General features: G+C 42.1%; 7 protein-coding genes and 1 long non-coding RNA gene across 20 annotated transcripts; 5 read left to right on the forward strand and 3 right to left on the reverse strand.

Moving 5' to 3' along the window:
• Positions 1–1,473: 1,473 nt before the first annotated feature.
• Positions 1,474–69,754, forward strand: LOC137165289 (collagen alpha-1(XXIII) chain-like). The gene is made up of 27 exons (XM_067566495.1): positions 1,474–1,494; positions 23,930–23,956; positions 28,469–28,495; positions 29,265–29,291; positions 38,757–38,873; positions 39,847–39,882; positions 42,801–42,827; positions 43,276–43,302; positions 44,511–44,546; positions 45,734–45,796; positions 46,749–46,793; positions 47,363–47,440; positions 49,228–49,251; positions 50,650–50,703; positions 51,726–51,770; positions 52,247–52,327; positions 54,012–54,074; positions 55,784–55,825; positions 57,212–57,238; positions 57,933–58,004; positions 58,116–58,169; positions 59,751–59,777; positions 60,964–61,017; positions 62,515–62,601; positions 63,906–63,983; positions 66,452–66,490; positions 67,872–69,754. The coding sequence occupies exons 6-27, from the start codon at positions 39,880–39,882 to the stop codon at positions 67,923–67,925; spliced, it is 1,080 nt and encodes a 359-aa protein (XP_067422596.1). The 5' UTR covers positions 1,474–1,494; positions 23,930–23,956; positions 28,469–28,495; positions 29,265–29,291; positions 38,757–38,873; positions 39,847–39,879; the 3' UTR covers positions 67,926–69,754.
• Positions 69,755–79,052: 9,298 nt separating this feature from the next.
• Positions 79,053–102,260, forward strand: PHYKPL (5-phosphohydroxy-L-lysine phospho-lyase). Of its 6 annotated transcripts, none has more exons than XM_067566491.1 (13): positions 79,053–79,111; positions 82,142–82,260; positions 83,181–83,340; positions 88,505–88,579; positions 89,138–89,225; positions 89,327–89,443; positions 89,764–89,846; positions 90,207–90,432; positions 90,701–90,855; positions 91,597–91,686; positions 92,615–92,745; positions 93,290–93,363; positions 102,124–102,260. In XM_067566491.1, the coding sequence occupies exons 1-12, from the start codon at positions 79,053–79,055 to the stop codon at positions 93,334–93,336; spliced, it is 1,350 nt and encodes a 449-aa protein (XP_067422592.1). In that variant the 3' UTR covers positions 93,337–93,363; positions 102,124–102,260. The 6 variants fall into 6 exon arrangements, with proteins under 6 accessions (XP_067422592.1, XP_067422590.1, XP_067422591.1 ...); XM_067566487.1 differs by lacking the exons at positions 79,053–79,111; positions 102,124–102,260 and adding exons at positions 79,713–79,730; positions 101,396–102,093; XM_067566488.1 differs by lacking the exons at positions 79,053–79,111; positions 102,124–102,260 and adding exons at positions 79,713–79,730; positions 96,760–98,452.
• On the reverse strand, positions 99,965–106,191 carry HNRNPAB (heterogeneous nuclear ribonucleoprotein A/B). 3 transcript variants are annotated; one of them, XM_067566492.1, is made up of 9 exons: positions 106,023–106,191; positions 105,667–105,900; positions 102,806–102,974; positions 102,556–102,714; positions 102,087–102,218; positions 100,952–101,057; positions 100,705–100,857; positions 100,542–100,626; positions 99,965–100,288 (listed from the first exon to the last, which is right to left on the reverse strand). In XM_067566492.1, exons 2-8 carry the CDS (start codon positions 105,864–105,866, stop codon positions 100,556–100,558), a joined length of 990 nt encoding a protein of 329 aa, XP_067422593.1. In that variant the 5' UTR covers positions 105,867–105,900; positions 106,023–106,191; the 3' UTR covers positions 99,965–100,288; positions 100,542–100,555. The 3 variants fall into 3 exon arrangements, with proteins under 3 accessions (XP_067422593.1, XP_067422595.1, XP_067422594.1); XM_067566494.1 differs by lacking the exon at positions 100,705–100,857 and having other exon boundaries at positions 106,023–106,187; XM_067566493.1 differs by lacking the exon at positions 100,705–100,857 and having other exon boundaries at positions 99,965–100,626; positions 106,023–106,186.
• An 8,650-nt stretch (positions 106,192–114,841) lies between these two features.
• On the forward strand, positions 114,842–128,685 carry NME5 (NME/NM23 family member 5). 3 transcript variants are annotated; one of them, XM_067566498.1, is made up of 8 exons: positions 114,842–115,095; positions 116,322–116,462; positions 117,347–117,405; positions 118,800–118,961; positions 124,705–124,910; positions 125,093–125,193; positions 126,362–126,480; positions 128,413–128,685. In XM_067566498.1, the coding sequence occupies exons 4-8, from the start codon at positions 118,833–118,835 to the stop codon at positions 128,491–128,493; spliced, it is 636 nt and encodes a 211-aa protein (XP_067422599.1). In that variant the 5' UTR covers positions 114,842–115,095; positions 116,322–116,462; positions 117,347–117,405; positions 118,800–118,832; the 3' UTR covers positions 128,494–128,685. The 3 variants fall into 3 exon arrangements, with proteins under 3 accessions (XP_067422599.1, XP_067422597.1, XP_067422600.1); XM_067566499.1 differs by lacking the exon at positions 114,842–115,095 and adding an exon at positions 115,187–115,205; XM_067566496.1 differs by lacking the exon at positions 116,322–116,462 and having other exon boundaries at positions 114,843–115,095.
• A 29,951-nt stretch (positions 128,686–158,636) lies between these two features.
• WNT8A (Wnt family member 8A) lies at positions 158,637–162,523 on the reverse strand. The gene is made up of 6 exons (XM_067566514.1): positions 162,453–162,523; positions 162,327–162,360; positions 161,978–162,116; positions 160,818–160,943; positions 160,317–160,459; positions 158,637–159,197 (listed from the first exon to the last, which is right to left on the reverse strand). Exons 1-6 carry the CDS (start codon positions 162,521–162,523, stop codon positions 158,637–158,639), a joined length of 1,074 nt encoding a protein of 357 aa, XP_067422615.1.
• A 28,604-nt stretch (positions 162,524–191,127) lies between these two features.
• Positions 191,128–262,159, forward strand: FAM13B (family with sequence similarity 13 member B). Of its 4 annotated transcripts, none has more exons than XM_067567260.1 (24): positions 191,128–191,363; positions 206,067–206,233; positions 207,500–207,690; positions 208,442–208,654; positions 212,681–212,858; positions 213,530–213,674; positions 216,622–216,779; positions 227,164–227,205; positions 228,224–228,379; positions 231,542–231,677; positions 238,628–238,695; positions 239,399–239,453; positions 239,893–240,040; positions 246,166–246,231; positions 247,316–247,523; positions 252,301–252,430; positions 253,114–253,195; positions 253,491–253,720; positions 254,239–254,322; positions 256,248–256,343; positions 257,416–257,499; positions 257,591–257,763; positions 258,217–258,318; positions 259,365–262,159. In XM_067567260.1, the coding sequence occupies exons 3-24, from the start codon at positions 207,534–207,536 to the stop codon at positions 259,486–259,488; spliced, it is 2,835 nt and encodes a 944-aa protein (XP_067423361.1). In that variant the 5' UTR covers positions 191,128–191,363; positions 206,067–206,233; positions 207,500–207,533; the 3' UTR covers positions 259,489–262,159. The 4 variants fall into 4 exon arrangements, with proteins under 4 accessions (XP_067423361.1, XP_067423364.1, XP_067423362.1 ...); XM_067567261.1 differs by lacking the exon at positions 191,128–191,363 and adding an exon at positions 191,808–192,075; XM_067567262.1 differs by lacking the exon at positions 191,128–191,363 and adding an exon at positions 201,072–201,270.
• Positions 262,160–264,161: 2,002 nt separating this feature from the next.
• On the forward strand, positions 264,162–274,968 carry LOC137165542 (uncharacterized). The gene is made up of 2 exons (XR_010923417.1): positions 264,162–264,764; positions 274,844–274,968. It is a non-coding gene; the product is annotated as an uncharacterized lncRNA (long non-coding RNA).
• On the reverse strand, positions 267,703–286,937 carry PKD2L2 (polycystin 2 like 2, transient receptor potential cation channel). The gene is made up of 15 exons (XM_067566825.1): positions 286,862–286,937; positions 285,562–285,663; positions 284,751–284,884; positions 282,724–282,980; positions 281,943–282,164; positions 281,057–281,285; positions 279,540–279,710; positions 278,059–278,240; positions 277,155–277,275; positions 275,859–275,960; positions 273,774–273,865; positions 271,874–271,943; positions 270,815–270,939; positions 269,353–269,474; positions 267,703–267,896 (listed from the first exon to the last, which is right to left on the reverse strand). The coding sequence occupies exons 1-14, from the start codon at positions 286,935–286,937 to the stop codon at positions 269,357–269,359; spliced, it is 2,001 nt and encodes a 666-aa protein (XP_067422926.1). The 3' UTR covers positions 267,703–267,896; positions 269,353–269,356.
• Between the last annotated feature and the right edge of the window lie 1,161 nt (positions 286,938–288,098).

Here is a 288,098-nt window from a genome sequence, read left to right on the forward strand (position 1 = left end):
TATGTATTAAGGTATAGATCATGGAAACTTACCAGTGTATAAGGGTTATGAATTACAGTGTTTACATATTTTATGCTTCAGTTGTCCAGGACCATGAACCTTCATAAAAATTTCACTGTATATTTTCTCTGAAGTCTATGAGCTGCTAAATGAGTTGTTATTGTAATTAATGTCTTGTTCCTGGAAGAACCTACGTTTCGGTAGAGTGTGTGTGAAATGCTGCAGTGTCTCTTAGGTAGATGTGAATGCTACTGTATTTAGACTGGAGGAAACTTGAGGAGAAAATACAGAAAGTTGATGCAATAAGAAATGTATGGATGCACCTACCATTGTATAATAACATCATGCCAATAAAGTCCATGCATATAGTGGCGCATGACATTGCTGTGCTAGATATAACCCTGCTATTTAACAGCTCCATACTTGGAATCTGTTTAACTTCCTGTTTACAACATTCATCAGGGCAGCTATATGTCCACTTGTTTGTCTATCCAGGTGGGTAGCTAACTGCATGTTTAACCATATATCTAGCTGCAAACACCCCTTTGGAAAAACAAGAAGAATAGAAAATGAGAAATGTCCCGGGCCAGCTGTGTTTTGTTTCCTTTTGCTGATGTTGCAGATATCAATGATTAAATAAGATCTTTTCTGTGTAGAGCCCAGCTTCTATTTTAGCGTCACCTGAAACAGATGCAAAATACTGAGCAGGGTTGGGAAATCAACCCCTCCCATGGAAAAAACAATGGAAGGGGGGATTTGGAGAAGGGAAATCCTCACAGCAGTGTTTTCCTCAAGTCCCTCCATCAAGTCAGGGTGGGGCTCGGGGTTTGTCCCCACACACTGCTGAACTGCCCCAGCTCACAGATTTGACCCCTAATCCTGTAGATTCTCCTGAGGTCTTCACAGACCAGGAGACACAAGACCATTCACACAAACAGAGACACAGTGCCAAGGCTTCTCCTGCTTCTTCCCATTACTCTTCTTAAGAAAGGGTCCCCAACACGGAGGGGGCAGCGTGGCAAGGCACGTCCATATCTTGCCATCAGTTTGCTTAATGCAGAGTAATGCTGCTTATCACTTCTGTGGGGAACTCTGCCTCTGGCCTGTAGCAGGGCATGGCAATGTGTATCTGACTCCGCTGTAGGACTGCATGAGAGGAGGGGAGGGGTGTGTGGGAGCAAAGCCCTTGGTAAGTAGGAAATGTATACAAAAAGTCAAACACAACTGACCGGTGAATAGACTTGTATTTGATTTACACCCATGTCAGTTTCCCCTCCAGTAGGAAAAGTTCCTCTTGTAAGAGGCTGCACCTTAATGTTGCTGAGTCCTTGTGCCTCCTGCTGCATAGGGTGCTGCAGGGGCGGGGTCCGGCTCTGACTTTTACATATTGCAATGTGTTGTCATGCTGCTGAGAGTACAACTGTGACTGACCTTTTTCTTGTTATCTCGCTTATTCACTCCTCACAGGGACAGTCAGGACGAGATGGCTACCCGGTAACTCTGCCACTCCGTTTGTATTTTACTCTGTTCTAAGCCACACCTCCTCTTTCACTCTCTGTCTCTCACCATCAGCCTTCACTCTCTTGGCCTGTCTCGATTTCTTTTTTCTTTTCTATTCTCTTCCTTCAGCAATTACAATATTTAAGGGATTTCATCCTAAAGCTCCAGAGCAGAGTGTGTATTTTATATTAATGATTATTGGCTTAATCCTGACTCCCTTCATGTTTTTAGGGAGCCCTTACTCAAGCAAACTCCCATTGGCTTCACTGAGAGCTGGCTGGAGTAGAAACTGAGTGAGGCCCTTGGGATTTATCCCCATGTCATAGCTCCGCTGTAGAGGGACCTAGTTTGAATGTTGACTGGCTGAAGACAATGCACAGATTGCAGAAAACGAGCCTTGACGTATCTACATCTAAACATTTCCCCAACTGTTCTCTTCTGCGGTGTTACCGCATGTGTATCCCTAGCACCTCCAACTGTGATCTCATAGCCAAGCAATGGTGAGCTGGGTTAGTACCTGGAAATTGGACCACTTAGGGGAAACCCAGGAGTTGTAGGCAGCAGTGTTGGTAGTTCAGTATGTGGTGCTGTTCCCGCTTACACTGATGCTAATGGATGCTGCTCAGCAGAGGGTGCCATCTTTTTGAGGAGAGATTCAACCAAGGCCCTGGCTCCTTGTGGCTGTGAATGACTTCGTGACACTAACTGCAAGATTAGGAACATTAACCTGTCCTGGCCAAATCCCAGACTGTGGATTTACATTGGCCCCTTTATCCTGTTGTGTAGCTACTGTGCATTTTTAAACACCTATTGTGCTCCACACGTATGCCGCGTGTACAATGAGTGAAGATCACAATGCACGTCCGTTAGTCTTACAGGGCACCACAGTTTTTCAACTGCTTTTGTGAATAACATAAAGTTCAGGCTGTACACTCTGCTTGAATCTGTCCGGGTTTCTTGATATTTATGCTGCTATTCCTCTTCTAAGGGACAGAAAATTATTCAGGCTACCCCTTCCCACTGACATCTTTTTAAAAGGTCTCGGGAAATGCGCCTTCTCTTTTTCTTCCTTCTCCTGCTCTGGTTTGATTCCACTTTGGACTCATGCAAACTGCAGAAATTTTCAGTGTGCAGTAAAGGGCCGGCCGAAGTGAAAATGACTCAAGAGAAAATGAAAAGCTATTCCACTTCTCGTTTTCCCCTGGACTTGTTTTTGAGCCTCCCCTGGGAAAAGATCAGAGATTTCTTCAGGGACGCCGGCCTCCCAGATTGGGAAATGTAATAGTAAATTAATTTCTAGGACAAGCCTTTTATTCCATTACCTCAATAACAGGAAAGTATGTAGTTGCCTTTCCAGTTGGTTTTAATAAATTAAACTCAGTATAAAAACCCATTCTGAAAGGAACAGTAGGAGACCTGCAAGCTTCTTTATAATAATTTATAGTTGATCAGACTGCTTATTTCCAGAGGAAATTGCAACTGCTGCTCATGTAATCTACACCCATTCAGTGTGGTGCCTGTCCCCCTCAAGTGGTGGCTGGTTGCATATAGCGGTTAATGAGCTTGCTACAACCTTGTCTAATAGACGTAGGTCTGTTAACTCAGGCAAGCAGAGGCGCATGCTTTAAGATTCCCAGGTTCAGTGCCTGCTGCTGATGGGCCGTGCAGGGGTGTGTGTGTGTGTGTCTATTTAAATGGTCAGTGTTTTCTAATGTTGACAGAGTGTAGCAATTCTTGTGCTTAGCACAGAAAATAACTGCTGGCCAGTTTTTTGGCCTTTTCATGGTAACCATTGTGTATCCACTACACCAGGGTAGTCAATAATTTTTTGTCAAGATCCAAATTTCTTGGCCAAATTATAGACAAGGTCCAGACTCCAGAGAAAATAATATTTTTTTTAAAAAACCCAATAAGTAAATAAAAAGATTTCAGGGTCCATTCAAAAGCATCTGTCTGATGGTCCAGATTTGGTCTGTGGTCCGCCTATTGACTACTCCTGCACTACACCAACATCTAGCGTGAGGAGTCTTACAAATGTCCAAAGTCACTTGGTGTTTTGTCAAAATTGTACATAAAATTAAGCGACTCTCCCTCTTAAAACCTGTTCTACCTCTGCAGCTCCTGCTCTGACCATATCAGCCCCGGCTCCTGCCCACACATAGAACCATGGACTTTTCCTGAGGAGCTGAGGGCTTGGCTGCCACAAAACACCCCTGCTCTGTATAGAGTGGTTTCCGAGGGCCGTGTGAACTCAGGAATAAGGACTTGAGAGGATGTTTGCTGGCAGGATTACCAGTGGCTCCAAGGTTGTGGTAATGCTTTGCAGATGACAGGAGCTTGGGAGTTAACCTCTTCATAGCCATGGAAAAGGTTTCTAAGAACAACCCAGAGACAGTGTAGCAAATTCCCTCAAGCTCATTCCACTTTCTGCCCAGAGGAGCATTGATGGCAAGGCCTCAGGTACCTCCTACACATCATCCCTCCCCCATCAAAGGGACCCAGTCGTCATGACCAGGGAGAAATGCCAGCCCCAGAATGAGCGTTCATGTCTACAAGGACAAATCTTTGCAAACGGGGCGGTGCCAGGGAGCAGCCAGCAGAAATCTTTCTGAAGAACAGTGAACATGACCAAACAGCAGTTCACAGAAATGCTTAAATGGCTTATCAGAAGTTAAGAATTTAATTTATTAAAGATTAAGCATGAAGGTTTTGCTCTAATTGGACTGTTCAATAGCAATTTTGAGAACGACTTTCCTCTTCAGCAGGATGCTGACTCACCATTTATGAATTAGTGCAGCTCCTGGGGAAGATTGTTTTGGTTTTTTTTATCCCAATGATATTTTTGGCACTGCCGAGTGCTATTTTAGTCACAGGCTCCTGAAAACCGGAAATGGTGGAAGGAAATAAATACTATAATTACATAGTGCTGGGATATAACCTTACAATCTGCCCTAAGGGAGCACGCTGGTCACACTCCCCCTTCCTGGTTCACCCCTCACCACAGCTCTGCTGGTCAGAGCGTTGTGGGGAGAGAGGGTGGGAAACAGAGTCAAGGTTCCACCTCTTCCCCACCTCCTGCCTTCCTTTCTACATGAGGAGAGGGGCCTGTAGCAGCCCCACTGTGGATGCTGTTTCCCCCCATGCAGTTTCACTTTAAATTCCTATTCAAAATAGTTGCAAAACTGGGTGAGCCAAACCTGCCAGTAATGCTTGCCAAAACTCAGGCGAACCCTAAACGGCTGCTTTCGCAGAGCCATAAGCTAAGCACAATAAGTAGCTTTAACTAATAAGGAGGCAAACGTATATTTCTTTTCTGAAGAGTACAGTGCCCTTTGGAGAGGAAAGGGATTAGATTAAATAAAAGCAGGCATTCGTGTCTCATTCAGTAGCAGCTCACGGTGGCCTCCATCACGTCCAATTGCTTAGTCAAACTGGTCTAATGATTTAGTCACTTCTGAACAGGTAGATGTTTGGGGGGTGGTCTGTGGTTAACTCTGTTACTCATTTGTGGTTTATAAAAAAGAGATTAGTTGGCTGGCTCGCTTGCTTTCTGTCCTCTAAGTGTCTCCCACTGCGTACGGAAACCTGAATTCATGTGCAGTCTCTGTAGTGATCATCATTGTGTCAGGAAGCCCTTTTGTGAATTTATGATATACAGATGGGAAAACCGTGGTGGTGAGATCAGTTCAGTGGTTTGCCTTCAGGTACAGTGCAGCTCTCTACAATGCAGGCCATTGGGGGAAGGGGGTTATATACATGGCCTAAGTTTTGACAGTAAAATAAGCAACAAAAGCTGCCCTGATATTTTCAATAACGGGGCCTTGTTGTGGTAGAAGGACATTTTGGCTTTGTGTCTGTCGCATGAGTTTAAAAGAGGATAAAACGTCCTCTGTCCATCTGTTGGGATGGATGAATGGGATGTGTGCTGCCAACTGTTATCCTCTCTTGACATTCTCATAATGCCTGGGATTGTTATTGTCCCATGTCACTGAATCCTCTAGAGATGCATTGTTACTGTTGTGAAGCACTTTGACTCAATCCAGGACTCTGACTGGATTTTAATGATAGTGAGTAGGATAGAAGATTAGCGACCACCTTGGGGTACTGTTGCTTCTCCCTACTGCCTGGAGAACTAAAAAAATTGAGTTTTAATGTACTGTTTTCTCCCGTAGATCACTCTCACCCCCTGGTTTTTAGGCTACGTCCCAATGTCTAAAAGTCTGTCAGATTAGACCTGGAGCAGGTCTACATCGAAGTTTTTCCTAGAAAAACTCCTCATTCAAATACTATAAAACTTTGACTTTTTCTATTTATTCTACTCTGAAGCCCTGTCCATACAATGAATGGAAGCATGTTAACAGCAAATATGTCTAACTAGTGCAGTTGTAGGCCCGGATCCTACAAAGACTTTGCATGCAGTGAGTGGTCCCATTGAAGTGTGCAAAGTTAAGCACATGAGAAGTTTTTTGTAGGATCAGGGCCATAATACGTTTTCTTTGATCAGCATAGCTGTAGTTCTTTTTATTTTCTGAAATGTTATGAAACCCCACTATAGACTACCAGGGCCATCAATAGCAGTGTCTGACTATCATAGTTCTTACAATAAATACCCAGTAGTGTGTCTGGGACTAAAGGGAGAATGCCAGAATCAGTGAAAACGAGACAAATCAGAAATATTGCTTCTCTTCACAAATGATTTGTATTTTGTTCTATCTCCGTGATTTGTATATTCAGAGGTTCCAAGGCCAGAAGGGACTATTGTGATCATGTCTGTCCTAGAGCAGATCTTTTAGATAAACATCCAGTCTTGACTTTAAAATTGTTGATGATGGAGAATTCACCATGACCCTTTAGTAAATTGTTCCAATGGTTAATTATTCTCATTGTTAAATTTCCACTCTGAATTTGTCTAGCTTCAACTTCCAGCCATTGGATCATGTTACACCTTTTTCTGCTAGACTGAAGAGTCCATTATTAAGTAGTTGTTCCTCATGTTGGTACTTATAGACTGTAATCAAGTCGCCGCTTAATCTTGTCTTTGTTAAGCTAAATATATTGAGCCCCTGGAATCTGGCACTCTAAGGCATGTTTTCTAATCCTTTAATCATTCTCGTGGTTCTTCTCTGACCCTTCTGCAATTTATCAACATCCTTATTGAATTGTGGGCATGAGAAATGAACACAGAATTCCAACAGTGATCACACTAGTGCCACATATAGAGGGAATATAACCTCTCTTCTCCTATTCGAGAGTCCCCTGTTTGTGCATCCCAGGATCACATTAGCTCTTTTGGCCACAGTGTCACATTGGGAGCTCATGGTCAGCTGATTATCTACCATGACCCCCAAATCTTTTTCAGAGTCACTGCTTCCCAGGATAGAGTCCCCCATCCTGTAAGCCTGGCCTACATTCTTTGTTTCTGGATTACATGCATTTACATTTAGCCATGTTAAAATGCATATTGATCGCTTTTACCAAGTCTACCAAATGATCGAGATTGCTCTGAAGCAGTGTTCTGTTCTCTTCATTATTTACCAGTCCCCCAATTTTTATGTCATCTGCAGATTTTTGTCAGTGGTGATTTTCTGTTTTCTTCCAGGTAATTAATAAAAATGTTAAATAGCATAGGGCCAAGAACTGATCCCTAGGGGACCCCATAGGAAACACATCTGCTTGATGACTATTCTCCATTCATAGTTACATTTTGAGACCTATAAGGTAGTCAGTTTTTAATCCATTTAATGTGTACCATGTTAATTTTATATCGTTCTAGTTTTTAATCAAAATGTTTTGTGCTACCAACTCAAGCACCTTAGAGAAGTCTGTGTATTACATCAACACTGTTACCTTTATCAACCTAACTTGTAATCTCCTTAAAAAAATCAAGTTAGTTTGAAAGGATCTATTTTCCATAAAGCCATGTTGATTTGCATTAATTGCATGACCCTTCTTTAATTCTTTATTAATCGAATCCCCAGTCAGCTGCTCCATTAGCCTGCCCAGGACCAAAGCCAGGCTGACATACCTATAGTTACTCAGGACATTCCATTTACCCTTTTATAAAAATGGATACAATATTAGCTTTCTTTCCATCTTCTGGAACTTCTTCAGTGTTTAAAATCAACGATAATGGTCCAGCCAGCTCCACAGCCAGTTCTTTTAAAGCCCCTGGATGCAAATTATCTGGACCTGCTGATTTAAAGATGTCAAGCTTTGGTAGCATTGCTTAACATCCTCCAGAGACACTAGTGAGCCATGCAACGTTCCAGTCCCTTCAGTAAAACTAACTCAGATCGTTTTGGCAAGCCATCTCCTTTTTCTAAAGCATGGTATGACAAACTTGCCTAGAGGTTCCAACCAAGATCAGGGCCCCATTGTGCTAGGCAGTCCCTGCCCCACAAGCTTTCAGTCTAACCAAATAAGACAGACGACAATGGGAAAGGAAAGAGACACAGAGAAGTGATTGGCCCACGGTCACACGGCAGGTTAGGGACACAGCTGGGAATAAAATTCGGGTTTCTTGATTTTTCAATCCAATGTCCAATCCAGCGAGTACACTGCTTCCTGCACCTGGTCAGTCTGCTGCTTGTTTGTATGCAAATGGTGTGTGTATGTACAGTATTCCCTTATAAAAAGGGGAATAAACAATATTGGTGGGAGACCCCTTTAAACTGGTATAATGGTGTCCACACTACAGGTTGTACCAGTGTAACTATTTTGGTGAAAGGGAAAAAAATCATACCTCCAGCGGACATAGTTATACTGGTGTACGGTGTAGCCTAGGTCTGTGTAATGATGATGATGTACTGTCTATACATTTAATATGTTGTTTCACATAGTAACAGCCACTTTAGTTGCATAGCAAGATTGAGATTAAACCCTGGGTAGGAAGCAAACTCATAACTATCTAAATCCTAAGTAATTTCCATTGAGCCCTTCAGCTAGAATTAGCAAGTTGTAAAATGAATGTCTTTCCTGGAAAATGTAATAGCAAAGCCATGAAAACTTGTCACATGCATCTCTACCCAATTAAACTACAGCACAGAGGAGTCTCCATAATAAGAGGCTTCGTCTGAATGGAGAAAATACTCTTTTTCCACTCATAAATGACTGCATGTTCACATCAGAGAGTCCCTCTTTAAGGCCTGGTCCTGCAGACACAACTGAACATTTCTAAAAGATGCGTTCTACTTCAAACACAGTGTAGTAGCTGAATGCAGGAGCCTCTGGGTGTCATTCTTTGGCTGGAATAATGACCATCATAATGGTCCCTTCTGGTTTTAAAGTCTATGGGCTTGTCTACACTTACCTCGGAGATTCGGCAGCAGTCAACCGGAGTTACGCGAACTACGCAAAAAACTTGTGTAACTCCCGTCGACTTCTGTGCTTCTGTTCTGCGCGCGGTCTTCACTGCACTGTGCCAATGGGAACCATGTTCCCATTGACGCAGCGCTATGCCACTTGAGAAGGTGGTCTTAATACGTCGATTTCTGGATCGACTGAGCGGGTCTTCACTGACCACTCAGTCGATCCAGATAAGTCGATCTGACGGCAGTGAAGACATAGCCTATGAATAATGCTTACAGCCATGAATAGTCCTATTGGAATCAATGGGACTGTTTCCAGGGAAGTACTATGTTCTGTAATGAGTGTGTGCAGGACGTTTGAGTCAGACCCATCACTACTGCCAAGAAACGATTCTCTTATATTTCTGGACTGGGTTTTTCGTTTCTCATTTCAGGGGACCTTTGAAGCTGGGGTCTTTGTTCTGCAGGAGTCTTTGTTCTGCTGCTTATTCCTCGCCTGATGTCATCATCCTTCTGTAACTTCATAATAATCTCACAGTAACTAATGGTGATGTTGCAGATTGGAGGATTATGGCTTTGAGTGGGAAAGAAGCACCAGGATCAGACGAATTCAAGAACAGAGTCTGTTTTCTTACAAATGGCCTTCTTAATAGAAAGCACGGAGGGAGCAGATTACTGAAAATATGCAGTGTAATAATCTCCTATTTTTCTAAATTTTCCTTGCAACGTCAGTGATTCTTTGTAGTTGAATGGTGTTAATTGGTTCTTTCAGTTTGTAATTTTGATTCTGAGAGAGTTTTATTAAACCGTAGTTGTCATAAATGCATCATGTGAACCTAACTCATTTCTTACTATGATGGGAGCTTCTGAGAAATGACCAGAGCAGGAAAAGGAAAACGGACAGGAATTACGTTCTGACTCATGGCCAGTTGGAACTTTTGCAGCTTTTTATTGATTTTTAAGAAACTCAAGGAATCACAATAAAGGCATGGGTGAAATTCAGAGACCTCTCCCAAACTAATACAATATCCTAAATCTCTGTAGTAACAACCTCCTTTGCTTATGTTGGACACTTGTGCTAATAGAATCTGTTGATGGTTGATCCCACCCAAAATTGTTCAATAAAATAAAATATATAGAGAAAAAGTCAATTGCATTTGCTATTTTACTGCAATAGTCCCTATGACCCCTAGTCATGGACTATTGTGCTAGATTCTATACAAACAGAACAAAAAGAGACTACATTTAGTTCTTTTTTCACATAGGGCCATTTTTTCCATTCACTGAATAACTGTCCAATGAAAAATTAATTGTTCCAGATGAATTACTGAAATATTTCTTCATTGGTAAGAGCCATGCTTGTGAGATTACAATCAACCTCAGTAATGATGTGCTGTAACTAAGCAGATGAGAATTCCTTAAAAATAAATAAATGTAATAGTTTTTAAAGATACAGTGGGCTACAATCATTTACAGTGGGATAAAATCTTCTTTTGGGTACACTGCTATAACCCTAAAGTCATTCATTCCACTGAAGTCAGTTATATGTATGTAGAAATATAACTGGAACGCAACATGCAAGGGAGGTAAACTTGGTTTTTAATTTAATTTTAAAGACAAAAAGCGAAGCCTAATGTTGTGCAGCTTACATCTGGAAGGGAAAGGAGTAAATGCAAAAAAGGAACTTGATCTCCGTTAGTAAGTTGCCTAATGCAGAAGCTCTGTAGAACTGCGGAATAATGGAATTGAGGGCAGCTTTAGACCTTGGCCGGAACCAATTGAGTTTTTTTCCTGAGCTCTTAGGAATTTCCATTTGTATAGATAGCTAAGCACAGGAAAGCCTATGTAAGACCCAGTAAATGTGTTAAGATTGTAGACAGGCTGATCTACGAGAAATGAATAACATGCCAAGGAATAAATCCTCAGGAAACCCCCATTCCTAATTACGGGCACTCTATTAATGTACCAGAAAAGCACACACTCCAAGACACCCGATTAGCTAGACTTTTTGAAGAGGAAGATGCATGAATGCCAGCAGTGACGCAATAATGAGCTGCTTTTAGGGAGGAATTTAGAAGTTACTCACAACTTCACAGTCTGATAATTTGTTGAATTGTCAACATATGTGTGTTAATCGCTTAGTTCTAATAAACCAAGATATCCCCTTTAGTGTATTAAGCAGGATGCAACTGTTTGTCTGAAGCAGAGCTGCAGGTAGTGTGGAGCCACAAACTCTTCTGTGTATGAAATAGCATACCACTCAGATGTTTAATTCGTCGTATTTTAAGACATCATTTGTGTTTTATGTGCTGGAACCAGTGTCTCCTTTAAATGAGGACTTTGGCTATTGTGTTAAACACTTAGTTTTCCTAGGTAGCTTCACCCTGGTTCCTAACACTGTAATTTAAGGCCCGATCTTGTAAACACCCGTTTGAATAGCTTTACTCACACAAGTTCCATTTACTTCAATGGGGTTACCTATACGAGTGGCATAAACGAGCATTTTTATAAGGCAATGGACTCCCATCAGTTGTATTCTCTTTCACTGTATTTTTAGTATAAAGTTTATTTCTCTGTGCCCAGGTCCAGTGACATGTCATTTTAGAAAAACTCTTTAAGCAGAAAGTTACCCTCAAATGTACTTGTGAATTTCTCCCCTGTGTTCGTTTAACAATAATGTAAGTGGGGACAACTTTAATTTTGTAAAACCAGTTTTCTGGAGAAGCAGGTTGTTTCTACTGGATTTAGGGATGGTTCTCCCATCGGGAAATCAAAACTGCCCTCCATCTCACGCTAGTAGGAAATTACAGTTATATTCGTGTAGCCTTTCTGATCCCTGGTTTCTTTCAGTGTGCATAACAAGGCAGTGGGGGTCTTGGCACTGATGATTGTAGTAGACGGAGGTTTGTGGTGACGAGCGTTCGGTACAGGTAACAGAGGTAGGTTTTTGACACCAAGCATAAATGCTTTCTCTGGTTCTGAAGGTATATATGATTCATATATCATCAGACCAAAGGTGCAACTCCACTGAAGTCCATTTAATTACACCAGGGATGAATTTGGCCCAATCCGTTGCCATTTTCTTTCTGAATGTGGTGCTCATGCGTCCAAAGTACCGATAATGCTGGCGGAACGTGGGCTGGTAGGGCACTCTCCAGACTTGCCAAATCTTGGTCCTCTCTCCCTCCTTGTGGCATTACACCTAGGTCTTCAAGTGGTCCTTACTGGGGGACTCCTCAACCCTACCATGCCACATCTTGGTGGTGCCCCTCGGAGGAAACCGTATCAAGCCAGATGGAGGCTTGGGTTTTTTGACTAACCTTTCCAGGAAGAGTTCAGAGAGTCAGTTCAAGGAGATGCTCCTAGTGTGGGAGCTGATTAGGTGCATCTGGACCTGGTTAGGCTCAGCCCTTTAAAGAGGGGTGGGCTAGCTTCTGCCCATGGGAAGAGGAAAAAGTGGTTTCACGGACCAGACATCAAGGGAGGGAGTTCTGAAGAAACATTAGAGCTGCTCTTTTTGTTGGCTTGTGTGTTTGTTTTGGAGTTCACTTGCTGTAGTGCAGCCTGGAAGGAATACAGAGTCCTCAGCCAAATGTGTTTTCTTGGTTCAACCAGAACTTCTGAAATAAACCCCAAATCCTAGTGAGGTTTTTTGTCTTCAAACCTGAGCTTGCTATGAAATCTCTCCTTTTACCTCGTTAGACCACGGTACTGCCATAGTCCCCAGCCAGGGATCACTGATACTTACAACCTGTCTCCAGCCTGCTCCTCCCCACCAGTACAAAGTGCACTGACTACCCCAGAAACTCAACAGACTTGAGAGACAAATGTTTACTCAAGCTAAATGTTGGGTGCCTATCCCCAGCCTAGTATTCTACAACCTAATACCCTACTTTTCTCTCTGCTACTCATGCTACCAGTTTTGGGTTCCCTATTTGTGTTTGTGAGGAGCAGCAGATATGCTGGAATACTGCTACCCAGCCATTTCTACTCCACTGTTGTCTGCTTTCCTACTTCCAGTGATTTGTGCGTGGAAATTGTGTTGGAGGTTCTGCTTTTTGCCAAAGGAAAGCTGAAGATTTACTGATAAGCAGCAATGTGGAGGAAACCCAGCTGGAATCTAGCAGTATTGGAAAAACGAGGAAGGACTGGGGAGAAAATATACAGCGTATAAAAGGAGTCAAGAGATTAAGTGCCTGGATGAAACGCCTCTTTGAAACACTGCTCCAAAACAGTGGATTACCTGAGTTTAAAACAGCACAGAATCTGTCCCCTCCTCTGTGTATGGGCATTAGGTAAAATAGCAGCCAAGGTTTAAACACTTGAAAAAAATTGCATAGCACACATGGAAGTCATTTCAAATCTCAGAAATTTGAGGGGAGCCTTGGGACTGGTTCCCCCATAAAAGCACTTTGTTGTTCTAGAGGAAAATTGGTGCAATGTGATGCACAGATGAGTGAGCTATGGCTTCTGAAATGAAGCTCAGCAGCTGAGGAGAAGATGTGGCATGGCTGAGAGATTGGGGGGGTGAGGGTGGCAGGGGGCAGCTCTCCTTTCAGAGCTTAAAGTGACTTGATTCATGAGCTAATTATAAGCTGCCACAACTCAAATAAATTGTTCTGTTGTGGGAACTATTCACTCTTCTTGCCGAGATAGATCAACATTTAGTGCCAGGCCTACTCAAGATCACTGCCCCATTCACCAACCCAGAAGCCCCCTATAGCTTCTGGATTCAAGAATTTTTTGCATTTTCGGCTCACTGCCTTTTTGATATTTAGCAATATACTTCCAGATGTTTTCCGTAACGCTTTGGAAGAACACACCCACCCAAGCAATAATAATAATAAAACCATTGTCCTGTGCCCATGTCCTAATCATGTCCTCCACAATCTCATGAAGACAGAGAGCCGAGAGTAGATTTGGGGTATCCAGGTAGGAGATGTCACAGGCTACTTCAGTAAAATGAACGTTTGAATGTTGTCCTTGTGTTAGTGAAGTCTTTTGGCCTTGATTGCCCTGTTTCATACTAGCTGGTCCTCTGTGACAGGTGTGTCTGCTCCTTAGATAGAACCGAGTGACGCGTCCTCCGAAGTAGCATGAAAAGCTGCGACACTGGATTCTAGCAACAGTTTGACTAGACACCCTGTATTAAATATCACAACCTCAGCAATGGCTGAGCTTAGATGCAGAGTTCTCCAGTCTGTTTTATATCATGGGTATTGATGCTAGCAACTTGCTGTTACTTTCTGCTCTGTTTCCATCAGGGAACTGATACGCGGAGCCCAGCAGTCTGGGTATGTATCTTCCTGGAAACAGAGTAAGGAATTCTAACCTGCTGCGTTTAATGCAGAACTCTCCCGTATCAAAGGTCGTTTGGTAATGTGCCATCTGATACCTCTGTGGGGAGAGAGCTTATTGCTCCTTCCTTCTGGCATGGAACGCAGCGCCATCAGGAAAATGTGGTAAGCCTGGGAGGAAAGCTCAGGAGATATGGAGAGTCTCATGGACCCAAGAGGATTTACTCTTTCCCAAGAAAAATGCAAGATGATGGCTGCAACCCAGTCCGCAGGGAATACTTTAGAAGCCGTCTTGTTAGTGTGGAGGGCTTTGTTCTCAATATTGCTCAAAGAATCCCTTTCAAACCAGAAAACAAAGCTCTTAAAGTGTTTGTTTGGATTCCTTCCAACTGTGCGGTCGTATATGATCCTGAATGCAGGGCTTCAGGAGTCCAGGATGATGGATTTCATGGAACCCATAATTCCCTCACACTTTAAAATGATATATAATATGTTAGCTGAGCAGCGAGAGACTGGCCGTGACTCTACCCAGAACAGCACCAGAAATGCCCAAAAGGGATAATAATAGGACCATGTGCTTGAGGTGATAGATTGTCAAGAAAGCAACTCCTCAGTAAATATTTGTGCACCTAGTCCGAGGGAACAATCATCTGGTAACTATTTCCTTTATTCTGGGTGGCTCAAAATAGAAGTATAACTACAAAACAAAAGCGACACTGATTTGTCCCCAGAATTTATCATAACAAGTTGACTTGCTGATCACATAGATAATGAAAGCAAACATCTTATTTTCAGTGCCTTTCCTTATTTTAGGCCGTGTGCAGAGAGGTTGCTGTCTTAGGAATAAAGTTAAGTGAAATACTGTGCAAATACCTTAAGAAGCCCCAGGCTCTGTGAAATGCATTTACTTCCCTTGGCGGCCTTAAATCAAGCATCACTTCCAAATGTGAGAGAGCAGTCTCTATTCGTTGTAATTACTGTCTCCTTCTGTTTTCATGGTGATGGGGCTGGCGACCTTTGAACAAAGACGTGAAGTAGCTTTCATTCCAATAATATGACTGTTTAAATAAATAACCACTTCTTATTTATTCCCTATTCCCATGATATCTTGCCTTCCTGTCAAACGGAGAAATGCATAAACTACCAAGCTGATACTGTGTGCACAGCACCGTGGCTTAATCCCTCCCTGTAATCGTTGGTTAGAGAGTAGTAAATGTCTTTTCAAAGCTGTACAGCAGATGCAAAGTGGTGTTCTCTCTAAGCACTGGTGCAGTAATGGTAGAGACATAAATCTTTCTGCTTAATTTACTGTCAGGACAGAGAGAGTCCATGCAATGAGGAATGAATTATCCTCACAGTACATTGGCTGGAGCGTGGCCATTTGTCCACACAAGTCTTGTTTTATGTTATGCTGGGACTGTAGCCAGCTTCAAAACCTCTGTCACTCTGTGATAAAATTCCTCTTCCTTCACACCTGCCGTTATTTTTCAAAGTAAATATCTCCCTCGCCTCCTTAAAGAGCCAGAGGTCTGCACATAACTCTGACGGCATCACTGCTGCATTTTTATATGACGTAAGTTTTGTGCTGCTACTTTGTGTGCAAGTCCTGCCGAGCAGTTCTTTGACCCATGGCATGGCCATTTTGCATTGCTGGAATGGCACAAAGAGACCTTAAACGAGGAATCCTCCGTTGGTACAAAGTCCTTCCTCACTCCTTGGGATAGCAGGTATTTTGGAAATCGGGTGGGGTGGAAGCAGGGCCAGAATGCACTGTGCTCCAGCCATCCTTAACACCGTAATGTTGGTTAGGCTGCTATTACAAAGTGGCACATCTTAGAGTAGCGCGTAGGCCGCTCTGTTCTTCAGTTGGCACATCTCTGCATTAAGGCTGATCTTGGGGAAAAGACCCATGTGCCAAGTCCTATTGGCTTGAGTGGGACGCTACTGTAGGAGCTGGTATCTGTGGTAGTGGTGGGGGCGGTCTGGGCCTTCAGGAGTAGAGCCCATATCTTCTATCTGTCTGTGAAGTGCCTAGCACACTCTGGGCATTACAGTAATCATCATAATAAAGCAAATTATGTGGCTTAGTTTTATTCAGTGGGCAGTTGTGTTTCCTGTGGGGCATCTCTGTTGTGTAAATATTCATATTTGCAAGTTATCTTTGCTTAACTATGAACATCTGCAATGTATTTAAATGTAAGTCACATGCACATCAGGAACCTCACTGAATTCAAATGGCTTTGCCTATTAAATCTGGCAATAAGGAATTTACCCAGATTGGCTTTGGAACGAAGCTCTTCATTGTAGTGGTTTTAATGATTAAAAACATTTGATTGATTTATACCGAAAAATGTTAAGAAGGGGAACAAACCAGAGCTGCTTTTGGGGATGCCACACTGGTTCGTTTTTCGTTTACATTTAAAATACAGTTTGCTTTGTCAAAGTGTTTTTATGTAAATACTCTGACATGAAACATGACAAGTGCAGGTTTTTTTGTAAATTAAAGAATTTTTTTTAGTAACGCAATCATTAAAAAATATAATATCTAGTTTTGGGGGTTTACATAATAAGTTCTGCAAAAGTGGGGGAAGGGAGAAAACGTGATCAATTCATTTCCAGGTGGAGAGCTTACTTACGAATTTTCAGACCAGAATAGGATTTTAGGGACTTAATTCATAATGTTGGGAGACGCTAATGTAGCCTTTTACATACACAGAAGTTGCATCAAGATCAAATGAAACTGAAGTACTCACCCTGCTACCTTACTTTAGTTCTTCATTGCAGACCTCTGGGTGAGAGAGGCATCTCAGATTTATGTTTGCAACATCCTTACTCCACCCCACCCCCCTGCAGCAACAGCCTCCTCTGCCTCAGCTGCAGCTGCCATGACTTTTCTCCTTAGTATAGAGGGGATGTCTGATGGGTCAGGTGAGCCCTGGGTGGGTACAGGACCAGTACCCCCAAGGTCTTGCAATCTTGCTGACTAATGAACACCCAGCCTGGTCAGAACAAAACCAATCACGTTCTCACAGTGAAGCCTGGGAAGTGACAGTCCCGGCTAACATTTCTGTTAATGAGGGGTAAGTACAATGAAGTCAGAGTTATGTTAGTGTAACTGGGACCAGAATCAAGTCCGAAAAATTCAATATGCTGCTTTTAGCGGGGTCTCTACATGTAAAACAAACAGGATGGCTTTGTATTGCCGCGGTTGGAGGCTCTCCAAAGGGCTTTTTCCTGCTTCTCCCAAGGAGTTTCTGGCTCCTTGTGGCAGCTGGATTGTAGCACTCACTGGCACCTTACTCTGACAGGCTGCCTAATCCATTGCAGCAAGCCCAGCAAGACTCGCCGGACAGTCCTTGCACCTACAGCGAGCATTGACTATGTTCAGGGAGAAAGTGCTGCTCCTCTGTCTGCCAACCCCAACCACAACAGCATGTGAGCACAGAGCAGTATAGGATGAGGACTGGCGCTGTGGGGACTGGGCAGGCATTCGAGCTGCCAGCTGGCACTACTTCTTTGTACCAACCTCAGAATTCTAATTTTTGAGAATGTTTTCCTTTTTTAACTGTGTTTTCCCATTAGTGTGTGTCTCTCTCTGAATAATGGATGATGGGTTGCCAAGTATTTAAGGGAGCTATTTTCCTAAGTGCCCATTGTCTGTCTGTCTGTCTGTCTGTCTGGGACAGGAGCTCCCAAACCAGGGGGATCCCAAACCAAAACAGGCGACCCCCAGTCCAAATCCGGATCACCAGAGGCTTTTCACTGGACCAGGGGGCATGCCGGCACTTGGGGCCTGAGCCCCGGTGCACCTCCCAGCTTGCCTGGCGGGGCTCCATTTAGGGAAGGCGCAGGGTGGATACCTGCCCTCCCGAATTACGAGTCAGCCCAAGTGCCAGCCCCTCAAACCCACCAGCACATGGCCAGTTGCTCCTCTATTAGCACCACAACCCCACCGCCCCCCCTCCCCCCGGCACTAACTGCCCACAGCCCCCCCAGAGTTTCGTGGTCCAGTCAAAAGCCTCTGGTAGTCTGGATTTGTCATGCAGTCCGCCTATTGACTTACCCCGGCAATAGGTCCTGGGTATATTTCACAGCATTGGATGCTTTGTTTGATCAGGGGCACTTGGGATGTGAAAAAATGTTTCTCTGGAGTCCGGATGTTGCCCGTACCTTGAAATACCAAGAAATCTGGATCTTGACAAAAAATAATTGACTAACCCCCTCTCCTAAACTGCCTCAGGTGCTTCTGAAAATCTACCATTACCAATTCTAGACATTCAGAAGCATGAGTAACACCCCTCCTCCCCCCAGCAAAATAAGATTGGTTTAAAAATGAGATTTTTGTTTTAATTAAAAAACCTGTAAGTGTGCCCCACCCCCTTTTTGCTTTTAGGATGCCCTAGGGTCACATTTTCAAGTCCGTCTGTCCTCCCAACCATGAGATCTAGAAACTTACTTTCTAAAAATAAAAGTTGTGTTTCTCCAATAATTGCTTGTCTCCAGGAGCTGGGACTTTACGTCAAACACCAAATATCACAAGACTTGTGATAAAGTCACACAAGTTAATGATATTGAAACTCTCCTCCCATGTTGTCAGCGTACCTGCCTCTTCTAAAACTGGTGAGCTTCTCCACAGCAAAAAGAGCTTATCTCTGCTCATCCAGTAAATAAACCTGTTCCATGTTTATACCAGAAGTCAGAAAAAAATAAAAATATCAATTCAGAAAGGCTGCCACTATGCATCATGGGAGTTGCAGTTCAGGAGCCTCATGTATAGGCTTGTCAGAATTAGATTTTAATAATGTTGATGGATATTATCGATGTTTGTTTGTTTATTTTAAAACATTTTTCAATTTCTATCTATTTAGATTTTCACAGCTATGGGAAATTATGGGTGTATCGGACAATAATTATTTAATGACATGTTGAGAGTAAAAAAGCTAAAGCTTTATAACCGTTGAAACAGAAATTGTCTACGTCACATGTCGAAATACATGGAGTAAATATCCTTACATAAAATTTTTATAAGTTTTCAAGCAGCATTTTTCTTTCTTTGCCTACCTGTAAATTTCAATGATCATTGATGGAAATATGGTTTTCTTGGTTTGTGTGTGTACAGCAAAATTAGTATTTATTTACATTTATTGATAAAAAAATCTAATCCTGCCAAGCCGACTCATGCGCCACTTTCCCTGCATTGGGAAATCAACTCTGGTGGGAGATTGGATTCTAAAAGGTGCTTGCTGCTGAGTTTGGCTGTGCCTGTGCAGATGGGCACAAGCCATGATGTATGTAATGACCAGGGCTAGTAAAATGGTTTGATAACAATCAGGAAGCACAGCAGATTTGCTTCTTTCGCTCTCTTCTCCCCTCCTCCCCCCCCAAAAAAAAAAAAAAAAATAGGCAGAAGTTTTAGGGTTGTTCCTACACTGTCCATTCTCATTAAAGGTCTGCACTAAAGTTAAAATCAGATCTAGCTGCAGCCATATTTAAAGCTTAAATATGGTGGCTGTTGGCATGTTCCTAACAAGTTTCCCTGAATATTGTTTTTGCCCAGTATCATGTTACGGATTAGCCCCCTAGTAATCAGCAGCATGATTTTATAACATGGATTCTCGGGGTGGGGAATACCTCCCCACAATGGACTGGGAGACCATGCTAGAAATAATCCCATTTAAATACAGTCTCAATCATAGTGTGGGCAGGGCCTTATCCAATTTCAGTCCAGATCTTACTCATTTTGCAAGTAAAACCCACTTCTTAAAAAGTCTGAAAATAGCTTCTGCTTCCATTTAAAATGACTGACAATTACTATGGGATGGTGATGTTAAACCTAATAGGAAACATGCTTTTAAAATGGCTGTCAATCTAAACTACACTATCAACTTTTAGAGGAGGAAGTACCAAGTAAATTGGTATTGGTGTAGGGCTAGGTACTGTTGCAATGGACATTATGGGTCAGGACGCTGGTTGTCCTATGTTTTCTGCCACTACAATTCAGCCGCAGTGTCCTCTAATCTGTTCTGCCCACCTCCTCCCAAACCGGTCCTTGACATGTTACAGAGGAGCCCACTGATCCCTCTCCTTGCTCAAGGGTGGATTGTGAATTTTAGTGCTAATGAAGCCTCTCTATAACAGATGCAAGGGTCCCTTGCTTACCATGTCTGTAATGCCAGACTTTCCCAGATTAGGAAGCAGAGGAAAAAAAACGCGAGATGACATGTTCAGCGAACGAATGAACGCCTCTGCGACTGCTGATGCAGAGCTCAGAGCCTGGAGGATGTCCTGGTCTGGAAAAACTAGACATGGACATGGAACACAGAAGATTTGCACAGGAGCAGGAGCATGATATGCAACAAGATGTTGCGTATTATGAGGGATCAGACCGACATGCTGAGGTGTCTGGTAGAGCTCCAGGAAGAGCAGCGGCAGGACAGACACCCTCTGCAGCCCCTCCAAAATGCTCTGCTGCCTACCGCTTTGTGATCAAGTGGTCTAGGAGGAGAGTAAGCAGGGTGCAGTATGTGCTGCACTCCACCCCAGTGGAGGTGAGCAGAAAGACGCGACAGCCCCTTTAAAAACTGCATGCAACCACAGTTGCTTGCACAGTGACACTTTACAATGTAAAGTTATCCTTCTTTCCCCCCATTAAAACAGGTCACAAATAAAACTTTGTAGCTTTAAAAAACATCTGTCTTTATTCATTCATAGCTTGGGTGGGGAGAAAAGGGGAGGGGGCTGCTAGAGCAAGCGTGGGGGATGGGAACTAAAGGCACAGCACAGACACATTAATGCAGTTCATTGCAAAACTGGTTTTTCAATGCTTCCTGAAGACGAAGTGCTCCACGGTTGGTTCTGAGTGTAGCGCTGGAATCTGGCTGCTCAAAATTTGCAGCCAGCCTATCAGTCTCCACAGCCTAACCCTGGGGGAACTTTTCCCCCTTCGTTTCACACAAATTATGAAGCACACAGCACGCAGATATAAGTGATGGGATGTTCTTTTCACTGATGTCAAGCCTAGTAAACAGACATCTCCATCTGGCTTATAAGCAGCCAAATGCACGTTCAACCACCATTCTGCACTTGCTGAGCCTGTTATTGAAACGCTCCATCTCGCTGTCCAGGTGCCTGGTGTAGGGCTTCATTAGCCAAGGGAGCAAAAGGTAGGCAGGATCTCCCAGGATCACTATTGGCATTTCCACATACCCAATGTTTATTTTTTGGTCAGGGAAGAAAGTGCCCGCCAGCATCTTATTGAACAGACCCAAGTTCCTAAAGATGCGCACGTCATGCACCTTTCCAGACCACCCCACGTTGATGTCGATGAAACGTCCCGTTATCCACAAGGGCCTGCAACGCCATTGAGAAGTATCGCTTCCGGTTTATGTACTCTCTGGCAAGGTGGTCAGGTGCTAGGATAAGGATATTGTCCCCTCGCAGTTTGGGAACCCCATTGTGGCAAACCTGTCCACTATGTCCTGCATGTTTCCCAAAGTCACTACTCTTCTTAGCAGAAATCTATTGATGGCCCTTGCACACTTGCATCACGGCCGCTCCAATGGTGGATTTACCAACTCCGAATTGACCGGTAGCCGTCTGGGGTTGCCAGCTTCCACAGAGCGATGACCACTTGCTTCTCCACTGTCAGAGCTGGTCTCAAGTGAGTATTCATGTACTTCAGGGCTGGGGAAAGCTCTGCACAAAGTTCAAAGAAAGTGGCCTTTCGCATACGAAAGTTCTGCAGCCACTGCTCATCATCTTCATAATGATGCGATCCCACCAATCTGTGCTTGTTTCCCGGGACCAGAACTGGTGCTCCATGGACTGAAGATGGTGCATGACCACCTGCAGCAAACAGGAATTTGTTCCGCTCTATGGCTTGTACCAGGGCGGCCTTAGTAACATAGTTATTTTCCATGCTGTGGCTCCCCTCTTGCCCTTGAAAATACTGCAGGATAAGTCATGAGGTATTTGTGCAATGATATTGCAGAGCTGAGCGGGCTCCATGTCTCTCCAGCAACGGCGTGCGTGCGGCATAGAAAAATGGTGCAAAAAAAGTGCAGTTTGTTTGGGACAAGAAGGGGGAGAGCATGTTGCATCATGGGAGGATGACAAGCTTCCCAAAAGCCTCTGCGGCTAGTTGCACTGTGGGATAGCTACCCACAGTGCACTGCTTTGAACGTCAACCCAAGCGTGGTGAGTGAGGACGCAAGAGTCTGGTGCAAAAAGCGTGATGTGATCACGCTCCTGCAACTTCTAAAATTTGGCGAGTAAAAGTAGATTGACTTCAGTCTGCAGTGTAGACATAACCCTACTCTGTATCACTATGCAGATCACATGGTTCTTGTGTCGGAGTCTTGTAGTTGGGTTTCTCACCTAACATAGTGACATCTCCTCACCAGCATAGGGAAAAGGCTGAACCATGAAGTTGATTGCAGTGTTGTTGTAGCCATGTTGGTCTCGGGATATGAGGGAGATCAGGTGGGTGATATTAATTTTTTCTTGGACCAACAAGTGGACCCACGAAGGGCAGCTGAAGTTACTGTAGAATTGCAAGCCGTGCTGCTGAGCTGGATCAGTCTTTGCCACGAGAATAGCTCTGCTCCAAAGCACAGTTGGTTAAAACTAATCTATTAAGGCCTTGATTCAGCAAGGTATTTCACACTTGTTTAAGTCCATTCCTATTTAACAAAGCACTTAAAGCATGTGCTTAAAGGTAGTTGTATGTTTAAGCCCCTTTGAAGTCTGTGAGACTTGAGCAGGTGCCAAAGTGAACTGGGATCTCAGTCCCTTCTCCATTTAGGAGATTGTTGTAGGGTTGGTTCTTGCAAATCAAATTACAGAAGATTTGACATTATCTGGGTGGCAAGCAGAGCAGCCGTTAACAGCACTGTCCTTTCAGGGGTTTACTACAACCCTTGAACTGTTCTGATTGAGGACAACCAGATTAAAGTCAGTGCCTTTGCTCAGGTTCTTCTGGACCTACCATTAGCCTGATGCTCAGGACCTACACACTCCCCTTCTCATGTACATTCATTCAAGGGTCAGGCACAATTTGGCCTAACAAGTTGAATGACATTTAACAGCTATGTAAGGGACAAGGTTTGCTTGCATCTATTACACAGCAAGTGATTTTAAATAATAAATCAGCCTTTACTCGGAGTTCTCACTGTGCATTTCCTTTGGGAGTCCTAAAAGGGGGAGATTTAAAGGATAGTTAAGATTGCTCAGGCCCCAATCCTGCAAACACTTATTCATGCACCTCACTTTATGCGACTATTCTGGTGAGTGAAGCTAAGCATCTGTGTATGTGTCTGCAGGATCGGGGCCTAAAAAACCATATTATATGCTGCCTCTGTCCACAGCGGGATCCCGTTGCTGTCAGTGGGAAAGATGTGGGGCTATAGGTGGCTCAGAGAACTTGGGTCTAATAACATGTTTTTACCTTTTGTTTTAAAAATTAAAATCCCACATCTGAAGCTCAGTCACGTGTGGGATCCATCCTGGGTTCTGTGCTGCTGCTGCTCTGCTCAGTGTTTTAAAAATCCCAGACAGTTCTAAGCGCTGTGCCGGAAGCGGATCATCTTATTCTTCCCACCAATCCTTTGTTTCCTTTCACACTCTGTTCTCTATTACTTGATGTCACTTATTTTTATTGTTCTCTTCAGAAATATTATTATTGAACCTTGAAAAACTATACAATCTAGAAATATAATCAACAATGCACTAGCGCTAAGCTAGAGCCTTTTTTAGAGCATGACTGAAATAGCTGCATTCGCAAGTTAATCTCCTTTTGTAATCCAGTATCTTTGCTTTCCTTTTTAGGGGCCCCTTGGTTTGGATGGCAAGCCAGTAAGTAGTGCGCTAAGTGTCAAATGTGCCATTTATTTATTTCTAGTTACTCCATGAGACAGATGCATGCAGAGCCAAATTCTATTATTATGGAGTTGTGCATTATAATGATTACAGGGTGCAGTACAACCAGGTCACTCAGTGATTTGTAACGCAGACAGACTTTGGGATTTACCAGCTTAGGCCCTGGTCCTGCAAATCGGTGTTTCTCAACCTTTTAAGTAGCAAGTACCCCCTAACTTCTGAAAATGTTAATAAGTACCCTCAACACTTAATATTCCATGGGATTTTAGAGTTATAGACTAATGTGAGCCATACGTTGGAAGAAGGGCTGAGTATATAAGGCTGTGATATGACAGATGTAAGATCTAGTGCAGGCAGGGTCACCACCTTTACACCAGGGGTGCACACCTCAAGTATGTACCTGGGCTAAAGATGATGTTGGCCAAAGCTAGGAGGCTTTGAGCAGCATGCCAATGCTGGGGAATATAAAGCACCAGGCCAAATGTTTTGCCATAGATTTGAGAGGAGGAAGGGGTGAGAGAGAGACAGGAAAAGAGGGTAACTGGTAAAATCTGGGGCTGTCATAGTTTTCTGGGCACTGGGCTTTGAGCCAGGGAGGGGGGCTGCCACCTGGGCAAGTTGTAGGCGGCTGCCAGCCGGGGAGGTAGGCAACTGCCACCCAATCCGAGCTGGGGCAGAGGAGGCTTCCGCGCCGGCTGGGACCCAGGGATGTGGGCAGGCAGCTGCTGCCCGTCTTCAAGCCAGGATGCTGGAAGCTGTCCATTGGCTCGGAGCTGGGGCACGGGTGGCTGCCGCCCAGCTGGTGAGACTCAAGAGGCTGCCATCAGGCTCTGACCTCCCCCGGAAGCTAGCAGCTGCCTCCTGCCTCCCACCCCGGAGCTGGGACCTGGCAGGAAGCAGGGGGCTGCCGCCCGCCTCCCCCAAGAGTCAGCAGCTGCCACTCACTTCCCAGCTGGGGCCAGCGGGCTGCCGCCGCCCAGCTTCCCCAGAAGCTGCCACCCGCCCCTTCACTCAGTTTTTCCCTGGGTGCCCCCTGCCTGTGTCTCGTGTACCCCCAGGGGTTTGCGTACCACAGGTTGAGAAACTATGCTGCAAAGGATAGCTTCTGGGCAGACTGCAGAACCCAGATGAAACCCTGCTGACTTCAGTGGAACTAATCACAGTGTGTAAAGTTCAGCATGTTCGTAAGTCTGTAGAGGATCAGGGCCTCTGTGAGAATGTACTCTGAAAGGCGACTGTAACATAACACTGGCATTCTGGAGTTTGGTGGTTTTTGACTCAAGTAATTTTTATATACAGTGTGCTCGGTTTACAGATAAAAAGATGTACTATTCTAAGTGTCAGCCCTATAAATTCAACTTGAGATTGGAAAGCAAAGTTGGGTTCTTTCCTTCTTTTGTATCATCTCTAATAAAACACATTCTGCAGGCCAAATTATGCTCTCAGTAACATCTGATGAATGAACCTCATTGCTTTCCATGAGTTTGCACAGATTGTCCTGTAGTTGGAACTTAACAAACAACTCCATTGATGCAGTGGTAGGAAGAAAATCAAGCACACACTCTTAGCTGGGTGCTAACAGGAATAAAAAGTAATAATAAATTATTAAAATTGCAAAAGTCCCTGAATACACACAGGGAGCTAATCTGCTGAGTAGGGGTGTACGTTTCTCCAGAGCAGTTTGGAATAGTCTCTGTGCATGAAATACTCATTACTGAAATAGTGTTTTGTGACGTATTGGGATGGGGCATAGTTTGGAATCCATTTTTACAGATGTTCTCTTGACTTCTTTCTTTTACTTGGAAGCCTATTGGAAACCCAGGTACATGTCTCCTTATTGTCTTTATAAAATCAGAGCCTTTTGATAACATGCTAACAGAACTTGGCCAGTTATGATTTTTTTCCATAGAGGATATTTAAGAACGGTCACGTGTGTTTTCAAACTGCATTTCCTTCCACGATCACTAGAGGGCCCCATTTGAAACCTTTTCAAGCTACATTAAAGTGACTCTGTTGAGAAAGCTAATAGGGGCTAATACATTCATTTCAATTGCAAAGTCGTTCTCGATATTTGTTCTTAGCCACTTCGGGAATGTTTCATTTCAGCTGCAAATATGCTGTATTTCTGGGGCTACATTGAAAAAAAGACTACTAGTAGAAAACAGTAAGGGTGGACCAACAACATTAATTGTCCATGCTGTTTTCAGTATTTTTTGGCCGACCGGGAAAGAAGAAATAGTAGCAGTTTCAAGAAAAAGCCAGTTTTCATGTGTTTTCCATCCCCGTTTTAAGGACACAATGGTTGGGATTTTCAAAGGGGCTGAAGAGAATTAAGGGCCAGATTTTTAAAGGTAGTTAGGTGCCAAAAGCTGTAGGTAGTGCCTTATGGGATTGTCAGAAGCATCTGGGCACCTACCATTGATTTCAGTGGTAAATCTCAGCAAGCACCTATTTTGAAAATCTTGGCAAGCACCTATTTAGGCACTACATTACCTTTCAAAATCTGGCCTGAAGTGCCTAACTTCCTTTGGTTCCTTGGAAATTTCAGCCAAGAGCTTTGGATAGATTTTTGTTAAGGTGCCCAAATTCCTGGGCTCCTATATTGTCAGCATACACATAGAACTGAATGTTTGCAGGATAGGACTCTGAGTGAAGAGAGGGACATGAAATCCATGTGTATAATAGTGTGATCTACTTTTCTTCAGGCCAGTAATTCCCTTGGTCCACATAGCAAACATCCACCAACACAGAGAGAGGTGGGATGTCAGGCTAGATGATTGTAATGGCCACTTCTGGCCTTAAAATCTATGAATGTATGTAAGTAGGATATCCATGTGTAGAGCAAATATAGGTTATAGTCCCAACCTTGCAACAGGTTCCACAGGCAGACCCCTGCATCCCTGATTTCAATCAGGCGCTTTACAGGTGCAGATGTCATTGGCCTGGGCTCTCCTGCAGGATTGGAACTCATCTCACTTGTTCTCAATTTTTTGTCTCTTCCCTCCTTCCCTCACCCCCGAAATATAAATAAAATAAAATAATATAAAATGACAGGGTTTGCTTGATCTAAAAGTCAATCAAGTAAGTCTGATTTTTCTCTTTCCAAATCAAGTTAATTACTTTAACAATAATAATTGTAATTTCAACAAATGTTTAACATTTTTTAAACAGTTCAATTAAAAAAAGAAACCTTACTTTGTCCTTAAGAAAGAGGTGGGGGGGAAGGGAGAAAAAAAAGGAAGAAAATTTAGATTGGAACCATTTTACATACACCAAACAAACCCACATCACGTTTTGGTGGCAGTGAAAAGGGTGGGAATGGTTACTGGATGTAAATAGTTTGGTTTGGTTTTTCAAAGCCAATCCCCTATAGAGTGAACACATGGGAACAGAGAAACTGGAGGTCTGGGTCCTGCAACATGCTGAGCGTTCTGCTGTCCAATGTGGTTCAGCGTCTCACAGGGTCTGGCCTTAAATTAGCAAAACCCAAAAGCAAAAGAAGACCCATAAATTAAAAGAAGAAATAGAAACCACAAATACATACAACACACACTACAGGGCCCATTCTCCTCTCGCTGTGTGTGTTGATCCTGATGGTTGGAAGTTAAATTGCAAGCACCAAGGCTCGAAGAGACACCTCCGGGAAGGCAAAAACCAGACTGAATGAAAAAGCAAACCCAGCCCATCAAATGACCATGCTCAGACCATGCCACTCGTGAGCTTGTCAATGGAATGCTCTTGACGGAAAGAGGCCAATGGTGTTGCCTGAGGCCAAACTTACAGCAAATGAGCTGCTGTGCTAGAAAGCTAATGTTTCTGCCATTGCGCCTCCATCTTGACCTCCTGCCTCCTCCCTGCCCTGTGGCACATCAGGTCTTGCTTAGCTAATGCTCCTGCCGTTCATGGTGCCGAATGGAAACAAAAGACTTCTTTTGCCTTAAACTTTAAGTGACACACACATCAGAGCATATTCCGTGGCTGCTCCTTGGGGCTCTGACCCATCTCTCTCTGCCCATCTCAGACAGAGAGCTATTTTGGAGGAACAGCAGATGGGCCAAAGAAAACATCCTGTCCTCCTTGTATATTTCAAACAGCTATATAACTGGGAGTAACATACTTGTAATGAAACACTGAGCACGTGTTTCTAGAAATGATTTGCTAGCTCGAGTAATGTCTTGCATGTAGTAAATATCAATATTATGCATGCTTGAGATACAGATTAAAAAGGCTTTTTTCTGTTCTTTTAGTCTGGGGGTTTCCTGTTGATGAGAGAGGGAAACAGATATGGTCTCATTGGTGCTTCCTAGACGTAAGCCTTTTATGTAAAACAGCTTGCCGCTTAAATAAAAAGAGAGAGAGAAATAGAGTTGAATGTGAATCAAATCATAAAATAAAGAATCTTATTCTTTCTAGTCAAGACATTGGAGGAGAGATGTGTGTGCTGATGTATTTGCTGCTTTTTTATTCTGCTCTCGCTTACATTTACAGGGACCTCCAGGACCAAAAGGGGAAAAGGTAAAGGACTAAACTCACCAAAATGTATCTTTAAAACCCTCTACAATGCATTAGCAAATACTTCAATTGTTTCCCTGGCACTGGGATTTTGTTAGTTAAGATTACCCTAATATGGTAGAGTCATGTCTTGTAATTGTTTCATGGTGGAGCCTAGGGAGCTAAATTCTCCCTTTATCTTGGCAAAACCCCTGGAAGGGAAAAAGTTACAGTAGAAAATGCTTTAAAATGACAGGGTAATAGTAATATTCCATTCTCTCCTGCAGGGAAAAGGATTAGCAGAGGCTAACTCTTCCAAGATATAGGATTCATGGTGATCCTCATAGAACTTGAGACATCCACATGCCACCCTCTTCTCCCATTTTCTCCAGCAGCACAGATGGCTTAGTGGTTGTGCTCTCCTATTTCCATGTTAATGCTCTGCCTCCTCACCGAGAGTTAGAAAAGCCGTGGAAAAGTGGTTATTGCGATAATAAAAGTTCTTAGCCAAGGCACCATTTTTCCATGTAGGTTACAGGCAGCTGCTATGGGAACCTTCAAAATAGAAAATACCTTGTAGTATCTGTTGGTCTCCTGCCAATGAAAAATAGTTCCCCATCATCACATTGTCTCAAGTCTTTGTCCTACCTGGTTTTGAATGAGTTAAGCTAGGGGACTCCTGCCATTTCCCTTGGGGTACCGTTCCACAGTCTAGTAGGCCTCCCACTCTGTCTTGCACGTCTGAGATTTGAACTCTAATTGCTGTACCTTTGCTGTTTTGTGTGACATGTAGGGTGAAGAAGGGGACATCGGACCAAGGGTAAGTACCAATAGTTTCGTTTTCCTTTATTTTAGAAAAATAAGCATGTTCTATGTGTAATATTTGTCACTGCAAACTAATGCAGTGAAGGTTAGAAAATATCATATTTTGCCATTGGTATTGATTCTTGGGCATCATTTTTCCTTCCCAGATAATTACGGTCTAGAGACATGAAAGCTTTATTTAAGAACCTTCCGTCCTATGAGCCAGGCCACTTTTTGGATTTGTTTCCCATCTCTAGATCTTTTTTCCCTTGAGAAAAGAGAACAAAGAAATACTGGCAGGCTCCGTGTTCCACCTGAGACAACTATTGTTGTTTATTTGTATTGTGGTCGTACCTAAAGTTGTCAGTCACGGGTCAGGGCCCCCATCTGTGTTAGACACTGTGCACATACATATAGTGACAGAGATGCTCCCTGCCCCACAGAGTTTACAATCTAACTATGTGAGGAGAGACAGTGAGTAGGTACAACAGGCAGCCGTGGCAGTGTGAGGTGCCAGTGAGTTGACCAGTGTTATAAGTTTGTTTCATCGTGTCTCTTCTGTCCTGGACTATTCTATTCATGATATATTCTCACTCAGTTGTAATTGCTCTGGGCTGCCTCTGACTGAGGATAAAGATGTTACCAACCCAAGTGAAGCGAGAACAGTTTCTGCCATAACATATGGAAATTAATGACCTGTGGTGGGAATTACACTAATGGATATTGTTTCTAACCTGTGAAGTTAGTACAACAGAGTGGTTTCCTTCAGCAAATATATGGGATCAGGCTTCTAGCCAGAATGGAGCGGCTGGGACAGGAATGGTAAATGAAGGCTCAACATGTCAAGAAATAAGAAGTGGTGTGGTATGGGTGCCATCAGATATGTGCTTTCTACAGTAGTATGTTTTATTCAAGTGAGTAAAGCCTGCAGTGTATAGACACCGGCTGAGGTGGAGTTCCTATGTCTGATGGAGGTGCCTGGGAACGCTCAGCGTTGTTAAATTAGTGTTCTAGTGTGCACCTGTCTAAGCCTAGCATCTGACACATAGACGAACCTAGGAGTTGGCTGTTGGAAGAAGGCTCAGCTGCTGCTTTGATGTGTGACTGTTGGCATCTTCTTTTTGTGTTTAAATGCAGTGTGAGCATTTTGTGAAGGAAACCCATATGGATCCTTCCTGATTATTAAACATACAGCACTCTCCTTTGCATAGCTGTGTTCAGACTGAGTCTCTTACATTCGGGAGGCTTTCCTTTGAAGCTGGACGAGGTTGTCGTTAGTGGTGCCATCACTTTTAGAAGGTCAAGTGCCTCACTCCAGGCTTCTTCCAGACTCTCCATCTGCAGGGTCTCCGAATAACCCCCTCCCCTCTGATTGTTCCACATAGTTACTGAAGTGTCTTCTAACAAAGAGCATGAATTACTGCTGAGCAAGCAGTATGTGAGCTGGTCACAGTCTGCACACGGGGAGTGGAGAAACAAATTCCTGGTGATCTTCATCAGATCACAATCGAAGCGGAGTAGACCTTGGAAAAAACCCAACAAAACAAGGGCCGCCCAGCTACGCAGCAGGGAATGTGGTGTTAGGTGGGCCTTTGAGATTCAGGTGTGAACTTTGTCCTTTGCTCACAGGTTAGCAGTTGCTGGGATCAGTGCGCTCAGCAGGAAGGGTAGAATCTGTCCTGACGCCTCATCTCTGCTTTATTGGGAGTAGGCGTCCAGAGGGAGTGGTATCCATCTCCCAGAGGTCATGAAGGACAGAAGAGTGGATAAAACGAAGGGGCCCATGGGACTCAAAAGAGCCCCTTCAGCCTGAAAAGGGAAGGGAACTTTTTATGCCATTCAAGTGACTTTTCCATATTATCCACTGAAATGACTACTTGTATGGTAATTACTCTTACTGCACAGCACTGTGGGAAGTGTATTGTGAGGCAACACTATCACTGTCTGTCTAGCACAACACTTTCCAGGGGAATTGATGGTTGATGGTGTTCCCTGTTGCTTTCTCACTATCTTATTCATTGGAGCTTGTTGCAAATGATGAACTGTGTTCTGCAGGAGGAGTGTTTTGGGTGTGTGTCTAGAGGGGAGAACAGAGCCCCTCTTCAACTGAGCCTGAGCATTACATTTGGGTGCCCCTTGAAAAGGAGGGTTTAAAGCACTGGTGGGTCTGGTCACCATGCAGTAGTGTGTTGTGTTACTTTGTGATCAGGGTCTTTCAGCATCTTTGTGGTGAAGAATGATTATTTTGTATTTAAAAACAAAATTATATAAAATCTTCCTGTATAACTCAGAGCTGGAACCAGGATACCAGCAATGCACTTATTGGACATGTATGAGGGGAAACAGACAAAGGAACGATCTTTCTTGTGCCTTTCTCATCCTCATGAGGAATATTTGCCATATGCAACATCATGCGGAGATAATTGCTTTTTAAACGTTTACTTAACGTTCTGAATAAGCGCTAAAAAGTTCAGGCTTTCATCTGATGAAGTGCTGGTTGCCTTCAGTCCAGAAGGATTAGAGGGCATGTGGCACTCAGCAGAATCAGGCGCCTAAGGTTGGATGTTCTTTCATAAGCATACCTGGTGTCACCATGATTGAGGTAAACTGACCATTCCGGGGGAAATTTTCAGACTCCGAAATCTATTTGCAGGTTGTCCCATTTTTCAAAACTGACTCCTAAGTGCCCAAGTCAAAGTTTCATTGGCTTTTAAATGGATACTTGGGCTCCTAAGTCACTTAGGTCCTTTTGAAATGCTTAAGCCTCCATGTTTAAAACACTGAGAGCAGATTTGGATTCCAAGATTTGTACCTTTTCTCTTGAGATGAAGTTCACCCCTGTGCAAAAGGTCGGCCGAGGCTTAGGCATCATTTAAATTCCCACCCAAGTCCTCAAAAGATGGTCTAAGTCGGTGGTTCCCAACCTTTTTGGCTCGAGGGCCACAAATATCATTTTTACAACCCTGAGGGGCCACCAGTCTATCAGCTCCTAAAAAACGCATTGACGGATACACCATTAAGGACGACAAACCAATCCATATTGAAACTAAACATTTTGGTGCTCCTGTGCTCATTTTTACATTCCCTCTTTTACACCTACACATTACTTACAGTACGTCCCACACGCACAGACAAAGCACTGGCTTAGATGAGTGACTGTCACTGCACACCGAGGTACATGGTCTGGCAGCTAAGTCACGGTGAGTGGCCTGCTAAGTGCAGGCCAAACCGGAAGGCCCTGATTTTTAGAGTCCTGCCCCTCTTCAAGCATGGTGGATCCTGGCTGCTCCAGCTGCAGCCTCCTCCTCTACTCCCCCCCCCCCCCAAATGCAGCCAGATGGAAGAAGTTCAGCAAGGAGGCTCCTTGCTGATCTCCCATCCCTCTGGCTGCAGCAGGGAAACTGCACGTGTCCTGTAGCCCCGTATGCTCCAACTAGGTCGCTAAGCAGTGGCTCTCTTCTGCAGCCAGGGGGATGGGAAATCAGTGCTCCCCTCCCTCTGGCCCCAGCAGGGACCCCAGCACCAATGGACCCAGGAGAAACACTTTGCGCTGATCTCCAGTCCCCTTGGCTGTAGCAAGGAGCCTGCACCGGTCTTATAGCCCCGTGGCAACACGCTCTGTCTGAGTCCTTAGGCAGCGGCTCCCTTCTGCAGCCAGCAGGAGGGGCGTGGCAGGCCACTTTGAAAGACCCCCCCAGGCCACTTTTGGCCCCCAGGCCACAGGTTGGGAACCACTGGTCTAAGTGGAGTGTGAGCCTTGTGATGGCTTTGGTACTGAATCTGGATTGCAAACTGTCTGGGGCTCTGAACAGGTGCACCAACCTGTCCAACTAGAGACCCGTAATGGCCTGCATGGATCGCAGTGCAAGATCAGGACCTTTGGGAACTACAGAAGAGATGATTATTAAGGCCAGCAGGGACTACTATGATGATGATCAAGTCTGACCTCCTCCAGAACACAGGCCAGAGAACCTTACCCAGTAACGTTGGCACCCACCCAATAGCTTTTCTTTACACTATAGCGTATGTTTTAGGAAGGTATCCAGCCTTGACTTAAAGGTTGCAGGTGTTGGGAATCCACCACAAACCTGGGTAATTTGTTCCGATGGTTAGTTACCTGCTGTGTTATTTGCCCCTTATGGCTACTCTGAATTTGCCTAGCTTCAGCTTCCAATCACTGGATGGCATTATGCCTTTTTCTGCTAGATTAAAAAGTGCCCCAAAATCTAACTAACTGACAGACAAAAAGAGATCCCGGCTGACGAGAGAAAAACACAAAGGAATCTAATGACTGCCGGGGTTTGACTCTACAATGACCTGCTCCGCTTTGTGGAATGTCATGGTGGTGTATTAAATACAAAACCTCTTGAGTGATCGGGCAGCAATTTTCTTATGTAACTAAAAAAAAAGGCTGAAAGCAATTCACAGCTGTTGTCAATTACACAGACCAAAAAAGCACATTCAGAAGTGTCCATGTTATGAAATATGTTTTTGCCCCAATTTCTCAATGTGTTGTGTCCCTAGGGGATCCCTGGCTCTGGGGCCTCACCAGCACGGTTAAGCAATCACATTCTGGTTCTAAAGGCCTGTGGTTCACAAACAATTCTGTTATGTCTGAGCTTCTGCGGTACTTACTCACCATTCAGCACCTCTGTTCCTGTCCCTAAAACATGCTCTCCTCTGATACCACCTGGCCCAGAGTAGTTCTGTTTCTGTAACTTAGTCTGTATTATCTCTGCAGCCTCAATGGTAGCTTTATTTCCTAAAGTTGTTTCCTAGCTGTTAGAGGGAGACGTGTCACAGCTCTGTATGATGATGATCAAAAAGGATAAAGAATCAGATTGAATAAAGAATTGGTAATAATTAAAAAGGATAAATAACTGGTAATGTATCCAATAAGAGCCTGATTAGTAAAATAGTATGGAGGGGGAAAAGCCTATTTAATGCAAGGCTTAGTACAAAAATAGTATGAGTAGGTTGGGTATGGAAAGTCTAGAAAATTAAAAGTAAAAATAAACACTAGTGAATGTTCTGGAGAAAATAAACAATGAAAATGAGGTGAATGCTGATAAAGATGAACTATGAAAATGTGTTGCTATGTACTCTATGTATTGCTATGTACTTCTGTTCTTGTGTGTAATAACTTTATTAGGGCTTAATTTCCTATAACCAGCACCTATGGAAAATGTGTACCCAAAACAGATAATTGCATCGGTGGATGTAACTCTTGCTCACTTAGTTAGTTTATACAGGTATTATGTGCTAATTTTTGAGAACTAGTGCCCAATTCTACAAACACTTATATGTGTGAGTAACTTTCCTTGGTAGTGCTATTTGCATGCATAAGTGTTTTCAGGATCAGTAACTTTACCTGGAAAGTTTGCTTTCATTTATTTACTGAGAGGGAGATGAACAGTAGATATTCATCTCATGTAGGACACCAGCATTAAATTGTGAGAGACGAACTGGCCTCAGCTTTCCTCTGCAGCATGGGGCACAGGTCAGTTGCTGGTGGATTCTCTGTACCTTGAAGTCTTTAATCATTATTTGAAGACTTCAGTAACTCAGTCTTAGGTTAGGGGTCTCTTTTAAGTGAGGTGCACCTTGGGGTACGCAAGACAACTCAGACTCTTGAAAGGGGTCTAGTAGTCTGGAAAGGTTAAGAGCCACTGGCTTAATTGACGGCATATTGGCTTAGCAGTTTAGGAGCCAGGCGTTATCATCTGGACACATCAGGAAGGTGTCAAGAAGCTGTAGACTGTGCAGCTCAGTCTCAGACCCACTCAGCTGCCAATCACCGAACACTTCCGTTTTCAGTGAAGCGTTCAGCACTTGTCTGCAGCATTGTCAATGGTGCTTGAAGAAAGATGTTACTAATAATGTGTGTTATATCCTTCTAGTACATTGGGAAGTTACAGAAACAGGCACAGGCAAGCAACAGCCTGCATGGCTGAGATGACAAAAATATTACCACAGTCTGTAGCTGAGACTGAATTTGGAAAAGTATCCCTTGTTTTTCTCTCAGGAAAGAACAACTAGGTGATCTGTGCTGCTGAACTCAAATTGCAAATAGAAAGAACAGAAAAAACTAGGCTACTTACCAGTAACTGATGTTCTTTGAGATGTGTTGCTCATGTCCATTCCATTATAGGGGAGTGCATGCCACCGGGCACGGTTCCTGGAACTTTTTTCCCCTTAGCAGATGCCGAGTCGATCCCAGTGCCGGCGGTGCACTCTGCATCGAGGTTATGCTCGGTGCCGAGGTGGAGCGGGACGGCTCGGACCCCAGGCGGAGCGCTGCCTCCATGAGCAAGGCTTTTAACCGGATCTCTCTGTCCTTCTGAGTCCGCGGTTTAAAAGCCCTGAAGGTCTTGCATTTATCTTTCCTGTGCTCTCCCCCCAGGCACTTAAGGAACCGATTGTGGGTGTCGCTGAGCAGGAAAGCCTTCCTGCAGGAGACATACCGCTTAAAACCGGGCGACCGGGACATGGCCCGGCCGCTCTAAGTCCCTCAGGGACTTCTTATCTAACTACACTTAACAACTACTTAAAACTAACTAAAGTACTTCGAATAACAAAGAGTTCAAACAATGGGGAATGGTACTTGCAGAGAGCAAGGCTAGTTCCAGCAACCGTCATGGGCGGAAAGAAGGAACTGAGCGGGCGTAGGGCCGGCAGTGCCTCATATACCGCGGCATGTGCGTGGGACTCCAGGGGGCACCAGAGTCGGCCCTACGGGATCTGCTAAGGGGAAGAAAGTTCCGGGAACCGTGCACGGTGGCATGCACTCACCTATCATGGAATGGACATGAGCAATCACTCGAAGAACTGTCACATTCAACTACACTCAGCTCACAGTGTTTTGACTTACAGTTTTATGCATGTGAATAAAAAAAAATGAAATGTTTGCAGTGGTAGTGTAGCCAAGTTTGGCCCAAGATATGAGAGAGAAGGGGGGTGAGATAATATTGTTTGTTGGACCAACTTCTGTGGAGCTCAAAACTTCTCTCTTTTACCAACAGAAGTTGGTCCAATCAAAGATATTACCTCACCCACCATGTCTCTTCAGAAATGAAATGTCTTTTGCACTTCTTTGTAGATAGATAAATACACAGGCTAAAAGAAAGCAGCAATGAATGATGACATTTGTTTGATTAGATGGCTTTTCATCAAGTACATTTGTGAGATTTATTAACAGCGCGGGGCAGGGGAATTAATTAATATTTATTATAGGTACTGAGGAAATATATATTTGTTCTCTAGAGATCTGGGGGTATCTTCCAGTGGGATCTATGTTCCATTGTATCTTGTTGGAGTAATGTATTATTGTATAATTAAGTTCTGCCATGTGGGAACCTTCTGTACCCTGCCAGCTCTGAATTCCCTCCTCTGCATTAAGTTAATGAAAAGACTTCACTCTCTTGTGTTTGTTTGCTACTTACAAAGCCTCCTGTTGAATCAAAGACCTTAAAGCTCTCACTATTTCTCTTTCTTGGTTATTTCCTCCAGTGTCATTTCTTTATTCCTTGGCAAAGCTACATTGTTAGATATTATTAACTGAACCTTTTAAAAATCATTCCCCTGCTGTAACCTTTTCTTGACTTCTTGATCTTTCACGCTCTACGTCCCACTCACCTGGCTAGATGGTTTTTCCTCGCCTCAATCATGGATTTCTCTCTAATGACCAGCATGTCTTTAGCCGACGAATCCTTAAGGTAGATGTGTTGAATCTGCTTCTTTTGGCTTGCTGTGCTTCCTTCTGAGTTATGTTTCCTTATTAGCTAATAGCACTTTATTGCCATTGCAAGTCATAAATACAATGAGCCAAATCCTGAGATGCCTGTCCAGTTTTTACTCAAGCAAAACTCGATTTGAACGTAGTGGGAGTTTTGCCTATGTAAGGAAGGAGTGAAAACAAAGGCCTTGAGGGGGGATAAAGAGGCGGGGGGATAAAGAGAGTTCTGTATGCTATACTTGCACCATATGAATAATAGTAGTAAATGCACAATAAAATAAAAGATCAGTCCAAATCTGCAAGTCCTAACTTGAATTTTTACTTCCGCAAAATTCAGTGGGAGATTTCCTGGCTGAGACAAAATTGGGTACAGTCTTCAGGATTTGCAGTGGAATTGTCAAATATCTGAGTGATTTAGGAGTATGAATCACATCAAATGGTAATGGGATTTGTGCTCCCAACTCACATAGGCACTTTTGAAAATCCCTCCCTGATTTGTGGGTGGACCATATTAAACACAGGTCTGTTCCTGTCTTGTTCAGATTGGTATGCTGTCCAGATGTTGTTAGGAGTTACGAATCCTGCCTTTTCATGGGGATTTCTACTGTTAACTCCGCATGTCAGAACAATCAGCTTGCACCCTAGTGGCTGAGCTACTGCAGTTCACCAGAGGATCAGGAGCTGGTAATCTGAGGAGTGAAATTCATTCTGAGATCTGGAGTTCTCCTCCTTCTGAACAAGCTTTTCTGGATGTTTAACTGCAACAAGTGCACACTAAATTCTTTAGTGTTAAAATGGCAAGTGGAGACATAAGCTCATCTTTTCCTTATTACTGGCAAAGTATGGTGCAAGTGCAGTATTTTAATTGCATTACATTTCAGTTGTACTAGAGAGAGGTTATTCAATATGTTATTATCTCCTAAACTGGGGTAGTACCATCATGTTTGAAATAGGCATAGTATCAAGTGTTTGCTTTAATATTCAGGCATTAATGTTTAACAAGTGTTTTCTATGTTCTTATTTGTTATGAGGCCCAGTCCTGCTCACTCACAAAAACTCCTGTGGGAAGGCGCTGGTCAAAATCCTGAATAAGGGATCAGTAAAACCTGAATACAGACCTTAGTGGCCCATTTGAATGATTGGGATATTCAATGTTAAAATCCATTGGGATAGTCGTCGGGAAAATATGGGTCAGGTCAAAGGGAGGTGCTGGGTAGTCAACATTTCTGAAAATGAGGTTATTCAGGAGCCTAACTATGGACTGTGGAGCCTAAAGTAGACACCCAGTTTTGAAAATCTTGGCCACGATCCCCATTATTTAATTTGAGGGCTGCTCTACGCTGGCGGCGGCAGTCGACGGTGGCGTATTTTTCGTCGATGTACTTATATTGACGTACCGCAGCATCTTCACAGCGCTGCGTCAATGGAAGATGCCCTCCCATCAACGCTGCCTGCCACCTTTTGAGGAGGTGGACTAGTTGAGTCAACCAGAGAGCGTTCTCCCATCGACTGAGCGGGTCTACACAGAGCTCTCTTCACCCACATGTGCACCATAACTGGCTGTCTTAAAATCTTAACCCTCACTACGGGACAAGCCATTCAAACAATTTTGGTGGTGCTATCAGAAGGACCCATCCCCCTAGCACACTCCCAGCTGGTTTCTCCCCTGCACTGTATAGTTTGTTTGCCGTTTAGCATTTGTGGGGGGTTTTTTCACATCACAATATTTGTATGAACTTCCTACAGGGTGATCAAGGTCAAGATGGAGCTGCTGGCCCACCCGGTCCCCCAGGACCGCCAGGTGCAAGAGGGCCCCCTGGAGATACAGGAAAAGATGGCCCAAGGGGTCCACAAGGCCTCCCTGTAAGGAATGATCAAAACAGAGTATTCACATTGCACAACAGAATGCGTGCTATTAGAATGCCAACAATATCCTAGGAGTCACCTGGCACAGGCCCATGCCTGTCTGGGCCATGTGGAGCTGCTAGTGGGGGAAGAGGAATCTAAGGAGCCTCTCCCTTCCTGTGCCCTGGGACGCCGCATCAGGGTAGGGTTCTCACCTAGCTCTTGAGACCATTAGGGAAGAGAGCTAACTATGACATCGGTCAATAAACTGTGGCTCCCAAGAGGCCAGGTCTGGCAGCTGGGGTGTCTGACCAGGCCCCAGTGTCTCTGGCATTTGCTAGGAGGGGAATGTGTATGTCTCTTTAAAGAGGGCAAAAATGTGCTCCCTGCCATGCAACATGGCTGCCTGCCCACAGGGCCCATCCTGCATGGTGCCAGCAGGCTGGTTCTGATTTCTAGTAGTGCTCACCACCTCTAGGCTTTTAGCAAAGGGCAGGATTTAGCCCACAAAGCTTGAGTTTCTCTTTCCCTATTGCAACTGGAAGAGAATAATCACCATAGGCAGCCTAAGAATTGCTTCTAAGGATTCCTCTGAATGTAACCTGACAAGTCTCTTTAATTCTCTATAACTGTCTCGTCATTAGAGAATGGTAGCTTCACAATAAGTGAAATTAATCGTAAGGGGAAAGTTGTAGGCTAGAGATGGGAGGTGAAGGGGGAGGGAGGTTGGGTGGTAGTCTGAGCAAAAAATCAGAAGTCAGAATATTTTTTAAAATGTATAAAAAAGCAAAGTTTATCTCCTCCCTGATCAGTAACTGTCACCCTTCTCACAGCGAATCTCTAACGCAGTAGTAATTCATTTTTAAAAAATCAGAATGTAAAATCAATGAACCTCTCAGTAATTAATTTTGAATGCTTTGGAAGATGAAGGGTTTTAGTGCAAATATCCATAATCAACTTCACTGACTTGGTTAACCTTCTCTTTCCCCAGGGCTTAAAAGGAGAGCCGGGGGAAACTGGAGTGATGGTTAGTAGGATTTTTCCTGCATTGTTAATGTCAACACTAATAGATTAATTTTGCTTTACTCGTGTAGAATGTTTGCCTAGCTCAGGCGTGCATGTAGTTTTGGGCTTGGTTGTCTTGCTTACTCCCCTCTGTAAATACACAGAGCAAATTATTTTGTTTGTGCCATTGCTTGCTAATTAAAAAGCACACTGCGATTATGCTGAGCTGCACACATCCTGAGATGGACAATTGTTGAGCTTAGAAAGTTGTCCAGGAAACTGAAGCAATCAGATACTGCCGTTACTTCAGCTCTCTCAGATGCTCTCATAAGACCCTGCATCACCAAAAAGAAAAGAGGTGAGTCTCTTTTATTCTAGCTTATCTATAAAGCTCCTTTGTCCAAATCTTCCCACTCTTGCCCTTCTCTGCGATGTCCCACATTTCCAAATTTGGATTCTAATTAATCAAAGAAATATTTTTGCCTTTTATGAATTTTCAGGTAGTTTTTATTTCCACTGAGATTTTTTTAAATTGGAGCAAACATTATTATGTTACTGACAAGTAGGTGACCAGATGTCCTGATTTTATACAGACAGTCCCGGTATTTGGGGCTTTGTCTTATACAGGTGCCTATTAACCCCACCCGCTGTGCCAATTTTTCACACTTGCTATCTGGTCACCCTACTTACAAGCGTCATTGCAGCTACAATGCCAGGATGTGTTTCACCAGGATTGAGCTGTGAAATTTGGGAACAGAATATAGCTGACGGATGATGATTCGTTGGTGCCACCCACTACCCCTCGAACAATGTTTATATTTTTCAGGAGAGGGTTTATTCTTAAGGGATGCTGTTGGTAAACGTGAATTCTTTTCGCTCATTTCCTACACCTTCCTTCCATGTTTAACTTTCCGTACCACTCGTCGTATGGGCACCAGCAATCCTGCAGCTTTCTTTCAGTAGAATAAGTTTTGAGCACTGAACCGTTGGAAGGCCATGAAGTACTACATCTTCACAGCATTAAAAAATATTGGGTTTTGGGTGGATTTTTTAAAAAATACCTCTGAATTACCTCCTTTGTCATATACATCAAAAAGCAAGATCACTCAGCAGGGCAAGAGAGCACCTGAAAGTTGGACATAGGACCATAGAAGAAAATTATGCCAGGTATCCCAAGTAGAAACAGGAGAAGAAGAAGAAAAATCACTGTGAAGAATTTACTGTCAACAGACTGGCCATATTGACAAAAAAAGGTATGGAAGAGAGACCGCACTTTGAGTCAGGTGACCCCAGTGGGTAGTACATGCTGCAAGGTCTTCGCCTAATCTACTTGGATATATTTGGTTTAGAAGAGGTATCACCGCAGTGAAGTGAGGAAGGTTTTGTGCACCTACAAAATGGGAATGACTGGCTAGTTGGTAGTACTGTGGAAAAGGATCTGAGGGTTCTAGTGGATCACAAATTGAAGAGAGTCAGCAATGGACTGAAGTGGTGAAAAAGGTGAATATCATTCTGGGGTGTATTTACAAGAGTGTTGTATGTAAGACGTGGGAAGTAATTGTTCTGCTCTACTTGGCATTGGTGAGGCCTCAGCTGGAGTACTGTGTCCAATTCTGGGCACCGCACTTTGGGAAAGATGTGGACAAATTGGAGACAGTCCAGAGGAGAGCAACAAAATTGATGAAAGGTTTAAAAAACCTGAAGAAATCTTTTTTTAAAAACTGGGCATGTTTAGTCATGAGAAAAGAAGACTGAGGGGGGGACCTGATAAGTCTTCAAATATGTGAAGGGCTGTTATAACAAGGACAGAGATTAATTGTTCTCCATGTCCACTGACGGTAGGACAAGAAGTAACTGCCTTAATCTGCAGTAAGGGAGATTTAGGCTAGATATTAAGAGAAGCTTAAGGGTAATTGAACTCTGGAATAAGCTTCCAAGGGAGGTTGTGGAATCCCCATCACTGGAGGTTTTTAAGAACAAGTCAGACAAACACCAGTCAAGGATGATCTAGGTTTACTTAGTCCTGCATCAGAGCAGGGGGCTGGACTAGATGACTTCTCAAGGTCACTGCCAGATCTACATTTCTAGGATTCTGTGGTGATGCTGGTACTGTAATGAACTGACCGTTTACTCTCTATCAACTTTTAAACTGAACCATAGTTCATTTTCACCTGTTAAAAAAGACTCAAACAATTCATCTCCTCAAACTGGATTAAAAGGACTTCCTTCCCAGCTAGGTTCAGTTGCTCTAACTCCCTTTGGACCATTTTCCCCTTTCCTTGTATAGGACACTTGGAAACCTGTTCATTAAAATCCTGAAACCCACTCTAAACAACTAGTGTCCCTGACTCCTAATGTGACAATAGATCATGGGAGCTGTGCCTGCTAACGTCAGGGATGAATTTGCCCCAGGGCCTGGACTCTAACCTATATTATCTCATAAGCAGCTATATTTACAAACTACTCTTTTATGCTACTTTACTAACCAATCACCTGCTTCCCCACCAGCGGATCATTGGCAAGCATTGATGTTGTGAACATCCTCAGCTGACCATATTTCTGAGCCTCATTATGGAATATAAAATACCCCACACAGAAGCAAACTGTGCAAGTCCACTGGGAATCCCTTCTATCGTTTTTTCTGTGTAAAGGGTATTGGTTAGCAGGGAGTTACGGTACTGAGTCAGGTTCCAGATCACTTTATAGGACGTTCTTCATACATGAGATATAAACATTTACAGAACATTTTCTTTATTTGTGGTATAAATTACACTGATCCTGAGACTGTTTGTCTGTAGTAATGTTCATAAGTAACAAAAACAGACATAGGCATCCGTGCCATTTTCTTCATAGCTGCAAACATTTCTAGGTATAGTTTTTAAATCCCTTTATATGCTTTTATTCCCAAATAAATAAACTGATGCATTTTATTTTTAACAGGGTCTACGGGGACCTTCAGGACTAAAGGTAAGCGGTAAATAGCTTATTATACCTCCAATTTTAACAAATCAAGAATCTTCAAAATGCCTTTGTGTGCCTGGGTAGAGTGCACGCATTTGTTCAATTTCATGTAATCTCCTTGTCATCAAATTGCATCTAAGAATTCCAGGGAATCAAACCAGCCACTACCTGGGAACTGAAAACGTACTTTCTGTCCAGACGATGGAATAAATAATTATGTTAATTGTTAAGATTAAGTAAAACAATTGCATTTAGAATGAGAAGGGGGGATTTGCTTTTTTAATTTCAGCAAACTGTAGGCACAGTGGGTTTTTTGGCATTTCAGAAGATATTGTCCATCAACAGCAGAACACTATTTCCACTTCAGCAGTTAGTTTGAAAATGAATATGACTTATTACTATTTTTCATGTTACCTGTTTCTTATTTCCCTTCCTTTATTTTTTGCTTTTGAAGGGTGAGCCTGGTTTTCCAGGGAGAAAGGTAAGGTATTGGTGGTTCTTCCTTTTTTTTGTTTAATGTTCACCACACTAAATGCTTAGTGAGCCATTTGCAGAAACAAGGTTGAAAGCCGTAGTCATGGCTGATTGCACTGATTCACTCTTTATATTCTTTGGGATTTCTAGCATATGTTCAGTTAAAGAATAGCAATTATGTGACTTCAAAACAGACATTGTTGTGCCATTGGCATGTTTTTCATGATGACGATCAGCCCAGAAATAAGTAATTACATTAGCCTTGTAGATAAAGAATAAAATAGCCAAAATGCTACACAAGACAGTAGGTTGAGCCCTTTTGCTGAATTAATTGAAAATAAAATGGGTGAATTTTTAAGAATGCTGCTCCTCATCAGGCCAGCATTGGTCAGTCTGAGTCTGGTAGGACCGACCAAATAAAGACATCACTATGCTCTGCGTGGTGTGAAGCCCACTGGACATGATCTCTATATTTGGAGAAAATATACTCTCTGGCATAGAAGGAGAGCAGCTTACATGCAAACTGCTCTTCTGCAGGCCTTTCATCTATGAGGACAAACTGCTGCTCTGGATAGCCCATTGTAGATCAGGGAGCCTTGCGTGAACAATCCTATATATCTAGCTTTTATATTGGTGCTCATGGCTGTTATATATCAGCACCTCCAAGAGAATTGACACCAAAATTCCAGAACGCTCATGCCTTATTTCCTCCTTCCTTCCCTCAAAAGGCAGTCGAGGCCTTGTGTGTTTCTGGGCAGAATTTCGCTCAGAATCTTCAATATCTAAGGGTTGAACTTTGTTGCGTTCTCTAGACATGAGCAATCTTTACTTAAATGTAACAATGAAAGCAAGTGACTCATGAACTCTGTGAATCCCCTTTTTGACAATTTAGAATTCTTAGTGAATATAATACATTCCATTTCCAAATGCAGGCAGAATCTTAAAGTATATTATGGGCCAGATTTGCAAAGGCCTATTGACTTCCATTGGGAGTTAGGCACTTAACCTGCTCAGGCTCTTTTGAAAATCCCCACTGGCAACTAAAGACCCTGTAAATCTGTACATCTGGTCCTGTCTCATGAGCACATCAGAATTGTTCTGGGTAACTGATGAATATAATTGAGCTCTTACCCAATGGTGACATGAGCTGGCATACTGACACCTGTGTATTTTCACTGCTTGATGGACATGCTATGTATATTTTTATTTCATCAGGGTGATGATGGGATCCCAGGACTTCAAGGGCCTAAGGTAAATTTCAGCTCTGTGTCTGTCTGCCAGAAGGGCTATTTTTACCATCTGGTACCCGTTGCTGGCCAGATATCACAATTGGTGCAAATTGTTCCTAAAACAAAGAGCCATAAACAGACACTTTTGATCTGAAACTATAAAAAGAACAAAGAGAGGAACAATAGAAGTGTAATCTATACCCTATCGTGTTAATGCCAATTAAAACATTTTCACTCATCGTTTGTTACCTGTTGACTTGAAAGTGTTGGCAGTCACTAACTACATGATCACACAGGATTTGTCTACACTGCAATCGAGGGGGGTAGCTGCAGCTTTTGTAGACATGCCTGCATTTGAATCTAGCCAGCTTGGGTACCAGACTAGTGAATCTAGGGCAGCACGAGCTTCAGCGCAGGTTAGCCCTGCAAGAAATAACCCGGATTATTAAATTAATTAAATCACACCTGTGATTTGTAGCATATGTCCACACTGCAGATGCCATTTAGAACTTGACCTTGCAGAATGGAATCAAGCAAAGCCAATGGGAATTTCTGTGAGCTGGGAATTCAGGATGTATGTAGTCCTTACAATAACTTCACTTCATGAGTGTAGCAGACTCGCTGGTTCCGTGGGAGTCTGCTGTTGTGGGGCCCACATGTTCTTTGTGGTTGCTTTGCTGATGAAGGTGTCCTTCACTACTGCATTTGAAAGCCATTTGAGTTTTCAAATTTCCTTTTGGGCACAGGCAGCACTTGGAGACATTTTAGAATGAAAGCAAAACTTTGATCATTCCAGCCCGGGTGTAAAAGTTTAAGATAAGGCAAGAGTGTTGTAACCTTTAAGAAAATTGCTTTCTGTCCCACTAAGCTAGACTTAAGATGTTTTGGCTTCAAAATTTGTATCTGGTAAGGGTCAGTGTGGAATATCTTAGAACATAAGACGGGCCATACTGGGTCAGACCAATGGTCCATCTAGCCCAATATCCTGTCTTCTGACAGTGGCCAATGCCAGGTGCTTCAGAGGGAATGAACAGAGCAGGTAATCATCAAGTGATCCATCCCTTGTTGCCCATTCCCAACTTCTGGCAAACAGAGGCTAAGGACACTTCAGAACATGGTTTTGCATCCCTGCCCATCTTGGCTAATAGCCACTGATGAACCCATCCTCCATGAACTTATCTAGTTCTTTGTATTGTCTTGTATTGTCAGGGAGAGCAAGGAAGCACAGGTCCCAAAGGAGAGACGGGAACAGATGGAGTGTCAGGATCAAAGGTAAATAAAAGACAGGTTCATTAAGTTGGAAGCTGATCACAACAACAATGAGGCAGTGAGTTTCAGTTTAACAAGAAAATGCATGAAAATGGCAAAAACAAAACCCAGCCTGTAAACTTTGACTAGTATTTTACCTGTCCATGATGGGTTGAGCCAGAGTCTAGAGTTCCAAAATCATTTTTTTGTCATTTTTGACTTCATTGTCTGGCCTTTTCTCAGAACCCCTTGCAAGAAATTCGAAGGCTTTGTCCTGTACTTCGCTTGTGTTGATTAACACTATATCCATTCTACATGGCTAGCATTTGTGTGTGTCACAATTTGTTACTTTTTCTTCATAACTGAAAAGAAATGCACCAACATGACCTCGCCGTATTGAGCAGTGACAACATAACATGTCTGCCCTTCGTGATCAGCTGTTCCTCTTCAGCTGCTTTTGCTTTAATGGAATCTGCATCCAAGTATGTTTCTGCTCAGAACAGTCATGCTCCCTGTCATGCTTGAAACTATTTAAAGCTGTGGGCTGGAGACCACCCTTAACCATTCTACTTTTAATTCCATAGTAATCGTTCTGATTTGTACTTGCTGGTGCTGCTGCCTTTAGCTGGTATTAGGAACCTTTACTTTCAGGTTTAAATGCTTAGCTATTGAAATGGCATAACTTTGGAATGTGTATATATATTAAGAGGGTGGTCAAATCTGTATAAATGGCTTTGCTGTCTTATGCCAGGCTGGGTTTCTTTATTGCCAGCTAAATTATTTTAAGGTTATTTTAGCAAGGCATATGCTTCTAAATATCTGAAATCCACTTTTCCTGGACCAGTTGGAGTTTCTTATTGAGACTATACGTTTTCCTAAAATAAGTATTTGACTATCATGCAGTAAGTGATTTTTTTCATAATACCTAGTACTTTCCTTATTATTTCTGAATAATAATTCTGATGTTTATTTTCAGGGTGAACCTGGTGAGAGAGGAGGAAGCGGACCCATTGGACCCAGGGTATATGAGTGTTCAGTTTTGTCTCACTAATTTAGACGCTTGTGTTCTCCTTCAAATGGGGCAGTTTCCTCCATCCAGCTCTATCATCTGTTGCTGTATAATTGAAGGTTCAGTACAGTGTAAGAACGATAAGGAAGATGGAGCATATTAAAATAAATCGCTATATAGATAATGAGCCAAATTAATCCAGATAATTCAGTTAATTTGCATCCTGTTTTACTATTGACCTCAGAGAGGTGCTGACCCCTGACTGTCACTGAAAGATCCCATGACTATTTTCATAAGAATGAGGCTATCAGTTCTGGCATACCAGTCAAATTCCAGCTTAGGTAATTACATTCTGCCTGTCACTCAAGGCACACTTCTGAGCCCTGTCAGAGTTTGCTCAGTTTAGCTGTATTCTAGATATCAATCGCATGTGCAGTATATATATGGAGACAAACACCAAAGTATCTAGGGGCCAAAAAAGAACTTAAACCTGTTCTAGCTGTTGTTTTTATGCTGCCCACTTTTCAGGGGCTAACACCACAGCTGTTCTCACAAAGTTTGCAATTTGCCTTTGTCTCCAGGGTCCACCTGGCCTGAAGGGTGAACAGGGAGATACTGTAATAATTGACTATGATGGCAGAATCCTGGATGCACTCAAGGTAACCTCTCCAATAAGATGATGATGATGATAATTTGTTGTGTGCTCATATTCTTAACTGGAATTGAATTAACCAGCTGAGATTACTGCACCAACTGAAATTCAGTGACTCTGAGAGAACTGAGTTTAAGACATATGCTAGAGTGGTTTGGGGAGATGCACCCTGCAGGGTTTGATTGATGCAGTGATCTGGACCTTGCAGATTGAAGAGCAAGGATTGCAAGATAACTTGGAAGGTTGAACCTCACATTGTTCACATGGGACCGTCTTTCCCCTAACTATTCCTTCCCCACGGATTACCGTAGATCTGGGCCTGAGAGAAGCTCCATAATCATTAGCTGGCTGTTGGGAAAGACACCCCAAAAAGGAGAGAGGCCCCACAACCCCTAGTGTGTATTGCTAGGGAATCCCTTTGCTAAGGATTATGAGGCTTCTCAGAGTCCTAGCATACTAAAGCTGGCTGGCAAGTGGGAGAAGAAGTGTTTTCCTTGTTTTCATTGATCTTCTGGGAGTGGGGGAGTCATCACATCCTCCAGAAGACAGAGGAGGGGAACCGTGTCCAGAATAGTGGCATAAACAGTGGACATAGTTGCCTAAACCATATAGCAACATCCAAGGCACTGCTTTGTAGGAATGACCACACAGTGCCCTCAGACACCTGGGGTGGTGGTGGAGAGATGGTGGAGGGCTTGTCAGCCCCCTGCTTCCTCCTGATCTGTGAGGACATTTAAGGAACAAGGGCACCCTACCAGAGGGTGACTGGCAGAAGACCTGAGCGAGAGGCCATCAGGTACGTTCCCAGGATGTTGCAGTTCTCGGACACCACACTGATGTGTGCATAAGACCAGGCTTGGTTAGATGGACGTACAGAAGCAGCACAGACAACCTCAGCCTGATTTGCTAGTGTTTACACTACGGGCTAAGGGCAAGAACACATTGAGCCTTAAAAGGTAGAGTCACTGTGAGCGGATTTGAGGTCTGATGCCACTCAGTTCCCTGTTCACCATGCCAGGTGTAGCCTGGGGCATCTAAGGTTCCAGGCTAAAGCAGCCACACCAGTAGGAGCGAGAGGTTTTCCTGCTGAGCTGCTGCAGGGTGGAGAGGAAATGTAGCAGGAAGTGGGCACCTTTATCCCTAGACGACCTATTCAGGAACTAGGGGGAAGCAGGCCAATCAGGTGTTCTTACCCCAACCCAGCAGAGACTGCAGGAGTAATAGTCAGCCAGCCCCAGAAGATACTGGAGCTGAGAGTACAGAGGGATTGCGGGCCCCAGCCAGACTGCATCAGCCTGGTGCTGACTGAGGCTGGAGGGACTGGGTGCGGAGAAAAAACATGACCCCGGCGCCCTGAAAAATGTGCACATTTAAATCAAGTTTCAGAGTCACCACAAAACCTCGAATCAGGTGTGTCTTGGGATTTGTGGCAAACATTATGCATAGCCCTAGAGATGACTGAAGTAGCTCGTTCTCTAAGTGACACGAGTGACTTGAGCTGAATCTGATTTGAGCCCGTGTCTATAGTGAGATCATACAGTGTAAAGGAGGGCACCATTTGCCCCTTTGTCTCTGTCAGTTATATAAAATGAAAGCAATAAGACACGGCAACGTGTATTCAGAAGGAAAATTTCCTGAAGTTCGTGTAAAGGAAAATTATGCCTGTACTTGCTGTGGAGAAAAGGAGAGAGACGAAGCTTAATGCTGCCATGTTAGCAAAGATTAAAGAAGCTGAGTAGAATAATTATTTAATTACAGACACGTTTGAAACCCATTTTAATTGTTTTATAACAGGCTGCAGGGATACATAAAGTGATGGTAATTACTGTATGTCAGATGTCTGCATGGATTGGTTGGACAGAATAGCACAGCATGTGGCATTGTGAATATGATTTGTGGACTGAGGTCATTGGAAAGTTTCCACCAAATGTTTGGAGTTTCAGTTTACTAACAAAGTGACCCATGGTCTCCGAGTTGGTGGAATTTCATGTGTGCTGCATGTTGAGTTGCTCAAGGCTAAATTATTAAAATGTCACTAACCTTGCTTCTATTATTCTTCTGCTTATTTGCTGATATCTCACTCACTGCTTCTCAGTGAACAGGCCTCTTGAAAATGTTTTCTTTAAATAGTTTAAATTATGATTAAATGTAACCTTGTGAAATACAACGATGGGGACTAAAGACTCAGAATAATGCAACACGTTGCTGGTTGGTTTTCAAGCTGAAGGGATAGATGTATGATGTGGTGCCATTTAGAGATCCCTTGTAAATGACAAACTACATCTCCATCAAAGGGTTTTCAGACTTCTGGTCTGCAAGGGTTTCTGGTAAGTAGAATAGTTTACATGGGTTTGCAAGCTTTTAGCAGAAGCATGAAAAGGTTTTCCTTCTGTTAGTATTCATGTGCACTTTTCTGTTGCTATTTCTTTTTAATCACACCATAGGTGGCATAATGGAACTCATGTTTCACCTCTCAATAGGGTTGAGTTGAATTGGCTGGTTGATTTTTCAGACATCATGGTCAAGCTGAGCCATAGATGAGGGAATTTTGCCTACCTAGTTTACCGTCCATCTGAATTGCTCCACTCCTCTTGGATATTCTCATTCTTAACATGTGTTCCCAGAGTAGGGTTGGCCAGTAATGAGGAGATGGAAAATGTAAGATCCCCACAGGCAATAAGGCAGATTTGGAACCGCATATACTTATATCTAGAACTGTCTGCCTTTTAATCACATGTATTTCAGTGCTAGCACAGCTCTCTACCCCAGATTGGACACAGTCTTTTTTGAGCTAACATTTCCTGTATTGAGGGAAACAGCCTTGTCTGTTTAATATTAGCTGATCTTGTCATGGACATTTGTGCTACGATAAGTTAGACAAATATTTACTGTACATCTATGGCTACATCTACACTCGGGGTGGGGGGTGATTCCCAGCTCGTGTGAGCATGCGCTCAGGGAGGCTAGTCCATGCCACTGCTTGCTGCTCCCCAGGCTACCTCAACTATGCTACCATTTTTAGCGTACCAGCATGATGAGATCTAGCATGAGTATGTCTGCTCCAGCTGGGAATCACACCCCAGCTCCAAGGGTAGACGTAGCCTATGTTAGAAGCTGCAGCCATGGCTGGTCCCATAGTGAAGTGAACATGTGCTGGATTACTAATGATATTCTAGGCAGTTATATTTATGGCATCTTTCTTTGCTGTGTTTTCAGGGTCCACCAGGTCCCCAAGGGCCACCGGGCCCTCAAGGTGCTCCAGGACCAAAGGTTGGATTGACCTCTGTTTATATCAACAGTATTTCGTGGCATGCAGCATATACAGTAGTGCCCACTCGCCACATCCTGATATGGGTCCTCATGCAAACCTCCTATCAAAATCAATGGAGTTCTGCAGGTGGAACTGTAGAGGGCTGTGTCCCCTTCTGGTGACATCTTTCAGCAAGATGAACAAATGTCTCCCAAACCACAAAGGGTGGGAGGCAGGAAAGAATTGAACCTGGGTATCTTAACTCATGAGACTGTCTGCAGCAAAGAGGCATTATAAATTCCCCTCTCTGAACAATGGAAGCCTTTTACCTAGATGCAAAAGTATATTTGTTTTTTTCTCTCCATCACTGAGCCAACACTCTTCTTCTGGCCTTGTCTGAATGAATGCGTCATGTTGTACTTGGAAGTGAGCCCATACACATTCCTGTATATACCGGGTGAAATTCAGGACCCACTGAAGTCAATGGGAGTTTTGCCACTGAATTCAATGGAGTCAGGATTACATCCACTGATTTTTTTTTTTTTTAAAAGTGCTTGTGAGCATTCACCATGCGTGGCTACTGATAGTCCTAAATTTGAGGTTTAACTTTTCTCCTATCAGAAGCCATGTTCTCACGTCTAGCATGTCTTAGTGTTTCACACATACAGATTTAGTATCAGCACCAGTACAGTACCAGCCACTCATTGTGAAATGGTCACCCTCATTCAGGGTCAAGATCAATAGGCAATAAATAATAGCCAACCAGTTATAATTTCTTAAAACAAATAAAAGTATCTTACTAGGAAATGATATTTAGATTGGTTCAGGATGTGTGTGTCTACCTGTCAGTTCAATCCAAATTCTACTTGACTAATGAAATCTGGTGCTTCATTTGAAATAAAAATGTCATTTTCTGCCTCAGGCTGTTCATAAATTGATGTCCATCAGACTCAGTACAGAATGAGAATTTACTTGTACATCCAGTTCTTTTGTGAAATTATTTTCTTGATTGTTATTCCTTTATTCATTTGTATTGCTTTAGGGGGAGCTTGGATTGCCTGGTCCACCTGGAGTTGATGGAGAAAAGGTACCTGATGTATGGTTTTATAAAATTATAACTCTTCCGGTAGGGCACTCAGCAGTTGAATAAAAAGAAACTCCGTAAGTGGTCATGTTAAGTGCAGTTTTAAAAAATAAATCTGAGCGTGCAAAGAGCAATCTTCATCTGCCCTTCTTTCACCTCATTTCCTTTTGCTCACGGCCCCCTGCAGTCAGTTATCAGTCATAGGATGCCGTTCAGATCCCACACAAGTTGAATTCAGGTTGTGTGTAGCTCATGAGACATTCTCTCAAATTCCTTAGTAAATCTTAAATTTCTGCATTCTGCTCAGCCACTAAATTAAATTCGACTGCACTACAAAACGAATATTTACCATGTTTAATATTAAAATGATGTTTGAGGTGTGCTGAAGAACTAGTAATATGGAGACAGTGGGAGATGTCTGTTGTTCTTATATAGAAATATATATTTCTCCTAATAAAGCTCTGTTCTGTGAACTACAGGGATCTAAAGGAGACCAAGGAAACCCTGGAATAATGGGACAAAAAGGAGAGATAGGAGAAATGGGCTTGTCTGGCCCACCGGTATGTCTGTCTTTCTGTCAATATATGCCTGCGTCTTACTGCCTCCAGCATATTGTTTCCATAGATGTGTGTTATATGTCTAGGTGCTTTGTTAGTTTAAATTACATCCTTATTGAAGCAATATTACTGTTAAGTGGGAGGACTCATCGGCTTTGAGTTCCCCCTGTTAACAGTAATAATATTAATATTTTGATGTGTCAGAACTCTCAAGAAGCTGAAGAAATATTTGCAGATGGTATTGCTTAGCTAAAGTCACTTTTAGAATACATAAAATGATTCACTTATAACAAACAAGGGTGATTAACTGAAAAAGAGGAGGTACATTTAAAGCGAAGGGCACGAGGGGATAAGCTGCATGTTAACCATCAGTGCTGTTTCTTCAACAGTAATACTGCGATCAGTACAATAAAATAAAATTAGAATGATTATTGTACGAACTTATGGTAGGCTTTCTCCCCACATTCTTCTTTCTCCTTCTATATGTTTTGTATCTTGAGTAGTACTGTCACAAAAGCTACCTTGTTCTTCTTCAACCTGTTTTCCTGTAATGTAAGTTGAAAAATGCACTAGCTTTTGGAAAGTGTGAAGCAAATTCACTTGAGGGGACAGAACTGTGTTGATTTATTAAGGAGCAACATGTGATGTCTACAGAGGTTTTTGGTGGAAGTTGCAGAAACACATTCCCAAGTCCCCAAACAACATAGATCTCATAAACCCCTGCAAAGCACTTAAAATTATATGCTTATCTCCCATTGAAGTCCCTTTGGTGTCCAGTTCTGGACATCACACTTCTTAAGAAAGATGTGGACAAACTGGAGAGAGTCCAGAGGAAAGCAACAAAAATGATAAAGGATTTAAAAAACGTTACCTGTGAGAAAAGGTTAAAAATACTGGGCATGTTTAGTCTTGAGAAAAGAAGAGTGAGGAAGGACCTGATAGTCTTCAAATATTTTGTGGGCTGTTATAAAGATGAGGATCAACTGTTCTCTGTGTCCACTGAGGGTAGGACAAGAAATAATGGACTAGATGACCTCCTGAAGTCCCTTCCAACTCTAATATTCTATGATTCTATTATTTAATCTGCAGCAAGGGAGATTTTGGTTAGATATTAGGAAAAACTTTCTAACTAGAAAGGCTCTGGAATAGGCTTCCAAGGGAATTTGTGAAATCCCCATCATTGGAGTTTTTTAAGAGGTTAGACAAAAACCTGTCAGGGATTTGTCAAGTTTACTTGTTTCTGCCACCGTGCAGGGGCCTGGACTTGGTGATTTCTTGAAAGCCCTTTATGGAGCTCAGAGTTAAGCTGTGCTGAACTGTTTTGCTGAATCAGAGCCATTGACATTAAGGAGCGAATGGTGCAAGTTGCCTCATGTGGGTAAAAATCAATGCAGCTCTGTGCTGCCAGAGGGGTCTGCTCATGCAGAACAACATGCAGGATCACAGTCTGACAAGTCTGTTCCATCCCTGAGCTTCAGCAAGGCCATTGAAACAGTAGCTCTCCCAGTAGGGAACCCCTCTTAAAAACCTTACTTCATACTCATGCAACACTCCCACTAAAGTGAATGAGAATTTTGCTTGAGTAAAAACTTCAGGATAAGGGAAGGGAAATCTATTTTTCTCTCTTCTTATAGCCTTTTTGGAAGACTTGGATATGTAAACTCAGCATTATGTTCTTACCATTTAGGGAGTGGATGGGCCAAAAGGAGAAAAAGGAGAAACTGGATCCCCATGTTTGCAGAACAATCATGTAAGACATCAGCACAATCGGCTCTCCTCCGTCAGCCCAGTGTTGTTGATACTATCAATACTAAGAGAAGTTAGCAGGTGCATAGGCTGCAGTTATATTTTCAGTCCAAGTACAGTAGAACCTCAGAGTTACAAACACCAGAGTTACAGACTGACCGGTCAATCACACACCTCATTTGGAACTGGAAGTATGCAATCGAGCAGCAGCAGAGACCAAAAACATAAATAAATAAAGTAAATACAGTACAGTACTGTGTTAAACGAAAACTACTAAAAAAGGTCAAATAGTTTTTAAACTTTCCAAGTAAACTGTTTCTGTGCTTGTTTCATTTAAATTAAGATGGTTAAAAGCAGCATTTTTCTTCTGCATAGTAAAGTTGTATTAAGTCAATGTTCAGTTGTAATCTTTTGAAAAAGACCACCATAACATTTTGTTCAGCATTACGAACAATCTCCAGTCCCAAGGTGTTCAGAACTCTGAGGTTCTGCTGTACATGTATCAGTACTCGTGGTGAGCAAAATGCATTTTTAACTAGAACTGCTGCACAGAGTGTAGCATTGTGATGCAGCTGTAGATAACTCTGCAAAGTTAGACGTTCTTGTCTTAGATTGTACTTTGATGGTTGAAGTGTTGAGCAGTGATGTGGTAATGATGTCTTGCTCTGAAAGAATCGATGTGACTTTATTGCAGTTTTATAGTATTTACATATATATTTGTTTGCTCATTTTTTAAATTAATTTTTTTAAAGAAATGCAACGGTTGGTTTCGATTAAAGCTTGTTATGAATAACAGCAGAACTGGGATGATTTGTTTTAATCGAATAGGAAGCCATTCTCCTCAGGTCTGCATGGAAAGGGATAGATTCCTAAGAAAACCAGAGAAGTCGCATGTCAGGCACTTGTATTCTGGGACTGGAAAATGCATTGAATTTGAATACGTTGTTCAGTTGCTTAGGCCCGGATCCACAAAGGTTCTTAGGTGCCTAGTCCTGATTTGAGGTGTCACTATCATCCAACGTGGCTGCTGCCTCGCCCTGTGAGCACCTAGACTTTCGCAGTGATAGTTCCCTTGGTGCCTGTGTTTCTGCCTCTGGGCAGGTGCATTATGGCCTCCCCCTAGGCCCCAGCATGATCCACAAAGCGGGGGGGACGATAAGGACTCCTCCGCCTTACTTGCTGCCGGCCCCTGTCAGGCAGGTATGCTCAGAGGCCACCTAGCTCTGCACAAAATACCAGGAGATGGGGTGGAAGGAGACATCCCTTACCTGCCAAAGCCCAGTGGTTAGCATACTCACCTGGGATGTAGTAGGCCACCTGTTCAAGTTTCCCCCCTCTGCCAAATGAGAAGAGATTAGACTAGGGAAATGCCACCTCTCAAGCGAGTGCCCTGACCATTAGGCGAGAGAGTCATTCTCACTTTCTCTGGCCCAATCAATATTTAATTATTTAATTAAAGTGGAGCAGCTTCAATAAGAACGCTTGAGGGACACCCGTCTCAGAATATCCCATCATTCAGCAATCACATTGGTCCGGCAGTTGTCGTCGTCATCATCCTCCTCCTCCTCCACCAGCCCCTTTGTGGATCCAGGTGGTGGTAACTAAAACTAGTTAGACAATAATCAATGACCACACTATTCATGTGTTAATATGGCACAAATACAGTACATGCCCCCAACCCACTTTAATATGTAATGAAATTCCTATGTTCAGATCATACCAGAACCAGGACCACCTGGACTGCCAGGCCCTGTGGTAAGTTTATGATGAACGGCACTTGTAGTAGAGAACATCTGAAAATTGATTAACACGTTACATTTGTTAAAAGAGGAGTTTTATTGTCTGCTGTCCTACGCAATGAGCAGTCTGAAGAACTAGAGACTAACAGGCCATAATGCGGTTTCCAAATTAACTTGAACACTATTTCTTTTGTTCTGTAAAGTTTTCTCCAGGAAGGTATGAATGTTGAGTTTCAGACCCTGAATCAGGAAGGCACTTGGACACTTGTGTCACTGTATGCAAATATACATGCTAAAGTATCTTCCTGAATCAGGGCCTAAGACTTGTATTTGCAGTTGAGAACAGAACGTGCCCAGGCATTTTAGGAATAGAAATGGCAAAACCTGCTATCAGTGTATACACTTGTACAAATTAGGCTAGATCATGATCCTGCTGAAGTCAAGAAAACTTTGCCATTGCAGGATTGCGTCAGCCTGAGCTTATTCAGCGGAGACTTCTAAGACAGGGGTTCTGAAACTGGGGGTCAGGACCCCTCAAGGGGTCGCAAGATTATTATGGGGGGGGGGTCACAAGCTGTCAGCCCCCGTGCATGGCTGACAGCCAGAGTCCTTCAGATATGGGTGGCCGGAGAGCAGTGTCCGCTGGCTGGGTGCTCTGAAGACAGTGCTGCCCACAGCAACAGTGCAGAAGTAAGGGTACTATGGCATAAGGGTGTGGGTGGCATGGCATGGGGGGTCGTCACTTGGGGGTAAGGGGTTGTCACAGTCTGAAATATTTTCAAAGGGGGTCCCAGAAAAGAAGTTTGAGAACCCCTGCTTTAAGATGTCTGGCAAACCTAGGACAAAAAAGAGCCTTTAGATGCACCAGAAGATTAGACTAGTTCAAAGTACTGAGCTCAGTTTCGTGGGTGGAAGGAGGAGCTGGCACATCTTGGGAACTATTCTGAGACGCGATATAAGGGAACGCTTCTGAAACACAGTTTAATTAAAATAGCACCTGTGGTTTCAGGACAAAGGATCCTAAAAGTCATTTCCAATTCACTTGGATTCAATAAGGATGTTAATGTTGGGGTGCAGGTTAGGCAGCAGTACACTTTATCATTCTCCCCCTTCAGAAAGCCTGCTGCAACGTTCTTTATCCAAGATCAATTTCAAAGGATGTTGTATGTTATGCAACATTATTTTTCAGTTCTAGTTCCCATTGAATTAGTCTAGGAGAGACATAAAACTACCATTCACCTTGAGAAGAAATGTTTGAGATTAAATAATTATATAAATACATCATTGCCAAGGACAGATCTGTGGGTCTAACTCGAAAAATGATTGGGAAGTTGTATCTGATTATATTTAATTGACTTAAAATTCTGGATTTTTTTCAAATGCGCCGTTGTCTTCCCTGCAGGGTCCTCAAGGAATCCCGGGTCCTAAGGTGAGTCAATAAATTGTTTGTCACACAATATTTCCAGGCTGCTGATGCATGACTGAGAGAGAACACTTAAGTAAGGGCTATGATTAAACACAGGGCCTAGGTTATAGCGGTGGTAAGCAGCCAAGGCATCCATTGACTTCAGTTGCAGTCGTAGGTGCTCAATGTTTTTGAAAATTAGGCCCATATTGTATCAGCAATATTTCCTCCAAATGGACATAAGAACTTGAATCCTCTTTTGTTGTTCTGTTTGCACAGTACATGTGATGTACACTGTTTCCTACCCCATATGTTTAAACTTTTAGTTCCAAATATTTCTCATGTGATGTATTCAAGAAAACTGACTGTCCAACTATACATATAAATGCAAAGTACTATGTTTGCAGGGAGATATCAGATATATTTGCAGATATATCACAGAGATAATGACTCTCTCCTGCTTTTGCCTGAAGGTGGAGTTGATGTATTAACTGGCCTTTTCCTTGTTCAAGTACTGTAATCCTGATCCTGTAACGCAGTTCACTTTTACATTGGTCCTGACCTGTCATCAGTCACACAGGCAGTTCCTCTTGCCTTCAATGGCAGTTTCACCAGAATATATGAGAAAATAATTGGGCCCAAGGTACATATAACCGACCCAATCCAATGCTGTTATGAACAGTCTCCCCTTGATAATTGTCATTATCTTTCCATGCAGGGCTTGGATGGTGCAAAGGGAGAAAAAGGTGACAGTGGCGAGAAAGGGGGAACTGGTGATGCTGGGCCACCTGTGAGTAGCTTGGTTTTTATGTGTGAAATCTGCTAGCTTGTATTTTTTGCCACAAAAAAACTTTTAGCAGCAGTTTTCCAAATCCTTCTGATAGGTCACTTTTCTTTTTAGGGTCCTGCTGGTCCCCCTGGACTTATTGGCTTACCAGGCACCAAAGGGGAGAAGGTAATAATTCAGTAGGGAAAGGGAAGATGAAAATATATAGTGATTATAATGAACTGGCTAGAGTGTACATGCAAACCTGTCCTCTACTGGGTATAATCAGAATTGCAGAACTGTGGGTCATAGGCCCTATACTGTTAATAGCGAACAGGTGCTCCTTTAGCTCAGGTAGTAGAAGACTATGTTTTGGGAGGAGCAAGATCTGAGTTTTATCCCTGCTATTACTTTGAAGCTCATAGTGGCCATAGCATGCACAAGGTACCCGTTGGATTGTGAGTACTTCATAATCAAATGAAATCAGCCCTTAAGGAGCGTACACCTGTTTTAAGGTATTTTTATTTTGAGGCAAAAATATAAAATTAATTTAAAATCCACCCTGCAGTCTGCTTTGGCATCCATCTCCTAAGCCCGTTAGCTAATGAAGTGAAGAGCGTTCCTAAAGATCTATCTCCCAAGTTGAGCCAAATGTACCCTGATTATAGGCTATATTGTCATTTTAATTATAAAAAAATGCATTTTTGCTGAGTAGACTGTCAGCCATAGAGTCCTCAGCAATCACTAGGGCTCCTGTTAGCCCTGTTAAATGTCAAAGTGCATATATTCAGAGAGGACTTAAATCACTAGCTAATAGATTTCTGATGCGATAGTTTCATAGGCTGAGCAGGGCTGCATCTACGAAGTTTATCCCTAAGACAAAAAGGGAAGCCAAATGCATTTCTGAGCACCAGAATGCAGCATCAGACACTTTGCCTCCCTCTAATTTTCCTTTTACACACATTTTTATTCTCCCAGTAGATGTATGTGATGCAAATGATAGCATCCGAGTCTTCTGAGATTGCCAAGTTCTCCAAGGCATAAATAAATTTAGAAAGATAGACAATCTTAGACTTATTGGACCAAATTCATCCCTGGTATAAATCTAGAGGTTGGTTTACTGGATTTCTTCTTCTACAAAGGAGCCTGTAGTCCACTGTGCGGTAATTACAATGTCTTTATGATTCTCCAGACCCCTTCCATGTGAATATATTAATGCTTTTTCCCATTACACCTTTCTTGCTAGATTTCTTAATTCCCAAAAATTTGCTTTCCAGAAATCTAATATGTATGTATTACTGCATTCTGTGATCCCGTTCCTTATTATCTGGGATCTAGCTAGCTTTAGGCCACGATCCCAATCCGTCGTATTATTCTCCATCTCTCTTTCTCAATCACTTCCTATCAATTGGAAGTCAATAAGAGTTACACCAGGGACAATTCTGACCTACTTTTGTCAAACACAGAAGGTTCTAAATGATCCAGTTTAGCTTGTCCACATTCCCCATGTTTCCAGGTCACATGCACCTACCTTAAGGAGAATTATTGTCAACAATACAAAATCATTTACCTATCAGAGCTGCAAAAATACTTTCCTTTTAACTCTGTCCAACAGTAGTTTGCTTGAACATTAGTTGTGTACATTTATATTGAGTCCCAACAAAACTAAAAGACACAGTTCACATAGTTATTTGCCAAATAGCTCTAAGTTTACATACAACGTAAGAGACATATAACATGGTATCTTTTCTTATTTTTTTATAACCCCAGGGGAAGCCAGGGGAACCTGGATTAGATGTAAGTATTTGATACATAGTTTTAATTGTGGCATCTAGGAACATTAGAAATGGTGGTGTTTTAATTTTACAAATACCTATTTTCTGTATGGGAAATATAGCAAACACTTTATCTCCCATTTTCAATTAAATCTGCTGTGCCCAAAGGAGTGATTTGGTGCATGGGAAGTGAACTTACTGTAACACACTTATTGCAGTACAGCGTGCAGATCTGGTCATCCTATCTCGAAAAAGATGTATTGAAATTGGAAAAGGTACAGCAAAGGGCAACAAAATGATTAGGAGTATAGAATGGCTTCCATATGAGTAAAGATAAATAAAACTGGGATTTTTCACCTTGGAAAAGAGATGACTCAGGTTGATATGATAGAGGTTTATAAAATCATGACTGGTGTTGAGAAAGTAAATAAGAAAGTGTTATTTGCTCCTTCTCAAAACACAAGAACTAGGGAGTCACCAAATGAAATTAATAGGCAGCAGGTTTAAAACAAACAAAAGTATTTTTTCATACAACACACAGTCAACCTGTGGAACTCTTTGCCAGAGGTCTTTTGCCATAGTCTTTATAGTCCAAAGACTATAACAGGGTTCATAAAAGAACTAGATAAATTCATGGGCTTCAATGGCTATTAGCCAGGACTGGCAGGGATACAAAACAATGCTCTGAAGTGTGCCTAGCCTCTTGCCAGAAGCTGGGAATGGGTGACAAGGGATGGATCACTTGATGATCACCTATTGTGTTCATTCCCTCTGAAGTAGCTGGCATTGGCCACTGTCAGAAGACAGGATGCTGGGTTAGATGGACCATTGGTCTGTCCCAGTATGGCCGTTCTTATGTTCTTATTAGAGGGTTCCACTTCATGCCCCACAGCTGTAACTGTGCCAGTTTGATTGATGACACCTAGTGGCTGGGTGAGGAATTTCAACTACATTAAGAAAGTATCAGACTAACAAAATCAAAATCCCCATCCTAAACCCATTAGCTTTTAAACCATTAGCTTTCCCCAAAGAAATCACTGACATACAAATCTGAAGAGGAAGAAAAATTCATGTTCTCAGCCACTGATGTCTGTGTGTAAAACATGTGGTATCTTTCTAATTGACCTTGTAAGCTAGCACACATTTGATGGATTTGTTTGGAACTAAACTTACAAATACTTTTCTCATATTTAAAATTCTGTTGATAGGGTTTCCCAGGCCTACGAGGCGAGAAAGGAGATAAAAGTGAAAGGGGAGAGAAGGTCAGTATATTTTATATCTTTTCTGGTCACAAAGGGCCAGATTCTGTCCACATCATTATGGCAACCCTTTTAAGCAAAGAAGGTTAAAACAATGTAAATGGGATCAGAAGTTTATATACTTACACACAAAAAACTCTTTTCATTATATAAAATATTTAATAGAAATGTTTTCACATCAATAATATCTCCTGTAGTGGCTACTACAAACATTGCAGCCCTGTGCCCTAGAGCATAAGAACCAAAGAATGAAGCAGACTTAGTCTAATCAACTTTTTTTTTTACTGACCAAACTGCGAGAAGTTTAAAAATAAATAAATAAATAACCACCTAATCAATGGTGAAAAAGATAAATTAGGGATCAGATCCTAACGTTCTGATTTCAGTGGTATCTTGCACAAGCGAAGACCCAGTGAAAACTGAGTCAGTGTCTCAGTTCTGGCCATAAATGTTTTCAAAGTCTTTCTAATGTACAGATAAAGGTACTTGTAACCCTGGTAAGGACAGTTGTTAAAAAGGACAGCTATTATCCTGCTGATTTTATGCACACAAGTAGTTTCACTGACTTAAGGTGAATAGGAATTGACTCAACATATCTAACCTGTCCCTAAATTAACTGCTATAAGGCTGTGCCCACAATAGAGAAATTTGCACTGCATCAATATAAGCAAGGCCTACAATGGTGTGGTTTACTCCAGCATTATAGTGGATAGGGTCTCACTGGTGTGAGCCCCTCTTCACATCAGAGCAGTGCACCTACACTGGGGTACAGCTGGGTGAAGAATGGTAATTCCATTTCACGGAGGATTTCAAGTTTTTGAAATTTTGGTTTTGTTCTGATTTGGAGCAAAACCCCCAAATTCTGAAATTTTCCAGGACACAGAAATCCAGGGGGAAAGAATTGGTTTGAAAAATGAAAATGTTGTTTCAATAATTTCAAAACTAAATTCTGCCTGGCAGGGAACGGGGAGCCCCAGCTGAGCCAGGAGCCTTGGAGCTCTGAGCCAGTGCTAGGTGGGCTGATGGGAAGACAGGAGCATGGAAGTCCTGGGGAGCCCCAGCTGAATCAGGAGCCAGTGCTCCCAAGCCAGCTGGCTTCCTAAGCTGCCTGGGACTTGGGAGCTGAAGAGCCTGGAAGTTCTGTGAGCCCAAGCTCCATGACAGCTGCTAAGCAGGCTGCCCGGAAGGCAGATGAGCTGGCAGGGAACCAGAAACTTGCCACTTTTTCAGTGGAAATTCATCAAAATCAACATATTCCAGCAGAACGTTTAGATGTCAATGAATCACCATTTTCCAACAGGAACCCAACCCACTGGAAAATTTCCAACTGGTTCTAATTATGGGTTTGCATCAGTGTAACTACCTCAATATAGCAACACCAGTGCAAATCGCTCTGTGGATAAGGCCTAAAATGATAACACTGGAAATCTTGCCCACTTTTAAATTGAACTGTCATCTTTCTATGTCAAGTCTGGCTTACTCTTTCAATTGTGCCAACAGGGAGAAAGAGGAATACCTGGTAGAAAAGGAGCCAAGGGGCAAAAAGGAGAACCAGGCCCACCTGGGTTGGATCAACCTTGTCCAGTGGTAGGTGATTGTTTTGCAGAGGGGAAAGCTTTACCTTACAGTCCCTGGCACCAAGAGTACCCATCACATCCTTTCCCTGACTCTGTTCTGTTTGACAGCTCCATTACTCTGCACTAGATCAGAGCAGATTGCTATTGTTTTATCACTTTTTTCAGTGTTCCTTTTAATCTGCACTGTGGAGACATCAGTACTTAAGAGATATCACTCACTGTAATGATCCTTTACTTGCCAGATAAGAACTGGCTGCAGTAATAAAGATAAGGGCCTTGTGTTAAGAACCTTCTCATTATATTTAAAAATCAAAGATAGATGTGCAGAAGGTGATGAGAGGTTTTTAACCCCGTTCATCCCTGTTCAGATATTGAGGATTTGCGGGACAATGCGGTAATGTGAGAAGATTAGATACTGAGTTAAATTCATTCCTGAAATCACCAAAGATTACTTAAGTGAGGTTGCACAGGGGTTAAATTTGGCCCCTGGTCTTTTGATTGCAATGCAAATTTATCAATGTATACATTAACTCATGTTAAAATTAGACACCCTTTCCTGCAAAATAAAGACAGCTCAGGCATTAGTCCAAAGGCGGCCATGTTTTAGGGTTGGTTTGGCAGTCTTCACATCGTGTGCTTCCATGCATTCCCCAAGCTCTGAGTGAGTCCATGGGAAGAGGCATGCTGTAGAGTGGGACAGGGATTAGCACCAAATGGCTGTCTCTCCTCAGACAGCAATTGGGATCGCTTGAGAGTGTGAGGGAGAATCAGAGAAACTTCCTTTCACTTCTCCAAAACTACTGCTATTTAGAGACCAACATTAATTAAACTTTTAATGTATGTTTCCAGAGCTTCACATTCATTTGATAGGGCCTAGATAGAACTAACATTAATAAATCTCAAAGCATTTTACCAAGATGGATAAGCACCAACATACCCATTTTACAGGTACAAAGGAAACAGTAGTTTAGAAAAAGATGACTACTTTGACCTAAAGAACTCTGTGTAGCTCAAAAGCTTGTCTCTTTCGTAACAGAAGTTGGTCCAATAAAAGATATTACCTCACTCACCTGTCTACCTTGATATAAAACAGAATCTGTTATTAAAGTAATATTGTTTAAATCAGTGGTTATAGTTATAACTTGGCTGTTACAATGTCTGATGTTGATGTTGGTAGTGTCTAGCTGAACTTGTGTCATCAATAGAGTTACAATAATTTGAACCCATTTTGTTTCTGTTGCTGATGAAATTGTGTGTTTAAGTAACTTTTCTGCGTCCTTCGTCAATCTCAACAAGCAGTTAATTTTTAAACAGGGAGATCGTAATATTAAAGGTGATAAAGGGGAGCCAGGCTTACCAGGCCTGAATGGGTTGAGTGCACACTGCCCTTTGGTATAGTATCTCCTCTCTTTTCCTTTCTTGCATGGCTCTTGTGTCTAATTGTTTCTGCAGCTAGCTGCAAGCCTTTCATGATGGATATATGAGTGCATTCCCCTAAAAGGAGATGGAAACACATGTTAGCTTCAGAGTCAATTTGTACGTCTATGAAATGGTGGTCATAGGAATGCACTGATAGGCCATGCATTGAAAGAGCATTTGCTGTCAGAATTCAGTTGCCTGCACATATTAGTTGTCAAGTCAACAGGTTAAAGTGCAAAGATTATTTGAAAAGGTGTGTGCTTGGCTTTGCTGTGTAAAGTGACTCTGCATGGCCAACTGAAGGCGTTTGCTGTAAAAACACAGAAAACGACACGTTTAGCTGATCTGTATTCTCCTTCCAAAAAACAAAAGGGCAATACACAGTCATTCTTTCACAAAGTTAAATGGGTTCCTACGTGTATCAAAGAAACCAAATATATACAGGGTGCCCAGTGGACTCTTGCTGTTTGCCCCTCAGACAGAGTAATTTTATTTACCAAAGTATTTCCCATTTTAATTACAATACTTCAAAACAGGTAAAATACCAGTGTGGTAAATATCAAGATTTTAATGGCATTCACAGTATATGGAATCTGGTTTCTTCTGTACATAGACAGTATGTACACTTGCTGATACAATATTTCCATTTCCTAACTACTATGCATATGGATTAACCTATACTTCATTGTTTGAATACCCTTCATTTGAGTAGTTGTCATGCTGCACTTCATGTTTCTGTGTGGTATTGAACAGGTTTCAGTACAAGAGTAGAGAGCATGCTCCATGTGTAGAGTTTGCCAACCAATTTTTAAGTCTGTAAAGTGCTTTGGGATCCTTGGGGGAAGGGGGGGGGAAGTGTTGTATAAATGCAGGTGATTATCATTGCCCAAATGAACATAGGGGTTGCATATTTTTAATGAAAAGTTACTGTGGGGGACAAGATGCTGACTTTACTGTACCAAGGGAAACAGGTCATACTTAAACCGAGTCATCTTGTCAGCAGAGTGCAGGACAAGACAGAGTGGGCTCAGGGTTGGCTTTGTCTAACGGACGTCTGAATAGAAGAGCTGGATTCCTACTCCAGTCCTCACTGCTCCTCCCATCCCAGTGTACCCCCTGCAGCAGAGGGCAGGAATTTACCTGTAGCAAATAATGTTCAAAGTTTTATGTGGAGGCAGCAGGAAGAGTGAACATGTTATAATCTCTCTCTAATGATATGGTTAAAGTGTGTGACTATAGCATGATCTGTGTATCATGACATGAATAATGTTGGGAGGGCATCATTCCCTTGGCACATCTGTCAGACTGGGCTTCATGTAGATTAAGTTATTTAAACTTATAATAGTTAATGCAAAATATAAATAATAGGCTGCAAAATGATGGACAGTAAGGGCCTGTTTTTTAAAAGGAGCGGCCTAAGATCCATGTGCATTTTTCATGTATATTTACCCCGTTATCGTGACTGCACACAAGCCTGGTATTTTCACACATAATCGCTAATGAGTTACCTTTCTACACATTTGTATGAACACCCAATTTGCACATGCACACACAGTAATTACATGTGCAGAAATGTACACAGATGGGCCTCTTGCTCTTTAAAAATCCAGCACCAGAAACTGAATATAGGTGGCTTAATCTGCTATTTCTTCCAACATAGCTTTGAACTGGAGTTGGTTCATATTCATGTCTAGCCCCATTTCCTTCTAAGGGTAGATTAATTAATTCACGTCACATGCACATGGTTCATTCCCCTCCCTCCCTGCCACTATAGCTAAATTTTAGCAGATTTCTGATCTCCATAAGACACTGATACATCTGTGTGTCAGTAACTAATCATAAAAGGCCAAATCTTTTCACCCTTGCTCCCACTGAGTAGTCTGTTATTCCATGAGTCATTATTATTTGTATTACTGTAATGCCTAGGAGTCCTAGTCATAGACCAGGACCTCATTGTGTTAGGTGGTGTACAAAATAGAACATAAGGATGGGCCCTGTCCCATAGAGTTTATAATCTAAGTGAAATCTAATTGAAATCCATGGAAGGACTCAGGATTTCTCAAAGGGATTAAGTTTTGCAGGATCAGATTAAAAGAAACTCACATTTCATTTTAAAAATACCTAAAACGAGCAAACTACCAAAAGCTGTGTTCCCACAGAATTCCCTCCATACATGCTTCTGACAGCATAAACCAAAAGCCTTTTAAATCAGGTTATGAAATGAATTCACTATGATTCCAGTTTTTTATTACTCCTGATACATATGCATGCGAAACAATGTGTATTTTTGTTTATATACAATGTATGTTTTTGCATGGTATTTAATTAGTCTGTCAGTTCTACTAAATCTTGCACCATCGTGATGAATGGTCTGGGTTTTTTCCAGCATGACACTTAGGTAACATCCAACAGAAATGATATCTGTGAATTAATTTTTTCAGGGACCCGATGGACTGCCGGTACCAGGATGTTGGCACAAGGTAAGACTGAAGCTTCCTGCTTTGTCATTGGTTTGCATTTGGTTGCATTTTGAGTTTTTGTTTATATTTCTGAATTTCCTTTCAACTGTGCAATAGAGAACATACCTTATGTAGAAATTTGCCATACCAGAGCAGAACTTCTGTATCCTATCTCTTATAATACTAGAACCAGATGCTAGTGCTACAGAGGAAGTGAAAGAAGCTGAATATCTTGCTCATACTTACTTACTTGCCCATAAAGGGGGGCAGTTTTTTTCAGGACTGGCTTTACCACGGCTACATTTTTGCACTTGCAATTTAGAGATCCGGTCATGTGCATAGTTAATCAGTTTAGTAATTCGACTAATATGGTTAGCTAACATGATCAATGTGATCATTGATATGAAGAAAACTACGAGGTGTGCAGAAGTTTGCAGGTTTGGGCCGTGGGCCACTTACAGCTTTTTGTCCCTGATTTGTAGGCACACTTAGATGTTTATACATCCAAGTGGCCTAAATTACACGGACAAATATTTGCACCTGCGAAACATGAAGGCCAGCAAATCTGGCCCAGAAAGTCTGGAGGTATGTTTATAGCATGTATAGACAGTGCATGCTGGGATATCTAGTGCACAGACAGCTGTGAAGGAGGACTGTCCAAATCAATTGCTTGGGTATGGTTAGGGTATTTTCTCCATGCCACTAAAGGACAATGTTGTAAACTAGTTACAAACAGCAGCATGTGCCAGACTAACACTCTGACAGTGCTGAGACATTGGTAGCTGAACCCACTAACCAGATTTTAAATCGTGATGTGAGGATATAAATCAAGTTAAGAGCCAACCACATCACTAGCTGGTTACAAACTCAATTAAAATGTGGGCAGGACCTTAAAGTAACAGTATTTAATTCTTCGGTGTTGTTTTACATTAAAAAGTCAAAAGGGGTCAATTCTTACAGCATTAACAATATTTAACTACTTTGCTGTGAATGAGTGTAAAGAAACATTCCTGTCTTTGATTAAAACATTGTCTGTGTGTTTTTTTTCAGTGATCTCTAAGCATGAAGCATAAAGTATGTAAATAATGTGACATATTTTGATCTTTTAATTTTTGTAAAAAAAATCAGTAATATATTGATCTTTTTATACTGGATGCTGTCATTTATGGACTTCTAAAATGTTACAAAAGTTTCCCAGACCCATAGGACGTGCATGATAACATCAGTTTATATACAAACAAGCTACAGGGAATGGGAATAATGGTATTTGCTGCTAATGCTACTATGTGGACTAACAGTCGAGACAATCTGTTGCCTAGTGTGCCTTATAGCATGGAAGAGGCAGATCCCTCTCCTAAATGTGGCTTTCAACTCTGCATTTCTGTTGCACACTCACTAAAAGGGTGAAAAAACATGGCTGAAAACAAAAAAAAAGAAAAGAAGAATGCAGCCCTAGAAATGAAAGAAACGATCATTTATCATCCGGCTGAGTGAAAAGACTTTCAGCTTGCAGAGAAATAAAAGGCCAACTCCACTTGCTACATGCTCCCACCCTGATGGAAACAGCAAAGTTTTGACTAAATACAATGAACTCGGCCATCTGTGCATGCTTCAACTAATAATGAAAAAACTTGTATCTTGGGAAGAAACATACATTTAACCTTCTGGGGTGTGTGGCTGAAAAGTTGCAAGACTCTTGCTGGGGATTCTGTCTTCATTACTGCAGAATTCAGAGAACCTGGGACCCCTCACCTGCCAAACACACTTTTTAAAAAAAATTGCTCTCTCAAGCTTGACACAAGAACTCTGCTAACGTCTTTTCTAACACAACAGAGCACTGAAAAGTGCTACAATGGGGTTCCCAAAACTTGGAAGAGGGTCACAGTATGAAATTCAATATTCAATTCCCTTGGTTGGTGGGGCTTGTTTTGTGAACATTGTACAGTTTGATCTGCATAATCATACTTTTCCTCCATCTCCTTCTCCCTTTCTGCTATAAATGAGTTTGAACTCAGGCTCAGTCCACCCCAAACAAACACTCAAAACACCCTGTGTGAACTGAGATTACATTCACACAGCAATCCCATTCTGAAAGTTACCTTTGACCCGCTCCATTCCATTCTTGAAGAAGTGAGAACATCCAGAGAGTCTACCGGTTGCTCTTTATAGGATGGGGAGAGGGCTTGACAGTAGATGCCAATGACACTGAAAAGTGGACAGACCAACCTTGGATGTACCGGTAAACGGGTCATCAGATCCTATTTCCTGCATCAGGAAAAGCCTAATTAACCAACAGTTCAAGACCAGGCTTTTAGGACACACTGATTTAGTAGGTGATGTTTCAGAGGTGCAGACAAGTAAGTGAGGGAACAGGAGCAGTGAGGTAGCCAGGCAAATAGGAGAAACCTGAGGAGTGATTGGACAGCCAACAAGCACAATAGTCTTGAATAGGAGCTGCAGCTGCATGCCTAGCTGTACAGAGTGGAGTAGCAGTGTGCCACCCAGGATGGAAGGAGCTGTAGAACTGGCTGAGGAGAGTTGGCTCTGAAAGGAAAAATTGTTGTAAAAACATGGCAGTAAAAACACAGCAATCCTTTGATCTGTGACCTCTTCCCCAATGTACCTCTTACGTAGCATAATGTAACTAAAGGATAAAGAAAGATGAAACATCAGTATTTTGTGCCTATTGTGTTGATCCAAGCCTTGTGTTTAGGTCACTATTCCATTGAGTCTATTGGGCATATGCAGGCTTGTGATGAAGTGAGAATACTGGGATAAAGGCAAGAATTAATGAGCTCTGCCTGTACAAGTTAACCTAATGCAGAGTTAATTCCAGCTCTAATAATATGAACAAGGGTAACATGCTCAGTCTTGTATGGTGCTCTCCATTAATGTTTCCAAACAGTAGAACATTTCAGAATGCCTGTGAATTCTTAGCAATGCCTTGGGGCATTATTTCTACTAGATTTCTTTAGGAAAGCGTCCTAGACAACCGAGAGCATATGCTGTCCACAGATTAATGTTTGAAATGGCTGTACAGCTCCTCCCGGTAGAAGATGTGGACAACATAAAAGACTTATGGGGATATGCAGTTAACTTTGCTTCTACATTTGTTAACCACTCTGGTTTTGTATTACTTGTTTGGAGACTAAGGTGTGTGCTGTTTTTTTTTTCCTCTATAATGATATCGATTAAAACTTGTGTAAATTCAGATAAGGTAATAGGTCAAGAAACAGGAATTATGTAATTTAACCAGCAATAAAAATGCATTTTAATTATTTCTAATCCAGTGATCTAAAGAAATCTAGTGATTAAGAAATTACTTGAGAAGCTTCTGAAAGGCACAAAGGGCAGTTAGGCATCTAACTCCCATTGACTTTCAGTGGGAGTTGGGCAGTTTAATTCCATTTGTGCCTTTCCAAATCTCTCCATTTATGGCCCAAAATGAAGGTCTGATGTTGCTTCTGTCAACATCAGTAGCAAAACGCCCATCGACATCAGCAAGAGTGAAATCTGCTCTTACTGGTTTAATTTACAGCAAATCTTGTCCTTCATCCTCTGAAGATCTAGGCAAAATTCTTTTCTCTGATCTGTGTGTTTCTGTATAATATATCCTGCACTTGTGCCATGCATGGGACTTCCATTGACATCAGTGAGAGTTCTGTCCCTGGAGTGACGGCAGAAAATGCAAGAGACCTGCAGTGGCCTCAAGTAATCTTTAGTTTGAATCAGACAGGAGACTTTTCTACCTGTTTTACATCTGCTGACAGAAACTAAACTTTTTTATTTAGCTCCTCTTTGAAGGATGCTTTGTAGCACTGATGCCATAACACAAGCTAAACTCCAAAGTTTATGAAAATGCATATAAATTAGTATTTTCTGTGATACACCAAAGTTGCATTATCTTCAGGAAAACAGTAGTCAGTATTCAATCTTCAGCTTGTGGAATATCCACTGTTAGGCATCAGCTGAAAAACATCCTTCCCAGAGGTTGTGGAACCACACTGGTGGTCTGCATTTGAGGCCAGAGAGCTTGGCCCATAATTGTTAAATTAAATACTCTATATTTATCATATGACGCAGATTAATGTAAACTGTATTAGAGGTACCTCTTGATCTAAGGTTAACAATAAAAGGTCTGTGCAGGGGGAGGGAAGATCTTACTATACATTAGCAAATAGTCTCTAGATTTCCTAAGGGCTTTCCACATATATGAAGCCTGGGTTGTTATGTTAAATGAGGCCCTTTTTCATAAATGATTTTATGCCAATCATACATTGTTTCTATCAGGGAGTGATTAGCACTATTTGCCTTGCTCAGCAATTTGATACCAGATAGCCTGGTAGGAAAAAACAAAAATTATTGTACAATTGTTTATCTAAATCTTTATGATCAATTTGAAATAGCAAACAGCTTATAAAGATAAATCTTAATAATAGGCAGGGTTGCTCAGAACTCGGTAATTTATTAGTTTTCTCACCAGGCACAATAGAGATCTAAATTTTTCCAGGAAACATCTCTCTTTCTGACCGGAGAATACTGAGATTGTTTTGTAGAAATTAAGAGGGAGTGCAGTTAAATTCTACCACTAGGTATATCAGTATAACAAAAGATTATATAAAAAAGGCTGTTTATTTAGGTCTCCTTCAGACTGATTAAATCCTGAGCATTAAAATACTTAATATGTAAACTACATTTATTCAGAAATAAACATTAAAAGGATTTGGTTAAAACACTTAAATAACTAGTCTTCATTGAGTTGGAAATCTGAAGCATAGCAAATACTCATGTCATTCATCTGATTATTTACTAGTCAGTTTTATAGTGCTTTTTTTTTTTTTTTTTTAAAGCCTGACAGTATTTTAATGACCGGTCTGACCAAAACTGATCCTGTAGAAGTCCTAAGGTTCCTGTTATATTGCTGTTAGATCCTGATCTGTTCTCAGATAGTTACACTTATCCTCTTCCTCGGAGTGAAGGCCAGTAGCTTTCTCTCATAATTGCTCTAGTTACAATCTCCTGTTTGACAACAAGAATCCTCAAATTACAAGCAACACCCTCTCCAAAGTCCCAAGCACATTCTCTCTGTGACGTTCCACAGCTCAGTCAGCGAGGGAAATGAGATTTCTCAGCTTATTCTTTAAGGGGATGGGAACCCATCAAAGTCCCCATGACTTTAATGTGTTCTGCACCAGGCCCTCAAAGGATCTACGTTGCCACAGCATACAGCAAAGCTACTATATCACTAAGGTCTTGCTTAAATGTTGTGGAAAAGTGCACTAAAGGGGTGTGGATTTGTAAAATACTCCGTGTTGCACTTCATGGATATGTCTACACAGAACGCCTACAGCTGGCATGGTCATCTGACTCACGCTTACAGGGCTTGGGCTGCAGGGCTGTAAAAGTGCTGTGTAGACGTTCAGCCTCCAATGGGAGGAGGGTCCCAGAGCCCAAGCTCCAGCCCAAACATCTGCATAAAATTTTTAGTCACACAGCCTGAGCCTGAATCAGCACACCCAGGCCAGCCGCAGCTGTGCAGTGGGTCTTTTATTCCAGTGTAGGTTACCCTAATTGCCCATGTAGGCCCTGCTGACATACTTTAAATGGTACCTACTTCATGTTAACGTAGTCCTGTTTGATTATGTTAACACCAACTTAAGATATCTTTTAGAGCATGTCAACAGGATTTACATGGGGCATTTAGATTACAGCACACTGGAGTGCTTTACAAATCACACCCCCTCTAGTGCGTTTTGCCAGTGAACGTAAACAAGCGCAACAGCTAGAGTGGTTTACTTCATTCACTGTTATTCAGGGCAGTCCTAGCCCTATATCCACTTTGAGAGCTGCACCCTGCTACCTGTCATTTCAGTCATGTTAAATGCCCAATTGTTAACAGAGTTCCAGTACAGTTGCCTTGTCTGGCCTAGTCTATGCAGAATTTTAGAGAAATCTCCCACTGTTGGTCTAGCATTCATGTAGCACCATCAGGATTGCCCTAGTGCTATAATAGTGGTGGGAGATTTTCCTGTAATTCCCAGTGGGGAGAGATCCTCTGGCCTTGATGACTTTCCAAATATTTCCCATAGTTTCAAACTTCAGTTCAGTGCCACCAGCCTATAGACATGGGGAGCCTGAGGTAGACCCACTGCTAGCATTTTAAACAACCTGCTGATTAGGCCTGCTCTTGTGGGGGGATTGTAGATTACAGTTGATGCAATCATATACACTTGGTGGTTAATTGAGGAATGTTTCTCCTAGCTAGAAAAGAGATTGGGAGAAAACCCAGACTGACTCCAAACTTTAAATATTTCTTTCCAAGCCTCGATAGTTATTTTTGGTACTTACATTAAGAAATCAAGATGTTGCCACATGCTTTGTTTTATTTTCTTTTTCATTCATTCATAGATGCTAACATTTTCTGTATATATAATGATGATGAACGTATTTCTCCTGTATATTTAAAAACTATCTATGAATGTTGCCTCCTAACGCTAAAACTGAAATATTTCTTATGTACTTTTAAGCAAACCAAAGGATAAAATGTTTCTTAGTCAGCTTTTCAGTTCTATAGTTTCATATATTTGGTGTCTGATGGTCTTTAACTAAACACACCATTGAAATGTTCTTTTTGAACTGTACATCATGCTTGTTAATGCTAAAACTGAAAAGGATGGAATTTACCCAGGTCAAAAATATCTAAGCATATTCCATGTTTTTTAAGCCTGTCAAAAATATATTGCCATGATGATTATCTACTATAAAAAGTTGTATATTTGTTATGGCCACGACTTCCATGACAGAAACCCTGTTCTTAAGGTTGCTTTTGTTTTAGTCATAAGGTCAAGTTCTTAGATGAGAATTTGGCTCATGGTATATGTTACCACATCAACCCATGATTGAGCGAGGCTTCTTTGTGAATTTTTACAAATTTGGGCCCCAATCCTGCAGTCAGATCTGTGCAGGCAGATCCTTGCACCCACATAGATCCAACTGCAGGATCAGGACCCTGGTGCTCTCTACATACCATGTAGTGGAGTATGAGTTTAACTATTAGTTAAATGCCACTAAATTCTGTTATACAATTCACTATAAAATAAATGGTATTTAAATATTCTCATCACTTCCTATGGCAAACAATGTATAGTATTTTGATACCATGACACTTCCAGATTTATTACCAGGACAATCAGCCAGCTTCGGCCATAAATAATCATTCAGTATAATTCTGCATCCTTTTGGTGTGAAAATTCAACAAACAAAACTGGATGTATAAAGTAGTACCCGTGTTTGGTAGACTGCATGGCAACTGAATGGTTGTTTAATGCTGCCCCCCAGAGGATATGTTTTCTAGCAAAACAAGTAGCTTTATGTTGGGGGGAAAAGAGCAGATTTTTCTGATAATTTGGGAGAGAAGTATGGCCAACTGTCTCATGTATTTTTATGGTTTGAAATATCTCTAAAAATAGACAGTTTCATATTTTCAATTTATTTCTAAAGTTTGTACATTTCTGACATGTCACCATAGTGAGAAACACCATAAGCTTCTCATTTGTTCTTATAACTGTCCTAGTAATTAATTCACACACAAAAAGTCTGCATCAGATTGCCAGCCAAGCTTCCATAGTAAAAGTTTGAGAGGAGAAAAAACTATAAAATATTTTCCATATCACCAACAGATTTATCTTAACAATGAGCCAAATGTACGAATAAAGAGAACTAAAAATCTGACTATAAAATGTAAACAATAAAAGCTGCTCTTTTAAAAAAAAAAAAAAAAAAAAAAAAAATTAATAATTCGGCTCAATGGAATTTACACGGGTGTAGCGAAGAGTAGAATTTGGGACTCTCTTTTTTTTAATGATACAGTACTTTTCTATAATGATGCAATGTAACCACAACCTTGCTTTTCCTTATTATGTATGTGATTGTTTTTACTTCATAAGCATTTTTTAGCTGACAATGATAAAACCAGTAGATTTATATAAGTAAATATTTGCTGGTGCACTTAATAGATAGAACTAGGCTTCCTATCTGTTAGCAAGGAAGTTTGTCAAGTATTTAGTGAAATATTTTCACTGATTTCAAGCTGCCCAAGTCACTTTAATTTGCACAACTGGCAAAGATATGGCATATTGACATGGGTGTTACTGACCATGGCAGCATTACAAGACAACCTTTATATAGCGATGAACTGTTCCTGAACTGTTTCACTGTTACGTTAAGAATAAATTTTCTTCTAGGAACACAGAAAATTAGGAAGGAAGAACAATTGGTCAATTTAATCCATCCCCACTGCATTTTGTTAGGGGGTCAGCTGTACCCAAAATTATTGTAAATCCCAGATATGAATCTAACCCAGTTTTAAATATTTTGGTGACTAGTAGCTTCATCTACTTCCTTTGGCAGCCTAATGAACATCAAATAAACCACTGAGTACAATTACTCTTCTTAATTTGCACTGTCTCTCTTAAGTTGGTTCATGATTTAATGAATAGTTTCAATTATGTGACTCTTGCATGTATTTGTATTCCATTAAATCACTAATCAGCAAAAATGTTCTAGCACTATTTTATGGAATATGCACCCAAAGTAAGTGGTGAAAACCTGTCATTTACATAATTTAAAACTGAGCTGGACAAGGCACATGAGAATATACTACAGAGACTATACAGTATCCTAGAGAGTTTAGAGGGAACCAGAAAAAGATACTGAGGCATCAATCAGCTTTCAGTGCATTAGAACTGGCAGTATCAAAACCACTGACTGTATATCAGCAGTTTGCAGTTCTCCTTTCATTTGCTGTAAAACCAATCAATCCCTGTTTACTACAGGCTGGTAAACGGTGCTTCCTTGTTGCTGAGTTTCATGGAGTTTGAATAGTCAGCTTACTATATTTGTGGGGCTCCATTATACAACAGAGACTTATTAAAAGGAGGGAGGTAAGAATGGAGGAATCTCATGCATATATTTAAAATACAGAAACTGTAATTGACTAAGCCCTGCCCTGCTACTTTTTCTGATAAACATTGATTTGTACACGTCTTCAAAAAGTCATAAGTGTACAGACCAAGTTTTGCAATTTATTTTATTTTAGTGTGTAAAATTGGGTTTGTATTATTTCTGTAGTTAAACATAAATATAGTTAGGGCCTGATTTTGCAAAGTGCTGAGCACCCAAATTACCCAAAGAGTTTCAGAATTAGGCCCATTAGCTAAAATTAAAGCTGCATCAGCCCTTTATTTGGTGCATTCTGGTTGGTATCGTCTATGTGATGGAATGCAATATTGCAGAAATTCTCAGAATACATTTTTATCCTGCACTGTTGCTTTTCTTCATTTACTTTTGATGTTTTACTTTTTACATATCACAGGGGAAAAGGTATATTCAGTATGATAATACAGCTGGAAATGCCATTCAGCAGAAAGTTAAAGCTACAATCAGTTTACAATCCAACTATAGTATTATTTTGGGTAGATACACGTGTCTTTTTAAACTGGCACTCGTTCTATAATCTAAGTGCAATTATCTGCACAGTTCAAGAAACTACAACTGTTAGCATTTTATACTACATGAAAATCTGACCTATTTATGCAGTATTTAGAAGAATAGAAGTAAGTGCATTAGGTCATCTGGTTTGTCTGTCAATAGGGCCTGATCCTAAAAGCTGTTATGCAAGCATTCCTTATTCATGTGAATAATCACATTCACTTCAGTTGGGTCTGTTCATCTACCTACATGAATAATGTATGCATGTCGGGCCTCATTCTTATTCTGAATGTATTTACATTATCTTATACAAAGCTTGTCCAAGTTTCAGTAAAATGTATTGCTTTTTGAAAAATAGGTGCCTTTATACAAAAGAGATATTTAGCAATTCCTTTATTTTTAAACCCTTTTGTAAATTGTTGTAATGCACATGCCAAGAGAAGTGTTATATTTAGTCATAATTTTGGGGAACAACTGTTTTTAAAAAAAGGCATTAATACTGTTTCTTATCCATTGTTTATTATTAACTAGTACTGCATCATTTATTTCTATTTTATAACTGCAATGGACAGTGCATAATTTTGAAATCTTCAAAAACATTGCTTCATTGTGCTTTAATCTGTAATAAAAGTTAATATTTGGACTTTAAAAAAAAACTGCCTCCCTGTACAGGTTGTTTTTATGATGGCGTAAATATATATCATGAACTGCAGCATCTGTAACTAAGAATAAACTTTCCAAATTTTAAATATTTTAAATAACGTAAATGTTTTTAATGAGGCAAGAATTCAAATAAAGATTAACAACCTTATTAATTTGCCATTGAATGTATGTTTAGTTACTAAACAAGCCACTAATATAAAACAAATGAATTTGACTTATTAGTCAACATGATTGAGAGGTCACTGTTTCAAAATCATCCACATTTACACAAATTAAATTCCTTTTGTACTTATCAAGTAAATCTGTCCACAGCTGCAACTAAAGATGTATTTCATTGATGACCCTATTTTCTAATAAGTAACAAAATCCATCAAGCTGTTTCAAACAGTTCACAAAGGATTCAGGACTGCCTTCCCTGCAGACTGTTTACTCCTGTTTCAGGCATTGTAACAACATTTATGTTTAAAACAAGGCAAACTTTTTAAACAACGGGTGGAAAAAGTTCCCCTCAGGCTCTCAGTTATTCTTCCACAGTCCTCAAAGTGAACAAATCTGTGCACATAAACTAATGTGACCAATCTGGAACTAATGATAGCATTTCCCCTCTTATTCATGTACCTCCTTTACCAGTTTGAGAGTACGCCATGGTTCTGCAGCATTCAGTTAACTCTGCTGCTCTTTCACTGAATAAACACAGGAATATAAACTTTTCTTTGCTTAAGACCCTGGAGTATATATTGTGCTACCAATACATTTGTGATAATGTTTGGAAAGGTAGCCCACAAAAGACACCACAATTAATTTTTATACATAAAAACGCATGCCTTAACATACAAATGTTCAAAAGAGAAACGCTTACAACACAGATAATGAAGACTTGGAAAGCACCATGCCAGTCACGTAAAATTCTTTATATAACCCCAGGTGAATTCTGGAAAAAAAAAAGTCACCTACTTCACTGGTATAATTTCCACAGAAAGGTAGAATCCAGACAGGAAATCTCAAAGTGAGGGGGAGTTCTTTTCTATTGAAGACAATATATTGGCAAAGTGCTTTTTAATGGGATTGGGCTCCCACTGACACAGTGCCATCTCTGGATCACTAAGACAGCCTGTGATAAATGTCCAGAGAAATTCTGAATTAATTTGTAGCACTTAATCTAACATTGTTCAAAGCCTTTATACACCTTAACTAAGCCTTGTCTACACAAGAAAACTGCATCAGCTTAACATAAATAGCTTTCTAAAACCAATATAGTTAAACTGGTGCAAGCCATGTGGACACTCTTCTTTCAGTTTGAGTGACTTATGAGTTATTTTACATTTGTTCCCAGCTGACCTGAACTAAACCAGAATAAGCCACTCTTAAACAAACAAAAAGAGTATCCCGGGGGGTTTGCACCACTTGAACAATATAGGTTTCAATTCATAATGTAGGTTGGAACAGTATAATTTTCTCCTTTAGATGAGACTTAATTGCTTTTGCAAGAATTCCCATCTGGCTGGTTTTTAACTAGCCTGGCCCAGTTTTGTACTGCCTTGCCTGTGAAAAGATATACTGAGTCGGGTACTCTCACTTGGGACACATTAGAGCGCGCTCTATAATTTCACACTCTCCTAGTCTGGATAGTGCGGCTGTATAAGAGGATAAAGTAAGAAAAACGATAAAATAAAAGTATCCCTAATGGTGAGTGGGTGGGTGTAAAATGGATCTCTGAAACAATTTACTAATAATGAGACCCTGTCAGGATTAGGGCCCTTTTTCTGGGTGGAGGGCCTGGCCACAGCTGGGTTTTCTGCCTCTTGGCGGTGGCAACCCCCCGTTACACAGAACAGCAGCAGCAGGGCTGGGCCTGAGAATTAGGGGACCCTTGGGGTGCTCATCCCCTCTTTGGGGCACAGAGAGGGAGTTGGATAGAGAACTGGTTGGGATGCAGAGGCTGTGGGGCAAAGGGCAGCAGGGTGGGCAAGGGGAAGCCCCAGTGCCAGCCTGGCACAGCGGGGAGGCTGTGAGGTCAAGGCCAGCAGCACGGGCATGGGGAGGCCGTAAGCCTAAGGTGGGCACAGGTCCGTGGGGAGGCCGCAAGGCCAGGCTGGCAGGCACAGGGCGGCTGAGAGAGGTCAGGCTGGCAAGAAACTACTTGTGAGAGACAATCTATTACCCTCCCTGTCCCAGTCAGGCCTCCTCGCTCCTTCCCCCTCTTGCCCAGCAGCTGCAGCAGGCCCCAACTTGGCAGAGAGCCCCTCAGGCCTGGCCTGGCGCTGCCTGAGCGAGCCCGGGCAGGCGGGCCCGCGGCGCTGACGGCTCCCTGCGTTCTATGGGCGGGACGGGGGCGGCGGCGGCAGGACCGAGGGCGCCGCTGCCGCTGGAGTGGAGAAGCGGGCCAGCCCGGATTTGGCGCGAAGGCAGCGGGGCCGCCACGCCAGCAGCCATGCAGGCCGAGCAGCGCTACCGCTCGGACACCCTGGCCTTACGGAGACAGCTTATCGGGTAGGTGCGGCGCGGCGCGGCGCGGGGGAGGGGCGTTAGTCTCACCTCAGCTGCCGGAGGCGCTCCGCTACTGTCCCGGCGGGGAGCAGGAGCGTGAATGGCTCCCCTGGCCCGGGCTGTTATCTGACGAGTCCTGGGACTGCGGGGGAGTGTAACGAAGGCACCGACCCGTGCCCGTCCCCGAGCAGCGGGTTCAGCCCTGGCAGCCCCTTTCCTGACTCAGCGCGCCTCACTTTCTGCATTGGTTGGCCCCGCAACGGCAGCAGTGAACTCACCTGCGCCTCCTGGGAGCTGCGGACGGGAAGCAGCGCTCGGCCTTGGCTGCTTTCCAGCGGCCCCCGGCGCGGGGCAGTAACCGTCAGCCCAGCGGCTCTGTCCTGCCACCCCACAGATTGAAATGCTTTTCCGGATGAACCGTTGATATAACGATTTGGGGGTGTCCCGAATCCCCCGCCCAGGGATTCCTGCCCTAGACCAGGCTGCCCTTGGAAATCATGTGGACTCCGCTGGTTCGTTGAAGTAGTTGACTCACTTTCACCGTCCGGCTGATGATCTCAGGCTGTGTCCGCACTCAGGGCGGTGTGCAGAGTGCAGGCGTGACATGGGTCTGCAGCGACAGGTAGACTGCGTTCACACCACGCCTGCCACTCTGGGTTGTAGCTACATGCTGGAGCCAGAGGCTCCTGCAGTGGGGAAAAGCTCTGGCAGCAGAGAGCTGCTGGAGCGCCCCGCCCCGCCTTTCCCCTCTGGGGGAGTCTTTCTTTGTAGCTGTAGCTATATGCCACGGCAGCCACTGCCTCTCAACCTATTTACTACTGTGAGCCGCATCCAGTAGTGCCCGTGTGGCCCTGAGGATGTTACATGGGCCGCAGTTGAGAACTACTGCACCACAGTAGCGTGTGGATGCAGTCTGCCTTTCACTGCAGTGGTCAAAGGATCTGGGAAGCAGTGGGACATTACACTGCTAGAATTGCAGTGTAGACACAGGAAGCACTTCTTGGGTATATAAGGAGCTAGGTAGGGTAAATACCCTCTGGGTTCAGATGTGTAGGGCACTCTACTCATCTAAGCCTTGTTTGTTTATACCTTTGCTAGCTGGACAAGCAGTGTCTGTCATCTACACACTGCCATGAGTGTAGAGGGAGCCTCAGTTACACCACTGTTAATCCAGAGTGGTTATTTTGGATTAACATGAGCATCATTTAGAAGTAATGCCAGTGCTGTTAACGTGGTTTATTTGAATTTATGCTGGTGGAGCTGAGATGATAGGGCTCTTAGTATCTTCTAAGGAGTAAAAACAGAAATATTTATGTTTTGAAAATATGGATATATTTCATAGCTATCTTAGTTCATATTATCAATGTATTTAAATAAACATATGGTGTTATGAGGCTCCTTTTGTTCATATTGCAAAATACCTCATTTACATTTAATTTCATATATTCAGCTTCACTTCATAATACTACAGCCCAAAACCTCAACTGTAGCTGAGATTTTATACAAAACATTAGTATCTTTATTATACTAGATTTCCTCAGCAGAGTTCAGTAATTGGCAACAGAAGAAAATTAACTATTGGATATTTATTTGCACTTCAAAAAGACTACAAAACCCCTAAAGTTGTTGAATGCAATAAATAGCTAGGAATCTGCTTATGTGACTATTGACGATTGAAATGAAGTAGTATTAATGTTACAAGACTAAGGACAGACTTCTCTCAATTGTCTTTTTTCTAATCTGTAAAGGTTTTATGACAAGAAGGATATGGGTTGAAAGAGACTCTGGTGTTAGAAGAAATGTGTCAAGGGTTCAGTATTACACAAGAGGAACAGTATTACACAAGAGGAACAGCCTTTCAGTATTTAATCTTCTCATAATTGATTTGTCCACCATCATTGACAGTGGAAGCCGGATTTCTCAATAAGTGTTATCTTCTCATCTGTTAAAAATCATACTGAATATTTTTACCTACTATTGCTATAATGTTACCTGTAAGATTGCTGTGAGTTAGAATAGAGAAAAACATTTTCTCTATTTTTTTATTATATTTACTTTGTGTATTTGACAGCACTTTGTGTGTACGGTCAGTCAGTGTCCCCTGTGGCTTGTGTGGGTCTTTCACACAGCAATAGAGGCATGAAAAATAGATTTTAACAATAGAATTGTATGGTTATAAACACACAAACCAGCACAGGCACTCAGGGGTGTATCTGAAGTTACATATAACATATTCTACTTTCTTGACCAGATTTCAAGTTGATGGTGTTCCTTTAATAACTACCTGAAGTTAAATCTATTCATCAGGTAGGAATTATCTCTCCTGAGCCCTCCGGCAAGTAGGAGCTTTACTTGTTTTGGCACCCATTGTAAAAGAACACTGATCATTTAGGCCCCAATCTTGCAAAGAAAACCATGTGGGCGGACTGGCAAATATGCCGAGCCTTACCCAAGTCACTGAGGTTCTGTGTGGGCATAGGTCCATCTACCCACCTGATTCCATTTACAGGATCAGAACCATAGAGAATATAGGGAAGGTGAAAAAAATGACAAAAAGTTGAGAAGATCAGATTTGGGAGGAGAGGTTAACGGAATTTAGCGTGTGCGCCTCTTGAGGGAGACACAGGGAGGTGGAGATAGCTCTCTAAAATTTTAATGTAGTAATAATATAAAGAGTGGACCACAGCATTTCAGATTAGATGAGGCCCTAGATATAAGTCCCTATATTTAAACACTTGAGTTTGGTGGTCCGACATTCTCAGTGAAGGGCTTGATTCTGAAGTTGGTTTTTCCTACTGGTCCACCAAAACCTAAGTTGGCTGACTGTTACAAGGCCTGTCTCTCTTCTCCAACCTCCAACCGAAGTAAAGTGCAGGCAGTTCATGTTTAATTTATTTTGAGAAAAAGTCACTTCCTTTTTGCCTTTGGTTAAAATTACAAAAAGATTGGCAATAGTTAATTCTATGTGACTTTTAGATGTTTTATCAGGATCTTATAGTTCAAGAAGTTTTGGGTTTTTTATGTTTGATACAGCTCTTCTTGCAAGCTCTTTTTTCCTGAAGATCCAGTGAAGATTGTTAGGGCAAAAGGCCAGTATATGTATGATGAACATGGAAAAGAATACCTTGACTGTATCAACAATGTGTCTCATGGTAAGTGTAAAATAATGTTATTCGATACCAGGTTGTTCTAAATGAAGGCAACAATATACTGGGAGAACTCAACCAGACAGAATAAAAACAATGAAGGCACTATTATGTTGCATTACAGAAGCCCAATTTTTATGTCATTTGATTGGAAAAGGATGGAAAATATCTCTCGGGTCTGTAATTTAGGAAATACTATTGATACACCTTGATTTCTGGGTGTTTGTACATGAAAATTTCCCTGATTTGATGTCTGCTCAGTCTTTGTATCAAGGCTGTAAACTGAAATTCACAAGGCTCCTGCTCACCCAGCCAAAACTAGATCAACTGTTTAGCTTTAAGTAATGAATGACTTTATAGGATCTGTTCCATTTGTGCACATTATCTCCTAAGGCAGGTTTTTTTGTGCTCATTCTCCTCCAGGGCTGTTTCTTTGCTCACTCCTTGACTGCTGCTTTAGTGAAAAAAGCTGATGTTTTTTCCTTTTGCACATATTTGGAATCTGTTAAAGCAGTCAAGACTTATAGTCCTATGCAGAGCTATGCATTTGAAGGACTTAGAAGGCAGAGTGCACACACATAAGTTCAATGGATCAAATTGGATATTAGCTCTGACTAAGCTAGCTGATTTACAGGATCCAGGAAATCTGGTTAAGAATTTGAACCAATGCAATATTTTAACAAATACACCCAGAAGAACTTGTAAAGCAGATGCTGTACCCTAATGTAGACTCTCCAAGTATCCCAGTGCCGTGTCTTTGCCCACTGACAGTACTGTTGGTACACTATTGTTGCAATACAGGGAACAGTGTCAACTTCTGCACCATAAGAAATATGGGAGCAAGTTAATGTATATTTATCTATTAGTCAACAGGGAAAGAACTCGTATGAATGGAGAGAACGTTAAAACTCCCCTTTTTTTTTCAGTTGGGCACTGCCATCCTGATGTAGTAAAAGCAGCACATGAACAGAATCAGTTGCTAAATACAAATTCTCGCTATCTCCATGACAATTTGGTGGATTATGCAAAGAGACTTTCTAAAACACTGCCTGAAAAGCTGTGCACCTTCTATTTTTTGAATTCAGGGTAAGTCTGAGGTATTACTAATGATAAATATCTTCACTCTTAGTTGTAGCTGAGGTATAGTGAATATACACTTCATTATAAGTAGCTAGCTGCAGGATCTTGTACGTCTGAGTGTAGATTATGCATTGTCTAGTGTTGCAGATGAGATGATAATTTCAGACTTTTTGAGAAAGCTGCTAGTTTATCCTTTTTAAACTTTTGCTGTGCCATAGGTTTAAATTACCAAACTATTAGGAAAACACAGACACAATGGTTTTGAAAAGCTTTAAAAAAGCAGCTAATAGAAGAAAAAGTGAACAATTTATATTATTTAGATGTGTTCTCCCTCTGTCATACTATGGGTTTTTTCCTCTTCTTGCTCCATCTGTGGTTGCTCTGGCTTACATGGGACTTGCCAATCTTGTTTTAAATTATTTTTGAGGTATGGGGACATTCAAGCACTGGATGCTGAAATTATGTATTATTATTACATTTAATGAGGCATTTAAATGTTTCTATTAATGTTCCCCTTGCACCAAATGGAAACTTATAGTATATTATCTCAATAATGCATTACAGAACTAAACTAAATTCCATAATGTTTGTGTCACTAACACATGCAATTCCAGCTAACGTCTTTTGCAAAGAAAATACACTATATATTAGGGTATGAAGTAAAATAAGCTTTTGATACAAAAAACTATTAAGAGGTTCTGATTTTGAAGAGCATTTTATTCTATTTTCAAGACTTCGCTCTATCAGGCAATAACTTTTTTTAAAAATTTTAAATCTTTAATAGGAATACTATCTATACTGCAATAAAAGCAGTCAGTGTAAATTTAATTTTCATAGCATTAGATTCTATAGCTTCTGGTCTAAACTGATTTCTCAAAGAATTATAGAAAAGAAGGGGTGGAAGGGACCTTGAGAGGTCATCAGGTTCAGCCCCCAGCGTTGAGGCAGTACCAAGTAAAACCTAGACCATCCCTGACAGATGTGTGTCCAACCCAGGGCTCGACAAACCCCAGGCGCCAGGTCGCCCTGGCGCTTAGTATTTCTCAGGGGAGTGGCTGCCACGCTCTGGGCAGGGCGCCACTGCACCCATGTAGCAGGGCTGGGAGGGAGGAGCGCTCCAGCCAGGGCGCTCTGCCACTGGGCCCACGTTGTGGGAGAGCGGCTGCTGCGCTCCAGCCAGAGTGCCCCACCGCTGGGCCCACATTGTGGGAGAGGGGCGGGGCCGTTGTCTGGCTCCTTCATTTGGGCTGGCTCCTAGCTCCAAAACAAATTTGTCGAGCCCTGGTCCAACCTATTCTTAAAAACCTTCAGTGATGGGGATTCCACAGCCTCCCTGGAAACATTCCCAAGCTCAACTATCCTTATAGTTAAAAAGCTTTTCCTAATATCTAACCAAAATCTTCCTTGCTGCAGATTAAGCCCATTACTTTTTATCCTACCTTAAGTGGACATGGAGAATGGATCCCTGTCCTCTTTATAACAGCCCTTCACATACTTGAAAACTGCTATCAGGTCCGTCCATCATTCCCCCGCCCCCCCCCCCCCCCCCCGTCTTCTTTTTTCAAGACTGAAGAGGCCCTGTATTTTTAACCTTTCCTCATAGGTAAGTTTTTCTAAACCTTTTATGAATTTTGTTGCTCTCCTTTGGACTCTATCCATTTTGTCCACATCTTAAATTGTGGTACCCATGACTGAACACAGTACTCCAGCTGAGGCCCCACCAGTGCTGAATAGAGGACTACTTCCCTATCTTCCATAAAAAACTCCTATTAATGCACCCCAGAATACTATTAGCTTTTCTTACAACTGCAGCACAGTTGACTCATACTCAGTTTGTGATCCACGGTAACTACAGATACAATTCTGTCACGAAGGTCACAGATTGTGACTTTCTGGGACCTCTAGGTCAGGGCTGAAGCAGCACCCAGGGTTAGATCAGACCCATTGGGGCTGGAGCAGCAGCAGGACTGGAACAGCGGCTGGTGGTTAGCCCTGGGAGCTGTGACCCTCCAGGCCACCGGAATAGCTAGCCAGAGGGCTGACCATCGGAGCAGCAGCTGGAGGTCAGCCCCTGGCAACACTCTCACTGTTAGCTCACCTTCCGTTACCAGGGTATTTTTAGTAAAAGTCAGGGACAGGTCATGGGCTTCTGTGAATTTTTGTTTATTGCCCATGACCTGTGCCTGACTGTTTAGTAATACCTATGACCTTAATTATAAACCCTAGATTCTGTTCCACAGTAGTACCATGCATTTGATTTTTCCTTCCGAAGTGAAGTACTTTGCAATGGTCTTTATTGAATTTCATCTTGAATTCAGATCAGTTTTCCAATTTGTCAAGGTCATTTTTAATTTTAATCCTGTCCTCAGAAAGTACTTGCAACCCTTTTCAGCTTGGTGTCATCTGCAAATGTTATAAGCATACTTTCCCATTCCGTTATTCAAGTCATTAATGAAAATATTGAATAGTATCAGACCCACCACTGATCTCTGGAGCACCCCACTAGATATACCCTTCCAGTTTGATAATGAACCAGTGATAACTAATTTTTGAGTATGGTCCGTCAACCAGTTGTGCACGCCACCTTATAGTAATTTCATATAGACTACATTTCCCTAATTTAGCTTGTGAGAATTTTATGTGGGACTGTATCAAAAAGCCTTGCTAATCACATTTACTGCTCTCTCCCTCCACTAGGCCAGTAACCCTGTCAAAAGATTAAATTAGATTGATTTGGCATGATTTGTTCTTGACAAATCCATGCTGGTTATTCCTTATTATCCTCCAGATGCTTACAAATTTATTCTAGTATCTTTCCAAGTGACTATAATTCCTTGGATCCCCTTTGTTCCCCTTTTTAAAAGATGGGTACTACATTTGCCCATCTCCAGTCCTCTGGGACACCTCCTGTCCTCCAGGAGTTCTGAAAGATAATTGCTAAGGGTTCCAAGAATGCTTCAGCTAGTTCCTTAACCGTAGGATGAATTTCATCAGATCCTGCCAACCTGACTGTCTAACTTACCTAAATATTCTTTAATTTGTTCTTTCCCTATTTTCGTATGCACTCCTTCCCCCTTGTTAATATTGTGGTGAGTATCTGGTCACCATTATCCTTTTTAGTGAAGACCGAAGCCAAAAATAGGTATTAAACACCTCTGCCTTCTTGATGTCATCAGCTCTCCTTCCCTGCTAAGGAGGATCTACACTTTCCTTCATCTGTCTCATGCTCCAAGTGTATTTAAAGAACTTCTTACTGCCTTTTGTCTCTTGCTAGGTGTAACTCATTTTGTGGCTTAGCCATTCTGATTTTATCCCTAGGTGCTTGTTCTGTTCTTTTGTCTTGCTCCTTAGCAATCTGTCCATGTTTCCACTTTTTTTAGGGTTCCTTTTTGATTTTTCAGATCATTGAAGAGAACCTGATGAAGTTATACTGGCCTCTTACTTTTCTTTCTATCTTTACTTTGCACTGGGAGAGTTTCCAGTTCTGCCTTTATCTCCTTGAGAAACTGCCAGATTTCCTGAACCCCCTTTTCCCTTTGATTTTCTTTCTATGCAGTTTTACCTACCAGTTCTCTGAGTCTGTTAAAGCCTGCTTTTTGGAAGTCCATCGTCTTCATTCAGTTGCTCTCTCTCCCCCCTTAGATTTCATGTTTCTAAGAAAAGGCTCATTTCAGTTGCTTTCTCTCAAATTGCTTTTGGTCAGAACCAAGTCTAAATTGGCCATTGCCCTGGCTACCTCTTCAACTTTCTGAAACAAAAAGTTGTCCACAAATACATTCCAAGAACTTACTGGAAATTTTGAGTTTTGTCATATTACATTTCCAGCAGATGTCTGGGTACTCAGTCTTGTGTTTTGGATATTTCTGTTCTTGGTTCTAGAAATGCCTCATCCACCTCCTCTTCCTGATATGGTCTATATTAGACCCCTTACCATGACATCACCTCATCTTTCCCCTTTTGTATCAGAGACTTTCAACTCTCACCTCCTTCTGGACCTTAGGACAGGTGTATATATTCTTGCAATATAATGTAAGACCTCCTCCCTTTTTATCCTGCTTATCCTTCCTAAACAAGCTATATTCCAATATTCCAACCATGAGATTTATACCACCAAGTCTCTTTGATGCTAATTAAAACATATTTTAGCTTATGTAATAATTCCAGTTCATGTTTATTCCCCACACTTCTTGTATTTGTGTATAGACAAAAGCTGTTGAGCAAATTCCTATTTCCCTCGTTGCTCCTACGACTCCGTTGTAATTTTCCATGTCCACCCCCAACATCTAGCCCTCTGTTCAAGTTGCCTTTTTTATGCTAACTTGTGAACTTTTGTCACCTGCCCTCTTTGAACATAGTTTAAAGCTTCTCCCTAGGTTGGCAAGTCACTGCATGAAGATACTTTCCCCTTTCTTGGTCAGGTGGACCCTATGTTTTCCCAGCAGACCTTCTTCCCGGAACAGCATCCCATGTTCAAAGAAACATTCTAGCTATAGCCTTACTTGGTCTCTTTGTGATTCCGACCCTAAAATCTAGTTCATTTCAGGTAGCCAGATTTCTGTATAAGGGTATTAATTTCTGTGCACTGGGATAATTTCTCTTTCAAACTAATCATGGTTATGATTGTTTTGGCCTGCTTCTTTTGTAGTTTATACTATGTATTTAGCCAATGTTGTAAAATATTTTAAGATCTTTTGCTGAAAGGTGCTATATAACTAGGTTTTTAATCAATTTAAATTTTCAGTTATGAGAAATTGAGTGGGGCAGGCAATTACTTAATGACAAACATTAAGAAAAAAAGTTAAAGCACAAATTGTCAATATCACATCAGAATATACAAAGTAAATATCCTTAATTCAGCTGTTCTCAACCAGCATTTTCCTTATTTTGATTATCATAGATGGAAATATTTTTCTATTTGGTTGTGTCTCTATGGTGAATATTTAACAATAAATACTCTAATCCTTCCAAGTCGGTGTACAGTAAGTGCAAAGTAGTATCATATTCCTAGTCATATTGCAGCCCAGTGGCCTGCAGTTTTGCACCTGTGATATTTGTATGTGCAACTAATGTCATTTGTGGATGCCCGGTGGCACAGAAAGGGAGGCCAAGGTTTCAAATCCTGTCTGTCTATGTATGTGAAGTGAAATAGCTATTGAATTTTCAATTGTAGATCAGAAGCCAATGATCTTGCTCTGAGATTGGCACGACACTATACAAAACATGAGGATATTATTGTTCTAGACCAGTAAGTATATCGAATGACGTTTAATAATATCTACTATGTTTTATTATTATTTAGTGATTTTAATAGCCATTTCTACAGAAAAGACCCAGTCTGCAAATTTTTTTGATATAATTTTGCCCTGTAGATGTGTGAATGGAACAAGTCGCTATAACAAGAAATAGTCTCCTTTAAAACACAGTAGCTATCACAGCAGACATTAAGAAACAGCAAAGATTCTGGATCTGGAGTTTTGGGCTTAATTCTGATTTGATTTCTGATCACTACCGTCAGGTAATAGTGCTCTGATATACACTGTTGTGATGGTAAAAACAGGCCACTGAAAAGCCAGAGAAGTGGGGGATTGATGTCAAAGTAAACTGGGTGGAAAGCAGGTGCCAAAAACTCAAATACAGTCGAGCTGGTTGATAAAGTTTTGCGCAAAGCTATTTTGGGCCAAGTGACCATATGTTGGTCGGCTGGATTGTCTGACACCAAAGGGTGCAAAACCAGATTTATTCTAGAGAACTGTGATCATATGGAAATTACTGTTTAGTTCTGCTGATACATTTTTGTTTTAAGTGCTTACCATGGACATCTGACATCCTTGATTGACATAAGTCCATATAAATTCAGAAATCTAGAAGGACAAAAGGAATGGGTCCATGTGGTACGTACATACTGCAACCTATAAACCTTGACTATTTCAGTTAATTTATTACCCACCTCATCTGTGGCATACTAATCACAAGGCATTGTTCCCTTGTGCAGGCGCCTCTCCCAGACACATACCGTGGAATATACAGAGAAGACCATAAAGATTCAGTCTCAGCCTATGCCAATGAAGTGAAAAAAATAATTGAGCAAGCACAAAAAAAGGGCAGAAAGGTGAAAAGATCTTTCCTAAATTTTTGCTGACTCTGGTGGCAGGAATGGGTAGTAGAGTTTATCAGTAGCAACAGACATTTCAGGACCAGCCATGTCAGGGAATTAAGAAGCATGTAGATTACATAAACGACAATTATATTTTCATATGACATCTATCAGATATAATTTCTGAGGATTTGACTATATATAACCAAGTAATACTTTAAGATCAGATAATAGTTTAAAAACAATTAATCCAGCTTTGTAGCATCTGCAACTTGCCTTATTCTACTGTAGTAACCACTACTATTTAGTTCAAATGTTACATGTTATTCTTCCAGATTGCTGCATTTTTCATTGAATCTTTGCCAAGTGTTGGTGGTCAGATCATTCCACCAGCAGGTTATTTCCAGCTGATAGCAGAGTAAGTAGATCCCTTCAGAACCCTTTATATCTGTTCTATGTTCTCATTTATCTAAACTGACATTTAACCACAGTCTTTATGACAACATGCAGACAGCTTAGGATTAGTATGCTTTTTTATATAAAAAGCATAAAATTCTTTTGTCCTATTGAACTGTAAGCACTTCACAGCAGCAACGTTATTGTAGAACAAGCATATTGATTTTTTATTTAATTGGTTTAGATATTTTCTGTTTAAACGCACAGTATAATTCAAGGATCAATTAATTTTTCATATTATTTTATGCATTGAGTGTCAGCTACAAATTTTAGAGATGGAAGTTGAATGCAAAAAATCAAATGTGTCCCTATTATGTTACAGACATGTACACAAGGCAGGAGGTGTTTTTGTTGCTGATGAAATTCAGGTTGGCTTTGGCAGGGTTGGCAAATGTTTTTGGGCATTCCAGCTTCAGGGAGAGGATTTTGTACCTGATATTGTCACTATGGGCAAACCAATGGGAAATGGGCACCCCATCGCCTGTGTAGCAACAACAAAAGAAATTGCAGAAGCATTTGCAGACACTGGAGTGGAGTATTTTAATACAGTAAGTAAAGAGTTAGTTAAATCCTTGTTCTCTGGTTACATGACCAACTAAATGTGAAAGAGGGGATCATTGTTTAAGTGTCACAATCCTGTAGGATACAGTACAATGTTAAATGAAAGCAACACTGAGCAATTATAATCCACTAACAATGGAGAAAGGTTTTCAGCTGTAATATCTAAATATTTATTGATATGTAAAGCACTGTCCTTTAATTTTTTTTCTCCCTATGTGCCTGATCCTGTCTTTTTTCCACCTCCCTCGAGCTCAGTTTGGAGGAAATCCTGTTTCCTGTGCAATAGGTTTAGCAGTTTTAGATGTGATTGAGAAGGAACATCTTCAAGCCCATGCCACACAAGTAGGCAACTTCTTGATGGAATTACTAAATCAGCAGAAGGTCAAGCATCCTATCATTGGTGATGTCAGGTATCAACAACCAATTCAGATTTTCAGATAGTTTGATTTAGATCAGCGTTTATCAAATTGGGGAAACAAAGGCTGAGGTGAGATCTTCACATCTTGTGTTGACAGGCAGTGTTTAGCATCAACTAACATTCTAATGTTGTATCACAGTGGATTTGCATTCTTCACCAATTCAGCATTACAAATGCTTTTGGGATATTCCCCCCCCCCCAATACAAGTTACTACAAAAGTTGACTAATTTGCACTTGACTAAAATGCCTCAGCTTGAACTGGCCTACAGGCAGACAGCTTTGAGATGGCACTGCCAGATCAAGGTTCAAACACAGATATGGAAACTTCCATTGAGTTTGTCAACACTAAATTCTCTCTCTCTCTCTCTCTCTCTCTCTCTCTCTCTCTCTCTCTCTCTCTCTCTCACACACACACACACACACACACACACACACACACACAATTTAAATTCAGGCAGGGAATTAGGGTGAATGGAGGAAAAAATTAAAATATAGTCTTGCTATATTAATTACATTCTGTAAAGTTAGGAAAGTCTGCAGTATTCAACACCTCTGTGTTAAGACAATAAGTAGAGCCCTTTAACAAACTAATCACAGTAGTAATAGAATTAGTGAAATATGAAAATATTACAATAGTATATTCTCACAGGACAATCGCTGCTCTAATTCTTTGTAAATTAGGAATAATTCCTTCTTGCTGATTTTACCTGAATACCTATTTTTCTTTTAAAGGGGTGTTGGATTATTTATTGGAGTGGATTTGATAAAAGATCAAGGGAAAAGGACCCCAGCTACTGAAGAAGCTGCATATTTAATAACAAGGTATTTTAAAAAAAACATACATACGCTATAGCACACTAGTCTATATCATTTCAGTGTTGTTCCACTTAATCTAAATTTTAAGGTTGAACTTGTCAATCTCCATATACTGCTCAGAGTGATTCTTATCCTTGAACACTCACTGATGTCATTGGGAAATTTGCATGAAGTTCATAGGTAGAATAAAACGTATCTGGTATCCAACTTTTAAACAGACACATCCTAGTTTCATCAAAAAGTAGTGAGGCTCCAATAACTCCTTTTTTTAAAATCTTAGCCTTAGTGTATACCAGGGGGATGGTATTTTAAACTATAAAAAGAAGTGTTGAGTATTTCAACAGTTCCAAACTACATTGTGCTGACACTTGGTATGTAAAAGTTCCAGAGTGGTAGCCGTCTTAATCTGTATATAGCAAAAACCAGAGTCCTGTAGCACTTTAACAAATTTAATTTCTGCAGGCATAAGCTTTCGTGGGCTGCAACCCATATCTATCTGATTTCTACTTCGTGCATCTGACGAAGTGGGTTGCAGCCCACGAAAGCTTATGCCTGCAGAAATTAAATGTGTCAGTCTTTAAAGTGCTACAGGACTCTCGTTGTTTTTTGGTATGTAAGATGTCAGTGTATACATCAGAGATAGTAATTTGAATGGATCTTGTATGCAGTCCTTAATGTGAATTTCTGTTAAGCATAAAAGTAATCTCCTCTAATGCAATATAAATATCCTGAATATTAGAAGTTATTCTAGACCTTGAACCACTGTGGTAATTGGACCACCATACTTAGAGGACAAAGAATTTTTCTGAAGTCTCCATCATGCTGACCCTTGTAATTAATATTTTAAAAATTAAGAAACAAATGAATACATTACCTTTTTAGGTTGAATTATTAGAAGTATTTAGATTTTTACACAAATCATCTTCCCTCTCAGATTAAAAAGAGAATATATTCTGTTGAGTACGGATGGTCCAGGAAGAAATGTGCTTAAATTCAAGCCTCCACTGTGCTTTACTATGGACAATGCCAAATTAGTTGTGGACAAAATGGATGAAATATTAACAGGTAAAACTGTCAGATTGGTTTGCAGAAGCGGTTCTGGTTAGCAGACTGAGCAAGTTCTAATAATTCTGGATCTCCCACTACTGTAGTGTGACCAAGGAGAAGCAGTTTAGGGCAACTTTTTCAAGATGGTTTCTAACGTTAGGTAATGAATTTGTGACAGTTGGGCCTAATTCTCAAAACTGCTTAGCATCTGTGAAAGCTAGACCTTAGCTACCTACAATAAAGAACTCAAAGGCCATTTTAGAAAATTTTGGTCTTACCCTATCCAGTGAAGCTGTTCAAGAGATGAATACAATTGTACTTAATGGGGGATAGCATGTGGGGCTCTCTTAAGATAGGTGGATGCCTAGTAAAGGTGGTCTTTTGCGCAAGTTCATAATATTTATCTACTTAACCAGGCACATGTTGAGAATTAGTCCAACATTTATATAATACTTTGCATCTCTAAACCATTAATATTTTTTAAGTTTGCACAGTTAGCATATTGGGGTCATTAATGTCTTATGTCTGAGCATTGTTATGGATTTGCTTCCTTGTATTTCAGACTTGGAAAGAGAAAAGACATCGGAGCCAGTAGGAAAACACCATTAACCTTAGTCCTCAGTTGTATCTGGCCAGGTAAGCATTTTATGTTTTCCAGTTTGTTTGATTAGAATGCTAAGACCACTTAATAATGACAATGTATTTAGTTAAAATAGCTAACCAATCAAATGTATTTTTGTTTTCTAATATTTAGTTTTACATGTAATTTGATTTTTACAAAATGGATTACCCCATCTGCTATTCTAATCACTATTTTGATTTATCTAGGATTACTTCAGCTTTTCAGCACTCATAACAATCTATTTCATTTCCCTCCACTGAAATGCTTGGTTTTGGTATAATTAAGCCTTTATCATTAAAGCCCCTCAAAATTTGACTATTCCTTTAATGCCATAGCAAGTTCTAGAAGAATATCACTCATTCTGCTTGTGGTGAAGAGGGTAGTTGGTTTTCAGTGTATTTAATTGTGTTAATTGCTGCTCATGCAGCTGTTCTACTGAAACCTTGAGTAAGGCAAGTACAGTTTGGTCCATTCTCAAATCTACTGGTCTCCTTGAATAATTAAAGAAAAACCAAATACTCAACTGAGCTTCCTATCAAAGCATAGTATATAACAGAGCCCTACCCTATTTCTGTTGCTATCATTTGGAATTTTTCTGCTAGTAAAGGAATAGTAATAAGAGCAGAAGCGAAAACACAATGTGGTGAACTAAGGAGAAACAATAAGATGCTTTTGCATTGCAGAGGAAATTGACTTTAGTTCAAGCAAAAGCTGTATTTTCAATGACAGCTGCTCATGCAGACATTACCTATGTTATTCAACCATGAAAAAGTTGCTTTTGAATTAGCATGTGAGAAGCGTATCTTAACTAGTATTTCATCTAGGTTTGTGAAAGAGAAATCTTAGAGCCCAATTCAAATTAGAGATGCTGACTGCAGAGCTTCTAGGTGCATGCACTATAGGTGATGATCACAAACTTTTTAAAGGTAGTTCTCCTGTTTAGTTGCTTATTTCCTACATTATCATAAGAAATGGTTCCTACAGTACTTGGCAAAAAGTCTGCACCTTTGCTTTAAATGCAGTGTAGGTGAAGACATTGGCCTAATTAATTTCTTCCATGTCAAGAAAAAATGAAACCTAATACACACGTTATAGAATCTTATCTGTCGGTTCCAGACCCTATTTTGACAAATCTATTGCACAGGATCATTACATCTATCATGTTTCCAGCGTAACTAGAGCCCCCTTTAAGCTAAACAATTGTTTGAGTGTGCAATATTTAATAACATTTCCATTAGCTGTGAAAAGCTCAGGAAAATACACAGGCATTATGATATACAATAGTTTGCTGCAGCTGTAGCAAAAGTGGTGTGGGATTTTAAACTGACTCTCAAGGAGTTTTTTCCTATTCTAGCTGTTATGAACCACCCTCTGCAGTTTTGAGCTATTCAAATAACTATAACTACCTGAGCTAGGCAAAATATTCTGCTCCCCCCAACTATATATTTTCCATGTCCCCTTTTTTTCATGCTTCAGTGTCTCACTAGCACCAGCACCTGATTTATTTTGCCAATATAAGGTCTAAAAAGGTAGATTGGTTTTCACCCAGACATCCCACAGAGTTGGCTCTGTCACCTTCTGTACTGAAGTTCCCAATAAATTGTCTTCTGAGAACATGTTTAGTGAGGAAAAGAGGTGGTCCAAGCTAAACTGCCCACCAAAAAAAGTGTGTCCTTGAAGATATCAGACTATGGGCAATGAAGCAGAGCATAAGATACATCTTTGTACATGTTGCAAGTTCTCACAGGGTAGCTTGAGGCTCTTTAAGAGCAACAGAATGTGTCTCAGAACAACAACAGAAAAGAATGACAAGCTGTGCCTTAGGAGTATTAGCACCCTCAGCTTTTGCTTCAGGCCCTAATTGTTGTGCACCCAAGACCCAGTTCTAGCCAAAGCTGCTCTGTGTACGCTTGAGGGATAATGGTCAATCTACTCTGCTGACCAGTGAGCACTAGTTAAAAGAGCTGCTTACTCTCCTCCACTTGCCCCCCTGGTTATGTAATCATTTAAGTTCTGAGAGTTGAGTTTGATTTTTGTGCTGTGCTTTTACTTGCATTTTAAAAAGAAATGATGGAAGGTAGGATTACTTAAGCACCTCCCATATGGTTTGTGTCATTGTATTGTGCATATTCCATTACCATCAAGTAAATAAAAAGATAGAGAGTGATAAGGCAGGCTAAATGGTGTAGTTCGTTGCTATTCTTCCCTTTTTGATCTACCTCAAGGACTGCTCTAGTAAGTTTGAAAAAACCTAGGTTCTTAGGTAAACTCAGGTCCAAAGTGTTCCCTGATGGTAAGGGGTTAATACTACAATAGTAAAATACAACAGCTGTGTAAACTTTTGGAATATAATTAGTAATTAAGGGTACTGCCAACCAATAAGCTAGGTATGGTGGCCTATGATTTACAACCCACCCTACTGAAATTAAGTGGATATGGGTCCCTGTCTAGGAAGCCATCCAGGGAGAGCTGAAGGAGGGTGGGGGGGTTCAGGCACGATGCTGCTAGCAGAAAGGAAATAATCAGGTAAGGAGTTTACAGTGCTGCAGTTTAGCATCTCCCACAGTTCGAGAATTAGTGAGCAGCAAAGAGAAATGGGGAAGGAAGAGAGAGGGAAGTTAAGTGCCAGTGGTAATTGTACACCTTCCTGCCCAAGGAGATGGCTGCACAGGGGAAAAAAAAGGCCTACTTTCTATAGAGTTTAACAAATGTGTTAAACAGCAGACCATATTGCTGCCCTGTATATCTCTACAGTGGAAGCAGAGGCTCTTTCCAGCCACAAAAATCACCCTAGACCTTGGTGCGTGAGCCTGATGCTCTCTAAAACAGAAGCACGAACACCTTCTGTGCCTCTCCCTTGCACCACTTGATCCCCCCTTGTTAGCCTGGATACGCTGAGCTCTTAGGATCTCCTTTGCAAGCAAGAAATCCATCTGGTCAATTGTCAGCTTCATGGAGGTAGGCAGTACTTGTTCAACATCTGAGGAGTTGTACGGTTTTTGTGTTAGATGCTGCAGCTTTAGATGAAATGATGGGAGTATAATCTTGTGAGGCATGGAAAGATGAAGTCACTGTAGGCAAGAATGATTCTAGGCTTCTTAGCCCCACCTTCTCAGGGTACAGTGGAATTCTTATGTGGCTACAGCTGTTACTGCAGAAACACCTTTTCATGGATAGGCAGAATGGAGATATAGGGCAGTAGCTCAAAAGGTTGTGTGGTCAGGGCTTTTAATGCTAGTGAGTGTTCCACTTTAAGATTGAACAGGCAGGGGTTTAGCCAGAGAAATCTAGAGCCCTGAAAGTTGTGTCAAAGAGCTAGAGGATCCTGCACATAGGATGCTTTTTACATTGACAGCTGGCATGTGATAGTGCTGTGCTAAAGTCTCTTCTCTCCCTCTTCCTGAATAAAGTCCAGGTTGATGCATTATAGAGCTTGGGGGCCATCCATGAAAAAGAGCATTCAGCCCTAGCCATTTCTCTGAAGGAGGCGTTTGCAGAAATTCACTAATTGTAAGAACAAACATCCAAAGTCAGGCTGAAGGACTTCCTGCTGCAGGTGCTGTGCTGAGTGTCTGCTTTTTGGTTCAGCTCTTCTTTTGCATGCAGTGCTCTTATAGCAGGGAAAAGCCTCACTGCTTATTCCATTATCTCTGTCACTACAGCAGGTACTCCACCTTCCCCCTTAGTTAACATACAACACAATAGTAGTGTGTGACTGGATCAGCTATCCCTGAGATAGTTCTGGAACTTCTAGAGCATTAGCTTCACACATTAGAGCTCCCACACATTGATGCTTCTTCCCCATGGGTTCCAGGTGCCTGGCATTATCTAGTGCCCCCTCTACTTCATAGAGCAGCAGGTACAAGAACCTGAGTCTGGAATGCCTCTGAAGCCATAAACCTCTTATATTAGGGCAATAAATCCCCTTCGGGGAGCTCACAGTTTGTTGGAGACAGTATTTTCTTATAGCTATTACAAAGTTGCATGTGCTTGCTTATGTAGTTACCCTTAGCAGGTGTATCCTCCATCTCTGCTCACTTCCTCAAAATGTGAAGTATTATGGTCTCAGGCAAAAATTTTAAAATAGATATTTGCCTCTACCTTGTCTTTTCTCAGCTGGATGCTATTTGCACTACACATTCTGCCATAGGTGAAGACTAAGACTAAGCAGGGGGCTATGCTCAGCTATGTGTAAAGAGGGAGAAGAAAAAAGGTAGCTTGTTAGTTGCTGGAGGCAGGGGAAGGAAGGGAGGAAAAGGATGAGCAGCTGTCCTAGAAGAGCTAAGAGCAACACAAACTGCCACTTGCTGCAGAGGCAGGATATCTGACAGCAGTGACCAAGGGGGGTGAAGTGCTAGCACCCACACTGCTATAGCTCTGAACTGCCTCTAGAAACACTAAACAGGAGGAGGAACAACTTTCCTTATGTATCAAATGTGGGAAATAATGCCTTGCAGCAGGATGTAGAAGAGAGGGCTGCACACTACCACATAAAATGTTTCAAATAGATGTACTTCAACATTAACACTTTAGAAATGAGCAGGGGTAAGACTGAAGTATTTACTGATAATGCAAAAAAAAGCAGTTGCAGAAAGTGAACTGAAGTCACCCTGCTCCCTTCCAATAGAGAAATTGAGGCACTAAAATTATATTGTAAAATTTGAGATTACTCACCTGTTTAGACTCCAGCCTTTTACTTACCATAACTAACAGCCCCCTAGGACTAGAGGTGTTAGTCAAACTTTACAACAGTTTTTCCCCATGGACAGAGAGCTGGGTCAAGTGTACTGTACACTATGTGGATATTAGCAGAGCTTTAAAAAAGCCTCCCCTCAGTTAAAGGTGAAATATTGTGTTTTACATTTTCATAGGTTATAGAGCTTATCAGCATCAGTTTGTGATTTCTCCTATATGCTTAAATACTACAGTACTGATTACAATTAGACCAGGGCCAACATTTCATAGTCCGAAAATGAGTGTCACTGAACTACTACAAGTGCCTACAATTACTGTAACTGAAAGGTTTGCTTTGTGTAGTTGATGGTAGTCAGAAAAACTGGTTTTCCTTCAAGTGTCTCCCCTTGTGCCACACCCCTCCCCCCCGCCGCTTTGGAAACGAAGCCAGGAAAGAGATGGGAAACGAATTTAGAAAGTTACTTTTCATTAAGTCATGCTCATAGGGCCCTTTAAATTAAAGCATCTTGAATAGTTTACAAAAAAACCCTAAATTCATGAACATTAAGGTAGTTCTAGCACTCATTTACTACTAGTGGTGCTAGTTTCCCCTGAGCCCACCACAGAAGTTTAGCACCACACCTCATTAAACACAACTGCACTTTTTTGGTACACTCAGTCCTGATGGAGTTTGAATTCCCCACTACAGAAGGCAGTTAAAGAGGGAAAAGAAATGCTGCTGTAATTAGAAACATGCAAGAGAAAATGAACAATTAAGTGAGGAGCCAGTTACTTGTGTACAAGAGGTCTTCTGGAAAGTCTTCATTTTCACTTGCTCTGTAAAGTCTAAAAATCCTTTTAAGAACTAAAATTTCAGCCATGTCTATGCAATTGCTTAAAATTTAAGTCACTCTGCTACATTTAAATATTAAAGCCACAGTACATCTGTTGCAACATCAACTTTCGATTTAAGTGAAATAATGATTCCCCCACCTTTCATCAAGAAAGTCAACAGTGGTTGCCATTAAATAGCTGCTATTTGGAGTGTTCAGTAAACTGAGAATGGGAAAAGAAACTACACTGCTGTGAGTTAAGCTAACAAAATGACTACTTATTTAATGACAGCTCCTATGAACAGAATTTGTTACTTTAAGTAACAAGGGAAAACATGGAATGAATGAATGACGTAAGTACCCTGTAGGACAAAAGTGTGGTTTTTTTGTATTTTGCCACTGAAGAAAAATAGTGAAACCCATACAAAAATTTGGGAGTAGCCTTTTAAGTATGCCAGGTTTTGTTCCCTCTCTCTGCTTTGGATTTGTATAAAGCCAGAAGAATTCAGCTTGTCTTTATATTAGAAATTTAAATTTTCTGTATCCCACTTCTCCTGGAAGACTGGAAAAAATTGGATTAAGGACATGAGACCTGCCACTGAATAAGGGAAACTTTTAGTCAGACTATTCAAGACATCTATTAACAGTGCCTAGTAGAAGCTGCAAGAAAGAGGTATCCCCCAACTGTAGCTCTGATCCTTCAAGGAAGCCTCCTGCAACAAACATCCAGTCTCAATCTTTGCCTAGAGTCTATGCCTCTGGTTCCTAGAAAGAAGCTAAATAAGTCAGATACCAGTACACAGTTAATTGTAATGATCCTTTCAAAGCTTATCTGAAGACAAAGTATTCAAGAGCCCCCACCACCACGCCTGGATAGCTCAACTTCAGGTGAGGGATTTCTACTGAACATTCTGTTCTGTAGCACCACAACAGAGTTGGAGCTGATGCTCATTTTCAAGTGTGAGCACAAAACACTGGCCAACACAGTCCTCATTTCAAAATCCAACATTTAACTCTGAAGAGTTGCTATGAACACCTAATTTCACTTCAGTTCTGGCAACAGTACGCTACAGTTGTACTGATACAGCTGAAGAATGGCACGAGACACTAGATTACACCTTTTTTATTTCAAAAGCTAAGATAGCTTCAATATCCATGTCATGGTGAATCAGAACACATGTAAAATACCTTACAATACATTAGATTCCAAAAAGGTACCAAAAAGTACAGTAAAATTAACACTTCCATTACAGGAAATGTATGACACAAAAACAATACAAAATAAAAAGGTGGAAAGTGACACTGGTTCCCTAAGATGCATCTCATTCTGTACAACTGGAGTAACGTAGAGTCCATAGTTAACTCCAAGAAGCAGTCCCTAGTTGCAGAGCTGCAGCATTAAGCAGACCCTCAAAATCAGTTTCAGTTTAACCTATTAATAAAATCATTAATTAATATCTTCAGCAAGGCTGAAATTTACACACCACACTGTCTAGACAACTAGTTATCTGTAAATATTAAACATGTAAGACATTTCCAGGGAGCTCTTGAGTAAGATGCACATTTAACAGGCCATAGAAATTTATTGTAAAGTTAAATTTGGTACATAATTGTAATATCCATCTACAGCATTGAGTACAAAACCTATGCAGTCATTTTCTAAAAGAGACCATGCCACTGCATACCTGAATAAATTTGATCAATATGGCTTGTAATTATTCTGATGACCACCACGTCTTGGACTTTTCCCATAATTTGCACTGCCTTGACCTATGAACAAGAGATCAAATGCATTAAACTGCTATTTAGTTGTGTGTGTTTATACCCAATACATTTCTCTTTACTTACTGTAATCATAGCCTGGTCCATATTCATAATACCCACATCCTGAATAATCATAGCCTCCATAGCCACCATAACCTTGCTGATAGCCGTATCCTTGATTCCCATAACCCTGGGTCCAGTAATTGCCATAACCTTGATTCCAAATTTGATTTTGCGCTACAGAAGGGAAAACCATCCACAAAATCCCATTTTAGTACAATCAGCTTAGTTCTGAATGTGTCCATACTTAAGTAGCGTGTGTAACACTTACCACCTCTTCCACCTCTGCCTCTTCCTCCAAAGCTGCCTCTTCCTCCACCAGAACTGAATTGTTGCTGCTGGTATACTTCCTTAGGCTGGGCTACCTTAATCTCACACTGAAAAGCAAGCAAGAAGAGCAATATAAGTACAACACTGCCTGTTACTGAAAATGTAAAGTACCCATATCCATAACATATACTGTCTGACTGGCGCTACAAAATGGGTTACAAACTTAATACAAAATGTATTGATTTCTCGTGAGCTTTACATTTTTTTTTTTTTTATTTTTTTTTTTTTAAACATTGGTGCTGTGAGGAGAGAATAAGATCCAATGACCTTTGGATGTGGAGCCCCTGACAAAAATATACTGCCACTTAACAGAAAAAAGGAACTAGAATTTAAAAAGCAATATTCCTGATTTTCTTCCCCAACTCTTTTTTCCTTGCTGGATTAGCCACTGCTACCCATTGCTGAGGATCCAATGAAACTGAAAACAGCAGAAGTTTAAGTTGGCACTCTTGTTCAATCAAGATTTTAAATGAACAATGCACTTGTGATATTCCACTCATTTACTGTTGCAAGTTCACTTAGGTCACCAAGGAGTGCTATTAAAAAGGTGTACAGTCAAACAGAGGAGGTTCAAATGATCATGTTAGAATTACCACAGCCATCAAATCTAAGCTTAAATTTTGATCTCCATTTTGTGTATTTAATAGCATTTCATTCAGCTAGTTGCAGAATCACATAAGTCTCTTAAACAGAGAAATTGAGACCATTTTAAAACCACAAGAGTTACCAAGGGCATCTGCCCCAGTGTAGCAGCTGAATTGATTTTCTGAGGTTAACACTGTCCTTCACAAATTTGCAGTCTCAGCAGGAAATCCTAGAAAGGTATCCCAGAGCTCTTCATATAATAGTCCAACTTAACTAATGAACTATCCTCCAAAGCTAGCAATAACAATTTTAAATATGGCTAATAAACCCAACTGTAAATGCTCTGTTGTCCTTATTGCATCTGTGTACCTCAAGACCAGAAATGAGCCACTAAAACAGGCTTGTTTCAGAAAGCATAAAACTGTTTTTATGCACAGTACTGCCCACTCAAATTGGAGAAAATAATTGCTTGAACTGGAGTAATTTCTTACCTTGCTTCCACTGACATTATGGAATTTTTTTTCCAAGATCTTCTTGACTGGATCTTCTTCCTTGAAAGTGATGAAGACAAAGCCTCTCCTTTTGTTGGTCTTTGGATCCATTGGAAGTTCAATTGCTTCAATCTGAACACAAAATACTTCTACTTTAAGACCACTTCCTGCGTTACTGTTCTGTATTTTATAACTGAACATATTACATAAAGATATCATAATTATGCTATTCTCTGTTAGCATCAGCAATCTTTAAGCCAATTCACTCAAGTGTAGAGCTCTGACCTTCAGCAATAGGGTTTAAATATGGTATAAAATGTTCCCTTGATTAGGCCACAAAAATTGAATCATTCAAAGCATTTTGGAATGGGAGTTGTTAACTTGAAGATTCAATCTATGTTCATTTTACAAAATACAATTATAGCATATTCTGCAGTGTTTCAGCATGTACCTGGGTTAAGTTACATACCTCTCCAAACTCTCCAAAGTACTCCCTGATTTTCTCTTCTGTGGCTTCAGGGTTAAGTCCTCCAACAAAGATTTTCTTCACTGGATCCTTTTTCATTGCCATAGCCTTTTTGGGGTCAATAAGTCTCCCGTCTAACCTGTGTTCTTTCTGTTCCAAAACCTGCAAATTTGGTACAGCAGGAGTAATTCACTTAAGAAAAAAAGATTTTCCACTATAATTTAGAAAGATCAGATGATAATCTTCAACTCACCTTGTCAACACTCCCAGCTTCTTTGAAGAGAATAAATCCAAAGCCTCTTGATCTTCCTGTGTTTGGGTCCATCTTTATTGTACAGTCAGCCACTTCACCAAATTTGGTGAAGTAGTCTTTCAAGTCTTTTTTGCTTGTATCCCAGCTCAGGCCACCAACAAACATCTTCCTGAAATTTCATAAGGGTAAGATCATTAAAAGCTATGAATTGTTACAGCAGCAGACATGTATATTAATAGCTATGCACCTCTTGTGCATTGTGAGGAACCTGGCCAAAGGCAATAAATGCATCAGCCTGTTTTTTTTTTGTTTTTTTTAATGTGTTATATTGTTTTAAGGGTATTACTACTACACAACTCTGCAATTTTTCATAATGCATTTTAAAGACCCTTTATCCAAATTAAAAGGATTTATGCAGTGTTTATGAGTTCCTGGTGCAAGATGAGGGGTGCAGAGACATTACTCCGTTACATTTAAACAAAGGTTCTCCACCACCACTTGACTACTTTTCCCACTTTAAGCTCCAATAGTCTATTAACAGCATGTCATCATTTACAACTTTCTAAAATAAAAAAACGCTTGGAGTAAAATAGTCTCAATTTAGCTTTTTGGGATAAGGGTTAGCATCCATAAAGCTAGAGCGTGCTTTTGTATTCAAGCTTTTTTGGTCCAGCTCACCAACATAGTTAATGTCACTTCTACATGACAAATTGATACCATACTGTAACTAAGCCAGGCAATAACTAGCTTGTAATTCTGTAGATAGGACCCTAAAGGCTCCTTAAGTTTGTGAAAAGGCAGCCAGAAAACAGCTATACTTCACATCCTGATATTTCCCAAGTAACATAACTTTAAGAGGCTGAAAGGAGTTTCCACATCTGTGGGGCTGAACTCTATACAATTTCAGAGCTTTAAGGCAGCCCAGTTGCTTAGTGCCACAGCCTGGCTGCTTCTAATTGAACTGAAGTTACTTTTTGGCTTCCAGTTCCATCCCAGCTGTCTGCAAGAGGAAAAGCCTTAACATGTAACTCCTCTACCTTTCTAGATAAAAGGTAGAGAATTATCAGATAAGAGGACCATTTCCTCATGACAACATAATTTTATTTTTTTTCCTGGTGGTGAGATTCTAGTTGTGTATACTCTTTAAAGTAGGTGCAACTGTAATGTCAGAAGTCCAACTGGCAAGTCAAATGTGTTTTTGACTAGTCAGTCCTCCTGACAGCCACACTAACCTCACCTTGCACAATGATTTGAGAATGTACTAATCCAGGCACACATTGTGAAAGGTGAAAATAAAAAATCCATTGATTTACACTTTCACCAAAATGCTCACTCACCCTAAGCAAATGGAATATTTGCAAGGCTTCTTTAATCTACATTTACTGAAAACAGTCTTGAGTAATCTACTTTGGCATCTTTGCTTGAATGCCAACACAATTCTTTAGTTACATTTTAGAGATTGCCAACTTCACCATGCAATGCAGTTTAGCATTACAGTATCCTGTAATGTTTTCACAGGATTTGTGATCCCCACACCTTCTAAGAATCTGACAGTTTCACCCCTAGATTTTGGGCCAATTTTGATCAGGGTGTGCATGGAAAGACAGGTCAAAACTTTCTCCCCTCACTCAGAGTGAGAAAGCAGGTAAAGTTGCACTGATCACATTCCCTACTCTGCTGCATCCAGAGGCATGCACTGCACTTCAGATGCTTCAAAAATTCTACTCAACATATAGATTTGCACAGTAAGTTACCCAGTGGCCTAGCTCTCACCCTCCTCCTCAGGCAAACCATCATGAGCAGAGCCATGCCATTGTGAAGCATCCAGAGATCTGAGGCTCATGTAAAAGAATCTGGACCTTAAATCACAAGGCTTCAAACCGAGGACAGACAAGCTTGAATGGAAATCCACAACTCTTGAAAAACAAACCTGCTGTATTTTGGAATCAGGTATATCTGTGCAGTAGGAGCACCAAAATGGGAAGGGGGGGGGTCATAGGAGACAGCTGGTTAAGAGCCAACACTGGAAAACTAACCCTAAAGTACAGCAAACCCTCTTAATAGCAGCACACAGAGCGTCTACACTGAGGTCTATAGTGGTGCAGCTGCTGCCATACCACTGTAGCATTTCAAATGTAAACAAGCCCATAGCCTTTGCTCTTCATTAGGGAACAGTGCACCAAGGAACAGACTAGAAGAAGAAATATAAAACACAAACGTTGTAAGTGTTCCCTTTCTCCTCTCTGATGCCATCTCTACCCCAGTTACTTCCCCAGATCCCCCCCAGCTTCCCAGGGAGAGTTTTCAGGGAGAAGGTACTTTTAGATGCATTGTTCAAAACCGGCCTGTACTAGGCTTTACCAACAGTGGAAGGGGCCTGGCCCGCAAATCCGAAGGGAGAAAGTTCACCAGTCCGCACACCGCAGAAAGCAAGACCCTTCCAAGCTTTCCAGCCCTGAAAGCCCGGGCGCCGGAGTCAGAAGGGGAGCGAGAGGCGAACCCGCTGCCATTTCAGAGCGCGAGAACAGGCTAAATCCCCGCCCCTCCCCCAGCCGCCACATGGCGCCAACAAAAGGCAGCTCCAGAACAAAGGGAAGGCCTCGGCTGCGGCAGTGGTGGCCAGCTCATTGGCCGCCGGGCTGTGCCGAGCCGCCGCTACGGGGCCGAGCTGCGGCCCTGCCCCACCAACCGACCGAGACGGTTTGATGGCGCCGGGCCTACTAATCCTCCTCCTCCCCACCCATTTCCGTTACCGCGAAAGGCAGGAGCGCGGCCTACTCCGCCGCGAGAGCGAGGCCGACCGCTCAGCCCCCGTCCCACCGCCAGAGGAGCCCATGGCGAGCGGCTACCCCGGGACCTACCCCGCATCCTCCTCGTTCTTGCTGGCGTTGATCTGGTCGCCTTCGGCTCCGTTCTGGCTGGCAGCCGCCGCCGCTACCGCCGTCGCCCCGCCGCCGCCGCCGCCGCTCTCGGCCTGCTGCTCCCCGGCGCCTTCGGCCGCTTCGTGCCCATTCTCGGTGGCGTCGGCGGGACCCGCCACCTGCTGCTCCGCTTCGGACATGCTGCCCCTCCCCCGAGGCCGGAGACAGAGCCGCCTGCGACACAAGCGTAGCGCACGGTCAGCGGGGCCACCGTCCTGCCCCCTTACCCTCCCGCCCCGGCGCCGCCCCGCAGCGCGGCCCAGGCCTGTCCACCCTCCCCGCCGGCCGATACTCACTTTAAAACCCGCTCCCGATAAAATCCGGGCCGGCCGGAATCGGATTAAAATCCCCCGCGTGGGTTTCTGGCCGTTATGCTGCTTCCCGACCGGCCCCGCCGACACTCGCTCCCCGGAGAGACGCACGCAACACCCTCACCAGCCCACCGCCTTTCCGCGCGTGGCCGCCTTTATAGAGCGAGAGCCCGAGCGACCCGGCAACAAGACGCCTGCCCATTGGTTGTCTCCACTTGCCACTCACGCGGACTTGCTTCGCTCATTGGTTCCCCCCGCCAGACGGAGGGTGGGGCTGGTATTGGCACCACGGGCGAGCCCTCTCGAGCCGAGATTAACCAGAGCGGGCGCGTCCGCGGGGCAGCGGGCCTGGGAGCCTGATCCAGCCTGTGAGGGGAGGCAATGCAGGGAAGGGCGCCGGCCTGCCCGCTGTGGTAGGGAATGAAGCCTCCCCATCCGGGAAGTGTGTCCGACCCCCGTCCACCCCCAGCGCTGAAGGAGGAGGTCGTTCCTGGGCAGAGGGGGGCAGCCTGCCTAGCGCTTCAGAGGAGACTCTCCTCAGTTCCCCCCATTGGCTTCTAAAGGGGGTGAAAATTGGTTTCCTCAACCTTCCCAGGCTGGTGACCTGTCTGCGATTGGGAGCTTTGCCCTTCCGTCAAACGCACAGGCTCTGTCTACACCACCAGGAGCAAGGCTGCTGTAGTGTAGACGCTGGCCGCAGCCAAGGAAAGGGTTTTCGATCCCGGTAGTAAATCCACTCCCTCCAGAGGCAACAGCCAAATTGGTGGAAGAATCCCTCTGTCAACCTAGCGGTATCTATACTGGGGCTAAGGGCAGCTTAACTGCATCTCTCAGCGGTGTCGATTTTTCGAAGCCCTGTGTGATGTAGCCACATTGACCTAAGTTTTAGATATAGACCAGGCTATGGAGAGCTAGATGCCTGGCCAGAGATGCCAATGATAACAACACTTGGCTCTTCTGTAGTACTTTTCATCAGCAGACTTCAAAGATCTTTACAAAGGAGTTCAGGATCGTTAGCCCCATTTTACATCTGGTGGAAACAAAGAGAACGTATGTCTACACTACGTTGGCACACCTACAGCTTGCTGCTGTAGCATAGGTGCTTCCTACATCACTGGAAGAGGTTTTTCTGACCATGTAGATAATCCACCTCTCCAAGCAGCAGTAGCTAGGTTGACCTAGCTGTGTCTACACTGGGGGTACCTAACTACAATGCACAAAGTACAAAAATTTTCACAGCCCTGAGGGATGTAGCTAAGTTGATCTAAATTTTAGGTGTAGACCAGGCCTGAGGCCAAGTGATTTATCCAAAGTTATTCCCCCCTCCCAGACCAGTGGCAGAGCTGGGAATAGAACTCCATTCTTCTGAATCCTAGTCCAGTGTTCTGTCAGCTAGGCCCTCATATTAAATATGTAAACAAACATAGATGCCCCCTCTACAGTTTTGAAGAAAAACAGGCGCATAGCAACAAATCCAAAACAGAGGTATGTAGCAGTTTTATGACATAATGACTATTAAAGTCTCATCACTTAAGAAAACATATATTGTCTTAAGCATGTTGTTTATTTTTAGAAAGAAAATTAGGTTGTTAGGTTTTTAGATGGTTTCATCTTGTAAATTTCATAGTTCCAAAGCAACCTTCATTTTAAATTATAAACTCTGACTTGGTCTTGTATGAAATCTGCTAGGATTCTCATCCAGCCTCAGGTTTTCAGGCTAGTCAGAACTCGGCCCCACATTCTGCAAAGGCTGCAGCTTGCAGGACATACAATCCGGTATGTAGTTAATGTGATCTCACATTACAGTGTAGTGATCTTTTCATTGCTCAGTAGCATCACTGACTTACTACAAATGATACCATGATGGAAGGGTTATTCCCTATAGCCTGGTACAACCAAAACTCATTTGAGACAAGTGATGTTTAATTTCTTAGGCCCAATCTTGCACCAGTTTACATAAGTAAGCATATGTGAATAGTCCAATTGATTTGGGCTATTTCTACACCTCAGACTTCTGCTGTCATAGCTTTGTAAGTCAGGGGTGTGAACACTGACTGACATAACTGCTGGCAAAATCCCTTAGTGTAGATGCAGTTATAGTTACAAAACTGTGCTTTTATTGATACACCTTGTTTTGCTCACGAGGTGGTATAAACCATGCCAGTAAAAGTGCAGTTTGGCCAATATAAGATGGGTTCACCCTAAGAGCACTTTGCTGCTGTAGTGTACCTATAGTGGTAAAGCACTTTTAGTGTAGACATGGCTTTAGTGTGCATGTCTACATGCACTGATTTAGTTAAACTAGTGCAAAATGCTGTATGAACATTCTTATTTCTGTTTAAACCCAATTACTTATGTTTCTCACCATCCAGGTTTTGCAATCAGGAGGGCTAGAAATATTTTTTCTAAACAGAACCTTAGAGTTTGATGTCCGTGGGAGCTAGAGCCTATGCCTTAATCTGTCTTGCCAAAGAGCGTACCTGAATCCCACCGACAAAGAGCCAAGCCTGAGAAGCCGAGGAGATCACATTTTGTACATTTGCAGTCTGCTGTATTTGGTATCTCATATTGGCATCTCATGAAGGTGGCGCTTGTTTTTTTGGGCAGAGCTTCAGAGGGTACCACACTTTTTTTTTTTCTCTTCTTATTCAAGCACTGATTTGATTTAAGGATGAAAGTGACAATCGCCACCTACATTTCTCTATAATTGTTACTAAATGGCAAAGCAAAATGATTGTTTATCTGCCTGCCCACAAACTCTGTTACTCTGCTAAATTTCAACTCGGGCTCCACTCAAGTAGTTGTACTTCCTACTGCAATTCAGGAGGAACATGGGTGACTGGTTGTGGTTAACCAAAAATAAAAATGTGATAATGTATTTTCCTACTAGGCAACCAAATTTAAGATCCAGGCCATCCTTAGACAAATCACTTTTTTAAGTCTCCCACATCATCCATGTTCAAATTAAAATCAAAACAAGGGAGTTTTCTATGTCTTTGTAACAAGCAAAGAAGAGCATTGCAGAATAATTTCATGCTCAGGATGGACACAATCCCACTACATAGCATTTTTAGGCCTAATCCAGTTCCTTTTAAAGTCAGTCAAAAGATACAATTGGTTATTGGGTGAGGTCCTAAAGGAACATTTTTAAATAAATAAGCAAAGTTACATAGTTATAAGCTTACTTGAAAAATCAGGTGCCTCTCACCATAACAAAGAATTCACCATTTGGAGTCCACTTCCATCCCCTGTTGTCTTGGTGCCTGTGGCACTTGCCATAACCAGCATTTTAAAGGTCCAAGATGAGTTTTATGTTTTGATTCCCATGAATGTGTGCAATCTGTTTGAGTAACAACTGCTGGTGAAATTTTAACTGGATTTTTTTTCACTTTTGCATGGTTAAATTCTCAGCCATATTCTTTATTTGTTTGTGTTTTTAAATCTGTTTTTATTTGCACATTCTCATTGTTTGCAAATATAAAATTATTAAAACAATCTAAAATTCAGTGACCATTCAAACTGAATTTCCAGCCCAAGGAGTAAATTAAATTAAACTGAATTAAGGCCACTGTAATTCTCTATGACAGTCCCGCACAGAGGTTTAATATGGTTTAGCTAATCCACTTTCAATTCACACCTTTAGTTAATTCAGATTAATTTTCCTGTGTCCCTCCCTCCCCATGCAAACAAGCCATTATTTAGATTTAACGTGATCTTAATTCCATTCATCTTAATTAATTTAGGAAGTGAATTAAACTAAACTGATTTAATACCATTTAATTCCGAATAAGAGTGTCATGCCACTTTAAATTCACACCATTAGTTAATTCAGATTAATTTTGCTGAATGTCCCCGTGTAGACAAGCCATTAGCATCACACACCCTTATTAACCAGGAATTACACCCTTCTCTTTTCAGGTAGATTTCTCCATCTCTTTTCCTTTCTTTGCTCTCATTTTTTCTTGTTTATTTTGATTTCTTGTTGTACTATCAATTTTCTTTTCTTTGCCGCACTTTCATGTGTCTCATACTACAGGTTGTTTTGGATAATCCTTCCAGGGTGTTTGAGTAACTAGAATTTTTGGTCTTGTGCTTCACTCTGCATTTAAAGGGCGTGGTTATTTCTCAATAACCATACACCCTCTTGTGTGTTATTCCTTACATAAGGTGGCTACTGCTGTGAAAAAATAACATCGGTTTTTCACATGCAGTGTGCCTGATCTTGCAATCATTATGATTTTGACAATTGATTTATCATTGAAATCAATGTGAGTTTTGCCTTTGTATAGACCGCTTGATCCTGGGCCTAATACTGTCATTCATAAGTAATACCATATTATGTATTTATGGATAAAAGTATTACTCAAGATGAGTAAGGATAGCAAAATTGGACTCCATACATTACACAGACTTGAGATGCAGGAAAAAAAAGCACAGTTGTAAAGGAACACTGAGGATATGACTTCTACAAAAGCCTGGAAATCCTCCGATGTTACCTAATACTATTCTTATTTGAAAAACTGTATGAGTGATGTCAGAAATACTTAGGAACAGATTTCTAAAGGCAAATATTGAGCCATACCAAATTTCGAAGCATGCAATTTCCAAAAATGGTTGGACACATGTAAAGGTACGTATTTAAAAATCTGCCACTTAACTTTGAATATCTTCCTTTGGTGAATTTAATTTGAACCATTCATTTTCCTTACAGTTTTTTTTTTTAAGTCTTTGATTTCAATTTTTATTTATGTATTTTAACATAAGTATAAAAGGCCCCTTTAACAGATCTTTTGAAAACTCTTTACTTATATATTTAGCTGATGGTCTGTAATGGCTCAGAACTTATCAAATACATATGTAGAATGCTTTAGATTTATTTGATATATAGCCAGTGAGTTATTACTAACACAGAAATTATTACAGTGTAGAACATCAAAAAGAAGGTGTGCAAATACACATACCCTGACATTTTTTTGTCCATGGTACTAGCTAGTGTCATTCCTTTAGTCTTTTATTTATTATTCTAGCATATAAAATAGTATTTGCCATTATACTCTTCTATAAAAAAAACTATACCCAATAAATTTCTCCATCTTTTTATGACACAACAGAGAATACAAACTTTGAAACGATATTGAGGGTTAAAAGTTATATTTGTCTTTTGTTACCAGAATGCAAACAGACCTACAGCCAGAACACTTCAATGTTTTTTATATTTCAAGCTGGCTAAAAATAAGTAAGGACAACTAAGGCTACTTAAACCTCTTAACAGATAAAGTACAGCAGCAAAGCTATGCACCGAGACATATTCAGAACTGTAAATGACATTTATTATACTGTAATTGTAACATTTATTGCAGTGTTGTTGTAGCAGTGTTTGGTCCCAAGACCAAAGGTCTCCACCCTTTGTGTAGCTCAAAAGTTTGTCTTTTTCACCAGCAGAAGTTGGTCCAATAAGAGATATTACTTCACCCTCCTTGTCTCTCAAGTTTATTGTTTTTCATTCATAAGAAAGAACCAGATGAGAGTCTTTTGAAATCAGTGAGAGTTGGATCAGACCCTGAGTTACCTGAAAGGTGTTTTTTTTTTAAATACCAAGATGATAATATTTAATAATGTTATTAATGCAGTAAGTTGTAGGGTCAGATTTTTTTAAAGCAGCAGGACCCTCTCAGAGTCTAATACTATAAAAAGTGGCATGTGTGTTAACTGAGAAATATTTCTTTCTTTCCTTTGGTAAGTAAGATAAGAAGAAAACGAGATTGTGGGGAAGGACAGAACTGGAACCCTCTCAAATGGAAATTCATTTAATACAAGGATATAGATATGGGGACAAATTATTGAAAGCTTTAGATTTACAAAATGTGTACCTAATTTTAAAATACAATTGCACTTAGAATTTGTGCAATAGCATATGTAAATAGCCAATTCTTGTCATATGCGCATATAAGAACCCAATGCAGTCATACTAATTGCATATGCAAAATAGAGGCCCAGTTGTGCAATCTTCACAATGGTAAACATGCTCTCCTGTGAAATGTCTCATTGACTTCACAGGACTGCTCACAAGAATGCAGAATCTGGCCTTATGCATGCAGTCATGACTAAATAAGCCTATAGATATAGATCACATTACAGATTGTCACAGGTTGAGTAGGGCTTTTAAGGGGTTCAAGTCTCTGCTCTGACCCGTGCCTGGTTTTTCCCTCCCTTCCAACTGAGAAATCAGGTAACTAAACTGAGCTCAAAGCCTGTTGAGAGCTATGAAATCCAGCCTTTCCTTTCTGTGGAGAGATATCTTCAGGAAAGCAGCTACTTGCTGTGGAAGCTCAAGGAGTCTCAGATATTTAGTTTTTTGGTCTTTTAAAAGAAAGCTTGAACAGGAAGGTAATGTACATATATAACTAAGGCCCTGATTCTTCAGCCAGGTCTCCTAAGTACTCTGCAGCAAAGCCCCTTAGTTTCTGCAGCATTCTGGAGCAGGTGACTAGAAATTTTGCAGTGGATACCAATAATTTTTTTAAAAGATATCATGTATTGAATTAAATATGAAGATGAATAATATAATTTATTTGTTAAATTCAATTTTATACTGCCCCAAAACATTTATTGTAACAATATGCTGCAAGTACACCAACTCCATAGAATTTGTCAAGTTAACTAGGCACAGAAATGCAAAATTTCTTGTGCATGCTACAAAAATAAGAGAAGTTGAATATTTACATGACTGTTCTTTGGTGAGTAGTTTAGGATAGGAACTGAAGCTGGTGGAAAGCTTTTTTTGCCTTCATTGTCCTTTAGGGGCTCGATTTTGATACACCTTGGTAAATCTCCTTACCCCACTACAAGTAGTAACATGTTACTAAAATAGAGTAAGGCTATTAAAATCTGGCACTTATATTTGTGTTAGAAATGGACGGTGGAATGCGTTTCTGAGACCAGGTTTAAGAAACTGCTGTTCTGAAAAGTCATTTGTCCATATGACAAGGCACTAGTTAGTATGGGGAGACATTTGTTATCCTCTAGAAATTCCCAGAGCCTGGATTATCAGGGATGAAGTGAAAAACAAATTCAGAAAAATATTCTTGTAGTGGAGATAAACTACATTTTAGCAGAAATATTGCAGATACCTACCTGCCACTTTTGGAAATTTTTCAAGCTACAGTGAGGCAGATTTCTGAGGAGCAATGCTGACATCTTGTGGCCACTTAGAAACAATCCCCCCTTTTCCTCTTTTAACAGCTCTTTTTCTGATAGTACTATCTAGAGATAAAGAAAGTCTACTGATGCATAATGTCTCACTTTATCCATCTCACTTTTGTCCTGTCCTGCTTCACCCCTGATAATCCAGTCTCTGGGTACTTCTAGAGGATACTGAATGTCTAATCATATTAACTAGGGCCTTGTCATGTAGACAAATATGCACTACGGACCAGAAGGGAATGACCACAGAATTCATTTTCCTGTGATAAAATAAGATTGAATTCACTCTCTACAAATTGAAGTTTTAATATATTAGTTCACTTCACTGCCTACCCTCTTGTTTGGCTGCATTGCAGGGCTGCTGTGAATATTTAGGTCTGGTCTGCGTTCAATTGCAATTCCATGACCAGGTCTATAGTTAGTATAGTAAAGCTTTTGGGATCCTTCCATCTCTGAGGTGCTATATAAATATGTATGTATGACCTGAGGACAGAGCTCAAATGAGGCTTGTGATGGGGTGTCTGCCCCACACTGGCATGTAAGGGGTTAATAGAGCCATAGGAAGGCTGCACAGGAAGTGACCAATATGAGAGAGGCTGTGAAAAACAGCCAATCCAGGCGGGTATGAGAAGAGCCCTGCTAGGGCAGAGCACCCTCAGTAGGTTCCTGGAGCTTGAGGAGGGAAGATTGTGGCCCCTGTAGGCTGCAACAGTGCAGGTGGGGAGTAGAGGAGTTCCAGATGGGCGGCTGGAGTGAGTAGTTCCAGAGGGGTAGCCGTGTTAGTCTGCATACAGCAAAAACAGCGAGACTCCTGTAGCACTTTAAAGACTAACCAATTTAATTTCTGCAGGCATAAGCTTTGGTGGGCAGTAAGAAGTGGGGTGCCGCCCATGAAAGTTTATGCCTGCAGAAATTAAATTGGTTAGTCTTTAAAGTGCTACAGGACTCTCTTGTTTTTGGAGTGAGTAGGGTGCTGGGGGTGGGGAAGTGATCCAGAGAAATGGGGCAGTAGCCGAGGCAAAGGAAGGCAGGGGGTTCAGAGGGTCCCTGGGCTGAGATCTAGAGTAGCGGGTGGGCCTGGGTCCTCTCTTCCCTCCCTGCCACTTGGGAAGTGGCTGGGGAGTTGGACTGCGGTGCAAACCTTGCAAGCGGGGAGCCCAGCTGCTGACACAGCTGGAGGGCTGTGCCATGGAGAGGATGCCTGGAGGTCCCTGCAGTGCGGGGGCTCAGGGAGCAGCTGTGAGGGTGGCCGAAGCACCATGGCGATAGGGCTAATCCCCCCAATGCCCAGCAGGCCGTGCTAGTGGGGGGCGTCCCACCTGTCACAAGCCAGATTTCAAATCAGCGTGAAACGTCAGCGCCAGTGCCAGACACGCAGCGAATCCCTCCATCAGCAGAGAGCGAGCCCTCCCCAGCCTCCGGCCCACACCGCTGCGTCCCCAGAGCGTCTCCCGCGCTGTCTGAGCGCGGCAGGCGGGCAGCGAGCAGAACTCCGGCCGCTCCCACGCTGCTTTTCGGAAGAGGGCGGAGGGGTTCGCCCCAAATCCGGATTCTGCCCGTCCACACGGGGCGGCTGGGAGCTCTTGCCCGGAAAGAGAAGCCGGAAGAGCCAGGCAGAAGGGGCGTGACAGGGAGTCATTGCGATGGTAGCAACCAGAGGGACGACGTGCCTGAAGCAGCGGGCCTCGGTGCCCCCGCCCGCGCCGGCCCCCTGCCCCAGCCGGCCAGAGCTCCGAGCAACCATACGCACGCTTGGCATGGACCTCGCCGGACGCCGTAGGGGGAGGTGGCTCCTTCCGCTGCTGCATCGGGTCTCTTAGCAACCGGAGCTGGGCCCGGAGCTGCCGGGCTGCAGGTCTGTGGCGGGCGAGGGCGGACGGGTGCGGGCGCCCCGGGCGATGGGGACCGGCTAGTGGCCCGCTCTCCCTCCGGGCTCCGATCCGATGCGGGGCCTCGCCACCGAGGGTGGGGATGTGCCGGGAGAGGGGCTCGCTGGGCGCAGGACCGGGCGCCTAGGGAGGGGCTGGCTGCGGGGGCCAAGCAGGAATCCCCCGCCCGTCCCCGTGGGGAGCGCTGCACGAGTGCCCGGGGTAGCCGGGTTAGATTCAGCGCCGCAGGAGAACGGGGTGGCGTGTGGGGAGGGTCGGTCCCGCGGGGGAGATCCTGTAGCGCTTCCCCCATCTAAGCCCTCCCTGGTATGAGGCTGGATGAGTGGGAGCAAGCCTGGGTGGTGCCGTGTCAACAGGTTCCTGTGCCGATGAGGCTCGGACCCGAAGTGTCTTTCATGCACCGAGTTCCCGCCGACGGCAAAGGGAGCTCTGCAAGGCTGCAGGATCGGGCCCTGGCTTTGCTTGCCTTCCCAAACGAGTCCAGTGATGGCCCCGGAGGATGAACTGGTTTAACACAAGAGCCAGTCCGTTTCTGCGCAGACAGCGCTGTGCTCTCTCCCCTTAACGCAGCCTTTGCCAGTGAAAATCCATTTCCAGGGCATACGCCTCTCTTTTCTCTCTGATGGTTTGGTGGAGGCCATCCGTGAGGTGACAGCCGGGACAAGTACTTCAGGTGGCCTGGACTGGACCCTGGGATGAGTGCTTGTATATATTTTTATTTTATGAGCTCATTAATGGCCTGACACAGATTGGTTAGAAAATTATAAGCTTATCTTGAGCACTTAATTTACACATAAGAGTCTAGTACTGTACAGACTGAGAAAGACAACGAAGTTTAGTTGGGCCGGATCAGAATAAAAGCATCCCAGCGCTCACTCATGTGAATAGTGGCATTGGTTTCAGTGGGACAATGTGAGTGGCTCTGGGTTGCAGGCTTGAACACAAGATGTCATCTATAATTTAACTTTCTTCAGCCCCGCGTCTCCCACAATACTGTTACAGCTGCAGCTCCCCTCCATGCTGCAGTTTCCAGAGGCAGTTCAAAACGGTGTTTGCTGGCCACTCTTCCTCCCACTTACCCAGAGGCACAGCAGTCAAGGGGCAGTTTGTTTTCTCCTGACTTTTTCTTTTGCCTTTTATTATTAACCATTTTCAGGCAATAATGAGCTTTTTTTTCTTCGTTCCAACCAAGCCTCTTTTGCAGTTTGGGATTTGGGCAGCATCAAGGCCACAGCTGTCCGGAGCCTCCCTGGTCGAGCTCCCTGCTGAGCTCCTCTACCCCCTTTCAGGCACGGCACAGTAGCTGTACAAGTACCAGGCACAGCAAAATAAGGTGCTTAATATGTGAGGGAGCTTCCCCAGACTCAGCAGAGGATGAATTATGTCCACCCTGCCAAGGGTTCTGGGGGCGAGAGGCTTCTGCCCCGTCCTGAGTTTCAGCACATGTCCTAGCCCCAGTGGAGCTCTTTAACTGCAGCACTGCACAGCAGAGGAGGGGTGCTGCTGCTGCTCCCAGCTTGTGCCCCTGACGTGGGGAGTTAGCATTTTGTTTATAAATAGAGGCTGGGTGATTAAGATAAGAGAGGGCTGGTAATTAAATTAATAATCTGGAAGTCCACAGATGAGCCTGTAATATAGGAATTGCTCTTGGGAGAGGTGGTTGATGATTCAGAAGAAATATGGCCAAGGTTACATTCAGAAAAGAGAGATATGAAGGGATAGGTGAAAACAAGGGGCAAAAACCAAGGAAAGGGATAGCATGTGGTACTATCACTGCAGTATCTGAGTGCCTCACAGTGTCTAACCTATTCTCACAGCCCCTCCATGAGGTAGAGCAATGCTATTATCCCCATTGTACAGATGGGGCATTGAGGCACAGAGAGACTGAGACAGATTTTCAAAGGTTTTTAGGCACCTAGTGAGATTTTCAAAAGCATTTAGAAGGTTAGGTGCTTTGTAAACCCCACTAGATGCCTACCTGAATCTTTGGGTGCCTAAAAACGTTTGAAACTCTGTCCTTATGGCACTGGCCTGAGGTCATACAGGAAGTCCATGGGGGAAGCAGAACCAAGGTCTCTCAGGGCTAGCTGCCTATCCACTGGACCAGCCTATCTCTCTGCTGCATGTTGCAAAAAAAGTCAAAGATTATTGTTGTGATTCCTACCTTATTCTATTTGACTTTCTCCTTATCCCTACCTACTTCTGTTTCACTACTAGCTACTTCCCAAATGTGACAGAATTGTGGGAGAAGCTTCTAGGAGGAAGGAAGTTGTCAGGTAAGCAATCTTCTATTCCTAGTGCTTGCCTACCAGTCTGAAATAATGTGACTACATTCCTTATGTAAATCTGTTAATATATAAAATTTAAATTTAGTGGTAATAAGCTAATTTGAAAATAGGGAGTTAACAACAAAGCTTATCATTTCGATCAGAAAAGCAAGTAACTGTTCACAGCCTTGATCCAGATGGACTCTCCTACATTCATGTGCAGCAGGCACACTATATCCGGATCTCCCCACTCCTGCATGAAAGAGAAGTTCAGCTGCCCTGAACATCTCATCCTAGATGCTGGAGAGGCTTTCTTCTGTAATCTGAGATTCCTGCTGGGGAGGAAGTGGAGATTGAGTTAGCTGTGGGTGGGATTGAGGGGCATATTGTCTCCCCACCAGCCTTAGAGGTTCCCAAGAGAAAATGCAGCCGAGGACTATATTATCATTTCCATGGAGCACTCTACTGCTGTCCTGGAAGCAGACATGGCAAAGAAAATCCTTTCATTGTGGCCAGTGGAGTGGGAGACTGTTGAGAGTCACAGCTGGTGTGCAAACAGAATGCTTCCATGTCGATGGTCTTGGTTTCCAGTAGATCTCTAGAGAGTCACTAAGTTTAGGGGTAGGCCCCATATCTTTTCACTACAAGGTAAACCCTGCACCCCAACAAGATGATATGAGGAGATCTCCATAATGGGATGCTCATGGAGATTTTTTCCCTCTGAGACCCCTTCTGCGGGTTTTCCATGGGAGGGAATGATCTGAGCATAAAATATGTACAGACCACAATACCACAAGACACAGAGGGAGAAATCCTAGCCCCTGTGAAGTCAGTAGCAAAACTCTCATTGTCTTCAATGGGACTAGGTTTTCATCCACAACATTCAGAACTAGAACTCACAGTTCTAGGCAGGTTTTCCAAGTTCATCCTACTTTAACTTACCATATAACAGCTGTCAATCAGATATTATTAGCCAGATTTTATTTTATTAGTTATGCAGATAAAATAATTTAACAAGACATTATTGTTAAGGAAGACTTTGTTAGTGTTCTAGGGCTCAGTTTTGCCCTTTTCTAAACAACACAGATTGCTGCCATCACTCCTCAGCACACACATTCACTATAGTTTTCCAAAATTCCCAGAGTGTCACAGCACATATGAGAGGAGTGTTGTGAGCCTGAGGTGTTTTCTGCAATTAGGTAGCGTTATTTGATATTGCTTTCCATATGTTTGTCTCATCTTTCGGCTCTCATTTGTTACAGTAGCATTCTGTATCTCATATAATTTCTGAGTAATCTGTCAAATTTTAGAAAGGTAATAACAAAAGACACTGGTATGTAATTGCATGTTCAGCTAACAAGAATGTAAGTTTAAGTATAATAAAAGCCTGCCTTTGCAATAAGGGAGAAGCACTGAATTTTAATCTTGAAGCAAAGATGCAAGCGTTAATGCCTGAGCCTCAGATTTATGTAGAAAGAACTCTGGCCCTCATCAAACCAGATGTAATTGACAAAGAAGAAGAAATAGAAGATATAATTCTCAGATCAGGATTCACCATTGTTCAGGTAATATGCTATATATGAAACAAAGTTCTACACACAGTTGGTTTTTATTTGAAGTTGGTTTATGGTCATGTAGGCAAGAGGCAAACACCACCGATTTGGTTGACTTACCTTCTCTACACACATGCACATCATGCTTCATTTGAAATCTTATTATGTGTACTTTAAGGTGAGATATGATGTGGAGCTGTCATGTGGTGCCATTAGTATAGAAATGAGGATAAATAATTACACTAACATCAACATGTTAAAATGACTACTATGAAATATTTGCATTCATTTATTAGTCTAATGACTATGTATTATTTCAAGACATAAAATTGGATTTCTTTGACCTCAAAACATCACAACAGCAATCTAAAGGATACAACAAAATCTAATAATACCTTTGTATAAGTATTGAAATGTAATAGCACTCGTTGACATTTCTAGTCAATGTCATCATCTACATTGTTCATCATTATGATCTCTGTCGAGAGTTGTGTGGATTATCATAGTCTTCATTGTCTTAGCATGTACATAGTTCTGTGCAGGGAAGATTGTTCTGATTACAAACACCAATGATTGTGCAGTGACCCCTTCTGTTACAGGCACAAATAAGTTCTTGCATAAGCTCAGATGCCACTGGGCCCTTGAAGAATACAAGAAGAAGTTCATCATCCACCTATTTCCATCCATGTTGCAATGGTGATCCAACATCTGGTTTCCCTGTATGTGAAGACATTCAAATCTGTGTTTGCCAAGATGCTCTTTTGACATGTTCTTCAAAAACTGTCCTCACATGGTGGGAGTAGGCCAGTGATTTGTCCTTTTTGATGTACAAGAAGTTCAGGTCTCTGTGGGTTTCCTTTTTTTTCTTGCTCTGAGCATACAGCACTGCTACCAACTTCCTTGTCCATCACTTTCTCCCAATTTGGCAAGATCTCTGCAGCAGTAAGCTCCCGTTGTTTTGACAGCATTAAACACAGATTTTTTTCCCCCCGATACCAAATAGGGATGACACTGAGTCACATCCTGCTAATGTATGTACAGCAAGAAGTATGCTGCAGAAGTCAGGAGTTAGTACATTACAAATTGCTTGCACAGGTATGAAACAACACTTGTGAGTGTGCTGTTATGGTGCCTGCTTCAATCCACATGTTATCTTTGTGTTCCAGCAAGAACCAGAACATCAGTATTAGGTGACCTAATTATTATGGTTCCTTTGACACCAAGAAATCCAAAAGCTATGTTGGCACATACAACATGCAGAAGCATCCTTGTGTCTGCTTTTACTTGAGTACCATACAAGTCTTGAATTGCTTCACCACTTCTGCTGGTGATGGCCTTTGCTACTTCACCATTGGAAGAACTTCCAGGAAGGAGTGTTTGTGTTGGTGGTGCTCCTACACTCTCTCAGGTGCATATTGAGCCAGATGTTCACAGAGGAATTTTACAAGTGACTGCTTGTTGGATGCCACATTTAGAAACTTTCTTGATGGAGGCACAGAGCATTCACCAATTACCTGATATTTCTTTCATCCTATCTTAGATCCTGTCCTGGCTCTCTCTTTATGCAGTTTTCAGAGTTACTGTTGTCATCTCTGTCAAAGACTTCGATTACAGAATTAGCTTTGTCAAATAATTTTAGGACCCGCCTCAAGTACTCAGTAGCCAATTCATTGAATGTGTGGAATCTGTCTCCAGCCATTATTTGTATGAGAGCTATGGCATCTCTGATATACACTGTGGTTTCTTTGTTGCATGTTCTTGGCTCATGGATTCCTTCAGCTTGAGCTTCCAGCTGATGCCCTAATTCAGCGTTGTCTGTTCTTGTAGTTTCATGAGCATAGAAGAGGGTCAGGCTTAGGTCCTGGTGGGTGACGAAGAACAGTTACCATTGAAACATCATCGCTGCATCTTGCTAAGGACAGGGCTATGCAGAAAACAATTTCTGAACTGATAACTGCTGCAATTATCTCTCCTTTGCAAGACTTAAATTTGGTCTTGGCTATTTCAGCAAATGTTTTGATGCCAGATTTCTTGATTGGGCTGAAGAAGCTTTGTGTCACATCAGAATCAAGTGCACCTCTTACAAATCTGTCCATTTGTTCTTCACCAACATCTGCTATTTTCAGTAGATACTGTTGTACACCTGATGTTACATGCAGTCTAGGAGATTTGTTGATAAGCATCTCTAGATGTGATTCAGGGTCAAATGAGTTTGTCATATTGGCATGGTTGGTGGCATGGTTGATGAGATCTGTCACATGCTTTTCATTCCTCTTCAGTACAGAGGCAAGGACTTGTTTATGGACTTTACCTTCACTACTTGTTAGCCACTTCTTTCTCTTAGCTTTTGCATATTCATAATATGAAGTTGTATGTTGTCATCTCTAACACTAATACTGACCTGCACATAAGTGTCACTGAATTACAAAAGCTAGTTTCTAGAATATTTCAAAGGCTAGTACTGCATGCATAGGCAAATACAAATTAAAACCTTTGAGGCAGATTATATAGTAGTACATTGTAAGCACAAAAGCTTACAAAGGGAGAAGCATTCCATTAGGAATTCACATATATTTATATATACCCACTATGTAGTACAAATTATGGGCACGCAATCTACCATTACTGGTGCACAGCCTGGGTCAGCCAATTTCAACTGAAAATATAGAAAACTATTGTAATCACTTGTGACACTTTAACAATTAAGAATATGCTATGTGAAAACATTTCATGTCAGTGTATTGCAAAATGTTGATATTCACCATCTTTGCCCCATGCTAAAAAGCTTAATCATTTCTGAGGAAAAAAACTTGCTCATGCAAATCCAATAAAAATCTTTTAATACATTGTCATTTGGTAAGTGTGACCAATAAACATCACATTAAGGTGTTGAAATAAACATAAACGGTAAAAACTATAGTCATAGTCGTGTTGCAGTATTTCTGGAACATTGCAAAAAATTATACTTTCTCATTTTGGGTACTCTTGTTTCAGCCTACAGGCTTATGACACCACTTGACAGTTTTACATCATACCTCATCTAAATATACATAAAATAAGCTTTCAAATGATGTATGATGTGCAGGGTGGATACATTAAACTAAAAAAATGGCCCTTTTTGGAGAATTGCCTCATGTCTAAGAAAAGTGATTTCAAAAATAGCGTTTTGCTGTTCCATGTTTAATGTCTCAGCAGGTTCTACAGGCAATAGCATCTTGATGTTCCAGTTTTGTTATCCATGGGACTTCTATATATAAAATGACTTAGTTTACAAGTCAGAACAAGATTTTTCTGACTGCCAGCACTGCAATAAAACATAGTATCTGAAAATCAGTTAGTATTCTTCATATATCAGCAACCACTAGGGTGACCAGATAGCAAGTGTGAAAAATTGGGATGGTGGTTGGAGGGTAATAGGCACCTATACAAGAAAATGCTCTGAATATCAGGACTGTCCCTATAAAATTGGGACATCTGGTCACCCTAGCAACCACCATCACCAGGACAAAAGATTCTAGAAGTACAAATGAGCTGGTAATTATGCTGCTGCCACAAGAGGTGGAATAGAATGCAGCTTCCATTGAACTATCGACTCTTTATTGCTGGCAGCAGGAAAACAGGGTTTGTCAATAAACTGTGTTCATGACTTTGACAATACAGGTGGCGCAGATATTTGCAATGTCAAGCACCAGTTCAAACAATCACTTCTCTAAGAATACAGCTGAACCTTGCCAAGTCTTTTCTGTTGTGTGCCGTTTAAGTGCATTGCAATGTATTTATTTGCAATGGGTTTCCCTGTCCCTGCAGTTTTTAAACTCCCATTATAGACCAGAAGTGTAATTAGCCCTGTCATTTCAAGATGGAGATGGAAGCACCGCTTTCCCTTGCAGCTCCGATGTGAACCAGGAGCATTCTGAGCAGCGTTCATCCCTGCATTGCCACAACTGCCAAACACCTGGTCACCTGCTGCATTGTAGGGGAGGGAGGAGAGAGTAGCTCTGGCTCCTCCATTGCCTGCTTCCCTGCCAGGCTCTTGGAGGCTCAGTGGGAGCAGGATAGAAGATCAACGGGCTCTGGCTGAGCCTAGGGAAACATCTAGCAAAGGATGTTCCAGGAGCTATGGGGAGGAAGTTGTAAGTATCGGCAGTGCCACTTCTATGCCTGGGAATGCTTCCCAAGCCAGCAAGAATTCCCAGTAACAGATTTGTAGGGTGCATTTGCTCCTTTTTCACTGCAGAAGCAGCAAAGTGGGGCAAAGATATGCCCCGAAGTATGGATTTGACCTCCAGCTGTAAAGGTTGTCTTAAAGTAATCACCTTTCATTGTATTTTAGGAACTGGCCACTAGATGTCGCAGTTGTACAGCTGTGGTCCATTATTTTGACTTTCTGAGGTGGTAGTTCAGAAACCTTAGTGGAGCAAGTTGTGCTTCTCACAGAAACAGCTTGATAAACAAGTAAACCCTTTTATTCTGCTCAAATGCAGTGTTCCTTCTCAGTCCAATAAATTCCAGCTACTACAATAGTAGGTGTCAAGTACAGTACATTGTGGTATAGAGATATATATGAACCTTTTATGGAGTAAGGACTAGAAAACTTCTTTCTTTTTTTTTTTTCCCCCCAAAATCACAAAATTTTTCTTTATCATTTTTTAGTACAGTCTTTTTTTTCCTCCAGAAAATATTTTATTTGCTTTACATGTAATGTATCAAATTTCAGAAAGATAAAATTTGAGACCTGGTAATTTAAGGTGCTTAACGCTTCCTGTGGAATGCCTAGTGACCTCACTATTAAAGTCAATAGAGCTGAAGGTGCTCAGGATGTCACAGGGTCGGGCTCAAAGAGCACAAATTTTCCTTTAATTTCTTTTGCTTTCATTCCCTAGTGAATGTCTTATGCTTACTCTGTTCCCATAGATAATTGCCTTAATTCTTGCTACCTGCAGGCTTGTTAGTTATTTTGGAGAATATAAAACTATATATTCTTTTAATGAAAAATAGAACCGTTCTACAGGTAGTGGTCTAGGATGAAGAGACAAATGCATAAAAGTGCAAAATAGTACTGGTGAGTTGAATAATTAAAGCACAGACCACTAATAATGCATTCAGTTTCTTGTATACAGTCTAATTAATATTATGCATTAGGACAAACATCAATTTAAAAAATGCTATAGTGTGTTTATGGTTAGAAAATTGACTAAAATGGCATCTTCTTACTCAGTTGACCTGCTCTTGAGTGCATTCTGCTTTGTGGCTGCTTAATTTACTGACAAAAAGTAAGTTTTTACTACTTTTTACTCCTGTAAGCATTGCTGAGCCAATACAGCTCTGGGAAAGTGAGCTGGATTCTATGCCAGTTGTACGTCATCAACAGAAATTGACACTTCCATTTGCAGAATATTTATTACTGTGTGAGACAGAAAGACTGTAACTTGTCTTTCAGAGCCCAATTGAGCTTGCAGGGTTGGTAGTCAGAAAAAAATGTTTTACTTGTACGTTGCTCAGATTTCGTGTGAATGTTACTAAAACACAAACATGAGATCCCACAATACCATTTTGTCACATTTCAGAGTGTTTTAGAGAAGACATAATGGCTGCTGATGAATATCTTAATATAAGAAATTGGAAAGTTATAATTCATTACACGTGCTGGAAAATATACAGCATTTTTATGTAAATCTTGGTGTTTTCATCCATGAATGATATGGTATATGCTTAAAATAGAAGCTTATTTTTTCCTTTTCTTTATGTTTTGCAGAAACGAAAGCTCCAACTAAGCCCAGAGCAATGCAGCAACTTTTATGCAGATCAATATGGCAAAATGTTTTTTCCTAATTTAACAGCATATATGAGTTCTGGGCCTTTAGTTGCTATGGTTCTTGCCCGACATAACGCTATCGCATACTGGAAAGAGTTGATTGGACCATCAAATAGCATAAGAGCTAAGGAAACACACCCTGACAGGTAACTTACAGAAGAGCGGATTTAAGGTCAAATCCTGGCCTCATGGAAGTCAGTGGGAGTTTTGCCATTGATTTCAGTGGGGTGAGGATTTCACCCTTACTGTAAGAAATTAATAAAGGTTTGGGACAGTCCTGGAAGAGATTTGAGAGAGCCATCCAAACATTTATCTCTGTTGCTTTTAGTTTAAGAGCAATATATGGGACAGATGATTTGAGGAATGCAGTTCATGGCAGTATCAGATTTTCCTCAGCAGAAAGAGAAATTCGATTCATGTTTCCTGAAGGTACGGAGTCATTTAGTTGCCTGTAAATTGCAAGTCATCTTTGGGAGGATATGGCCCTTGCCCCATTCCTACCTGTCTCTAGCCAAACATTCAGTATAGAGCAGTGGTGGCCAAACTGGCTCGGAAGCTGCATGTGGCTCTTTTGCAGTTAAAGCGGAGCCCCCAACGACCTCTTCCCCACCATTCTTCACCTGCTAGATTGGGGTGGGGAGTTCAGGGCTTCTGCCATGCAGTGGGGCAGTGGGGACTAGAGGTTTCTGCCCAGCAGGGAGGGGGTTCTCAGAGCTTTAGCCGCAGGGGGCACGCCTGTCAGGGATCGGGGCTTGAGCCCCACGGTGGGGTGATGGGGCCAGGGACTTCTGCACCATGAGAGGCACCTGCCGGGTGCCCTGTGGCAGGGTGGTGGTGGGGATCAGGGCTTCTGCCCCGTGGGGCGTGCCTGCCATGCCGTGAGCTCCACCACCACCTTGCCACAGGGCGGAATCCCTGAGGCCCAGCAGGTGCGCCCTGGCTCTTGAACTTCTGAAAATTGTTGTAGGCAGCTCCAAGGGTCAGGAAGTTTGGCCACCCCTGATATAGAAGCTAGGCTCAGAAAGAGGGTTTGAAAAATGTTTTAGAACAGTTTGGTCCTTTTTCATTGACTGACTAAACTATGGCTGAGCTGCTATGCCACAAAGAGCAGAAAATAGCAAACTTTATTTGAAGAGCCACCCAAGTCGCAGTGGCTGGGACTTAATTTTCCTTCTGCCTCACAGACCCTGCAAATGCCTCTCTATGGTACTGGAATTGGGGCAGGCAAATTCAGGGTGTGGGAGGAACCTTGGAGCTACTTCATTTCAGCATGTTTCACTGGGAGCAGAGTGGCTTTGCAACTGAAAATCTGCTCTGGAGTTACCGTTGATCTAATATGTTAAATCTCCTCTTCTGAGACTCACCCCAGACACAATACCCAGTAGCTTCATCTCTCTTAGAATAGCTTTGGGGTAACATACTGCAGTAGCTCTACACCAAGGTGCATGTCTTGCAGAGAAGCCATACAGAGTGTTAAATGTTATCAATTACAAGGAAAATATAACCATTAAATAGTAAACATTCGAAGGAAAGTCATTTTTAACATTATAAGCAAATTGCTTTGCAACAATTCAACTCACATGGTTATTCTTTCCAGTGATTATTGAGCCAATTCCAGTTGGACAAGCTGCCAAGGATTACCTGAACCTCTATGTCAACCCTACACTACTAGCTGGGCTCACCGAGCTTTGTAAGCAGAAACCAGCAGATCCATTTGTACGTATTCTCTCATACAACATGCTTACCTTGGGTTATGTTTGCTTTATGGTGGTGATCATGGTTCCTGATATTTCTAGGAAAGCTGCTTTGCCCCTTTTGGTAGCAATCAAGGGCCAGCTGAGCATTGATGTCAAATACCTACCTCTCTACCTACTTTAGCTGGGAGAAACCAGTTCTGGTACCAGTGGGCATGAGTGGAATTAAATGCTTTGTGACAGCACTAATGCAGAGACTATGCAATGAAGTTCTGGCAGCTTTTTAAAAAAAAATAATGTAAATTTGCACGCTCCCTCAGCAGAGATTGCTGTATTTTAACTTCTGCTATGTGTGCTACAATTAATAATATCAAATTCACTGCTTATCTGAAATAGGAATTCTCTTGGTCATATGATCACGTTAACGTTGGTTAACATAAACTTGATCCCTGAGAGTTCTCCAATGAAACCATCTATAGGTGTCCAGCAGTTTTCTTATGACCCCTTTCCAGTCACCTAAACTGCTGCAATGAATTCAGTATAAAGGCCAAAGTCACTGACTGAACCTCTTAACCTTCTATTGTCATTCGCTCCTTAAATAGGAATCTTACCCAAAGCCCATTGAAGTGAATGGAAAGTCTCCCATATGACTTCATGGACTTTGGTTTGGGATGTAAAATCTTTAATTTTCTCCCAAGTTGAAAAATTTAGAAGTCTTCCTTGCCCCTTAACTATGGTACCTTTCTCCTCCTACGTCATCTGTACATCTGCTGTCACTATTCTTTTTGCCTTGCCTCTACCTCTGCTGAAATACTTATTCTGTTTTAATCATTTCTCTAAAATGCAACACCCTATAACCTCTTCTTTCCAACTGCAGCACTTGTTACTATTATTGTATGGTTTATCACTGTTGTGTTTAGTATTCAGATCTGCTCAGTGCCCTAGTCCCTTAGCTTCTTCAGTTTCCTTCTTCCCTGTAACCTGCTAGAATTATTTAGTCTACCTGTCTGTAACTCTTCACAAAGCATTGCGTTCATATCTGATACTAATCCCTGCTTCCATTTCCCATTTACTACTCTATCAAGTCTCCTCTCCCTTCAGAGTACTGTAAGCAGTTTACTAGTACTTAACACTTGACATCCACTAATTAGTGTTCAACAGCCCTATGAAGTATGCAACTACCTGTGATAAACTCCATTTTAAAATGGAGAAATCAAGGCAGAGAGGTTAAGTAATTTGCCTAAGGCCAGACTGAGTCATTAGCAAATGGGATTAGAACTCAGGCATTCCTGCCTCTCACATTTGTGCCTAGATACCAACCATTACAGTTTGCTAGAAAATTTACATGATATGCTGTTTTTTCAATAAGTACCAGAACATCACATTTGTTGATCTCTCTAGGGCTCCATTTCCTGACTGTAAGGGTTACCGTAAGGCACTCAAACATGATTGTGGTGTAGAAAGTTGTGACACTTTGTATGAAGGGCTCAACTTGTTGAAGTAGCTGGCAGTGTTGGTAGGCCTGGCGTACTTAATAATAATTTCTGTAAGCATTTGAGTGCATATTCTATTTTCCATATAGAATCCTTATGCTTATTGTACTGAAATAGGGCTAAAATGCCCCCATACAAACACTTATATAGAGATAGTCCCTGATATGAAAACTCTAAAATTCAGTTTAAGCAGCTGAAGACTGAAGAGCAACATGTAGTATGAACAGATTAAAAAGGCAAACTTGGTAACTGTTGTTTATGGTTTATTATAAACCGGGATGTACAGTTCTGAATACTTTAATAGTGTCTCAAACAAAGGGTGTGTTTTAGTGATGTCTGTACCAAAATAGTGTCTTTGATAAAAAAGGTTCAGTTTATATGGGAGCTAAATGGTTTTTAATGTTTTTTGATATATATATAGTTATAGAAGTGACACTGAAGATGTTCTTTTCATCCTGTAGACTTGGTTTGCTGATTGGTTGATAGAACATAATCCCAATAAACCTAGGCTACAGCAGCAGATGTCCGTGGAAGAGCCGTAAGGATGAAAGTTCAATGGAGATTTTGTCAAACACTGACAACTAAAGCTGTTTATTAGTGTCATTTTAAGTGTATTCTTTGAATTTATAATTACAGTAATATTACATGGAATAAATGTTAGTATTATAACTAACTATAAATTGACTAGTAATAATTGATTTTAGGATCTATCCCCATTAAATTAATAAACTGCAGCTTGTGATTCTATATTTATGTGCTGGGTGACAAATGACATAATATTTTCAGTGACATTTTCCCTATCTGCTTTGGTTTAGCTATCCATAGAGAATCAAGTTCTTATTTACACCAGTGTACATCCAGAGTAATTCCTTTGTTTCTAATGAGTTACTCATGTGGCTGTTTCCAGAAGACACTTTTGGCCTGTACTTTGTGAAATCAAGTCTTGCTTACATTTACAGCAACTGCTTAACAGATGTTTACTTCAACATGATGTTAAGTAACTAGATGCACCCCAAAAACCGTGTATGCATGCCTGCAATTTTAGCACAGTGGTTTGATCAGCAAGTACAGGTGGCAAGATTACTTTTAATGAAATGATTCATTTGTGCCTGAGTTTCTAGTCAAGATACTCTTTGGAGAAAAGAAATTCAAGACAGATTTCAGTAACTAGCAGCTAATGGCATAGCAGTTACGAATCAAAATCCCACTGATAGAGATCCATAGTTTACTCCATCTCCAATTTTTGTTTCAGCATGTTCTAGAAGGAAGAAGTGTTAAAATTTAACATCTTGCCCTTTGTGAGAAAGTTCATGCATTGCTTTCACTTAATTATGTTAAAGGTATACCTTGCATACTGATTTTTTCCACATTATCGCTATTTTTACAGTACAATTTTAATTTATTCTGCAGATAGGGAGTTGTACCAAGAATGGGCTATGAGCCGTACTGTTCAAAGTGTTGACAGGCTGATTCTCCTCTATGGTCTTTTCTCAAGGAAGGAAGCTGTTTTGGAGTATTGTAACAGCACCTTTTCCTTCAGGCTTTCTATACAGGCAGACAGTTCATGGTTTGCCTGACTAGCATGGATTGAACATAACTGTTCTGCAACTTTTTTTGCAATACTGCTGTGCTTGATCCATACCAGCCAGATGAGCAATGTTGTCACAAACTGTTTCCTTACTCACATGGCTGGAGGGGGCTTTTATTGAATAAGAAATGAGTCATCCACGTGTCAATATTCTGTCAATCGAGAGAAGACGTCCTCCTGTTAGAACAAAATACCTATCTATCGGAATATTGCAACATGTTTAAAATATCTGAACATTGATATGTTGAGAACATACTAGAACAGTGTGACTATTAACACAAGCCAATTGTTCTTCTCCCCTTTCACTGGAGAATGACAGTAATGACAAGCTTTCAAAAATCACAAGTCAGACCCAAAAAAATCATGAGGGGTTTAAAAATATTTTTTGAAAATAATAAATGTTGGGTTCTTTTTACTTGCCTTTTGAGTCTTTAGGAGGTCACATTTTCAAGCTTTTATCCACAGCCATGGGGAGCTAGAAATTAACTTTCATTTAAGAAAGAAAGAAAGCTGAGTTTCTCCCAGAATCCTATGACTCCAGGATCTGGGACTTTAAGAAGAACACCAATTATCATCAGAGTTGACAATTCCAGTATAAATACATTGATTTTTTTTCTTTTTTTGGTGTAGCCACGAAACTGAAAAATCAGTCATTTGCACAGTTCTATAGGGGAGTTCTTACCTTTTTTAAGGTGTGAAGGATCTGGGTGGTGCTAATTTTTTATAACAAGATGCTTCAGTCATTCAAGAGTTTGTTTATTATGGATTTACCATTTAATTTTACTTTTCTGAGCTTTGGGATGCTTCCTCAGTCCAATAATGGCCATTGTTAATGTCAACTCCAACTGTAATGACTAGCACTCACTCTCATTTTTCTAAGAAATAACCGATTCCTTTGGAGTTAGTAGAAGGAAAGACAGATACAGATTAGAAGCTTGTTCTGAGGTAAGAGTCCATAGGTTATTCACTGGATTAGTAATAAATTGCTGACCGACAACCCCTTTCCTATCTTCCTGAGTGCTGCTGATAGGAGAAGTTACCAATTTCTTCTAATGGATAGTTCACTGTCACATGTGCGCTGTCCCCTTAAAGGCAGGGCTGGTCCAGCACAGGTGGATTCCAAGTACCAGCCTCTTAAAGACTGGTTTTCTGGAAATTGTGGTCCTTGGAACGTCATGTGACTGCAGGCTGGAAGTGAGGCATGCTGGGAGAAAATGTCAGGCTATATAAAAGAGCTGCCTGTGGCTCAGAATAGTGAGAAACCCAGAAAGAGTAAGGAGAACCTGGCAAACTCTATGGTGGCCCAGGGAAGAAGATTGGGAGAAGGCCTTGGAGATTTAAAAGCAAGGCATCCTAGCACGTGGTCCTGGGAGCCAGTGCAGTTTGGAGTTTGAGGACAGACATCTGACTAGGGTTTTCAGGTCCTGAGGCTGGATCCTGGACTAATGGAAGGGCTCAGGTTCCCCACAGTGTTACCTCATGGTGCAAAAATCTCTGCAACCAAGGGGGCAGGATGTCGACAAGAAGTTGAAGTCTTAGAAGGTAAGGTGTTGCACTTTGGAGAGGTGAGAAGATGGGCAGACCCTCAAGGAAGGGCTGTGACCAAGCAAAAGAGACTGGGTGGAAGAACTGTGCTTTTTCACTTTATTTAGATTTGCCCCAGATTCTTATTGGTGTGGTGGGTGAGCTAGACACCAAATCACCAACTAACTGAAGCCCAGCTACCCAAAACTGAGAGGAATCTGAGACATGACTGTGACCTGCCATTGGAGTGGTGAACCAACCCTGGCACATACTCCATGTGGGGTCTGGTGATACAGACATCTTTATTTACCCACTCAGAATAATTACTCTACCTGTTTAGATTTATTTTCCTACCCACATGCAGGAATACAACTCATGAAGCCTAGTTCTATAAAACAAGGAGTTTACCTCTTTCCTTTCGACATATTTTTTCTAACAAAAATTAAACTGGATTTCTTGCTGGAGGATGATACAATCTGCTTCCTATCACATGATATGAAGGTTATTCTTGGAACTGCAGATCAAGCAAGATTGGAGTGCAAGGCTGCTCACCAGGCCACCTTGGCTGATAAGTGACTTCTTATCTTTAAGAATAACTTAAACTCCAGTGAGCCTTGAACATACCCTCTAAGATGTCAGCAACCTCAAGCAAAGCCCCTTCCTCTTGCTTTTATATATCCAGTTTTGGAGGCAGAGATCACAGCCTTACTCAAAGCTTATGACTTACTTCAGCATCTATGAGGAAAGAAGAGAGAGACCGGGATTTGCTGACCCATATTTCTCACCTAAGACTAGAGAAGAAAAGTAATTTTTAGGACCATTTACTGGCACCTTCTTTCCCCAATAAAGTGGTTACTAATTTTGCATACCCTCTAGGGACTGGAGGCTTAAGCAAGTCATCACATTGTTAATGAACTGATTAAACTGACTGATATGACAGGAACAGAGTAAGCAAACCAAATTACTTTTTCAGCCTTACATTTGAACAGCTGATCCTATCTAGAGGCAGACACAAGAGGTTTTATTGAACTTGCTTAACCAGAGCAGTCAGGTAAGATAAGTCATCTCACTCTGGAGGATCAACTTCAGTTTTCCATGGCCATACCCAGCAATCGAGTGTCCTCTGGAAATTCCAAGCCCTTGAATCTCCACTTCCTCAGAGCTTTCTATTGTAAAACAAGCAGAAAATATGTTGGGCATTTGCTTTTGAAAGAAACTGAAACTCTTGACACGTCCTAATGCATCAGCAAAATGCAAAACACATTTTTATTTTTTCCTTTATATTAACTTTGAGATGACATGTCCACGTTACACAGTGAGTGGCAACACTGCTCAATCTCTACTAACTTAAAGTGAAGGCTTGCATGAAAAGGACAATACAGAGCAGGGGGAAACTAATCAAAAAGATTTTTCTTTTCTGTGCCATTTTCCATTCCCTGCTATGTTGTGCTTTGATAAACACATTGGGTTCTCAAACCAAGCTGGCAATGCTGTATATAAAGTGCATAGTAGGAAAGACGTAGTTGATTCGATTTAAAAGTTAGTGGGCTTCTCTCTCTCTTTTTCAGCAAGGCCCACCATTGCCTCTGGTAACCCAGAAAGCTCTCAAACTCTGGGGATCCATTCATTGGGGGCTGGGTGTGTCAGCAACATGATTGATATGTAGTGTCCTAGAGAGCATGCTTGTCAAATTCTTGTGTTATTACCTCCTGCCGGTTGATCATAGGGAGACGCTGCTCTCAGCTCAGGGGAGATCCTCTTGTTGATCTTCCCAGCCAGAGGCGAGGCATTGTTACAGCAAGTGGGAGGGAAGAGCAGCTTGCAGACAAATGCTACTCTAATAAGGATAACACCGGAAGGACCAAGAATTCTCTGAATTCAGTTTGTCTTCCCATGAGTGTTTCACAGCTGAAGAGAGATTATGCTATTGTATGGAGTAGTTTGTATGATCTGTTAGAAGGAGATGTTTACATAGTCTTGTACTGTGTCCTGTTCCCCTCTTTCTGCCCCCCGATAATAATCTTAAAACCTGGCTGAACTGTAGCTACTGATGGACAAAACTGGTTTGCTTAGTCTTAGATTAGTGTGTGACACGGCGGTGAAACCTGACTGTAAAAATGGTACCATGGGGATGATGCTGTTATTGTCTCCCTGTGACTCCGTATCAAATCGGATTAATTTTTTTTCTGTTAATCTTCTTTTAAAAAAATCAGCCTCACATTTAAAACCTGGGTTTTGTTTTATTTTTTTTAATTCCTCACATATAATCAGAAATAAGCATTCTTTGCAGAGGAAACTTGGATGCAGATTATGAACCTCTTACTCTCCTGGGTGAGTAGTTACTCACATGAGGTGAACCCTTGAAGTCAGTGGGAGTTGTGAGTGCAAGGGCCTATTTTAGACTTAAATTCTTTTGCCTTTGGAAAAGGCTTTTCCAAACTACCCATCCTGCTTTGTAATCTCATTTATTGTCAATGCCTAAACTTTCATTTCCTTTGTAAGGAGACAGTTATTTTCTGTGGCATGTCCAGAAGCTGTACTGATTGTCAGGTTAGGAAATTCTGCGCTTCCAAAAGCAACTTCTTATTGCTATGCTGGCCAGTGTTTCTTATCTCCTTTAGGAGTTGTAAAAGCCTTTTCTTACTGGGTGGCATTTCTGTTCTATCGTGAATGACAGCAATGTTTTGAATTTATTTAGTTTTCTGTGTTAGGCCTGTTCTCTTCTGTCTATGTGAGAAGATTCCCAGGAGTTTTTAACATACGCATGTGGATAAATCTCCTGCATGCACCATAAAGTCGTTTGCCATAGACCAATGGAAAGAGGTCATTACAGACTGATGTTTAAACTTCTGAGATTAACACAGTCCCACAATTGCACTTACTTATTTTTATAATGTGTAATTTAGCAAATGAGCTGTGAAAAGTCATAGGCGTGGTAAAGGCTGCTTAAAAGCATTTGACCCAACTATGCTTTCATTTGTACTAGTATAAATCCAGAGTGACGCTATTGCCTGCACTCAAAAGGAAAAACGAAAATCTGTCCAGCTGTGAGATCTGATCAGCTGATTTATTCTGTACCTGAAGTGTCGTGTCTGGCTGTGGAGAAGGTGTAAAGAATCCTCAATTCCCAGTGAAATCAATGGGAGTTGTGCCTGATTACTCCAGGGTTGATCCTGGCCAATGTCTAGCAATGCCTTCTTATGGCAAGCAGCATTTTGATAGAAGTACTGGGCCTAATCTTGCAACGTCAGTGGTAGTTTCGCCCGTGCAAGGAAAGTTTGATCAGGCCCACTCAGTTTAAGACCAGTTTCCTCTTTCCCTGCCCATCACAGGTCTGGTTAACACTAAAATCATTCTCTGTCAATTCATCATTTCCAAGTGAACTATCCCGTTAGGGTGTTTCAGGATACGTTTTTCTCCAGGGGTCTCCCATGCAAATATGTGGAATTGAGTTTTGACCATGACTGTCTTTGTTTTGCAAACTTCTCTTGTAAACAAGACACCATGCTGGCTTGCCTGAATAGCACCATCAGCTCAATTCAATAGGAGCAACAAAGGCTTAGGAAATGAAATCTCCATTCAATTTCCTATTCATGTAAATGATAGCTTATCATACTGATTATTAGGTTCATGCATTTAAGATCAGCCTGATGGTTTTTAAGTCTTTTATTGCTTTTTTATGAACTGCAATAAAACATATTGCCCCATCTGAGCAGATTGCTTCTGCATTGAATAAATGCTGACGGAGTGCTACAAAAGCTGCAAACCCATCATTACACACAGCAAAGAATGCCACTGAACTACAAAGCCAGCGTGAAGCCCCTTCGTTGCCGTTTCAATTGCTAGTTTGCCTCTGCAAAATATCTCTTTTAAATGACAACAGATTCCCCTGAACTATTAATCATGTTATTTATAAACATTGTATTTTTAAAATACATCCCTACAGTGAAAAACACCGGCTTGTAAGCAAAGGACAATAAGCACTAAATATTTGACCTGGCCCAATCTAACCTCTACTGACTTCACTGGGCATCTTTCTGTTGTCTTAAACAGAGCTGGAGCAGATCCCTAATTGCTAGAGCAGAATAATGCAAGTCAAGGCTAGTAGATTTTAATTTTGCCTCTGCTACTCAGTCGGTCTGGCCAGTGCCTCAATTTCCCTACATGTAACATAGATGAGTAATTATTCCCCTCCCATCCAAGCAACAATGGAATTGCAAGGCTAAATGGTCCAATTTTCAAAGAGATAGGGCTAATGCATGTGCACCTGTTGCATGCACTAAACTTTGGAGTGGAAATTTGGGTAATTTCAGAGGGAAATGGGGAAGTGCATATGCAATAATCTGATCTTCACATGCAAGTACCTACTTGCGTACAGAAGTGCTGAGTTTCACACCTGTATTTTGAATAGTTTATTAATTGCTCAGAGCCTTGATAATTTGGTCATTGGTGTTTGTAAATGTTTTGCTATAATGGCTCTCATCCAAATATATGTAGAGAATACATGTACATGACCTAGCATCAAGATTTTCTTGCCGTAAATAAGGCATCACTGCATTACTCATCAATGCAAAGGTATTAGTGAGTCATGCTGGGTATCTCAAATCAGTGCCACGAAACCAGGTAATATTGCCGTTTACTTTAGTCCAACGAAGGTTTATTTTTAACAGTAAAGTTTATTGAACTGTAAGCTTAAAAAGTCTGTAGGTTGGACCTCTGGCTTGATGTTTTTTATAATCCTTCCTGAAAGTAAATGAATAGAATGTGTGATTTTTGCAATAACTATCTTATTCCCAATGCATTACTTTAACAACTGAAAGAGGAAGAAGCTTTGTTAGAGTCTAGCCTTTGAGGTGGATACAGAGTGACAAACTGCTACAATAGGTAAAAATAGTCATAAGAAAAACATTTGCATGGTACCAGTGTGTGTGTGCCAGTGTGATACACACAACCAGTGGTTCTATTTTTGCAAACAAATACTTGTTACGTGTATTTCTCACTTACAGATGTCTCATCCATCCATGTTAAAACCTGAGGCGTTCAGAACAGCTCTCCAGTGGTATAAACTAGCTCAGGTGATTTCAGTAGAGCTATGCTGATTTACACCGGCTGAGGATTCATCCATTCCAAGGCCAGAAGGGGCCATTATGACCATCTAGTCTGACCCCCTGTATAACAAAGGCCATGCAACTTCCTCAAAATAATTCCTAGAGCCAGAGCTTTTAGAAAAACATCCAAATTTTGATTTAAATATTGTCAGTGGTGGAGAATCCACCATGACCCTTGATAAGTTGTTCCAATGGTTAATTACTCTCACTGTTAAAAATGTACACCTTATTTGCACCCTGAATTTGTCTAGCTTCAACTTCCCGCCATTGCGTCATGTTATAGCAACTGCATGTTGTGTATACTAGCCGCATCCCCAGCCACCTCTTGGTTTTCCTTTCTCTGTTCCTTTTATTTGCAATCAATAAGTGCTCAGAAGAAGGGGATCTAAATGTGAAAGCATAACATAAATGAACAGCACTTGGAAACAATCTGATTCTTCCTCTACTTGAAAAGTACAGAACACATTGCAGCCTGATAGAGGCGTCCTGCCACAGCCACATAAGGAAAAACCACTGGCATTATCTCAAATCCTGCTGCTGAGGATTCTTTCACTGTGAACCTTCTGTTGGGGTGATGAAGTATAAATGACAGGTAAAGGAAAGGCAGAATGGGGAGATCAAGGAATATGTTTTTCCATTCAGGTAAAAACGCACTGTGTGTATTATATCCATATTCTGCTTTAACCTCAGCTTGACTTTTAGCCTGCCTCCTGCTCCGTTCCCACCAATCATTTAACTGAAACATTTACCAAGGCCTCCACCCTGAAAGCACTTAGGTATGTGAGTAGTCCCATTCAACTCACCCAACTCAGTGTGAATACTCGCATGTTTAAGCTCTCACCTGGAGAGCTTGGGAGATGTCAAACGGGTTGGGGGGAAACTGAACTTCCCAGCTGATTTCACTCCAGTTGCCTTTGTCTGGGTACACACAGCAAACAAACAGCTCCACCTACACCGTGAGACATGAATGTAACGGCTATTAGCTAGAGATACGTGAACCAGTGTGGGATAAGAGTGTTGCAATCCATGTTTAGAATATAATATCAGATGTGTGCTCTTTTATAGCTTACAGATTTATGCATACAGAAGATACTGAGCTAAATCCTCAGCTGGTGTAAATTAGTGTATCTCCACTGAGGTCAATGGAGTTATACTGATTTGTACTAGCTGGGTATCTGGCCAACTGTTTAGGTACAGAGTCAAATCACCTGGTGGTGTAAACTGGCACAGCTCCTGGGGCTACATTAATTTACATCAGCAGAGAACTAGGCCTGTATTTATCCATCATAATATATAGCTTACTACTGGGAAACTGCCTTTCATATTTCTGTACTGTTTTCATTGGGTGTTTGGTTATAGACTTTGCTCCTTAGTTACAAGTGACAAAGTTTGAACATAAAAAGCTCAAAAATGCTATCATTTGCATCTGCTGACTCATTTGTCCATGCAAAATAAGACCGGTGGTTTTGCACAAGTAAACTCTGTCATTTGTGCAAAAAATGCTGCGTGCAAGAGATTGTATGCTGGGATCTGAACACTTGGTCCAGAGAGGATAGTCCATTTAAGGTAAGAGAATTTCAATTTTTGAAGAAAAAGGATAAAATCTGACACATAAAAATTGCTTGTCTTTTAGGCCTTGGCAGATTTTATAAGGCAAATGTTAAGTCCCAGTTTCATTTTTTTCAATTTCATTTCAACATAAAATGGACAGTGTTTCCTAAACTACACAGATCAAGGATTTTCTTGTTTCCCCTCGCATGCCGGTTTCTGTAACCAAAACATGTTAACATTTCTTCTATTTTGCAAGGGAAAAACCAAAAAGTTCCATACAACTCATGTTGCGACTCGGCGGGTGTCTTAAGTTCAGGTCACAGCAGGGGGTGCAGACTCATAGGGAGAATGCAATAACTTTCTGGATCTCTTCTTTGCAAGAAGGAAGAATTAACCCATTCAGCTAAGTTAGTTAGCAAGGGACCCAGATTTGAGTGCAGGCTAAAGACTCCCAAACAATATCTTGGTAGAGAAAAGCTGAGTTGGTTTATTAAACTCAAAGACCTTTGATATTTGGGGTATTCTGAAGCCTGCATATAGGATGTATAATCTGTTATTTGCATCAGAGTGCCATTGATCTGCCTTTCCTTGGAGTCCCATCTCTGGAAAGCAATGACCTCTGCAGTTGCCCTTCCATTTTGGAAATGTAACTCAATAACAAAATTGCTGAAAGCACTGAGGCAGAGCTTCCAGGGAGAACATCCAGTCCTGCTCTTTGGAGGGCAAAGCTCGTATTTTGGATGACCTAGATAACCTGCCTCCAGGATACAGTACGTTTTTAGTGGTGTGTGTTCTGAAGTTACAAGGCTCACACGCTTAATCCACTGAGCACAGCAATGACAAAATTGCCTTAAAGTTCATTACAGGGTTTATCTGTTCTTACTACGTGCTTCAGCCATCCTGTGGACAGTTGATTTCAAGCCTGGGAATTGGGAACTCTGGGTTCCATCCCCAGTTCAGCCACAGGCTTCCTGTTTGACCATGGGCAGCTAATTTAACTCCTCTGTGCCTCAGGTTTCCTATCCATAAAATAGGGATGATGCAGACACTTAATGCAGTTCCACTATTCATAGCATTGGACCCGAAAATGTAGTAGTAGTGTTGCTGTTCTGTGATATGTTGGAAGCCGCCCAACTGAGAACAATTGGACTGAAGTAAATTGAAATACAGTTTTGTAGAAAGACCAAAAGAACAGGATCAGCAGAAATCTCTTGCCAACAGCTTGTGAGATGACTCTTTCCTGCACCTTTTCCAGTGTACTACCCTATCGAGAAGCCAACTTTTGATTTAAGTGGTAGGAACAAGTCAGTGGCTTTAGATGTGATGGTGAGAGAGTTAAATTGTTGGACTTGGTTTACGAGTTAAATAGAGCCATCACTCATCCAGATGTTGTGTTTCAGTCTGAGGCCTATTAGTTCCAGTGGTCTGCCCTGCAGGAAGCTAAAGACCAGGCTCTTCCTTTGTCTGTTATCTATTCAGACCCAATCACTAAGCCTATCTTCACTGCAGGGGGCATAAATTCGCTCCCTTCCTGACCACATCCTTCTCTTACATGTCCATGTCTAATGTAAGTATCTTGATCTGCTTCAAAGGTGACCAAGGCACTGGCTTTGATGGACTGGTTCTTCAAACCCTGGCATGCCAGCACATTCGGACACTATCCTGAAATCCTCTCTCAAATTTTTTTAAATGACAGTTTTGTCTCATTAAGGACTCAGTAAAACTAAGAAAGGACTTCACATTATAGACCATTGTGAACACCAAAGGATCATGAAACACAAAACATTATTAGAACACAAGACTATATAGTGCACATACCAGTGCCTAGGATTGTATGGGTGAGCCACTTGTCCATAATTAGAGTACAATGGGTGTTGTGAAATGTACCATACGCATGTAGGGGATTGCAAGAACAAATATACTTTAAAGATTCAGTGACTATGAAGAAAAATGTCATGGTTGTAGTCCGTAATGTAACTGGAATCTCAGATAAATACATGTTCAACTGTGAAAACTGATTACTCTGTCCCATACTTTTGCCTCCAAATAATCTGACAGAGCCTAAGACACAAGTTGTCCACTCTTCCAGAGAAGTAGATGAATGGTCAAATAACGTCAAAACCAGTGGTAGGGATATTTTTGCATAATGGGACCTCAAGGCCAAATCAACAGAATCTGGGCTCCTTGTCCATCCCAAACCAGCCCACATGCATTAGCGGATGAGCAGGGTGCACTGAGCAGGAATAGTAGGGGAGGTGAGTGTTTTTCATCATTTCTGTCATTCTGTGCTATCTATTTCCCTTCTGTCTGTTATCACTAATATATCTACTCCTGCTGTTAGGTTGTCCTTGTAACTCTTAGCTTATCATAGTTAATACCACTTCAGGAGCAGGGCAGCAAGTTGGGAACTCCTTAAGAACACATCAAAGGGAGATAATTGTCTGCAGCCTAACAACGGCAAGTTTATAGATGAGTGGAAACCCCTCAGAAGGATCAGGCGAATTAAGATGTTAAGGGGAAGGTAGCTGTGCTCTGAAATTCATGATCTTGGGGTTGGGAGAGGAGGACCAAAGGTCAGTGACTTGCTAGATCATCTTCTGACTCTGATTTCTTCTGAACATTCTCAGTAGATCTCAGTGGGACATTTCAGCCCCTCCAGCCTTTTCTGAACCAGGAATGCAGCTGGGTGCTAAATTAATAACCACAAAGTTAAAAAAGTTAATCAAACTGTTTTGAATCTCAAAAGCTTCAGATTTTGCAAAACAAATTCCCTCTTCTGTACCCTCCTTGTAGAGGAGCCCTGTCTGAGTCTGAGGTAGAAGAGCAGTCTGGATCTGATCCTGAAAGGTGCTGAGTACCTTTGCCTGCCAGTGATGTCACTGTAGAAGGTGCTTGGAAGTTGTTCCTACAGACAATGCTCCACAAGGGGTGGTATCAGGCTGAGAGGAAGAATGGCCCATTGTCTAGGGTGCTAGCCTGTGAATTGGGAGACCTGGGTTGAATTCCCTCCATGGACTTTGGCCACGTTACTCACGCCTGGGCTACACTACTAAGTTAGGTCGATATAAGCCGCCCTAGTTGTGCCTCTATCGACACTTAAATTTGTTGCCCATCAGCGTAAGCTCTCCTTTACGTTGACACAGGAACACCAATTCCCTGAGTGGTGCTGAGCTCTGGTGGATGTATTGAGGTCAATTTCAGATGAATGTAGACACTACATTATTGGTGTTGACCCCAACAGTCCTCCAGCAGCTATCCCACGATGCCCAACACTGATCACTCTGGTCACAGGTGTGAACTCCACTGCCCAGGAGTGATGGAGGCCAGAAGGTGCACCCCTCTCCTTCCTTAAACCCCTGTACATTTTTAAATGCCTTTTTCTGATTGTCCGGCTGGCTGAGCACATCTAGCAGCTCTCCACTGCTGCGCGCAACTGCCCAGCTGGCCATGCCGGCTACATGCTCCAGACACACTCCAGCTTGGAGTTGACAGGAGTTATTGACTCTCTTGGGCCTGTGGGGAGCAGAGACTGTGCAAGCACAGCTACGGACCAGACATAGAAACCTGGACAACTCTGAGCAGATTGCACGGGGGCTGCAGGAGAAGGGGTATGGCAGGGATCAGCAGCAGTGCTGCAGGAAGGCAAAGGCAAGCATATCAGAAGGCCAGGGAGGCCAACAGTGAATCCGGTGCCAAGCTGCAGACCTGCCGCTTTTACAAAGAGCTGCATGCCATGCCTGGCGGAGACCCACACCACCTCGCAGATACCTCTGAGGAGTTCAAGTCACAGGCCCCTGGTGTGAACAGCGAGGAAGTGTGGATGGAAGAGGAGGAGGATGGAGAACATGTGACTGGGGGCACCAGCCATGCGCAAGCCAGGGCCTGCCTGAGACTCCGCCGCAGCCCAGTTAGTCCTGGCAGTCGCACACGGGCGAGCCCGATGCAGGGGAAGGAACCTCAGGTAAGTGTGTAAATGTATTTCCATTACAGTGAGGGCATCCCCAGCTTCGCAGGACACAGCTCTTGCCTTTTCATTAATTTACTTGTGCTAGCAGAGGTAGGTGGTACAACAAGGAGCGGTAGAGTTACCTGCTTTTCATTCCCCTGCAGCGTGAGTGGGGGGAGGAGGGCATGCAGAGTAGTTTATGTACACAGGGATGTCCCTTGATGCCTCCTGAGAGATCTTGATGACCCTTTCATGGAGGCGCTCTGCAATCCTCGCCCAAGGGTTATTAGGGATGGCAGCCTTATTTCTTCCTCCACATTAGCAATAACTTTGGCAGCACCATTGCAGTAAACAAGCTAGCAGCACGTGGGCCCGGTGGCTTCGAGATGCCAGCAGCAGCTGTGGTCTCCGTGCCTTTGTGTTACCCTCAGGAGTGAGATATCAGCTAAAATCACCCCCGCCTGTGGAAAATGGTGCCAGGATTCAGTGCCATTGCCCTGTTCTCATAGTTTCATGCAACCAAGCAATTCCCTCCTCATTTTCCTCAGCCCCTGGCAGGCCAGGCTCACCCTGGCTGGAGCTGTGAGTGGTGCTGTGCACAAGCGCTTTGGAGCAGAAGTGTCAATAAGCAAGTCCTGTGTAAAACTTTAGTGGAGCACACGAGGGGAGTTCTGAATCTGAACGTTCGCTTTCCGTTGTGACTGCACTGACAGTGGTACCTCTGTGTGTTTTAGCTGTAGCTGCTGCCATTGTGGCCTGGAGGGGTTCCCCCTCTGCACCCCCAAGAACGCCTGAGCCGGATAAGGAGGAGAAAGAAGAGGACTGGGGATGACATGTTCAGTGAGATCCTGCAAGCCAGTGCTGCATCCGATCATGAGCAGAGGGCCTGGAGGATGACTGTTGCAGACTGTGTGGAGAAGAAAAGAGCAGCCAGGAGAAAGGTGCAGGAGTCAGAGAGGGAGATGCACCAGGACATAATGGGGCTTCTCCAGCAGCAAACACAGATGCTGTGGACGCTTGTGGGACCTACAGGTTCAACAATCCTGGGCTCACCTCCCTGTGCAGTCCATGGACAACTCCCCCCAACATTCCCCGTGGCATCAGAGGCCACATCCCTACCCCTACCAATCCACACAGGGGACAGTAAGGAAAACCACAGCTTTACATACCTGTGAGAGCCATGGTTGATGAATGTGCAGCTAAAATGGACATGAATGTTCCTTCCCCTTTAAGCTCTGTTCCACACATTTGTTACGGTTTTAATGTATTTGCTTTTAACTTGCGCCGAATTATTTTTTCGCAGTATTTTTGTTACTCAGTAAAGCTCTGTGGTTTGGAAGATAAATCATCTTTATTAGTTCGCGACATCTGCTGCAGAACGGCTGGCGGTATTGAACGCGCCCGCTTACTTGACAGTGTACACTTTGATCATTGACAAACACCGAGTAACCATCATAAATGTACAGCAAGCAGCACAGCATAATTAGGTGCATTGTCAGTGTTACATTTGTAGATATGCACTAAGTACAACAGGGTCCCAAACTGCTGGGCCAGGTTGAGCACAGCACACCACAACTCATTATGGTGGCTCGTTGTTAAAGGGACTTTCAAAGCCTCCCTCAGCCAGATAGCTCCACACTGAGCTCTTCTGATAGTCCTGGGATCTGGCTGTTCAAACTCAGCAGATTGTCACTCCACCTCTGCCCTTCACCCTGCTGCCAACTTTTCCCCCTGTCCCTCACAGATATTATGCAGGACACAGCAGGCAGCTTTAACCACGGGGACATTTTTCTCACTGAGATCCACTCTTGTGAGTAAACAAATCCAGTGCCCTTTCAGTCTACTGAAACCACATTCAGCTGGCATTCTGCCCCGGCTGAGCGGATAGTTGGAGTGTTCCTTGGTGCTAGCACGGTGACTGGTGTACGGCTTCCTGAGCCCAGGGAGTAAGAGGTAGGCTGGTTACCCCAGGATCATTACTGGCATTTCAATATTGCCAGGGGTCATCTGCTGGTTGGGAAAGAAACTCCCTGCTTGTAGCTTTCTGAACAATCAGTGTTCTGAAAGATGCAAGCATCATGCACTGTCCCAGACCAGCCAACGCTGATGTCGGTGAAGTGTCCCCAATGATCCACCACCGTTTGCATCACCATAGAAAAATAGCCCTTTCTGTTGCTATACTCTGTGGCAGGGTGGTCTTGTGCCAGTATGCATGCTGTCTATCGCTCCACCTGCAGTTCGGGACCCCCATTGCTGCAGAGCCATCCAGTATGTCTTGCAGGATGTCAAGCGTCTCAGGTCTGCATAGCAGCACATGATTTGTGGCCATGCACGCTTGCATGACGACAACACCCGCAATGGATTTTCCAACTTCAAAATGATTTCCCACTGACTGGTAGCAATCCAGCATTGCACGTTTCCACTGTGAGATCGCCACTTGCTTCTCTGCTATCAGTGCAGCTCTCATTCTGGTGTCCCTGCGCTGGGATGAGCTTGGCACACGGACCCAGCCATGTGGTCTGAGCATGTAAAAGTTCTGCAGCCACTCCTCGTCATCCCAAACCTGCATTATGATGGGGTCCCACCAGTCAGTGCTTGTTTCTTGGGCTTGGATGTGGTGCTCCACTGTTTTCAGCTGCTTCATGAACGTCACTAACAACCTTGAACTGGTTCTCGCTATATCCCACAGCCGTCTGATCTTCAGGAAGTCATCATGTTCCCCAAAGCTCTTTTTGTGGCTCTGGAAATACTGGCGGATTGTGCAGCCTGTGCTTGCAACACTCGTGACAATAGCGCAGAGCTGTGCTGGCTGCATGCTTCTGTCAGAGATGGCCGACAGCAACAAGTCCTGCGCAGCATTGTGGGATTTTTCAAAACAAGTGAGAAAATTATGGGATAGAGATGACATTATGAGGGGGAGAAAGTTGCATGGTGTGTACTTGATCCTGCTGTCCCAGTCACTTCTGTGAGACTTGTTTCTGCCCCACCATGCGAAAACTTCCCAAAAGACAGTGAGCTGGATGGTAGCAAGTTACATACAGAGATACCTCATGTAAGGTTCCGTGGACTAGAACCTGGATCTATGGCGCTTGGGACAGCGCATGGTCCCACAGTGCTACTGTATGCCCTGCTAATGGGGACAGAGCTATGTCTAGAGAGCAGATTGGAGAATAGGTGCCACAGGAAGTACCTCCCCAAAGGGTCCAGAGTGACAGTACTCTGAGGCCCTCTGATTGGCCAAACGCACTATTTAACCTTGGAGGTTGCTGCAGGAAGCTGTCTGGGTAACTGCACAGGTGTCTGGCCTGCTGTGACTCCAGAGCATACCTTGTCTTCTGATCTGTGACTCCTGTTTATTGATCGTGGCTCTGACAATTCCACCAATCCCTGACTACTGTCTTGTGGCTCTCCATGAGCTGTGGATAACCGTCTGGTTGTGACTGCAAAGCAAGAGAGACACTATCCCAGACCTTACACCATGGTGCACCACTGCATTGAAACTCTCGCACCTGGTGAGTACATTCAGTGCCGATTCAAGGAGCCATGTATACACACACACACAAGCGATATACTAACTGTGGTGGCTGTGTGCTGCTGTAATGTGTGTTGGCAAAAGTTTGTAGTAATTCTGGACATCAGTACCTGCAACTGTAAAATGGGGATCAAAGTCCTTTAAAGGTTGTGAGGCTGTCAAATAATAGGGTAATGGGAAAGGCTTTTAAACTGATGCCAAATGTAAATAATCTGATGCCTCAACGGGGAATGCTGTCTTTAAAAATAACTGGAGACATTTTTTACAGGCAATTCTAGAAGAGCTCCTAACAGGCAGATTTGTCTGGTTAAAAAGCAGTAATTCAAAACATAATCCAGGGTAGCATTTGTCCCAGTGAATAATATCTGAAAGCTACTTCTGTCATGGTTTTCAACACATCTTATGTTAACATAGCTGGTGCTGTTTCGGGAGCTTGAATTCCATCTTCAACACAAAAGTGGCCTGTCAAGGAAACTGAGGCAACATTTGGTGGATGATGTAATGGGACTGTCACCTTCAAGTTAAACGAGAATAAGTGCTTACGGTGAAAGGGTGCTTGGATTTTGATGTGCATTTTTAATAGCCCAATACTACATAGCAGCCTATCAATACGTAGCTGTACTTCCACTGCTAGAAAATGTTATCTCTAGGGAGATAACAAAATAGTTGGGAGGACAAGTTGCAAAGAAAAAAAAATCAAGATTTTTTTGTCAGCAGTTAGCTTGATTATCAGGCACAGTGGCTAACCATACAACACTGTACTAATCACAGTGACAGGAAAATGGGTTACTTTCAAGATGATTAGCTACAGTACCTTTCCATATAGTGCTGGAACAGAGCTGTGGTACATATTTAACCAAGCAAGAGAGGTATTTCAGGCCTTTGTTAAGAAGTTTTGTGCATTTCAAAATAAGAGTGCACCTTTCTGAATGAATTACTCTGGAAAAAAGAATGAGGCAGAATTTTTCAGGGTATACTAGCATTAATGATATATCAGATCCCCCTTAAACAAATACCTGTTAAATAATCTATCTTCTAAAACAGTTACTTTGTCCCTGCACCAAAACAAATGACAAAAAGGTCCTCACAACTGGCAGTACGGAGGGAATATCCACTACAAAACGTCTCTTAAGAGAAGACTTATGTGGCTAAAGGTTCTGGGGTCAACTGGTTTCTTCTGCATATAAAAATTAACATTATATGTTGTGGCATATTTAACTATATAACTATTATGCTGGCTCTGTGTACTACACCTTGAAATCTCTAAGGACTCTAGGGCTTTGCTAGTGCAATGACAGGGGAAGTGGCTTGTGCCTTCCCTATCTGGAGAGCAGCAGGGAAAAATAGAGGGGGCCTGGCATAGAGCCTCAGGGTTGTTCTATGTTGTTTTCTGATGTGATGGGCCTTGTAGGTTGCTGCAGGGGTTCAGAATCACCCCAGTGTAAGAACTCCTGGCAAATACTGACACTGGGTCCTAAGTGTGCCGATCCTGGCAGCCATTTTGTGTTCAGGTCGGTACAGACTGTTACAGAAGCTAGATACACTGTGTGCTCTCACTTGGCAACTTTACTCTTGTTTTAGTTTTGTCATTCTCTTCATAAGTCATTTAGACTGAAAGCATCTGTGTGCTTGGTGGGCATGGAGACTTAACGTATGGGGAATTCCAGTGTGGGGGCTAGACTAGATGACCTCTTAAAGTCCCTTCCAGTCCTACATTTCTCATTCTGTAATCTCCCACTTCTAATAGAAACACTTAGTGGCAGTTTTCCCTCACATGCCCATGCACAGTTACCCACCTGTGTGGATGTAAGGGAGAACTTGTCTATCACCATTACTAACGTTGCTGATTTATGAAGCAGAGTCGGCCAACACAAATTATTTCACAATTATGAACATCCACAAGCTGAGTTCTGACTTTCTCAAGTAACTAAAGCAGACTTTAGAGATCACTGTCAGGATAAATTCAAATGGTAAGCTCCGGGGGGAAAAATGGGGGGACAGGGTTTGATTTTGTAGCAAACTTCGTTCTGATTTCACCTGGTGCAAGATAAATGTCCTTGTTATGTTGTCAGCTTGTACATTTAGGGATTTGCCATATGCTGGAACAGGCCCATGATCCGTTTTCAAGTGTCCTGTCTCCAACAGGGGACAATGCCACATGTCTCACCAAAAGGTGAGACAATCTTTTAATGAACCTACCTTTGCAGTACCATATCTTGAGGGGAAGGGTCTTCCTGGTGCCAGCTGGTGATCGGTTCATGTCCCTGATGATAAGGATTGATAACTCTTGTGATTTTGATTGTAGAATAGAGGCTGTTCCTATTCCTATCAAAGCCTGACCTTTTAGTCTGTAGGAATTTAGTGAGCTAATTGCCCCAGTAATATCCTGTAACAGTGGGCTTTTCTGTTAATCTGTTTTAAATGTGTTGCCTTTTTGATTTTGTAAAGCACCTCTCATTTTTATGACACAGGGTAAATGGAAGTGCCTCCTGCCGTGAAAGAGTTTAAAACTGAGTTCATCTTTCCAAGGACATAAGAATGGCCGTACCGGGTCAAACCAGTGGTCCATCTAGCCCAGTGTCCTGTCTTCTGACAGTGGTCAATACCAGGAGCTTCAGACAGAGTGAACAGAACAGGGCAAGTTACTGAGTGATCCATCCCCTGTCATCCAGTCCAAGCTTCTAGCAGTCAGGAGTTTCTATCAGTAGGAATTCCTGCCATTACCAGGTCTCTTGAAAGCTATATTGTCTGTCACAATTCTGTGCCCTATAAATATTTTTTTACAATTCCATCCATGCTGAACACGATCATAGCTTTTTGTTTTATAACTAGGTGTATTTTTGTGATGCTTGAGAGAGACTTGAGAATAGGTAACAGAGGTACTGAACTGTGGAAAATGCCTCACTCGGGGCAACCCCTCTGCGAGTGAAATAATCGGAGATGGCCTATTGATGTGACATTTGCTGAGTTAAAGTACAGGAAGTCTTGAGCATCCGTCTCCATCACCCATTTACGTTATCTCTCTGAAGGTACCTGACCTGTATTTGAGGTGCTCTGGAAAGCAGAGGTGCAATTTAGTGCTTCCAACTGCCTAAAAGGAATTAGACTGTGATTTGTGACAGTTGTCTGGTGATTGATGAGATAAAGCTGCAGTATATGCATGCTCTCTTTCTATCCTCTGATCCTAGAGGAAAGAGTTGTCTCAGACCCGTCCAGTTGCAGATCGGGCCTGAACTAACATAGCTAATCTGATCAACCCCAAATTGTGGGCTTGTTTGAAATCTAGTTTCAAGTCCTGCAGCCTGAGCCCATCTGCAGTAGAGGTACATTTTAAATATGCACGATCCAGTGAAACACATTAATGCTTGATGTCACTGCAAACACTCCAACATTTCATGTAGGAATTTACTCCGTCGTGCTGCGTTGTAAAAGGGTGCTGTCTAACAAGGGTTATATTTGCAGTTTGCTAAGAGCCCAAGGGCTGAACTTGAACTACATAGATAAGGTCTGCAGCAGTGGCAGATGTAGCCTCCCTGTCGGGTGCAAGCACTCCTCCCCTGCCGCCATCTCTCCTTTGCCCTGCCGAGGGGGTGCTGGCCACCCACGTAAGCACCCTTTGCCCTGGGACTGCAGTGGACCCAGATGCAAGGAGCTGGAGAATGAGCCCGCCCCGCATGCACCCAGCAGCAGCCAGTCCTGTCCCGTAGGACTGGGCCTGGCTCCCTGCTCAGGGCATTGTGACCAGGCGCACAGGGTCATGGCACCATTCGGAACCATGGAACCAGCTGGTTCGGGCCAGCTGGGCCAAATCTGAGCGAGGGCATTGCAACATGGCAGGATAGAAGCTGCTGCTGCTGGCTGAGTGCTGGGTGGGTCCTCCAGGGTCCAGTGTAGACAGGGTTATGGTGATTTGGGGGGGGGGGGGGGCGCAGTGAAGGGGGCTGCTGTGGGTTGTTGGTGCCATCAGGTCACAACACCAAAGCAGGTAGCCGGGTCCAGCCCTGGGGGACGAGAGCTGCTTCTGCAGGTGCAATTGTGCCCACAAGCCACCACGAAAGCCTCCCCTGCTGTGCAGAGAACACAGTCCCCGGCCTGCCATGCTGCATCTTCTTCCACGGGCTGGGATTGCTCAGCACCTTGCAGGCAGGGCTCAGTGCCGCATGGGAGTGAGCCAGCCAGTTCCCTTCCAGCCTCCTGCCACGCTGCCAATCCAGCACTGCCTGTAAGTGATCACGGGGAGGTCCCAGGTCTGCACAGTGGTGGAGGAAAATTGGCAGGGGTGAAGAAGGACTGAGCGAGATGGGCTAGTGTGGAGATTGGGGGAACAAGACCCGCCTCCCCAAGTCTGTGTCTGACCAGACTAGCTGGGCTTTCATTGCTGTCCAGGGTGGAGCAGGGATTGTGGGAAACCCCTCGCCTCCTTCAACAATGCCCGAGTGGTGGTGTAGCCAGCCGGGGCTGCTCTGCGTTAACAGATAGCAAAAAGATAGCCAAAATAATCCTCCTCAGCTGATACCAGGGAAAAGGTTGATCTCACAGGCGATAGGTAGCCAGAGCTGGTGTGGATAGGCACCAGAGGCCTGACCCAAAGCCTCAGTGGCAGAAGTCCCACTGACTTGAACAGGACCCAGCCCTATGGGAGCTGCTCTGCCCGCGCATTTCAGAACTTGCCACTTTGCCGCCCTAGTCACGCTCCAGCTCTGAGCTGAGACAAGCCAGCTCCACGCTGGCAGCTATTCTGAGGCGCTGCAAACCAGTGGCCTCCAAAGAAAAGAGGCTGAAACCAACAGACTCATTCAGCCTATGGCCTGTGTCTGAGCCCGGCCTGAGGTGAAAGGTGAAAGCATTAACCCTTTGTGTCTCTCCCCACTGTTTTTACAGTCTTTATTCCATCATCCTCGTCATCTTTTATTGCATGCCACAGGCGGCTGAAAGCATTTGAGGAGGAAATGAAGGGCCATATACTGCCTATGCTTTACACACACACGGCTCTTGAAGATCTGTTCTCTCCTGGATATGCCCATAGGTAGCTTCCATTAACGTTAACAGGAGCATTGAAGGGAGAACGGAGGGAAGAACTCTTAAAGGAATCTAAAATGTCACTGCTGAGTTCATTCTTCTCTCCCACGCTGTGACCCCTTTCTCTGAAGTGCTGCTTTGGCTTCCTCGCACCTTCCACAACAGGTTCAAGCTCCTCGTCCTGACTTTCCAGGTCCTGCACCACTCTGATCCTGACTACGTCTCTGCTCTCGCTTCCTCCTAGCTGCTCTCTGGGAAGCCTTCTCCCGCTCTCAGCTGCATTCTTCATCCTTGTGCCTCCCACAACTCTTCAGAGCTGTCTTCCACTTCTCAGGCATGACGTGTCCTCCCTCTCCGTTCTCAATATCCTCTTGGGGGGAGGGGGGGGGAGGAAATAGTGATGGGGCGCAAGCCACATAAAGCTGGCTCGAGATTTGAATTTCTTCAGAGATCAGAAGTGCTTGGGTTGGTGGGCTGAGTCAAGCCCATCTCTTTGGAAGCGCTCTTCATCCAAGAAGTCTTCCAGTGGTGATCTCTCTGAGGGCCCCCACCTGATGAAGAATTGTCTTCTGTTCTGTCAGCTCTGAACAGACTCGTCTGTATCTGAATAACATTTTTAGGCGGCTGGGATCAGGGACCGTCTCCTTACTCGTTCATGAAGTAATGAGTTTACTGATGGCGCTTTAGGAGGGTGGTGCACCCTTTAGGGGCTGTGCCTACCTCCGCTTGCACAGCTTCTAGTGCAGTCCTGAACTGGCCATCTGGATGCTACTAGAATATCAATATTTAATCATTATGAAGCTGTCATCTCCAGTCATTGAGCCCACATTAAATACTTTCAAATAAATATGTACTCCCAGGTATTCTCCCCCATCTGAAAAATATTTGGGCAAGCCCTGTAGCGCTTATCTCAGGTTTTGCAAAAAGTAGCAGTTTTGTAAATGTGGAAGCCATTAATTACCTTGACTCTAATGAGACTGAGGAGTTGAAAAGGACTTTGTAAGGTTTCAGTGCCGTGTGCAGGCTATGACACATTAGACAGGCCTTGATAGTGAATGGATATCAAAACCGACACCAGAGTAGCTGCACTGTCTAAATGGACACAGTTAATTTAGACATTTGCTTAGCCAAAGATCTGCCTTAATGAGATCTGATCTTCTGAGCAAGTCTTCGTTGCTAAAAAAGAGTCATGTCTTTAACTTGGATAGTCTTGTAGATTAGTTTCTGTATGTTTCAGCTTCCATCAAGCCGTTCAGGTTAGAACGTCCTGAATGCAGCACTGCTGTGTGTGTGAAACACCCAAAACCAAAACTGAGAGTGGAGGGGGGTTCAGGATAATCGCCTCTCTTGCACCTCCCACTCCACAGCTCTCCAGTGTGGAGACTGCACTTCCCTGAGGTAAATTTGGTGCGAAATGCAGGTGCTTGGCAGCCTTTGAAAATCAGGCCATTTTAAGGGCGCACGTTTAAATGTTAGCTAAAAATTACCGGTGGGATTTTCAAAGGCACCTAACAGGAGATGGGCACCTAACTCTCTTGAATGTCAACAGGATTTTGGTACCTAACTCCTGTAGGATCCTTTAAAAATCCCAACCAACAAATCCCGCATAGTGCATCTTGCAGACGCTGGGCACTGTCCTCCGCCCCATTCATGTATATGGAGCTGACAAAGGCCATCCAAGTGCTGATTAAGGCCCTTTAACTTTGTCATGCTAAAGAAGGTTTTTGCAAGTCGAAAAGGGCCAGCGACTTTTGTTTGAAGGCTTCAGGGAATTGCTGAGGCTAAACAAGATGCGGAATGACCAGCGAGTCTCACTGCATATGAAAAGGTCACTCACTATGTTCAAGAGGGGAGATTCTTACACTTGTCAGCATGAGTGATGGAGATTCTCTACTCTGAGAGCCATAATATTCATGCCATACAATTACCAGAGGTGCTGGAGATGGATGGCCAAAGAATATATTTTCCTGATGCTGTAATATGATGAGAGGGGAGGATACAGCACAAGCGTCCAACATAGAGGCTGGAGCGGGGCATTGGCAGAGCAGACAAAAGGCCAACACAGGGCACACGTAGCCAGGTCTGTCCTCAGCACGGCACAAGCAACTGAAGTGGGGCTGGCCTTAATAAAGGCAGCGATCAGTGCTGGGGTCATCGTAGGAGAGAAACTGAACATAAGACTGGACTTAGTGGGTTGGACCAATGGTCCATCCAGCCCAGTATCCTGTCTTCCGACAGTGACCAATGCCAGATGCGTCCAAGGGAATGAGCTGGGCAGTTATGGAGTGATCCAGCCTCTGCTGTCTAGTGGTCCCAGCTTCTGGCTTCAATGGCATTCAGGGTGAATGGTGTTCCTGCCCAAATGAAGAGTCCTTTGTTGGAGGGCGGCCATCTTCCAAGCTCCTTTAAATAGATCATAACTTCACACTAGCTGTTTCAGGTCCCGCCCTTCATGCCTTACATGCAACAGGCCCAGGCCCATTCTCATCGCAGTCAGTAGCAAAGCTCCTATTGATTTCACTTACAATGGTTTTATGCTGGGCTGACTCTTGGTTTCAGTGGACGTATTCTTCATTCCCAGTGAGCCCAACTCTGATCGCACACCAGTGTAAACAGGACTGAGCCTGATATGAACATGACAGGTGTGATGCTGCAGCGGGCTGGAAAAAAGCAAATATTGCATCTTCGGTTGTCCCAGATCATGGAGCACAACATTTTGGGAGTTGCCTATGATGAGGTGACTGGCTCTGTGGATGTGGGGAAGGCGGTGGATGTGATATACCTTGACTTTAGCAAAGCTTTTGATACGGTTTCTCACAGTATTCTTATCAGCAAGTTAAAGAAGTCTGGGTTGGATGAATGGACTATAAAATGGATAGTGAACTGGCTAGAGCATAGGGCTCAACGAGTAGTGATCAATGGCTCCATGTCTAGCTGGCAACCGGTCACAAGCGGAGTTCCCCAGGGGTCGGTCCTGGGGCCGGTTTTGTTCAACATCTTTATTAATGATCTGGAGGATGGGGTAGATTGCACCCTCAGCAAGTTTGCGGACGACCTGGGGGGGAGTGGTAGATACCCTTAGGGATGAGAGTGACCTAAACAAACTTGGGAAGGAAGAATGACGTTCACTAAGCTGGGGGAGTGGTAGATACCCTGCAAGGTAGGGATAGGACTCGCTCTTGCCTGATGAGGAAGAGGTGTTGGCCCCCCACTACAAAAAAGATGTGGACAATTTGGAGAGAGTGCAGCGGAGGGCAACCAAAATGAGGACTGGGCTTGGATAGCAGAGGCTGTTCTCGGTGGTGGCAGATGACAGAACAAGGAGCAACGGTCTCAAGTTGCAGGGGGAGGTCTAGGTTGGGTTTTTTACTCATTGGAATGGTGCCATGAGCCACCAACATTGGGAGAGTACAAGTGACTTACTAGTGACTCGCTCTTGCCTGTGAGGAAGAGGTGTTGGGTAGGAGGGATAGCAGAGGTGTGGGACTCTGGTGCCATGAGCCACCCTGAGTACATACCTAGGGTTTCTGTTTGCACCATTCTGAGAGAATGCCCCCCACGCCACTACAGGGGAAGTCCCAAGGATAGGAAAGGTGGAGTGTGTGCAGACATAGCTTGACGAACATATGTACGTGTGCCACTGGAAATGTTTGTACACACGCCCCATTGACAGGGATGGGAGTTCTGAGTCTGGAGTGAGTGAGTCAGTGAGCAGAACCTCAGAGAAGAGATTCAAGAACCACAGCTTGGGCTGAGAGGAGAGTTTGGACCTTAGACTAGCAGTTTCCAGAGACCCAGAAAGCTCCTTGGTGTCTCCTGTTCACTGTATAAAACCAACATATGCACTGACTTTTATCGCCTCTACTTTCAGACAACGGTTTATGCCACCCTACTGTTGTCTTCATCCGTTGTTTCTCCTTGTATACTTAGACTGCAAGCTCTTGGGGCAGAGATCTTTTTTTCATTATAACTATGTACCGCACCTAGCACCACGGGCCCCTCAGCCCTGACTGGGGACTCTAGGGGCTATCACAGAACAAATTATGATTTTTCAAAGTATTCTATAGTTCAGTTTGACTTAAATATAATGGGCTAAATGTCTCCCTGATGCAACTCTGTTCCAGTCAGTGAGGTTGCACCAGAGATGAATTTTACCCCATTAATTTTTAAAACTTTCTGTTCATCACTATATATGAAGTACAAAAAAAAAGAAGACTTTGTACAATAAAAGCCACTAACAGCACCTTAGGAGCGGGGAGTAAACCCACAAAAGTGTATGTGTGTGTGCTGGAGATATAGATTCACTGCTTTAGGACAATCAAAAGTCCAGCCATGAAGCCACTTATAAAATACATGACTTTTTCCAGGCCAAACATATTCCATATGAAAAAATTCCTTATCAAGACTCTCCGATTTGGAGGGCTCTACATCCAGGGCTGCTCTAAGTTATTCTGACTAGAACACTTTCCTCCTAAGAATCAGTCCTCGGCATGAGGGTCAGGTGAAGAGTATCCTGCTACAATTCTGCCTCCTCAAGTTCCTGTTGCTCCCCTTCCCATCTCAGAACACCCCTGTCCTGTGTCTAGATGGCCCCAAAAAGCTCCCCAATGGTGAGCGTGGGAAGCAGGCAGGGTAAAGCTGTCCATATAAGGACTCCTCACACCATGGCAATACTCAGCTGTCTCTTTATGGCAGCTTTAAAATCACTTTGTCACCTTTGTTCCAGCAGCATAAAATGACCTTACGGGGCATTGAGAATCAGGTCTCAAATCTAGGTTTGAGTTGACTTCAATAATAAATTTTAAAAAGGTAGTCACTCCATAACCATTGGTCTCATCAAATGTTTTCTCCCTGGATACAGTCTGAGAAGGAAGCTTTGAGAACAGAAAATTGCAAGCCTTATTTTAATCTTTAAAAAAAAAAAAAAAAAAAAAAAAAAGATTTTAGGCATCTTGTGTTATATGAAGTTTTGCTGGATAAAATGTAGCGAACTGGGCAGCAATTTAGGTAAAATTACCTTTTAAAGAATTAAATCAGTCTGCTGGACTGGGTCTCAGGGGCAACCTCAAGGACTATTAGATTGTGACAGCTTGTATACATGACACTTGCAAATGTGAATATTGTTGAAAATGAATAATCATGCCCTGGGGTGTAATGGCTCTGACAGTGCAGTGATGGATGGAGATGATCTTAAATTTCTATTGTTTCTTACTGAAACTGGCAGGGATTGATTGAGTACTGTATCTAAGCAACAAGATGGATGGAAAAAGAATACTGAAGGACTGCAATATTTAGCTTTATTGGCGGTGACGCTCTCCTCAATGTTTTTATCATTTGTGCCTTAAGGTCTTTCCTAATGACTAAGAAACAGACAGCAATATTCTTTGCAAATAAAAAGGGCACCAAAGTTTTCACCTTGCAATGATATACAGCTTCCTCTTTCATTCCACCAGAGTTAAAGGATCTGTATGCCTCTGCTTGGAACATATTGCAAGTGCATTATTATTCAGTGCATGATTATTCATTGTTTATATATAGTCATATTGGTTTGCATGGTTCTATGCAAATAAGTAGGAAAACATGATCAGGCCATATTGTGTTCTCAGGTTCAACCCCATTGAAATCATTGGAACTGGACCAGTATAAATGACTGGAATTGTAATTGATCCCGGCCTCAAGCAGCTCACAGTTCACTGTCCTAATCCTGCAGACACAGATGTGCTTGATTTTTCGCCTGTGAGCAGCCCTGTTGAAGTCAGTGGGACTATTTACAGGTGTGAAGCTAAACACCTGCATAAAAGTTTGCAGGATCAGGACCCAAATTAGACCAATAACAGGACTATAGATTCTGGAGGAAGGTGTGGAAATGAGACTGAAGGGTTGCTCTAGGGAGAATAAAATACAAAGGGCTCAGGTTTTACAGACTGGGATTTTCAAAGGCGCCTAAGGGAGCAAGTTGCCAAAGCCTCTCGGAATTCACAACCCCAGGAAGAGTCTAACCCCCTTAGATACTTTTGAAAATCCAAGCCCTAGTCAATAGCTGGCCTGTGTTCTGCATAAAACAATCCTCACACATACACACCCTCAAATTCACCCCCACCTCCCTGGCAAAAACAAAGCCCTTTTGTGTGGTTTCTGGTGGAAAACCTTCCCCGAGCTGCTCTTAGAACTTTTGATCTCAGTCTCACAACTGGGTGCACATGGCAGAGCCGTTTTAAGACCTTCGTAGGCCCTAGGCACACTTGCCTTCGTAGGCCCCCCGACCGAAATAACTAACATGATTGTAAGCTATTAATAAATAGTTTTTTAAATAAAAATAAAAAATTGAATATAGAAATTTTTTTCGTAGGCCCTGAAAGTTTCGTAGGCCCTAGGCACTGTGCCTATTGTGCTGAATGGATAATACGGCTCTGGCACATGGCAGACTTCCTTCTCAGCTGCCGGGTAGGTCATCAGACAGCTCTGGCCCGTTGTTAAAAAACCTTATCACAGTGCAGTGAAAAAGTACAGTCCTGATCTTTAAAGTTTATATCTCTATATTTATTTTAATGTCCCTCTGTGTCACACCTTCCCCAGGAGCAAGGAGCTAGGGACTGGTTGATCACTTGATTAATGTGTTTTTATTAACTTCGCCATTTTCATTTTATATCAAGGGAACGGGCCAATTTGAAAGCAGGTAAATAAGTACATTTAAAATATTTTGCTTCCTGATTAAACCTTGTATGCCAACCTCTGATGTGGACAAAACTAGTGTCAGATTAACCAACTCCAGGAAAAAGGGGCTCAGGCTTCTCTGGCATAAGCCTGTTGACTCAGTGGAAGGATGAATCTGGCCCATGAAGTTTAGCCCTGACAAAATTAGAAGTGCTGTGTCACAGATGAGGAGGGCAGAATACACATTTAAGAAAGAAGCATCTGTAGCAAGTGTCTCCTCCTGTTCTCCCAGGCAGGCAGGTTCTCCCAGGTTGTTTATAAGAACATCAGCAGGGAACCTTAGCAGACACATTCACAACTGCCCCCAAGTTTTCTCTCATGCCCTCTAGTTCAAAGGGCTCATCTTGTTCCTTAGAATAAAGAATTTTGCAACAAGTGCTGATACTTACCACATCAAAGCACAACAGAGCTTGCATTGTTTGAAGAACGTTAGGCCATAGACAAATTAAAGAGACATGGAGTTTAAAAATTTACTTTAGCAAGCCAGTGCCTGCGTGCTTAGTACTCAGGAAGAGTTAGCTACTACAGTGATAGGTACTATAAAAAAAAAAAATCCCTGTAGAGATTTAGGGCCTGAGTCACATATACTGAAGTAAGTGGGAAAAGCCTCCCACTGGCTTCACTAGGCTTTGGATTAGCAATTAAAACTTGCTGGAAAAAGAGGCAGGCTCTTTTAGAAATATATTCATGCTGTACTTTTATGAGTCCAGGAGGAAAAAGCCATCGATTTAATTACAATGTTTATTGCAAAATATAGCCAAAATCATAACCTTTTGGATACCATCAGAATATATACAGCAAACAGCTTGTGTCGAAGCAATAACTTGCTTAATCAATATTATGCAAAGAGAAGGCCAAATTCTTCTCTGCTGACATTTTATTTTTCAGCAGGTGCACTATAAATTGTGTCATTTCATCCGATACAGATACATAAAACTGTCTGGTTTTTTTATATGTATATTGCATGAAATCTGTAAATATTGTCTGTAAATCTAGGAAAGCACTGAAGGTGAAAAAGTTGTAATTGTCCCCATATAATCCGTGATGTTCTGAAGACCCGTCTCACATCAGAAAGTGCATAAGTATTATATTAAAAAATATTTACAAGCAACACATGCATCAACCACACCCGTTCAGCCTCTGCTCTTAGTTAGGGTTGTGCATCAGTCAACAGGGAAGCACATGGGTAACTGAGACCAGATTTCAGCCTGGAGCAGCAGATTCTGATCTCTGTTACACTGATGCCTGGAGTTACTCCCCTGACTTCAGTGGGCTTGCTCCAGATTGACAGTGGTGTAAATGGCATCTGAATCAGGCCCACAGACTTGATCATCTGATATCACCACAAACTTTTGAAACTACTTCTTCAACCAGATATATAAATAAAGTGACTATGAGAAAGAAGTAAGTTACAAGGAAATATAAAAAACCAGGAAAGTAAGCAGGGAAGGCGCCAGGTCCAACAGGGCCCACACCCTGCTCTGCATAACCACACAGCATCAGTCATGTGGAATACACCCCCCTGACCCCAACGGACAATCCCCATTTAATGCCCTAGAGGATGATGAGTCTCCCCACCCCCCCCATCCTTCAGGATCCATGGGGAAATTCCTTCTCAACCTCAAATTTGGTGATCAGCTGGTGTTATTGGAAAGGCCTCTCTTTGTCACGAGTCCCCTTGTTAAGAGCAGAGGATTGCTCGTTTATCTCTTGTGTCCCCTGTTCCGCCGCCTGGTGTTGTTGGGAGACGAGCCGTCTCTTCTGGAGCAGTAATGCTTGGTAACGACCTGCTTGCACTGCTGGCATTTCACCATGCAGCACCAGTGGAACTTGCAGTTGCAGCTGGTGACAATTTCAGTCCTCTTCTCCTCCACTTTCAGGCCGCACTCAGCGCAGAGCCTCCTGCAGCTCCTCCTCTCCCACTGAGACAAGTTCTTGCCGCTCTGCAGGCATTCCCGCCCCTCAGTGCCGTGGAGGCCCAGGCTGGCGTTCCTGACGCAGTAATCAGGAGAGTCTTCCAGGAAGACGAGTTCTGTGGCGAGCACAGTGCTGAAGGTTTCTGCCGTGGCCCTACGGCTGTCAGCACTATTCCCAGCTCTCATCCTCCTCTTGTCCATCTCCAGTTTCTGGGCCTGGTCGTATTTGATCTTCAGGTAATTCCCAATTTCTCCAAACTCAGCGAGCTGGAGCCAGCAGGTCTGGATGCTGCAGCTGCCCGATACCCCGTGGCACTTACACGTCCTCTTCATTGTTGCTTTCACGGCCTTGGAGGAAAAGGCAGAGCAGTTAGGGGCAGCAGAACACCACAGCACGAAGTCTGTTGCAATAAAACCTCAGGGGTCTCTCATCTGTCACTTGGCCTAATCCAGCTCACACTGGTTGTGGCTGAAAGTCACTGCTGTGCAGTGGCCAATGTGAAACGAACTGGTGCTCTCAGTCCAGTCCCTGGTGGACATACGTTCCCATCACTAACTGGCAGCTGGCAGAGATGCAAACGTTCAATGGGCATGAGCTACCTTCCCCGGCAACCCACAGATGGGGTCTCTCCAGGCCAGCTGTGAAGCACATTGGCAAGGTAATGCTATTACCTGTGATGTCCCAAGTCTGTGGATAAATACGGGTGCAGAGCTGGGAAACCAGCACCATTCGCTCAGAATATAGGAAATAATCTTAGCTACAGAATGATAATACTAAGCATTTCTGCATCACCTTTAATCCTAGCACTTCACCAATATCCTCTACCAATCCCTCTCTATGGTAATTATAGGCTGTCATCACTGTGGTATCTATGTACGATTATTAGGCTTTGCTATATCCTGTGAAATAGCTATGCTACGTGTTGTTCTCCTCATTTTACAGCTAAGGAGACTGAGACACAGGAAGATGAAGTGACTTGCCCAGTGACTCACTGCCAGAACCAAGATTAGAACCTAAATTGCCTGTCTCCTGTTACTGTACTCGAACAGCCATTTCCCCTCCTAAAAAAGGCCCTGAGCTGCACATTACAGGAGATGAAAACAGGGTTTGCTCCATTTTACAGCCTGTACAAGTGCTTAGTGGCCAGCGGACTGCAAAAACTAGGTTTTGCGATTCTTGAGAAATGGTGCATGTTACTATACTGGCTGTTTGCTTTGCATGAGTCATTTGAACTGAAGTGCAAGTGGATCCTATTGCAATTTCTGATGTCCAGCTTTTAGGACCTGTTTCCAAAATCCTCACTCCTTATGCACATGGAGTAGCACATGCTCATGCAAGCAAGTCTTACTGAAGTCAATGGGACAAGTCAGGGTTGGAGCATGGGACCCTTAAAGCTTTGTCGATGTGCTGAGTATGAAGATATTTTGGATACAGACAACCCTTTTTTAGTTTTTGTTTTTACTTACAAGTCTCCCTGCTTCATTGTTATGCAGATTCATTAAAGCTCTGGCATCTTGTCCTGTCTCCAAAGCATCCACAAATAGTTTGGAAATTCTCTCGCCAAATTCCACATTATCACTGCAACCTCCCCAGACCCATCCTCGGCCACCTAGGAGAGGAGTAAGGATGCATCGTTCACAAATAATAACTATGTGCAGAAGCTCAGGGCGTTGGCAGATTTCAGTACAATATGCAAATCCAAAGCTATAAGAAACACCTTGGAGAAAGCAATCCTGCACTGGCAGGGAGTTACTGGATGAGAAGAACCAAGAAATCATTTCAATCTGTAATTCTTATGGATGTTAAAAGCAGGAACAGTCCCGTGAGCCAATGTCTACTCTGTTACAATGGGGCTGCACAGCTGGAACAGAGTTGAATGTAGCCCTACGTGTTTTCAGGTCTGAAAATTGTGATGCTCTCAAACCAAAATCAGACCAGCATACTAGACTGGCAAAATCACTGCTCACCTACGCGGCCGTTCCTTGAATCGTCACAGCCACAGTTGTCAAAGTCTCCCATGCTGCAGTTTCTGGTGAGCGTGTACATTACTCCAGCTGAGCTGATGGCATGAACAAAAGAGGTTTCTCTGGTAGCTGGAAGGAGAAGAAAGAGAAGCTGTCACCCTCAAGAACAGAAACCCGCAGTCCCATTTTATTGCTAAGAAGGCCCCCTCATGGAGGCTGGAGCTTCCAACAGAGCAATGGCTGCATGTGTATGTATGGGCTGGGGGGAGGTGTTTGCATAAGGCAATTAGGACAAAAGATAATGGGTGCAGGAATTAAAACCTCCATAGAACAAGGCAAAGTGCCTGTGAATTCTGTCTTCTGCCGCTTTGTTTCAGTTTCAACAGCTTTACTGGCATGACAAGGTATCCCCACAGCCCCTGTGTTTATCTACTAATGAAAAAGAGTTTCATGGTGACAGAGGTTTTATATAACAGGCCCCCCACTGCGGTCACTTCTCACTGACTTCACTTGGTACCCAGTCAGGGTTACACTGTAGCAGCTCTGACCCAGTCACTTTCGGATTTGGTGGCAGGCTCCTGATTGGCCATTTCCACACAGTAAAGTTGCACCTGTTTAACTGAAATCAATGTCTAAACTCATGCACAGCCCTCTCTGGACTCACTTCTTAATTTCCGCTTAAGAGGTTTCTTTTCAGTTTAAACCTGTTTCCCAACCACAGAGACAAAACTGCAAGAAGCCGCTCTTAAAAGTGTGCACGCAAGGGTTGAACTAATTTGGATTTAAAATCACACCTGAGGCTAAACTAGTGCGACTTTCTCATGTAGACAAGCCCTGAGTGTGAGGCTGTCTGCAATCTCCCTCATTCTCTCTCCCTCCCTTCCCTCTTTGCTGTCATTCTAATATTTGTATCTATATAGTCTAGGCCCTACATAAATAGGGATGCTTCAACAGGTTTTATAGTGGGGGTGCTGTTGCTGGAAACCATTTATTTGGTGTTTTGTAATTACTGCTTCAAGCCAGGGGATGTGGCAAAACCCCTAGTTCCAGTTGTCTATAGCCACCCTATATCCACTGTACCTAAATATAAACTGGCTGTATCGCATACACAGAGATGGCAGGGGCCAAAGGAATGAGCTCCCGGTAAGTCCATGCACACTTACCACTCCGCAATCTGTTGTGAGTCGAGAGCTGAAGGGCACTTTCCGGGCAGTTCCAGCGCTCCCAGGTAAACTGGTGTTTACATTCTTCAATCCCACTGTGGGCCCCCACAGCCACGCTGGTGGAATAGGTCAGATATGCCTTGCAGAGAAAAAGAATGGGTCGTAAACTCCCAGAACACTACTTGAAAGCAAATGTAAATTGGTTCCAACTGTTTTCCCCTCATTACACAGAGGGAGTTGGGGCCCCATATGCAGATCAGTAAGTGAGGTTCCTTAGTAAGGCAATATTTGATTTTTTTTACCAGGAAAGATCGATATTTAAATTCATAATAGTCCATGTAGAAATTACCTTTGGTCCTGTCATCAGAAAGTTGTTCACCGACCTGCAACAAATAAAAAAGGACAAGTGAAGTCATGTAACACAGACTCAGAAGCATCACCAAAGAATCCTCATTCAGCTGGCCTGGAACCCTACCATGCTGATGTGTTGAAAATGGCACAATAGATTCCAATGCTGGTGAAGATGATAAAGGTGTTGCTCTTCATGGCTGTCAGAGTGAAGTTTTATTCCTCTGGCTGATCTAAAGTTCCCCACACCACCGATGTTGGAATGAACAAGGCAGCTCTGCTTCTCTTCACACCCAAAGGGGGGATGCTCAGGATAAGGAAAGTTACAAGAATCCAAATCTCGGATATTTATAAGGTGAAGTTCTGAATGGCCAATACCCCTTATTCATTTGCTGCCCAATGACCCTATGGGGTAAAGAAGTCTCTGATCCAATGGGTGACAAGATAGCAAAGGAAACGCCTAAAGCTGCACTTCAAAAGACAAGGAGCAGTTGTCACCCAGACCCTGTGATGATTCTCAAGAGTAAACTTCCCTAACAATGGGCAACCTTTAATTCTATTAAACACACCAGCAGCATTCATCCCTCTTTGTCTCTCTCTCTCTAGCTAAGGTACACTTGCTTTCTTCATGATACTTTGCTTCTGCACAGGGGCTCACTTCCCTGCTGTCTCTAAACTAACAAACTGCCACATTTCTATAATTCCCCCACTATCCTAGTGCTCCTTGCTATGCGTATTTCCTGAAACATGTCAAGGCCAGTTTTATGAAGATCTTTTGGGGCTGGATCTCCCTGCCCCCTTGATTGGAAGGGATTCATTTAAAGGCAAAGTCCCCCTGCACCCCACTTTCATGGATGAAAGTTTGTGTTTCCATAAGGGCAACCAGGAGCTGCGAAAAGGGCATTTCATACCTCCAGGATATTTGGAAATCTCACTCATTTACAATGCGGCAGCTTCAGAGCCCAGTGCCAGGTCTGCAAGAGGTTTGCTCCTTGCCTATATCCCCAGATGCTACCCGCTTTCTTTAATAGTGAGGACTTTTTTCAGGGGGAAGCAAGTTCTGCACTGCAAGGCTCAGCACAGCAAACGCATGGTCACATCCATCAGCACAAGACTGGAGGAGCTGGAGTTTCTTCTCACATACATGGGTGCAAGGGGGAGTAATTCCACTGACGTCAAAGGAGTTACACCAATATACAACCAAGATCCGTGAGAGAAGAATCAGTCCCAAGGATCAGGTCCTGGATCTAGTTATGGCCAATATCGTTAAGGATGCCAAAACCCAGTAGTGCCAAGGCTGGAGTGATGTCTATTGGTGACAGCAGCCCTTTGTTAACGGGGACTCTGGGTTCTATTTCTGGGTCTGCCATAGAATTACTATGCAGCTATGGACAAGTTAGTTAGCCTCTTTCTTCCTTAGTTTTCCCCAGGTATAAAATGGAGATGATGATGAATAGCTACTTCCTAGGCATGTGGTCAGGTTAATAACTAAATGTGGGCAGAGTGCTTTGTGATCTTCAAATGAAAGGCACCATAGAATTGCAATGGAGTAGTTAGGCTGCCTTATTCCCCCTCAAAATATTGTGCATATGAAACACTTAGCAGAAGTATTAGACCAAATGCTCTCTCACTGTCTGTATCACACACCCACAAATACACATCTGGGTCAGCTCCCCGCTCCTTTGGAAAGCAGAAGGAAAAGATAATTTCTACCTCTTGGCGCCAGGTTTATTAGCAAGCCACAGACGAAACTTATCACCCTAGATCCTGTGTAAGGGAAACCTGGAGCCAGTGTGGTGAAGCTGCAAACAACAATTTTGCAATTTGAGGATTAAAACTGTAGGTTGGTGGGAATGTAATGAATGCAAAATACCTCTTGATGAGCACAGTTCTTGCTCAGACCTAGTGCACTCCTAAGGGGATGACAAAACTCAGCCTGAGTCAGCATTTTAACTCTGAACATCCTGAAATGACATCTTCCTTGTACAGAGCTGCAAAAGGACATGTATTGAGACTAAAGTGTTTCCAGTGTATTTAGAGAAGCTCGGTCATTTAAGCCCACGTGTAATAGCTTGGATTATATGATGCATTTTTACATCCATCTGCCTTTTATTGTTTTTAGTGGAGCTATCTATGCAGGTATGTTAGTGTTCATTATCTGTGGGAGCTTGTGCAACTCGAAGATTTTGGTGCGTCAGTTGCCTCAATTCATACTCGATCCTCCTAACCATGTGATAGAAAAATAGCTTTTATGGGTGTGGTGCTCTTCTGGGGGAGATGGTGTTGTTTGCAGAGTCTCTGGTCAGGTTAAAAATCCTACATTCAAACCACACATTTCCTTACCTGGGATGTTAATAACACCCTTAAAAACACATGGATCTTAATCGCCTGTAATGTTTCCTGCTGGTTGTTGACAAACAAGGAAACGTTCTTATAAGCCTGCCAGCTCTGATGAATTATTCTCCACTTAAGCAGCATCGCTGAAAGCAGAACTAGCCCCAAGGTGTGATCACGTGCCGCTTCAGGGCAAGAATAAGATAATGAAGCCATAAATGGGTAGAACTGAAATATTCACATTTTTGTGGAACTCTCCCTCCCCACTCCCCCGTCCTTAAAAGTGAACAGAGCTCAATTCACTTGATTGGCATGTTAAGTAAAGGGAGATTTTCCCCAGATATTTATAGTAATAATAATACTTTGCATGTATAGCACTTTTCATCCATGGATCTCGAAGCAAAGGAGGGTAAATATAATCATTCCATTTTACAGGTGGGGAAACAGAGGCAGGGAGCGGGGGAAATGACTTGCAGGCAGTCACACGGTGAATCAGTGGCAAAGCTCCCCTGGACACAGGTGTTTTGAAACTAAGCTTAGTGCTCAAATCACTAACCCTCCTCGCCCCCCAAGTCTCACGCATGGGTGAAGTTCACTAGCACCTGTGTGAACACTGAGAGTTTCACTTTTCAGGGCTTTGCAGGGTACGTTTCATGGGTTTTTATCTGCTTGTTTTGGCATCACCTAGAAATGTGCTTTGAGTTTTAGCTTCAGATAAACCCAAAATCTCAAAGCAAAAGTTGTATGCAGTGTTGTAGCTGTCTCGATCCCAGGATGTTAGAGACAAGGTGGTCCGGTAAAAGATATTACTTCATCCATCTTGTCTCTCGAAGCAAAACTCAGTCACTTTCACCGAAACGTCAAAACCCATTTTTACTTGAAGAGGTTGGCTGAACCTTTTGACATGCCCAGTCTAAGCCTAAAAGGGCAAGCAACCAATTGGGTGCAGCAAAATGTTCAGTGTCAACGTTATTTGTGTGATGGTGGGTTGATAAAACTGGCAAATGTCCATCCATTATATAGGGCAGAGAGATACCTAGAGCCAGCCCAGAGTCTGTTTCAAGTCTGCAATGAAACTGAGTAAATTTCAAATTGGTTTCAGGTATCACTGGAGACAATTGATCCAGAGAACACTTTGTGGTTTGGTAGATGTCATGAGTGTCAGCTGAATTCTGTTGACTTTACTGATAAAATGTTAATATGGTGTTTCTAGTTTTCTTACTATTTTGGTTTGTTAATCCACTCATGCGCTGGGCTTTTCACAGCCCTTGGCACAGGAGATAATCAATGTAATGAAGTACATGGACAAGTTCCCTACCGGCTGTGACATGAATTAAGCATGCAGCCTGTACTTACTCCTGGGTGCCCTATTGACTTCAGTGTGTGCTTTGTCACCCGTGAGGAAAGGCAGATCTGGGTGTATTCTGATTTCTTTGCAATTTTTAGTTTTTGACCCAAAAAAACTAAAAGCCACATTTCAGAAGTCTGATCGGTGGAATCCTGGGCAAATATGGATTATTTGTATGAGGTCCCCACGTTCTTTTTGTTAATGAATACACTCCTATGGAGAAAGCACTGGTGTTTGGGTTGGGCTCTGGGTTCAGGTCTGCTGGGTCACAGCTAGAATGGAAAGTAAACTTTGCATCTTGTATTGGATCAGCATCTTCAGCATTTTGGCTTTCACATGTGAGCTGAATTTGGGCCACTATAATTAAATAAAGAAAAAGGAGAATGGGAGCTACTATCTGGTGTGCTATAACCATCAGGTTAATCCCATTTTGTTTCCTCTTTGAACAATACTTTTACTAACTCTGTATTAAGTGTGGAAAAGTGAAGGGAGGGAGTGGGGGCAGGGGAATGGCAGGAGAGGGGAGTGATGAAGAAAGTGTTGGAGGTCTTTGTAGAGATGAGCCTGAACCAAAATCAAGACCCAAACATCCTTAGAAACAAAGGTATTCAAAATCTGGATCCCAGTCTGGAGTTTGCAAATAGCTTCTCTCTTTATAATGGGCTGGAGAAAGCAGCCTGTTTTCTGGATTCTAGTGTGTATGAAATCCGTATCCATCTACATCTGCTGTGACTTGAACCCATCTCTAGGTGAGGATAATTCTTAGCAGGGAGATGACTAACTTCAGCTGAAAGGGCCGTAGTGACTGGAACAATAGTGTTTTTCTCTGAAATATTAATGAAGATGTTTCTGTTCATATTAGGATTTTTAATGCTGGTTTTTAAAAGCCTAATTGTTGGTCCTTAATTAAGTTGACCATGTCCTTTATCTGGAGGCTGCTGGCATAGTCGTTTCTGGGAAGGGCTGAACTGGAGGTGTTTCGGTAATGGACGGTGTGGAGAAGTCACGCAGCACTAGAGAGTCTGAGAAAAGGCTCACGCTCTGTGGTTGTTTATCCTGCAGTAGCACTTACAGGTTCCAACCAAGACCAGAGCCCCTTTGTGGTAACTGCTTAACTTTGCACAGTCCATGCTCCGCAGTGCTTACAAATGAAATAGAGCAGAGAAACTACAGGCGGGGGGAAAGTGACACAGCTGAGAGTAGAACCCAGGTCTCTTTAGTCTCTGATCCTTATAGCTCTTAGATCACTCTGCCTCCTTGAAGGATATGTGGCAGAAGCAACACTAGCCCTGTGACCACCCCTGTGTTCTCCATGCAGTCTGGCTAGTCACGTCTCCTGGGCACTAGAAAATGCAGTGTCCTTGGTGCAACCTATAAGCACTCGTGTGGACAGAGTGGGCTCTTAGCATTTCCAGTGATGTATCCAACAAACCTAACAAACCCATGTGCCTAGGCGGTGGAAGGCTGGATAAAAACAACATTGGCTGTATTGTCCTTAGCAAGTGATACATTCAGACCCCTAGCGTCAAATCCTGCATCGCTGGCTCCGTTGCAATAAAAATCCACCTGGGTAATTAGACTCCCCCCTCCTTCCTGGTAGGCTTCATTTTATTGTGTTCACCAGCTTTGTTCTCCACAGGAAGCCAGCGGGATTCCCCACGTGTAATGCCATATACTTGGTTTGTACACAGAAACCCACCCAAACAGGATGCCTGGGTGGCTCTTTTCCTGCCTCATTTTGTGTTGTTTTAAAACAGTCCCTTGCTGAGAGCCATGACAAGGGTGAAATCCTCCTGGACATGCAGTTTCACGCAGGAGCATTTTTCTAGTTTTCCCCTAAGGGTCCCAAATTTCTCACTGGGGGAAATGTGGGTAATATTTGTCTTGGTGCTGCGTTGTTCTCCTTAGGGGGCCACATTCCCCAGGCAGGCGAGTAGCCTATGGTGCTCTTAGGGCCAGATATGGAACTCCCTTCAGTCAACAGCGTTTTGTCTGGATAAGGAATATGGGTGAATGAACTGAGAAATTCACCTCAAAATGGAAATGTGCACTTTTAAGCTGTAACGTTGAGACCCGCCCACCCGGATCCAGGCTCCTAACTACATATGGAGGCACCTACCTGGAAATGGCCTGAATTTCTGAAGTGCTGAGGTCCGTGGCAGCTAGAGGTGCTCAGCACCGCTGAAAATCAGGCCACAGCAGGCAGCTGGGTTTCACAGGTTGGCATGAATTTTTTTGGTTCCCATTAGTGAGCCAGATTGTTCCCTTCCCCAGACACATACCCATTGGAGGCATGCAGGAGACTTCCAAATATCCACCTGGCTCACCGTGCTGACAGCCTCAGCCTCTGTCCCCTGAGCGGGAAGAGGGTCCCGTCTCCTAACAGGGCGCCTGAGGACTCCAGCCCCAACACCACGGACCCCCGTAGGGGTTAGCCTCTTCTCATGAGGCCTTACGGCTCCATTTGCCCAATGCCAGCCTAGCTGGAGGGCAGAAGCTGTGGCTGGAAGTGAATGCTGCGGGGAACAGTGTTCATTTCCAAGGCAAAAAGCCATGTGTATCCAGGATTTTCTTAGGGGAGCGTGCTGCTCTCTGGCTCCACCCCTTCTGCAGCTGGCCCCGCCCCACTGATATTGTGATTCGAGTGGGCTTGGGCCCCTTGGTACCACACAGTGGAAAGCAGCCTTTGGCCCAATAGCCCAGATCCTCGGTGCTATTTAGGCAGGGAGCTAGGCACCCAGATACCTTTGAGAGTCTGGGCCAATGTTCTTACGATGTGTTTTGCGCAAGCAAGTTCCCCGCCACCGTGACAGCGCCGCTATAATCACTACTACATCCATGTGCCGCAATCGGGATAAAGTCCCATTGGGCGGAGCACTTGGCAAATACACGTGTCTGCCCCGTGATACGTCCTGCTTGTAATCCACAGGTCTCCAAGAACTTGGCTGAGCTTTAATGACTGGCCCAAGCCCATGCGGCCTAGATGCTGAGGTGATGTGCTCTCCAACTACCCAAGACTGACAGCAACTCATTGGCAGCGTCAAGAGTAGAGTCCAGTTTCCCAGACTTCCAACCCCATTCTCAGGCTGCTGGACCGCTGCGAACTGGTTTCTAGTCAGAGCCAAAGGCCGGGGAAACAATTCACAATGAACTGTGTGTTTTCTTGCAGACACTTATTTTTTTTTAAAGTGCCAGCCACCCCTTTAGCCCTCCAGTACAGTTAAATGCTGAGATTAGCCATGCCATGGGCTGGGCCCTGTTTGCTCTGGCTATCTCGCGGGCTGGTATATGTTCCTAGAACTCATTCTATGGAAATGCTAGCTGGAGGAATTTGCAGCCTGTGATAAGATACAGCTCGTGTGAGAATTCAGTTATGTTAAACATTGATCATAGCAGACCTTCTAATGGGCATTATCGACAGCCCCTAGACAGAGAGGCAGCCGCACAGGAGCCTCGCCAGCACATTGTGAATGGCAGGACCAAGGATATGCGAACATGGGACCAGACAAAGGACGTTTCCCCACATACATGACGCTTATTAAAACTGACACTGTGTTCCCCATCCCTTCACTCCTATGACATTCCCACCCCACCCCCTCTTCCAAGCTTCTGCTGCCCTCTCCCCCATCCTGTCCCCTGCCCCTTCCCCCAATGAAACAGACCATGCACCCTCTGTCTCCTCAGTCACGGAGCAATAGGCAGATTAGCTCGCAGACTCAAATGTCTTGATAAAATTCTGGTATCTCCTTCTGCAGCACAGAGGCACCAGCATCCTGGCTGAGCTGCGGGGGGGTGGTTACATTCTCCCCATGGACATTCCCCTGGTAGTTTCAATGGAATGAGCAATTCCTCAGTCCCTGTCTAAAATGCTTGTGAAGTCCGCTATTTAAAGGCATCTTGCTTCCCACCCCAGAGGTGCTTGGGTTTTAGGGACGATAACTGTATTGCAAAGCCCATGGTAGCCAGGGAGGTGAAGTGTCTAGGGCAGAGAGAAGCAGAGATGGGTCAGGAGACAGAGGGGGAGGTTTTCAAAGGCACAAAAGACAGTTAAGGACTCAACTCCCAGTGAAAGAAAGTCAAAGGGAGTAGGGAACCTACCTGCTCTTTGTACCTTTGAAAAGCTCCTTGGTAGACTCTGTTCCCAGCTCTACTGATGACACATTGGGTGAGACTGTAAGCAAGTCATTTGGGGGAGAGTTTCAAAGGAATAAAGGGCCAAATTCAATAAGAATTGGGTGCTTAACTCCCGTAGGCCTCTTTGAAAATCCCAGCCTTAGGTTCTGTGTGCCTCACTTTCCTCATCTGTGAAATGGGGATTGAATACAGATCTACATTTGGGCCATCCTGGCGCTCACTGCAAGTTTTCTGTTACATTCAGAACTTTTGGGGGGGGGAAGGTTTTGGGGTAAAATTTTCAAAATGGTCTAAGTGACTTAGGCACCTCATTCCCAATGACTTTCAATGGAATTTGGACACCTCAGTCACTTTGGAGCCATGGAAAGTTTTATCCTTTATCTTTTTCCCCTGCAGAGATGCAGCCGTCCCAGTGTAAACCAATGGGCAGCTGCCCTGGTAACCGGCCCGGGCAGAGAGCCACTTCCAGCCAAACAATAGTAATCGCAATGAAGTGACTGAACATAGCCCCCACCTTATTTGCCTCCAATGGTACGAGCTTCCAGGGCTCGTTACATAGTGATATTGTAAGGGGGGGGGGGGGAAGTCCTTTGCTTCTGCCTCCTTCCCTGTTCCCCATTTACTTTCTAAGGAAAATGAAAGGCAAAAAATGCCTAGTGCAACTTTACAGGTGTCTGTACAGGAAGGGGATGGGTCGCTGTTCATGAACCCTTCTAATCTAACAGACAAGAATCTGTACAAAGAAGGGATTGGGGACTGGATACAGAACATGATTATTTAAAAATAAATATATTTAAAAATATATCTTATTAAATGTCATCTCCCACTTAATTATTCCCTTCCAAGCCCTATTTTTAATTATCCCTATTTTAATTATCTTTTTTTTCTCTGCCTCCCACAGACTTTGGTTCTAGTCCCAACTCTGCCACTAACCTGTCATGTGAGGTCGGGAAAATCACTTGCTTCCGGGCCTCAGTTTCCCCATTTGAAAAAGGGGGTTGATGATATTTTATAAAGCACTTTGGGATCTGCAAGTGAACACTGCTATATAAGAGCGTATTATTTATTATGTCATCTCTCTGCTAAGCAGTAGCAGGTCAGCTTTCTGATGGGGGAGAAATCAGTGCCATAGAGCATAGGTATCTTCTTAGGGCCACTCGTATATAGTATAAATAAACACCAGTCTTTAAACAGAGGTAGTCACAAATGACACCCAGCCAATCCCTTCTATCAGAATTCTCTGCCCAAAAACCAGTGCCTGGTTCCCAGAAAGCAACTCTGCACTAAGAATTGAGTTTAGTTAGACTGAGGCCAAGAGCAAACACTTTTGCTGTTAGCAACAGTTGCCCCAAAATGAATGTACGTCACAACTAACCTCAGTACCGTATTTCTTCAAGGACGATGCATTGCTCACACACTAAGAAAAAGAACTGGTGTAACAAGGCCACCTAGTGACACCTGCCCTAACAATAATCACAAAGCTTCACCCTCCTGGCGCCACAGTCAGAACTACTTGCAGATATTTGATGCAGTTTCTATTCTTAACTAGAACAATGCATCACTTTTTAGTATATATTTGAATCAGTTTGTGGATCAAGCCAGTTCAGTATCTCTTAATACACTGAGAGCTGTGATCCCTATGAGTCAGGGGCCCCACGTGATATGGCCACTGGTGACCAATCGTCTGCATTTGATGTTTAAAAGTGTCTCCGTAAAGAAACTGTGGTTAGAAGATGCATGTCATCTCGTGTCTTGTCAGCACCCTCTTTGAATGGGGAATTCCTGGGGCTTCCTGCATGCTGGATTTCTTCTGGGGGGATGGAGGGGAGAAGTAAATTTCCTTTGTTAGCAACTCCTGACTCTGAGATCACAATTATCGACCTTCATTTCTAGAGACTAAAATGCAACAGTTTTGGAGGGGAAACTTCAATGTGAGGCTGCAATAGCTGCTTGCTGCCCATAACAGTTCTGTGAAATCACAGCTTTCCATATGGTGCGTGAATCTCTCGAATATCTCTAGATGTCTACATCTAAATATGGCGCTCTAGCACCCTGGGACCAACATGACTACAACAATGCTGCATACGACTTTTTAAATGAGCGTTCGTTTCAGAAAGGGTGGAAATGTTGTTGTGAATCCCACAGAGATTTTCTGGAAAAGACCTTTACCATTTAGATTATGTGGGTTTTTGTGTTTTGTTTTTTTAATTAAAAGGATGGCTGTTAATCAGAGTGAACGGCAACGTTCTACTCCCAGAGATGAATTGTAAGAACTTGAGAACCGGCTTCCTTTGCAATATTTTTTGGTAGCAAAGCATCATCTAGTGGAAGAATACAGTATTGCAGGTACAGAGTTTGCAGCCCGGAAGTTGCTCAAAGAGCTCAAAGCACTTTACAAAAGAAGTATCATTATGCTCACTTTATATATGGGGAAACTGACTTGACTCAGATCACCCAACAAGCAAGGGGCAGAGTTGCGGACAGAACCCAGGACTTCCGGGCCAGTGTGCAACCTACTAGGCCACACTGCCTCTCACAGATACGTGAATACAAATGAATTAGAAATTACTTAAGTTTCTGCCTTTTCTTTTCCTGCACTAGTTTTAATATTGTCCCTATTGTACTGAGAAAGAAATCATTCCTTTGAATTTAGTACAGTGCTATCTTTTATAAAAGCTTATCTTGTCTATACATATCAAGGTCGATTCTGTGCTCACGTGCAGGCATTAATCAGCCACTGGATTTACATTCATGGTAAGGAGATTAGAATCTGGCCTACTATTTTAACATAGATGTAAGATCCAGCTCATATACATCACGTTATACAATGCAATGATATTACAGGTTAAACACACTTATTTCCTCTGTGGCCTTGCTTTGCTGAGTGCTTTAAAACATGAAGTTTACCAAACCATGCACTGGCGGAAGTTACAGCGGTATTCCCCTTCCATACAGGTGTAAAATAATATGATTAAAGTAAATGACATATAAAGTCAGTACAGTGTGGAGCGAATAATCAAACCACATTTCAAATCGGGGCTAATTCAGTGTCTAATTACCCATTGTGAACATTAGAGCAACTGCATGCTGGCAAATAGAGCCGAGCCTGGTGTTCTGACATTTCAAAGTAGTTAGGTGTTTGTAAAGCACACTACCAAAAAAAAAAAAAAAAAAGCCGTAAAATCAAATTGGGATCCAAGCACTGGGCATCGTTAGGGGGGTGTTAAGAAAGAACCCTTGGCCAATAAAATGGTGGAGAATGTGCTTTGGAACCAAGCAATGATGATTTTCAGCTGGGTGCCTTAAACTAAAGCTCCGTATGCAGGGGGAAAAAAATAAAAGCCTCCCTTCTTGTGGCTTTGTTTAAAGCCAAGACACATGTGGTCTACACCTTTCTGCAAAAACATCTGATGTGTATCTCGGAGGCTCACGCCTGGAGAGTGAGGTTTCGGCATGCGTGTGTTTACAAGGCAGCTCTCAGTGGGCCCTCTCAGTGTACACTTTCCTCCAGGGAAACGGTCTGCTTTCCCTTTTAAAGCCATCGGCAGAATGAGTACATCCCTTCGGTACACCATCAGGCAGTCTGCTGGAGAAACTCACCAATGCCAAGCACCACTGCGCCGGGCACTGGGGCAAAAATCAAACATCAGTTACCCTGGAGTAAATCTGGAGAAACTTTTGGAAGTCGATGCAGTGACCCCAGATTTATGGCAGTATGAGGGAATGAGATCTGGCTTCCTTTGCAACATGATCTGTTCCTCGCCACCCCAGTGCAGAAGGATCTGAGCACGCGTCTGAGAATGTGAGGGCAAACAGGTCGCATGGCCAGAGGCTGGGAAAAGAGGAGGAAAGTTCCAGGCGGTGAGTATTACCTGGATCTTTTCATTCTAAAGGGTGACAGCCTGCTGAAGAGTCCTGTCCCCTGAAAACCTGGCCAGGGGTTAGGGCAGAGATGAAGTGGTAGCCCTCATTCTGGAGGAGTCTGTGGCCTTGGCAGCGTGAAGCCCTGAATCTGCCGTAGAGACCTGCTGAATGGGGAGAACAATATATGCTCTCGTTATTCCCTGCCTCTTTCTCACGCATGCAGAGTCTCTCCAAGAACTGTTCTCCCAGCTTCTGACCCTGGAAATGCTGGGTGCTCTCTTTGCTGAAGGCGCAGGGCAAAGGTTTCCCTCTGAGGTTGCAACTCAGTCGGGTGAGAGCTGGAAGAGAAGGAAGGCGAGGGGAGAATGGAAGGGGCAGCCCTTGCTGATTTCTCCCGCTGGAGAAAGGTGTTGCAAGGTGCAGCGGGGCGTCCTCCATCCCTCTGGTTGCAGGTGGGGCTGCCCAGGGATGTGCTGCACACTGCTTTCATGTCACCGCTGCCCTGGTGCTGCGGGTGCACAAACAGGCTTCATGGATGCGCAATTGTCAAAGCCCAGGCCTTATCATACTGAGCTGGGTGGGGTGGGGAGGAGCTGGGCCTGGCACACAGCGTGTCCTTGAGCCATCCAGCCGGCACTGAGCCAAGGTGCTCTGTTGCTCCCACCATGCCTGTGTGCTCCCTTCAGTGCTCGCTGTCAAGGGTGGGAAGGCTAGGGGCCTGACCACACCAGCAGAACAAAGCCCTTTGAGGCTGGGTTGTGCCCGGGGCTCCATTTGCCACACCACTGCCGTAGCATTCAAAGCAGTGCTGGGCGACGGAGTCTCCTTGCGGCCTACTGTCTCCTTGCGGCCTGCTGCCCATTACTGCAGCCATACAACGCAGGGCAGGGTTTTGACCAAAGGATTTCACTGCCATCCACAGGCCAAAGTATCCACGCACAGCTGACAGTGTTGCCAAGTCTCTCAATTTTATCACAAGCTTCCTGATATTTGATGGTTTTCTTAAAGCCCCACCTCCTGGAGTCCTGTGAATACATGCAACTCTCAGCTCTAATTTTAGTTTAAAAGGGCCGTGTTACACCAAGGTCAGAAGAGAATGAGGGACCAGTGTGTTGCAATGCAGATTGTTTTTATTTATTAAATGTATAACAGTTGATTCTGCTGTCACTTTGCCCTACACTTAAGGCCTAAGCCAAAGCTCACTGAGATGCCGTCCCCACCCCCACCATGGACTTCATTGGGCTTTGAATCAGGCCTTTCCTGCTGTGGTTATGCTTTACCTTACATCAGGATTTGGTTTCACTGCTGGGACACATCTGAGAGCTAACCAGGGAGGCTGGCTCAGTGACATGAGTCACAGAGGCTTGCCGTCTAGCTGGCTGCCAGCAAGTGGAGTTCCCAGAGTCCTGTCTGCTTTTGTATTCCACAGCGTCTCTCCAACATGGTTTGTTTTGTCTAAGCAGTGGCGTGTGCTGTGTAGGAGGCTCCCTATGACTCAGCAGGAGAAGGTCTGTGTTTACTCCCAGTTTATCCCGAAACAAACTGACAGCTAGCCAGAGCCACCATCTCCAAGCTTGCTTGTCTCTGGAGTGTCTGTTGCCTTGTGCATTTCCTTCTGAGTCCTACCCCCAACTCCCACCCAGCTCTTCTATCTGAGCGCCAGTGGGTACTTTTGATGTTCCCACACAGTTGTCACACTACAGCTCAGATCCTTCATTCCTCTAACCTTCTCTATTAGACTTCTCTTTCCTTCAGGCCTGCTTGCTCCATGGGCCATTCTCTCGGCTCTGCCTGGCTCTCCCTCACATCCCTTCCTTTCCTTTTTAAGGGGAAAGATCTCCTATATCTTGGGAATGGCATGAACTGCATAGCGGATACAGTGTTGTCAACTCTTGTGTGTGTTTTTTGTTTTTTTTTTAATTGCACTCTTCATAGGGTGACCAGATGTTCCAATTTTATAGGGACGGTCCTAATATTCAGGTGCCTTACATAGGTGCCTATTATCCAGCACCCACTGTCCCGATTTTTCACACTTGCTATCTCGTCACCCTAATGCATCACCACATTTGGTATTTTTAAAGCCCCAGCTTCTGGAGTCATGGGAATCTCCGCTTCCATTTTTTAAAAAAAAGTTAGTTTCTATCCCTTGTGTTTGTAGAGCAAAGCTTGAAAACATGACCCCAGTGTGCCCTAGAGATTCAGAAACAGAAGGGCCAACTAAACTGAAATCCAAAATATATTATTTTAAAAAGACTCATGATTTTTAAGCCAATCTCATGATCTTTTGGGGCCTGGGCTCATGATTTTGAGATTGGAAATACAGCACACAATAGGGGTTATCATGACCCCCCCATACGAACACCTTCTCCCCATGCACTGTGGGAAAGTTTGGTTCTGTATCTGAAAGTGTGGCTCACGCCCATCTCTAATTACCACAATGCAGCTGCTTAATAAGCTGTATGAAATTGCATAACCTCTCTATTATAATTATCCCCCTCAGAATGCAGGACTCCTGTGCTGAGCCATGCTATGATCAGGCAGTAGGATTCTGCCTAAAGATGCAGAGTAATTATAGCTGCCGCATGCTGGCAGGTGGATCCTGTTAGCTCCAGCCAGGACATGAAAACAGCTAGCGGCCCTCTGAGTGAGTGGAGGAGGAACTGGCTTTGTACTGGTAGAGTCACTAGTGAAGTTGAGTTTGGATTATAGGTCATGTCTGTGTTCTCTGTCAGGAGTCTAGGAACTCCACTTGCTTTGGAGGCACTGTAATGTAACTTGTTGCTACAGAGATTGTAGTAAGAGGCTGTGGCAAATAATGAAGTCAGTGATGGGTAGGTAATTGTTATATTATTTTTCTCCTCCTCCAGCTCAGAGTTCAGTGCTAGAACTATCCTTAGCTATATAGGGTTGGCTCTAGGTAGTTTGTTGCCCAGGGTAGAAAATATTTGTGGTTCTCAATGAATAGCTGAGGGGACAAAAAACACACCCTGATTAGTTTGTCCCCCTCCCCCTGGCTGTTGATCTGATGCCCCAGGAAGCTGGCTACTAGCATGTGTGCAGGGTAACATGGTGTTTGCTTGGTGCAGCTCCTCCTTTTTATTGTGAAATCAAGTGCAAGCTAGTATTTTGCTAAGGGAATGGTTAGAACCACCTTGTATTCATGGGGGATAAAGCCCAAAGCTTAAATAGACAGATCATGGCCAGAAGCTCTCTGGTTGGCAGTCCTAGCTTTCTCTGTGTGGTACGTACCCCAGGGTGTGACAATCCAATTCAAATTCCTTTGGCTGGTTAAGAATAAAACTATTTGAATAATAAGAGGATTAAAATGAGATCCATATCTGTCCCTGGCCTTCATAAACTCAGATTAGCCAAATCTCCTGATGTGGTTATGGGACTGAAGGGATTTCATCTAGCAGCAGAACAGACCCCTTGTTAAATCAGTGTCTTCAAAATTGGCAGAGATTCTTGGCTGGGGGAAAGAAGTCATGATTTAGGATTTACAGCCTTGATATACCTGCATTACAGGGACCAAAGGAAAGACGTGTATGAAGCAATACAGACTCCTGCATGGCAGAACCAGGGAGGAGCAAGACCAAAAAAACCCCAATGTCAATATAAACCCCCTCCCTGTCCTGCTGTCGTAGATGCAATATAGTAAGAGCCTGATCTTGCTTTCATTGATGTGAGTTGCAAAACTCCTGCTGACTGTAATGACAGCTGCCCTGGGCCCAAAATCCAGAGGGCTTGGGTGTTAGCACATTTTCTGTTCACTTCTGGGGGCGGGGCTTCATAGGCTGGCTCCTGTTCCTATTGACTTTGATGGACATGGGAACCTCCTGCAAATCTCCCTCCACGCATGCAACTTGTTGCCCCGCTGATGACAAGGTGTAAGATTTGTCCATGTGGCAAAACTGCCACAACTCAGCAGAATTTGTCTGCTCCAGAAAGGCCCAAGGAGTTGGGGCTGATCTTTTACTGCCTGCCATTGCCCCTTTCACTCCAGTGGGGAGACCCCCATGAGTCAGGTGCGCAGGATTTGGCTTCTGGCTCCTGAACCTGATCTGAAGTCCATGACAAAACTCCTCCTTGCTTCAATGGAAGCCAGATTGAGCGCACAGACAGCAGAGGCCACGGCAGCTCTTGTCTGAGGCTCAAAAGCAAAGCCATGCAGATGGGCCCCAGTATTACAACAGGAGGCCATTGCAGCTCAGGAGGAGGGCTGTGCTGTAAAGCCTTGGCACGGAGCCTCCCTGAACTCTGCCTAGCCCGTCTCAGTGCTATAAATTCTTTGCTGTGTGAGCACAAAACTCAGAGATAAAAAATCCCCATCACTTTGCTATTTTAGCCACATGATCTGTGCCCCACCTACCTATGCTCAAGTATATCTATTAAAGCAAAGGGGCCAAACATGTGGCCTCGAATGTAGGCTTCTCCAGAGGAATGGGGAAGGATGTCTTCTTGCAATGTTTAGAGACTTGCTACTGAGTTGGTGGCACCAAAGGAATTGTTGGTGATTACAACTTAATCTGAAGCGTACAAATGCTTCTGAAGCTCTGGTTACAATCTCCAGGCTGCCAAGAGAATGCAGGGCTTGTCAACTGAAAGAAACCTCGGTCTGAGGGCTTGGAGGAACTGACTAGCTTGGCTTTTAGAAGTGTAGAACGAACTATACTGGTACAGCTCTCCATGTGGCTATTCTGTTCTGGAATACAAATCACTTGTATGCAGTAGAATTGCTCTGCTCCCAGATGGAGCTGTGACAGGCATAGCTATGCCAGTCACTTTCCCCATGTATAAAAGTCCTGAGTTAACTTCCCTCCTGCCTCCCACTGGAAGGACTGTGATATGTTGTGTAAGCAAGTCTAGAGAACAATGATGGCTTATCTGGCTGAGTGGGTGTTTCCAGGAGCTCTTGCTTCTCTCGGTAATAGAAAAACTTAATGTCACACTGAGGAATCTTGAGATGGAGCAACAAATGGATGTTTAAGGTAAGATATTTGTGACTTGTTAATCCTGAATGAGGTAGATAGAAAATGAGAAGGCAAAAAAGCCACTAACATAGCCCTGCTTTCCTCTGCTTCACTTCTTAATCTGAGTTTCCCACTTCTGCTTTTGAATAATTGCTTATCCTAAACTCCAGCTAAGATGCAAAAGAACCACAAAGCCAAGTGTCTATGGGGAATGTGGTCTTCAGAGCAGGGTTATGAGATTTGTGGTCATTATAGCAATGTATGGCTCATAATAATGTCAGTACTACTGAAGATTGTGGTACCCATTCTGCTCTGGTACAGCAGTTAATTTGGAGTAACTCCATGGAAGTCAATGAAGTTACATGGGTATAACTGAGATCCCTGGCCCTGTGTGAGAGAGAGAACACCATACTCTCCTTAGACAGCGCATTGTTTGGTTTTCTGCTGTCACTGGAGATAATCTGTGACCTGGCTGCAATGGAAAGTTATAATTTATGGAGCTGATTTATATTAGAGGCATTGAAACGAAATAGTATCCTTGTAGTTAAATGTAATGGGCCAGACTTCTGCACCCTCCCTTAGTAACTCTATCCAGGCTGTCCAAATATTAAACTTAGTGTATGCTGTTGTTGCATGGGTATATATTTAAAGTAACTCCAGAGAAGTCACACCACCAGTATAAATGAGACCTGATACTGGGCCCAGTATCAATTTCAGTAACCCATCCACGGGCCAACTGGTATGCTTGTTCTCACGGATGTAGTGAGCTGTCTAGCAACAATGGAGAATTACAGAAGAATTATACCTCCCAAGGTATTTTAGATCTAAACTGTGACCTCCCATGGAGGCAGTAAGATTAACTCCTGGAGTTACTGCCCCATGGTTCCCTCGGAGGGGGAGGGGGCAAGATTTGGGAGGGCTTAAGTGGGGAAAAGAACAAGGCCTCCCAATTCTTCATCCAGAGGATCTATGTGTAAAGGCAACACCACATCTGCAAAGTTGTTTGGATGGGAAGCTCCCAGATGCTTCTCCCTCTTCAATCAGGGGAGGAATGCAGGCCCAGAAGGAATAGTTGTCATGTTGACTCCCTTCCTGAGTTCTATGCAACAGTACAAGGGATGGTACCTCAAGTGCTTCTCTTCAGCCCTGCCCCCAAACCCTACAGCTCCAAAGGGGTTTTCACGGAGAAGAAAGATGAGGACTATATTGTCACATGGTTGGCACTCCTTCCCTTCTGCACAGACAGTGGGAGATCCATGCACAGAAGCACCTTGTTGGCAGAAAGGATGGAGGGGTTGAGGGTGTGGCTTGGTTTTGTGTCAAACTTCAGTAAACTGTGAGGACAGCCTGCAGCTGGAATTTCACTCAACTGCTCCAGAAATCTGTCTGGCACAGAATGTCCTATATCTATGCAGCACTTACCACAGTGGGGCTCCAACCTGTCCAAGGCCTCCAGATGCTATTTTCAAGCAAGTGAGTAATATTAACTAGGAAGGATTTCAGGGTGGTAAGCCTCTTGTTGGTAAGTTTTCAAAGACCAATATTTTCTCTTAGACAAGGAAATGTACACTTTTGGCAAGTAAGAAGGCTAATCTAGGACCTTCCAAAAGCAAGAGTTCATCAGTTTCAGAATATTTAATTAAAAATTCCTGCTACCACCAGAGACTAAAAAATAAACACATGTTCTTTAAAAAATTAAATGTTCAACCAACAGTGAACTGAAAAAACAGGAGCAATCCCACTGTGAAGGAGAAGTCTGTCGTATTTTCAGTTTTACATGCATGGTGTACTTGCTTTGCTTTTCTGTTCAACAGCTGCCAGAACAATATGGGGAACAAAAACAAGTGTCATAAGTTACTTTTGTGATCAGATTGCAAAATGCAGATTTTTACAGAAACTCTTAGAGAGGGGATACCTGTGTCTTTTCTTCTATTATGAGGAATTTGAGTCCTTTCCATTCCCATAGAGCTCGTGTTATTTCTTTATATAGGCTTGGGTCCCAGTGTGCCTGTTGCTTTGAACAGGGAATCTCTGTGTAGGTCTGGAGAGAATGAAAAACCTTCATTAGGTAGGGCAGCCCCTGCCACACCCCCATCATACAGTGCTGTAGCCACACATCCATTGGGCATTCCTCCATACCCGTAAAGCTCCTCCTTAGATCCTCCATGCTACCACAAAGCAGTGCCTCTCAGAATGCAGGGTGTGGTATACAAACCTTCCCTCTTGCAATTCAACCACAACTGCAGCCAGGAGATGAGGCCAGGAGTCCAGTGCTTGGGTGGTGGTAGAGCCCATACATGGATACAAAATTTGTGTCCACGTCCCATCTGTAAATATGGTCCGTGAATATAAAGTGGCTAGCACTAGTGCACCAGCATGTCAAGAGTTCCCTCTCCCAAACCAGGACCTGGCTGTATATCCAGACAGAAGGTGTTTGGCCAGGAAGTACTGCCTTTCAAATGATATGTTAAAAGAAAATCTGCCTCTAATCTAGAGTCTCTGGCTGCTGTTAGGTGAATGCCAGGACATTCCCTGCAAAAAAGCAGGACATCTTGGTTACTTTCTGCCCAATCATCGCCCTCTCACCAAGGTCACACAGGAGCACGCATGGCTGCTATTATAGCAGTCCAAAGATATACACAAACCATGTTTTCCAGCTACCCACATACCGTGCAGTGAGAGGGCTCACAGAATTCCACTCTGGGCGGTGGGAAAAAGTACACAGCGTATGGCCACTGAGCTAAAGACTACTTTTGATTAGCTAAAGGTGGGAGTAGGCAGGGCTCACCTACAATGTAGGCTTCTTCCATCTGCAGCAGGAGAGAGAATTGCACTGGAGCGAGTCTGACAAAGTAGCCAGGAGAGGGCAGTGGTACACACTTCCAGCTAACACATGCTTAGACTGTATGTGCCTATCCTTTGGGAAAGTATAGTTTATTCAATGAGTGGTTTCAGCAATAGACTCCATCTATGCATCTGTTTCTTAAGCAGCTGGCAAAATAAATTGAAACCCAGAGGGGCTGATCCTGCTCCCTTAGAGAAAACCAGGAATGTTTCCCTTAACTTCAATAAGAGCAGGAGCAGTCCCACAGGGAGCAGACAAATACCTAAGTGCAGACAAAACATAAAATCAGTTAGTAGCTTCTGTAGTGAGAAGGTCAATTTAATGCCTGGTGTAACTCCCCTCCTCAAGATTAGTATTCATTTTGCATATTAAGAGGAATACACGTGTCTGCTGGTTGTCTTGCGTCCAATTGGCCTCAGAGGCACTCACTTTCTTGAGTGGGCAATGGATTTTCCCCCCTCTGGTCTCTGTCTTCAGTTTAGTCTTGTCAAACATTTCACTTTTTTGCGGAATCTGGTTTGGCAGATCTGATGGGTTCTGACAAAGGAAGGAAAAACATGTCAATGGCTTTATGAGCTGGTGCCATATCAGCCATCTGTAAAACATTTTCTGCTTTAAAAATGTAAATAATTTAAAGCTGACTTTTAAAATCAATCTAATGTGAGTCATTCTGGGATAAGTCTCCCAAAAGATAGATAGATTGATTGATTGATTTTTTTTTTCCCTCCAAAACAAGCAGCAGGAGAAAAAGTTATAACTGTCTCTGAATAAATGTATAAAAAAGTATTCTAAAACCAGAGAAGTGTAAGAATGTCTCATTAAATATAAATACAATGTATTCATTTACAATAACCCCCTTCTTACGTAGGGCACACCATTATTTTCTAGAATATCTGCTACCAGTAAACCAACAGTGAAGCCACAAATCCAATAGGAGCAAATGATTTGAAATGCTTTGTTTGCTCTTGCACTCAATATTCAAATTGCACACTCACTGTTTTTTATTAGACTTTCCTTTAAAAAAAAAATCCAGCAACTGTACCTGTTTTAAACACTCTACCTGTCAACACTGCTGTTTTTTAAAAGAGAAATTTAGGATAAAATTCATCCTGTGTGCAATTTCACTGACTTTAATGGAGCTTTCCTCATGGATGGATTTGGCCCAGAGATTGCAGATAAAATTATTCCTGATCTCTTCCTTAAAACAGTCTGACTTTACTGCAATTTGAATTGAAGCAATGGAAGTAAATGTTCACAGGCACAACAAAAGAAAAGCTACTAAAGCCACATGCTGTTACCATTTTGCTGCTCTCTCCTCAGGTGCTTCATGAATGTCTGAGCTAGTATGGGTTTAAGAAGGTCATGCTAATCCCTCCCCTCTATCCCATCTCTATTAATATTATTAGTGTGCTGCTAGGCTAGCTCAGCTCTTGTGCAAACCACTGACTATTGCTGCAAAAATAAAAAATAGATGAGGGGCATTAAAGGAAAAAAATCAACCTCTAAAAGAAATTAGATTAAATTCTGATTTTTAAACTTCTTGAACAAGGATATTTAGAACTAAGGTTTTCCCCTCATCCTCCACTTGTTTTATGGGGCTCAGATCATGAGTTATCCTATAGTCTAGCATCTGCAGTTTTAATGGTATGTGCTGTGGTACAGTATTTAGGCCCCAATTCAGCAGAGCACATGAGTGTATGCTTAAACCCCATTTAAATCAAGGGGACTTAAGCACATGCTTAAATGTTTTGCTGAATTGGGGCCATAGGAAACAATTTGGGGCCAAAGCCGGAGATCAGCAGTGGCCTGACTAAGGCTGCTAGGAATATGTGGGAGGGAGGAAGGATAAAGAATCTTTCTCTCCCAGCCATGGAGAGGCTACAAAGCTGTTCCAGGAAGGTCACTTCAGCCTAATCTCTGGAGTGACCCTTATGCACACACACCCCCTCCCTTGAAGGAGAACAGGAGAACTGCCTATGAGTGGACCCTTCCTGAGTTGTGCAAGAAGCCCCTGCAGAGCTGTGTGCACCCCTTGCATAACTGTCCCCCTGCTGCCCCACTCATGCAACTGAATCCCACTGGTTCTGCTGCCAGAGAAGCTCAGTAGCTTGAGAGATGAGAGCTGAAGTTGTCCTTTGGGGGACACATCAATAAACTAATACTGTAGGGAATATTGCCTCGCTGAGCTACCAATTTTTTTTTTTTGAGAACCCTTAAGCGGGGTTGGTAACTCCTTAATGTACTTTGCTCAGCCTTGAAATGCATTTTTATCTTGCAGGGTAGCTGAATGGGAAGGCATAGCATACGGAACACAGCTAGTACCCAGCATTACAGCAATGTCTGCTAATGCCACTGCACTCAAAGATTCATCAGCATCTCTGTGATAACTCCTAGTATCAAGGGGAGTTAGCTGTATAATCTACTGTACAAGATTATTGGAATAATCCTTTTTGCTGTTCATTGTGGCTACTCTCAATCCAGTTATGGATGAGAAAAGGAAAAAAGAATTGCTAGTGGTTTGGGGCCTGATGCAAAGCCCATGTAAATCAATGTGGAGTCTTTTCATTGATTTCAGTAGTCTTTGCACCAGGTCCTGGGTGAGTCTGGAGGCTGACATCAGTGCGAACTCCCTTTGTGCACTGAGGAAAATTAATCAACTAATGTGTATTTATAAAAAATGCTCCTAGCCTTTTGGGCAAGATGCACCTACATTAAAATCATGAACATAATATACCAAATAAACTCCTTATGAGCGCCCCCTTTTACCTAGTGGGATCAATGTTACAGCTCTCCAATCTACTTCCACCCTCCTTAATGCATCCTCTTCTCCCCCCTCCTCAGGAACAGGTTACATTAGAGATGAACAACGACACTTCACTCAAACTCCACCTGCAATTCTACAGTTGTCTTTGCTAATATGATCAGCAATGAAATAGTTAATGATATTTCTATGAGAAATCAACACTACGCTTCAGAGTCAATGGTTGGAATGGACCGGAGGCAGAGAATTGCCAGCTCTCAGAACTATTGTTGTATGAGTGAAACGTAGCCATCACTGGGGTGCGGAGTGTTAGCTGACCAATGCACAGAACGTTGCAACAAGCAGGGAGAGGAGATCTTTTGCCAAAGCCAACAGTGCAAATCCCTCCTGTTGTTTAAAACAAACATACATGCTGAATGGGTGAGCTCAGTCACTGCGAGAGAGACCCTGTAGCAGCTCCTTTGGTCAGTTGGGTTGTAGCGTTCGGAGTCCATGGAGGACGCTGTGTTCAGCCCTGATATTTGGAGTAATGTGAGGCCTGGAGGTACCAAGTTTCAGTGAGCCAGAGGGCAAAGAGATGGAGAGTTTCTCTTTAGGTAATGGATGCAGAGGTTGATATGATTATGGAAATTGGGTTGCTTGCCTTTCTGTGTGGAGAGGAAGGGGACAAAGTACCCTAATGAGTGCAGCAATTTAGAGGAATAGATACTCTGTCAGATCTAAGTTTGTAACTGAGCCAATAAACTGACACATGATTTTGTAATCATGTTAGTTCCAGCTCAAAATAACACACTCGTTCAACTAGAAAAGTGATCTTATTGTCACAAATGTTATGGTATTTTTGGTGCTAAAAGTAGATTAATGTTGAGAATACAGAAGAAACATACCCTTTTATTTTCAAGATCAGAAATGCTGAGCCTGATCCTATGCAGTGCTGAGCACCCAATTCTCATTGGCTTCAACAGACTAAAGGGTGATCAGCACCTCCCAGGATTGCTCTGCCCCTGGCAGGATTGAAAAAGTAAACAGAACAGAGTTGCACTGAAAGGATTTTCTTAGAGCTTGTTGTGCCTTTTGTTCCATCTGGCTGCCAATAATAATATCCATGTTTGGGAACAGAGACAGGTTCCCAGGCTGAGAGAGAGAATTCTGGGTGTGCAGCTGAGGCAACAATCCCCCTCTCTGGCAGGAGGATGGTCACGTTGCTCTACTGCTATGTCTAGATCACTTGACACTTGCATTCCAATATTTTCTTATCTTTAACTAGGCTATTTCAGTTTCCTTAACTAAACTGTTAAGCCTTGTCTGTCACCTCTACTGGTGTGAGTAAACCAGGCCCTAGTGTAGACAGCTCTTCTGCTCCAGCTGTTGTTTTTAGCTCCATGTCACTTAGATACGCTTTGAGCTTGTTTACTAGTAAATGCAGTCCTGCAAATGTCTTCTGAAGCCAGACCTGTCTACAACTGGGCTCCATTGTTGCTATACAGCAGTGCAATGAACTGCAGCTAGCATGGATAATATGTACTTAACCTATGCACTGGGATGTCATGGGGCTTTGTTCATTAGTAAAGGCCAAACTTTTAAAAAATGGACTTTGATTTTGGGTGCACAGATTGAGACACTTTAGGCTAGGTTTTTGGAAATGCTGAGCACCCAAACCCTGAAATGCAGACTATAGGAGCTGTAGCAGTTCCACAAATCAGGCCTAAGACATCTCAAGCTGGGCACCCAAAAATTGAACACCCAGAATCAGAAGCCACTACTGAAAATTTTGGGCCAAGTGTTTTTATGTCTTAATATAAAATGAGCATAGTCAACACTGAGTCCAGGGACTTAGCCCCTCTTTCCTCTAAGCAAACTACTGGAAAGTACTTCAAAAAGCAGCCTGTTGAAAAGTCTTAATGTTTGTCAACATTGAGTGGAAAGTGCACATTCTATCTTCAAGAGTAACATATGTGCCAATATTTATAAGATATAGGGATAGTACGAGAGAAACTGGGCACTCCTAACTCTAATGAAATACCCCCGAGAAACATTTGTAGTTCAAAAACAGTAAATATTTCGCTGACAAATAGGGATAGTCCTTCCCAAATCTGAAGAGCTGCTATATATGAGTATTATAGCAGACAAACTATCTTGTCTTACTACTATGTCTCAGATGTCTGAGGTCCTTCAGTACACTAATGAGTTGGTATGAAGGTAAAGAATGAGCAGTGTGATTGAACAAATTGTACAGATTTGGATGTTAATGTAGAACTGATTAAAATGCCAAAGTGTCCTAACTCAGTTTTCACAAGGTCTTGTATTATCCTGGGCATATTCCCAAAGAACCTTTCTCTTTCAGTTGTTCCAAATCCTGGTGAGGAACTGGATGGGGATATTTCTAGGAGACTATGCTTATCTGAAACTGAAAAGTTAAAGTTTTCAGAGAGTGGATCAGAGAGAGTATATGGTGAAAGCCATATTAGGTTGGGGCACTGAAATCAGTGGAAGCAAAATGGCCCCAATTCTGCTCTTTACTCCTATGTATATCAAGAGTAACTTCTCCTGAAGTCAGTGAAATTGCTTCAGGATAAGATTAGAATCTCACCTACTGAGACACTTTGTGGGTGCCTAGCCATGGAAGCTTAGCAGGATTCTTGGGCTGAGCAGTTGTGGAGGATGCCATAAATATGGAAACTGGTCTTAGCCCCAAATACCAGCAAGTCCTTTTAGATCAATGTTGTTTAACTCTGCTCTGCTACATGGAAGTTACAACGCTGGTGGCTGTCTGCACCTTCTCGTTGCTACCACTGGTGGAGTTGAACCAGTAGTAGCAGCAGTGATGGAATATTTTAAGAAAACTAGTAGTATAGATGTAATCGTACAGTGTCTTAGATTTAAATATGGAATAAATGACACATTTTTCATTATCTTTTGTTTTGTGACCTGGGAAGTTGACATGAAACCCCTTGACTATGTAGTTGATCAAATACACAGAAGAAATAAGGGTATATTCATACATATTCATTAGTAATTTAAGCCTTTTTTGTTCATTTTTGTATTTTTTTCCCTACATCAATATTAGACTTTTCCAACTATGATGGATTTGGAGCAGCTCTGTAATAATTTATTAATACTGCATGTTGAGCTGGTTATTGGAATGTTTATTATATGAAAATATGGGTTTAGTTTAAGAAGAGGCTGTCAGAAGAAACATGCAGGAAGGTTAAGAATGACTCAAGATAGCCATTCCTCAGTTGACATTACAGGGTTAAGGGACAATGCCTGAACACTTAATTTTGAAGATTTTATCTCCTCTCTAGCCGACCTACAAGACTGGCTTTGACCAGAAGGGCCAAAGCTTGGGAACACAGAAGAACAAATGAACTCTGGCAGTTTAAAAGGGTACACTCTCTTCTTTAATTTCTCTAATTCTTTGTTCCTACTGTGAAATAAAAATATTTTTAAGGAAGACTGTCTGATCACTGTAGCCCACTGGTCACAGACACCCGAAAGGAAGATCCACAGATACTCCAAGTTGGTTGGACCTGCAGGGTAAGAACAGTAGGTACAGAGAGTACTGTAGCCGAGAGCCAAGAGTACAGAGGTGCAGCTAGCCTTGCAACTGTGACACCTACTACTTCACTATTGGTATTGCTGTGTGATATTTTCAGTACCTGTCTGGTTGACTGCAACCCAGTTTAGTTGTCGTTTTGCCTCTTTGATCAATCTCATTTTTTTCCATTTGTTTTCACTGATTTTCACCAAGATTATGACGCATCAAAAGTCCCTCTTTCCTTTCAAAACCTTTGAAGATAGGACAGAAAAAGAGCATGCTGATGAACAAGTGAGACTGTGGGCAGAAAAAAAGACTAAGAGCAGTAGCCTGGGCCTGAGTATGTTTTTTCCCTGTAGAGAATGTTGGAGATATCTGAAAGGAGATAGGAGAAACTGGCACAAAAAGGTACTCTCTGAGCCAGTTTAGAGTAGGAGTATATTGTTTCAGATTCAAAACAGTGAAGCCAATGCTGTTCCTACCTGCCTGCTCAGAGGAGCCTCCACTGTCTCCCTCCCCACCTGTTCTGTGTCAGATTTCCTTTGGTTTTACTCCTGTCAATTGGCCAGTCTAGCTGCAGAAGAGCCAGTTGGAATCCATTCTCTCCTGTGCATCCATCAACAAAACTGTCAGTTAAATTCTGATTCCAGTATCTTTATTGCTGGTTATGAAGTTGTACAAATCAGAAAGAGCAAAATTTGAATTTATTTCACCAGGGTGAGCTCAGTGCTATTATACAGTAAGAAAATCTTAAGTGTTAAAGAGAAAATCTACTGTGGAAGCTGAGTGACCATGAATAAATACAGACCCCACTAAGAGGTCAGTTTCCCTGACCATAACCTCAAATTCAACCCCCCACCCAACTCATAATATAATTGATTATACTACTTTGGGCAGAGAGACAGAGTATTAAGAATGGGAAAATTTCACATGAAACTATGACTTTTTTTCTGTCAAATTTTCATTTCAAAACTTTGACCAGACTTACAAAAATACATACATGTTTAAAATTAATATACCTTTTAAAAGATCCTCCAAACATTAGAAAATATGGAATATGCAGTTAATGTTGCCCTAACAACCTTAATTCTGCTAACCTCCTATCCTTTCATAGAATCTTTGTAAGATGTGTGGTCCTTTCTGAAGGATTTTTTCTGAATGAATTTTTCATTGTGTAAATTTTAACACTTTAATAAATCTACAGCATATAACTACAGTCAATTTACACTTGGAAAAGACACTGTACTTGTATGGTCTGTGTGTGGAGTGTAGCTATTGATAACCAAAACAAAACACACTCCAGTGCTTTGTAATGTCTCCAGTGTGCTCCTTGGTAACCACAGTAATCTCTACAAACCCTTAATTTAAAGGATCTATGAGATTTGGGTTTAGGAAATGTTAATGCCTCGATATGCTAGTTTTTTGTCACATAACACTCTTATAATCTGGTGACGTGTACATTTCAGGAAATTGTTCTCAATAAGCTCTATTTTGATTCAGACAGTGGTAAAATATGCTGTTTTTCTATATACTATGGATATGAAAAGGGCAGAAATCCTGTGACAGTGAAGCAAATATAAATAATTTATACATTTAGTGAGGCCTTGTGCCTCAATTCTGTGGGTGGACCCTTGAACCAGCATGAAGCCCTACTGAAGATACTGGAAGTCACAATCACTGTAAGGTTAACAACAAGGTGTTCTAGAAAGATGCATTCTTACCTCATGGGGTTACTACTAAAATTAACCTGAGTTTCAATCTCAAGGGATAATGCTACCTCTATAATTCTGCTCATTCTGAAAGCAGTGACGGAGGCCAGTTATAGTTATCTGGGTAATCTTAACTGTGCAATATGCTTTTCTTGTGTTTTGTCTACACTGGGGAAACATACAAAATTTTTTTCCCCCTAGTTCTACTTACCTAGTGAGAATGGATTTGTTAATTTCCTTGGGATAGACATGGACTTAACATGTGTGTTCAGGAATCCTAGTTTGATTTCTAGGCTTTGCAGAGTTTTGGTAGTTTTCCTAAAGTGTGAGGTTCTTTCAAAGCATTTCTTACAAGGTTACAATTGTGTCTAGGCAGCCTAAACAGATACACAGATCCCTATTAGCAATGTGCTTGGCGCTGTATAACACATGATGAATGCCACAATCACACCTGTCATGCTCATTAGCTAAATTCCTTCCCTGGGACATTCCTTATGTTTTAAAAAGGTGTGGGCAGTATTTAAAACAAAAAACATCTTATGGGGGACTTTGCCAAGGTGTCAGAGGCATGGAGAAGGGCTTGATACTCAGACTGAAGCACCAGGGCACATCATCTACTGCTCTGCTTCCACCCCCATCGCTTCCATGTGGTCTATCATCTATTTCTTTCCTCCCTCAGCTCAATCCATGTTTCCCTTCCCCTGCATCCTCCACCTGCTGCTTTCCCACAGCTCATCCCCCTCCCCTCTGTCTCTACCCCCAGCTCCCTCCCTGCCCCTCTGTCTCTACCCCCAGTTCCCCCTTACCAATCACCTATTTTGCCTCAGCTCCTCAACCCCCAGCTTTCCCCTTGTCCACCTCCTGTTTTCCCCCAACTCGTCCCCGCCCTCTCACCCCTTATTCACCCTGCTTTCCCTCAGCTCCCCCTTGTCCACGCTCTGCTTTCCCTCAGCTCCCCCCTGCGCTTCCCTTGGGTCTATCTACCCGCAGCGCCCCTAATTCATCCCCCTTTCCTCTCTCCCTTCTGCTCCCCCCGTGTCCATCCCGGCTCGGCTCGGCTCGGCTTTCCCTCAGCTCCCTTCCCCCCGTTTCTACCCCCAGCTCCCCTCCCTGTTTCCCTCAGCTCGCCCCGCCCACTCTGTGTTCGGCCTTCCATTCCTCTCTCCCCCTCCCCTCCCGCTGCACGTGACCCTGGGCTGGGTCTGGGGAGTGTGTGTGTGTATATGTGTGTGTGCGCGCGCGCGCGCTGCTGCACCTGTCAGTCAGCGCGTCACTTCCGCCAGTCGCCACCGCCCGCCGTTAAGCCGTTGGGGACTCTGCTTGCGGAGGAGCTCCAGTTACAGAAGGGCCCGCGGGTCAGATTGTGTCGGGGCCAGCCTTCTGCTTCGTGCTTAGCAGCAGCAGCAGCAGCGGGAGGAGGAAAAGCCGAGGAGAGCGGAGGGGCCCACACCGGACCCCGGGGTAGAAAGAGGCGGAGGAACCTGCTGCTGCTGCTCCTGAAAACGGCGGGGAGGGAAAGTCATCACCTGGCAACGGTGAGGGAACTGGCACCGCGCATGCGCCACCGACGGGGTCTGAGGGGAGGGGGAGACAGAGGGGCGGGGTGGGCTGGAGTGAAGAAGAGACGGGGGTGGGGGGCAGGGACTTCGTGAGGGAGAGGAGTGTAGGGGCCGGGGGCCGGAAGTAGAGTGGGGGGGGGGGCGGTGTGAGTGTGGAGGGCTGGGGGGTGATGGGCGAGGGAGGCTGGGGGGAAGAGGATAGTGGGGGAGGGAGTGGACTTCAGTTATTTTTGGAACCTGCATGAGGAACTACTCCGGTCCATGGCCTATTATAAAACCCACACAAGCTGGGGGGCTGGTTGAAATGCAGAGTCTTTCTGTATTGCCCCTCATGGGAAATTCTGCTGAGCTTCAGGAATGTTCTGGGGAGCGGGGCCCGTTGGGGGCACGTGGACTTCCTTCTCTCTCGGTGCCAATGTTTTTAAACCACGGTTATACAAGTGCAGTGTGGTGCCTCAGTTCCTCAGACTCTTTGGGCGTGGCCTCTTGGAGAAGAAGAGATTTTAAGTTGTGTGACCCTCTGTGTTCCTGGAGTTGGATGTGTGAACTTGCTGTCTCTTCTGTTTTGTGATGGCTATTTCCCAGGTCACAGGATAGGGCTTTCATGCTTCAAGCCAGCACTGAGAGGAGCTTCTTGCCTTCTTCACGAAGACAGCCTTCTGAGCCTGATCCCTGGATCCCGCAACAGGTTGGCCTTATGCCCCTGTGAAGGAATTTAGGCTGCCTTTGAGTTTAATACGCGGCAAGTCAGGGACTTGCGCTGATGAAGTTGATGCTAGATAGATTTGGGATCTATGGCTGTAGTTCCCAAGTCTTCTAGGGGCTCCAAAACCTCATTGGCAATGTGAATGTTGTTTTGGAGATTTAAGTCTTCTAGTCTGAGGCTAAATTCAGCTTCTGAGGAATGTGTCAGTGTTGGGCCTTCATTGGTAGTGAGAGCACCCTAAGGAGTTAAACTTCTTGTTAAGGTCTGGCTAAAAATTCCATCAACCTATCTATGTTGCTCAGGGCTGTAAAAAATTTTCTCACCTTGAGCGCTGTAGTTGGATGCAGAAAAGGATTTAGATTTGTGCAGATGTAGATTTGTGCAGATGTGGCTAGGTAAATTGAAGAATTCTTCCATGGATCTAGCTACTGCCTCTCAGAGAAGCGGATTAACTACATGGATGGAGAAACCTCTTCTGTCTGTCAATGTAGTAAGTATCTACACTACAATGATGCTACAACATCACAGCTGCAGCGCTGTAGCTATGCCATTGTAGCATCTGTGGTGTAGATGTACCCCAAGTAGGCACATCTTGGCACCATAGAGCTATGTTCCTTTTGGAATGAGTTGATAATCATTTTCCCTCAGTGGTAGCATATTCCTTTATAATAGGGAAGTCAGCACTGCAACATAAAGCTGCTGGTGCAGGGTTGTATTCATCGCAGTTTCCTCTGCCTTTGGGGGAGGAAAATGTTATTTTGAAAATATTTTGGTGCTGCTGGTAATCACAAGGGAAAGAAAGTAAAGTGTCTGGAAATTAAATATGCTACAATAAATGATGAGTTTTATTTAGTACTGCTGTTTCTTGGCTGCATTTCAGCCCCTTCAGTGTATAAAAAGTGAAACTGATGTTAAAGCTGCTCATATATGTTTTACTTTATATATCTGAGAAGTACATGAGTATGGAACACCTGGCAAAAAACGAAGGGCATCCAAACACTGGTAAACTGTTAAACAGGATGATTTTTTAGAGCAATTAAGGTGCAGTAGCACCTCTATAGGAGAGGTAGGGAGGGGAAGGTGGCAGACCCCTGCAGCAAATGTTCCATAAAATGTAATCATATCTACCAATACTCAGAAAGAAAGCAAATAGCTTTTTGTCAGTTGGAATATGGGGAATTTAATTGTTTATTTAGCTAGCTACTTAATGTTTTGTAGTCTGGTTGTCTTTAGATACCTAGTCATAATTTACTATTCTTACTTTTGATTGTGCATCAACATTTTTGATAATACCAAGATTCTCCTGCTGTCTATGAATGACGGATTAGACATTCTGGTTCACCTACTGGAATCTTTACTGGTGATTTTTGGTGGATTTCAATAAGCATATTTAACAAATCCCCAGAAACCCTAATTAAAGGATGTGGTGTTTCTTTTTGGGCCACAGCCCTTTCTGATGTCAAGCAGGCAGATTTACTTCTACCTGCGTTAATATTTTGAAAGAAAGCAATAGCAAAGCTCTGGTGTAAGAATGTATCTTCCTTACCCATATCTGGAAAGCTTGCTTAGTCTTTTTTAGGAAGAGCAGTAAATGAAGCATGGGCTGATAGTTTTCAGGTGTCTGAGAGGGGAAATTTTAAAATAAACGTAAACCCAAGGTCTGTAGCCCTCTGGATTTTGTACCAACCAATCTTGGCAGTCTTCTAAAAAGAAGCAAAGCAAAAAGCATTAATCAAAGTCTTAGATTTTTTTAAGACATCTGAAGATTTCTGTTAAGATGTTTTGATGATATAGAATCTCTAATCTGCTTAAACAAGTCTTGTTTAGAATATTGCTGAAAATAAGTGTGATGTGTACCTTTTGGAGATGCATAGTTCTGAGAGGAAGGTCAGTGGCATGATGCCCAGGAGCACTGGGATAACTTGTCCTGGCTTGTCTGCTTATAAGTACTAGTGCAACTGATGTATGTTTTATTTTCCAGGATCGTTTCCTATTTCTGATGTACACAGCAACAGTGAATAGTGCAAAACATATTTGAAATATGGTTTATTAAAAAACCTTCAGTTATTTGAGAATTCTGCAGCAGATTTTAGTAAATTCTGTGACAACCATTTCAGCAGAGAACATACAGTGTAAAACTTTCCCTAGTTTCAGACCGTAATAGTCACTGTTAAATGGAAAAATCCAGGATTCATCCCTGACTTAAAAATTTCATCAAATAATTTGCTGCATAAGTAACTTTTGCCCCCCCTCAATACTCTAGGTTATGCAGCAAAGGTAGAAACAGAAATTTAAAAAACTACACTTCACAGTGGAAGTACTGAAAGGATTAGAAGCTACCTATTCTGCCAAAAACAGATAGTATTTGAAATTTAAATTCTTCATGTCTTTAACATCAGCGCAAGCTGTACTAGTCAGGCAAAAAGTAATTTGTGCTCTTTCATAGTATCTGTTTTGAGTAAATGGCTTTCCTGAAAATCTAAGATCCACGCTACCTTAGATCACTTCTATTCTTAAGACAGTCTAGAAAAAAATCATGAAAATTCACTGGAACAAGCACAAAATCTGTTCCTCCACTTTTGACATGTTTGTGAGAATAGAAGTAACACATTTTATAGTCACATGAAATAAAGTTTTACTTATTCTGGATGAGTGAATGGGTAGAGTTGGTGTTTCTTACAGAAAACAAAGTGGAAGAAGTATATCTTGTACTTGGAGGAGAAGGTGGGGAGGCTTGTGATGATCCTTAGTTCCTTGTGGGAGTTCATTCCACTTTGAATACACAACTTTTTGATCTGGACTTTGCTCTACTATTGGGTCATGAGCTTTCTTCTGAGGCTCATTGGAAGGGCAGCACAAACTGCCCTTGGTTGGATAGAATTTTTCAAAATTGGAGGTGTAAAAGGGAAGTGAGTCTGGTAATCCTTTTTCTGAAAAGGAAGCTGCAGATGTGAAGAAGATAGATCCATACAGAATGTCAAACTGTACTTAAATTCTACACATAATGAATAACTTTTGCTGCCAGCTAAACACCTGGCTAAAAGAAATAATTAGTAATTCATTATTGGAGGGTGAGAGCGTTTATTTCTTACAAGGCAGCTAAATGTTTGGATTGTGAAGAAAGTGATGATAAACTTTGGAAGAATGGGCTTACCATTTTAGAACCAATTATGTCTTTGCTGACCACTCTGGGGATGGATGCTGTTCTTTAGAACTTACTATTTTTGTAATGCTTATGCAAGCCTTCTGAATAATTAATATTCCTCTCTGCTCATATAGTTGTGGGTTTTTTTGAGGAATGTGAAAGGAGGGATAAGGTGGTGGTTGGCTTTTTGTATGCTGTCCAATAGTGATCTGTTGAATAATCTGTAACTTTTCATGCTGAAGTTGGATTCCAACCTGGAATCTTAAGTATTGTTTCACTTTGTGAGAAGCTAACTAACCTTTTGCAACCCCTCTTTGTGTCTGTTTCTCACTGAACACATCATTCTGCACATTTTCTTTAAAAAAAAGAGTGGTAGAGTGTATTGTGTGGTCCTTCATAGAATAGGAATTGGTTTTGATTTCTGAAACATATTCTTGATCTGCTGTTGGTGATTGCATCTGAGTTGACCAAACTTTCACATTACGCTGAGAATACCCAGAGATCAAATCACAGGTTTATTTTTCAGTGCAACTTCTATTATGTATTAATTTTATTTGGACTGCAGAGTTAAAATATAGTTCTACAGTACTGTGTCATATCAGTTTAATAAAGAGAGAAATGCATTAGAAACTGGTTACAATGAGTACATCCTTTATTTACAATGTGTGGGTGGAGCAGTGTAATGCTAGAAATGTACAATATGTTGTAGTTGTATCTAGGATTGCTTTCTGGCTGCATCCAAGTAAGGAGCTGTATTGTGATATGGTAGTTAACAGCTATTCTCTTTTTAATTTATGGTCCCTCACCTGTGTATGCATAAAGTGTTCTAGCCTCTGCTTTGGTTATTCTGGTATTTGTCTTAAGTACAGTATATATGTTGGGGGAGAGAGAAATTGAATTTTAAACTTTAATTGTTGCATCACATTTAAATTCTTGTCACTACAATAAAGATTATGGCCCTGCTTCTGCAAACTCTACACAGGCAGGTGGCGTCCTCAGAGCCCCATTTAACTCTAAGTATAAGAAAGTGGTGGTCAGGTTAATTAATTGCAAACAGCAATTGTAAAGATTTTAACAGTGATCACTCTATCTGTAGGATTAGAATGTCAGAAGAAGCCATAGGTTGAATACCTAGGTCCTGATCCCACAAGCTTCTCTGGTCATATAGACCACCATCCCCTGCCATTCCACATTTCCCTGCAGTGTATTAATTAAACCTTTGCTGCATATGTGCTTGATTACCTAATGTAATACTTGAACAATATTAAGGAGACAAGATAAAGCTAAACATACTGTAATGTGATTGGAGTGGCAGCTGATATGTTCCTCCTTCTGCCCAGCCTTCTATACTGTATCTGCTTCCCCCCACCCACCCTCGCTTTGATGTAGGACTTTACATTTAATGAGTATCCAGTCCTTGCCTGAGACCCTCACTGCTCTAATCTTTCCAGGTCACTTCTAGTTTGATTCTGTCATCCTGTATATTTGTTACCAGTTTTAGTAGTACTGTATTTGTAAATTTGGTCATGGTTGTAGTTACACTGAGAAACGCTGAACCAATAGGCTCATTAGCAGTTAGTTGTTCATTCCTTTACAGCAGCTGAAATAGATGTTGCTGTCGAATGGAATTTTGCATGAACAGTGCATGCATGTGTGTTCAAAAGTTTCTGACACTAGGATCGCCTTTTGTTTCAATGGCACACGGTCATCATTGTAACAGAGGCAGTCTGCCTATCAGAAGTGGGCAAAGCACCACATTTTGTGAAGCATTGAGTTCATATGTGTTTGCCTGCTCACCTGTCTGAGAGGAGGAGAAAGACAAATCTCTGTAATGGGATAACATTATTTATAATTGTAAGTACATTGTACTTATTGGTGGGGATTTTTTTGGGAAGCTCTCTGAGATAGCTTGACTTCTGAACAGAAATTGGGCTGTAGCAGTGACAATAATTGTTAAACAGTTGTTTACAGAATGCAAATCACTCAAATTAGATAGGTTTACTGATATTTTAACAGGAAGAAAATGTTAGTTATTCAGTTGTGCTTTTTATACTGTCATTACATTTATTAGATCTGTATTATCTGATGGGGTGGTAAGTACAGGTGTTTGTATTATGGAGTGCTGTTTTCATTATTGTAGGGCAAGTAAGACAAACATAATTAGCTGTTACACAAGATACAAAAGGCTTTTTATTTATTAACTAGTGGCTGTTAGGAATGAGATGGGATCTGTTCTAGCAGGAAGTTTCTTTATATTTCTGCACATGAGCATTGGCAGCAGCTGAGGGAGAGAATCTGGCAGTGGTTAGTGGTGCATGTAAAGCAGCAAGCAAGAAACCTCCACTTTTGTTTTCTGGTATATGTGAAGGTTTAATTCATTTTTACTGATTTAAAAAAAAATTAGATAGCAATCTTTTTTTAAGTTGCTGAGGTGCCATTAAAATTCCTCTGGATTTGAGCTAGTAAGTGAATAAAATGATGTGTCTAATATATTTGTGAGCATATTTTCACAGAATGATTTTGAGTGGTGCTTTGACTAGTTTTTAACAGATCAGCAGATTGCAGTGTTTCATCAGTGTATTCTTTCTAAAATGATTGTCAGATTGCAATTGGGTTATGTTTAAACCAAAATTTGTTGATATTGGTTTTGTTTTTTACTAAGTTTAAAAAGAAGTACAACTGTATAATAAGTATTTGAGAGAAAACTTCCTGTATATGTTTCTAAATTTTCATGTAATTACTCTTATCTCTGTTTTGCTAACCTCTGTTGATTGCCACTTTGTGGCAGTGTTGATTAAGGCTTTTGTTTGTTCGATTTGTGAAGAAAATGTAATATGGGTTCATCTTCCTAAAATCAAATGACTAGATTAAATTGTAAGGAGAAAATACAGGTAGAAACACTCACCATCATATGTTTCTTTTTGTTGGCTGTTTTTAAAAATTATTTCCAAACGAGTATTATGTAATACTTTTTATTAATATGTATTTAAAAGAACTATGATCATTTGTTTGTGGTTGCAATGCAATTGTTCCATTACATTTCTTCCTTATACTGACATAAGGGCCATTTTGGCCTATTCTAATTTGCAAGTTGTAAGTGTCCCTATGGAAATGACATTTTTATTTCTGACAATGCTGTACAGGTACATCATTCTAACACAAGATATTCTGTAGTTACATTTGTTTTGTTACAGTGTGGCTATTTCTAGTTATTTTGATGCTGTGCAAACTTGGTGAGTTTGTTTCCTTATAGTCAGTGTATTCCAGTAACTAGTTACATAAGGAACATGTGAGTTAAATAATCATTATGTTCGGGGCAGAGGGTGAAATGAAATGTTAGTATCTACTTGATAAGGCTGTCATTTCCGACTAAGCTATAAAAATGGTTTCACAAACCTACATATAACCTTTGCACTGCTGCTTGTGTCAGATCATTACAAATTTACTAAATCTGTTTTTAAATAGACCAAACTGTTAATTATAGTTGTAGATCTGAACACAAGCCTTTAATTGGAGACCTGTTAGCTCAATTTTACACCGGTATCTACAGGTGATGTCATATGCCGTAAATAGGAAACAGTTACAATATAATGAAAATGCTGTATAAAAGCATTTTATATCTTTAGCGCTCAAAATGCTTTAAAAAGATCAGTAAGTAACATAACTTACTATTTAGTTCTCAAACATAGATTCAACAATAAAATGTTTTTACGTTTTCACACACTGTAAAGTTCATTTTAAAAACTTATTTGTTTGGCACTTGGCTCATATATTTGAGCATTAAATGATAGGACACGTTAAAATAAACTGTAAGTGTCTGAATTAAATCCACAAAACTAAAAATGTGAGTTAAGGTGAATTGGTACTTCTGGGGCTGTCAGGTGGTGTGGAAAACTTTTTTACTCCACCTTCTTATATCTGGCTATTGCAGCTAATATGATATGTAACCTCCCATGTTGCTTTGGGGACTGTCAGATGCAGTGCCTAGGTCTTCTAACGGGATATTAAGAATGGAATACAATTTCAGTCTGTTTAGAGTTTCATCTGCTTGAACTCAGAATTGCCTTGCTTTTTTGTAGGTTAATTGAAGCCCCCCGATATTTTAAAATACTATTTTTGTATAGCATGCATTTTCTTCTTTTTTCCATGTAAAAACTATATTTATTTTGTTGATTTCTGGTTTTTCACATTTTTTCTTTTCCTTTAGTTTGTTTGCAGAAAAAATGGTAGAACACTGCTGAAATGATTCTACATTTATTTAAAAGTCAGCCAATAGCTGAACTGCATTCATGGCTTGACTTTTTAACTTGGCTAATTTTAAGTTTGAAGTTCCTACTTGTTCTTATCTGGATTATTGATGAACATGAACCACAGTTCACTTCGCTTCCTGTTTTACAAAATTTAAATAAAGATACAAAACATTTTGAGTAGCACTCAGAGAAAAGAGTGTGTGTGTGTGGGGGGGGGGGGGCCTTTGGACACATAGGGAAGGATAGGGACTCTTTGCTGAAAGTGGGGGGCTTTACTTGGGCATCAGGCAGTTTCAGCTATAGGAGGCCTCTTGCTACCTAGTTGCTTATGCCCTGGATGTCTGCATTAGTAGGCAAACTACACAGTGGCTGCTCCTTCTGTGAAGAGACTTAAATTGCAGCCAGCCAGCTGCTCTGCTGCTGAAGAACCAGGGCTTCTCTCTTAGTTCTGTAGCTATGCTTTTATTCACTGGACCCGACTGACCACCCCACTTTACTATGGAGAGAGGAGGGAATTCCCCTTGTACACCCAGTCTCCCAGCCCTCCAGGAGCCAGGCTGCAGCTTCTGCAAGGCAGAGAGTGCACAGGGAGCTCCTGCTCTGCAGCAGCTTCCTGTGTGCGGGCCCTTTGATCTTGGGGCTGTCTGCAACCACAGGTTTTTCAACCACTCTGAACCGGCCTTGCATCCGTTGGTCGTTTCTGATGGTGTGATACGGAACTTTGGGAGTTCACCTCAGCATCTTGAACTGTGCAGCTTGATGAAAGGTGAAGGCTACGCCTAGCAGAAAGTCTGCCATCTGTGTGCCTCTTGAGAGTACAGCACCCATCGGCACTGCCACAGTTTATAGCACACTGCAAGTGTTGTTCATTATGAACTAAAGTGGTTGGGACAGAGTGCATTTTGCTTCTCAGGCATTTTCTGGCATGCTGCAGTGCATGCGACAACTGTTCTTTTGAATAGAAAATTAAAAAAAAAAAAGTTTTTAGCATACCACTTCCAACAAGCTCAAATCACTGGTGGTACATGTACTCCAGTTTGGGAACCCTTGTTTATTCTTTGTTCACTTTGGAAAGTTTTTTCTTCATAATCATGAAGGCTAGATTTTTATTTCATTTTTTTTTAAATGAAAGCTTAGTTTCTGAAGAGCCTGAATATCATGTGGACTACATGAATATCAGTTGGGCCAGATTAGGTTTGTGGGATATGGGTGTATTGTCTCATTGTTTCTTTGTACTCTACTCTGTCTGTATCCTTCTGTTGTCTCTTGTATTATACTGTAAGCTCTTTGTGATAGGACTGTCTGTTTTCTGTGTTTGTATATCACCTAGTACATTGAGGTCCTAGTCTGGGGCTCCTAGGTGCCTGATTCATGAATTTAAGGTACTTGAAAATTTAACACTGAAACACTGTATTCTCATTTCATTCTCTGAATGAAAGCTTTATTCTAAAAATTTTGAAAAGGAGAACATAATTTCTTATTATGGATAAGATTATGTAATTAGAAATTTATCTTGAAGCCTGCAAGGGAAGAGGAAGGGGTGCAGTCATTGGTGATTGGAAGAGAGGTGATGAAGAGAAGGCGGTGGCTGGGGTTGTGAGCTGATAGGTGACTTGATTTGCTAGAATCTCCTGGAATGTGGGCAGAGAATGTGATAGTATGGTTCCCTATAATGCTGGGTATCTCATCATAATTTTTAGACTTCTTGTCAAAAACACTACATGGTGGCTTATGATTGTAACTTAAGCAAAAGTGGAAGCTGTTGATCAGTATTGCAAACAGGTAATTAGCATTTAATTAACAAACATTTTATTATGTCTTGCAATCTGAATCTTTTTATGGATTTTTCCAACACAACATGCATGGTAGGAAATGAGAAATTTGAATGGATTTAAGTAATGAAAACATAATTCCTGTACTGTCAAATATTAGCATTTTTAAAAGAGTTGCTAAGTAGCAAGACAGAAGGGAATTGTGCTCATTTCATGGAACAGAAAACTTGTTTCTTCTGAGTCTTCAAAATATGTGCCATTGAATAAAACTTTGTTTATTTGAAATGTAACAGCAGAATATTGATCTGTTCGATGGTTCTAAAAGTCAGATAAGTTGTCCTTGCCAACGTCATAGTCATCATTGGAATGTATCCCTCGTAATGCATATTCCTCTCCCAGGCCTGCAGCAGCTCTTCATCAGCTTCATTAAAGAGCAATCTCTTGTTTGTCTTGGACACCTAAAAATGGCAAATTAAATTTTTTGATTAAAACATAAAAGTAAAGGTCTGAACATGGAAAAAAATGCAGCCTTGGCTTATACTAACGTCGCCTTCAGTGTAGCACAAAATGAGCAATGTAAAGAAATGATTGAAGCTTTGTTCTGGATATATTTTTCTAGGCAGGGTTAAATTTGCATGATTACTACTAGATACTGCAAGTGGAAAAAAATAGAGGAAAAGGAAGAACCTATAAGAATCAGATTCAGCATTGATAGTTCAAAGACGGCTGGTAGAACAGGAGAAATGGCTAGATCATGGCTAAAGGTAATCATACAGGAGAAAATGAGTTCTTGCTTAATTTTACTGATTTTATACCTGAAAAGGAATGCTGCAGAATATTTTGTCTAAGTTGCTGATATTTCTGAGAATTCAGAGAAAACTGTGACCAGGAGGACTGTCATTTGCTCAGACAACAAAAATGGAATGAAAAAGTTGAGAGATTCTCAGGTGCAGTCATCTAAAATTCCTGATTCTTCATTTCATTCCCCCCCCCCCCCTTGGGAAACAGTTTTAAAGCATGCTGAAATTTCAAAACTTCTTCCAGAACTATTACCACCCTCATGGTTGATCAGCTGAAAAAAGTGTCCATCTTTCCAATTACATTTGATAGAACTGGAGGTGATAGTGTCTTTACATCTGTATGTTTGCATCCATCTACCATATGTCTGTTGAAATTTACATGGAAAAGTAGGAAGACTGATTGAAATGTGCATTTTACACAACAGGGATATAAAAACAGGCACTAAATTTACAAAAGTAATTGATAGATTGCTGGCTAGAAATCTGGCTTGAGCTAATTAATTGCAAAGAACCACATAAGGACAAAACTGAAAATGATACATAAAATTATGGAGTCTTTCCATTATGATTGATCCCCTAATAGTTTCATAGGTTGGTCCCAGAACAGTAAGAAGAGACTGAATAATGGCTGCAGGAATGTAATCTGAAGTTTCCTTTCTTCTTTACTAATATTAGAAAATAAGATTCAGTCTTCTACCCCAAATCTAGCTTTACAAAGTGGAACGCTCGAAAGTAAAATCATGAGAGTAGGACAGTCATCAGTATTAATCAAACATAGTTTTTAACGTTTGGATTGTTCTAGTTGAAATTTCATAATGGGTTGGGAGCTGGAAAAGTGAATAAATTGGTGAAACTGTGTCTGGGTCTGAGTATAGAAACAACAAAATTGTAAGCCTGTATTTAGTAGGCTGGGGACTTAATTATTGTGTTCTTGCAGAATTGCAAGCTTTTCATTCTAGACAATGTGTATTTATATTTAAGGAATGCTTATAATGTGAATTTGAATAGTGTTTTTTGTTTCGTTTCATGCTTTAGTGACATTTTTCACTGGGTTTTTATTGTGTTTTTTGTTAGTGGCTTTTTTTTCTGGTTGGGGAAATTACAATAACTCTGCCAAATTGTACAAAATATTCCTTTTGTACACATTACATATAAACTAAGCTGTGAATAGTTTACTATGAACAGGAATAACCACATTGTGCTGAAGATAAATAATCTTCATTTAGTAAATGAAGGTTTAAAAGGTGGAAAAACTAGGTTCAAATGGTCGCCTAATGTATTGTTAATTATTCCATTATGACTTTGGGGGGGAAAAGTGCCTTTTAAAGAAGTCCTTTAATGTGAATTTACCTATATAGTGATAGATTCTTTATATGGATAATTTTTTTTTTTTTTTTTTTTTTTTTTAAAGTCCCTAAGCTATGTAACTCGACATTTAAAAATGTCCATAATGTACTTACTTGGTTGCAGGATCATTGTTGAGTAGACTGCTCTTCAAACATTTTAATATTATTTGGGTTAAAATGGAAAGGAACTTCTAAGTTGGCTTTCATAAACACACATTCACTTTCATATGGTGCTGAAAAGAGATGTGCGCAGAGCTTGGAAAATCTGGTAATTAGTGGTGAGTGGGTCACTTTCCCTGGTGAATGAAGGTGCTGAAGACCTCAGTATCTGCTGAGCTAAGATTTCATTTTAAAATATTCCCCATGCCTATCAACTTTAGAAAATAATCCATTTAATGCAAATTGAAACTTAGCTTTCTGAGGCTGCAGACAGCTCTAGTGTCTCTGCTGCTGCTCAGAGCTTTGGTAAATAATAAAATTATCAAGACCTGTTGGTTTCATGATTAAGAATCATGACACAGTCAAGCTGAGGCTGGGGAAAGCTAAACAGCAGGAGATAGACTTTAAAAGAAAAAAGATCCATAAAATGAAGGCTATGGGAACAGTATAGTGGAGGACCCTGACCTTTCGCCAGCCGCTAAGAAGCATAGGTGGGGTGTGAGGAGAAGTGTTTACTACCTTCCCTTTCAGAAGCTAGAGAGAAATGTAGATTTAAATGCATGTAAATTACTAGCCAGAAGCACATATGAAAGATGGACTTCCTAAGCATGTTACAAAGCCTCTCTTCTCCAAGCAGTGGGCAGTGTGTGTTGGATGGCTTGCAATGCATTGTACCTAGGTGGTCTCTGCTCACTAACCCTGTTTTTCATATTTACTTCTGACTGATACCTCTTAGTTGGAGGACTAAACCTATCTCAGACATTTGTAGTACTATGTCTAAAATGCTCACTATGTCCATATTGTCTCTGGTTACTGGTGTCATGCACTGTACTAGCATATAATAAAGGAAAGTTTCCTTCCCTCAAATTTACAGTTGAAGTGCTCCTGACTTCAGTGGGTTTAACTGAAGGTGAAAGCCTTATCTACACAGGGAAATTGATTGGCATATAGCTATTGCAGAATAAGCTATCTAGCGATTTAGTAATGTTGCTATTATGGAATAGCTTCCTGTGTGGACACTCTGTTCAGGAAAAAAGGTGACCTTATTTTAGAATAATTACTCTGCTTTGTGAATGGAGTAGATTATTTGGAATAAATAAGTTTTAATCTTGAACATGTGTCCACATGGGGAGCTATTCTGGAATAGTTAAATTATTCTGGAATACCTATACCTGTGTAGGCAAAACCTAACTCAAAATTTCTGCTATTGTTTTTAAAACAGGTATAAATTCTGATATGATGTGTGCTTTATAACACATGGCTCTTGAAAATGTTTGCACTCTGGAGATTAGTGCATAAGAAAAATGAATGTCTTAGATATGGGACTTTTAAATTTCATGATTATTAAGACTAAAATAGCATATGATTAAGGTTAGATATGTATGCGCAATGTGTTCAGCCATTTAATGGCGTCATCATCAGCCAGGTGGAGAGCCAGTAGCGACCCACCGAGATAAGTCAGTGGGCACTCAATAATATGCGACATAGTATGGGGTTGACCACACCTGCGTCGCAGGTCATTAGGAAAAAACCCATTTAAAAAGATTGGCTGCACAGTTGCTCTGTCCTGTTTGAAAATGGTTCAGAGATGACGACAGGTGCCTTGGCAGATCAAAACCTGGTAGACAGATGGTTGGGTCAGTGACGAGAGGGAGATTAACAACTGTCGCTGACCACTTGTTGCACCAAGCAGATATCATTGTCAAGTCCTGTGGTGGCATAAATAACCATAAAGGGCATCTAGAAGACAGGCGAGCTGGTGGTTGGTTGAAGAGGTCTGCGTACAAAGGCAATGTGGCCTTCTCTCAGTGCAGGTGGGGCGGTGCTATATTGCTAAGTATTGGTAGCTACGGCAACAGGTTTGCCAGTAAAGTCCTGTTAACAATATGCCAGGGCTCGACAAATTAAGGAGCCAGACAACGTGGGCGCAGCGGCGGGGCGCCCTGACCGGAGTGCAGCAGCCACTCTCCGCTCCCCTCCCGGCCCTGCCCCTTTCCCCCACCCCTCTCCCACAACGTAGGCCCAGCAGCGGGGCGCCCTGGCTGTAGCTTGGCAGCTGCAGTGCTCCCCCCTCCTGGCCCTGCCACATGGGCGCAGTGGCGCCCTGCCTGGAGTGCGACAGCTGCTCCCCCAGGAGAAATACTAGGCTCCAGAATTAAATTTCTAGGCGCCATGGTGACCTGGTGCCCGGGGTTTGTCAAGCCCTGCAATATGCATAGGTTTTTTAAGCTCTACGTTGACCAGTCAAGTGTGAGACGAGAAATACCAGACTGGAGCAGGTTAGATTAACTACTGTGTGAACAAAATAGATTATGCATATCTATTGTGTGTTACTGCATGTGAGCCAGGTTGGTGGAAGAATTAAGTAGGTTCTTACTTTAAAAGTCACATGTTCGTTTTATCTTGACCCAGAGAATCTTTCAAAACTAGTATTTAGACTTTCAATTATTTAAAAAAAAAATAAAACATTAAGGGCCTAACAATATTTTTCATATTTTTAGATTAACTGCTGAAGTACTGATCGAGTTCTGCTTTTCTTCAATGAGGAACTACCGGCTGATCTTCTGCCATAATCTCAAACAACCATAAATGACAAAAGAATGCTTGGTCAGTGAGGGCAGCTGGCACAGAAAATATTTTTTAAACTTGGGTGTTTAAGTACTCTGAGGTAAGTTTCCTTAAACTATTAACAATAGTCTTGCTTTTTAAAAATTGAAGTAAGAGTTTGTGGATTCTGATCTGCTTGGTGTATTATAGTTTGACAATCCACCCACAAAGTAAGGATAATCTGTTCACATGTAAAACATACTTTTAGTAAGTCTGTACTTATGGTATTTTCCAATGGGCACTTAAGTGGCCCCTGAGTCTGTCCAACCATATTTTTTCTTTTGCTGTTGTTTTTCCAGAAGAAGACAACTCAGAAGTAGTTTATTTTGAGACAACTCTGAAACAATAGTATGCACCTATTTTATATGAATCTTTCCCTGTAGTTTTTAGTACACTTTCAAGACCACATCCTTCTGTGCCTGTATTGGTCAATGACCCAACTAAAGGGGTTTAGTAGATGCTTCCTAGGGCTGAATTACACTGCCTCTACAACATTTTCAATGCCTGTTAGACCAATAGTCAAGCAAAGATCAGCAAGTAACAATTGGTTTTCTGCATGGTATGTTTTATGGTGCCACTAGGTCGTTGGTTGACTTGAGAGACCATTTTTAAGGGAATTTTCAGTAAAAATATTTTGAGAGCGAGATGCATGAAAAGTTTATTTAGAAATTGGTTTAAGAATTAAAGCCTTTTGCAAAATTATAGTTCATGGAAGTAGAGTTGTATAGGCTGCAGAGTCTTCAGATGCCATAGAAATTCTGGTGATCTTGCAATAGCTCCATCTTGCATAATTACGTTGACAGAAGAAAACTGGACAAGACTATTTTATACTGGCAGTTTTTGGTAATCTTTTCTAGTTGTCTCCTCTTCATCAAGTTTGCGCATGGAAGTTCAATTTAATATACTGAGAAAGTCTTCTGTGGTGGATTGTCAAAGGCTTATGAACAAGCTTGGTTAGAAATAGGGTGAAGAAAATCAGACTTAATCTAACACACGTTGAACATTACTTGAATAATTGTCCAGTAACTGGAATTTTCCTGAATGTCAACCAGCTTTGCTGCTGCTGCTGCTGATTTATCTGAACAATCCTCTGGATCTGTTAAAACATATCTACAGAAATTAAGGATAAAGAGGAACAATCTCCATATTTTACGGTGCTTGGATCAATGATCCTAATGAAAATGTCGTCATATTTGTGATCCAACAGAGGTTGGAAAGTATTTAAATACTAATAAACATACTTACATGTAAAATATCAATGCCTCCTTTTTAGTTCTCTAGCCCCATTATAAACATTGTCTTAGTTTTAATTCCTTTCATTTGACAGAAAAGACAGCTTTGATTTTTGGCTGCAAAAAGATATGAGGAAGAGCTCCTCCCCTTCCTTGAATAACTGCAACTCTGTTCTTGCTAACAAAATATTTGGAATTCCACTTGATGAGCTGCAGCAGGAAGGGCAACCAGACAATGAGGTTCCATTCATAGTCCGCCACGTTGTGGACTATATTGAGGAACATGGTATGTATTTATCTACTGAATTTTAAATGAGGAATATTTTGTCTTAAATGGTTTTAATTAAGGCTTGGTCTACGCTTACCTCTGTGATTCGGCGGCAGTTGATGGGAGTTACGCAAAGAACTTGCATAACTCCCGTTGACTGCTTTGCTTCTCTTCTGCGCACCATCGTCACTGCACTGTGCCGATGGGAACCGTGTTCCCATTTATGCAGCGCTACGCCTCTTGCGGGGGTGGATTAATAACGTTGACTTCTGGATTGACTGAGCGGGTCTTCACTGACCGCTAAGTTGATCAAGTGTAGACATAGCCTAACATTACTATTTTTATATTTTATTCTTGCTTTGAAAAACTATTAGGATTTCATCGGTCAAACTTTTTTTAGTTTCTTCTTTTTGTTTTATATGTTTCATTCTTTTACTTCTGCAATTGCATTAGATTGAATTCACAGTATTTAGAAAAAAAATGGCAACCAACCAAATACAGTACTTTTATAGGAAATTATATCTTTTGTGGCTGGAGAATATATTACCTGGCTATTGTACTTTCAAATTAGACAAAAGCATTTGCAGGGGTTGGTTTACAGAGAAATTCTACAAAATAACTTGCTTTGCCGCAATCTTGTAAAATGCATATGTTTAAAATTGAATCTACAATTATCAATAGTAATTATTAAAAATGATGGCTTTATAGCAGACATCAGATAAAACAGAGTTGGGGCTGAATTTATTTTTGCAATTTCCTACTAATTTAGGAGGTCTGGAACAAGAAGGCCTTTTTCAAGTCAATGGGAATGCTGAGACAGTGGAGTGGCTTCGGAAAAGATACGATAATGGAGAAGACGTGGACTTGGTTAAAGAAGCAGATGTACCCTCAGCTATTAGCCTTCTTAGATTTTTTCTTCAAGAACTTCCAGAGCCGGTGATCCCAGGCAGCTTGCACATTCACTTGATGCAACTTTCTCAAGGTAATGATAATTATTTTGAGTAGGAATTGGTTAGTAACAAGAGACTTTAAGGCATCGTTAAATTAATCAAGAGGTTTAAGTGATTCCAAGATTTTTTTCTTTGGTGTTCTATATGTACATCAATACACTTCTATTTTGAATATAATTCTCCCTTCCCTGCATAAAGCCGAAGTAAATAGCCTCTGTTCTGATAACTGTTTGTGGGTTGAGAGATGGAATTCACCAGTTGCTTGCAGGCAGACTGTGAAGCAGCCACATAACCTTCATATCCACCTTTCCCAAGCCCCCCATCATCCTGTGCATGGAGTTGTGGGACATTGGATACGTAAGTTTGGGCAGGGCTACTGGATCCAAACATCCCACTCCATCATGGGCAATTTAGAATCCGCATGGAACCCCTTTTCTTTTCTCCCCCTCCCAGTTTCCTTTCCATTGATCACATGTGGTTTGATGATGCTCCTGGTTCAGGGCTTTAGTGGCAAGCGGGGTGCGGGGAGGAGTCTTGAGCAGACCCTCTACGGGTGTGAATTTTACCCTTTTAGGGTATTTTTCAGTTACATTCCATTCCTGTAGAAGGTGTGGTGGTCAGCATGTAACTGCTAACTTTATTTTCTGTCTGTCATAGAACAGTTCCAGTTGCCACCTATATGTTGACATCTTTAATTCCCAAATTTTGTCTATATGTATCCACTCTCCTGGGTCTTGTGGCCTTTGCTGTATTGTATTGTGTTGGAGGAGTTAATTCATAACTTGACTAGTAAAAACTTTTGTCTTGCAGCACTACTATTAGTAACACATCGTGCGTTCCTCAAAGGGTATATAGGCATAGTTGTACCACACCTTGTAACATAACTGGGGCTTTCTTTAGTTCCCAGTGTCATCTATAGGAGAGTGACGTTATTTCTCACAATGTCACTTAGTCCTTGTTTTTATTGATTTTTTTTTGTAAGATTATGAATTCTGCCAGGGTACATTAATTTAAGTTTCCTTGTTTGAGTTTAGTGCTGTGACAAGCACAGTCTTGACAGCTTTCATGACAGAAGTCCTATTGGTTTATAGTGGGATACACCATGGGGCAGGATTTTAGGTCAAGTTTCCCAATGCTGTTCTGCCTCTGTATCTCAGTGCTGGAAGGTGAGAAGGTGGTTCAGTTTCCATGCCCATTTAGCTAATACCGTCGCTGAAATGTTGAACATGAATTGGTTATCTGGATGATTGTTCAATAGAAATTGAACACCAACTCATTTCATATAAGATATTGATATCCCTGAGATGGTAACAACTTTTGGCCACTAATGACCTGGGTCAGATTTGAATGGATGTCCTAAAGATGTGGCACCTGTATACCATTCCTTTGAGCAACAGTCCCATAGTAATAATGAGAAACTGAGATTGACAGCAATAGACCAAATTTTATTTTTACTAGGACTGCTATTTTGTCTCAGTGTGTTTTGCTAATCTCTGACTTTACTAGATTAGCTAGTGGTAAATCACATGATTTGCAGAGATTTAAGATATATCTTGTAGATGCTTTATTTTATTTTATTGCAGAAGACTTCATAATAGAAGCATTAAGTCACAGAGGGGGGGAAATTAATTGCTATAGTTCTGTCCTCTAATACAGCAGTACTTCTGTCCTCTAATACTGTCCATTCCAGTTTCTCATTGTTACTCTATCAGAGTTGTAATAAGTAATTTCGTTTATTCATTCAGAATAATGGTGGTGTAATTTTCACATGCACTTTGCATGTAACTTGCAGAGCTGCAATATGGAATTCATTTTATTTGTCATGGAGCAGATTTTGGAGGGATTCCATCTCAGGTTATATGGGACATGTGCTGTTTTTGGAGGGCATAATTCCCATCCTTACGTATATTTGGGATCCTTGCATGTCTTGACATTCCCTATTCCCCATAACTTGTGTAACCATTTAGGGATATGTTATATGATAGGATATTCTGTACTTAATTTATTTTACATTAGTACACATGCATTAGAATTGTATGTGTAAGATGAAGAAATGTACATCATTTTGCCCATTTTAAAAAGAAGAAAAAATCAAGTGATTTCATGAAGCTCTTGAAAATGTTTTTTGTTTTGTTTCCCAGATGGAACTAAACACACCACCAGGAAACACAACATTTAACTAGAAAGATTGGGTTCCTCCTTTTTAGGTTAGAGGTTTTTAACAGCATTTTTATCATGCTTTATTTACATTTTGAATGTCTACTAGAACCACGTCTCTACTTCTTAATTTCCAGAATTATAGATCAGTTACAGATTAGGAAAAGGAATGACTGAAACAAGCAGAATTATCAGAAGATGGTGGTTTTTGGTATACATTTTTCTGTAGCATCCTTCCTCTTGAACTGGTTCACTCTGCTCTGTAGGTTAAATTTAGTTGTAAACATAACTTGCAGTTATATGACAAGGTGTGGCATATATACCCTTCAAGGCTCGTTCTGTGCAGGCCTAATGGTGGTTCCTCGAAGGCAAGTGTCTTTACTAATTGAAGTGTGAATTTGACCCTGATGCCATAGGCCACGTGTCTCAGAAGTGTGTATCCATGGACTACATTCAGAGGACTTCACTTACAGATAAGTACTTTCTCACTTCAGGTCTTTGACTGTGTTGTTTAGAACCTAAATTTTAGACAGACAGACAGATTTTTTTAAGGGCAAAACAAGTTGTGATTTTTGTAGGAAAGTGTTTTACTTCTTTGCATTGCTGTTTCCTAAAATTGTGTCTAAAGTGAAGTTGACTGTGTTATATGTTAAAAGAATGTATTACCACTTTATTTAGATCTTTGTTTTACTGCACTGAGGAGATTAATTGTTCTTCTGTAACCAGTTGTACATGGTAAATCTATAGGATTTGAACCCACTCCCTTAGCCATTTTCATTTTCCCCAAACAGAAAAATCCGACAATTACCAAATGGCATCAGTGCTTGTGTGTACACAATAGTGTTTTCTGCTCTTACTTTTTGATGTTCCAGACCAATGTGTTTCTCTCTCTCTCTTTTCCTTTTTTTGTCTTGCTGGCAGAGTGCCCATTCATAAACTTTCAGACAACTCCTGTTTCCCTACCCAGAAAAGGAAAAGCTTCAAAATGTGTAGTGGGTTTCCCTCAGAGAGGAAAGAGCACCTTATTTTGGGTCCAAGTTGTGTCCAGTTCTGCTGCTCCTCCTCATATGACTTTTCCTGTCTGTAAATGGAGTTTCTCTGACTAATCATTCAACAATATGAAACCCTCCAGGGCTTTATATCTTGATGCTGATAATTGTTAGACTTCATGATGATTTTAAAATATTATAGTCTCTTGTATCTAATTGAACTCATCCACAAGTGTGTTAAAATTTAAGGAAGAATACATCAGAAGAAAGGGTAGCAGCTAGCCTGTAGAGGGGAGTGCAATTGGATGAATGCTTTTTTGGGGAAATACCTTGGAAGGTGGTGGTTGGACTTGCTAGGTAGAATAAGTAAGCAGCAGAGGGGGATTTACTGGTCCAGATTATTAAACGCTTTGTTGCAGAAAGCCAGTTTACAGTAATGAAAAATCACCTGACTACATCACATAAATGTAGAATGGAGACTAGTATGTTTCAGTATTCTGGCACCACTGTATGGAGAGGAACTGTGCAGGAATATGCCAAAGCTCTTACTGAGGGAGGCGGACATAGTGAGGAGGACAGGTACAGAGACTGACTCGAGAGAGAGAGGAAACAATAGAGAAATGTTGTATTGGTAATAAGGATTGTAGTTGTAAAAGTCCTCCCCGATTTGTGGGATGGTTTTTTCTCCCCTCCTCCCCCTTTCCACTTGGAGGAGTATAGAGTCAGAAGTCCTGTCCCCAGCAAATGAAATTGAAATCCTGGGGTGGCAGTTTGTAGATTAGTACATCTGTTTGATTTCCAGATGTGAAATGGTTTAGTTTTAGTCAAAATTTGAGGTACTTAGTAATATCAAACGTGCAAAATATCTGAACTGTATTAATTTAGATTAAAATCTTTTATTACATTTTACAGATTATAATAACGAAGATGAATTTGGAAGAAAGCTGAGGTTCCTCTTGCAGCAGCTTCCGCCTGTTAATTACAGTTTGTTAAAGTTTCTGTGTAGATTTTTAGCCAACGTAGCATCGCATCATGAAGAAATTTGGTCTGCGAGTTCTTTGGCTGCAGTCTTTGGTCCAGATGTTTTCCAGTAAGTTAATTCTATAAACTCATGCCATCCTTTTTTAAGTGACTCTGTATAATTGCTGTATTATTCTTCGAGTGCTAGTCCCTGTCTGGATTCCAAACGTGGGTATGCATGTGCACCCAGGTTTGGAATCGAGATAGGGACCACACATCTTGAAGAACCTCCTTTTACAGTAAATAACTGTAATTTATTCCAGTTGTATCATTATTCATATTGTCTTATATACTGTATTTATACAAATTATATTTAACGTAGTGTAAAACATACGGGGGGAGTTGCTTAAGTTAGCTGTTATTCTGTATTATACAAACAAAGTTATCAGGAAAATTCCATTCTTTACTTTATAAAGATCTATTTTAATTAATATCATTACATAAACTTGCTTTAATTAACCTAATGTTTGTTGCTTTACCACTCTTTGAAGTGTAAACTATCAAAAACAAAATTGTAATGCCCCTTCTTACAATGCATCCCTTAGACAGAGCTCATGTGGCATGCCACTGAAGTTGGGGCTTAAGCTTGTAGGTCTGTGTATTCAGAATATGAAACAAGAATCAGTGTAACAAATAAAGAACGTGTGTCTAGTCCTTAATCATGAAAGCCATTCACAGGCATTTTTTGAGAATTGGGTGGATTTAGTCTTTAAACTAAAGATAGTTTGGAATCTTTATTAGCATTTACACAGATGTGGAGGATCTGAAAGAGCAAGAAATAGTTAGCAGAATAATGGCGGGACTTTTGGAGAACTACTATGAATTCTTTGAAAATGAAGAGGAAGATTTTTCATCTACTAATGATTTAAGTTCAATAACCGAGCAGGTGAGAATATTTAAGTGGAAGTATTCTATCACTTTTAACTTCTGTTACAGCAGCTGATTTTACTAAAGATGTGTTGGAATAAAACTCACTTTAATGTACTGTTGCATATAGTCTTTTACAGTGCATACTGTTAAAACTTGATCTCAATTCCTTATTTTTTAGTTAAAGTAGCTGTTTGTGAAATTATCTGTTTCACAATTTGTATTTATAGGAGAATGGTGCACCATCGAATTTGAACTAAAATAATACCTCACCCTTACATACAGATGGGTCGTGTTGCGTGGAATGAAAAATATGAAGCATAACTAGCTGTGGAGCAGTGATCCTAAACAGCTGGAGAGCTAATTAGCAAATGGCTTGAGAACCACAACATTCGTGATTATGCTGATAAGTGGGTGGCCTAGTGGATAGGAACGCAGGCCTGGGTTCTATTCCTCTCTCTGCCACTGGCTTGCTAGGTGACTGTGGGCAAATGATTTCTCTTCTATTTGCCTCAGTTTCCCCATTTTAAAAATGAGGATAATGATACCTCCTTTGTAAAGTGCTCTGAAATTGAAGGATGAAAAGCGCTGTATAAGAGCGAAGTGGCGGTATTATTTATTATTGCCCAAACTTGCAAGGCCTTATGCTTTGCTTGATGGTGCTACTGTGTTTGGATGTAACAAGATAAATTTTGAACTTTGCATCTGATCAATTCCAAAAATCTCAGAGAATGTTCTAGGCGTCACTGGGCAGAACCCTACTGATTTTGGTGAAAATTGGAAAAACTGAAACAGGGAAATGGGGGGCACATATTGAGCCCCAGGATCTGATTAGCAGAGCTACCCAGCTTCAGCCACCTTTCTAATTATTGGTTGATGGCAGCTGTTAATATATTTAAGCGTAACAATACCCCTCATCTTAATTTTGCCATCCTCCCAATACAGTTGACACCTTGAAAGAGAGAGAAGACTAAGAAGGGAGAATTGGGGTTCGTGCAGAGCCCCTAGCAAGGGGGGTTAAGAATGGGAAACTCTGGTATGGGGGGGTGGAGGCGGGAGGTGGAACACAGAGCCCCTGTCATAGTAGGCGGAGGACCCTGGTATAGGATGGAAGGGAGAAGTGGAGAATGGGGGTGGAGGGGATAAGGAGATTGCACAGAGACCCTGGCATGAGAGGAGGGGGTGCACTGATTCTCTGAAACGGAGAGAGTATGGGAGCTTGTTGGGGGTGGAGAGGAGGGGAATGGGGAGGGATGCAGGGAGTTACTGATGTGTGCAATGAGCTTGTCCTGCAGAAGCAACAACTTTTGCAATCTCCTTCCCCTTCCCCTCTTGATGTTTACGTTGTTTTTGTGCAGTTTGAATTAACATACTTCCATAGCTATTGGTCTAGGCTGTCTGTCAGACTGAGGAAGATATCCCTGCACTTTGTCTATACTTTATTTACAGTTAGATTGTCTTTGAAAATAAAGGCTAAAACTTTCATTTTAAGAAAGAAAAAGTTAAAATCCATTACCTAATTTTTCAGCTCTTGTTGGATTCTGCAGGAAAGTAACATACCTGCATATTTGCCCAGTCTTTGAGCAACTTATTGAATATGTGCAGATCCACTTGACCTGCAGTCCCAGATATTCCTATGTATTTCATCTGTTCATTTTACCTACAGTGTAATTGGAAAAACTGGCTGCCAGACATGGTTGTGAATGCACATACACTCACATTTTGCCACTGATTTGATAAGTCCTATTAATGTACAGAAGATTGGGATGGTAAAAAAAAAATTATAATCAATATAGTCCCATATAACATTTAATACCCCTATAAAAATTTCTTTTCTACTTAGTTTCCACATAGTAGCTGTTCAAAATAAACTTAAGAAACAAATATCAAACAAGTTTCTAATAAACATTTTCACCTATCATGTGGATATTGAAAAAAATCTGTTTTTGAGAGAGAGTTATGAAAGAATTTTTTGGGGGTGGTGTGGGAAGGGATGACACATGAATTTAGGAAATAAAAAATTAATCACAGAAATAAATATTGGCATTAGTTTGTGGTGTGATTAGGCAAATCTTTTGTTGAACTAGATAAAAATCTAGATGTCTATATTCAATTCAAAAGTAGTAATAGTGTATTTGGATAGAGGTTGACAGCCATTTTTAAAATCTGGGATTGCTGTATCAGTCAAGTGGAAAAAAGCAGAAATTCTTTTAAAGCAGGTTACATATTCAAGTATTAGAAAAGCCAATAAATTAAGATGTTCTAGTCTTAAAAATACAACAAGTTGCACCTGCTGCATGTTTATATTTACACATAGTTGCCAGATTTTAATATGCTCATCTTGTGCATCTGGAAATCAAAAGAAATTGGTTACAGTTCGTTGATAACGTACTAAATCACAAAACAGATTGGACACCAATCTTAGACCTTTATACTGTTGTGCTTGAAACTGGTATTAGAAAGGATGCTCACTACTTTGAAATCCTTAGAATGAAGGTGCTATAGAAGTCCATGCATTTCTAGGATTTTCAAATGCTTTTCAGACATCTAATGAATAAACCTTGAAAAACCATGCAAAATAGGTAAGCATTATCCCATCTCCATTTTAGAGGATGGGAAACTTGGGTGCAGTGTTGCATCACATCTGTGGCAGATAAGGGAATAGATACCAGATCTTCTGACTCCTCATCCTTTTGGTTTACTGCTTTACAGTGCTTCCTTTCAATTTATATTCTAATGATATTTTTAGTGGCTTATTTAGCAGTGGAGATGGTTCTGCATTTGTGCTTTTGAAGGCGTGGTTTGGGCTGCTTCCTTTATAGGGACAGTGTTTTTAACTTTCAAAATGTGAAAAGATGTTTTTCTCTTAAAACTGTTTTATATCCCCAAACACGACGTATTTCCAGATCTGTAAAATTAATATTTGATTTTTAATAACTATCAAAACCATATTAATCTTTCTGTAGTTAAATGATCTCTTGGAGGAGGAGGAAGAGGATGTAAAGCTTGAGCAGACTGAAGAACTTCCAGAAGATAGTACAGAGAAACCTGAGGAAAGGCCGGATGTGGTACATGATATGACAGAGAGCATCTTGGACTCCAGCAGTGTTACAGCATCGACAAGGTAAAGATATGTTTCCCAGAGCATCATCTAAGTTTTATGTTTTTCTGATGACTATTTTAATAATTACATATGATGAATTTTTCTTTACATTTAATTTTGTTGCAGTGTTTATGAAAGGAGACTTGAGATTCTATCAACTTGTAGTGGTGGTAAAACCTGGGGGAATGTGAACTCTTCCTACATTTTCTACAATAATGATTTTGTGAAACTAAAGTTAGACTAAATTCTATAATCCTGCGGAAAGAAGGGAGGGAAATTGTAAATGAGTATTTTGAGAGTGAATGTTTGAAATGCTTGGTAACTAATTAAAAATAATCTGAAAATCGGTAGCTTCAAATTCGTTCTGCCCTGTTTTCTTTTGTTTATTTACAAAGTCTATGTAGAAATATGTGTTAAATTATTTGAAAACCATAGCTATCTGCCTAGTATGTAAGAAATTCCATGTTAACTTTTTGTCCATATGATTGTGGAGAGAAGAGATCACATAAGGAAAACTATTTCGAAGGGTTTGTTATAAACAGCTAAAGTGTTAATGAAAAATAACTTCCGTTACTTTTAAATGAGCACCTGGTGCTTCATGAGGAAATATTGAAAAATGTTCCCTTTTAGAATCACTTATTTCTCTTCCCTTTTTTTGGTAATATAAGGAAAGAAGGGAGATAAATATACAAATTTTTAGAAGTAATTCTGACTCAGTAACATAGCGGGGCCTTTCAAAGTTTCCATGAGCTATTAGCAGCTGGGGATGCTTTACATTGTATATTACAAATTGCAAGTTAAATTTCATTTGATGTGATAGGATTATAGTAAGTAGCAGGTTGTTCTGCCATATAGGAAAACAGTTTAAGAGCAAACTCAGTACTCCCTGTCCTTCGGTTATATAGCCAAACTCTGGACATTCCATCCTTGCTGAACATGCTCGAGCCTCTCACAGCTCATAGTGCGGATCCAACTGAACATGTGCCATCCTCACAAAGCAAATGAGCATGCTTCAGTGTAGGACTACAGGGGCTCACAGGAACTTTTCCTGAAATGGCTGCTCCAGGCTGGGGTGTGGCCTGGTAGTGGAACTGAGAGCAGGGAGCTTACCTTTCCTGTGCCCTCAATGACCCCTACCCAGCTGGCCCCCAGAAAGCTTGGAGGAGGGAGTTGACTGATTTGAATGTAAAAAGGACAAAAGCCAGAACGGGATAGAAGAAAAGGAGTAAATTGAAACAAGGAATCTAGGACTGGAGATGAGGAATAGAGAAAGTGGGACTAGGAACTGGGGGGAAGGGCAGGGGATTGGGAACTATGGGGCGAGGAGGGGACTGGAACTTGGAACCAGTGAGGAAAATGGGGAGAGTGGGAGCCATTTATCTGGGATCGAGGAGACTGAGACTGGGACTTGTTGGACAAGGAGCCTGGGACTGTGGGGAGCCAGCATGGGGGAAGGTGAGAGACGGTTGGGATGTGGAAACTGATTGGCTGAGCAAGGAGTTTGGGATGGGGATAAGAAGCCTGAGAAGTGGATACCAGGACTGGGAAGGCAGGAAGAACGGGACTGGGACAAGGCGCCTGGGGTAGGGAAGAATCACGATTAGCATAGGGATCTATTGGAGGGGATAGGGCAGAAGAGTCTGTGTACTAGAGCACACTACTCCAGAGCCTGGAATAGAACCCAAGATTCTGGAGTCTCAACATTTCTCTGCTATCTGCCAGGGAGTTTCACAGGTATTTACAAGTGTCTCATTTCCTTCTAATGCTGGCCTACGTAGAAGATAGCAACAGTAGTTTGTCATCGGTTACTCCTGTAATTCGAATGGCAGAGGGCTGTGTGGTGGATCTAAACATTTTAACCCTGCTGATGAACCATCTCAGTGTCAATATGATGCTCCATGATGGAATTAGTTTGGGTTTTTTTAAAAAACCTAGGAAATTTTAAACACAAATTATGTTAAAAGAATGCGAAGGTTGCAAAGTCCAAGCACTCAAATGCTAGGAAATGCCAGAATTGAGGTTGCCTTGTGTGTATACATTATGACAGACTTTAATCACATGATCACATACTGTATTTTTTCACAAGACGCTGCCTCAGTTGGATACAGGCTGGATGGTGCTCAATTAATGAGCAGCTATTCAATATTTCATTCTTGTTCAATGTATAGCCCTTGGCCTTATTTACTGCACTCTATTAATACCTTGCTAGGCAGACAGAATTGTTAATTTCCTCATTGGTTTTTATATGGTGCTAATCACTAAAGTAGCCAATGTTTCCCAAACAATTGATAGTCTTCACAAAGCCCCTAGGAGGTGAGTGGGTGGTATTATCATCATTTTATGGATGAGAAGCTGAGACACTGAGAGATTAATGTCAAAAGAATCTGCAGATGCTTAGGACCTGATTTTTTTAGTACTTAGCATCATATAGTACTTCGTGTTCAGAGCACAGCTCCCACGGATTTTACTTGCAGCTCCGAATGCTTAGCTCTTTCTGAAATCAGACTCTAGGCTTTCAGGTTGGGCACCCAGAAAACAAGTAAAACACAATTGGTGGCCATCTGTGTAAAATTTGGTTTAAGTGACTTGCCTCACATGGGATCTATGTGGCAGAGAGAGAATCCCATTCTCCAGAGCAGCATTCAACTGCCTTACCATGAAACTACCCTTCCTCTTCCTGCAATTCCCTTCCTCATTCACTACACATCTTCCAACTTCTACAACAGAGACATGGCTGTTGTCTGTTGGATCTTCCTTAATACACAACCCCATTCATCCCAAGAACAAGTCCATCCACACTGTCTGAGGTGGGGGTCCCGTTGAAAAAGTAGTATGTGATCATGTAATTAAAGATTACGTCATAATGCGTATGCTCCAGGGTTCCAACTAAGGTTTCACAGGCAACCTTAATTCTGGCTTTTCCACTTGCGTGCTTGACTTTGCAACCTTAACAGTCTTTTAATGTAGTTTTTTGTGTGTAATTTAAATACATTCTTATGTCCTGATGGTATGTTATGAATGCATGTATTGCATGATACGTGGTGTAATATCATTTCATATATTTAGTATATGTACAAAAAGAAAACTGTGCAGTAGTATTTGTCAAGGGCAGGGGTTCCCAAACTTTTTTGCTGGGACCCCCTTTGAAAATATTCCAGGTTGTGACAAGCCCCTCCCCCCCCCCCATGTCATGTCACCCTTATTGGCACGTGCAGGGCCTGACAGCTCGAGACCCCCCCACCATAATAACCCTACAACCCCCTGAGGAATCATGACCCCCAGTTTGAGAACCCTTGTTCAAGGGGAACTGTTGAACTTCTATATGTTTGTTTTTATTATTAGGAGAGAGAGAAGTGGTCTTACAGTTAAAGCATGGGGTTGAGTTAATGGACCTGAGCCTTGTCGTTACAGAAAATTGCTGTATCCCCTTTGGCCAAGTCACTTAATCCTTCTGTGGCACAGTTTGCTCAAGTGTAAAATGGAGAAAACACTTCTCTATTGTCTCCCACTCCTGGCTCTTCATCCAGTCTGTTTCTCTTTACATCACTGGCCTCCAGTCATGCCGCTTGCACTCATTCTTCATCCCCATTGGCTCTTTCTTCCCTGGGCTCCTCATCCAATCTCAGTGTCTCCTGCTCCTTTCCCAGTTCCTTGTCTTAGTCTCTTTGGCCAGCCAGTCCTAATTGTTCCCCTGCACCCGGCTTTTTGTCAGATCTATCTCCTCTATCTTTTCTCCCCCTGCTCCACTGGTTCTCTCTCCCAGTCTCCTTTTTCATCCTGTCCCAGTCCCCCCCTCCACCTCCTGGTGCCTAGTGTTCTACCCCTCACCTAGCTCCCCATCTCCTCTCCCAGCCACTTGCAGTCTTCCCAGCCACCTCAACTTCTAGTCCTATCCCATCCCCCTTTGCAGGTCCAGCTCTTGTCTCCTCTGGATTTGAATCAGGCAATTTCCTCTTCGGTGCTGGAGGGGGTCTTTGAGAACATAGGAGAGATGGGCTCTGCTGACAGTTCAGATGCCAGGACCAAGAACCCAACAGCCCACAGCAGCTCAGAGCTGCAATTGCAGGGAAATTACTGCTCAACCCCAGACTGGAGCATGTCCCGCATAGACAGAATCTTGGGAGATTTAAGCTGTTAAGCTCTAGCCTTGTCTATTGTGCATGTATGAATTGCAATTTTTCAAAGATTTAGGACGTGCCCAAATTAGGTCAGATTTTCATGGAAATGGGCAAAAGGCACATTCCTGATACAAAGGCCATCCCCTGCCAAATTTCAGGTCCCTGCTCCAGATCATGGGGGCACAAGAGATTGGTTTTGGTTTTTCTCATCAAAGAAAAGGTCACCAGAATTCTAACATGGGCAAAAAACATATTTTTCCACAGCCTCATTCTTGGAAAGAGGTGAACCATTTTAGCTGAAAATTTCCAAAATAATTCAGCCTGTAGCAGACACCTGGAATAGAAAATTACAGCTCAAATGGTTAAAGTTGGTCAAAGTTTTATAAGCAACTGAAAACGTGTCCTTGTACTGGGAAATGTAAGAAAACCTTCATAGGCAGTGCTACCAGTTTTGTTTGTAATAAATATGCCAAACCAGCTAGTGGCTACTTGGTCAAAAATGCAAGTAACAAATGTATCACTTCCCAGCCCCTTTCTTCTTGCCTGCTGTGTAGTACTTGCATTATAGCTACATAAACACTGATATACAGTGGGTTTCTTCCTTTTTTGAGGATCAAAAACATTCTTTGTGTGTGTATTTAAAGAGTTAGTATTTGTCTTAGTTATTTTGAGTTTTTTTCGTTAGTGTCGTATCAGGTTTTTCAGAGGGAAAAACTTGTGTTAAAACATGATGGGTTTATACAAAGTATTGTAAACTTCTGAATGGGAGTTTTTGTTAGCTTTTTGGGAACCAAATATCAAAGACTGAAAATCACAGCTCAACATTTTGCCGTGTGACATATCTGCAAAATCCCTTTAAGAGGGAAGGGAGGCTGAAGATGTATGTTCATCAGGTTAAGGTTTGGCTATCTTTATATAAAGTAATGAGGCACCTACATTAGACTCCATTAATTGGAAATTCATTTTAATAATTTTGAATATAACATGCTATAATTAAATTCATGTTGTGCACTGTTTTCCTCCTCTTACTCCTTTTGATTATTTTCTTTTGAATGTATGGCCTTAATGCCATTTCTAGTGTTAATTTGGTTGGCCTTTCTGTGTGTTTGTTATTTGAAAACGTGGACAGCCATCACTAATATGGCCTGATTTAGTGACTGTTTGAAAATGGTTTCTAGATTAAACATTTAAATGATCTTTGATTAATAACCCATATTAACCAATCAGAGGAACACTTGTTGTATATTAGTTGATGCTACGTATTTAGAAGCATCGTTCTATAGTCTTTCTAATGCATCATCAGAAGCCTATCACCATGGCACTTCAATTCATCTGCTCTGTCATTGCCGACTTTCATGTACTGTTTGCTAACTCACTTTTGCAAACTAATTTTAAAGAGATCCTACTGAAATCATCACTTAAAATCCTTATCTATTAAAACATGCAGAATTTTCAACAGTTTTAATTTCTGAACAATTATCAGTTCATTCTTAAATGTTCTAGGTTCATTCTGTTTTTACTGCTATAAAACTATTTTTTGTATTCTGTGGGGTTGTCACGGTGAGATGCATGAAAAATTAAGGATAGTAAATTCTAGAACATCTGTTCTCTGCATAAAATTCAGAAAAGTAACTCCTCTTACTTATAAATGTGGTATGTATTACATTAGATACTTTTAATAAAGCAATTTAATATTGCTCTTGGCTGATGAGGAGTAGGGCAGATTGAACAAGTATGTTCTGTCTTGCTTTGCTACTTATACTGTTACTGACCAAATTTAAAAAAAAATCGAATTGCTAGAAAATGGATTATAATATTCAGGTCAAGATCTGTTACTTAAGCAACATACAAGAGCCCATGTTTCACACGCAGAATAAGTAGTATGAAGTACACACTAGGAAAGCTTTAAAGTGTTGATTGGGCAGCATATTGTCAGTAGTGACCTCATGTTGCAGTCTATTTCTATTTAGACTGCAGGGTTTAGTGCAGCACTCCAGAAGTACCGTCTGACAAGCAGCCATTGAAATCGAGCAAGCAGTATGCATAGTCAACAGCCAACATCATACTTAATTGTTTTTCAACTGAAGTATTTTTACATGAAGTGCTCATTTGGGATAGCAAAAATAATCAGAATGGCCTGCAAAGTTCTGCTGCACAGGTAAATAATTAAAAGCTCGTTTGGTGTGATTGAAAATAACAGACTTCTTTAAGCTAGAAGTGTTTTATAAAGACTAAATATTCACTCTGGGGAGGTTTATAAAACAATATGAAACAATGTTGTTGTGTAAGAACATAATGAACTATGAAAACATAAATGCAATCAGTAAAAAGCATTAAGAAAAATTCTGAAATGTTGTTTTCTAGTTAGTGTGTTTTTGTATGTCAGTTCTCTTTTTACCAGGGCTATTAGTGAACAGGAGAAGAGGGACAGTATCCCTTATTAGGTGTTTGTTAGTTGCCAGAATATGGTAGCGCGCTCAAACCTAAAGATATGTTTACCTTTGTGTTTTTTTTGCTGTGTCATTCTGCATTAAGACTGTATACACGCCATGATGTAGTTTACAACACGTGAAAATTCTTGAACTGTGGCAGCAGGTTCTGAAGTGTAATATATTTTGAGCTAAGATTGATACACTTTTCAAAAAGTGTTAACTTGCTAAACTGATTAGAGTTGGGGCCATAAGAGATTCCTTAAACAATCAGAGGATTCTGCAGGCATTGGAATAGTGCTGATTTATGCACATCTTTCGCTGAATACCACCTAGATGTGTATTAATCCTAGATGTGTATTAAGAGCACAACTGAAAGACATGAAGTGGTCTGTGTTGGAGGGCATGAAGATTGCCCATTACAGCTGGAAGGTTTGGTGGTCTAAGCATCCTTTCTAAAATAATTTGGACTCTTTGGAACCCTTGTTTGAATCCCAAAAATGTTGACACAGGCTTCTCTGATTGGAAGGTGGACAGACAAAAATCTGTATGAAACTCTGTGTGAACATTAAATATCCCAAGTCATCACAGTTTCATAAGATGGTGCTTGCACTAGAGCCCTTGACTAAAATTTTCCTTGCTCCCCTCCTCCCACTAGTGTTTTGTAGTGTGCTGTGCTATGATTATCTCCCTAGCTGCTACCTACCATCCTGTATTTTAATGGTGAGCGGATTTGCATATTATTTGTAAGATATTTCAAGAAGCATGGAATATAATAAAAGATTTATTAACATCTTTTACAAGAGCTGTTTACTAATTAAATCTATTCTTGTAAAATAATTTTTGAAAAAATTCTGTAGTGATTGTCAAAATACGTTAATTGTACTTCTCATCATTCCCACCCCTGAAATTGTTGCTTATCTTCCTCTCCAACCTCATTTTTGTCATGGGTCTTAATTTCTCCCCATTATGTTATCCTGTTCTTTCGCTGACTGCATGTCAATTTTGCTTTGTATTCCAAATGTTTTACTTAAATGTGGTCAAAATAAAAACTCAAACATTTTGTGTGGGTGGTAGGGTTGAGTTGAATCTTTGTTACCCCTGCATAACTTCACTCAAAAATAAATTCAAACTAGCCTCTTTCATCCCAAAAACATTGGGAAGAAATTAACGTTTGGAGGCGTGGGTATATGACTTGATTCTGCATCTCTGAAATCCATGGATGCAAGATCAAGCCTGTAAAGCAGGTGTGTGTTAATTTTTCTGAGCTTAACAGGAGTATCTGTCTAAAATAGTACCTCAGAACCACCAGTGTTCTCTAAGCACACTGGGAATGGATTTGTTCTTCCTTTCACTAAAAAATATATGCTAAACTGGCCACAAAATTAATTTTTAAATTAATAAAAATGAACAAACCAACTCCTTCCCCAGCACCAGCTTTGTTTACATTCCCATTTTTGCACAGTGCTAGCTAATTATTGAAGTGCTATATTTACACACAGATAGTATACATATACAGTTCGTGTCACTCTCAGCTAGAACCATCCTCATTTAAGACCAAAAACATCCTAAAAAAAAAAATTCTGTATTTTTTTCCCCCCCTCCTTCTGTCAGACAACCTTTGGTAGAGAGTCCTTTGCTGCATATAATCCTGTTTTCCACCACATCCTGTTCAGGGAAGGAAAGAAAGGAAGCCTTTACTTGTTCAGATAGTTAATCCAAACTACCTGCTAACCTATGTGACCGTAGGTATTTATGCTAGCTAGTAAAACACTTACCTTATGATTAACCAGCAGCAACACATCTGAGCTGGGCACTCCGTGACGTATTCAGCCTGCAGTAATGTCAATAGGGAGAGGTCTGGGCTAAGAGTGACACTGGTCCTACATAATGCTAACCAGTGCTGGTGTTATTTCAATTGAATCCTCTGAATATAAAGGCAAGGAGCAGTACGGATGTTTCCACTAACACATTAGGGTTTCCACTGTACATCTGGGTTGTATTGGGAAGCAGATCTAAAAATCTTTTCTAATTGCTAGTTAATTTTTTTTAACATGGTGAAGATAGCTACTGGAATGGTTTTTCTCTATGGTGTGTGTTAGCATTTCTTATCTTGTTTGTGTATGTGATAACAGCCTTATTACTTAACAGGAGAAAGGCAGAATAAGGCCGTGACTCTCATTGTCATTTACAGTAGAACTTGGTTTTGTTTCAGTTCACTACAAGCATATTTATGTAAGTCAGTCTAAAAACTTGTTTTGGAGCAATCATTTTATTTGTGATAGTATGCAGAAATTCAAGCTTCATAATTTAGAATTTGTGAAAGAAAAAATGTTTGTGTTTGATTGACTAGGGTTCCTTGCTCAGAGATTTAGTGTACTTCTGAATTAAAAAATGCTCATAATAATACTTTGAAATCTTTGAATAAAAAGCACCAAAATGCAAAGTGCTTTATAACAGGCAACTAAAGGGCATGTCTTCACTACAGACGTAAGTCGACCTAACATAGGTAGACTTACAGCCACCAAATTACTGTGGTGGTTCATGTCCACATTGCCCTCCTTCTGGTGGTGCGTGTCCTCATCAGGAGCATTTCCACTGACTTAAATGGGGCAGTGTGGGAGGGTTCTCTGCACATAGCTCCCTCCTGGAAGCCCAGCTGTCCTTGGGCTCTCTGCTCCCCACTGGGAGCCCGGCTATTGTCACCTCCCGCCCAGCTCTCCATGGGGAGCTGGGCTGCACCAAGGCTCCTGGTTCCCCGCAGGAAGCATTGGTGCAGCCCAGGGTTCCTGTTTCTGCTGTGGTTCTTGAAAATTGCACAGCTGTGCCAGCTGCCTGTTGGAGCTGGGAAATTGACAAGGAAGCTTGGGCTGGTAGAGGGGCACCAGCTAGAGCCCAGCTGTCTCCTAGCTTCCTGCTGGAAGCCCGGCTGCTTGGAGGCTGCCGGTTCTCCTCAGGTGCTGCCCAGGCTCTCTGCTTCCACTCAGTTTTGCCAATTTCTCCAGCAGGGAGCTGTGAAATCCATAAGAATGACTGACAGCCAACAGCTGATGTAAGTAACCTGCAGTGTCTACACAGACACTGCATTACCCTAACTACACTGTCATAAGCCCTACGCCTCTCATGGAGGTGGTGGTGTTTATCGGTGTAGTAGGGCACTTACACTGGTGGCACCAAGGCTGTAATGTTTACACTGACATAATTAGGACGTAAGCTGCCTTACATCGACCTAACTCTGTAATGTAGACCAAAGCCTCAAAAACCCTGTGAGGTAAGTGTTTGCACTTAAATGGCAGCTATTCCTGGGGTGAACTGCAGCATTTTTCCTCAGTGCACAATAAAACTATGCAATAGTTTAATAGAGAATGAAGAATACCTTATTGAATTGGAACAGTAGAGGGAAGCAAGGTAGGCAGAATGATTTGGAATTGCTGTGGGCTCTGAGGTTAACATCTATGCTATGTGAAGTGTCACACAGTCTTTCAAGAACAAGTGATTAGTACCTCTCATGTGAAAGACTGCACCTACAGCAGCTCAGTGCTCCCTAAAGTGGTTGGGGAATTGCTTCGTCAATTACTTATAACTACAAAATTGCTGCTGCTACAACTCTCTGTAAAATGTAGTGTTTCTTAAGATCTCTTCTATCCAAATATTGATCCAGCTTGACCCTTCTTCTCTTGAGGTTGGGTCCATGGCACATAGCAACATTGTTGCTGGCCAATGTGTTTACTGCTTGTCTGTGTGTTTCATTGAGCTGATGCAATTTTTTAGTGTTCTCAGAGCTCCCTTTTGTCTTCCAGAATATAAGTGTAGTATTGAAAGTCTTAGTGAAGATAACCTATTTCTTCTTCATTACAGTGCTCATCTCTCTCCCATAAGCATCTTGCCAGCCTCTGCAGAGTAAGTTTAACTAATATATAAAATTTGTGTATCCCAGTATTTTGCTTTTACCAGTCTGTCGTAGTTAGCATGCCTGCTTTCAAGACAGATAAATCAAATACATGTGACCAAAATAGTTCTACACCAGATTTTTAGTACTGAATATATGCTTTATGAAATGTAATACAGTGTTTAGAAGTAAAAGAAGCTCATTGTATTTATGCATACTGTACTCAACTGGCCATGGAACCACAGGTTTTTGTGGTATGGCAGTACCTGTGTTCCTAAATATCTTGTTTGTATTTTTTTTTCACTTTCTTTGGATGGGTACTTTGGTGCAACTCCAAATTTGTCATTAAGTTCTTGAATTCACACCAGTAGTTTTAAAGTTTGTTCTAAATGGTAATGTGAGGCCATGCTCAGCTGGGTTGCAAATATAATTGCAGAGGAAAAGTAAACACAAATCGTTCCAGAATAGACAGGTGTGAAGCAGTCTAGGAGAAACTATTGTGACTTCCACTGGGGGCCCTTCTATAGAAGTTTGCATGTTATCTTCTGCTAGTTGGCAAAGACTTGCTGCCATAACTGTATTAAAATACACTGTTTTGTTACTTTCCCTCTTTCTGCCTTGTTTGTCTCATCCACTTGTTATGTCTTACCTTTTTTACATTATAAGCCCTTTCGGCTGGGATTGTCATAAACTGTGTTTATACAGTGCCTGGCCCTATGAGGTCCTGATCTGTTTGAGGCATCTAGGCCCCTACCATACTGTAAATATAATAAATTATATAAATTTCTTGCTTATCATTTTGTATGTAACTAAAATCCTATAAAGTAAGCAAATGACTCCAGTTAATGTTGTGATTGTATTTGAGAGATTAGCTAGACTTTTGTTTTGTCTTGTCTTGATGTATTGGGGAGCATAGATTTACATGTCTCTAAAGAGTCTGATTTTTCTACTTTTCTGCCCACAGAAATCCATTGATGCCAAGAAAAATAAAAATGTTTTTAACCTAATTCTTTGTCTTTTATTTGTTAGCATTTTAGAAAGAACAATTAGAGCAGCAGTGGAGCAGCACCTTTTCGATCTGCAGAGCAGCATAGATGATGATCTTAAGAATTTACAGCAACGGAGATTGGTCTGTAACAATGAAGAAAAAAATATTAATAGAGATGAGGAAGGATCTAACAACCAGTAAGAATTTTTATCTCTATAATGCATTGCTTAGCAACATATTTGAATTCAGACTTGATAAAAAGCCCCAATTGAAGTTTTGTATGTTTATAAACTTGAATTTGCCTTGAATTTTAAATTAACTCAAATTCCATTTGTTGCTGTTTTTTGCTCTAAAAGTAAGTATTTTAATAAATTTCCCCTTGCAAGTTTTGTACTGAAGTGAGAGGCATCCAGAGGTATGATGCACAAAAGTCAATCAATGGGGAGACAGGTATTTCTAAACTTTTTTTTTCTGCGCTAAATGTAGCAATGACAAAGCATAATTGACACCTGGACCCTGAGCCATAGGTTTTTTTTGTTCTAATGATTGACTGGGCATAAAGCCTAAATTGCTCTTTCACCCCTAACTTTGGTCCCTTCTGGCAGAAGTCTCTCCAGATTCCAGGAGAGGTGGTGGGCAAGGCAAGGTGTAGAAGCTTGCATTTCTGTCCACACTCTTAATCAAGAACCTTTCATGACCACTAAATTACTTAAAGCTCAAATATACACGCATACACCCTAGCTAAAATTATTTTTGACCAAATTACTATAAAACAGTTTTAAAGAATCACAACCTGCAGAGAGACATGGGGCTGGAGATGATGATAATCACAGTTTCAGGGTAACTGCCCCAGTATTCCCAGTGAGGCACACCAAGGGCACCCACTTTAGGCTCCCAGCCGTCACCTCCTTTTGGTGAAGACCCATGTCTTACTGCCCCCTGGCCAGGGTTTTAAGACTGCAAAGCTCCCTGGATTGCACTGTGATATCCACAGCAAACCAGACTGCTTAAACAGGCCAGTACCTGCACTTTCATTTCTCTCTGAAGTCTATGACCGGTGTATTGCCTGCCCTGATAAGCTACCATACAGCTTCTTCTAAGTAAGCACATTTTTTCTTAATATGTTTTTCCTCTGTAATGCTTTTACCTTAAAACAACAAAATAACCTACACACATGCTAAAAAGCTTACCAGAGGTCATGTCTTATGGGGCTGAATAAGTCAAATCCTTCCAACCCTTCTGCAAGCATTGGGGGCCCCCCTGTTGGACAGAAGGTCCTATCCATTTGCTGGATGAAAAGGAAGGCCTTGAGTCATAGATTCATGATTTTATGATCAGTAAAACTGTGTAATTGCCTGAAAGTCCTTCTGTTCACAAGCTTCTCCTCTTTGATACAGTGTGAGCATTTTAGCGGATGGCCAGGCTTGCATCACAGGGGTGCGGGCTCCCTTGTTTATCTTAAACTTGAAACTGATAGACTTTTTTGGCACTGGTGCTGCATTTCAACACTTGTATTCATCCTAGCCACTGAGGATTAATAGACACCCTGTGATAACATTCCTTCTAGAGGCATCCTGAGCCCTTTAAACACTGCAGCCAGTGGATTATTTACACTATATGTACAAGACCAAAACACAAAGGAAACATGAAAAATAAAAGTTTGATTCAGAGACCATATTATTGAGAACTTAGAATACTGGCAGAAAGCTAAATTTAAAAAGGAAGAGAATAGTTACTTGTTAAACTCTCAACCCATCTTGTTGAACATCTCATATAGGGAGAGTGCTTGTTAAAAGCTGTTTGAAGCTGCTCAGCAGGTTGGTATGTTGGAATAAGCCCCTGGAGGCAGAGGGGTAAAAAGAGGGAAGGCAAGGCAACCAAAGATTCATGATATATTTTTATCACATAGTTCTCTAATTAGTCACATGGATACTGCCTCTACGTATGCAGTATATGTGAGGTAAATAATAATGAATTGTGTCTCTCCAAAAATTTGGGAGCGATTCACAATTCTGTATTAATTCTCCACAATTTATTAGAAGAGTATATCTGAATATGTAAAATATTTTGCACACAGCTCTAGTAAATAGAGGGAAGGTAAGAAGAATTTTTTTTTGGAGGCAGCCTTTTAAAAAAGACTTTACCCAGTCTGCTTGCATCTACCAGTTTAGTTTTGCAACCTACCCCTCCATTTTTGTGCATGGTAAACTTAATGGGTGTAGTCCTGAGGTAATTAACAATTGTTTTAATAATGTTCTCGAGTGGACAGTTAATCATCCTTGTTCTGTTTGTGAGACTTTAAAAAACAAAACAAAACAAAAAAAACCATCAAAATGCCATGCCTGGTTCTAACAAGTTGGAACAAATTTGCTAGAAATGGAATAAACAGCTAATCTCCTAAATGGTGAACATAAAGGTCTCAAAAACCAACTGAGTAAAAGGTTTCATCTGGTGGTATATTTTAATCTATGGTATGTGTTAGTTAGTTTAATCCAATTCTTATATCATAAACCAAAATCTGATATCTAAGAAATGAATGCATCATTTGGCCCACCCTGTTGGTGTTCATTGAAATTTTCCTACTGCATATTAATATAGTACTATTTGAAACTGAAACATTAACATGCACTAGGGAACTTTTAGTGCATACCAGTGGTGTCCACACAGGTCAGTTAGTGCACAACATGCTAATGTGCACTAGAATTTAAACCCCTCTGGTGTGAACTAATGCACTGTGTATGCCAGCCCTTAGTTATTTGACCTTCAGTGGCGCCATTATTCATTAGGACACATGGCAGCAGGTAGTAAATGTATGGCTGGCCTCAGTGCTTAAAGTGAAAAATGCTTGCCAGTATCTTGATTACTACTATGAATCTCACCATTAATAATTGGAAGGATACTTCTTTCATTATCCAACCTAAAATGATTGATTACATTTAAACCAGTTAATGGCTAAATGGTCAAGATTCTTGTGTAAGATTCTTCTTACAGAAGAAACATCTATGCCATTTGTGTATACTACTTAATGATCATTAGAATATCAACTGATTATAAAATACGTATATATCTATGAAATAAATACTATTCCAACAAATTTTGTTTTTCCTTGTTCTAAGTAGTTTTATTCAAATAGCTCCAAATGTAATAGCCTTTGTCATGTTACCTAACACTACAGGTGGTCGTGCCAGTAGTTTTGTGTTTCAGGGTAGTTCTGTTGCAGATAACCTGCAATGTTCAGATTTCTTTAAGATTTCAGGATTTCTGTATAAAAATAACTTTCAATAAATCTTTTGAACATGTGAAGCTATGAAATAGGCTGTTGTAAGCTCTTCTGAGCTGCTTGTTTCTGTCTCTTTTAGGGATGATGTTACTAAAGATAATGATATTAATAGCAGTGAGAATACTAGAGACTGCTTTGAAACATTGGCTTGCACTGATTTAGACAGTGGAGTTATACAGCCTGATTCTGTGTATGAAAAAGAAGAAAATGATCAGGTAAGAGGAGCAGGAGGCATGCTTTCTATATATTGGAGCATTATGATCTTTTGATTAGAGCACAAGAATTGGATTGCAGACCTGGGTTCTACTTATGGATCTGATATTGTTTTGCTTTGCTGTATTGCCTTGGGTAAAGACACTTGCCTCTTCTGCCAAGCTCAATCTCTTTTTAAAGTATATATGTGTAGGTCTGATCACATTTTATTTGTTTGTTTGCATCTCGAGGGGTTCTTGATTCACCATTTCTTTTTTCTTCCTTTTGACAGATAGCAGGCCCATCTCTTGCTCATGGGGTTTGTGCATCAACAGGGCTAGGGCGAGCTGGAGTAGCACCTGGGTTAGCAAAAGTTTCTGAAGAAGATGCACCTTCCTCAAAAGAAACAGCCCTAGGGGAATTAGGGGGAAGGCTATGGAGAAATTGTTTGGGGTTTTTTTTGCTTGTTTTGGGAGGGCCCTGTAGGTGAGCCCATTGGGTCAACTACAGTGACCCAATCCTAAGTGTTAGATAGCAGTAGGAGTTGTGCAGAGGTTGAAACACTGCAGCAGTGTCTGGCAGGCCTTTGGTATGGTTTTGCTGGGAAAGTGGAGTTTGTATCTGGCCTCTTGAGCTCTCCTACCCCAACGTCATCCACACTGTACCAAATTTTTTCCCAGCCCTCCCCCACACTTCCCACAGACCTTTGTGGTGGGGACATGTATCCCTTCCTTTTCTCCCCAACACTCCTCTGCAGTCTCTTTGAAGTAGCTTCTGCTTCTTCTCAGTCAATCTTTTGCCCCAGGTGCTGCTGCTGTCATGGCTGGTTCCATCTTTGCTGATGTATGAACGTGGCTGTGCAGAGGGTGAGCATTCTACCTGTGAAGAGGAGGGAAAAGGAAAGTCAGTTGGGGTCCATAAAAAGGCCCAGAGCCTAACATAAAAATAAAATTAATACCTTCTGTTAAAAAGACCAAGATTGACAGTTTGCTCACGCTAGAGGGGAAAAGCCCACACTTCAGTAGGTGTTTGGACAATGCTTTTGGATGCTCTGATAGCATAAATATAATTAAAAAAAAAAAAGTTCCTAAGTATTATTTTATTCCTACTACTGTTGTGCTCAAAAACATTACAGCAGTTAAAGTATCTGCATGCTTTGAAAGTTTAGAAAGTCATTTAAAAATTATTTTTCAAAAATAAAACGAGTTGCAGACATCAGCTGGCAATAGACTAAAATTTGGTTTTGCTGCTGTGTGTTACACTTGAATTAATCACCCAAAAGCAACACCGTATAAAATTGAATAGATGCATGGTACTGTGGAAAAGGTTCTAAAGAATTATTTGTTGCTTTTATATACTACCCCATTTTGATTTATGAGCTGCAAATTAAATCTCTAGTTACGCACATGCATAGCCATGGATCAAGGATGGTCAGGTGTATGACCTGAAATTCCCAAACTCATAATCCTTAACCTTACCAGCTGTTTTGTTTCCAGTGGAACATAGGTCCCCTGTCCTTTGTATCCCTATGAGATCAAACAGTGTTATTAAAAGAGATGCACTGATAAAAAAAACAAAACAGCTGACTGTGCTGTGCAGAGCATAGCCTTGGCACTTGGGATTCAATATTGTGCTTGTGCAGGCTGTACAAATGATAAACACTTCTGAAGCAAAAGCACTACCATCTGACAGTGGTTGGATTGGTGGTAAACAGAGTACTGTTTATTATGCAAAAATATGCTAACTTTAGTTCATCCAACCCTTTCCACTGTGGGATTCCTCCACCTATTGCCATGTAAACCTAGATTATAAACTGGACAAAGACTCTTACTACATGTTCGCATAAATGTTAGCATAATGAAACTGACTCTTGATTGGAATCCCTCAGCACTATGGTAGTATAAACTACTAATAATGTAATCAAATATCTAAATGTATTCTTCATCTAAACATCCTGTTCTCTTCTTAAGGAACAAAACTGCTGCTGTTCAATTACTTTTCTCTTAAGTCACCCAAGGAACTGATTTTATTTGTGATGACTTATGAAACAATGCCCCATAATTTTTCTTTCTTTGTATCCCACTGTAGCGATAGCACAGTTTTCCTTTTTTTATATTATTTTTTGGATAACTAAAACTTCTGAACATACTGATTCTCCAGTTTCTTTCCTTAAATTTTAATACTAAATCTCAGTTTTTAATGAACTGTTGTCCACTGGAGTATAACTAAAACACACAAAATTAGATTTTAAAATTAGCCAGATGGAAAACTTGAACTTGTTGTCTTCTATCTTTCTTAAACAGATTAATTCCCCCCCTCCTCTACCTGCCAGCAGCTTTTTATATTCAGAATCATTTATGGTTTAAAGTAGCTGAGGAGGGTTTTTCCTGATACTGACTCTGTTTTAACACTTTGATTTTGTTGGTAAAATGCAGGCTGAGCTTTATTAAATCTAGTTTTTCAAATTAATAAAATATCAAAAATCACTTTTAATGCCAGAAATCTTAGCTAGACTGCTAAAAAGTAATTTTATGCTGATACCATCAGAAGGCTCTTTCATGCTGATGAGGTCCAGACCATCAAATAAGACTTTCTAGAGACCAGAGTATTTGCAATACCTTAATGGAATATTGCGAGTTGTGACCCCAGACCTGAAAAGACTTGCACACATGCTTAATTTATGCATAAATTTAAGCCTGGGTGTAATCTTTGCAGGATGGGGGAGGGGTCTTAAATTATGTTCAAAAGCTACATGTTGTAAAATTAATATTTTTATATAATGAAGATCAATAAAGATGTGTCCACAATTTAAAAAACTTAATTTCAATGCAAACTTTGTACTTCAAATAGGTCAGTGTGACTTCTGCTGTAGGAGCATATGTGCTTCATGTACGTGAAACCAATTTTTTTTCACTGGCAGTGTCCATTGGGACCACACATGCACCTTCAGCTTCCTTGTGTTCTTGCATTAGAGCATAAAAGGCGGGACAACTGTGACGCTCCTTCAGTTACCTCTTGCCATCTGTGCTAGTGAGACAGAACCTAGCAATGTCCTACCTGCTAGTGCTTTCTTGTCAAAAACTTCATGGGTTGGAATTTCCCAAGCATCAAAGAGTCACTCAGAGAGAGAGAGAGGTCTCCCTCCCCAATGGCATCATTGGCTCGGCCACTGATGCTTGACTACCAGGGTTCAGAAGCACAAGCACAACAACACCTGTCCTGTCCCTCCCCGAAGATTTATCCTCCTCATCTCCTGACAGTCACCGCAATCCAGATACCCACAAGGGGTGATTGTAAGGTGTTCCAAGAGCTCCTGGTATGGATCACAGACGCTTTGGAGATCAAGACATCAGTTGTCTCCAAGAAGTCTCATAAATTGACAAACCATCCCCAGGATCAGCCATCATCACCCTTCCCATAAATGAAGGAATCTATGGTCCCTAGAAATATATAAACTTCCGATATATCACAAACGGTGCTGCCCTCAACAAAAACCATCAGCAAAGACAGTGAGTGGATGAAGTCATAATATAGACAGTCAGATTACCAGTCTTAAAAGCAGCTGAGATATGGTAGAGCACATTCAACCTTCCTCAACTCAGGCCACACGCACATCATCCACATGGCAGCAAATTTGATGGTTTATTCAAGACCTGCACCATGACCAGTCCAGTGAGCAGCACTTCTTTTAGAAGATATCTCGTCTCTTTCCACCAGGTGTGGTTAGATGTCATCACTGACCACTGTGCCATCCAATTCCTCTTCTTACTCTTTTCCCACTGCCTTCCCCATCCCTGTTGAGGGACCATTTTCATGACAGCCTTTTAAAAATGGAGATGGTCTTAGTACTTTGTAGGAGCCATGGGACCATGTACCTCAAAAATACAGGAAAAAAAGAGTCTTCTACTCTTGGTATTTCCTTATTCTGAAGAAGAAAGGGGGTCTTCATCCTATCCTAGACCTGCGACTCAATAAATATACTCTGAATCTGAGGTGGCCTATGTAATGGCTGCCTCCATTGCTCCAAATTCAAGACTGGTTTTGTGGCTCTCAGTTTGCAGGATATGTACTCCCATGTTACCATCCATCTGGCCCAGAGGAAGTACCTCAAATTTGCAAGGGGGCCCAACAACTGCAATACAGGGTTCTATCCACAGCATTGAGAGTATTCAGCAAATGCCTGACAGGAATTTATTTAAGGAAACTGGGCCTCATGTCTACCCATACCTGGATGACTGACTGATCGGGGCAAGCCGCAGGAGGATACAGCCCTAGATCAAGTAGTCTTCCTGTTCTGTCAGTTAGGGCTCCCGGTGAGCTATGAGCAATAGTTTTTGAAAACATACATAGAATTCATGGTTAGCATGAGTACACCTGCCAGAAGACAGGTTCGGGTCCCTTAGTCACCTGTATGTGACTGTCCATGATGGTTTGCATGTGGTCGCTAGGACACTTGCTGGTGTGCATCTGCATGACACTGCTTGCCTGACTTTGCCTGTGACTGTTACAGCTGGTTAAGGACAGGGTCCTCCCCAGTCAAACACCAGATGAACAAATTGCTCATGGTACCACTGAGTCTTTACCTAGTGGTTAGACCCCTTGAATGTGGGAAAGGAAGTGTCCTCCTTGATCCTTTCCTCAACAACAGTGCTTGTTATGGACACATCAGGACAGGTCGGAGTGCCCACCTGAATCGATTGCAAATGAAAGGTGTGGTCCCCAAATGATCTGAGGTTGCACATGAACATCCTAGAATTGAGGGGTCATCAGACTGGCCTGTGTAGCATTCCTGTCTGTTCTATGGAACTCTGTAGTTGAGATCCTGACAGACAATATATTGGTGATGCACTATATCAACAAACAAGGAGGCACTTCTTTATCCCCAGTCTATCTGGAAGCCATTGAGTTCTTCGAATTGTCATGTGGGAGTTATGAGGCGGCTCAGGGTGTGTACATGGCCCTGATGAACACTGCTAGCAAAAAGAATCTGGTCTCGCTCGTATGGAGTACATGTGCACCTATAGTAGGATCTGCATTGACTACAACATCTTGAAAGACAATAGTTCTCTCTTCGAGTGTTTGCTCATATGCATTCCATCATAGGTGAGTGCGCGCCCCGTGCACGAGCCTCCGGAAGCTTTTCTGCCCCTAGCAACCCCCTGCGGGTCGGCTCCTGCGCCCCCTGGAGTGCCGCGCTCATGTCGCGGTATATAGGGAGCCTGCCGACCCCGTGGCCACCAGTTCCTTCTTTCCGCCCGTGACGGTCTTTTGGAACGCTGCCCCTTGCTTTATCGCTAGTAGCAATCTCCTTAAACCTGTTCTAGTTTATAGTTTATAGTTATATTTAGATAGTTAAAGTTCATAGTTTTAACCTGTATAGTAAAAAAAAAAAAAACAAAAAACAAAGTAGTAGTTTTAGTAGTTTAAGTTACTTAGTTAGCCCTTACGGGCTCCCGGCGCCATGCCGGGCACTTCGGGGTTTAAAGCCTGCGTGGAATGCTCGAAGGCTTTCCCCATCAGCGACCCGCACGACCGCTGTCTTCGCTGCCTGGGTGAGCTCCACAGGAAGGACTTGACACTTTTTTTTTTTTTTTTTTAATTAAGTCACATTGTCTTACATGGATGCACTCTTGTTTTTGTGCCTGATGTTCAGCACAGTGGAGAAACTTGGGCCATTTTTGCCTTTTGGCATGAATGTACTGTGCCCGTTTATTTAATTGGGTACACACAACACTTCCAAGAGGAAAGGTTTTTTTCTTTCGAAATTAGGATTTTATATCCTCTCATTAGCATGATGGCTCAGATTATAACTATATAATGTACTATTACAGAAAATATCACGTGAAAATCTACATGGCATTTTTCATCCAAAGCAGCACTTGTATACAGCAGAGGTTGTGTGACTGCCCATCTCTGTGGTGAAAATGTATCTGCCCTTGTATGCCAAAAACACTATATATGTGTTTGGGGCCTTAGCAATCCAGCTGCAACTGAAAGAGAAACTTAGGTAGGCAGAAATCAGCTCCCTGAGCTGGATTGGCCAGAATGCTGGGACTGAAACTGTACACACATAAACAAAGCAATGGCCCTTCAGTGGTCCTATCTGATAGAAGATTGTCTATTTTGCAGAATTGCCTGCTGTACATGAATTTATATTTATTTTGATTTATTGAGTACAGTTTTCATTTGATTTGAGAGCTGCCAAATTAACTTTGCGCTTCAGACACTGATTATTTAGGGGTCTTTTTTATATTTCATACTGTTTGGAGTGACTATCCCAAATGAGCCATTTGCTTTTTAAAAAAGTACCTTCTGTGGAAATCAGTTTGTTTTACCTGGCTACAGTAGCATCTACACTTCAAAAATCAGTGAACTCCAAATTGAAGCAATCAGTCTTACCAGCATTAGGATTTAACAAACAAAATGGTAATGTGTACCCATCTAACATTCTTTTCTGAGATGGTGTCATAGTAACTGCCAGCATTTCTCCGTCTCTTTACAGCACTGTTGTTGCTTTATTTAGTAACCAGGATTAATAGTCCCTTTTTAGAAAGTCCATCATATGTGTTTCATTTTACACATACTGAGCACAACCCTTCATCCAACATAATTATCTTAGACTTAGATAATGTTTCTGCTTAATGTTCAGACACAAAATGTGCCCTTAGATTGGCACATTCCAGTGAAAATGCTGCCCACATCCTAAACAAACATAAGTGAACAAAACAATCTTATGGATGTGAAAATGGAAAGCTACTGCTGTATACTTCTAGTGCTGTGCACTGTATATTTTCTCTCTATTTATTTGTGTAAAAGGGACTGTTTACTGGTTTCATTTGAATATAAAGAAATCATGCAATTGGCCCTGACTTTGATGATCCACAGAAAGCTCTTGCCTGCTTTTTGCCAGGAAGGTTTTCACTTTACAAAATACCATTCTGAAAAATGTCTAAACTTAATCTTTTGCCCACAGACTGCTGGCATATTGTTGAAGCCATGTAATGAAGATGCAGAAGTTGATGAAGAAAACAACAGTGAAGGGTATGCATTTCAGAGTCACTAATACCAGTTGGAAGTTGTGTATTATTTTTTAAAATGTAAATTATTTGTTTATTGTAATTGGTGACAATACAATAACATACAGAGGCAAAAAGGAGCATTTCCACTTAAAAATATTAAAGGTGAGAAAGTGAGGTGGAAAACCTTTCTGTAGTGTTGGCATCTAAGTTCAGAGAACTTGTTTTTTCATTCAAAGAGAGCTATTCAAGGCTAAAAGAGAATTGTTTGACTGCATGTTCTGGGAAGTGAAAGTGTCAAAAGCAACCTTGGCGCAGCCAGGAATAAAACTGACATAATTTTTAAGTTTTCCAAAATGAGCTTAGCTTGGTTGTTACTGCTTCTCAAATCTTGATTGCTGGACTGGAGAAAGCAGAATGAAGAATTAAAATACAAAGTACAGTAAAATTAGCTACACAATTTTTTCCCCAGTACAGCAAAATATCGTCTTCTGTTATTCTCTTGTTTGCAGTAATTGCCAGAACTAGAGTGGGATTTCTGAAGGTTTATATGTTAGGTGTGAAGTTCCCCACACAAATGATTCTAACAGTTTGCCAGTTTCCTAGATGGCTGATTCCATCTCTATAGCATAGTGTTGTCATTACTTGTGAAGAGCAGAATATCATCAACAGTTACTTATCAGCTAATAATCTTTATTTAAAACGATAACCGTCTCTCTTATTTTTAGGCAAGATTGTGAATCAGTTGATAACAATGATAAAATGTCTTCACAGTTGGTTCTGGTAAGAATTTGCTTTTTTCATTTGCTTTTTCCATATTTTTATAGACTGAAATTTTCAACTACTTTTCCACTGTGTCAACAGCTTCAGCTCTAGGGTTTTGATAATTTCTCGTGTGTGGTATGTGTTAGTAGAAAACCATATCGGATGGTTATGTGTAGACTTCTAGCAGTGAAATATTCTTTCATGAACAATTAAATCTTTGGTTGGCTAGCTTTTAAAAAATGTTTGTATAGTTCTGTACATTTTCAGAGTGCTGTACAAATAGTTACTCTTATAAGGAGTTAGAAGGTTTATGGCAATATCCTAATTTTTCATGTAGGGAAGCAAAGAGCCGTTAAACCATACAAAAAAATTAATGGCTGTGCTGGGATTGGCACTTGCTAATTCCTGGTGCCCAGTTACCAGATGAAAATAAAATATACTATTTATTTAAATACAGGATTCTAGTAGCAAGATTTGTGACCTGAATGCAAACACTGAATCAGAAATATCAGGAGATAAAAGGGTTAAAGTTCTTGAGGAAGCAACATGTATCCAAGTACCACATCTAGAGCTGAAGAATACATCTGATGGTGACAAATGGGAAGGTAATTTTTACTCTGAGTTTGCAGTATATTCAAAATCATAAGAAATATTTTAATAATTCAGATGCTAGCTATCTGACCCCTCATGCTTGTTTTTTCTTCAGTTTTTGTCTGAAGAATGCATATTTACCCCTGGGTATGACTATAACCATGTATAGGACTTTAAACTGCTGAGGTGGCAAATCTGCGGCCCATTTAAGAAAAGGATGTTTAGAAATTGAAAAGAAAAAAATATTGGGAGTTTAAAGAAACAAACAAAAAAACCAACCAAGCAGCAAACCACTGAGTTTGACTTGAGATTTTCTAATAAAACTGAGGGATTTTAGGTGCCCCAAATGCCTGGGGGCATGTAAATCCCTGGGGCTCCTTTGACAATCTGCTTTAATCTTCTGTCATAAATGATCTAAGCAAAGTAGTTTCTTGTGAATAACTTTTTTTTTTAACTTAAAGTGCATCAGACCTTAATGATTTAAGGCAAGAGTAAATATTTCTGCATTGTATTGAAGTGCAAAATTAAGGTATTAAACACTATCCACACAACTTGCTTTTAAAACAAGCCAGAAAATTTATAAAAAGACTTGTATTTTACCTTAGAAATAGCAGGAATGTCTAGTTTTGTCTTCCCTGTTCCATTGGAAGACCTAAAACTGTAGATTAAGAGCTTTTCAGCTCTCAGGTAAAGAAAGATATTAAACTTTTTAAAAAAGATCTTTTCTGCCAAGTCTTCTGAAGTTTGGGTTTTGTAACAAAAATGTTTTAAAATGTCTGAGTAAATATAATTTCTTCTTTCAATTACGTTTCTCCATAATCATGCTCCTACCAGTTCTCCATAGTCTTACAGGATAAACAAGACCTAAATTTCTAACTTAAGTTCTTAACTAGACATCCAGTGTGGTTGGAAATAACCTTTTCAGACTTTCTGTATATGTCATAAATGAAAAAAAAAAAAAAAAAAAAAAAGCCAAAACCCAACCCATAAATTTTCATGTATCATCTTTGAAATATTTGTCTTAAATGGGTCTGATCTGTTTTCCTCTGATGTTGATACATACGAATTTTTATGAAACCACTTACGGCAAGGCTAAATGGAGTGGAGACATGGGGAAAATATTGTTCACCACCATCAATAATAGCATGATCAGAATCTGTTTACTTTCACTCTTTGTTTTAAAAACCAAAGAGTAGATAGTACCAGGTATAATACAAACAGGTGGAAGTAAGGCTGTATTCTTTTTCGAGTTCTTGCTAATGTCCATTCCATTGTAGGTGCGTGCGTGCCCTGTGCATGGTTACTGGAAAACTTTTCCCTTTAGCAGATTCTGTAGGGCCAGCTTCGGCGCCCCTTGGAGTCCTGCATGCATGATGTGGTGTATGAGACACTGCCAGCCCTATGTCCCCTCAGTTCCTTCTTTCTGCCGCTAAGGTTACTGGAACTGTGTTCTTGCTTGCTTCCCTGAGGGCCTCTTAGCTGTAGCCTTTTGTTTTTATAAGTACTTGTTAAGTAGTTGTTTAGATAGTTGTTAGTTACTGTTGTTGTTGTTGTTGTTAAGGTAGTCCCCTTAGGGACCTCCACCTGGCCTCGGGGTATGCCCCGATCTCCGGGCTTTAAGCCTTGTAAATCCTGCAGGAAGGCCTTCCCAATTGGTGACCCCCATGAAGACTGTTTAAAGTGCCTTGGGGAGTCTCATCGAAAGGACAAGTGCCACATCTGCAAGGCGTTCAGACCGAGGACTCAAAAGGACTGAGATATCCATCTGAAGACTTTGTTAATGGAGACGGCCCAGAGACCGGCATCGGAGCCATCCCTTTCTCTTTTGGCACTGAGCACCAGGTCGGTGTAGAGTGCTCTGCTGGCACTGACTCCGTCGCGGCACCGGGCTTCCTCTTCACCACAAAGGAAGAAGTCCAGAAAACAGCGCCTGGCAGACAACTGCTCCCCCTCACAGAAGAAGGCTTAAGAACGTGGGGTCGAGCCCTGGGGCAGTTCAGAGCCAGTGCATACAGCAACTCCCGCAGGTGCAGGTTTTGCCCGGGGTAGTGAGCCCCTCTGCAGAGCACCCCCTAACTCCGGAGTGTGGAAGGGGACTGCTACACCTTGCGGTGCCGTCGACAATGGAGGTACTTCAGGCGGCAGCCGAACTGTTGGCCCTGCCCGTCCCGTGCACCCTGTCAGCCCAGACAGAAAGTGCAAGGGGTAGAGCGCCCGCATTGCGGGGAAAATCTCCAATGGGTCCCCCCCAGTGACTGCACACCTCACCAGACCCCCGACACACTTCTCCACGAAATGGGTCACCGCGAAGGAGATCAATCCCACCGAGAGGCCGATCCCCTGGGCCGCGTTCCCCGGCACTGAGGTGGTCTCTGGGGACAGAGCGCTGGTACCAGAGAAGCCCAGACAGCCCGAAGCGTCACTCACAATCGCTGGCACCGAGGGCAGTGGCATTGATGAGTCGACGTAGGTCCTGCTCAGTATCGAGCAGACGCTCCCTGTCTGGAGCCTGGCACCATTCTCGGTCATCGGCACCAATGAGTTCGCCTGCGCATGGGCAATGCAGAACCTGGTTGCCGGCATCACAGCGCTCATCTAGGGAAGAACCTTGCCAATTGCGGGCTTCGGTACCCAGACGCTCCTGGTCACCCAGACATCGCTCCTGCTCCTCTTCTTACCGTGGGCAGTCTTCCTCACTGAGTCAGTCTAGACATCGATATTGCAGTTCACTGGACTCGTACTACCTGTCCCTGAGATGTCGGTCAAGGGAATGTCAGGATAGGAGGCGCAGATACTGCTCCCCTTCCCTTCAGTACCATGAGATGGGGAGACAGTCGAGCTCCGGGCGATGCTGGTAACCGGCAGGAGGATCCGGAGATTCTGGATGGGGGGAGGACCAGTGGCTCCCCCTACCCAGCCTCCGCGACCTGAGGGGCAAGGGCAAGATCCCTGCCTGGCCCCTCCAGGGTGGCCTCAGGGCAAATGGCCACCCCAGTGGCAGTACTGGAGCCCCTGGGGATTACAGGTAACCTCAGGGACCCTACTCCCTTGTCTAGTCAGGGAAGCAATGGGGGGCCCCAGCACTGCTGGTGGAGGCCCATGACTCCGAGTCAGGGGAGGAGTTGGACCCCATGGAGAGTGCATCTGCGGGGGCTCCCGGGCATTCAGCAGAAGTGCCGGCCCCTCTGGCACTGGGTCAGTCATCCTCTTCCTCACCAGATGAGGCACTTGTGGCAGGCCCATTGGCTCCCCTGGATGACTTCCGGGCGCACCAGGAACTCTTAAAAAGGGTGGCCCCCAACCTCGGACTAGAGGCAGAAGAGCTGCAGGAGCAGACGGACGACTTGTTTAATGTAGTAGCAGCGGCAGTGCCGTCCGGGGTGTCTCTGCTGGCCTAAAGTTGGCCAAGGGTGCCTGGCAAACTCCATCCTCCCTGCCCCCAACCTCAAAGAGGGCAGAGGAAAAGTATTACATTCCCGCAAAATGGTTTGAGTACTTGTTCATCCACCCTTCACCGAGCTCCCTTATGGTGGAGGCGGCAAATGAAAGGGACAGGCAGGGTCAGCCTGGCTCAACTCCCACAAACAAGGACAGGAAGAAACTGGACTTGTTTGGGAGAAAAACTTATTCTACTGCCAGCCTCCAGTTTTGCATCACCAACCAACAGGCGTTGTTAGCGATGTTTTCCTGCCAGTGTTTTTCCCAAAGCCGCATGCTTCCGAAGAGGAAAAGAGATGGCATATGCTGGATGTACGCAGAGCTCTGGCTTTCTACTTGGCAAGGGCGAACTCGTTCTCTAAATCCACGCTGCTGTTCATAGCGGTGGCCAAAAGAATGAAAGACTTACCTGTCTCGTCACAACAAATCTCCTCCTGGACAACCGCCTGCATACGCTTCTGCTATGAGCAGGTGAGGGTTCCACTACCGGGCAACGTCACAGCTCACTCCACCAGATCGCAGGCTTCTTCTGCAGCATTTTTGGCGCAGGTGCCTATGCAGGACGTTTGCAAAGCTGCTACGTGGTCGTCGGTTCATGTCTTTACATCCCACTTGCTATTGTGCAACAGGCTAGGGATGACGCTAGATTCGGTAAGGCGGTGTTGCAGTCAACCAACCTATGAACTCCAAGCCCACCTCCAAGGTACTTCTTGCAAGTCACCTACAATGGAATGGACATGAGCAAGCACTCGAAGAAAAGATGGTTACTTACCTTGTAACTGTTGTTCTTTGAAATGTGTTGCTCATGTCCATTGCATGACCTGCCTCCGTCCCCGCTGTCGGAGTTGAGGGCAAAAAGGAACTGAGGGGGCGTAGGGCCGGCAGAGCTTCATATACCGCACCATGCGCGTGGGACTCCAGGGGGTGCCGAAGCTGGCCCTACGGGATTTGCTAAGGGGAAAAGTTTTCTGGTAACCGTGCACGGGGCGCACACGCACCTATAATGGAATGGACATGAGCAACACATCTCAAAGAACAACAGTTACAATGTAAGTAACTGTCCTTTTTTCATCAAACTGTTCTGGTGGCACATTTTTGAGAACTAAGTTTGAGTGGCTTATAAATCACGAGCAGTCCTTGATAGACTGCAAACTCCCAAGAGGAAAGGCCGTCCCTTCCCTTGTTGCCCTGTGACCAGACTTAAACCTCTATGAAATATTCCTAAAGTGTACATAAATTAGTGACACACGAAGCAGATATGGCACATCTCAGTTAGCATATAATACTCTGAAGATCAAACAGTGATAATCATTTGAGAAAATTGCTATTATAGTTTGTCACCTGTTTGATAATGCTCATTTTATCTGTGCATATTATTTGCCTATAATTGGTCTCCCTGCATGAATCCACACATTCCCTCCCACACCTTGCAAAATGGCTAGCTTTGAGTCAAAAGAAACTGATTGTTCTATTTATATGTTTGGATTATTTGCCACTGCGTGTGCTTGGGTGCTAGTAAAATTATAAATTTGGAGGGCATGCCATGTGATGCAGGGATAACTGTGCGCAGGATGCTATGGACCCTGAGGCCAAGTTTTCGATGTTTGAGCATCCAAGTTTGAACATTTTGGCTTATGCATCGTTAAAGACAAGTAATTTACACGTTTTCATTCCCAATTGCTTATTTATATTTTGTTTTGTTGTACACTATATCAGTGTTAATCTGTTCTCATTATATATTCTTATAAGACATATGTGGCTTTCATTTTTCTTTGTTTTCATGAATTCTCTACATAAAGAAGATACCTTGATTTCATATATCTAGTTCTTAAGCTACATTTATTATCAGTTTTGTGTAAATTTTAAAAGAGAGTAGGAATGTCTACTTTACATGTTTTTGGGTCATAAACTTATGATGATATTGTATGCAAGACAATTTGCGTTATTTTATTGCTGCAGTATTCTAGGTTTGGATGTTTTCCAGTTTTTCCAGTCCTGTTTAAAATTATCATTAGGACCCCAATCTTCCAAGCGCTCATGCTGGTCCAGACCCTTTTGACATCCTTTTTAAGTCAATGAGTGCAGGCCCTGTAAGAAGTCTGCACTAGTGCATCTGTTTGAAAGATTGGGATTTGTTGTTATATCTTCTCGGCAGAACCTTAAAAGGTTTGTGACCAGTACGAGTCTTGCCTCATCCAAATGACGTTTAAAAGCTTGCTCTTCGAATAGTGAAAAAAGCAAACTCAGTGACACAAATAATTTAATCTTCTCATGGGGGGGGAGGGGGAGAGCAATACCGAGAAGAAGCTTTCCACATTTGTCCAGTGTGTATAAGGATTAGTAATCTCCATTACTTACAAGTTGTGAGCAAAAGATGTATTTTGAATTTGTGTTTCTTTTTAAACATGTAAAGGCATGTGGGTTTTTATTTGAATTGCAGTCAGTATTGACTGTTCTTTTGTTAAAACTTCGTAAAGCCTTTCAGTTAACCGCCTCAGCTGGCGAGTGCTGAGAACCCTTAATTGCCATTGAAGTCACTGGAAGTTGAGAGTGCTCAGGACTGGCCCAAAATGAATAATTGAGTAATGGGAATGTTTTCCTATGGTACCGTATCTTCCTGCTTTTCATGTTATGTATGGTTTGTTCTGACTGTGCTGTGTGTTCACTTTAGTATTTTTGCCATTCTTTTTCATTTTATTAGCGTCATGCCCTATCACTTTCCCCCTCATTGATTTCAAAACAATGCATCTGCAGAGAGAAGGGGAGGGTAAGTATGGTTAACTATACGTTCACTTATCTGCCTTTTTGATGGTTTATGGTTTGCTTTCTTTCTTAGCCCTTCACCTGCTGTCCCCACACCTTGGGACAATTCTCATCTTCAAGTGAAAAAGTTTCCCTTTTTGTATCTTACACTCTCATTTAAACCGCTGACTTCTAAAAATTTATGAATTTCTTTTTCAATGGGAAGCAGGTACAAGGGTTATTTTTAAATGTTACATTGTGGGTTTATTATCATTCTGCACACTTTGAATTCAGTTTTCAAATTCCAGACTTTCACTGGAAAATACAGATTCTGTTACCTTTTGAAAATAAAAATGATTAATTTTTTATTCTTTAAAATACAAGGAAGCTGCTGGGCAATATTTGCTTGCTTTAACAACACATAGTAAGAAAAAACATATTTCAGAATTTTAAAGGACACTGTCAACTGATTTGTTAAGGTTTTAAGTAACTTTAAATCTTTTAAAGATTCTCCATTGTTTTGTAATTCCCTTCTTAAAAGCAGTCTCTTCCTTGATGTTGGTAGTTCCTTTTTGTTTACCTTGTTTGTCTACCAACATAAACAATGTTGCCAGCACAGCTTCAGGAGTAGTGTTGAACTCTGACTGCAGTTCTTCCCCCCAGAGAAGACAAAGCAGCTAGACATTGCTCCTAAACTAATTGACAGTGTCCATTTTACCTAACACTATTCAAATTGTCAAGAGGGTAACTATATAAATATATTGGTCAAGTACTGTGTGGAAATCCACCTGCTCTGTAGTTTACTTCAACTCTTACCAAAAATTCATACTTCTCATAGTTTCCAAGTTGCTTAAGTCTAGAAATAATACACCAATGCACTGTTGATTTGTGCAAAACAAATGCATACTCATTAGATATATTTTGAAATAACTGACAGAATTTGTAGCTTTCTAATGTATTTCACTATATTTATTCACTGTGTGTGTGACACCTTGTTTATAGCATACAATTTTAAGCATTGAATACACATTTATTTTTCTTTTTAATGCTGTTTTATTATTCTTTTAATAGACTAGTGCCATTTTTGTATTCTTGTTTGTTTTTTGTAGAGCCATTTCCTGCCTTTAAATCTTGGCAGGAGGACAGCGAATCTGGAGAAGCCCAGCTTTCCCCACAAGCTGGAAGAATGAATAATCATCCTTTGGAGGACTGTCATCCAGTGTTGTCACATCGTAGTTTGGATTTTGGACAAAGCCAGCGTTTCTTGCATGATCCAGAAACATTAGACTCCTCATCAAAAGCACTTTCTTTTGTTAGGTGTGTGTATAAGTGCAATTTGGAAAAAAAAACTTTCAGCATGAAAAATAATTTTTATTGTATCTCTGCTTTCTTTTGTAGTTCCGCATGTTTTTCATGACTTGGTTGACTAATTGAAGGTCCAAGTGTACTATGTGATTATGTGGCCATTCAAATGATCACATAATTCTCCCTTTTGTAAAACTGCTATCCAAGGGCCTCGTTGTGCCATAACTAGCAGGTAGCTTCATCTTAAAGGGACCAAATTGTGAAGAAGAAAGCAGGTGCTGGGTGTTGCTTTGTGAAGAAGTGCTTGTCCTGCAGAGCTCCATGGCTTTCTCTTGCACACTCTGGAGCATTTCTGTGCTGGCATTTCTGTGCACCATAGGATCCCCACAGCTGGGGATGTGCCTGCCTTGTGTAATTCCTAAGCTTGGTTTTAGTGTTAACAGCTCCCCAACTGCATCTCCTTGGACCCCCCTCCCTCCATCCCCAAAGACAGATTTCCCACCTCCCTCTCTGCCTCCCTCCCAGCTGCTACTTCATGTCACTTGGGGAAGAAAGGGAGCTCAGTTTGGATGAGACTTGTAGCAGGCTAGTTGTGGAGAGAGCACTTCTAGGCTAGTCTGTGGATGGTAGATAGCTTTGTGTCATTGTAGTGAGTGGGGGTTTCCTCTGTGTTGGCTCTTGCTGCATAGTTTAGCTTTAATGTGCCTTATAATACAAGAGGTTTGAAAGAAGTCTTTTGTAGTTGTGAGACGTGCTGTTTTAAGTAGAAACCGTTCCTAATACTTTGGTTGACCAATCATCACTATAAAGTTGCTTCCAGCTCTGCTGAAATGGAAGAGCGGTTTAGAAAAAGTTCAGTCAAGACTCGTGGACCTGCCCCTCTCTGTTCTTGCCACAAACTCTATCCATGCTGGACAGCAAAGGCAGTTTAAAATTGCTATATTTGTGAAGCTTATTTTAGTGCTTTTAAGTTTTCTGACACCAGTGAGAAGCCTTATTAGAGTTTCATACAAAGATACTATTTTCTTTTCTTTTGTTTGGGATCATGGGTGAAGAATAGCACTTTTTTTTCCAAATCTTCTAGGTTGCAGTGCATCTTTCAACTCTGTGTAGGAGGGGACAAAGATGTATTTTGCCTGTCTCCAGAAGCAGGCAAAGAAATGTCCTGAATTCATTAAAGAAACCATCAGAGTACTTTTTAAGGGTCTAGAAAAAATACTAATTTCTATTAATCTAATTTTGGAATGTGGAGAGCTTCAGAGGACTAGCGTCTAAACAGATGATAAATGTTTTGTAACCTCCAAAGGAGAAGTTGCATTGTATACAGATACCTAAAATGAATCCTGCTATTGTAACATTAGACAAGGATATAATTAGCAAAGGACTTCTAGCCTTGAAGATAAGATGCTCATGAAGTTTGAAGAGTCCTGAAAATATTGAAGTAGCAGCGATACAGACTTTTATACCCTCCTTTATTGTTCAAGGGCTTTGGTGTGGTAGCTCGGTGGAACAATCTGAAAAGACCTTTCTGAAAATATATGTTAGACTTGGCAGCTTCTTTTCTGTAAGGTACTCCCTAGGGCTTTCTTTTGAACCCTGCACTATGTGTACAAAGAACTTTTTTGGCACTAGCAAAACTTTCAAGAGGGAGTTTATTAGAGAAAAATGTAGAAAAAAATTGTAGGCATAGGTGTTTGAGTTAGAACTTTGTTTTGTCTATTGAAAGACAAAGGACCTCTTGTTCTCCTATGCTTTTTGAAGCCAAGGAGAACCGAAACCTGCACATGAGCTGGGCAAGGAAGTGTGGAAGGTAGGAAGACCAGCTTGAGTACAAGGAGCATTACTTGCTCAAAACGCTATGAAAGCAGAGGCATTCTCTGAAATCTAGGTTCATAGGTTGGAAGCAGACAGAGCTGTATGACAGCTGCTTTGTGGCATACTCCTGACACCCAGTGAAGAAGAGCCAAATGGTACAAGTTTGTGCAGCCCAAACCTGTAATAACAAGTTAGGTTATGCATCTGTGCTGTGGAAAAGCCCTTGCTCCCAAGGACTATTGGAAGGTAGCAGTAGTTAGGGGGAGCACTTAACAGTACAGCTTCTGAAAGCGTCATGCTGTCTACAGATACTGGGGAGATGGGAGACTGGCAGCAGTGTGAAGGCACCTGGGTTCTGCATGGATGTCCTTCCTTCCACTGGATCCCTAAGATCTTCAGGTACAGGGGGCTGAACCCCTTGCATTTTTCTGATCATTCTAAGAATGATTCTGAGTTTCAACTCAAGGAGTTGCCAATTCTCTATGTGGCAATAATCTTAGAGGAGCATGAACCTCAAAGATAGCAAATCATTCAGTGTCCTTTTCTGTCCAATACCATTACTCTGAAAAGTAGTTTTAAAAAGAGCTTCAATGTGTGTTGAAAATAGTCATCCCAGGAATGGAGAAATTGGGAACAGGAAGGACCAGATGGAACTCTAATTCTCCATCCATCTTTAAATGCTTTGACATGAAAAGTTTTTTCTATCTTCCCATTTCCCCCTCCTCCGCCCCCCAAATCCTACCCCCACCCCACAAAGTCAAGAGAAAATGTAAAGTTTGGGAAAGACCTATATGTGGTGCAAATTAATGAGTATCATCTCAGAAAAGTGCATATTAGATCATAAGAGCTATACTCAGTTCTGTATATACTTTTCATAACACTAATCAAGCACGTGAGCTCTTTGAGGCAACAGGAACACCACAGATTCTCCAAATATTGCTAGCTACGGAATGATACCCTGTTCTGTATACTACAGATGGGTGCATTAGTGGAAATTCTCTGATTCTTGAAGTGTGGCGGAGTTTGTCATATTGGATCCAAAAAAACCTGAACAAATGCACAAGGAAATCCAAATTCAGAATGAGGACTCCATCTTCAAATCTATCATTAATAAATCCTAGGGATTATAGGATTTATATATTTGGTGGATGCATATCTTCATAGCCCTGTGAGATTTAAAAGCTGTTTTAATTGGAAAAATCACTAGTATATTATTTTATACTTTTTTTCAGCAGCTCTGTGTTTTTCACCAAAGGGCTATTTGTATTAGGACTATCACTGAGTCTTAAAAGAAAATGGTTTGTTTTCCCTTTCTAACTAATGCCTTTATTGAGGGAAGCTTCAGAGAATAAATAACTCCAAAGAATAAAAAAAGGATTTGAGGAATAATATGAAGAAAGAACATCTTTTTAACATCTCTCATCTAGGAGTTCCATTAGGCAGTCTCTGCTTTGGAAGAATAGGTCATCATACTACAAAATCATGATTTTTGCATTTATTCAGAACAATTCAGGTGTGTTTGTGTGTTTAAAATAATAATCTTAGTTTTACAATACTTGGGAATAGGGATTCTCTTATTTCAATGTCTTGTCATTATCCACGACATCAAGATAAGAGAATCCTTATCCCCAAGCATTGTAAAACTAGGGTTCTTTTAAACATGCCCTCGCCTGAATTGTTCTGAATTAATGGTGTTTCTCCTGTACTGTTGGTCATACAAAAAATTAACCTGAATTTTCTAATCTGAGTTTCAATCAGTCTCTGAATCACTGATGCTGTGGACAAGTCAGGAACACTACTGCAGGGATCTCAGCTACGAATTCCATCAAAGAAATTGTTTCTAGAATGTATATTCTCTGGCTCAGGAATGTCTTACTCTGTGTCTATAAAGCATTTAGTATGTTTTGGGCACTCCTGCAATCTAAAATAATGACAGTTGTAACAGACACCACTCAGAGTAGGGAGTGTGCACTGAAGCAACTTTGTTGGTCAAGGGAAAATCTCTTGGAGACCTCACTAGGAATGAGAATTTTTTTCTGTATTCTTTTATTTCCCTCTTTGTGGTTTTACTATTTTTGGGGGGGAGGGGAGGGATTGATGGACATACTCTCTGTGGATAAATTAAATGTCTTGCCTATGTATTTGGAGGTACCATTTTCACCAGACTGATCCTTACATTTGTGTTTAAAAGAGAGAGTGTTTTTCCTTATGGAAGTGGGTTTTGTAATAGCATAATAGTTTTTAGATGTCATAGTTCACAGCTTTTTGGATAAAATCATCTTGTGGCAAGAGAAAGGGGTGGCTCTTATATGTGACTCGGCACTTGACTGGCAACTTTTTCACCTGCCCATATTTTCATCTGAGCAGAGTACAACTTTATAGTGAGGATTAGTGGAAATGTAGTGTCAGAGAAAAGAAGTTAACAGGTAAGAAATTTTCCTGTTCACTCTGCTTACTCATAAAAACAGATCAGTGCCTTTTGCAGGGTTACATGTGACCTGTGAATAACATATAAATAGACGGTTGCTTGCATTGGTTACAGCAGCGGTTTCCCAACATTTTCCCTGTATGACCCCATTTTCACATGTATTGCTTCCGGTGCCCCTAAACAGGATGGAGGACACCAATTAAAAATTGTCTTCCAGGCAGCATGACCTTGCATGCACTGTATAGAGGACACCATTTTGTTTAATACAATTCTGTTTTCCACACATGCATGGTGTGTGAGGTCATGCTGCGTGAAGGGTGCCATTTTTGTCTTGCAAAATAGCATCCTCCATGTAGCATGACCACACGTGTATGGTGCATGTAAGGTTACGCTGTATGGAGGATGCCCTTCGCACATTTGGGATTAGTTTTGTGATCCCATCTGCTGATGAAGTGACGCCGTTTGGGTTGCAACCCGCAGTTTGGGAACAGCAGCGTTAGTCTTAAATAAATACAAAACTTTTGACTGTTTTTATTATTAATTCAGAACACGAAGAGCATCCTTTAGTTCAAAAGATGACAAAAGGGAAGACAGGACACCATATCAGCTGGTCAAGAAGTTGCAAAAAAAAATAAGACAATTTGAGGAACAATTTGAAAAGGACAAAAACAGTAAAGTAAGTTTGTCTGAAAGTTAACATCCTAACAATGTTTGATATGATTTTTTTTTTAAAAATTCCCTGCAATTTTTTTTTTTTGTTCAAAGCCAGAGTCTGTCACCCTTACTTTCCATTGAAAGTTACCTTATTCCACAAACAGTTCCATTAAAATTAATGTCTATTTGTGGAGTAAAGTGCAACCTCCAACATGAGTAAAGGTGACATTCTGCGCATATGTGCCCTGCCTTTGTGTAGTGGCTATATTAGGGAGTGTGGTGATGGGGGGGGTGGGCTTCTGGCAGATTGAAAGAAGTTAATTTGGAACTATTTCCATCAGTGAGCCCCTGCAGGGGCTTTCTCCTACTTGTACTCACCTACCTTCTCCACTCTACTCTTCTGATGTTACCTGTAGTCTTGCCTCTCTTTTCCTGCCTCAGACTGGAAAACGCCAGTAGTAGGCAGCATGCTGCCAGTTTTGAGACTGAAGGAGAAGAGGCACTGACTGCACGCAGTTTGGCTGGAGCTGTCAGATGAGAGAATGTGGGTATGGAGAATAAGGAGAGGGATAAGCAACTTAATTAGAATGCTCTAGCTAATGTAAAAATGTCATGTTTGTAAAGATTTCACTCAGCAAGCTTTAGAGAACAGACTTGCTGTGATGATTGCCCTGTGTAAATACAGTTTGTATATTTTTTTTCCAGCCGTCCTATAGTGATATTGCAGCCAATCCAAAGGTTTTAAAATGGATGACAGAGCTTACCAAATTGAGAAAACAAATCAAAGGTATGGAATGCTACACAACTTTTGTTTTCAAAGAAAGATAAATTACCTCACACACAAACTGAAATAATTTACAAATTCAGGAGCAACCTTGGGGGTAGTAGAAACCATTTAACTTCTGGATCCTCTTGACCTGTTCTCCAAAACCAGGAGCAGTTATAGACTTGTCTGTGGGACTTCAGGAAGGGTTAATTTGAAAATAGTTTGAATACATAAAATTTATGATGTCATCCTTTCGGTTTTGAAATCAAGTTTTTGAAATCTTTGTTCTTTGTGGTGGGGGATTTTCTTAATTCAGATGAAAAGCACAAGTGCTCAGATGGAGAATTCGTACCTCAAACACGTCCACGAAGTAACACACTTCCAAAAAGCTTTGGCTCTTCTCTTGACCATGAAGATGAAGAAAATGAAGATGAGCCACGGGTTGTGCAGAAAGAGAAGAAGCCTACCAAGGAGGCTACGCTTGAACTCATCTTGAAACGATTGAAGGAGAAACGAGTTGAAAGATGCTTGCCAGAAGACATAAAAGTAAGTATAAACTGGCATTTCTTAGAAACAGTAGCTTAAAATACTGTGCAAAAGAGCAATAAAACATCAGTCATATGAGATGTTACTTTATCAGTAGGTAAGCTTATCTGTCTGGCAAAAAGATTAGGTTTATTTCAGACTTCATTTAATTTTGAGGAAGCATCTGAGTAAAACCATGTTTTTATTCAGATCTCTTTTTTTAGGTATATTCTTGTTTGTACTTGAGTTGGAAAGGAGATGGCTGTAATACTGGTCAGGAATGTCCACTTTTAAGTCTCTAATGTATTATTCACAGGCCTACAAAAATGTATCATTGCAGCCCATTATTTTGTTTTGCTAAAATATTCAAATGTATATTATTTCTGTTTCTTTAGAGAAGGACAGAATATATGAAATATAACTACATTTTATGTTTTGCTAAGTTGCTTATCATTCTCTAAGGTGTCTAATGTAGGCAAGCTATTGAAAAGAGGTACTTTGCATGTTTGATATAGATGTGAATTATTCTTGTTTTATAGAAAATGACAAAAGACCATTTGGCAGAAGAGAAAACATCTCTCCAAAAAAGTCTTCTGTACTATGAAAGTCAACATGGACGGCCGGTAATCTTTTTTTTAACTTCCTCAAAGCTATTCTACAATGCACCTAGGCAGCAATAACTTGCATGCAGTGAGGACACTGACAGTTAACATAGTTATTGTACCAAGAGATACTGTAATCTGTCAATTGTGCTAATCAGTTTCCATGTTACCATTGCTTCTAGTGGAGTTATTATATAATTTTAAAAATAACATCACATTCACTCATTATGTAGGGCGTTTTTCTAAAGAAAAATATTAATGTTGAAGGCAAGCTATGGAATGTTATGTATGTATAGTTCTGTATAGTTCTGAATTCAGAATTCTGCCCAATGACTTACAAAGAAAAGAGAAATCTTTCTTATACAAGTATATATCCGTGTTTTGGGGATTCAGGCCTTTTTGGCAGGACTCAAATCAGATAATTCTGACTCAAATCCCCAAATTCCTCACTTCTATTTTGCATGACCAAATATTTTTAAAAATTTTACAAAAATAGAAAATTCAAAAGGCACATTTAATATTTTGTTGTCTTATAGACTATAAAATATATAGCAATTTTTTTATGTAATTACCACTATAGAAGCTAGAACAGATCTGTGGCTGGGCTTTGCAGTATAGCTCTAAGCCTACATACTACTTTTAACATATGAAACAATACTTTGCCTAAATATAACATTAAGACTTTTGATCTAGTTTGGAAGACTTTAAGGACAACATGATGTACATTGAACTGTGAAATGGAACTATTTTACTGGAAATAATTCTGTTGCTTGTAGTTGTTACTTCATATGTCCAGTTATGTACGAACTTCAGCCCTTCCATCATTGTTAGGGATAAGCTATTAAAACTGTGATATGTTGAAAACCAAACTGAAACAAGTTGGAAGCAATAGTCTTGTATCATTCTCTATTTGTTTTGGTGTTGGTATTTTGTAAGAGGTTCAGTTTGCACTACAGAAACAGTGATACAGATATGCTCTAAATCACTCTAAGTTCTTTAAGATATAATGTGCAAAATTAAAAGCAACAGGGAAACTTTAAAATGCATTAGTTTTAAATGTCTGTACTCGAGGACACAATACGAGGCCTTGTATATTCTGTTTATAAACTTGGAAAGACTTGGATCTAAAATTCTACATGTATTGCAGTAACTTCCTAGATGATTTCAGCAGCAGTATTTTTCTTTCCACTTATTTATAGTTAATCACTCTAAACACGTCCTCGCTGGATCTTCTTCCAATCCAGTTGCCTTTCCTGCCTTCCTATGTGTGTTGTTGATTGATATCACTAGTTGTCCAACCACTGGATGTTCCCAAGCCCATTTCAAATTGCTTTTATCTTCCACTTCAAGGGGCCAATATCCCAGCTGTGGATTACCAGTGTGCTGTGTATTCTGGCCAGACCCCTTATACTTGTAGGCCAGGAAGGGGGTGGTGTAGAAGATAGCTGTGCTGGCCCTACATCACTCAGATTTCCCCATAGTGAGGGAATCCTTAGGTAGCCGTTTATGCCAGCTTTCTGGCTTCTGTACGCTCTGAGTAGTGACTGAGAATCTGCAATAAAACCAGATGTTCTACCACAGTAGCATCTTTCTCTTACTTTGCTTACAATTTCTAGAGAATTGTCAGACTTCATCCTCAGCTTGCCTCTGCTGTTATCACTAGCCACTCCTCCAATCTTGGTCCCATTTTCTATTTCCTGTGGCTCTTTGCAGTCAGGGCAGCTCAAGTGAAAGAGTAGCTTCTTCTATTGGGAATTCTTTCCATTCTTTTTTCTTTGTCATTCCTGAAAGCTGTATTTCTTTTTGGTGTGTGATTCTCTTAAGGTTTATGATATTAGGTTAAAAATAAACCACATTATATTACAATGCCTAATTGAGCAGGATGTCAGAGCTGACGGCTGTGTGTGAAGCAAGCTACTCTTACATATTTGTTTCTCTTTCTTTAGGTTACCAGAGAAGAAAGGCATGTTGTTAAACCGCTGTATGACCGATACAGACTTGTGAAACAAATGTTGACTAGAGCAAGCATTACTCCCATTCTTGTAAGTAAAGCAAATATTTCTTCATGTGTTAACATTTGTCAGGTGATAGGCAGTTCTCAAGTAGTTAATTTGCAAAACATGAGGAAAAGTGCTCCATGCTGCAGAGTTTCCCTTTTAGACACTATAGGGCACAGTCCTCGTGCTCAGGCTGTTGATTGGGTGGGATGGCAGAGGTAGTTCTAAGCCACCTTGACATTTTCCCCACCCTTTGGGACAGCCAGGGAGTGAATCAGCCCTCAGTGTAAGTTAATAGTTGCTCTGACTTGCATTGGCTAGAGTGGTTCTGAAGAGACCGTGCTGGCTGTGGAGCAGCAGAACATATAGCACTCCTGCCTTTTCCTGGAGCACTGTACCTGGCCCCAGGGTACCACCTACACAGGGGGCCAGAAAAAAATTGGCTGTGCTAGCTTTTAGGAAGCTCAGGATTCCCCCAGTATGGAATCAGTATCATCAGCCTCCTTTTTAAGGGCTGGTGTAAGTTTCCTTTGTGCAACTCTGATGGTGCAAAATAATTTTTCAAAAGGCTGAGGATCTGGCCCGATATAGAGATTGTTTCCCTAATTGACTTTGGATTTTGCATACGTGTATTGAGTAAAAGTGTGAATGGAAATTCGGAAGGCAGATGTTTGAACTTAATGTAGATTGTATGAGCCACAGCATGAGATGGTTTATATTTTATTTTAAATGGTGTAGTGATGGGCACAAGACTGTACTTTATTAGGAAGCATTGATCTTTGCAAAAAAGATACTTATGACTTAGAACTGTAACATCCATTTCAATTCAGTGATCTGCTTGGAATAGTTCATTATGGGACATCTCTTTTTAGGATTTTACTGATCCTATTTTGTTAGAGTTGTAACAAAAACTTGAAAATTAGATGTTTTGTTAGTATTTTACTGGTATGTTTGTCGTCATCTTGTTTTTATGAATGCAGAAATATTTAGATGATAAAATTCCAGTAATGTGCAAAAATGGCATTGAACAAGATTAATTGATTGACATGTTATGTAAGTGCTTAGAATACCCAGCATCCATTTGTATATAACAAAAAGCAAATTTGGAATATTGCAGGGGTCACCATCTACTAAGAGGCGGAGTCAGATATTACAGCCCATTATAGAAGGGGAAACTGCCCACTTCTTTGAAGAAATTAAGGTAAGTAAAACACTTATTTCAATTCCTCCTTGCATGTTCAAAAGAAATGTTTTAAATCTGTGTTTGGAACTTCTACTTTATCGCCATGCAGGAAGAAGAGGAGGATGGAGATAGTTTGTCATCAGAATTCAATGATATCTTAAAAACTGCTGTCCAAACACAGTCTATTTCAAGCCCAGTTGAAAATTCAGAGTCTGATGTTGAAGAAGGTCAAGAAAAGCTGACTAGGGACCTCCGATTATCAAGTACCCGAGCAGCTTCTATGTGCGTATGAATAGGAAGTGATTGGTATTGCAAGAGTTGCACTGAATGTACTGAGACTATAACACCAAATATTGTTTCTTAATATAAGCAGTTGTCTTTCTGTATCTCTCAACACGTGTTGAGTGATTCAGATGAAGTGATTCAAATGAAAGGATTTCATCTGAGTGTCCAGTTGGGACCTTTTACTATTCAGCTATATGTTTAATTCTCTTAGTAAGTTGTTTCAAATGATTCTGGGTCGATGACTGAAGAATTGTACCTCTTTTATTACTGATTAGCCTATGTTGATCTTTTTTCCCCCCAGCATAAATATCCTGGATACCAAACTACTTCTGAGCAAAATCAATGTAATATCATTCCAACTAGTTTCTTCACTTTGTTTTTAAGAGTGTGGATGAGGATTTCGTCCTTATTACTTGGCCAATGTCTTTTTCTTTCTTCCTTAATTTTTAGGCCTGAATTATTGGAGCAACTTTGGAAAGCCAGAGCTGAAAAAAAGAAGTTACGCAAAACTTTACGAGAATTTGAAGAGGGATTTTATCAACAGAATGGAAGGTTAGTTTAGCAGAACAATGAATATCAGGCTGGTGCTTTATTTTTTATTTACTATTTTTTATTAGTATCATCTTAATGTCCACTTAAATATGACCAACCTTTGTGCATTTCAGTACAGTATTCTTGATTGTCAGAATATTTTGCCGCTCCTTACATATTAAACCAAGAATCCTAGCAAATGGAATCTAATGTATCTTGCACCAACAATCCATGTGTGTGTACTCTTTCATTATGCATGATCTTATGAGGGACAATCATTTTAATGTAGGACTAGGCAATAAAAAATCCAGATTCTTCTGGGCATTTTAATAGTGAAGGCAATGCGCTCTTCAGCCTTCCCTCTTCCCCTGTATATTTTTTAGTCCCTCACAGTCCTCTTGCTTACGTGTCAATTGTGGCAAATCTGGCATCACCTGCTATTGTGCATATATTAATAAATGCAGTCGCTGGGTTTTGTTTTTAGTCAGTACATACCCACATATGAACATGAAACCTGAAAATCTTGTCTGACATAATTTATCTTGCTTAACTAAGGTTTATATTTACCTTTCGGCCAGCTATAAACTCACTGGCAGCAGCTGCTACAGATTTCCATTAATAGGGCTTCATTGTGTGCTCATTGAAGTCAGTGGTAAATGACCAGGTCTATAGTGAATGGCAAATAACTTTAAATATTGAATTTTTATTTATTATTCTTTCTTACCTCCGAATTGGATTATAATTAAGTCATTTATACCTAATACAATAAAAATATTCACCTATGGAAAAATTTGTCGGAAAAGCTTGGAGACATTTTTGTAAATATGCTGCAGGTGATTATGCTGAATTAATCTCTTCAGATTTTTCTTTCTCCCAAGTATTTTTAGTCAGTTATTCTGCTAACTTTAACTCCAGAGCACTGGGGCAATGACATCGGTTACCAAAAGGCTGCGTGCCAAAAAGTCACCCAGAATCATACTGCTAATTCATACTACCTCTCTGAGATGTTTGACTTTCTGAGATGTACAGGATTTTCTTGGGACTTAAATATTTTCTTCCATTTACAGGAATGTACAGAAAGAAGATCGGACGCCAATGCTTGATGAGTACAAGGAGTACAAGAAAATTAAGGCCAAGCTTAGGCTTTTAGAAGTCCTTATCAGCAAACAAGATTTTTCAAAATCAATATAGATTGTTCCTTCAAAACACTGAATAACATGTTTCCTCATACTACCATAGTACTTCTTAGGTGCTTGTGTTCATTTGGTCATGCACTGTTGAAAGAACCCAGTTTGTGCACTTTATTATGGTGTCACTATAAAATGTTTGAAGGGTAAGTAGGTCCTGTCTAGAGAGCAAATAAAATGTTCTAAATTTAAGAGGCTGCTCTATCCAACTTTAGCAAACACATGGTTTCTTTCAAAGTTTTATATTACAGATGCATCTTGTTCCAAAAAGACTCTAGAATTTTGTTCTTTAAGCATTCAAGATCTTTGAAGACAACTTTTTGTTATTACCAACTTTTTGCATTACTGACGAAATTAAGGTATATAGCTTATATCTTAATGCTACTCTGAACTACTCCTGTTGCCTTTTTATTATGGGAAAAATGACAAAAAATCAACACACAGCTCTTTTCCTTGAACACCAAAACGGAACAGAAATTCCTTTCAAAGAACTGCTGTGGAACAACTGTGTTTGATTTCTGGTATTCTAAATTACATCTATCACATGGTAATATGTATTATGATCAATGGATTTTGCTACTTAGTGGTCACATTTCCTCCTTGATAAGGATGACAATGGACAAACCAGAAAGTGACCTTGCTTAGTGTATTTTTAAAACTTGGAAAACTGAACAGTTATATCACATGCTGCCTACAGGACTTACGTTACTGTGTTCATTTTATCAGTTATTGTTTATCAACTAGTGGTCACATAGTGCTTTGTCTGAATTGGATACTGCATCTCACCCTTCAGAAGATTTGAGAAACAAAATAAACATTTCAATTTATGGGAATCTGATGGTGCTCAGGCTTCTACAGCTCCAGCAGATAAGAGCTGGCCTAGGCCAATTACATAATTCTGCTTTGTCTGAAACAAGTTTCTGAAGGGCTAAACTCACTGTAGTTAAAATGCACCTGAGAATGGACAGTGTCGGTCTTAGGGAAAAAAGTTACTGCTGTGTATCACAATGTGGTATGCAGCTGGGGAACAAAAATAAGTGGTTTAACCCTTGTGAGGTAAGCAAAATAGTACATGGGCTTGCATGATTCAGCTTCAGAATTGATACTAAAACAATGTGTTGATGATCCCATCCACTGTGTTGAATGATTATTTAGCTTGCTTATGCTATACAATACAACAGCCATCAACGGTTTTTTGATCTGGCAAAATCTAAGTGTTAATTTTGACTGGTGCTTTTTGGATTTTTCAGTGTACATCAGTTTGTTTGTGGCCATGTTTTGCATGCAACTACTCTCACTGCATGTTTTTATGACTGGCTAATGTCAACACAAATATTCACACCGCTTAATGAAAGACCAAAAATGAACTTTTACACAAAGTTACTAACAACTGATTAGCATGTAACCTCATGGATTTGTTGTTCTGTCGTAAACATATGGAATAGGTTCAAAGCGGGATTTTTAGTGCACCAGGTTTCATCTGCATGAGATAGACCTTTTTTTTTTTTTTTTTTTAACTGTGATTATTGGCATGTAACTTTGGAATATGGAAGAAAGCACTAAACTACTTGTGCACTGGTGGTTTGCCTTTTTATACAAGATGATTTTTAGCAGACCCTAGAGAATTGTGAGGTTAAGCTAATCTTGAGACCATTTATCAATTTTATTCAGCTCCATTGTGCAATGTATACTTCAGTTACTTTTCTATCAGTCTGCAGACGCGGGTGTTATCCAAACATCAAAACTAATGTGTACTGTATAGTGTTGTACATGAATGTTTGTGTTTTATATATACCACATGCAAAATGTCAATATGCACTATTTAAATGTTTTAAATAATATATTCCTCCTTTATAATGCTTAAATCTATATGATTCCAATATTTTTATAAGTGAGTGAATGATCAGACTGGTTCCAATTCAGAATTAACAGCTGCTTTGTGTTTGTTATGCAGTGTTTGGCTGTTTATTCAGTATAGTAGATAAGCATGGCAACAGTTTTTTGCTACAAGTGTGTTTTGTGCCATCCTTGGTGAGCAATAAATAAATGGTAGAATTAGGCATTTTGTGATATAACATAGTTTTACTTTGGTACAAGTAAAAACTATATATCTGTCTATAGATATATAGATATAAATATATATAAATAAACCATGCGATGTCTGGCATTCATTGTATAGACTTTTATAATAAAAGTACCTTAACCTGTATTGTCATACTTCATTGCAGTAGTTCCTTTTCATGATATATTGTTCAATACAAGGTCCTACAAAGAATGCAGTGTCTTTCAAAATGCCTTTGGGTTCATACCATAGATTTATTCATGCCTGAGCTTAATCTTAGACAATACTTTGGGCAAAATATAGTTATTTGTCAAACAATTCACCACCTGCCAGTGAGGTCAGAACTATTCTTCACTTATAAAACATGCACTCCCAGCTTTACTCACTTCTGCATTCATCATGGCCAGCAAACACGCCCATAGCATACATTTTTGTAAGCACCAGAAGATTTTTTTTTTTCCAGAGTTGGTTTCTAATTGCATCTGTTTGTGTATGGTCACATGGAGGATGATCTTTGACTGTATTCTGGTCTTATGAAGAAGCCGTTCTGTTATACTTGTTGCATGGGGTTATTAATCAAACCTGGATTTTGTGTCTGATGACTTGTACTATTTGATCATGGTCTTCCAGAACCACACTTGCTTCTCTGTCTGTCTGTAATGATACAAATCTGTTCATGTATCTTGAGGCTTAAGGAAATATGTCACCTACTGTCCTGGTTTTGACCTTAAGCTTCTTGAGTCCTATTGACACCAAATTAAAACAGCTATGAAACTTCTGAAGTACACTATCAAACAACTTAAAATAGACTGGTCTGTTCACACCATAAACCTTCCTTGATTACAGTTAAAGTACAGTACTTAATACAGGAGGCCCAGATTCAAGTAAACTGTTTGAAGGATAAAAACATTGTTTTGCCATTTTTGGTAAACAGCATACAAAAAACTAGCACCATGCTGCCAAATTAATACTTGAGGTAGTCTTGACTTCCAGAAGATTTTGTTTTAATTTTGCTTTCAAAATGTTTTAGTAACATACTGAATGAACATCCTAAAATACATGCAGATTAATGCGGACACCCTCTGAAGTGTTCTGTCAAAACTGAAATAAAACTTTAATTTTACATTAAGAAAATCCAAAGCTTTAATGGTACACACAACGATCTGTAGCAGATTTCCTTTAAAGTACAAAACAAAACCCTGTTAGTGAGAGATCTGGACAATGCAATATATTAAACAAAACAGTTTTACGTTGTTTTCATTTATCTGAAATGGACCCTGGATACTCATGACATTCTGAAAATGACAGCTGGAAAGATGGAGTAGATCTGAAGGGCAGCTGTTAGTTACAGCCCCGATGATGGGCCATATTCTGCCTCCGTTCAGAGCTATGCATCCCCCTCAAAGGCAACAATGTAACCGAGGGTATGGTTACGCTGTAATAAAAAAAACTCAGGGCACCAACATTCAAAGCCTGGGTCAATTGACTTAGGCTTGCAGGGTTAAAAATAGCCAGGTAAAGGCTTGGGCTGGAGTCTGGGCTCTGAGATCCAGCCCTCTCCCTGGATTCAGAGCTCAGGCTCTGGCCTGAGCCCATATGTGTACAGGGCAGTTTTTAGACCTGCAGTCCCAGCCCCAAGAACCTGAGTCAGCTGGGCCAGCTGTGGCTGTTCTGCAGGTCTCCTGCTTCGATATAGATGTACCCTGAGGGGCTAACCTCAAAAATGGCTGAGATCTCCCCTTACTGTTAATGCGACTGAAGTCCGAGCCCTGTCCGAAATGAAATACTTTGCCCATATTGTTTCTAATGGGACTGAATTCAGGAGACCTTTAAGGAAAGTGATGGCCCCTTAATTGCCATGTGAGGGCCAGGCAGGGGCCAGGAATGGGGGTGTGGGGCAGGAGGGAGGGGGGACACGATAGGGATCAGGAGGGGAACCAGGTGGGAGGGATGCTGAGGCTTGAGTGAATGTGATGGGGGACAGACTGAGGGGGTGTACAGAGGAATGTGTGGTGGAGAGGGAGAGTGGGAAGGAAAAGGAGAAAAACAGGCCCCGTGTGGGTTAAGAGTGAAAAAGCACGCAGCAAGAATGAGGGGAGCAGCTGCCCATCCTGCCTGCTTGTGGAGAGCGAGTGAACAGGAGGCTGCATTTTCTGCATGCAGATTGAATGTTGACCCTCAGCTGATCACACACAAGCTGTGCCTCTTCCTCTAAAAGGTGGGGGATGGAATGTGATTGGCTTAAAAATCATGAGCTTTAAAAAAAAAAAAAGGGTTTTTAAGGGTTTGCCTCACTGTTGAGCAGCTGGTGGCTGTGGCAGTGTTTTGCACATACACGGCAGTAACGCAGGGTTGATGCCTAAAGAAGAGCTTTGCAGAATTCACTGTCCATGATGCTAGACAGGTTCAGGGGCCGGCGTGAGGCGAGACCACCTGTGATTGGGAGTAACAACGGTCTAACCAAGCACAACAAGTCAAGAAGGGGGGAAAATGGACATAAGACAACTGAGGATAGTGACAACTGTCCAGGGCTAGGAAAACCCCCAGCTATAAATCTACCACCTCACTTTTTGTGGGGGGGGAGGGGGGAATGCAAGGAGACTGTCATAGGAAGGCAGACCTGGGCCAATACAAGAGCTTGTTGCAAGTTCTAGCCCTTTAAAGCCCTGTAATCCCCGGAGGGTCATGTGACTGCAGACTAGCAGCAGGGCCTGCTGGGAGAAGGGGGCCAGGCTATAAAAAGATCTGGCTGGTGCTCAGACCAGTTGGAGAATCACAATGGAAGAAGCACCTGGAAGTCTGTCAGCAGGGGGCCCAAGGGAGAGCCCCGTGAAAGCAGCTGTGGCTAAAGGCCTGGTGAGATCCGTGCACCGAGGTCCATGGGAAGGAAGCTCTATATGGCGAGAGCTGTTGTAGGAAGCAGCCTGGCAATCCGCAAAGCAGTGCATTTTGGGAACTGACAGCTGCTCAGTGATTTAGGATCTCTGGGCTGGCCCCTGCCGATGATGCTACCTGGAGGTGGGGAACCCTTGTAGCAAAGGGGAAGGACTTAGCCCAGAGAGCGTGCAGGACTGGTGGGGAGGACTTGTTCTCTTACCTCTGTTTGCCCCAGAAGAAGAGGAAGCCTCAGCTCAGCCTGAGGGCCAAATCACCAACTCACTAGAATACCTGAAGCAAGGGGAAACTGAGGCACGGCTCCACGCTGACACTAGGATGAAGTAAGTGACCCTATCACAGATGCTTTCCAAACGCTCTAATATGGTATTAATAAATGCATGGCTGCTTCTCCTGTGGCCTTTGTCAGACACAGCTGAGGCAGTTCTACAGCAGTAACTAGCTGGTGAAATAGATGGTGCAGGCCCTGCAGTGCCCTGGACAAGATGCAAAGAACATGCAGGCCCTGTCCCAGTTAGTTAAGAGGGAAACCCAGCGGCTGGTGGTAACAGAGGGCTTTGGCTTTTATGTTTCCTCTTAAAGGGGGCTGGTGGTGGTGTTACTGCTGTGAGCTGATCTCCACCTGTCCCTTGCCAGTGAAATAACAAACCTGCAGGCTATTATGCTCTCACCCTAGGAACAGCCTGGCTTGGGGTGATGGCTGGCCTCAGGTTTTGGCAGTGTTTGTTAGTAATAAAGACAAACCTGGGGAGAGGAGGCCGGGCTGTTTCCAGTGTGTTTGCTCTCTGAGGAGGAGGGTGAGAACTAAACCAAAGGTTCAAAAGATGCATTCAGCTGTTGGCATCTTCAGGTACTTAGCTCCTACTCTCCCAGGGCAGGTTTCAGCTCCTAGGCGCACACACCCCTGAAGATCTTACTAGGGCAGAGGCACCATACCTAATAATGCTTCCCAATGACCAGGACGGAGTCCTTCCTACTGATGGCTTTGAGCTGCCATGCTGCAGTGACTTAGCTCAGGCAAACAGCGGCTGGCTTCCTCTCCATGTTAGCGCAGGGAATTGCTGGTGGTGGTTCTTAGCCTTGCTCGCTTCTGAAAAGAAAAATCTTGCTTATGGTGCCATCTCCGTGGGTGTACGTGCGTCCCTCGCTTGCAAAATTAGAGAACTGTAGGACTGCCAGACAGGCAGTAAGTTCTCGTGCTGTGCTGCGTGTGTGGGGGGGAGGGTCGCTGTTCGCAAAGGGGTTGTGATTCTGCCAGGAGGAATAGCAATTCCCAATCACTAAGAATCCGCTCAGTAAGTTGTTTGAAGATCGTTACACCCTTTATAGAGAGTTCTAGCAGAATTAGGGGATGCTGATTCTGGAAGTGTATCAAAACAAATGCCATGTGCTGCTCCAAGCAGTGTTTTTACCGTGCTGCAGCACAGTTTTATAGGTATCGCAGATTTACCACTATTTCTTCAGAGTTCTGCTGACCTTACAGATCTTCCTAGTGCCCCCCCCCCGGTGTACACAAATACTGATGAGAATAAGGAATGGTTTCTCTCTGAGCACATGCATCCCCTTCCATCCCTGTCAGCGTCACAGCTGCCTGTCAAACAAGTGAAGGTTTCAGCAGCCCTCCAGTCCGCTCAGCTGTATGGAGTGAGTGAAAATCTCACCCTGCCTGGCCAGTCTGAGTAAAACCCGGTCATGCTCATCAGGTGTTTTTGTTCACTCTCCCAATGCTTCCTGGTGGTTTTACTACTTCATACAACGCACAGTTAATCTGTGGAACTCCTTGCCAGGGGATGTTGTGAAGGCCAAAATATGACAGGTTCAAAAAAGAATTAGAAAAGTTCATGAAGGATGGGTCCATCAGTGGTGATTAGCCAGGATGGGCAGGGATGCAACAACATGCTCTGAGTGTCCCTAGCCTCCGTTTGCCAGAAGCTGTGAGTGGTCGATGGGATGAATCACTCGATGATGGCCTGTTCTGTTCTGTTCATTCCCTCTGAAGCACCTGGCATTGGCCACTGTTGGAAGACAGGATCCTGGGCTAGATGGACCATTGGTCTGACCCCATATGGCCATTCTTGATGATACCCCACTTTTATCTAGCACTTTCCTCAGATCTCAAAGTGCTCACAAGGGAAGTCAGTATCATTTTACATCTGAGGAAACAGACCCAAGGAGGTGGAGACTTACTCAAGGTCACCCAGCAGGCCAGTGGCAGAGTCAGGAGCAGAACGTATGTCTTCTGAGTCCCAGTCCAATGCTGTATCCACTAGGCAACACTGCCACATAGATAATTGTATGCTGACATGGGGATCTCAAAGATCAAGAACATCTCTCCTCTCTTGTCTTTACTAGAACAAATCTTGGCATGTGCGCTGACCTTTGGGAAATTAAAATACAAAAATGCTGTCCTGTCTCTGCCCCAGTGCCTCTGGGTTTTGTCGAGTGTGGAAGGAGCTGAATGCCCTCACAGCCTTATTGTCAATTGCTTCAGAATTGGCTTTCTATAGGAGGGTGGTCGGAGTTCAGCTCTTTCCCTGGCAGCCACCCAGCTAATCAGACAGACAATAACCACCATGGCAACAAAGCAGAAACGTGAACCAGCAGTCACTTCAGCTCCCGTGTTGGTTTCTGCCCCAGGCTCCCATCTGAAATGTGCGTCTTGGAGCAGGGAACTGAAACTGCCTATTTAAAAACTCAAGTTAATCTGAACAAGGATGGATGGTCCATTCCCTTTAGTCCCTATCTTACCCGCTATGGTGATTGCTCAGTCTGGCATTTAAAAGTTTCAGTCAGAAGCACCATTCGTGTTGAAAAGAAGGTTTCCACAGTAGATAAAATTGAGATTTTTTTTCTAATGTGCTTTGCCTCTAGCTTTCTCCCTTCGCTAAACCACTGAGCATGTTTAACTGACAGGGACTGTAATACTGACGTTTCATCTGTGTGAGAGAAGCCCTAGGAGCCCCAGGCAAGACTCAGGGCCCATTGTCCTAGCTGCCGTACAGACAGACAATAATGGAAATTGTCTATAAACTCTCTTGGGGCCGGGACAGAGAGGACATGATCGCTGAACAATCTGTAATGTGCAACTTGCATTGATTATCGAGTGTAATTGGAGCTGACTCCTTTCAACCCTTCATAGCCTTTCTCTGAATTATAAGTGGTGACAGCCAGAACACACTAAACTTAGATACTCGGTAACAATAGAAAGCTGCACTGCCAGCCAGAATCCTGTATGCCGAATAAACCAGTAATTTAGCAGGCTTGCAGATAAAAAAAATCAGCTGATTTTTATTGTTCCATAGCATTTGAGAGCTTGGCATTGTAGTTGAATAGCCTTCCATCTTCCATAGAGTCTGTGTTCTTTAAGAGCTAGCTGTGAAAAAGAGCCACTTGCCAGCATGCTTAGAAAGCTCTGGAGTGTACGATTTGTTTTGTGTAATTTGTCTCTCTGCCAGCTGTAACCAGGAGAAAACATCACAATTAACAATTAGTTTTAAGTGAGCCACTTCTGGATTCTTTTAAAAAGATTCCTCCACTGGCAGGTGCAATGTATTGGTGGTGTCAAACTATTTCCTATTGGACAGGTGTCCAACCCATGATGGGCACCACTGATGGCAAAGATCTGAATGAACCTGAGGAGGGAAGCATCTTCTCCCTCCAGATTAGGTTTGGGATAAAGTGACATGGGGAAGATTGTGCAACTTCTGCCTGTGCTGTGTGTGTTTAATGGATGGACAGAGACCTCTGGTCTCCAGGACTGTCAAGCCAGCACTTCATATGAACATCATATACATAGGGGGAGGAACCCACACCAAAACAATCCCTAATCCACATTCCAAGACCGGCTGCTCTGTTTCAAATCAATGCTGGCTGCTTTGATTTGGTAAGTGATGAGAAAAGCTCCCCCTACTGTCTCAATTTAATAAGGATTGGGAAACAAGAATTCTTGTTCTCTTGTTTTAAAGGTGAATCAGGCTTTGCTGTATAAGGTGAGACAAATCTGATCTGTGAGGGGTGGGAGCCAACAGAAGGCCCATTAAGAAACAGGTGTTTCCATCCTTATCAGTAGGCAGGATCTGCCATAAGTAACACAGCAAAGTCTGTACTGCTTTTTTCCCCCTAGTTCTTATCAGCGGTAAATGTCAAAGTGCTTTACTAAGGAGGTCAGTATCGTTATCCCTATTTCACAGATAGGGGAACTGAGGCACAGAACTGCAGCAGCTTGCCTGAGTTCACCCAGCAGGCTCCTGGAAGAGCCTGGAATAGAATCTAGGTGCCCTGAGTCCCAGACCAGTGCTCTGTTAGTGGTGGACCTCTACTGGGGAAGACTCTGCAGCCACTGAGCCCCATGGAGGCTGTCTCCAGACAGCCCTCATATAAGGGGGGAGATAGTAGGATGCAGACCAGAGTGGGAGTGTAGGATCTGCAACTACATGGATCCTTTGGCTCAAAATGTCTTTTAGGGGATACGAAAAGGCAGCCACCATGATCTAGCCTGTTGGCTAGAACAACAGCCATTGCTGGTTCCACCACAGTCCCATGCGCTACCTGCAGCTTGGGGATAAACGATTCCCTTTAGACCCCTGTGGATTCCTGCAGAGCCTGACCTACTCTGGCTTTTGGGGGTGTGTGTGTGTGTGTGTGTGTGTGTGTGTGTGTGTGTGTGTGTGTGGGAGTGGGGGCAGGGGAGGGTGAATTTTACTCACAGTCTTGGTGAAAACATGGGTTCATAATCACTGGGTTTTTGTTTTTTTTTTAAACACTGACATTTCTCTGTTTCAATTTAAGAAAAATGTTAAGAGAAATGGTCCCTGTTTCTCCCGTCCAGAAACACAAGAGATTAGGGAAGAAGAATCTCCTTTGGACGCCCCAGAAATTCAGTCCGCAAGGAAATAGGCCCAGCCCTGATACCTCGCTATCTCTGCTTCTTGTCCGGAGACCCTTTCAGCTCAGGCATGCTTTTCATAACTCTGCTCAGCTTCGTGTTAACCTCGTTTAATCGCTTCTCCAATTCCGTCGCGTATCTGAAAAGCCTAGAACGTCACAGACAATGCACTGATAAATTGTATGCACGAGGCACTGCCCAATCTTTAGAGCCCTGTTGTAAGAGTCATCCTCAGTATTTGTGTTGTAATAATCCCAGGAGTGGGCCAGCACCCCAATGTCCTAGTGTTCAAGGCCAGACGGGGCCTCTTGTATCTCCACAACTAAACGTAAAGCGTGGGAGAGGAGGAATGGTGAGCCAGACCCACACCCGCTGACATCCGTGGGATTCTTCCCGTGAACGCCAGTGGGCTTTGGAGCGTGAATGTGGTGAGGTGAATTCTTTCACCATCTCACCATTTTCCATATTGCAGCACGATTTTCATGCTGCGGCGTATTAGCTACAGCCTGCTGTACACACTGATTTGTTACCAGTATCATGCGTTTGGCTAGGGGTGCATGTGAGGTTTTTTTTTTTTTTTAACTGATTTACTGGTACAACCCGACCTGTGGCTACAGTTATAGCCGTATAAAGGTGCTTTATGCTGGGTGTAGCTGATTCGATTCCTGAGCCTGAATAAGCTATACCCAATATAAGCACCTTTAAATGCACCAGCATAACTGCATGCCCACTGGCGGGGTTTGCTGAGCCCAAGTGGGTGAGGTAATACCTTTTATTGGACCAACTTCTGTTGGTGGAAGAGACTTGAAGAAACTGACTGGAATAGCTACTGCAGATTAAACTATTCTGGAATCACTCCCATCCAGGGAGCTGTTCTGGAATAGTTACTGAGCTTTAAATTCACCCCTTACCTCATACTAGATTAACTTCCCCATATAGACAGACCTCTACACAGACATGGGTGTCTATCTGCTGGCACAACCAAATCCTATTGCTTATGTTGGGTCTCCTGGGGCTTCAGTGATAAGCAACCTCTGCTTTTGTAAATGAAGGTGGCGGGTTCTATCCCCATCTTGGTCGTGTTGGTTACAATACATGTCAATTGATCCTTGCAGGATTTAGAAGTTTATCATCTTCCAACTTGCCCCTTCCACCCTCTCTCAGAAAGCCTATGTGCATTTGCATAATCTCTTTCTAACCAGTGCAGATCTGGTTGCTTGTCCCTCAGTTAATTGTATGAACCCCAGTTAAAAAGTGCAGCAGGTGACCACTGAGACTATGCTGTTGCATCCCAGCTGAGTTCCCAGCCCCCCTCCCCGCTCACTGAATAAATATTAAAAAGAAAAGTGTAGTGAGATGGGAAATGAGCAAGGCTGACTTTTCCCCCACAGCCTACTAGTCTCCTCTACGGGGGGCCAGCACAGCTAGCTTCTCTTCCCACTTAGAACAGACACAGTAGCTATTCTCTCTAGCTATGACACAACATACTGCTGAAATTCCTGAGGAGAGACTTGATCCTGAGGAGCTGTGGCCAATTCCTTGCCCTCCACAGAGTGATACTTCTGGTGAAGGTCCTCCTTCCACTTCTGTAGCTGCGGTGACTTTAGATAACCCTGCTCAACAGAGGAAAGGGGGTGTTTTCCAGAAGAAAGCCCTGCCAGATAAAGAGATAACTGTCCTTCGCACACACATTGGAAGTAACACACACGCTCACACAATGTACTTTGGGAAGCCTGTGTAAGCAAGGAGACTGGGAAGTGCACTCTGGCTTTTAGGAGGTCTCTTCTCTCAATTTTAAAGGCCATCCTGCTTCAGATCCTTCCAAAAATGAGGGGAGGGGAGGGGAGGATATAAATATAAATCTTCATTCAGTTAGGAGAGGCCCAAAAATGGCTTTACCTGGAGCAGGAATGTTACAGAATGGATAGAGGAAAATAAAAGAATTCCCAGGGGGCAAGGCAGTTTTCACTATTCAGCTATAGAAGCTGCATTTTTTAACGGACTCTTAAATAGTTCAAGGGGAAGGCAACAGGCTTCCAAAGGAGCAGTGACCGTCTGTTGCCTCAGTTTGGCGTTCACAAGCCCCCCGGGAACTCTTCGCTTCCTTCTGTAGAGAAAAATAAAAGCTGTGGAAGCACTTGCTCTCTCTGTTGCTTGGAAGCAGCTGGGGTCTCTGACCCAGTCAGGCCCCTTATCCAGCATTCTGCAGTCTATTTCTTGGATTGCTTCAATGTTTGGTTAAATGATCCGCTCACAAGCTGAGAGCCTGTTTCCCCCAGCCTACAGTCTCCACAAAGGCACTTACTTCAAGCTGGCAGCGGCTCTGCTCTTCTGGTGTCAGACCTCCCCTGAACATTGAGGACTAGAAAAAACAACTCGCAAATTCATTTCACCTAATTCCAGTTTGAATGCTACTTCCATGGTGTGTAACGTTAGCGTTACACCAATATAAAATTCTCCTTGTGTTATCCACTTTATAACCATCGCGCGTAAATCTAAAATAACAGCAATGCCTTTTGGTAAGAAAAAAAGAGGAACAAAGTCTACCTTCTCATCCACACTCGATCTTTTGGAAAGCTTCAAAGCATCGTCTGGTTTGGAGGCAGAATATCCCTTGCTATCGATCAGACAAAAGAAGGAAAATCATGTTAGAATAGGTCTTCGAGATTCAGTGTGGGGTGGGAATCTCTCTAGTTGGAAAACAGAGGGATATGCAAGATGGATTGATGGTTCTGACTATTTCTCGTCTGAGACTAACAGACAAGACACACTGATGGACCTTTGTAAGTCCTTGTAACAGCTAAAGGGCCAATGAGTGGAGGAAATTTGGCAGTCATAGTAACAAAAGGAGGATTTTACTGCTCCAGGAGTTAAAACCACCTCGCTCATGGGCTGTCAACATTTTCCCATAATGTGGTTTGCAATTTGCCAGAGAGCGAGCGTCTTGTGGATGCCTTCTCTCCCATTTGTGATCTCCTGGACCCCACAGTCACAGAACAGCCTGACTAACAACTGACTGTGTGGAAGAATAATATCCAGAGAGAATTTAACGTGCATGTAGCTCCCTTAGTCCAAGTTAGCAGGTGAAAAGGGGGAGGGCAGCTAACTCCCTGTGACCAGCAGCTCATCATGGGTCCATGAAGTGAGCAGAGGCTGAGACTAGGTAATCGTGGAGCTATGTCCACGCCACAGCCTTGTCCTTAGAGACTGGGGATCAGAGCATGGGTGGATGGGGAGTGTTTAATACTTGGTTCGCTATAGTTCCATATAAATAATATGGCTCCAATCCATCTAGAGTGCTAAGGAGGCCTTTTAATGAGACACTCCCAAGAAAAGGACAATATTTAACAGTTGTCCCTTCTTGGGGCAGAAATGAGCCTTCATTCAGGAGAGAGAGAGTAGATACTCCTCTCGCCTTTTTATTGTTAGGAAACACTCCCCCACCCAGTCTCCTCTGGCAGTGACTGCCTTCACACCTGACAGTGAGAATGCTGTATACAATGTTAGAGGATTAAGATCCTTCAGGATGAAAACCAATAGGCTATTTTGTAGTGCCCAAAGGACCATTCATACCAAGGGCTCGCATAGCATCACAAACACAACATGAATGCAGCTGTCTGAACATGCATTACCCTTTGGGTGTGCAAAGAAATAGTTCTAAAACTGCCCCTGCATGTCTTGTCAGTGGGCTCTTCTGAAAGGCGTGACTCTAAGCTTCTTAAGGGAGGTGTGTCACGTTGGGTTAGCAACTGTCGCTGCAGTAATGCAAGTATATATGCAGAGGCTGCTATTAAAAAGGGAACATTCTTCTCCCAACAGCACTGAGTCTGCAAATAAGTCACAATATTTTCCTGTTCTCCATAGATGAAAACATTTACTACTTAAATGGCAACCACTGCAATTTAACCAAAGCTTTTAATATTCTCATTAAATGAGTTAATTAATGTTTAATCTATATTTCTGCACTGGTAAAATACCATTTTTGTGACATTCTTTGACTGATCTGAATGAAAAGCACTATATCAGAACTAGGCATTATTTTTATTGTTTTAAATAAGACTATTAAGGCTGATTAAGGGGAAGGGACTGAAACCATATAAAAAAAATACTCCAGGGAGCAATCTTGTCCATGCCTAGAAGATTCTGTCCATCCCCCTTAGCCTTTCCCATCTGACTTCTTTGCTCACCAAATTGCAGTCTGAAGCTCCTTTCCACCCTCCTGCTGACATCATTGGGAGTAGTACCCAGGAAGCTCCGAGTGGAGAGGAACACATGAAATCAGTGGGAATTAGGCACCTAACAACCTTTGAGGCTCTGGACCCCAGAGTTCACTCACTCTACCTCCCACACCATTCTCCAGATATTAGAGTGTATTTGAAAATTAACTAGACGGGTTACAAATAATTTACTGAAAGTTAAAGAAAAAATGCTGGGGTTGGATTCCTACATTTTCATGCTTTGCAAGCTTCCACCTGCTGGACACAAATCCTCCATCTTCGATTTCTTCAGCCTGAGTTTGACAAGGGCCTTATTGTAACTCTGAGCACAATTTAAAAAAGGGAAAATGCACCAAGTTAAGTGAGTTAAATGTCTAAGCAAGTCTTCTACAGAGAGAAATGCTTTACCACAACCAATGGCATAAAAAGCGTGTAATGCTTGAATTTAAGGGACACATCAACATGAGTGGTCAGTAATTAGAAATGAATCCTATTAGTGTTAATGAAAACTACATTCCCAGTGCCTTGCATTCAGCTCAGAAAATTTACCCTTTATTCTCCAGTGCCTCATAGGATCCCCAAAGACAATATATGAGTGATTCCACTTAGGCTCTTGTTTCTTCTGCTGTGTTCAAGTTAGTCTTAAAATGATTCATAATTAGAAAGAAAAAAAGGAAAACTAGAGCATGTTAACTTATAAAATCATCTTGGTGAGGCCTGAACAAGCTAGTCTAAATTGTTGGCCCATAATGCGTCATGACATCTAAGCAAAGCTGAGAACCCAGCTTCTTTCAGGATTGGGCCCTATGGAAATTAGTGATTCAAGCCAACAAAACCTGAGATAAAAGAGCCTTGTAATTAAATCTCTGCACAGTCGGAAGCCTTGGTCCGGCAGTGAATTCCATACAAGTGGATCCCTGCAGAATCAAGACCTTAAAGCACATCCTTCTAATTGACCAAATTCTCAATCCCAGACCCCAAACCCTGTCATGATGGATAGTGATTTTTCCAATAAAGGAATGATCTCGAGATGGTTGTATGCCATTTCTGGGGTCACCTGTTCTCCATGCTGGATGATCCCTATACAACTGTTTAAATGTTCAGCGTGTTCCCCTTGACATGCTTCCTTTTTGGGAGGGAAGGAGGACGTCTTAATTCCAGGCTTAAAGGTGGCCTGAAAAGCGTAAGCAGAAAGGGGTTTATTCCCCTTTTTGCTCCTTTGTGGCATATAAAGATGGTCTGAAAGCTGTGGGAAGGAGGGGTTAAAAATTGTAATTTCTGCTTGTTTGGTTTTCCCAAGTTTTCCTGGAGGGCACTTGTTAGAGATCCCAGAGATGTACCCCGTGAACTTTCCCAGCCCTTGACTGAAGGAGTGGGGTGAAGACTCTTCAATAAAAATAACTTTTTTTCCGAGGCATTTGTTAAGTTAAATAGATATTAATAAAAACAAATCATAGAGTTTTAGCCAGTGTGACTAAACTACACTCCCTCCTCCCCTCAATTAGTAGGGTTTCACCTGCATGGTGTCTCTGATGTTGTCATTCCATCTGTTCATAGCGCTTGTTCAGCATGTATATTTCATTGGCATAAATATCTCAGTTAGGGGCGTGATTTTTTTTTTTTAACCAATATAGTTATACCAGTGCAATCCCAGTATATACACCAGTATAAAGTATATATACCAGTATAAAGGTGTCTCATACCAGTATAGCTATTCCCCTTCCCATATGGAAAGAAGCTATAAGCACCTTTATACTAATATAGCTACATCCGCACTGGGGAACTGTACCACTTTTTAACTATGCTGGTGCAGTAAAGGCAGTACAACTTTTGTGTGTAGAGACTTTACAGGGAAAACAGGTTACGCAAGACCTGAATTTCTAAGATTGGGAAGGAAAAAACCTACAAAGATAAACTTTCTTTATACACCACAAAGCAAAGAGCACAAACACACATTTTTCCTTTGTACCTTTAAGGAAGTGCAAGGGCAAGATTCCTTGTATCCTGTATTCACATGTAACCCAAACAATGAAGAACCAGAGAGAGCTTCCTCAGAGGGGTAGATTTTCCCATGCTAATAAAATGGCCTAAAAGTCTTTTAGGCAGCGAATAACTGCACTGGAGAAGAGGAGCATCTTTCATATATTTATTAAAACTGCAAAAACAAATTTAGAGTAGTCCTACATAGTTATGGCCTAACTGACTTCAGAACAGCCATTTAATCCATTCTTTGGAATTTTTTTTTTCTTGGGGAGGGGGGGAATTATTTTGAGTGTGACCCTTAAAACTAGACCATTTCAGAGGCATGTGCTTACCTGTCTAATGAGGTCACTGATCTCATATTCTTTACTGGGTATCACTGCAAAGTCAGCTTTCACTTCTGAGTATGTGTCATTAATAATAGCCAAGAACATGTTCTGCATAGAAAGGAAGCATTTTGAGACTTTCTCTGTGTAAATTCTATTTGTTTCTCTGAGTCTATTCTGTTCTGTTCCGGTTCTTATCTAGCAACAATATCTGTGGTATCTGAGTGCTGAACGCACATGGCGAGTTCTAGCTCCAAATCATTAACATCTGTTAGAATAAAATAATAATAACTTTGCTAGTGATTATTTAAGAAGAGGTCACTGTGCATAAAGTTAATGAACTAAACCAGAAAATTTAACCACAGAGGCCTGCAAGAAAAGGGATTAACTTTAAGAAAATTTGTAAATCTCGCTGCTCTAATTAGCAATAAAACTAAAAATGGTATAAGCATTTGGGCACTGGTGTCCTTTTCTTAAGGCTTACTGGTTAGAAAAAAAGGGTCCAATTCTGCTGACATTCACATTGGTGTAAATAACAGGCACAATCAAAAGTGCATCTAGATGATGAAAGGAGAATCATACCAGTGTGACACCCAAGATGCAACTAAAGACTGCATCCTCCTGCCTCTATCCTTGTATTCAGCTTTGTGATGTTTTTTGATGGAGGAGGGCTGTAGCCCAGCAAAGGTCTGTCTTCACTGAGCACCTGGCTGAGCTTACAAAACTACATCAGAGTTACTGGGTCCTTACTGGTGCTGAACTCCCAGTCCTATGGTTCTTTGCGCTGCAGTAAACTGAGCCACTTTGTGATTCTTTCCCCATGAATTGTGGGAGAACTTGTCTGACCTTCGGGGCACACGGGGGGAATTGTGGCAAGGCACTGAAGGACCATCAGCACTCAAATGATTTAATCTGTGTCCACTCCCTGCAAAGTGGGTGGGTTACCAGCCTGAGTGAAAGCATGGAACCAGGGCTCTACCCCATGCCACCAGTTGGGCTAGTTAGCCGAGGTTGAAATCACCACTGAACTCAGCTGAGGTTTTTGTGTGGTGTGGAAGGGAGAGAGGCTAAAGGCAACACCTGGGTAAGAACCTGGATTAACTCTGAAGTGAAGACAGACTCTGAGAGGCCTGCATAGACATGGCAGGCCCTGGTGGTCACTGTGTCACATGACAACCCTCCATAAGAGTGATATGGCCGAGTCTGGTGTACCCAAACTTCACTGTGTGAAAGGAGAAGGTGGAGTCTGACTTGTGTTAGTGTAAATGTATTATTATTATTTATTATTATTAAATGACCACTTACCAGCAATACAAAGAACACGAAGAACACAAATGTGATGAAGTAAATGGGTCCGAGAATTCGGTTAGCTTGCTCTATGCTCGCAAAGTTAAAATCACCCAGCACTATGCGAAACTGCGTAAAACTTGGAGGAAAAAAACAAATATTGTAACCATGTGACCTTCTTTAAAAGGTTTTAAAGGGGTAATTTTATAAGGTAGCAAGTACAGGATTACTGATTAAGGAAATTCTGAAAGCTATTTCATCCTAAAGTTGAAATAATCTATTATGTGAATAAGCACCAAGAAAAAATGTCTAGAAAGACTGAATGGCACGGACCAAACGCTGCTACCTCTGTGCATATGCAATGCAATACTAGCAGAACTAGCAGTGTAGGGTGGAAACTCATGGAAAAGATTCTGCCGCCTGTAATATCAGAATGATGACTCGGCAGGTTTTCTCTGACTTACACCCACAGGGTGTGATGGAGCATGGCCTAGAGATCAGGGAATGTGTTCTGGGTACATTTGGAACTGCAGATCAGGCAACAGTCCTATCCACAAACCCCTGCACAAACTATTCTTGCTGTCAGGAATGAGGGATGATTTCAGTCAAGATTCAGCGTGTATTAACGTTGATTTAGAAGCATGTTGGGTGCTGTAGGCAGTAAACCCAATTCCAGATGCCAAATGGAATCTGATCAGGTCTGCTGCTGCAGGAACAAGATAATTGAGAATAACTTTCTAGAGGAAATCCGGAAGGGGCTGTGGATGGGCTATAGTCCTCTGAGCTTTGCTGCGCCCGTATTACCTAAGAGAGTACAATTATTGTAGTAGCATGGGGTGGGGGAGGGTGCTCTGCTGAGGTGAGGCAGTGTGCATGTTCAATAAATGGGGGTGTGCATTGCAAATGTTTGAAAGCTGCATACATGCAGTTCTGAAAAGTGGAAAACTCATCAACTTGTGACCCGAAGACCAAGTAGCCTAACTGTGCATATGCAAAGAATATGATGAAAAACATGATGGCAAATCCGATGATGTCTTTGGCACAGCGGGATAAAGTGGAGGACAGCTGGGTCATGGTCTTGTTAAAGCTTATGTACTTAAATATCTGGAAGAGAACAGATCAAGTTATTACGGGTGGTGACCAAAACATACTGTACATTCTTAATACAATACTTGGAATGTTAGCTGTTTACAGTAACTTACAGGTTAAATCTGTCTTTAAATAAGTCTGGTGTCCAATCAATGTTAATAGCATGAATCTCCAGTGAAAGCTGGATTGGATGTTTTTGGGGAGGAAAGGATTGCTCTGTGGGCTGGTGGCCAAATATATTTGTTTAGTAAAACTCAGAAAGGCTGACTGCACCCCTAGTGAACCCTGGGGCTAGTAACCAAGTCTGGCACGTGGTGACCACTGGCAAGACAGATGCTGCAAGCCAAGCTACCAGCCATAATTTAAGGTCTCCAGAATAGGGCAGATCCATGTGGTGGGGGTTGGTATGGAGGTTTCTCTTCCAATTTTTGGGAGCCTAAGACAAGTCCTGAATGCAAAAGCAGATTTGCCTTCTTGTGTGATGATCAGCAGCTAAGCAGACTGAATGGCACCAAAAGCCACAAATGTCCCGTATTTACCTTCATGGCACATGAATTAGAGAGTCCGCTTTAGTTTAGCTTTAGCTTATTTATTTATCTCCCCTGCTGCAGATTAAGCCCTTCTCCTACCTTCAGTGGACCTGGAGAACAATTGATCACCATTCTCTTTATAACAGCCCTTAATCTGAAGAATGTTATCAGGTCCCCTCTTAGTCTTAAACATGCCCAGTTTTTTAAACCTTTCCTCATAGGTCAGGTTTTCTAAACCCTTTATCATTTTTCTCACTTTGTTCTGGACTTTCTGCAGTTTGTGCACATCTTTCTTAAAGCATTGTGCCAGTAGTAGACATTATCTGCACAAAAAAATTAGCTGTCTTTTTTTCAGTAGCTGAAACTGTATTTAAAAGCTATCATAGCTGTGCCATCAGCATAGACCAGGTCATAGCCTTGATAAAACTAGGTCGCAGGAATAAATGAGTTTTAAAATTCTGTTTGGGCACAATTATTCCTCACCCAGTCTAGCAGGCCAATGATTTTGTATAAGAGACAGGGCTTTTAGCCATAGTGCCCAAAATATGAAACTTGTCTTCAGAAGGACTAAGGTTGTGCAAGAACTGAGCATGTGACTGGCCTTTGGAGATGGTTCCTTAAACAGCCAGATAATCTGTTCCTCTTCTGGGATCTTATAAACAAAATTGTCACTTTTAGCTCTACCTGTGTAATTCAGCCTTGAAGATGTAAGAGCAAAGATTTATAATAAGCTTAGTAATACTATCATTCTGGTGTACAACATAGGAAAATCAAGAACTGATACCTTTATCCATGCAAAGAAGACATTGATAGCAATCATGTTGTTGTAACGGGTTTGCCAGTATGCAAGGAAATAAAAGTCTGGATATACATATGCATTAGACAGCAGGCTTTCCATCAGCAAGGACACTTCTACAGTACGATACATATTGAAGGCAATGGCAAAGATAGACAGCTGAATAAAAGCAGAGGCTAGTCAGTCTACAGTCCGGATATTCCCTCTCATCTTCAGTGCTCTAATCATGTCCAGTTGCATGATCATAAGCCTAAAACTCTCTACAGCTTGACAAGAGTAATCGGGAACACTGAGTGAAAAAGTAATTGAGTACATGAATGTGTTACAAACATCACATGGGAAGCCTGATGTAAATCTGGCCAGTACAGGGAAGGGGGAGGTGTCGCCTCTGTGTCATCTCCTAACCCCTGCCCTTCTTGACCTTGATAAAACCTCTCCCTGGATGTCCCAACAGGACCAGGCTCTGCAGGAGTGGAGGGTGCGACAGGCCTGATCCTGAGCATGAGAGATGAGTAGGTGGACAGTACTAAATTACTGCCCATTCTACTGTCTGCTAGGGACCATCTTTTGGTAGGAGGATCGGGGGGAGCTGCTGGGGGAGCAATAGGAGAACAATTCCTATCAGAGCCAGGCTTCTGCAAGGGCTGGAGTTGGACCAGAAAGCAGCGTGGAGGATCTGAGGGTTCCTCAGGGAATCCTGAGGGATCTGAGCTGAATTCCCTACCAGTCAGGTGGCAGTGTGACACCCTGTAACCACCTCTTCAACAGCACTATTTAAGGGAAACTCTGTCAGCGGAGACTTGTGATGTTTCCTATCCTACGTGTGGCAAAAACCCACATTTGGGCTGCTGAGCACAGATTCGGGATTTTGCCCCACAACAAACAAACATTCTGGTTGCATGTTAAGGGCATCCAAATTTTCACACCTGAAAGCTGCATTGGCAGTTTGTCAGAGGCCTTATTCGAAGTCCACTGAACTGAATGGAAAGACTCCCGGTGACGTCTGGATCTGGCTTCAGAAGCCCAGGGACCACACCTAGTTTAGTCTGGTCATAAATTAACCAAAAACCTACTACCAGACTTATTTTTAATAATTTACACGATGGTCGCACCAAGAGACCCTGTTGTGCTAGGTGCTGTGCAAACTCTTGGAGACGCTCCCTGTCCTGAAGACCTGGCAGTTGAAATAGACAAGACAGACACAGTGTGGGAGGGAAGAGAAGCACAGGGAGGGGAAGTGACTTGCCCGCAGTCACATGACACATCCAGGTACAGAACCCAGCTCTCCTGAGCCCTCATCCAGTGCCCGACCCACTGGACAACTTGGCCTCATCCCTGTATTAAAATGTATAAACCCACTGTAACCAAGGACTGAATCCAGGCAGTTTTCTCTCTCGGCCATTACTGTCGCATCTCACGTCACAAATGGCCCCTTGTTCCCAATTGCTAGCTTCTGATGGAGACGACAAACCTGCAGGTAGACGCCACGACCGGGCTGTACTCACCGACACCAGCAACATGTCTAGCCAGTTCCAGGCACTTTTAAAATATTCTCTTTTCAGTTTTTTCACTTTTATAACTTCTTGGATAATGAAAGCAAAGATGAAGAGGCAAAAGATGACTTCACAAGAGGCAAGGAAATAATCATAGTAAGTGACATATCTCAGAAGCTTTACTGAGTAAAACTGCGAGGAAGGGAGAGCACCACCAGTAGCTGGGAATTCCACTACCAACCTGTGAAGTGATTTAGACAGGATTGTATTTGTTGCTGGTTCCAGTTATCAGACAGCATCACTTTCAATCTATTGTCCTTAAAATTTAAAATATGATCTAATGATCCAATAAGGAAAAAGGCTTGTGTAAAAATAGTAAGCTTTACAACTCTCACTTTCATTAAATCCTCCTCTAAAGATAATTCTCAGTCATTCAGAAAGAGCATAATAGAATAGGCTGAAGACAAAACAAGAAGAGCATATGGTACACAATCCAAATAGCTGCTTTCAGTTAAAATATTCCATCTGCTTGCACTGATCTTAATGAAATGTTGTCTGAGCAGATCAGACGCTCTCCCAAGCCTTAAGTTCAGGATCCTGTGTTTTTCTTTCAGTAGCTGATGACAGGACTGATACACAAGTGTTGCTCTGATGGTGCAAAAGGTTATGCAGTCAACTCCTATCCAATAGGAATAATCAGCTATACGGTCAGGCAAAACCCTCTGCAGGATTGGGTTGAAGCATTTGCTCCTGTTTTAAGAATTAGCTGTCTTGCCAACTGCTGGATGAGAAACACAGACCAGTGTGTGCTGGAGGTAAACAGCCTTTTATTTCACCCTTAAAGAAGCATAATGCCTTAGTAAATGGGATTTCAAATGGAGTAAATGTAAGCACTGACCTGACAACACAGAAGAGGTTTATGTTAGCATTATACACTGAGAAGTCAATAAATACGACTCTTGTCCCTCTAGTGAGCCAGCCGTTACGTCTGAGAAATGCAAGTTTCTCTACGCTCTCCTTCTTCGATTTAGGTAAGGTGAACATGAATCCTCCGCCACTGTAAAGGCCAATGGCTCCCCAGTGCCAGGGGGCTAATGAGGAGGCGGAGGAATACATCCATCTGTTGGAGACAAGGAAATACAGCAAAGTGCCTGTTTTACCTCTCTCTGCATGGCATTAGTGTCAGACTAGAAGAAGTCAGCCCAAATTCAGGCCTCCCATAATTTGGTGCTTTTCCAGTCAAGTCAATGGAGTTGCACACATCTTATGCCATTGCTGAATTTGGTCCATAGTCCCCAGTCTCTTTCTTTCTCTTCTTTTTTTTTTTTTAACACTATGCATCTGTGGTGCCAAATTTGTCTGTTACATTGGTGTACACCCAAATCAAGGGGGCTGCACCAGTGTAAATCAGTGAAGAATTTGTCCTATTGTCTATGTGTGTTAATTGTACCAAGTCAGAAATAACAAGCTTAGATAACTGAGATCATCTGTGCAGTAATGACAATGGAGACTGCACTGAGCATTTTTCAGGTTTTATGGATAGCATTTTGAAAACCAGCTAAGGAAATTTAGTGTCCAACTCCCATTGAAAGCCATGGGATTTTAAAAACCCATGTCTTATAAACCTATATCCAAAGTAAAGAGTAAGAAAGTTCAAAGTGGAATTCTACAGTACTTACACAGACCCGTTCTTTAGACCAAAATCAGATCTATCTTCAGCTGTATAGCGGTATTTGTGATAACACTCTTTCAGAAAAGCTCGGAAATAGGGATAGATAGAGCATGTGTTGTTGCGGACTTTTAGCTGACGTATCTGGGCCACTCCTAAAAGTAAGTTCTCATAGTAAACATGACTGCTGTTTTTGTGACTGGTCAATGTCTTGTTGTTGTACCATGTGTCCCAGTACAGACCTTCCAGCAGGGGTCCTTCTGCAAACTACATACACAGTGAGATTAGATATTTAAGAGACGCTGGAAAGGCTACTTTCAATGTCATCTTCTAAAAGATACCAATCTTCATTATAGGGCTCTCAGACAAAAGACTAGAAACTACAAGTTAGGGCAGAAAGTCTGGCTGGCATAATGACATTACACAAGTTGTGTTTGCATCTTTTTCTCCGATTTAATGTTTCTCTCTGGTGATCTTTTATCATGTGTATGTGATCTTTTATTGGTTTTTTTCTGTAATGTTTTCACCTTAAGAATAAATGTGCTTGCTTAGAAAGAGCTGTGTGGTAACCTATAACTGCTGGCAATCATTGTCCATAGTCTTTGAAAAGAAAGCAAATTGCAGACACTGGCTTGGTTGGCTCTTAACTGTCTTGCTGGGAATCTCACAGCGTAGGCAGGGAACTGTGCAGCCTGGAATAAACTCCAGTCAGGAGGGAGAGCGATGCAGGTCTCCACCCAGAGATGACCGCTGAAGAGCGAGAGCCTAGAGTGAATGTCCTTGTTGGACAAATGGAGGGGGAATAGAGGTGCAGTTGGTTATTTGGTTATTTATTTGGGATCAAATCTGACTTTCCAAAGACCATTTCTGATATGTACCTATGGCTTTGCTCCTGGCTTATACTGATCAATAGCACTTTTGATCAAATGGATCAGACTTCGATGTTTTTGAAGGCAGAAAAGAATTTATTCCCTTTCTAAGTGCTCTTGGCTGCTGATAAAGAATGTTACAGCTTGGCAGAGTGCTAATTAGAGCCAGTAAAAATGTGATTTGAAGTGGCTTGGCACCAGAATGCATATAACAATTTGCTCTGTCTTTGCCAGATGGAGACTTTGCATTAATATCTGTCACGTTGGGGAAGCTCAGAATTGTATGGATCTAACTGTAGTGACCAAAAGAGAGGCATGGGTCCCCCAGATTGATCCTTATAATCAGATTCCACTGCTTTTTAAAATCTTAACTAGGAAAAAATAGTCCTAGAACTAAAATATTTGTGTTTTTTCAATGATGGCTGGACACTACAGCAAACTTAGCGGAGTCCCCCATCTAGTGGTAAAAGTCTGTGTGAGCATCTGGCACCCAGCTTGTACCAAAGCTGGGACTCGGAGGGTATATTTACGCTGCAATAAAACACCCGTGGCTGGCTCGTGTTAGTTGACTCGGGTTTCCAGGGCTCAGGCTACGGGCTATAAAATTGTAGTGTGGATGTTTGGGCCGAGAGTCTGCACTCCAGCCTTTGCCCAAACATCTACACTGCAATTTCATAGCCCTGCAGTCCAAGCCAGCTGACATGAGCCACCTACACATGTTTTACTGCAGTGTAGACATACACATACCGTATGTCTACACTGCAGAAAAATCTGCAGCAGCAGGTCTGAGCCCAGGTCAACTGACTCATACTCTGGGGCTAAAAATAGTGTAGAAGTTCCTGCTCAGGCTGGAGCTTGGGCTCTCAGACTTGCCTCCTCACCAGGTTTCAGAGTCTGGGCACTAGCCCAAGAGGGAGCATCTACACTGCTATTTTTAGCCCCAGGGTGAGAGCCCAAGTCAGTTGACTCAAGCTCTGAGACTTGCTGCTTCAGAGGGTTTAGTTTCTTTGTTTTTTGGCAGTTTCTGTACCATGACACCTCTCCTGGTTTGGATAAGCCTTGTATACAAAATGTTCCACTGTTGCTAACACCTCTGAAGCTGCAAAACAACACTAAAGTTTGCCCTCCTAGTCAGCTCCCAACAAAACAGTTAAAATTAAAACCTTACCTTCCAGAAATCAACCATGCTGCCTATAGTCTTGAAAGAAGTTCTATCTGTCTCGGACACAAAGGTTTCAAGAAAGAGATTTGACATAACTTTGTTCAAGTAATACATGTCTGGGTTCACCATGCCGAACGTCACTGGAAAGAAAGGGCTCGATTGTAAAATGAGGTCTGAACGTGAAGACAATGGCCAATAGCACAGTGGTATCCCGAAAGTGCTGCTTACATCAAACTGAAAAAGTAGTAGCCTGGAAACACAATCTAAAAATGGGGGTATTTTTGATCCGTTAAAACCAAATGAAAATCCACAGTTATATTTTCATTTAACATGTCTTAAGCAGACAAAGGTAAGCAGGTAGCCCCGCTGGCTTATCAGAGTAATTATACCAGGACCCTGCATGCATTACAAGGTGCCTAAGCTCATTGTTTAGAATGTATTTAAATCAAAGGAAATAAGTTTAAGCACCAAACAACTGTATAATATTTTCCAATTTCATAGTGCCTTTCATCTCAATTCATTTTACTGTTATAGTCCAAATTGTGGTGGTACTTCAGGTAAGTGTTACTTCAGTTTTACAGTGGGGTACCATCTTCCTTCTTTAATTGTTATTCTGGAAGAAAAGTTTTGTCAGGGCACTTTCAAATGAAACCACACCATTGGCTGAAAGTCAAAGGCGTAGGAGATTGAGTTGCGGTGTTAACTCTCAGCCTTCCTAGCCCAATGTTATGCATTGAAGAGATGCAGCTCTCTGTAAGCCAAAAAAATGTTTGCAAATAATGCATTACAATTAACTTTAGTTCATTGGAGGACTTACATATACACAGATCTGTAAGGAAAATGATATAGATTAGCAGTTCCTGAAGGGTAGTTTTCATTTCTAGCTCTCTACTGTGTGTGAGACGAGATTTCACAACACCTAACCATGTGAAATAAAAAGCAGAATGAAAAAGAAATGTAGGAAAGTAGAAGAGGGGCATACATATTCTCAGAAATAACAAAATCAAAACCAGATTCCAACTATGCAGGGAAAATCCAGAGGCCTTTTAGGATTTGTAAAGTGAAATCTTTTTAATCCAGAGGTTTCCCAAATCTGTTTTGAAATTCTTTTATGCCCTGAAAGAAATGGCTTTCAAATCAGAGGAGTATGCAGGCTGGGGGAGTTTCCCTTGCTTTCAGCGCAGGGTGCAGTGGTTGGGGCTTTTTCAGGATCTGAGTCCTTAACAGCTTGTTTAAGAACATTATAGTGCCATGATGTTGCAGGAGCGCGTTGGGTTCTTGCTCATACAAAGGCAGAAAGTTGGTGTGAGAGCTTCTTCGATTGTTCAACGGGTGGGATGGTGGGTGAAGTGCTTGCAGGAATGGGAAGGGGGTGGATACTGCTTTGGCTACATCCCAGCCTCTTTTCTTTGTTTATAAGTTGTCCTTGTCCATTTCAACTTAGCGAGACACCTAGTTGGAGTGTGCTGACCACATCATCACTGTACAAACACAATCAATAACAAGCTTGCCCGGGGGGGGCATTAGGCTGGACCATGCAAGATCTGGAATGGCCAAGGGCATGGGAGCGGGGAGGGTTACCACAGGGGCTGGGCTGCGTCTGAAGGGCACAGGATGAGCTGAGCAGGAGATGGGTAGGTTGCACTTCTAGACTGGGCAGGGGAGGGGAGGGGAGGGTGGAGTGAAGCTGGGCTGACAATGGATGTGTGAGAACAGACCCCTTGTGAAGGGGGCACGGTAGCCACCGCAGGGTGAGCAGCTGGGCGGGCTAGCTTGGGGTGCACGGGCCAGGGCTGGGCTGCACTAGTAGGGGGGGGGAGGGGATGGGGGTGCCGGGACTGGGGGGGATGGGGGTGCCGGGACTGGGCTGGGCTAGCTCAGAGTGCCTGGGAGGCTGGGGGGGGGCTGGTTTCGGGGGCGGCTGGAGGGGGGGGCTGAGCTAGTTTGGGGTACCGGCGGGGGTGGGGGGCTGGGCGCAGAGGCCCGGGCCGGGCTAGTTTGGGGTACCGGCGGGGGCGGGGCTAGTGGGGGGTGCATGGAGGGAGGCTCGGGGCGGGCTGGGCTGGCTCTGGAAGCCGGGCTCCGGGGGCGGCCCGGCCGGGCCCTGCCTGACGCACCGCCCACTCTCCGGGCCCCCGAGGGCCGCCTCTCGGCTCGGGGCTCCGCCGCCTCCGGCCCGGCCGGGCGCTCCATGGCGGGGGGCTCGGCTCCGCCCGCTTTTGAGTCACACCCGCCTGGGCCCGGTCCCGAAAGGCGGCGGGGGGTGGGGGGGCGGCTCGGCTACCCGGCTCCGAACCGGCCCGGAGGCTCGCAACGTGCAGCCAGGCCCCCTGGCGGGCAGCAGGGCAGGAGGGAGAGGCTGGGTTGCCTGGCAACGGGGGCGTCCTAGCAACACACCAGGCCCCACTGGCGGGACAAATCGGCTTTATTCATTGAACATTAAAAGGGAGACAAACCCGACCCGGGCCAAGTCGGGCTGCTCTGCATTAGGTCTCCAAGGGAGGTGCTGGAACCTGCCGTTGGCCGCTCTTAGGAGACGGGATGCTGGGCTCCATGGACCCTTGGCCTGTCCCAACCTGGCCTTCTTACCCGGCCCCTCGGCTGGAGGTTTTTAAGACTGTGCTGGGCTCAGTTTGCTGGGTCCTGCCTCAACGCAGGGGGCTGGCCGACCCTTCCGGCCCTACCTTGTTACGGTTCCAGTGACCCCCCAAGACTGCAGCAGTGGGGGAACCCAGCAGTGCAGAGAGCGCTGAACGGGGTCAGGCTGCGACTCTAGCCCTCCGGTGTGTCAGGTTGCTCAGGCTGGGGTGTCTTCCCTCACAGAGCCCCCTTTGTCTTACTGTTCAGGATGGGAAGAAGTTGCTCCCCGCTTGCAGTAGTTCTGTCCTGAATGGTGTTCTGGGTCATGAGCTTTGCTCTCCATGCGTCACACTGGATTGGAAGCAGTCGTGTTTTGAGTACGTGCTGCCACATTTGGAAGTCAAAGCACAACCACTCTTTGCCCTCGCTGCCCAGGTAGGCAGGCTGAATGCCATGTAGTTTTCTTGGCTGGGGATCCTTCAGATGAAACAGAAAGGAGGTTCTGTGTGCTCTTTGTGGACTTTTAAGGCCCTGTGGCACTTCTTGTAAGACTAGAGTTCTCCACAGCATCCTTAGTCACCGTTTCCCCTGTAGGGCAGCACTCGACTTGTCTGCCCTCTCACTCCAGAGGTGGCTTAATTTCCATGGTTACGGTCTAGGGCAAGATGTTTACCCCCATTGCAAAATTGGAGTAACACTTATTTGAAGAATCATCAGAATCTAGACCTTAACAATAAAATGAATTGACTATTCAATGCACTATGCAACTGGAAA

This window comes from Emydura macquarii, unplaced genomic scaffold (genome assembly GCF_026122565.2).
Source record: "Emydura macquarii macquarii isolate MOO-44397 ecotype Brisbane River unplaced genomic scaffold, CSIRO-AGI_Emac_v2 contig_2768, whole genome shotgun sequence".
In the NCBI taxonomy this organism is placed as follows: domain Eukaryota; kingdom Metazoa; phylum Chordata; order Testudines; family Chelidae; genus Emydura; species Emydura macquarii.

Excerpts from the sequence above, each read along its gene's own strand:
- LOC137165289 (XM_067566495.1), top strand. Across the intron at positions 43,303-44,510 it reads CTGGTTTTCCAGGGAGAAAG|GGTGATGATGGGATCCCAGG; the intron begins GTAAGGTATTGG and ends TTATTTCATCAG. Across the intron at positions 58,170-59,750 it reads CAGGCACCAAAGGGGAGAAG|GGGAAGCCAGGGGAACCTGG; the intron begins GTAATAATTCAG and ends TTATAACCCCAG.
- PHYKPL (XM_067566491.1), top strand. The coding sequence starts at position 79,053 with ATGCAGGCCGAGCAGCGCTACCGCTCGGACACCCTGGCCTTACGGAGA. Across the intron at positions 82,261-83,180 it reads TATCAACAATGTGTCTCATG|TTGGGCACTGCCATCCTGAT; the intron begins GTAAGTGTAAAA and ends TTTTTTTTTCAG. Across the intron at positions 92,746-93,289 it reads AATGGATGAAATATTAACAG|ACTTGGAAAGAGAAAAGACA; the intron begins GTAAAACTGTCA and ends CTTGTATTTCAG.
- HNRNPAB (XM_067566492.1), bottom strand. The coding sequence starts at position 105,866 with ATGTCCGAAGCGGAGCAGCAGGTGGCGGGTCCCGCCGACGCCACCGAG. Across the intron at positions 102,975-105,666 it reads AAGAACGAGGAGGATGCGGG|GAAGATGTTTGTTGGTGGCC; the intron begins GTAGGTCCCGGG and ends ATGAAATTTCAG. Across the intron at positions 101,058-102,086 it reads ATAATGTCAGTGGAAGCAAG|TGTGAGATTAAGGTAGCCCA; the intron begins GTAAGAAATTAC and ends CTTGCTTTTCAG.
- NME5 (XM_067566498.1), top strand. The coding sequence starts at position 118,833 with ATGCAAGCGTTAATGCCTGAGCCTCAGATTTATGTAGAAAGAACTCTG. Across the intron at positions 124,911-125,092 it reads AAGGAAACACACCCTGACAG|TTTAAGAGCAATATATGGGA; the intron begins GTAACTTACAGA and ends TGTTGCTTTTAG. Across the intron at positions 126,481-128,412 it reads AGAAACCAGCAGATCCATTT|ACTTGGTTTGCTGATTGGTT; the intron begins GTACGTATTCTC and ends TTCATCCTGTAG.
- WNT8A (XM_067566514.1), bottom strand. The coding sequence starts at position 162,523 with ATGAAGAGCAACACCTTTATCATCTTCACCAGCATTGGAATCTATTGT. Across the intron at positions 160,944-161,977 it reads TCACAACAGATTGCGGAGTG|CTACCAGAGAAACCTCTTTT; the intron begins GTAAGTGTGCAT and ends TTCTCCTTCCAG. Across the intron at positions 160,460-160,817 it reads TTCAAGGAACGGCCGCGTAG|GTGGCCGAGGATGGGTCTGG; the intron begins GTGAGCAGTGAT and ends CTCCTCTCCTAG.
- FAM13B (XM_067567260.1), top strand. The coding sequence starts at position 207,534 with ATGAGGAAGAGCTCCTCCCCTTCCTTGAATAACTGCAACTCTGTTCTT. Across the intron at positions 212,859-213,529 it reads TTTGGTCCAGATGTTTTCCA|CATTTACACAGATGTGGAGG; the intron begins GTAAGTTAATTC and ends AATCTTTATTAG. Across the intron at positions 239,454-239,892 it reads TGTCTTCACAGTTGGTTCTG|GATTCTAGTAGCAAGATTTG; the intron begins GTAAGAATTTGC and ends ATTTAAATACAG.
- PKD2L2 (XM_067566825.1), bottom strand. The coding sequence starts at position 286,937 with ATGGAGCGCCCGGCCGGGCCGGAGGCGGCGGAGCCCCGAGCCGAGAGG. Across the intron at positions 282,165-282,723 it reads GGTCTAAAGAACGGGTCTGT|ATGGATGTATTCCTCCGCCT; the intron begins GTAAGTACTGTA and ends TGTCTCCAACAG. Across the intron at positions 277,276-278,058 it reads TCCACTTTTCAGAACTGCAT|TTTTACGCAGTTTCGCATAG; the intron begins GTATGCAGCTTT and ends TTTTCCTCCAAG.